The sequence below is a fragment of the Canis lupus genome, chromosome 14 (genome assembly GCF_011100685.1).
Source record: "Canis lupus familiaris isolate Mischka breed German Shepherd chromosome 14, alternate assembly UU_Cfam_GSD_1.0, whole genome shotgun sequence".
NCBI lineage: Eukaryota > Metazoa > Chordata > Mammalia > Carnivora > Canidae > Canis > Canis lupus.
Window position 1 is genome coordinate 27,515,570 of NC_049235.1, and position 288,358 is coordinate 27,803,927.

General features: G+C 37.4%; 2 protein-coding genes, 2 long non-coding RNA genes and 2 pseudogenes across 18 annotated transcripts in view; 5 read left to right on the top strand and 1 right to left on the bottom strand.

The window, feature by feature from the left end:
- SCIN (scinderin) overlaps positions 1-5,779 on the top strand; it is a 26,236-nt gene extending 20,457 nt beyond the window's left edge. The window contains 3 exon segments of the mRNA XM_038557543.1: positions 1,638-1,715; positions 3,627-3,687; positions 4,919-5,779. Of these exon segments, the coding sequence (XP_038413471.1) occupies positions 1,638-1,715; positions 3,627-3,687; positions 4,919-5,046 (267 nt within the window). The 3' untranslated portion in view covers positions 5,047-5,779.
- A 2,207-nt stretch (positions 5,780-7,986) lies between these two features.
- On the bottom strand, positions 7,987-34,602 carry LOC119867091. The gene is made up of 4 exons (XR_005369179.1): positions 34,381-34,602; positions 25,322-25,494; positions 8,993-9,078; positions 7,987-8,055 (listed from the first exon to the last, which is right to left on the bottom strand). It is a non-coding gene; the product is annotated as an uncharacterized LOC119867091 (long non-coding RNA).
- A 16,149-nt stretch (positions 34,603-50,751) lies between these two features.
- ARL4A (ADP ribosylation factor like GTPase 4A) lies at positions 50,752-53,076 on the top strand. Of its 5 annotated transcripts, none has more exons than XM_038556960.1 (3): positions 50,752-50,908; positions 51,481-51,609; positions 52,063-53,076. In XM_038556960.1, the coding sequence occupies exon 3, from the start codon at positions 52,153-52,155 to the stop codon at positions 52,753-52,755; it is 603 nt and encodes a 200-aa protein (XP_038412888.1). In that variant the 5' UTR covers positions 50,752-50,908; positions 51,481-51,609; positions 52,063-52,152; the 3' UTR covers positions 52,756-53,076. The 5 variants fall into 5 exon arrangements, with proteins under 5 accessions (XP_038412888.1, XP_038412889.1, XP_038412891.1 ...); XM_038556961.1 differs by having other exon boundaries at positions 52,066-53,076; XM_038556963.1 differs by lacking the exon at positions 51,481-51,609 and having other exon boundaries at positions 50,753-50,908.
- A 13,833-nt stretch (positions 53,077-66,909) lies between these two features.
- Positions 66,910-182,411, top strand: LOC102151173. Of its 11 annotated transcripts, XR_005369485.1 has the most exons (7): positions 91,354-91,462; positions 99,460-99,525; positions 113,805-113,918; positions 142,829-142,914; positions 145,122-145,262; positions 178,075-178,128; positions 181,892-182,411. It is a non-coding gene; the product is annotated as an uncharacterized LOC102151173 (long non-coding RNA). The 11 variants fall into 11 exon arrangements; XR_005369487.1 differs by lacking the exon at positions 178,075-178,128; XR_005369486.1 differs by lacking the exons at positions 178,075-178,128; positions 181,892-182,411 and adding an exon at positions 146,778-147,533.
- Positions 182,412-216,105: 33,694 nt separating this feature from the next.
- Positions 216,106-219,352, top strand: LOC119874525 (annotated as a pseudogene).
- Positions 219,353-270,895: 51,543 nt separating this feature from the next.
- Positions 270,896-271,913, top strand: LOC610531 (annotated as a pseudogene).
- The last annotated feature ends 16,445 nt before the right edge of the window (positions 271,914-288,358 follow it).

Genomic DNA, 288,358 nt, shown 5'->3' on the forward strand with positions numbered 1-288,358 from the left:
TTAAGGGAAATATACTTTCCCCTACACCTATTCATTTTCTTGTTTGATATTTGTAACTCTGACCATTTCCTTCACAATTTAAGGAAAAAATGTCATTAACAAGTATTTGATCTGGCTATCATAATCAGAAAGTAGACTTTAGGCATATTGATTCACACAAGACAGCAGAGCCTATGGTTTAAAAGCACAGGTTTAAGATCCCATCTGCCTGTGCAGTATCACTTACTTGGTGATACTACTTACTGGCTATGTGACCTTAGGCTGGTTACTTACCCTCTTCTGTGCTGTAGTATTCTCATCTGTAAAGTGGGGAAAATCCTAGTACCCACTTCATTCAGTTGTATGAATATGAAATTAGTTGTTCATATAAAAGATTTTAGAATCATGCTTTATATGGAGTAAGTGATATTTAAAGTTTTTGCTTTTTTAAATCACTCTGTGATTGGTAAATATTCCATAAAAAAGATAATACAAACTAAGTTTTTGCCTTCTGTAAGTAGTTTTTGTTTGTTTTCTGTATAACAGTCTCAAAGCTTTATCAGATTACAACAAATATGAAACTGCAGGTTGCCTGGGACCAAATTTACCTGGGCCAGGCCCAGCTGGGAGGTTCTCCTTTGGGCTACAGGTTGGATTCATGCCTGTTTTTCAGTGACTGAGCCCAGGAGTGCAAGAGGGCCTCTGATGAGTCACATTTGCTAATATGACATGGCCAAGGCTGAGGGCACCTCCACTTACTCAACTATACTACAGAGTCACACAGCAGAGGGAAGGAGAAAAGAATTAAGAACTGTAATCTGATCTGCTACATCTTCCTAAAAATCAGGGGGTTCATTATCCAGAATCCTTTAAAAATTTTGGACTTCAGATAAATATCTGCCACTGGTAGTGGGTGCATTAAACTAACCCTTCCCAGTAACCTTTAATGTCAACTACAGAGAACACAATTTAACCATTTAAAATAATTATAATAAAGCTTTGCATATGGAATATTATATCATCTTGGCAAAAATAGTTGGTTTAGAAAATGACCAGACCTATTGATCTTATTAAAATATTCTTGACCAGGCTCCTGGGTGGCTTAGTTGGTTAAGCAACTGACTCTTGATTTGGGCTCAGGTCATGATCTCAGGGCCCTGGGATGAAGCCCCAAGTAGGGCTCCGTGCTCAGTGGGGAGTCTGAGGCTTCACCCTTTCCCTCTGCTCCTCCCCCTGCTTGTGGTCTCTCTCTCTTAAATAAATGAATAAACCTTTAAAAAATAATGATAATAACCTTGACCTACAAAATAAAAGACAAATTTAATACTTAGACCATAAACTCCAGTGTCTTTAGGGACTAGAAAGACAATGGAAATCTGTGAAGCAGCTTGTCACAAATGAGCGATAGCCTACCTAAGGCATTCTGGTGCAGTGTTTATATGAAGCACTGTGCTTCCCAGATAAGATTCCATCAGTTTGTGATACATGAGTAAACAGATAAACAATTATCTAAACCTTTATTATCCAAAAAGAACCCAAAAAGTGACTATCAGGCTTTATTTTTGTGGTGCTCCAAAAAATACGGTGTGTTTGTAACCTGTGTATTAGAAAAGTTATTGCTTTACTGTTTGATCATAAAACTTTTTCATACATTTCAGATTGAAGAGGTTCCAGGAGAGTTCACCCAGGATGATTTAGCAGAAGATGATGTCATGTTACTAGATGCTTGGGAACAGGTAAAACTATATTTGCTGTGCTTATACTTGGGAGCTGACAAAACCAACTTTGAAAAATGACAAGTCTAATAATAAATAGATTTAGGCTGTATTTTAAAAAGACAACATAGTTTGGCAAAAACAATAAAACTAATACATATAGCAAATTGATTTCTTAATGTGGAAAAATTCTATGGCTACCATCTGTGGGTGTATAGTTTTAGGCAAAAAACTTCTATTTTTCATTTATTTCTAAAATTCATTCATTCCCAATTTATTCATGCATTCATCCATTCATTTAACTAGTAAACACACTAGTGGGTGCAATGCCATGGGGGTATAGTGCCATGGGGAAGACTGAAAGATTTAGAATTTTTCTTAAAATCTAACAAGAAGTCATCATAGGGGACCTCTGCTCTGGGGAAGAAGCAGATGCAGAATAATTTTGAATCTAAACAGTAAAATATGTTACTGTTGTGTGTATCTTTATTTGGGAGAAAATGAATGGTGATTTGGCATGCTGTGCCTGATAGTTGGATTTTTTTGTTGTTGTTTTAGCCTTTGTGTAAGCTAATAATAGTGAAAGGGAAAAGTAAATATATTAGGAACTAAATTGTATAGAACAATTATGAAACCCATATCTGGGGCAGCATAGGTGGCTCAGTGGTTTAGTGCCGCCTTCGGTCCAGGTCGTGATCATGGAGATCTGGGATCGAGTCCCACACTGGGCTCCCTGCATGGAGCCTGTTTCTCCCTCTGCCTGTGTCTCTGCCTCTCTTTCTCTCTCTGTGACTCTCATGAACGAATAAATAAAATATATATATATAAAAAAGAAACCCATATCTGAATTAGGCCTCATCTTAGAGTCGACCCCAGTAATTGTTAATTCTGGGTCTGTTCTTAATTGCTAAAGTCATTTGATCATATTACTCCTTGGCTTCTTGGTCTAGAATCACCATATGTGAATTTGGAATTAGTCATAGATTCTCTCCAGGTGAATGGATCACTTATTTGTAGATAGGAAATTTAAAATGTCATGTGAATAAAACACCTTTTCTATATTAAGAATTATAAAATAAGAATGGCATTTCCTTATTCAGGAGAATTTAATTATTTCCGTTTGTAGTCCGTTCTATAGTCATAGATACTTGAGATGATTTCCCTTACTACATTTCATTTTTTAGATCATATTTTTCATTTTTATGACTGTGCTGTTATGGTTTGTTCTGTGCCCTGCAAGTAAATATTTCAGTGCTTTCAGTATGAATTAGAATACAATCAAAACTAATTGGGTCAAAATTTGTCTGCCAACAAGTTATTTTAAAGTGATTTAAATATAAGGTAATAGAGATATTTCAGTATTGAAGTTCACAACCTACACGTTTGACAAGAAGATACATACAGAATATGTAATTATATCAGTTAAAAAAAAAAACCTCAGTATTTAAATACTAATCATTATAGCACTTACACCAAAGTGTTAGAGGATACAGTTTTAGGTGTATACTACAGGCTTAAGACAGAGGTTTTGCAAGGGAGTCTGAGGTCCTCACAAACAAGCTAAGTGTGGTCCCCCCAAGATAATAATAATATGGGGATCAAGACTGCCTTACAACCCCAAGGGGTGCCTGCAGAAAAGAGCCAATATGTTGTTTTGAGAAAGTCGATAAACTAGAAAATACTATATAAACCTGAAATGCCAGAATTTGAATTCTGGAGTCACTGGCTGGCTATCAATTTAGAGTGTCTCCTAATAAGTGCAAACATTGGGAGAAGGATGGAACTTCTCTGCACCTCCTTCTCCACGAGGATCCCTAACTTCAGGACTTGCTGTGAAGATGAAATAAGCGATGTGTGAAGGCACTTTGCATAGGGCTTGCACCAAGCTGATACTCCCCAAACAGTACATATTCTTATTGTTTCATTTTTCAGATTTTTATTTGGGTTGGCAAAGATGCCAATGAAGTCGAGAGAACAGAGTCTCTGAAGTCTGGTAAGTGAGATCCCATGAACAGTGATGACATTTACCCTGAGTGGTTATTACTAAGTTCTTGACTGTTCTTTTCACCACATTCTTCAAAACTACATATTAAAACTGAGAGGAATCTAGTAAGCTTTCACTTTCAAAACTAAAGAGTAATGGATTTTTTTTAACTGAAGCACTTCATAGTAAGAATAAGAAAAATGTTTTGTTACCTAATTTAGAACATGATTAATTAATTCTGAAAACTTTAAATTCAATTAATGGTATTTATTATAGAAATATAAGACCTCTATCACTATGATAACGTAGATTTTTAAAAATTCTTTTTGAGTAGTACTGTTCTTTTTGGCACAGTTTTTTTTTAATTTTTGAAAAGTACAAGAATAATTATGCCATAAGGATAATTCTATAAAGTTTGAAATTTTTTAGGCAATCATTAGACTGTCATGTGCAAGGAGATAAATCAATAAGGAATTGTTCATATGGAACAGTATTTGGCTACTTTGGGGCAATGGAAATTTGATTCATTACTTTTATTGGAATACTTTTCATTCTATAAATTTTAGTTTAATCAAAACTGACTCTACAACCCAGCAATTGCACTACTAGGTATTTATCCAAAGAATACAAACATAGTGATTTGAGGGGGCACATTCACCCCAATGTTTATAGCAGCAATGTCCACAATAGCCAAAGTATGGAAAGAGCCAGATGTCCCTCAACAGATGAATGGATACACACACACACACACACACACACACACACACATATATATATATATGGAATGGAATATTACTTAGCCATCAAAAAGAATGAAATCTTGCCATTTGCAATGATGTGGTTGGAGCTAGAGTGTATTCTGCTAAGTGAAATAAGTCAGAGAAAGACAAATACCATGTGATTTCACTCATGTGGAATTTAAGAAACAAAACACATGAACATAGGGGAAGGGAAAAAAATAAAATAAGGAAAACAGAGAGGGAAGCAAACCATACAAGACTCTTAACTCTAGGGAACAAACTGAGGGTTGCTGGAGGGGAGGGGAGTGGGGGGATGGGGTAACTGGGTGATGGGCAGTAAGGAGGGCAGTTGATGTAATATCACTGGGAGTTGTACGCAACTGATGAATCACTACATTCCACCTCTGAAATTAATAATACAATATATGTTAATTAAATTGAATTTAAATAAATTTAAAAAACAACAACTAATGATGTGTTTATCTTTCAATTCTTTATAGCCAAAATGTATCTTGAGACTGACCCTTCTGGAAGAGACAAGAGGACACCAATTGTCATTGTAAAACAGGGCCATGAACCACCCACATTCACAGGCTGGTTCCTAGGCTGGGATTCCAGAAAATGGTAAACTGGTTTTTGTAGGAAAACAAACAAACAAATATTATGGAGCAACTGTCTCATTGCTGTTTTGAGGGGAAGAAAGGGTTTTTTTTTTGTTTGCTTGGCTTTAGAAAATTAACCTCAGCCGCCATATGGCTATTTTTTAATGCCTAGGATTGGTTTGAAATTTTTTTAAAACTAGAATTTTCTTACATTAGTATTTTAAAATAACCTAAATAAATTTTTGTAATATTTTGTAATATTTTGAACCAATATTAGCTCTGCTGGAAACTGATTTATATCTTTTTATATGACCTTTTAAAAGTGAAAAGCTGCATATAATCTAGGGGAATTTGTCAGAGGATTTTATAATTCAGGAGCCTTTAGCCAAGTTTGTTAATACAGGAGAGAACTAAGCCATAATGCCTCTTGAGGTTATTCACTTTCCTATGTGTTGTGAAGAATTGTGTATTTGCAGTGGGGTTTATGTTAAGAAGGGTTAAAAGTTTGTTGTTATTTTCCTTCAGCCAATGTGACTCTGATATCATTGACTCCTAAGTGTCATTTCTAAGAGTAACTTTACCATTTTTGCCTTTTTAAAAGCCTTTGAAATCACAGCTTTTTCATGACAAAATAATTATAGTCTTATCCGGTTGGATATATGTATTTGACAGTACATGTTTAACACCACAAAGGTTATGTACGAAAAAATTCACTAATGCTGTCTTTCATCATTAAAATGCATCTCTTTTTGGAAAGGTTTTTTGTTGTGACATTTTATTTAAATATGACGTGTGAGTTAATGACACAATTAGTTTTAAGGTTAAATACTTTTATGCATAAATAAATACGAATTTAATATTTCTTAATTCATCCTCATTAAGTAGTCAAAATTAAACAACTTTTCCAAGGTTACATAATTATGAAAGATTTAAATACCAGTGCATATGAAAGTTGGGCCCCATTAAAAGATAAACTGAGGCATATTAAACACCTCAAGAGTTTATTTGAGCAAAAATCAGTTTGGATTGGGCAGAGCTCAGGGAAAGACTTTTATAGAGAAAAAGTAAAGCAAATTAAGGAAATTGTTGATTGGCTGGGCTTAAAGCCCAGTTGGCTATTTGTGCTTGGTTGTCCTCAGGTTTTTATTTTTTAACCTTGGGGCATTTATAGGTTTAGACTTTGGTTTGCTTACATAGGTCTCCAGAGTATTAGAGCCACATCAGTCTCCCAGCCTCCTGTTCAAATAATTTAACGGACCCCAGAAAAAAGGAGTAGGGCAGAAGGTGGAGCTCCAGTAAAGCAGAAATCAACTTTGGCAGGAGGCTAGGAAGTGGCTTGTTGAGGAGCAGGAGCTACATTTCCATGGAAAGGGGATTTGGAGCCAAGGAGCGATCTGAGGAATTCTCATACTCTCTCTGGGGGAAATGAATGGTGTTATGTGTTTCAGACTGGGTCCTGGCATGGAGAAGTGAGCCCAGTGTCATTATAGCCAAAAAGTGAATGGTCTTGTGGGGACCTGCAGCTTATATGAGTGATGAGGAAGCCCTGAGAAGCTGCACTTCCAGGGACTATTCCTTCAGTCAGTAAATATTTTTTTTTTATAATAGGCATCTCCTGGGTCTCGCATCTTTGAATCCAACATGAACGAAATAAACAAAACCCAAACAGTCATGGAGTTTATATTCCAGGAAAGAAGCTAACAAAAACACAGGCACTGAGTGGTACAGTGGTCCCCACTTAACCCTCAGTCTTGCCTTCCATGGTTTCAGTTAACCGTGGTCAGCTGTGGTCTGCTCTGTAGCAGATGATCCTCCCGACTTATACTCAGAGGGTCAATGGGAGCCTAACGCTACGACACAAGGGCTGTGACATTTACTTCACTGCATCACGTAGGCATTTTACCATCTCACCTCACCACAGGAGAAAGGGTAAGTACAGTGCAATAAGATATTTTGAGAGAGAGAAAGCCCACATTCACATAACTTTTATTGCAGTACATAGTTATAATTGTTCTAGTTCATTGTTGTTAAACTCTTGTAAGAGCTAATTTATAAATTAAACATTATCAAAGGCAGCCCAGGTGGCTCAGCGGTTTAGCACCGCCTTCAGCCCAGGGTGTGATCCTGGAGGCCCAGGATCGAGTCCCACGTCGGGCTCCCTGCATGGAGCCTGCTTCTCCCTCTGCCTGTGTCTCTGCCTCTATCTCTCTCTGTCTCTCATGAATAAATAAAATCTTTTTTAAAAAAAGTTATCAAAGCTATGTATGTATAGGAAAAAATGTATATATAGGGTTCTGTACTAACCTTAGTTTCAAGCATCCACCGGGGATCTCAGAATGTATCCCCCATGGATAATGGGGACTACACTATATTTTAAAATGTATTAGAATATAAGTTCTATGGAGGAAAGACACATAGGGAAGGAGGACAGGAAAATAATAGGTGAGAGTGAGGCGGAGTGCAATTTGAATAGGGTGGTCACAGAAGGTCTTGTTGGGTAGATGACGTTGAAACATGGACTTGGGGGAGGAATGGGCCTGTGATCGTGCCAGGCGCAGAGGCGGGAGTGTGCCCGATGGCATGGCTTCATTCTCGCGTGCCTGAATTCTAAAGAAGCAGGGAGATTCCTTAGGGTTCTCTCCTATCACCATTGGACTAGAACCAATTCATCTTAAGCAGAACAGCTGCTTTAAGCCTGAGCTGTGAAAGGATTGCTTTCCTAGACTCCAAACCCAAGTACTCAGAGGCAGGAATGGTGACACTGAAGGAGGCAGCCACTCATCAGCGCAAGCCCTGTGTGGGGGATGTGTCTACTGGGCAGCAGTGCCCAACTGGAACCCTGGAGGTGGCCCCAGAAATTACCAGTGACTACAGCCGCTATACCAAGAAGACTTAGAAGCCCTACATTTAGTCAAGTGGAGGGCAGCTGGTGGAGAGATGGGAAACAGAGGATTTAGAAAAATTACCTGGAAGGAAGCTAGGGAGTTGCTGTTTTTGAGTTTCACACCAATATCTGCTATGGCTTGGAGAAACACCTGCAAATCAGATTAAATCACTGTGAGGGGGAGGGAAACCCATCTACTTCCAAAAAGGTGATTGGTGGATTATAAAAGGATCATTGTTCTATGATATGATAGTCTTAAAACTCAAATTATATGTGAACCTCCATAGAAATTAGTCTTCTGGATTTAAAATGCAGTTTCAGACAGCCTAATTGATGTAAAAGTTTTATAACTTTCTATTTTTCTTGAACAGAGCTATTGCTTATTAATTTTTAATATGAACCTTAGATTTATTTCTTCTCTTTGATTTTCCTCAAAGACTTTTGGGATGAGAAACCAAAACAAGGAACTTCTGGGTGGCTCAGTGGTTGAGCTTCTGCCTTCGGCTCAGAGCATGATCCTGGGGTCCTGGGATCAAGTCCTGCATCAGGCTCCCTCTGCCTGTGTCTGTGCCTCTCTTTCTCTGTGTCTTTCATAAATAAATAAATAAAATCTTTAAAAAACCTGAAACGAATATAGTTGGTTTTCAGATACTAGTGCTTTTACAGACCTTTCCTTGCTTCAGATAATAGAGCACACTCATTTTTGTATGAAATGTATGGCTAGAAAAGAAAATTTAGTGAATCCAGGAAACCGAAGTGCTAACCAGAAATAAGTATTCTAGTCAGAAGTAGAATTCTCAGGAATTTTTATTTTATTTTATTTATTTGAGAGCATGAGTGGTGAGGGACAGAGGGAGAAGGTGAAGCAGACTCCCCGCTGAGCAGGGAGCCACATATTAGTCTCTGTGGATATCTGTCCCAGGATCCTGAGATCCATGACCAGAGCCGAATGCAAACACTTAACCGACTGAGACACACAGGCACCCCAATCTCAGGAATTTTAAATAAGAAATCAGATAGTGATATTAACTGAGTAAAAGATCAGGAAACAAGGAATCTATGTAAAGTGAACTATTGTTTTGTCTTACCATTTTTTGTGTTATTTTGCAAGTTTACTAGAGAAGTGGCTTCAAAAATAACTTCTACAATGGACATTATTCAGAGGGATGAAATTCTGGTCAAAATAAAAGAATAATATTCATTATATAACTATATCTATAGATACAGGATACATATGTTGTAGTTCAAAAATGAGTTATCAAAACTCTTGCTGTCTTATTTTTTTCTCCACTATGATTTCTTCCCTTTTAGTTTTAAAGACTTACATTAGATATTTTTAATGTATGCTGTGTATTTTACAAATTTTCTAAAATAATTTTCTCTGAAATACCATCCTTACCATACTACCTAAAATATTAATGATGAGCTGCTTTGGTGTTGGGAGAAGAAAAAGAAAAGGTTGGATCAACATTTTAGTACATGTGCCTAGATAAAGTTTACATAGTTCAAAAAGTTAAAGTGAAAAGGAAACTGTGAAAATAATAGAAGAAAACATAGAATTACATCTGAATAGGGAAATCCATCATTCAATAGCTGGTACAGTGAGAAGAAAATCAGTAAGAACCTAGAGGTCTCAAACAATGTTCTCAACCAGCTTAACCTGATTGATAGGTACTGAATACTCCACCAGTAATAGAAATATACATATTTGCTCTTTAAGAGCATTTAAAATAGTCACCAAATACTCTGGGGCATAAAACAAATTTCAACAAGTGTAAAGTATTGAAAAATCATACAATGGTTTCTAACCATAGTGGAGTTAAACTACGTGTGAATGACAGGGAGATATCTGGCTAATCTCCAAATCTTTGGATGAAAGGAGAGATCCCAAGGGAAATGAGAAAATATTTTTATGTCAGTGAAAATTGGAATGCAGCATATCAAAAGCATGGCTAACTCAGTATTTAAAAGAAACTTGAAAACAGTAAATGTTAACAGAATAAATAGAAAGGCCTTAAGTCAATGATGTAAGCTTCAACCTTAAGAAACTGAAGGAAGAGCAAACAGCTCAAAGAAAGCAGAGAGATGGAATGATTAGAACAGAGTCATCCAGGAAAAGGGAAGAAATATGAATTACTAATATCAGAAAAAAGAGGTTCTATTACCATAGAACCTGTAGACACTAAAAAATAAGAAACATAATTTTATGCTTATAAATTTAACACTAACAGGCAGATTCCTTGGAAGACAGGGACTAATAATGCTAACTCAATAAGGAGCACCTTATTTTGCCACCTGAGTAGCAAAACGTGTGCATACCAAAGAAATTGAATTCATAGTTATATATCCTAGCGAAGTCTAGGCTTAACTGGACTTCACTGGTGACCTCTGTCAAGCATTTAAGAAAGCAACAAAACCAGTTCTATACAGACTCTTCCACATAATAGAAGATGATTAAAAAAAAAATGTCCTGACTCATTTATGAAGCCAGTATACCCGGATACCAAAAAGAAGCAGATTATAAGAAAGAAAACATACCAGCATTTCTCAAGACATAGATTAAAAATCTTTTAAAATATAAAAAATCAAATTCAACAGTATGACAAAAGCAAAGGAGTTTATCCATGGAATACATTTTAACATTTAAAAATTTGTCAAGAATTCTCCTTATTAAGACTACGAAGGGAAAACCATATGAACATTTGAATTAATGCAGCAAAGCATTTAATAAAATTAAATAACCATTCATAACAAAACTCTCAGCAAACTAGAAATAGAATGGAAGTTCCTCGATTTTAAAAGGGGTTTTTGCAAAAAAAAAAAAAAAAAAGTGCATCCTATCTGAAAGTGGGAAACAAATGTTTCCCACTCAGATCTGGAGCAAAATACAGTTGTTTGTGCTTATTTTTTCTATTCCATATTTTACTGGAGGTTATAAGCAGCCTAATAAGGCAGGGTTTCTAAACTTTGGCAATATTGGCATTTTGATACCTCTTTGTTTTAAGGGGGGCTGTCCTGTACATTACAGGATGATTAGTATCATCTCTGGCCTCTGCTTACCCAATACCAGTAGCACTCTCCTCTACCCACAGTATACCAATTGGAAATGCTTCCAGACATTTCCAAATGTCCCTGGGGAAACAGAAGCACAATGGCCCCTCCATGGAGAACTACTTCAATAAGATAAGAGAATGAACTAAAAGACTCAAAGATTGAAAAGGAAGAAATATTCCTTGTGAAAGTTATCTGGGTATTAATAGCCTTTAAATGTTCCCAGGTGATCGTAATATGCAGCAAAGATAGAAACCTAGTCTAACCCTAACCCTCTGCAAATCAAATACAGCTCTCTCCAGCTCCAGAGCCCTCTTCATTAAACAGGGAGCATACTTAAATTATTTTCATATGCAGGAATAGTGAAAACTATAATTATTTGTCTTTTAAACACGTATTTGATAACTAGCAAATATCCCTTTGCCTTAAAATTTCTGTCCATGTCCTATTCTAGCCTCAAATCAAATTTGAGGCAGTCAATACTCCATTATAAAAAATCCACGCTCCAACAGCTTAAAATTTATTTTCTGTTTATCCTAGAATTTTACTTTAAAGTAATAAGAATGGAAGCTATTTGTAACTCTTTTCAAATTCGTTTAAACAATGATCTACCACCTGATTAAAACAAAAATTAGGACGTTTTAAAAGCCTTCAGAACTGTGTACATCTAAACAGCACAGTAGAGGGCACTCTTTCTCCACATTAATAAAGACAGGCTTTACTCGTTTGTAAAAAAAACACAGAAATACAGTCATATTTATTTCTGTTTTATATTGAAAGAGAATGGTGCTTCTAAGCAGGTCAAATGTGGCTGTGTTCTCACTCAAAAAATATTTTATACTATCTTCTAAATTTGAGGTTCAACAGAGTGCAATCATATATTGATTTTTATAATATATTTGCTACATGCCAGGCTATCTGTGTGTGTGTGTGTGTGTGTGTGTGTGTGTGTGTACCAGGATATATCCTGGTATACATCCTTGAACTGGTGATACAGCACAGGGCAGATAATTAAGGATACCCTGTCCTCAATGGAGCTACAGTTTAGTGGGTAGAAACAGAAAAGAAGTAAATAACCAAATATGTATTGTGCTGTACAGCACTAAGTGTTATAAAGAAAATAAAGCCAGAGAGGATAGCATTTGTGGGATGAGGGATTCTATTGTAGATGGAGCGAACAGAAAAGGCCTTTCTAAGACGACATTTGATCAGAGACCTAAAGAAAGTAAGCGAATGAGTCTGTGATGGTTAACTTTGTGACCCAGCCATGAGATGCCCAGATATCTGGTTAAACATTGTTTCTGAGTGTGTCCATGGAGGTGTTTCTCAAAGGGATTAGCATTCGAACCAGTAGACTGGGTAAAGCAGATGGCCCTTCATCCAATCTGTGGAGGGCCTGAATAGAAAAAAAAAGATGGCAGAAGGTTGAATTGGCTCTCTCTAACTACTTGAGTTGAAATACCAGTTTGCTGCCCTAGGATGATGATTTATAGCATCAGCTCTATTGGTTTTCAGGACTTTGTACTCAGATGGGAATTTATACCACCAGTTTTCCTGGGTCTTCAGCTTGTAGACAACATATCAGGGGCCTTCTCAGCTTTCATAATCACTGGAGCAAATTTCTTAAAAATAATTCTCAATTATACACATGCACACATACATCCCTCCTATTGGATTTGTTTCTCTGGAGAATCATAGTTACTGACTAATACTGAGGACATATCTCTGGGCAGATCCAGCAGAGTCTTTCATGCAGAGGGAAAAGAAGCTGCTTGGCTTGTTCAAGGCACTGTAAGGAAGCCCGTGTGGCTAGAGAGGGATGGGGAAATGTGGGAGATGAGGCAGAAAGGTAATAGAAGCACAGATCACATAGAAATTGTGGTATTTTAATTTTCCCTCTGGGTGAGATATGTTGGAGTAACATGATTTGTCTCACATTTAAAGAGGATCGCTTTGGCTGCTGAGTTAAGAAGAGAGTGAGGTTGGTGAGCCTGGAAGGAGAGGCCAGTGAAGAGCCTTTGATTATAATCCAGGCCAGAGCTGACGGGAGTTGGTAAGGAGGGACTGGATTCTGATATGTTTGGAATATATAGCCGATAAGAAGATAATGGATTTGATAATGGTGTGAGAAAATGAGAGAAAACGATTCTCAGAGGACTTGCCATTTACTGAGCTGAGAAATGCTGTGGGAGGAGAAGCTTGACTGGGAAACAGGAGTTGAACATGTTCCTTTTGAGATGCTTATCCTACTGGGCTGTCAATGTAGTTGTCAGGTAAGCTATTCAAGTTCAATAGAGAATTCATGGCCAGGGACATATATTTGCTGTGAGTCAGTGTATGGATACATTTAAAGATGTGAGAGCAAACATGATGACATGGGGTGTGAGTGTAGATAAAGAAGGCATCTGACAGGATAACCGAGTCCCAGGATATTCCATCATGCAGAAGCCTGAGAGATGGGGAGGAGCAGCAAAGAGGATGAGAAAAAGATCTCAGTGAGGCAAGAAATCCAAGGGTGTCCATGATAAGAATGCTTTGGTAAGGATGTTGGCTTTCTTTAGTCACACAACAGCCCGTGCCTTTCCGATAATATTCCAACAATATAATCATATACTTGTGAATGTTCTAGTGGATGCTTAAGGGGTATTCATCATCAAATTGTGTTGCGTGCTCTGTGGCAACATGCTCAGGGTCCTGAGGGAAATAAAAGAAAAGCAAAAAAAAGAAAAGAAAAAAGAAAAGAAGAAAAAAAGAAAAGAAAGAAAAGAAAAGAAAAAAGAAAAGAAAGAAGAAAAGAAAAGAAAAGAAAAAAAGAAAAGAAAAGAAAAGAAAAGAAAAGAAAAGAAAAGAAAAGAGAAAAGAAAAGAGATGGGGACAGGAGGGACACAGTGGATGATGTCCAAGCAGTGTCAGCTTTATTCAAGGTTCTACAATATTATATAGCATAAGCAAAACAAAGATAAGGAAGTGTCCATTCTTAGCATATTTGTGAATCCCTCCAAGCTTTCCCTTTATCAGCATGCAAGACAGACCCACAGGCACCAGAAGATTTAGGGTCCTGGTCAATAGATAAGCTTGTTGCTCCAGGTGTATATACCTCGAAGGAACATTATATATGGTTAACAGACCAGCAAGGACAGCACAGACCCTTATTTAAGTTTATGACCAGGCCAGAATAAATTGTATCTACGTGGGCAATCACGTAAAAGCAAGCTCTGAAAACCATTGCTCAAGCCCTTTCTCAAGCGTCAACCAACTATTCACCCTTTAGGCTCCCGAGCCTTTTGAGTGAATGAGGGACGCAAGTCCGGACCTGGTTTGGTTTAGTTACTCCAGCTAATCCATGGCCGCCCACAATTGTGCACTACCTGAAGCAGTGACTTTCAACTAGAGCTAATTTTGCTCTCCAGCGGACTCTTGTCAATGTCTGGTGACATTTTTGGCTTGTCACAGCGAGGGAACTTCAAGTGCTACTCGCATCTAGTGGTTGGAACCCAGGGATGCCACCACACATCCTAAAGCACAGGAGAGCCCCTCACAACAAAGGATTATTTAGTCCAACCTGTCAACGTTGCCAAGGTCAAGAATCCCAAACCTAGAAGAGCTACATTTCAAAGTGGAAAAAAAGTAGTGTGTTACTACAGAGAAACTTAAGGAAGTCAGCTAAAATGAGATATTGCCACATGATAAGATAGCTGCATTCTTTTTTTAACATGATGTTTCACCATAAAGGACAAATAAGACCTTCAGATTAATTAACTAAATTTGCCATATTCTTATCATCATGACGTAGAGACCTTGTACCTAAGACTTCATTATTTAGCAGATACTAAAATATATGGATACAAGTACGTGTGTATATATATTTTTTTAGTTTTAAACACTAAAAATTTGATATTCTATATTTAAAATTGATGTTGCTGAATCATGGTATATTCATTTCCTATTGCTTCTGTTACAAATTATCCTGAATTTTATGGCTTAAAACAACACAAATATATTGTCTTCCAGCTCTGGAGCTCAGAATTACAAAATGGATCATCAGTGTTGTGATCCTTCTGGAGGCTTTGGGGGGAGAATCCCTCTCCTTGCCTCTTCCAGCCCCTAATGGCCTCCTGCATTCCTTGGCCCGTGGCCACTTCTGCCATCTTTAAAGCTGACAGTGTAGCATTTTCAAAAAAACCTTTCTCTCTCTCTCCCTTCCTGACCTCTGCTATGTGACCATTAGTAGCATCCCATTCTCTGACTGACTTTCCTACTTCCACTCCTTCTTACAGTTATAAGGGTCTTTCTAATTACATTGGGTTCTCCTGGATAGTCTCTCCATTTCAAGACCCTTAATTTAATCACATCTACAGTCCTTTTGCCATGTAAGGTAATATATCCACAGGTTCCAGACAGATGTGGTCATCTTGGAGGGTTTGTTATTCCACCTACTACACTGGGTAGAAAGGTATAAATAAAATGAAATCAGTATTCCAATCACTTGGCATATTGGGGGAAAACTGAGGAACTGATAGATTTTCTGACTCCCTTCCATCCGTTCTGACTCCCTTCCATCTGTTCCACCTTCAACCTAGACCCTCATCTCCTAAATAGAAAATAAATATAATTGTAGCTGGAGGGAAATCTAGTCAGCATTTCATCTCTTTCCTAATTCTTGCAAAGTTGCTGTTCTTGCTCCAACAGTAACTTTGTAAATGGAGAAATCTTATAAATGGAGGCAGAAAGAAATACCTCATCCTGGGGACTGTCTGTACAATTATAGTAACACTACTTAAAAGACAAAAGTAAATATGGGACAATTATGGAGACAAGGGAGTAGGTACAGTATATCATTGAGGTTTAGCCACAAACAAAATATTTAAACAACTAAGGGTCTAATTTCATAAGAGATTTTTGAGCTTTGGTTTTTGAGAATGGTATTTTTCTATTCTCAAGCACAGGATATCAGTGAATTTCCTGTATTTGAAGATACAGTAGAGACACTGCTAGAATGATAATAGTCTCAGCAGGTCATCAGCAAGGTTAGCCAACAGACTTCTAATGGTGCATAATATTCAACCCAGGTTCGAACGAGAAGAATCATTATTTGAAATTTTGACTTCTGAATATAAAAGTACTTCAAAAAAGGTCATATTTTTATTAGGTCAAGTATTATTTTACATGAGCCTTTACAAGGGCACTATAGATAACATCTGTTTTTACCATCCTTGAATCAGCTGCTCATTTAAGTCTGTATTTGATACTTGCCTTTGTAATGTTTTAGACCCCAAGAGGTCATCAGTTACTCAAAGCGGAAAATTTATATAATGCCTAACCATCCCTACAGAATCCACATAACCCTCTTCTTTATGTTCCCATGATGATATTCCTTAGGAAAAGAGGCTGCAGCCAAACACAATATATTTCTCAAGGAATTTTATAAATGTTGCAGAGGAGCGAATCACTTCATATTCTAGTACCAAACCTGCCACAAGCTCAAAAGAATGTGTAGCCACAAGCTCAAAAATAGCCACAAAATAATGATTCCACAGCTTTTAATGAAAAAACACTAATAGCAAACTTATTATGTTCTATTTCCTAGTAAGGATTACGGTACTCTGTAGTTAAAATATTCTATGATCCTAAAATTTCTAGCTCTATGGGTTTTAATTTTTTAAATGTATTTAGTGCTTGTTGACTTTAAGGATGATCATTACATGAGACCAAAAAGGAAAAGGTATAATTTCATTCCAGGCATGTTTTTTCCCCACAGAAAAGAAACTACTCAGTCTCAGCAGAACCAGATTCCCTCCTGGGCATCCCTACGATGGTACATAATATAAATCTGATCTATTAGACTTCCTTTGTTTTGTCAGAAAGCAATGTCATTGGTTGTAATACCAACACCACACTAAAGAACACTACATTGGGTCTTGGTAGGTGCTTTAACTAAAAGAGACCTTGGGAAGGACCCTGGCTCTATCATTACTAGTGGGATGGGTATATTAGATAAATTGCTTAATGACTTTTTAACCTCAGTTTCTCTAGTAGGTGAGTATGCATTTGTTTGCCTAGTCACCTTACAATCCACATAGAAAACAGCCTTCCCCAGTGAGTGTGGCTGCTGACTGCCAGAAGTCAAAAGGAGGGGATGTTGGCAGAAGCTGAAGGATAGAGTAGAATAAATAAAACAATAATGGTGAGGAGGGTGTGGTGATGGTGAAGAAAAAGAAAGCTGAATGCCTGAAACTCTTACTGATCTGAAGTACTTTGTGATCAATAAGATTTGTTACAGATGCAAAGGTGAAAAGTAAAAAATTAAACACCTATGCAGAAGATAGGGAATATTCCTTCATTTACAGGAGTATTTTTGGAAGGAGTTTTTTGGAAGAAAAATATCCACCTAATGGTGGAGTGTTAATAACCATTTTATATATCCACTCACATTTTGCATTTCCCAGAAACAATCTTCTCCCATCAAGCACATCAGTAAGACATTGCAATTATATTGAACATTCAGAAAGTAGAAGTTTTGAGAGGTGTTCTCTTTAGCTCTGAAAAAAATTGAGTGTAACTTGAAGGACAAAGAACAAAAAAGCAGAGCGTATTGCAAATAAAAACCTTTTATTGATAGTGATTTGGTGCTGATAGACTGCCTGAATATCCAAAGGATATGAAATCTAGATTGAAAATATATAATTTTGTATATAACTTGGGAGCTAAAAATACTGTTTCTAAATATGTGAGCTATTTCACTCAAAGTGATGTCAAAAACAGAAGAAAAGGAGGAACAAAACATATTAATGTGATATTTGTATTCACTAATTGGTCTGTATTATCCATTTTTCTCTTTTTCCTTTGAGTAATAGAAACCTACCTACATGTCTTCATAGTTCACAGTCTTCTCGTTTCCAGTAACAAGGTGATGTCATCTGACTAGATTCTGGCCAATGACATATGCTCCTAAGTTCTTTGAGTTATATGGGCAGGTTTCTAGTCAATTCCTAAAAAGGAAGTTCTTAGTCCTCCACTTTTCTAGTCCCCTTCCCGCTAGTTGGAAAGTGATGAGAGCTTAAATGGTTACCTTGGGCCCAGAGACAGAAGCCACATGTAGTGGATGACAGACCTTCTCTACTATGACTTGGATCTACTTATTTTAAGATTGATAGATAAAAAGAAAGAACATTGTGTCATAGGCGAGCCACTGTACTGTGCAGTCTCTATAGAACAGTTCAGCTTGTACTCTAATTAATATAAAAACCTCTATCAGAAGTGTAGTTTTTCATAAAAATGTTCTAACATATGGCATCCTGCTTTAATGATAGACTTGCTAGGGCACCTGAGTGGCTCACTTGATTAAACATCTGGCTTCAGCTCAGGTCATGATCCCAGAGTCCTGGGATCCAGCCCCCGCATCAGGCTCCCTACTCCGCGAGGATTCTGCTTCTCCCTCTCCCTCTGCCCACTACCGGACCCCCCTCCTGCTCGCTCTCTCTCTCTCTCTCTCTCTCTGTGTGTTCTCTTTCTTAAAAAAAAAAAAAAAAACCACCACCACCACCAAAAAAACATTTGCTAGGAGTAGTACATATTGTAGGCTGAGATGCCCATAATCCTTTATATGCTAAAACATTAAATAAAACTGTTACCAGTGGTAACTAAGAAGGCAGATCAGATGCCTGCTAAGGTTGAGAAAATGCAGAATGTTAATGTGTGTTGGCTGTTCCTTGCAGTTTTTAGCAATGTGCTCTAAGAGAGATGAAGTCAGGCAAGAATTAATCAGTTTAGAGCAGAGATGAAAGGGGAGCTAAATCGGCTCTCTTCTCAGCAGGTGGCCTTTAATCTAAATTGACTAAGGGATTAGTAACTTGGAAAAGCCAACTGTTTCTATAAACAAAATAACAGTAGATAAAGTTGTCACTCAGGACCTTATTCAAGAGCCTTCCTTTAAGTGTTCTCAACCAGGAATGGGAGCCAATCCAAAATCAGATTAAGGGGGTTTTTCCACTCAATGTAGCTGCTCTTAAATGTAAGGGAGAGAGGGATGATACCACTATTAGGGTGGTATTCAGATAAAGCCTCTGCTTGTAGTTTCTTTCATTTACAACTACCTGGAACCAAGTAGACAAGGAGTCAATTCTGGTTTTGAGCCAATTATACCACTAAAGAACTTAAAAGTCTGATACACACACACTTGTGATTATTTAACCATAAAGCACCTCCTGAGATCCTCTCAGCAGAGAGCTCAGAAACTTGTACTACTCGTGCTCAAGACCTAGAACCCCTTGTCTATTACCCCATTTAGAGTAGAAAAGAAGGTATGCTCTCCAATACGCATAGTAGTTGTGTCCCAGGGGATTATGGCCAGAGGAGAATTTCCCACAGAAGGAAGCCTGGAGACCAAGAAGACAATGGACAAGAGACTTTTTTCAGAGAGCAGAGCAGGATTTCATTAAGGAATAAGGGTAGTCTTCATACTTTCTGCCCAGCAAGATTTCAGCACTGCTCTAGACAAGTGATTCTGTATGTTTCCCATTCTCTGCACGTCCAAGTAGGAATTTTTCTTGCAGTTTTCCTGGTTCTATTTCATTGCGTTAGGTCAGGGTATTTACACTTGTGAGTGGCGACTTGGGGGCTGGAGGCATGACAGTGAGAGTATCTACTACTTTATGGGTCACAGGAACCAGACAAAGCCTCATTGGGGTGCATGGAAATAATTTTGCATCACCTAGATAATGGAGAAGAGTTGGAAGAAAGGCGGGCAGGGCAAGGGGCCCCCCTTCCTAAGAGGAAGCTACCCTTAAAAGGAAAAAGACCCCATCCTGTTATTCTACACCACCCAGGAAGGATCCCTCCACCATTTCCCACGTGAGCAACTCCCTGATAGGTAGATGAGCAGGTGGACAAAAACCTGATTGAGTGACAGGTGCAGGGAGGAGGGTTAATCAGATTAAAGCACCCCACCAACAATCTCATAAAAACCTCTAGACTTAGAAAGTCCAACAGCAACCCTCTTGGGTGCCCTCCCTCTTCAGGAGCTTTGTACTATCACTCAACAAACTTTGATTTGTGGCCCACCACTCTTCATCTGGTCTATCTCTTCATTCTTTCAAGTGGAATGACCAAGAACCACCAGCACTAAGGGACAAAAAAATCCTGAAACATAGACATTCTAGATTTTGAGCTAAACTGGATTGGACTCTTACCTTGTTCACTCTTGGAAAAGATGTATGTGAGATAAAAGAGACAGGAGATAACTTAGTTACCATACAAATAGGTCATGGTAGAAGCCACTTAGTATTCAGTATCCCTTAACGCCTTCTAATCATGGAACTGACTCAAATTTTAGCAAATACATGGCTGGCCAGATAAAACTAAAGTTTCTCAGCCTTTCTCGAAGTACATTGTGGCCACATGGTTCATTACTGATGTTTACCAATGGATGTTTACCTAAAAAGGAATCTTCTTGCTATAGAAGCTTAACCTATATACTAATGAAGATAGTACTTGAGCATTTGACAAAAATGTTATAGGAAGGCATTTAACTATTTCTAGGAATAATAATGGAATGAAAAATAATAAAAAAATTTATTTATAAGTATCTTATCAGGGGCGCCTGGGTGGCTCAGTACTGTTAAAGTCTGCCTTTGGCTCAGGTCATAATTCTGGAGTCTTGGGCTTGAGCCCAATGTAGGGGCTCCCTGCTCAGCAAGGAGTCTGCTTCTCCCTCTCCCACTCCCCCTGATTCTGTGTGCATGTGCTCTCTCTCCCTCTCTCTGCTAAATAAATAAATAAAGTCTTTTGAAAAATAAGTATCTTATCAGGCAAGCTTAATATACTTAAGGCTGGTGAGAAAGAAATATAAAGAGTACTTTTTCACAAAATTAATAAAGAGCAAGATTAGTGACTCAATGTGAATTGTATTTGACTATGGTTCTGTAGCTTATCTCGTGGTTTTTTTTTTTTCTTATCTCTGATTTCTAGGCATATAGAAGGATTTCAGTTAATATCTATTGAATGGTAAACTTAGATGGGAGAGGTAGTAAGATTACAAGGTTGTGAAAGCCTAAAATGATTATTCAGTTTTGTTGTGGAGTTGTAGCCTGTCCAAAAGAAGGAGAAGAGAAGGAGTGCCTGAGTGACTCAGTTGGTTAAGCATCTGCTTTTGCCTCAGGTCATGATCTCAGGGTCCTGGGTTGGGGCCCTGAATTGGGATTCCTGCTGAGCAAGGAGCCTGCTTCTCTCTCTCTCTCTCTCTCTCTCTTTCGGTCTCTCTTTCTTTCTCTCTCTCCACCACTGGTTCTCTCACTCTCTCTAATAAATAATAAAATGTTAAAAAAAAAAAAAAGGAGAAAGAAGAAAGCACAGCTGTATGGTTTCTGAATGCATCAGAGCAAAAACATATGCTCTCAGAAAGCATAAAAGAAAAAAATATGATACAGTTTCCTATTAGAAAATACAGTTGATTAGAAGTCATCTGCCTTGGAGAGCCACTTTGAGATCATCTGTACTTACTCAAGCATAATTCTTGATACTTCCATCTCCTATCTCAGTAGCTTATTGAATTATTCTTCACACCACCTACTTCTAACAGTTCTGGTAAGGAAAATTGCCCCCATATTGTATTTTTAGCAACATTTGGCCTCCAGTAATGGTTAGAAACCCACTATAGATTCAAACATTAAGCATCTGTCCAGCAGACTCATCATTCAGCCATGCAGCAGTTTTCCTGCCAGCCATTTCCCAAAGCTCCAAGCTGTAAACATATACTGTTGTATAGAGCAACTAACACTTCTACTAAAAATATCAAGTTGAACCTTACTTTGAATTAGAAGGAAAAAAAAAAAACCTAACATTTATTTTAAGCTCAATGGATTTGAACAGAGTTTGAATTCAAAGACCTACATATGCCCAGCATAAGGAGAATAACCATTCATTCCAATTGGCTGTGTTGTCCCTGGGTAAGACAAACAACCTGCGGGGTTGGGGGAGAGGCTTATAAATGCACTTCACAAAAAATAATATAAGGAAAGCCATTATATCTACAAAAAGTGCTTCAACTTCAGTATTCATTAGGGAATGGCTGAAATCAAGTATTTTACTTGGCAATACCAAGTAAAAATACTAGCGAGGGTATGGTGCACCTAGAACTCTCATCCACTGCTCGTTCAAGTTTCAGTTGATACATTGGTTTTGAAAAACTTTTGCTTTCGATTAAAATGAGCATATCCATACATACTCCAGGAACCAGAAATTTCACTCCATGGTATATACCCAACAGAAATGCATACAAAAGTGCACCAAAAGATATAACTGAATTTTTAGGTGATAAATTTATTTTTTCGCATTGGCAAAGAAATGAAATTACTGATTAGCAATTTCCTTGTATAATGCAATCAATGGAAGGCAAATCAGAGGTATTATTTGCTTTGTGCTTTGCAACTTGTGTTGTGTTTTTCTCTTTCATACTGACATCAGCTGTCTTATTTGACAATAACAGTCCTGTATTAAGATGTCATGTTCAGCACAGAAAGGACTATGGTATTTGCATGTATTTCATTCGATCTCCATCTCTTCAGAATGATAATTTCCAACACATTTTTCTCCTAATACCAAAATAAGAATTCAGCAGTCCTAATGTTTTCTAGAACCTCTGAAAAAACAGGCTTTTTGATTTAGTTACTATGACAAAGTCCATTTTCTTTAGGAGGATAATGTTTAATGTTGTTATGATAAAAATGACACCTTTATTAAAAATGCTTCATCATAAAATGCATTTCCATACTGATTGCAAACAGTACTGAATTAAAATATTATTCCTGCAAATTTACTGTGACACAGTCTAAGGTTTTAATAATTCATGAATTAAGATTAATGTTGATGTTATCCAAATTATTCTGGCTAATGTCAACTCCCAAATAAACAAATAAACAAGAATGAGATTATTTCAATTTTCCTAATTATCTGACATTGGCATTGGCTTGTGCTAGATCTGTAGCTGGAATATATTTTATAATATCTTTCCTCACAGAGGACGGATGATCCCTGCAATGGAGGAAGAACAGTGGGGGATGGCCCTCAACTCCCTAGAACCGTCAAAGGAAGAGATGAATGGGGACATGTTTTCAATGGAACAATGACCCACCAAAGATGCTACACAAGTAGAAATCCCTCCTGACCTCTTCCTTTTCCAATGAACTGGAAATAGCAGCTGAATATGGAGTCTTCAGTAACAATATATCTCCTGGAAAACAGTCGTGCTTAACATTTTAGGTGTTTGTTATGCATAACAGAGCTCATATCAGATAGAGTTCAGGGAATAAGATGAAAAAAGGCAGGCAATTGAAGGGAGGCTGTCTCCCTCATTTTAGAAGGACCCGATGCTTGGAAAGGGTGATTGTGACGAAAGCTGATGCCAAGGCTCATTTATATGATCTTGCTTCTTTTCTGTGCCCTTTGCCTTTGGGAAGAAGTCCTGGAGGTATTTATATCAATCCTATCATTTCTTTTAGATACAAATTACCTCAGGGCATCAGCGAAGCTGGAGAATTCATGGAATATGAGAAATAAGACATTGTAATTGCTGTAGAGCCTAACCCACTCTGGGTGAAGTGCCTGTCTTTTTTAATTCAAGGGCGGGCAGATATAGACTACAGTACCTCTACATATGCTTTTTGAGAGCACATTAACTGACTTATTTGTCTATGCACTTCTCTATGGATGGGAAACAGTAGACAGGTAAATACAGATTTGACTGTATCTGAACAACACCTCTAAAAAATCAGAAGTTATGCATCAGATAGTTAGACTTCTCCATGGAGTCAGGAGATTCTCTGAACAGGCGATGTCTGGAGTGGAGATAAGTGGTGTGCTAGAGATCATGTGCCATTTTAGTGTGAATATATAACATCACCATGATAGCTTTGTATTAATGAAGGAGATAAAATCCAGAATAAGTGTCTCTATGGTCACTTAGGGAAAGAAAATGGTTTAAATAATCTATTTTAGTACTACTTGACCTGTAGTCAGATATCATGAGTACACATAATACAAATCACTGTTCTTATTCTAAACCACACCTAATATATTTAATACAGTAGTTGGCTAAAATGGCACAGTGGCAAATCCTGGCCCTAGGTTGCCCCATGCAAAATATACAGTCCCCCACTTTATACAGGTCGCTCCACACTTAGCCCTGGAATTTTTATGTATGCAGCCTACTCTACGTAAGTATTTGGTAAACACAACGGCCTCACTCGTTCAAGATCAAATGGCAATTAGCAAAAGCAAAGTGTTCAGAGCAGGGGTAGTCTCATGTTTGGGCCTCATCTGTACATTGGCTACTGGGGCTTAAGGGGTTCTGTAATATTGCCATTCCGTAATATTGCTAATACTGGGGAGATACCCTGCATGTAGATTATGGCACATTTGAAGTGCTAAAGTATTCAGGCTATGGGGCCAAAGAAGGAGTTTGGGAGCCTATTTGCAGCTGCTCAAGGCTACAGCAGATTATAAGTGAATTAGTGATACAGAGCCCAGAAGGCAGATTTGACAAGCAATTTCCATTTTTAGATAAGGGAATAATACTTTCAGGGTCAGTTTCCCAGGCAAATCATGCAGGGATAGCTCTCAAGACTAGCAGAAAACATCTGTTGTTCAATTGGAGGCATAGATCCTGGCTGTGTCAGTCTGGATGGGTCGGGGTAGAAGTAAAGGAATCTTTTCTTTTCTTGAACATCTGTAGCCATCTCTAATATAAGATATCAAGAATACCCTGGTGTTCACACACCACACACACACACACACACACACACACACACACACACATTTTGTTTTGTCAAAGAGAAATTACCTTTATTTTCTGGTTATAAAAATGTAACCTAATGTAAGTGCCCCTCACCACCACACTAATCTCAGTGTAGAAATGGAACCTAAAGAGACAAAGACCCAGCTCCAGGAAGCCTTTGAAGTAGTTTTAGGGTTTGTTGCAGTTCTCTTGAGAAGGCCACAAAAAGGGGGTTAATATAGTAGAACATAGAGCAGGCCTTCTCCCAAATCTGCTCTTTGCAGAAGCTGCTGTATTTCTCACTTACTCACTTGCCACCCTCCCTGTCCTCCGCCATTAGCCCAATTCCTACTCTTAACATTACTCTCCTTTTTACCCTTCAGCATAATCAAGCACAAAACAATGAAAACAAACGAGCAAATAATAGCTCACACAAGACGCTTGCCTCCTTGGAAGGGAGGGTGCGTTGGGAGGATTGCAAATCTTATGATTTAACTGTATTTCATTACTTTCACAAATTGTATGTTGTTTCCTAAGGTGGCCATCACAAATTATGACAAACTTGGTGGCTTAAGACAACAGAAATCTATTCTCTCACAATTCTGGAAGCAGAAATCCAAAATCAAGGTGTCCTCTGGGTCATGGTCACTATGAAGACTTTAGGGCAGAATCTTTCCTCTTTTGGATTCTGGAAGGTCCAGGTGTTGCTTGGCTCATCGCCAATCCTTCACAAGGCCTCCTTCACTGTGTCTTTTCTTCTTGTAAGGACACCTGTCATTGGGTTTAGGGCACACCCAATTAATTCAGGATGATCCAATTTCAAGAGCCTTAGTTACAACTGCAAGAACCCTTTTAGGAAGAGGTCACATTCACAGGTACAAATGAACACTGCAACTTAAATTTTCTTGTATAAATAAGCAGAGAGTAGAAGCCTAGATGGACATAGGTCTTTTCCTGTTATCTTCCCTGATAATGTCCAACACACAGCCTAGTAAAACTGGCTGAGCTATGACTTGAACACAGAGCATACACTTCTGACTTCTATGCCCTGGCATTAGCCAATACCCATGAAAGTCTCAGTGCTTCTACGTGGTAATGAAACCTCCCCACTACCCAGACCTACACTAGAAATTGGAGCACCTTTTCTACAATTGAAATGCAGAATATAGTTCAGAGCAGGAAAAATGGGAGTGTCTTCCTATATCAAGATAGTTTCAACTAGACACAACTAAGTTTGTACCACTGCCCTATCCCTGCCTTTGTCGGGAGGAAGGGATTTGCTTAAGCACCTTGAGAAATCCTGAGCACATCAGCAATGTACCATCCATTTATCTCTCAGAAGTTAGGAAGACGTGACCATGTAACAGCTCAACATGAAAAATGTTCTTGAAACCTTCTAAGAAAGGAGACTGGACAAGGTGAGGGGTGACTATGGCTTGGCATCCTTTAGCACTTTGGTGTTCATGTGTCCTCGAACACGGCTCAGTGATTCTGAGAGGCCAGGGCTGTTGCTGACCAGTAATCAGTCTGGGTGAAGCAGGACTATCATGTATCACTCTGACTTCTCCAAAGACAAGCCTGAGTGATATATTTATGAGGCAAGAACATCTAAAGAGGGAAGAAGGCTCTTGTGTGTTATTAGTGGGAAGATCTTTTTAGTTTAGTTTAGTTTTTTTTTTTTCCTGAGGGAGATTCAGTAATAAGAGAAAGGGTTTATTTGGACTGGAAAAGGTAAAACATTTGGGATAGTGAGTGGGAGAAAGTACCAATAGTTTGGTCTCCTGTGAACAAATATTGAGCAAGGTTCTACTAACCTCTGCCCCCCTTTTTTTTTTAAGTATTTTTTTTAAACTTTTATTTATTTATGATAGTCACACACAGAGAGAGAGAGAGACAGAGACAGAGACATAGGCAGAGGGAGAAGCAGGCTCCATGCACCGGGAGCCCGATGTGGGATTCGATCCCGGGTCTCCAGGATCGCGCCCTGGGCCAAAGGCAGGCGCTAAACCGCTGCGCCACCCAGGGATCCCCCTCTGCACCCTTTTTAAGACACCAGGCAGTATAATAGTATAAGGATAGGAAACTAAAGTTGAAGTTCTTCATTCCCTGAACCAGTTGCACTTGAGAAGCACAGCCGAGCACGGAAGTTGAGTTGGAAGTGTCATAAGCATAATTAGAGGATAATTTAAATTAAAGCTGAAAAACAGGCTAAGAGAATGAGCAGAATCCAAAACAAAGAATTGATTAAAGAACAATAAAAGTACAAAAAATAATTCCCCTGGCAGAGTCTGGCAAGTTCTATGGGAAGCAATGTTGTGCATGGAGGTAGACCTTCCAATAGCCAGGGAAGCCGACAAGGACTCTGAGCTTTTGGCGGCAGCCCACTGAAATGAGTTGGAAACAAAAAGTTCAGAGGATCTAATATTTAGCTTGGGGATCGTAGCTAATAATACTGTAGTAGATAATTGAATGTTGCTAAGAGAGTAGATCTTAAAAGTTCTCACCACAAAAAAAGGTGGTAATCATTTTGCAATATATAAGTATTTCAAACAACATGTACATCTTAAACCTACACAATGTCATGTACCAATTATACCTGAATAAAGGTTAGGGGGAAAATGGAATAAGAGAGAAAAAAATGGGGAAATACTGGTTTTAGGTTTGGTAACAAACATTTGCCAGAAAAATCCAAGAAGCCCCTCATATTACAGCATGTGAGATGAAGATATATAAAATGCATAAGAAATGGTTTATTTACAAGTTGACTTTTGACCTCACTTATACCTTCAAGTTATTCTTTATTTAATTGTTTTCATCATGTGTTCACGACTTTATGATAGCTCATTGAAAATACAAATGTTTCGCCCAGATCTCATCACTTTAGTGCCTTTCATAATTCATATTAGTGAAAATTTAGAGTTAAATTGTTTATTTGATTCAGAGCTGAGGCTTATTTTCCCAAAGCCTATTCTCTGATGGCTGTCCCAATTAGAATGAGGCTAGTAAAGATAAACATGTCCTGAATCTTACTTTTCAGTTTATATTTTAATTTTTCTTTAATTTTCAGAAAGCGTTAAATCATTAATACTTTATCTAGATTTTGAGCCCATGATTAGCCAAAAGGGAGGATTTCTGTGTTAAATCATCAGTATAGATCATAAGGAGTGATTAGCAAAGAAGTATTGAATTCTGCCCTGAGAAAAAATTAAGCTTAAGAAGCCTGCCTGGAGTCTTAGCATTTTGCATGATATCATATGAAAATCCCTAGACAAGCATTTCTAAGCTAAGTTTTATAAATTTCCATTATTTTTCTCCTAATATGAGGAAAATGTCACTTTCCTGGTACATATTTTATCCAAAAAATATTTATTTAGTATGTGCTAAGATATTGGCAAATGTGAGAGGATGCAGAATAACATTTGAAAGTTGATTGTTTAAAACATGACTAAGGATTCACAAAGTGCAAATAAAGCTATTTTGCTCTAGTTAGTGTTCATTGCCTAAGTGAGAGACAAATATAGAATTTCCCCTTTGACCCATTACCTGATATATTCTATTCTTTAATCCTGATCTTTATAGTAGTTGTTCATTTCTTCAAAGTAACTAGCTCCTTTGAATCTCATTGATCTGTTTTAAATGTACTAACACCTGAGTATGATACCTCTTAGAGAAATAAGCAAGTAGCCCAGGGAAGGATAATCCTAGCACCATGACAGAGGGCAGAGGGGCGTATTACTAATTGCAAATAAAATTAACCCATCTCATAGGATTCACCCTATATTTATTTTCAAGCATGTTCTAATTTTTTGGATGTCTTTATACAATGTTGACTATATAAACATATTATAATGTATAATGTAGATGTATCTTTTCAATCACTATCCTATTCATGTTTATTTTGTATCTATTCAATAATTTATATTGAGTATATATACTATGTGCTACAAACATGCAGTGGTGATCAAAATAGGCACAGTCTAGTGGAAAAGTTGGAGCATTAAAGAGAAAATTATAACACATTTTAATAAGTCAATCATGCTAAGAATAGTAGGAAGGCTAGTCTGGAATATGAGGGATAGTAGAATAAGAGGGCCTCAAAGTAGATATTTTACAAGAAATGACATTTAAGCTAGACCTGAAGAATAAGTAGATGTTAGCCAGGCAAATAAGTGTCATGGAAAACTCTTCCAGGGTAAAGAGAACAGAGACAACGACCAAAGGATCTTCCAGAGAATGTTTCATATTTCAGGAATTCAGAGAAAGCTCCCGTGGTAAATGCTATTATTTAGTCCATATGTAATTTTTTACTTCTTTCTTATGAACCGAACTCTGATTTTATTCAAAGGAGAAAAACATCTAGGTTAAAAGATATAAAAAACAAACACCAAAAACAAAAACAAAAACCTACTTGTTTTTGCTTGATGTAGAATTAAGGGCCATTTGCAGAGTTCTGGCCAATGAATGAAATATCAGCAGACGTTTAGGTGCTTTATAAGTAGGTTTTGCTCTCTTGACAGAGGTGCTATCTCTTCTTCCCTGTTGCTTTCTCTCTTATCTCCTCTCTGGAATATGGATGTACTTCTAGAGGTGGAGCAGCCATTTTGAAACCATGAAGTAACCATAAGGAGGAAAGCCCGAGCTGTGGGTGGTGGTGTTGAAAGATGTAATAAGAAGCCCAGGCGGTTGATGATATCATGGTGTCACTGTTCTAGCCCTGAACTGTCTACCCTTGAATTTCTTGATATGGTAAAAAATAATAATAACAGACACCCCCCCCCCCAATTTCAGTTATTTGGGTCAGTGTTTACATATAGCTGGATGTAATCTCATCTAGTGAAGACGGCTGGTGCATTGTGTGTGAAGATTAAGGCGGACGAGCAAGCAGAAACAAGATCAGTGAAAGACCTTAAAACATGTTAAAGAGTTTGGACTTTATCCTTGGAACATTTGGGACAGGACTAAAAGATTTTAGAAAAAGAAGCCAGTAGCCGAATTTGCATAATAGAAAGTTCCCTTGGCTGCAGTGTAGAGAATGTACTGGAAGGGGCGAGAATGGAGGCAGGACAGCCACTGAGGCTGGCAGCCATCCAAGCATGAGACAGTAACGGTATAAACTAGAGTAGTCACGTCAAGGATGGAGAGAAGTGAGCAGTTTTGAAAGATACTGAAGTAGCAAATCAATAGGGAGAACTCTGCATACAGACGGACATAAAGGGTGAGACAAATAGATGAGCAAAGGCGATGGCAGTTTTCTGGCCCAGTCAGCTGAGAGAGTGGTGTTGTCATTTCATGGGAGAGAGACAGAGTGTGGAAACAGGCAAACCTTGAGGGAGGACTATGAACTTGGTTTTGAGGATTTTGAGTCTGTGATGTCCATGAGGCCATCCATGCGAGTGTCAATGTTGGCCACACAGATCAGGAGCTTAGGCTGTATCTCTAAGATACAGATCTGGGAGTTGTCATCATTTAGATGATTTTCAGAACCATGAGAGGAAATGCAGAAGCCCTAAGAGGTATTTGGAGAAAGAAGAGGTGAGGTCAAGGTCAAAGGCTGGGAAATAATAATATTTAAGTAATACTGTAGGGAAAATAAAGGCTTCTGAGGGCACTCAAAAGAAAAGGCCAAAGAAGGCAGGAGAGGAACACAAGACTGTGATATCTGAGAAATCTGGGAGAAAGAGGTGTCTTCAGTCTCAAAGTTGCTGAGTGATTGAGGATAAAACCCAAGCACCACCTGTCAGATGCAGCTCCAACAGTCTTTGCAGAGGTCTGTGAGAGCAGTTACCGTGGGAGCTCAGGAGCTGAGGAGGGAGTGTGAGGTGACATCATAGAAAGACCTGGTACAGGAAATTTCTTGAAAGAAGTTTGGCATAGGTTTTGGCCGTGCAGCCCCAAAGCCTGGGTCTCTGGCTCTCCCACAGATTCAAAGAGCTCTCTGACATTTTTATATGTTCCCTTTCTGCTTCACTAAGTGGAACTGATTTCATTTGTTGGCAGCTTGGAACCTCAACTGCTGCTGCAGACCAAACTGTTGGAATTGAGGGTTTCCTGGAAAAAAATATGAATTTCTGATACAATCACCTTTAATTCTTATGTCAGCGAGGGCTGTGATTCCAGAATATCAGCGGATACTGCAGAAAGTTCCATCATAAGTTGCTCTAGTAGATCATTTCAGATACCTTAAAAATCTAAGAATGAGCCAAAAGTTTCTTCCTTCCACGTGGGAAATATTTTATTGTCAGAGCTCCTCAGCATGGCGAAAGAGAAATCTGGTGCCCTGGTCTCTTTTAGTCACTTAAAGTTACGTCTGTAGAAGAGGTACAGACGAAAACTGAGCAAATTTAGATTTTAGTGTTCTGTGCATTTGATTAAATAATTTATAGTGTGCTTAGCACTAATATCATGAAGGAAAAGAATACGTGGTGAGATCTATTACAACAATGGTTAAAGAACATCTTGTATGTTTCACATGGTTTGGTTTTTTTTTATAAATAGGGATCAATATGCATCTCATTTCCCCAGAGCCTAGCCCAGTGCTGGCAAGAAGAGACTCTATAAATATTGTATGTATGTGCAGATATACTCTGCCTTCGTACACATGCATGTTTAATTTCCAAGACATAAATATCAGGCTGCAGAAGGAATTCATATACATAACACTGTCTGTGTTTATGCCAAAGTCTTACCAGTCACATGAGTGTTCAGCTTGGTAAGGAGTCTGAATGTTCAGCCCGGATTAGAATGTATACAAACACAGCTGCCAAAACTAAGATCTGTGTCTCCATCTCCTGGCACAGTGGATTGCCAAATACCTTCATTTAATCTTTGTTTAGTCCTCTTCTTTGATGTTGTAGCAGTGCAATTTTTATACTTTATTTGGAATGAATTATCTGTGAGATGAAAACATGTAGTGGACCCAATCCTAAACTGAACCCCTCAACTGCATTCTGTTGATGTGGGAAGTCTTGCATATGTAACTGAAGGTAGTACATGCTCATTAGTTCCTTGTCAGTCAATCACTCTTCAGATGACCAGATATTTTGATACAAAAACTCAAGATCTATTAAAGCCAGAGCATATGGGCCTTTCGGAGTAAAAGAACCGTAAAGAATTCAGTCAAATGTCTGTTGTTCTGAACACACCGTGAATGGTAGCCTGTACAACTATCCTGGAGAAGTGGAGTATTGCAAACTGTTTTGTGTTTGTTTTGTTTTTCACCACCCTGAATGTGCTAGATATCCTTGTATCTGAGTATGTAAGTCTTTTTAAAAAGAAACATGATTTACTTGCATGAACTGGTTAGTTTTTGAGAGATTGCTACTGCTCTCCTTTAAAAAAAGAAAAAAAAACAACTACATGATTTTTGGTATATTCAATTATATGGTCATATTCAAGATCAATTTTAGGGCATTTTTGTCACCAGAAGAAGAAACCTCAGACCCATTAGCAGTCATTCACCATTTGTCCCTATCCTTCTCTCTTCCTAGCCCTAGGCAGTCACAAATAATCCTTTCTGTTGCTATACATTTGCCCAAACTAGACATTTCATACAAATGGAATCAGACAATAGGTGGTCCTTGTGACTCATTTTTTTTCACCTGGCATGTTTTCAATGTTCATCCATGTTATAGTATGCAACAGTATTGCATTTATTCTTATCGCCAAATAATATTCCTTTGTGTGGACACACCACATTTTGTTTATCCATTCATCCTTTCATGGACATTTGGGTTATTTCCACTTTTTGGCTATTATGAAAAATGCTGATGTGAACATTCATATACAAATTTTTGCATGAACATGTTTTCATTTCTCTTGAGAAGATACCCAGGGGTGGAACTGCTGCCTTCTATGGTAATTCTGTTTAACCTTTTGAGGAACTGCCAGACAGTTTTTCAAAGCAGCTGCACCATTGTGTATTCCCAGCAGCAGTTGCATATAACTTTTTAATATCCAAATATTTACATATTTTGGCAATTCATTAAGACTTTGAATTTCTGTATCTGATAATATAATATTCGTTAATATCGAAGTAAAATCTAAACAAATGGAATTTTTTAATTGTTTGGAAATTATAGTTTTGAATACAAAATATTAAACGGTAATTGATTTTTAGAAGCCTGATTTTAGCATCAATTTCTTTGAAGAAGGAAACAAATGTTTTTGGCTGTATTACACATAATTATACTTTGTAGGGTGCCTGGGTGGTTCAGTCTGTTAAGCGTCTGCCAGAGTCCTGGGATCTAATTCCACATCGGGCTCCCCTGCTCAGAGGGGCCTCCTTCTCCCTCTCCTTCTGCCTCTCCCCAGCTTGTGCTCTCCTCTCTCAAATAAATAAATAAAATAATTTTAAAAAGTATTATACTTTGTAACTTTACAAGTTGTATATGAACTTCAGAAGATCAAATTATATTCCACTTTTCATTTCTGCATTATAAGCTAATCAAATGCCCTCCACTAACCTCTGACTAAATAAATGGAAACTCTATTTACTGACAAAAAGTGGAAAATATTAACCATGTTCATCATGTATAATTTCCTTATTAAAATAGAATATACAAAATTATTTCCCAAATATATTTCTCATTTAAATATATGAACAGAACTAAAAATAAGTATAATTTTACTCTGAGATACAAAACATTACATTTTAACTTGATCTTCTGATACTAATAGTTTAGCAAATATTATTAGAGTCAAATGTTAACATATTCTGGTGGATCATTTATACTTTCTCTATACCTCTATTTCATGATGAAATAAAATTTTTTTCTGGTATGAGACAAAAAGGATAGGGTTGGGTTCTATTTTGTTCTATATTACAAGCAAGAATTCAAATTTCAGTACTATTTATCTTTGTACTAATTCACATGCACAGCTTTCTAATATTTCAGATTTTTTGTGAAACACAACATTGCCTTATTATATTTAATATGTATCCTGGAGACAAGTTTAATTTCGGTATTATAGAAATGTTTGAGAACCTGGCATGGTATTGTATTTTTATGTAATGTCTTAAGTTATGACTTATAACAGAAGTGATTTCTCAGTTTATTAGGAGGATTTAATTTTTAGATTTCTGAGGAAGTATATTGACCCTCAGCTTCATAAGCTATCCAGCACACTTTCAATTTGTATCACAGAGAGTTGTGATTCTAAAGAACATTTGAAGACCACTTGGTGATCACATGTGGCATGGAGAATAGCTCCAATTTTCTACTAAAAGGCAGTGCTGTCTTTAAATAGAAGATAGCAGGACAGCCCCTCAACACCAGTATTTCTCTATGAGTGTTAAGCTTAAACTTGATTTCATGCCTCAATTGAGAATTGATTAATGAAATTAATCATTGAAACCACATAGGGATATGCTTTAAGACCATACACTCCTTTTGGATTGAGAACATCATAAATTTGCTACCAACTGTCAATAGATTCCAGACTGATGGTTACTAATCCTCGAACACTAGGTCTTCATGATAAATGAAGCATACGGAGGAATTAACGTGCTAAAAACAGAAAATGTACTTTCAAAACATATTGACCTTCCTTATTTTTTTGCTGCCCTATCCTGGAAATTTTTTGAAATAACTTTCTTCCCTCCCTTGCTCCCCACCTCCTGGAGTTAAGTCAGCAAGTGGTTACAGACAGAGCTCTTACCTGGAGTTAGCCAAGTTACAGTTCCGAAACACTAGCTTAGTGGGCCCCTGGGTGGCTCAATCGGTTAAGTGTCCCACCCTTGATTTTGGCTCAGGTCATGATCTCAGGGTGGTGGGATCAAGCCCTGTTGGGCTCAGTTGGGGAGTCCACTTCTCTCCCTCTCTCCTTGTCCCTCGGCCCCTCCTTGCACGGCCCTCTGGTCGTGCAAGCTCTCTAAGATAAATCAATCTAAAAAAAGAAAGAAAGAAAGGAAGAAAGAAAGAAAGAAAGAAAGAAAGAAAGAAAGAAAGAAAGAAAGAAAGAAAGAAAGAAAGAAAAACAGTTTAGTGACCCTTGGCAAATAAATCACTTAGCCTCACAGAACCTCAGGTTCTTCATTAATAAGATTGGGACAAATCACACAGATCTTGCTTGGAAGGCAGTTCCAAGGATAATTGAAGAATGGGGAAAAACTCACGTTTTAAATAAATTTGTAGACTATAACTGGTCTTCATATATTTAACAAATTGAGCTTTATAAAATGTTAATGATTTACCAGATTTCAAATTTAGCAGTTTGTTCATTAAATTACTCACAAATAGCCAACAATTTTACCTTTCTTTTCAATAGGTCAGACATCTGCATCTTTGCAGTTTACTCGTTTTATGCAGTTTACTTGTTTTATGCTGCATCTTTGCAGTTTACTTGTTTTATGCCAGAAATGTCAGGAGCTTGGAGTAATTCTTAAATCCTAATTACTTATAACCAAAATGCTTGTGGTTAAGAAGTTCTGTGCTCTTTAGGAAGTTGACAAATAAAAGTAGTCATATATAATAAAATACTAGGATGCCTGGGGATCAGTGGTTGAGCCTCTGCCTTTGGCTCAGGGTGTGATCCTGGGGTCCTGGGACTGAGTTCCCAATTGGGCTCCCCGCAGGGAGCCTGCTTCTCCCTCTGCCTGTGTCTCTGCCTCTCTCTGTGTGTCTCTCATGAATAAATAAATTATATCTTTAAAAATAAAAAAAATAGATGAAATACTCTTTTTATGTTATGAAATCGTATAAAATAAAGTACTATTGTAACTAACATTGTTGGTGTTATGCATAGACTAGCTTCATTCAATGCCCCCCAAAAACAAGCCAAGGAGGAGATGAGGTACGAAGACCCCAAGGAGCACGGAATTGGCTAATTTATTCACTCTCGGAATATTTTCTAAAGGCCTGCGGGTTGGCAGGTGTGGGACTCGCAGGATTTTAAAAACTGTTGCTGGAGTCTTCCCCTGGCGCGGTACCACCTGCAGAGGGCGCCCTTTCGCCCCGTGGGCGTGCTCCGCTGTAGACTGCTGCTGGCTGCGCAGCAGGTGGCCGGGCCTGCCCTAGGGTCCCTTCTAACGAGGAAGGGCGGTGTGTGAGCGCTTAGCAGGGTTGATGCCAGGAAGCTGGCCAGTAGCAGCTCCCCGCTGGACCTCTGCCCACGCCCTCTTCCAGTCCCACCCGAACATCCCGGGGTTCAGATGGCCCGGCCTGGTTGTATGCAGAAGGCAGGAGCAGTCTCCCCTGCCAGAGCAAACACGCCTCTTCCGACTCCCATCTCCTCTGGCACCGCGTCTTCTGACCGTCTCCTGACAGTTGACCAATTGTGCCAAGTAATGCAACTCTTAGATATTTCTGTGAACGTGAAAATACAGGCTTTCCTCCAAGTTTCTGTCCTCCCCTTGTCTCTAGTAATTACACCTACCCTGCATCGATGCCAGCAGCCCTGGAAATTTATTCTGTACCGACTTCTGTCCTCAACTTCAGTCAGTGGTTTCCAGCTACTTCTGATTCTAAAAGTGGTGTAAGACCTTAGCCTGACATAGTCTGATGTGATAGATCTGGATGGGAAAACTGGGACATCTTTTGACCATACGTTAGAGTTGTATTCCTAGGAGACCATGCATTATCACAAAGTGTGGTAGTAAAGCAGATGTTTCAATGAAAAAATTAAACAAGAGAATTAGAATCTAAAAATTTTTACTCGTATGGAAAAAATTTTCCTGCACCTTTTAAACAAAATGATAATGAGTATGGCTTTAAAACGGATATAAAATCAAGCAAATCCAGACATGATTTTTACCTAGAATTGCTGAATATTGCCCTTCCAGAACTCTTAATAGCACAGGAATCCTTATGTATTTTTTAAAAATGTATTTTTAAAAGCCTTACACTTCTAAAAATCACTGATTTAGGAGGCACAAAACCACATGAAGTGGCTGTTGTCCAAGAAAACACCTTTTATTTTAATGCTTGCTGTTAATAAATCGTTATTTACCTGCTACTTTCTGCCCATGGTCATATTATAATGAAGGGTGTTTTGTAGCAGTGTGAGGAAAGCAAAATGTGTTATCTGCTTAATCAATCATGATGTAATCCAACCATAATCTAAAAATTCCATCTGTAACAGAAATTTCTGGATTATACAAACAATCCTCACCAGGTGATTCTGGTTTTTTTCACCAGCTGATTCTGATGACAGTTTTGAAGATGACTGTGTTACCCTCTGCTGTGTGCGTACACCTGTGACACCACCACGCCAAGCCTGCCTTCTTGCTTCAGACTGGTTAAATTCTCCCAAGTCGATTACACTTTGTGTTTCCTATCTTTTGTTAATGGTTCTAACATTTTCCTAGTTACTCTGTCTCAATACGTGAGAGCCATACAACACCATTTTCTCGCCTCCTGTATCAGTTTGTAGGACCTGTCAATCTTCTCTTCATATTATTATCTCCATATTACTAATCTTATTTAGGACTTCCATTACCTCTAAGCAGGAGTCTTACCTGGTTAATCTGCCTGACTAGTTCTCCCTCTATTCTTAACCTTTTTTTTTTTTTTTTTGCCAGAGTAATCTTCTCAAAACACAGACCTGAAACCGGCAGTCTTCACCTGAAAAAAAAAAAAAAAAAATCTTGGACTATTCATTCTGTAGCTGGTGGGACCTACCTCAAGAGTGGAGGGTACAAGTCAGCTCACAAATCTTATTTTTCAAAATAAGACCAGCTCAGAATCAAATATTGGGTTAGCAGGAAGACCACAGTCTTCCTTTTGGGGCCTCTCCTCTCTCCCTGAATGATCCCATAACCATGGGAACTTAAAGAACTAGCCTTACTTTTAAATACTTTGTGATGATGGGGTTGAGGATAATATGACCAGTTTCCCATTGGCCTGTTTTTCACCCACTTTGTTTTGGTCTGTCCTGCAGTGTTGCTGTTCCAGACAAGACCTACTATCATAATGTTCTTATTGGTAGAGATATCTGCAAAGCCTGAAGTAGTTCTGACATAGAGGAAGAGTGAGCTTACATCCAGAGGAAGTCCACCATGCTGGGAAGGCAGGATGAGGAGGGACGTTTGCATTCATCCATGGTGTGTATCAGAACAAGGCCTTACTCCCATCTCTGTTCAAACCCTGCTGCTGAATCTAGATCCCAGGGCAGACCCTCCCCCCACTTCTCTTACAGAAGTTCCCACCTGAAGCCCCTCCCTGCTTTATGCCTTGGCTTGAGACCATGTCAATCTAAAAAAAAAAAGAAAAGAAAAGAAAAGAAAAGAATCTTCAGTAAGTTACATGTCTTTTATTCCTCTTCCACCCAAGAAGTTCCTTGGCTTCAGACCAAGGAACCTTTTCCTAACCAACAAATCCATTTGGAGTGGCAGTACTGTTTACCAAAAAAAAGGGCCCTATTCTGTCTTATTCCCTAGACAATTTTTACCCAATAGCCTTGCATTTATTTAACTAAAAAGGGCATTTAAACTGCTTCTTTACAACCAGAGATATGCCTCAAGGAGACTTACACCGACTCCCAGGCAGAGAGGCAGTTGGCAACTTTTACATGGCAGATGTGGCTGGATTAAAAAAGTAATCAGCCTAATAAATCACCTTGCTGTGATAAATTCTGTACCAGTGTTGCGCAAGGCATTGGAGATCAAAGAGTCTAGCAGGAGAATTAGACATGAAAACAGAATTTCAAAGTGATGATGCTTATATAGTGGTAGGTACATGAAACCGACACAAAGAAAAGAGTGATTTACTCTGCTTGGGAAACAGAAAAGAATCACCAAGGTGCATGCTCTGGAACCTTGTACATTACCTCCAAGAGAACAAGGGTCAATCCAGGCCTTGAAAGGGGATGGACATGGGACATTTTGGGCATCGTATACAAAGGACAAAGGCATGAATTAGCATGGTTTGCTAGGGAATACCTGGAGAAGTAGTAGTTCCTTGTGGATGAAGCACAGGAATGGGGGTAGGGAGGTGAGGATGAGGGAAGGGTAGCAGATGGGGTTAGAAAGCAAGCCAAAAAAACAGTAACGAAAGCCCTACAAAGTGGAGTATTACAACTTCAGGGATACATAGAGTTGTTTGGGGGGTATTCAAATCTATATTGTAAACATGGTTCATTTTGCTAAAATATTAACTTTGCTTTCTGATGGGAAGAGGTAATTTATGGGGATACCAATTTTTTTGTCTACACTAAAACGTAATCTATTTCTTTAGTAATACCTAGAGTTGTTTTATTGACACTTAATTGAGTAGTTGGTTTTTTTTTGTTTTTTTTTTTGTTTTTTTTTTTTTTTTTCACCACTTCTACTGAAACTATTCTCTGGGAGGTCCTCAATGACCTTTCACATGGCAAGTAATTTTTGGCAAGTGATCATTGCATCCAAAAGTTTGTTCAGCCCCAGTCCAGGATCATTCTTTTGTAACATCTTAAACTTTTTTCTTTTTTATCCTTATTTAAAAAAAAAAAACATGAAATAAATGCAAACAAACAAACAAACAAAAACGCACAGAAATCCTAAGTTATGCAGCTTGGTAACCTATAAGAAAGTGAACACATCTTTTTAACCACTATCAAGAAATAGAACAATATCACTTATTTTTAAGGAGTTACTACTCTGGTCAGGCTCTCTACTAAGTCCTGTGTGTAGACTTTAGAACTAACTTAGGCTGGGGTGATAATACTAAGGAGTCATCAATGGCTGAAATCCAACTTCATTACCAAGATATTCAAGACTCTTCACTATCAGGGTCAATTTTTCCCCCTTTCTGAATCAGCCTCATGTCACAGAGCCCTCATTCTCATTCATTGACAAATTACTTGCTATTTAGTTGGAGCACACCCTAATTTTCTCCGGTGCCTTTGCTTATGCTGTTCCTTCTTCTGGGAATGCAGCTCCTCCTCCTGGCCTGTCCTTTGTCCTGCCTTCCCCTAGCACATGCAGCGCTCAAAGCTTTCTTGGAGACTCAGCTTGAACAACATCTTTTCAGTGATGTGAACCTGCTCTTCCTGATTGAAGGTAAGTCCTTGTCTTCAGATATTTTCACAGCATTATGTATAGCTCTGAATCATATATTTTTAACCCTAATAAAGTTTTCGATGCTCAGCAACACAAGCATCAAAGTGCATTAACTGATGTCATACATTTGGTAGCACGGAAGCATTCAATATGCATGTCAGATGTGCTCAGAGATTTCCTCGATGTAAACTGGATTGTAAACCAAAATAAGGAGTAGAAATTTAAAATAAAATAAAGTTTAGAAGGCTTTTTGTATTTGGGGTTAAGCTTTAAATATAACTTCTGCATCACAACAGAAAGCTCATCTAGGTTTTGTAATATTCTCCATAGGCAACAAAAATATATTATTTATTCAGTGAGAGATATGTTGATATCTAAACACATGTGATGTACTTTAATTGTCCTCTTTTTCTCTTAAATAATCTTTTCTTTTCATCTGTCAAGAACAAAGTTCCCAGTGAAGCATTTGGTTTTCATTGGTACATGAGAACTCATAGAAAGGAAGCGAAGATTCTACTTGACTTATGATTTTAAAATAAACCAAACTTCAAGCTGCCCTTAAATACTAAATGTAAGACAATGAAAAAGTAGTTTATTATATTACTTAACATCATAAATTAGTTATTCCTTCCTCAGAATTTGTACATCATATTTGATTACTTGACTTAACTTTGTCTTCCTTCGAGAGCCTCATCGGGTCAACTACTCTAATGCCATTATACACACACACACGCACACACACACACACACACACATGCATGCATTAGGACAAAGATCAACTTGTGGTTTTCTAAATATCTGTTTCAATACTAGGGTACTGCTCTAAAAAAATCTTTGTGGAATTTGTGTTTAAGCAAGTGAATTAACAAACAAATAAAATGGGCTCAAGAGTAATGTAACTGAGCTTTTCTCTTCTCATTTTCCATAGGATATTAGGCCATAGTTTTTCTAAATTGTCCCAATAAAATTACTTACGAGGTGGTTTCTTGTAAAGAAAACTAATATATTTATGTATATTCATAAAGCTCATTTATGGATACCTCAAACTGCTAGGATTTTTTTAATAATTGGGAGACTATTTGAGGCAATATTTCGGCTGCATACTGTTTGGTTAGATGTTAGAATGTTGTTTTGTCTTAATTAAGACACCCTGAAGTACTATAATATCGATGCTATTTGGGGTAATATCTAATTTCCCTCACTAACTATACAGGTGCTCAGTTTATTTCTTTTTATTTTTTATTTTAAAGATTTTATTTTAAGTAATCTCTACTTAAAAATGTGGTGCTCAAACTCACAACCCTGAGATGAAGAGTCACACGCTCTACTGATGGAACCAGCCAGGTGTCCCTAGATGTTCAGTTTAGAGAATTTGAAATCAGTTATTTAATTGCTTATTCTGTCTTTGACAAAGAGGGAGCACTTCAGTTATATATAGTTATTTTAAACAATCATTTCACGAGCGATTGTTACATATTTTATATCAGGCACATATGAATCCTGGACATTAAAAGTATAAAGATACATTTTGAAAAATTGAAAAGGGGAATTCCTGCCCATTCTCGACTCGTGGTAATAATGTTTTTACTCCTTATCTCTGAGGAACAGTGTGACAGTGTTAATCTAGTACACTGTGGTAACTGTTCTCCCACCCTCACCACAGGTTAACTAACTACCACTAACAAAGCAAAGAAGCAAATATTGGGTAAGAACAAAGAAATGGAAAAGCTGAAAATAGAAGTCTGGCTGACACTTGAGCCAAAATATCTGAAACACGGATGGTTTGAAGGTAGAGGAAACTACCATTCTCAAAATTGTAATTAGCTACTGCCTCAAAAGTTGTAAAGATCTGAACACTACTTTGGGTCCCCTTGCTCTTAGGACTGAGAAACCACCTGAAGGGGTCCATTAGTTATAAAAAAAAAAAAAAAAAAAAAAAAACAGCCAGCACCTGATGACTGGTCTTAGGAGTAGTGAAATAACTGTTAAGTCTAATGAAGATATTTTACATGGAGAAGCTAAACATTCTATTTCGTCATAATGGTGCATTCAAAGCTGTTTATCTCTTTTTTAAAAGATTGTATTTATTTGTTTGAGAGAGGGAGCACAAGTGAGAGCAGAGAGCACAAGTGGGGAGGTGGGGAAGAGAGATAGAGGGAGAGGGAGAAGCAGGCTCCCCACTGAGCAGGGAGCTGGGTGTGGTGCGGTGTGGGGCTGGATCCCAGGATCCTGAGATCATGACCTGGACCAAAGGCAGACACTTAACAGACTGAATCACCCAGGAGCCTTCAAAGCTGTTTCTGTAGGATCTGCTGCCTGTTTAGTAATAAATAGGTACAAGTTGTTTTGTTTTTTCCCCTCTGAGTAGAAATATATCTTTAAAATTATCACTTGTAAAAAATAATAAAATAAATAAAATAAAATTGTCACTTGTTTGTATGGAGATTACTGGGTTCCTGTTTGAGCAATTATTCTTAGGATATGAAACATTCCTTCAATAAATTCTGATTTCCTACTATGTGCCAGACACCGCAATAGACACTGAGGGGTAGTGTGGCACATGACATTGACGTTATGCTTGCCTCCTAGAACTTTTAATGGAAAAGGAAGTAGACAGAGTACACATACAAATACAAATTCTAGGAAGAAGAAACAAAGCAGAGTAAGAGAAAGTGGTGAGGAGGATAGGAGGTTGCTCAAGCAGATACTTTATTTTTTAACTTTTTATTTTTTTAAGTGGGCTCCACAGTGGGGTTGAACTCACAACCCTGAGATCAAGTCTGACACTTTTTTTTTGAAAGGATTTTGTTTATTTATCCATGAGAGACACAGAAAGAGGCAGAGACATAGGCAGAGGGAGGAGCAAGTTCCCTGCAGGGAGCCCGATGCAGGACTCTATCCCAGGACCCAGGGATCACAACCGGAACCAAAGGCTGACGCCCAGCTGCTGAGCCACCCAGGTGCCCCCAAGTCTGACACTTTAACCGACTGAGCCATCCAGGTGCCCCAGGGTAGATACTTTAGATGAGATGTTTGGGAAGGCCTCTCTTAGGTGCTGACATTTGAGCCTGAGGGAAGAGCATTCCCACTTTCCCTCAAAAGCACAGAGACCACGGACAGGACCAGAGACACCCTGGACATAGACTGAAATGTGGAGTGGTAAGGCAGCAGTAGGGTGGTAAGAAGTGATTTGGTTTGGATGTATGTGTCTGTGGGATGGATTAGATGTGGTGTATGAAGATGACTCCCAGGCTCTTGCTCTGAGCAAGTTGGTAAATTGAGTGCTAATATATAGGATGGGGAAAAGGAGGTTTAGGAATTTTTTCTGATGTTTATATTCTCAGTTGTGGAATTCAGGGAATAGGTCCAGGTTGGAAACAAATTTGAGGGAGTAAAGGTATTTAAAGTCCTGGTCCTAGATGAGATTGCCTAAGGAGAGAGTATAAAGATCCAAAGACTGAGCTTTGGAGCATTCCAGCAAGAGGACATGAATGTGATGGGGAAGATGACAATATTCATGTTAGAAGATAGAAACGGAAGGATAGGATAAGACTGGACTGATGAAATCAAATATAACACACCGTGCTTGTTGTTGTTTTTTAATATTTTATTTATTTGAGGGAGAACATGGGTGAGGGGGGTGGAGAGAAAGAGGAAGAGGGAAAAGCAGACTCTGCAAAGAGTAGGTGGTCCACCACAAGGCTCAGTCTCAGGCCCTGGGATCATGACCTGAGCTAAAGGTAGACACTTAACCAACTGAGCCAACCAGGTGCCCCAACATACCGTGCTTGTTAAAACAAGAAGAATCGGGACTCTTCTGTTCTGATGTGATAGTCTTACTGGGATCCTGTTAGACTGGACATTCTCACTGTCAAGCATGCCTGAAGAGGCACGTCCAAGGCCAGGAAATAGGGACATAGAAAGTAGACCTTGTTTGGTGTGGCATGAATCCCTCCACCAGTGTGTATTTTGGCAGCTGGGCATGACTAGGAATCCAGAGGCATGTGACAGCCCTCTCTGAGGAAGGGACAAACTGTCCTGTGACTTGAAACCAGGTGAAGGTAGTCCTTGAAGCTGCCCATTAAAGAAGTTCATGGAGAGGGTTTTGGACCTGTGGACCTGGTGAATTCTTATCTAGGGGTCATTCTATGTAAATTTGGGATTGTACTTCCCTTCTGACGTTTTCTTTTTAAAGTCTTGTCAAATTGTACTTTGGCTTTATGCTATAGTGGATCAAAGTGAGTTAGCTTAAATTGTGGACTCCCTAGAGTATAATGAAGAAGAAAACAGACACTGGTGCCAGACGTAGGGGACAAATCCCAGCGCCACTGCCTATTAACTGAAAAATCAGTTAGGAGGTAAATTAACTAGTTTAGGAGAGACATTATGAAAACCAGATGTAAGTACTGGAAATAGAATGTAAAGAAAGAAATGGATTAAAGAGACATTGGTGGCTAATTTTAAGTGGGACATCGGAGAATTTTTAAAATGGCTCTGCAATTCTACTTGGGGCTATTAAGTGAACTACCATCAGCCAAAACAAGGACTAAAAGAGCAGGGCCATGTTTCAACAAGAGTGATAATGAAGTGATAATTAAGTTTCGAACATGCTGGGTCTTTGGCAGAGGAGTACAAGAGACCATTTAAAATGGAGTGTAGCTCAAAAAAACCTTTCTGACTATGAGGTTATGAAACATGAATAATTTACCATAATATGAGTGATATTAACAGATTTAGAAACATAAAATGCAAGCATTTTTATTCTATCATTTGGGGCTTGGGAAAATCTATCATTTTGCTGGCACATCTCCCCCCCCCAACCCCCAGTTTTCTTGAGATATAACTGAGAGGTAACATTGTATAAGTTTAATGTGTACAAAGTGATGGTTTGAAATATTGTGAAATACTACAATAAGGTTATCTAAATTATCTGTCACACTTGTGTGTATGTGCATGTGTGTGGTGATAACATTTCAGATCTACTCTCTTAGTAACTTTCAAGTAACAATACAGTATTGTTAACTACAGAAGCCATGCTGTACATTAATTAGATCCTCAGAACCTAAACTGGAAGTCTGTACCCTTGATCAATATCTCCCGATTTTTCCTTCCTGCCAACCCTTGGCAATCATCATTCTACCCTCTGCTTCTGTGGTTCAACTTTTTAAGATTCACACATAAGTGATATCATACAGTATTTTTCTTTCTCTGATTTATTTCACTTAGCATTTTATACTCCAAGTTCATTCAGATTGCAAATGGCAGAATTTCCTTCTTTTTTATGGCCAAAAAATATTCAATTGTGTACATATAGCACATTTTCTTTATTCATTCATCAATTGACACAGGTTGTTTCCATGTCTTAGTATTGTGAATAATTTTGCAATAAACATAGGGGTGCAGATTCTTTCTTCAAATAGTGATTTCATTTTATTTCTGGATCACATCACAGTTTTATTTTTAATTTTTTGAGACATCTCCATAACGTTTTCCACAGTGGCTGCACCAATTTATATTCTCAGCAGCAGTGCACAAGGGTCCCTTTTCTCCACATCCTCACCAACAGGTCATCTGTTGTCTTCATGACTGTCATTCTAACAGGTGCAAAATGATATCTCATTGTGGTTTTGATTCACATTTGCCTGATGATTAGTGATGTTGAGCACCTTTTGGTAAATCAGCCGGTCATTAATATGCCTTTGGAAAAATGTCTATTCAGGTCCTTTGTCCATTTTGATTGGATTATGTTTATATTGTTTTATTTTTGGCTTTTTGGTTATTGAGTCATATGAATTCCTTACATATTTTAGGTATTAACCCCATATCTATCCATTATCATATAGATAGTTTGCAAATATCTTCTTTTATTCCATAGCTTATCTTTTAATTTTGTTGATTATTTCTTTTGCAGGGCAGGAGCCTTTTGTTTGTTTGATTGATTGATTTATATTTTTTTAGAGAGGAGAGGGGCCATGGGCAAGGGAGAGAGAGAATCCCAAGCAGGCTTCACACCCAGCATGGAGTTTGATGAGGGGCCCAATCTCACAACCGTGAGATCATGACCTGAGAAGAAATCAAGAGTTGAATGCTTACCAACTAAGCCACCCCAGTGCCCCTGTGCAGAAGCTTTTTAGTTTGATGTAGTCTCACGTATCGATTTTTGTTTTTATTTCTTGTGCTTTTGGTGTCATATCCAAAAAATCATTGCCAAGTCCAATGTCGAGGAGCTTCTTCGTTATATTTTCTTCTATAGAAATATATATTTCTATATTATATATAATATATATATGACTTCAACTGATAAAGATAAGAGTCTTTTAAAGTATTTTAAAGATAAGAGTCTAATTTGTTCTTAAGCATATGAATATCCAGTTTTCTAATCCTCTTCTGTTGAAGAGACTATCCTTTTCCTATTGAGTTTCTTGGCTCCTTTGTCATAAATCAGTTGACCATATTATACATGGTGATTTCTGGGATCTCAGTTCTACTCCATTGTCTGTTTTTATGGCAGCGCCACACTGTTTCCATTTCTATGGTTTTTAATATACTTTGAAAACACAAAGTGTGACCCTTTGTTCTTTTTCAAGATTGCTTTCGTTATTTGGGGTCTCTTGTGATTTCATATGGATTTTAGGATAATTTTTCATATTTCTTTGAAAAATGCCACTAGAATTTGGAGAGAAATTGCGTTCAATCTATAGATTGCTTTGGTTAGTGTGGACAGTTTAACAATATTAATTCTTCAAATCTATGAACACACAATATCTTTTCATTTATTTGTGTCTTCTTCAATTTCTTTCATCAGTGTTCTATTTTCAGTGAACAGATCTTTTATCTTCTTAATTTAATTTATTCCTACATATTCTATTCATTTTAATGTTATTGTGAGATTGTTTTATTTTGTTTAGTTTTTTAGCTTGTTAGTGTATAAATACACATCAGATTTTTGTGTGTTAATTTTCTATCTTGCAACTTTATTGAGTTTATTAGTTGGTACAGTTTTTTTGTGGAGTCTTTAGTGTTTTCTATATATAAGATCATAACTACAGGGACAATTTTACTTCTTCTTTTCTGATTTAGATGACTTATATTTCATTTTCTTGCTTAATTACTCTGGCTAGAACTTCCAGTGTTACATTAAGCAGGAATGGTGAAAGTGGTCTAAGAGGAAAAGCTTTCAATCTTTCATCATTGGGTATGATGCAGCTGTGGGCTACATATATGGCCTGTATTATCCTGAGATACATTTTTTATACATAATTTACTGAGGGTTTTTATCATAAAATGTTAAATTTTTTCAAATGCTTTTTCTGAATCTTTTGAGGTGATCATATGATTTGTATCCTTCATTCTATTAATGTGGTGAATCACATTTATTGGTTTGCATACTTTGAACCAGGCTTGAGGTATTAATGATGCTTATTTGACATCTTTACTTTTTCTTAATGTAGATATTTATAGCTATAAACTTTGCTCTTAAAATTGCTTTTGCTGCAACTGATAAGTTTTATTATGCTGTGTTTCATTTTCATTTCTCATGATATTCCTTTTCTCTTTTGACTTCTTCTTTGATCTATTGATTGTTCAAGAATATGTTATTTAATTTCCATGTATTTGAAATTTTTCCAATTTTCCTCCTGTTAGTGACTTCTAGTTTCATGCCATTGGGGTCAGAAAATATACTTGATGTACTCTCAATCTTCCTGAATTTATTGAGACTTGTTTTGTGGTCTAACATATGATCTGTCTTGGATAATGTTCCCTGTGGGTTTGAGAAGAATATATATTCTGCTTCTGTATGTGTCTGTTTGTTCCATAGTGTTGTTTGAAAGCTGTTTCCTCATTGATTTTTCTGCCTGGATGATCTATCTAGTGTTGAGTGTGGGTATTAAAGTTTCCCTATCAAATATTTTTTCCCCATGGAAAATTGTAATCTCCTATTTTTGGATGTGTTTGAACATGTCATAAGCTTTATGCTTCCATTCTCTGCATACTGTTGCTTCCACCTGCAATTCTACTCCCCTACATCAGTTTGGTGTTGAATTCTTTTAATATTCAGCTTTAAAATTACATCTTTTTCAATTAAGCCACCCTGACTCTGTCAGATAGTTTGTACAAGCATAGGACTTGATAATAATTTCTATTTTACCACTCACAAGTCCTATTGTATATCATAGTAATTATGTGCTATGTATCTGTTGTCTGCACTGAATCAATTCTTTCCAGCATAGTCCATGCCTTCTGTTTACACAGACTCTCCAACTTGAGAGATTCCAGTAAGTACCTACCGAAGCAAATGAAGTGAGGTATCCTAGAAAACAGTATATAAAAGTAAGGATTGGCAAAGGTCATGCAGGACATTAGCTACGGTGTGTGACTACTTAATTTAAGCATATAATAGAAAATCAGATTATGGGAGAGAGGAAAAATGCTATTGGCGTCAGATTTTATCTGGGTCCTGGTATTCAAAAAGGAGAAACAAGGTAAATTACTCAGTTGTAGTATTTAAAAGGAGAAACCTTATCAATTTCTTAAGATCAGTATTTCTTCAAAATATCTAATCATTAATTACCTTGAATTCTTGTTGGATACAGATCACCAACCCCTCCCCAAATGATTTGGATTTAGCTGGTCTGTGATGGAGACCGGGAATGTATATTTTTACAAGCACTACCAGATGCTCATTATTAGCAAAGTTTGGAAAACCATAACTAAAGGCAGAGGTTCACAGAGCCTGTAGTGTCTAAATAATTTTTTCATGGTGCCTAAGGCCAGAAGAAATATCCCAATATTCTATTTAAATAGATAGAGCCAGACAATAGTTACAATGGTCAAGAGAGTCCAACAGATGGCACTGTGTTTCCCTCAAAAAAGTTAAAATATCCCATAGAATCCCCATGAATTCTGAGGCACCCGGGAGTATCTCAGCACATAGCCTATGAACTACAACTTAAAGGGAACATTTTCCTAGAATAGCATCAAAATATCTGAACTTGCCTTCTATAGGAAGACTGTGCAACTAAGTAGACAGTGTATTCCAGAAATTTCATCACTTTTATATCATTTGTTGCAGTTTTTGTGTGGTTGTTATTATAGAGGAGGAGTATCATTTTTCTATAAAGAGCTGGAGAGCAAATATTCTAGGTTTTGGAGGCCACAGACAGCATCTATTGTATAGCCTTATCTTCTCTGTTGTACCCCTTTAAACATGTAAAAGCCATGCTTATCTCCCGATGTGGCCGCGTGCACACAGGCTTTAGTTTGCCAACGCCCATATTAATTATAAGCCTAGGTTATAGCATTCAGTGCAGTTCAGTGAAGGGGATTCTGAAAGGGTAGAAGCTCTCAGTATTTTCCTATCTCCTCCGTTTTGCTGCAGGGAAAACTATACAAATATGCATCCTCGCAACTAATATCGGAAGGGCCTACTTGATTGTAAACTATTGTAAACAGAAGGCTGTTATGGACTCTGGTTCTTAATTCTTCATGTAATGACAATTTGCAATTTTTTCCAGTTCAATAAGGAATACTTGTTAAATTTCTAAGAAGAGGAAATGAGTCATTGCATGAAGCCCTGTATCCCTTACTTGTTCATTACTATAAATGGCCAAAGAAGTTCCACAATTATAACCAATACAGCAAGCTATAGCTTATACTATATTGAATGACTTGATAGAATATGCTATTTGAGACTTCTGGCTTTATTTTCAAAATCGGTGTTGCTGTCTCGAAAATACACACTGCGCTTAGTCCTAAGGTTTCATGTTTATTTTTTAAAACCTAGTAAGAGAAGTACTGTTTCTATGGTAGTCGTAAAGGCAATAAACATCACTAGCAATAATGGTGTTAAGAGAAATAAAAAAATTTCCTTGAGGAAACTTCAATCTACATTTAAAAAGTGCAATGTTTGGGGTGCCTGGGTGGTTCAGTTAAGCATCCGACTCTTTGATTTTGTCTCAGGTGGTGATCTCAGGGCCCTGATCTTAGGGTGGTAAGATCAAGGCCCTCCTCTGGCTCCCAGTCTTTGCTTGCTTGAGACTCTCTCCCTCTCCCTCCCTAAAATAAATATTTAAAAAAAAAAAAAAAGTGCAATGTTTCCTTAAAGTGCACCATGTAAATTCCTCCAAGTTCCAATCTCTTACAGCCCCCACCAAAAAGATGTTTGTCGACTGACACTTTCCCATTTACCCCTCCTCCGATGTTGTCTTAAGTACCCTGAAATGATCACTGATCACCTTTTTAATTAAATTATTCATGCAGCAACTTGGTTACTTCCTTTTTGTCCGTGAGACCAGTATTTCACGAGAGCAAAGACAAGGTCTGATTTGCTCACCGTTCTATCCCCAGGCACATAGAATTGTGCCTACAGCCTGTTAAGTGTTCAGTATTTGCAGATGTATGGGTCAAGCACGCAACTGACATTTAAGGTCAGAATTATACATTGGGAAGCATTAAGCATTTAATGACTAGCAGACTTTTAAGTTCCAGGGACACACCACTTATTTTCTTTGGGTCAACAGACTCAGCTCTTTAATCTTCCAGTTTATTTCCTCATTTGCAAAACCAGGATATTTCTACCTCACGGGGATGTTGCTCGGATCATCGAGAGAGAGAGAGAGAGGGAGAGAGAGAGAGAGAGAGAATTTATTTGCTTTGCAAAAGGAAGGTGAGCTCCAGACACTGGTCTGGCCCAGGCGCTCCGGGCAGCTACCGAGGCACGCCCACGTCACCCCGTTATATAAGGGGCCCGCCCCGTCTGGTGTCTTCCGAGATCTGACCCTACGTCCCCGGCCCCCGCCCCGAGGTCCCCGGGAGGCGCCCTGGGGTAGGCAGCGCAGGGCGGGGAGCCCGCGGGGCCGGGGGAGCGTGCGAGGCCGCAGGCGCCGCGAGGCTGAGGCCGGAAGCCCCGCCCCCCGGCCGGTTCGAACGCGGCCTTGTTTTGGCGTTGCTAGGAGACCGGCTCCCGCGCGCCCCCCACCGGCCAGCGCCCGCGCGAGCGCTCCTCGGGGGCGGGGCCGCGGCCGGCGCGGGGAGCCATCGGCCGAGCACCGTTAGGCGGCCTGGCGCGCGGCGCCCGCCCGGCGCCCCTGGGAGCTGCGTCTCGTCCCGGGCCACCGACCGGGCCTCCCTGCTGCCTCCCGGCAGGTACCAGCGTGCTCCTGAGCGGCTGTGAGCGACGTCGGCTCCCGACGAGGAGGGGCTGTGACTCAGGTGAGCCGCGGAGGGGCGGGCGGCTGCTGTGGCCACGCCCTGCCGGCCCGGGGCGGAGGGCCGAGGCGACGGGTCTCGCTGCGGGGGCGGTGGGCCTGCCCCTGCGGGGGCCGCACAGCCAGTCCTTCGCGTCTGGCGGCCGGCGTGGCCACCGCGAGCACCCGGGCCAGCGGACAAAGGGTTAACGCGCGGCGGTGACCGCGGGCCCCGGATGTGAGAGCCGCGGCGCGGCGTCCGCGGGCCGCGCAGCAGGTGCGCGGGGCGGGCGGGCGGGCGGAGCGAGCGCGCTGGCGGCGACCCGACCGACCGACCGGCCCAGGCGCCCCCTCACCTGCAGGGGCCACTCGGCTGCCTCCCCGGGCGCCTTGTTTTCTAACTTAAGGGCAACAGGTGGTGCCGGTGGACCGGGAGAGAACCCAGCTCGGCCGCGCCGGGAGCGGCAGTTGCTCTAGCCAATGGGGGCGCGGGGGCGGGCTTCTCGGGGACGCGCCGTCGCGGCTGGCCAATGGCATTCGGGCTCATGGGTGGGCCGTGAGGAGTGGGCGTGGCCAGCGTGAGTCTCCGGGTTCTAGCGCTGCAACTGCCAGAGCTGCGCCGAGAGCTAAGCCGAGCGGACGGGAGGTGCGTCTCCCCGCAAAACCCCGCGTCAAAAAACGCCTACCAAATGCTTTCTCGTTTGGACCCAGACTCCAGTTCCGGAGGTGAGCGCGTTGTACTAATTTGGTGGGGCAGGGGGAAGGATAGTGACCTTGGGTGGGCTCTTAAGCACGTGGAAAGGAGATTCCCCAAGATAGGATTGATTATGCGTTAGGGGTTTTCTGCCCCCCAAGAGGCACTTCTGTGCCTGGACCGTATACCGGTGACTAGGTTGTCCTCGGAATGAGGTCTTTGAGATTTGGGAACCCAGGGGGGTAGAGAAGTGCGTGTTTCTGCAATTTTCTTGAATCGTTAAAAGAATTGCAATCACAAGGATTGTTCTGTCAGATGCCTTGGTTTGCGTACGTTTCATAGCTCATGTGGTTTGTTTGCCGAAGCAAGTTTTATTTTTCAAGCTGCTCGTCTTGCTCGTTTAAAGCAGAGAGGGAGAAAAAACAGTTGTTATAGTACGTTATTTCTCTACCAGAATAACTTACTCATTTTTTTTTCCCCCTCAGCAGTCTGGTAGCCGGATCCCCTAGGAGGAGAAGTAGTAAAGCGGTAAGAAGAAAGCATTTCAGTTTGGAACACCTAACTTGCACCTGGAAATGGGGAATGGACTGTCAGACCAGACTTCTATCTTGTCCAGCCTGCCTTCATTTCAGTCCTTTCACATTGTTATTCTGGGTTTGGACTGTGCCGGAAAGACGACTGTATTATATAGGCTGCAGTTCAATGAATTTGTAAATACTGTACCTACCAAAGGATTTAACACTGAAAAAATTAAGGTAACCTTGGGAAATTCTAAAACAGTCACTTTTCACTTCTGGGATGTAGGTGGCCAGGAGAAACTAAGGCCACTGTGGAAGTCCTATACCAGATGCACAGATGGCATCGTGTTTGTTGTGGACTCTGTTGATGTTGAAAGAATGGAAGAAGCCAAAACTGAACTTCATAAAATAACCAGGATATCAGAAAATCAGGGAGTCCCTGTACTTATCGTTGCTAACAAACAGGACCTGAGGAACTCACTGTCTCTGTCAGAAATTGAGAAATTGTTAGCAATGGGTGAACTGAGCTCATCAACTCCCTGGCATTTACAGCCCACCTGTGCAATCATAGGAGATGGACTAAAGGAAGGACTTGAGAAACTACATGATATGATAATTAAAAGAAGAAAAATGTTGCGGCAACAGAAAAAGAAAAGATGAATGGTGATCCTTTTTATATCTGTGTGGAGTAGGTTTTCTCTGGTCTGATGTTGACAAATGGAAGAGTGTCTACAGCCTGGTTTGCCCGCCTGCCCTCCTGGATGCTGATAAAGCTTTGTTTTGTTGAACAATCCGATGCCCAACTCTTTTGCCTTGTGGAAAATGAGTAAATGCAGTGCTTCTTAAAATGGTCTCTTCTCCCTACCCCACAAAGCTTTTGGTACTACCATTCTGGGAAGCCAAGCATGGATAGTTTATTGACCAGAAAACAGTTGTGGAAATTTGACCTGAAGTTAGTGAAATAAAACTTTGAAGAATGTCTGCCTAGTGTTTTGTCCTTACATCTTGTGGGGGGACGCCTTTACGAGGAAATAGCATATGAGGCTTTGTATGTTAAGATAAAATGCTAATGGATGGAAATGTTAAGATAGATTAATATATATACAGTTATATCGATCACATTGGTCCAACCAGTAAGGGATAAAGAAAGAAGTGTTTGCTTTTTTAAGTTTTGGCCAAATGAATTTTGACATTTTCTGGAATCCAATGATGTAATGCTATATCTTAATTCTAGACAATGTTTAAGTTGGTCTAACTTGAAATAATAAAAATAAGATATTGGGGGCATATTCAAGTGCATGGATTAGTTTTCCTGACAATGCATGTTTCGGTGTGTAGTTTTTTACTTTTTAGAAGTAGCTATGCATCTTTCTCCATGGTCAGGTTTAAAACTCTTTTTTGGGGATTTAGGGCTGTTACAGAAATAGTTTATTATCAGAAGCACTTTCACTCGAAGAACCTAAAATAATTTACTTGATTCTTTTATATAGTAAATTAGGGCATGTAGACTAATAAATGCGTATGCTTGGTATATGTATGGATTTATGAAGAAAGCAATTGAGGGATTCAGTCAAGAGGACATAATTACAATACATAGTTTCTAAGGTAATTCCAGTGGTAAAATATTTGTTTTATTGATCCTTGCTGGCTGAACACAGATGTGGTTTCATATATTTTTGTAGTGTTTTGGGAGGAGCAGAAGCTTTATAATCAACACTTGATGCACTGTGGAGTGAAAATGTAAGAGATATCCTGTAAGTGCTCTGAGCTTTAATTTTTTGTTTACAATCTAAGCAGTGTTATGTGGGCCGTCCAGTCCTGATTATAAGGTGGGAAGAAATGAGGCAGTACTGCAGATAAGAATTATGATTCTAGAAAATGAAGGGGAAAGTAGCAAAGCTATGTTTTGTGAAAATTCGCTGGTGCCGTTTACCCTGGAATCCAAAAAGCCCCTGTAAATTAAAAGGACAACCCTTTGCCTAATTCTTATCTATAAGCAAGGACTTACTTCCAGTGGTCATATATTATTAGCAAATCAGCATAATTTTTGTGTGTATAGCCAACAGCTGTTTGTTCTAAAGATAACCAAAAGAACTGCACTTTGCTAGCAGGGTTTTGTTTTGATTTGGGGTTTCTGTTTTGAGGGTTTGTTCTGTTAAGTTTTTGGAACCTTGATTCTTGTTACACACAAAACGAAGTAGCTTCCTGTGGAGCTTTCATTGTTAAATGTACTGCACTAGTGACAGTCACTTAGAATGTTTATATTTATAAAAATGTGGATAATTACCAATAAACTACTGGAGGCACTAGGAGAACAGTGTTTGAGTTTTAATGTATTTCCATTTGGTAAAGCTTTTAATTAGGTGTGCAAAAACATCTGACAGCTGGGTTTACATAGTCCCATAGTAGGTTGGGTTTTCCTCAAGTCTGACATTGCACCAAAGGCTGTTTTCCGGAAGAACTCTTTTTTGTTTTTAACTTTCACTAAATGAAATCATGATGCATACTCTAATCACTAAATGTATGATGGATTAATAAGGCTTGCTGAAAAAACAAAAAACAAAATCAGTGAATGGGTTTAGATATTTAGCACACTTGTACTTTTTATATACTTGCTGTATGAAATAGTACTGTTTTAACTATCTCTTGAAAGTTTAAATGTTTGATCCTTATTTTGTAGCCTAAGAATTTGATGAGCCAATCCACGCTAAGTGTTTTCATATTTAGCACACAACTATAACAACAAAGAAAATGGTGTGTACACTCTACTAGCTTTGATGTATAAAACACATTTTCAACTCCAAAACTGGTCGTAATATTTTCCATTTTGCTAAGGAGTCTTCCTAAAATACATCCTGAAGAGTTTAGCAGTGTTTTTATATCTAGTTTTTTATTAAGGTACGACTTTTCCAAAGTATATTTCTAAAATATTTTCTTATATTTAGGATGATTTTGTTTAATATCCAATATTAATCAAGAACCAGATAGCTCTAAATTCAAACTATTATCAAAGATAAGTTAAATATAAAGAAGTCTGGGGTTATTCCTAAATGGATTATAGACACTTGGGGAAAAAAGTTGTGTAGTTTATGTAGCCAGCATAGGTTCCCTAAGAATCATGGAAAAATGAATAAATCCTTGGAAGGTGAAAAGTGAAATTACTAGTAAAAATAAGTGTATGTAGAGGGGGAATTACTAGTCTGTAAAAGCATGATGGTTTCTCAACAGAGGGAAAGACCTAGACGTAGAATGTTTTTGTTTGTACAAGGCATTTGACACCTAAACCATGTTTGATTAATAATTCATAGTGACCTGGAAGGAGGTCTTTGGTAGACTGTTTCAGGGTTCTAGTTAATACAAGAATTTCATCAGTAATGAAAATACAACAGTTTCTTCAATGATAACAAAAGACAAAAAATATTTGATTTTTAAAAAACTTTTGGCGATGTAACAGTCAACATTTAGGTAATACAAATTGGAACTTTGAATATTCCATCATTTGAAGTTGGAATTTTACATTTAAGGTTTAAATTTAGCAGAAGACTCTTAAATGAATAGTAGTGATGCTTGTATAACATTGTGAATGTACTTAATGCCACTGAGTTGTGCATCCAAAAGTAGTTAAAATAGTAAATTTTGTGTATATCTTACCACAAAAAACTTAAAATACTAAATATACACTTAGTTTAAAAGAATCAGCCAAAAGTAGAGTCAGGGCATCCTAATTTAGAGATCAGATTCAGTTACAAATTTTACGGAAGATTGAGTTATCTGAAGCTTAATATGAATGGGATGCCTGGGTGGCTCAGTTGGGTGTCTGACTCGTTTCAGCTTAGGTCATGATCACGGGATCATAGGATTGTATTCCTCATTGGTCTCTGCTCAGTGGGGAATCTGTTTGAGAGCGTCTCCTTCTCCTGCCCCCCACCCTGCTCTAGTGTGCATTCTCTCAAATAAAATAAATCTTTAAAAAAACTTGATATGAAAAATATAGCATGATAAACTAATAATCATAAAGTTAATATTAAAACATGATAATCAGAGAGAATAGTCTCAACAAACCACAGCTGAAGTATGTATTAAATTCTCCATATGCAAGTTAGAAACAGGAATAGCTACATGGAAAGCTAGTTTAGGAGGACAAGTATGCTACCTAAAAACAACAGGAGATTTGGAGTGAGATTTGGATTCAAATCCTGACTCTCCCACTATTCACTTGTGACCTTTTGGCATGTACTTTGAAACTTCTCATGATGTGAATGCCCTCCTGGGAAAATGAAGACTGTCACATAGAATTTTGAGAGGATTGGGTGAAATTATGTAAACTACTTAGTGCCTCACCAATTCGCAACTCAATAAATGGTAGCTATTATTGTTAATTGGTATGGATTAGTAGGTGTTGAGAGGCAGTTGATAATGGCTATAGAAATTCAGATTTGGACCTTAGATCCACCATGCACTACTTTCATTTTGGACAATTTATTTGCCCTCAGCCTTAGTTTCTTCACTGGTAAACTGAGGCAGATGCCTGCTGTTTGAGTTTAATTGCCTAAAAGGATTAGATGAAACAGTATGATATTTAGTGAGTACCTGACACATAGTAAACATTTAATGGATATTTGCTATTAATAGAATATTTTCTGACAGATGTATTTAAAGAAAACTTATTTTGTAGGGGAACGTGACACAAAAAGCTCTTAATTTTTTTTTAAATTTTATTTATTTATTCATGAGAGGCAGAGACACAGGCAGAGGAAGAAGCAGGCTCCATGCAGGGAGCCCGACGTGGGACTTGATCCCGGGACCCCGGGGTCACACCCTGAGCTGAAGTCAGCGCTAAACCGCTGGGCCACCCAGGCTGCCTTTTTTTTTTTTTTTTTTTTTTTTTTTTAGCATTCCTGCATCATGGTATGAAATGGGAACTTGGTGGAACTTGGGAAAGACTAAACATACTGAATTCTCTTGGTATCTGGGTCATTTCCATAAATTTCTAAAGCACCAGTCTATTTTAGCACAATATAATCTCACCTTCCCTTGTAAGAAACAAACAAAATTTTAAAACATGGTTATTTTTTGGTATAGACACAAATCAAAATAGAATACTTCACAGCAGAAATTAAACATCTGGAACCGTGTACACTGTTCAAACTGCCTCAAGATTGTTATCAATTTTCAGATTTTACCTAATGATAAGTAGGGATCTGTATGCTGACCCTTTGGAAACTTGTCAGTATTTGTGGACATATCTGGTAGTGTGGTGATAATGTGTTTGCTAGATGGATATGTGTGCTGTGTTATTTTCCAGTTAGTTTCAGTTTGGGGCCATATTTTTATGTGTTCTGCTTATGTTTTGCTGAGGTTGAGATTACTGACATTAGGTGTTGGGTTATAAACAAGTTGGGTAGAATATCCTGGATTATTAGCCAAAATAAACCCATACTTTCTTTGGCTGTCTCTTCTCTGAGTCTGTAATAAGGAAGAAATTAAAGCAGTGCCAAAATAGAAGTACTATCTGGATCGTTGTCCCCACCCCTTCCCTTCCTGTTTGAAGACTAACAGGTAATGCAGCTGTGTGTGTGTGTGTGTGTGTGTGTGTGTGTGTGTGTGTGTGGTGTGCACATGCGCTGTATTTACCTCCTCTAAGTGATTGAGACCGGTATCGGTTAACACAGTGGTTCTCAAAGTGTAGTCCCTGGACCAGAAGTATTAGCATTACCGAGAAACTTGCTAGAAATGCTGATTCTGAGGGTCTATTCTAGACCTATGAATATAAAAGTTTGGGATTTAGCCCATCAGGTGATTCTGATTTTCGTTAAAGTTAACCATTGAGTTTAACAGAAAATCCAGTCACTTATCATGTTAAAAAAAAAAAAAAAAAAAAAGAATTAAGATAAATAATTCCAGTACCATAAGATTCAAGCCTTTTTTAAACATGCTTTTTTCAAAAGCATGATGTTTGATTTATAGTAGGTGTCTAGTGAAACCTAGTTGAATGAACTTTAGTCAAGCCAGCAGAAACACTCTTTTAAATGTCATCTTATAAATTTATTTTTATACATGTACATATAAACAAAAAAAGAGAGCTTTGCTTGTATACTATATGCTAAATATCCTAAGATGTGTAGGATTCTAAAAATAGGTGGTTGAAGAGGAATGTTGAGGCTGACTCATTTCATTGATTCTCTAGTTTAAAATAAAAATCTTAACCTTTTATTATGACAAATCTCAAACTTCTATAAAAGTAGAATAGCATAATGTACACCCAAGTATTTCTCATCTAGTTTCAGTAATTACCGACTCCTGGCCAATTCCATTTTTGTTTTTGTTTTTTTGTTTTTTTTTTTTGGTGGGCAGCAAAACAAAGTTTATTGAGTGATAGCAAAATGATAGTACAAAGCTCCCAAGGAGGGAGGGGACCCAAGAGGGTTACCCCTGGCCAATCCCATTCTCTGTATTCCCACTTACTGCCTTCTTGGCCACTTCCCCACCACCCCCGGTATTATTTTGAAGTCCTAAAAATTCCATTTTATTTATAAATATTTTGGTGTGTGTCTCTAAAAGATAAGCACTTTTTTTTTCTTGTTTTGGAGAGAGAGCATGGTGGGGCAGGGTGGAAAAGTAGAGGCAGAGAGAATCTAAAGCAGGCTCCACGTTCAGCATGGAGCCTGACATGGGGCTAGATCTAGGACCCTGAGATCATGACCTGAGCTGAAATCAAGAGTTAGATGCTTAATGGACCAAGCCACCCAGGTGCCCCAATAAGTACTCTTCTTAAAAACAATCTCAATATCATCACATGTAAAAGAAAATACTCCTTCAAAACAAATATCCATTCAGTGTTTAGACTTCCCCTAATAAAAGTTTTTAAAAGATTTTGTACTGGAAGACATCTGCCATAGAACAGTCTCTGGTTAAAAAAGGACTTTTGCCTTTCTATCGTGCTTTATATAATGCCAACATGAGTATGAAGAGTCATTTGTTTCCTTTTTTTTTTTTTTTTTAAAGATTTCATTTATTTATTCATGAGAGACACAGAGGCAGAGACATAGGTAGAGGCAGAAGCAGGCTTCCTGCAGGGAGCCTGAATGGGACTGGATCCCAAGACCCCAGGATCACGACCTGAGCCAAAGGCAGATGCTCAACCACTGAGCCACCCAGGTGCCCCATTTGTTTCCTTTTTAATGCAAAAATGGAATAACCCAGCAGCAAGTGTTTGGAAACCCTGGGTATCTAATCTAGTGGGCCAAAGTATTTTTTCTTAAATATAAAAATGGGAAAGGCTTGTGTCCCTTAATCCAACATTAATCTATCTGTAGATACCCTGTAATGGGTCAGTAACAAAATGGAGTTCCCTAGAGCAACATTTTGCCAAAATTGCTGTACTTCAAAATGGTTTAAGGAGCTTTTAAAACTCCCTAGGCTCTACCTTGGACATTTTGAATCAAATATCTAGGGGATGGAGCCAGTAATTTATTTTCTAACTCTTCCTAGCTTTTTAAAACTCCTACAGCAGCCAGATTTAGAAACCATTGTTGGGAATGACAGAGGGATGGTATGTTTAGTGGCAGAAATAAAGAGACCATAAATAGAACTGGCTAGGTGAACATTTACCTGGCTGCCTTAGATCTCTCTCTTGTTTTAAAATTTTATTTATTTATTCATGAGAGACACAGGGAGAGTGGCAGAGACAAAAGAGACATAGAGGGAGAAGCAGGCTTCTCACATGGAACCCAATACGGGACTCAATTCCTGGACCAGGATCACGAATTGAGCTAAAGGCAGATGTTCAACCGTTGAACCATCCTAGACATCCCAGATCTCTCTCTCTTTTTCTTTTTCTTGTATGGTGGGATTGTCTGTTGGCTTGACTGATGTCAAAATAATCAAACTGAGAACTTTGTCTGATTTAGGGATGTCTCAGATCTGATAGCTTGAGGGAAATCTGAGAGAACCCCGGGGAAAGGCAATCTATGAAATAAACGCTTTTCCTTCCATGGACCATGTATATACTTTATGCTAAGAGGCATAAGGAATCCTAGAAATGTATAAGTAGTCCTGCTCATCTCAGAAAAGATAGAGGCCAGTTAGAGACTTAGAGGTAATATAATAACTAGTGCCTAAAATGTTGCTTTTCTGTAATCCCTCGTGGGAACTTTACATATCACAGATTTCAATGATTATATCCAGTTAGTTTGGGACTAACAGGTATGATAAGGAAAAATCATACGTTTATTATAGTAGCAACATCTAAATAAAATAGGTAGTGCCAAATGGCCTAGACTAAACCCCTGACATATTTGATTAATAAATACTTCCAGTCTCTCAGTTTACTAGACAAAGATGGTTTGTTGCTGTTGCTTGATCAATCTGTCAGCAACTCCCCGGTGCTAAAAACCGGTGCTTGTTTTAAATTTTAAAGAGAAGTTTTAGAGGATCCCTGGGTGGCTCAGCTGTTTAGCGCCTGCCTTTGGCTCAGAGCGTGATCCTGGACTCTCAGGATCGAGTCCCACATCAGGTTTCCTGCATGGAGCCTGCTTCTCCCTCTGCCCGTGTCTCTGCCTCTGTGTGTGTGTGTGTGTGTGTGTGTGTGTGTGTGTGTGTGTGTCTCATGAATAAATAAATAAAATCTTTAATAAAAAAAATAAAGTGGTTTTAATCCTACTCTTGGCATGCATTAGCTCTGTGACTGAATAGAAGTTATTTTATTTCCCTGAGTTGCAGCCTTCTTACTTTAAAACAGTGATACTACCTCTGTTACAGGGTTATTTTCTGAAAGGCTTGTAAGTTATCTGGCACATATATCAGACATTCAAGATGTATTTGAATGACTACCTCCCCCTGCCAGGTGTTTGGAATACAACAGGAAGCAAAACAGAGATGGGTGCTGTTTCTGTCTCCTGCATAGAAAGTAAGCTCCACCAGTGTTGGGAATTTATCCGTGGTCATAATCCTAAATCTTAAAACACTGCACTGCATGTGCACATGCTAACCACCCACATAGCTACATAATAAGCCAAGTGAATGAAGCTCACTGCTAATGAGGGAGTCAGACAAAAGATAATCAAAAAACAAATATAAAATATGGAAAGTGCTATGAAGGAAACAAAGGACAGAGGAATGGACAACAAGAGGAATAACTTTCTTTGGATAAAGTTGTTTGAAGTTTTTCTGATCTGTCCAAAGAGCTATGGGAGGACTAGAAGAAAAAGCATTTCAGGTAGAGGGAACATTAGCTGCAAAGGCCCTGACATGGACAATCACTACATGGAGTTGAGAACTGAGAGAAAAAAACTAGCATGATTAGAATAGTGAGAAAAGGAGAGAAGGGCAGGACATGAAGTTGAGCAAGCAGGGTAAAACATTTTTATCCAATTTGATAACTGGTTTTGTTTTTAAAAAGATTTTATTTATTTATTCATGAGAGACACAGACAGAGGCAGAGACATATGCAGGCTCCATTCAGGAGCTCGATGTGGGACTCGATCCTGGAACTTCAGGAACACGTCCTGAGCCAAAGGCAGATGCTCAACCGCTGAGTTTTAAATGAGAATAGTTGGCTTTTATTTAGTCTCTCTCTCTCTCTCTTTCTCTTTCTCTCTCTCTCACACACGCACTCTCTTTCTTTAAAATTTATTTGGTTTAGAGAGAGAGAGAGAGAGAGAGAGAGAAAGAGAAAATGAGCAGGAGGGGCAGAGGGAGAGGGAGAGATAATCCCAAGCAGACCCCACAATGAGTGCAGAGCCCAATATGGGTTTCGATCTCACCACCAAGATTTCAATCTTCACTAAAACCAAGAGTCAGATACTTAACCAACTACGCCACCCAGGAGCCCCTTATTTAGTTTTTACGTATTTAATTACAAATTACTGCTATTTGTGTTTAAATCTACCATCATATTTTTCATTTGACCATTTCTGTTTCTTTTTAATATATTTTCCCCTTCTTTTTGATTTATTGTTTTATTCTTTTTTTTATTATAAAGTTTTCTACGATTCTTTTTTTGTTACCATAATTACAACATACATCCCTGATACAGTGAGGTCTAATATAAATCAGCACTTTTGCCACTTATATTTTTTTTGAACGATACAAAAACATAAAGTACTTTTAACTGAATTTACTTCCTTTATGAGATAGAGGTTATTATTGTATATTTTATACACACTGAAGAGCTCCTAAAACACAGTTATTTATTTATTTATTGCATACTTATTCCTTCTGCTCTCTACTTTTTCTTGAATCTCTTGAGGCGTAATCTGGGAGCATTTCCCTTCTGCCTAAAGAACTTCTTTTACTGTTTTCTCTAGTATGATCTGCTAACAACAAATCCTTCTATGTTTGGTTTCTGGAAATACTTATTTTACTGAGTATAGAATTTTAAGTTGGTTTTTGTTGTTGTTTTTGTCACTTTAAATTAAAGCACATCATTCTAGGGGCACCTGGCTGGCTCAGTTGGTGGAACATGCAACTTGATCTTGGGATTGTGAGTTCAAGCCCACCTTAGGTGTAGAGATTATTTAAAAATAAAAAATCTTTAAAAAATAAAGCATGTCCTTTAACTGTCTTCTTGTTGGGAGGTCAGCTGTTAATACATTCTTTTGCTCATATGAGGGTAATATATCTTTTATTCTCTAGTTATTTACGAGATTTTTCTTGGGGTCACCTGGGTGGCATAATTAAGTGCCTGACTCTTGGTTTCACCTCAGGTCATGGTCTCAGGATACTAGGATAGAGCCCCACATTGGGCTCCACGCTCAACATAGAGTCTACTTGAGATCCTCTCTCCCTCTCCCTCTGCCCCTTTTGTTCTCTCTCTCTTTCTCTATCTCTCTCCCTCAAATAAATAATCTTTAAAAAAAGAAAAAGATTTTTCTTGGTGTTCAGGTTTTGCAATTTGACTATGTGTCTAGGGGTGGTTTCCTTTATATCTCTTTTGGTTGGGATTTGTAGAGTTTCCTCAATTCATGCCTGTCAGATAAACCAACATCTGGTTATTTGTGAGTCTGTTTATGTTTTTTAATTAAATTTTACCCTTTTATATTTCTGTTTTTCTTCCGACTGACTACCATACATCATAAATAAAACTTGAATGATATTTGGGCACCTGGGTGGCTCATGGTTGAGCATCTGCCTTTGGCTCACGTCATGATCCTGGGGTCCCAGGACTGAGTCCCAAATCTGGCTCCCCACAGGGAGCCTGCTCCTCCCTCTGCCTATATCTCTGCCTCTTTCTCTATGTCTCTCATGAATAAATAAATAAAATCTTTAAGAAAAAACAAAACAAACTTCAGTGACATTTGAGGCTCTATAGGGTGTCATCCTCCAGGAAGAATTTACTTCTGACACTGGTAGCTAGCAAAGGTTCATCTCTCTGGGCTTCTTTTTCCTTTTGGCTCTTTCCCCCAAATCCTTAGTATCTTGCAGCTCTATGATCCCTTGAAATAGATTGAAAAACAAGTTGCTTTTCTAGTTTGTCTTAAGTGGAAGGTTGGTCTGCAAGAAGTAAAAACAGCAAAAATAAAATTAATAGGGAAGTATTTAAGGATTTGATATCATCTGATTCTTATTTTAAGATGATATTTAAATTAATTTATTTTGTCATCTTTTCCCTTAAAATGTCTCCGAAGTCACCTTTTATCTCCATTTCCACTGTTATCATCCTGACCTGAACTCCAGTTACTAGCTTGGGTCTTGCTTTTATCTCCCGCTTTCAGGCCCCGAAGGCCATGCAACATACCAAGGTTCGATTCTTTTTCCTGAAATCCTGTTTTTTTTTTTTTTTTTTTTATGTCTAGATTTGGAACTTAAAAATAGCCATGCAGGGCAGCTCTGGTTGCTTAGCGGTTTGGTGCCACCTTCCGCCTGGGGCATGATCCTGGAGACCCAGGATAGAGTCCCACATCGGGCTCCCTGCATGGAGCCTGCTTCTCCCTCTGCCTGTGTGTGTGTGTGTGTGTGTCTTTCTCTGTGTGTCTCTAATAAATAAATAAAATCTTAAAAAAAAAATAGCCATGCAATCCTTTTACTTAAGTAAGTAGTTTTAGTAGATGCGTTTCATAGAAGAGCAAAGTGGCTTGAGGTGGCTAAGGAGCCTGGTCAGTGAGATGGAGCTACAGGGTGAACACAGGCTCCTTAAATTTCAGAAGTTAGAGCCATTATTTTCTGTTACCAAGATGTATTCTACTCACACTATATTTACTCTAAATGTAGCAGCATTTGTATTCTGTTGCTGCTGCAGACAAAACTTTGTTAAAATTTAAATAATAAGAAAAAGTCTAAACTTTTATTGTTGTTCATGCTCACTGATATCAAAGTTGCTTAGAGAGAGTTTTTTTTCTGAGATGTTCAGAGACATTTTTTCTGAGATGTTTAACACTGGTCTATGTAATTGTTAACAATATTTTAGAATAGGAATCCCTTCTATTTATACATAAACAGATTTAATATTTTACATAACATAATGTATATACACACACATGCATCAGAATTTTTAAAAAGATATAAGACATTAAATTTAGTGCTTTGCAATTTTCATTATCTAATCAAAATACGTGTATTTTAAAGGATCAGAGAAATTTGTTTCCTGGATCACAGATACGACCTTTAATTTGATTTTTCCCAGGTACTGTGATATTTTTACTTTCGGATGTTTTTTGGCACATTAAGTGCTTAATCACTTATTTCACTATATATCAGGCTGCTATATATCAGGCTACATGAATGCTTACAAGTCTGGACATAGATTGGGGGGTATAAAGAAGCAGAGCTTTGTCATTTTATCTTAAAATAAAATCAATATTAATGTTCTCATTAATCTATACTCTACTATCTGCCATTTATTTATTTTTTTAAGATTTTATTTATTTTGAGAGAGAGAGCAAGCAAAGGAAGATGCAGAGGCAGAGGGAGAGAGAGAATTTCAACCAGACTCACAACTGAGCATGGAGCCCAATATGGGGCTCAATCTTATGAACCTGAGATCATGACCTGAGCTGAATCAGGAGTTGGACACTTAACCAACTGAGCCACCCAGGCACCCCAATTTATATTTACTGGATTAAAGTTTCAATTCCATCTCAAATATACTTTAAATTCTTGATACCCCCCCCCAAAAAAAGTTCTTGATACCCTTTAAGCCTAGCTAACATATGTCAAATAATAACTGGATTCCCATTCATCTTAGAGAGACTGATATAATCCCCTGGATTTGAAATACTAGAATTTCAGTCTTGATAGACGAGAAAAAGTTGAATGAAAATAGTGGTGGTGATAACCCATAAAGCTCTCTAAGAGAGAGGCAGGATATTATTGTTAAGAGCTTTAGATTCTGGAACCAAACTGGGTCCAAATGCTGGTTTTACTATTTATCAGCTCTGTACCTTTGGATAGGTTAGTTAACCTCTCTGGCCACAATATCATCGACTATAAAATCAGATAACAATAATATGCCCTTTTAGAGTTGTTATAAGGATTAAAATAACCATGACATGTTAACTATTTAGAATCTTGTCCTCCTCTTACTAATTTATGATTTTTATTCTTATTAATTTACCAATAAAATTTCCTCTGAAGTGGCCCAGATATAGCAGGGTTTGTGTGGAAGATCCTTGTAATCCCTGACATTCTGTCAATTTAGTTTTCAGAGATTCTTTAGGTGTGAACAAGCTGTGACTCTCTCCAACGTGATATTGCTTATTTCTGTACCAATTGTGCATATGGCAATCTGTGGTCTATATACTAATAAGCAAATGTTTATTTAAAACTCAGTGTTATGAGAGGGAAGGGTAGATTCTGACATAAATTAAGCATGAGATAATTAAAGAGATTTTTCAAGAGGCAGCACTAAAAGTTTGCTTCCTGGCTGCAGAGAGGAATGTTCTGGGAGGTCTGATTCCCAAGGAGGAGCAGCAAACAGCTAACCACCGTTTCCTCCAGGTTCTGCCTTTTGCTGCCTTTCTCTGACCCCATTTGTAATTGAATGTTAGGTGGACAGAGGGCTTCTGCTGTGTCCTGGAAGTCAATAATATTTCTAAGTAATATGTGTCACCACTTTAATTACACAGCCTTGCTGAAATGTTGGTGGCCTCAGGTTTCACAGGTGTGGTGTAATACTAAATTGGCCATGACCTTGTGTCATTCCTTTCAACCTACACAGCAGTAACCTGGTAATGTGTGAACACCTGGATTGCACCTCCTTTAACCTGAAGCAGAAAGGAGAGGAAAAGCCTGAGTCTAGTTCTGTCTTTGTGAGAGCTGACCCATGGCTCTCCACCCCTTTAGAGACATTGTATTTGGATATGCGCCTATGGAGAAGTTTGTATTTTTTAGAACAGCTCTTTGAAGGAGCCATTACTTTTGCTGTATTATGTACAGCAATGTGGGTGCTAATGAATGTTAACTACTAATAATAACAATACCAGTAATTTACAGGTGAAGCATTGGTGACTCACTACTTACCGTGTGTTCGGTATTTCAACTTGGTTCTGCAAATGTACCAGATATTTCTTATATGAACCTAACTTTTAGGACATTCAATCACTGGAGTCATGGTCAAGGAAGAACATTTTAAATACTTTTTGTTTTTTGGGGCTTTTTGTTTTTTTTTTTACTTTTAATTTTGGAATAGTCTTAAATTTGGAGAAGAGTTGCAAGAATTGAACTAAAAAGAAAAAAGAAAAGAAAATAAATTCTGTGCATCCTTATCCCAGAGACTTCATGCAAGGTTGGCCAGTTGTCTCAATAATGTCCTTTATGACACAAGATGCAATCCAGGATCGATTGTGATACCTGGTTGTCTCATGTATTTTGAAATAATTCCTCCTTTCCTTTCCTTTCCTTTCCTTTCTCAGCTATATCATTTTTGAAGATTATAGCCCAGTTTTTGAGAGGTTGTTCCTCAGTTTGGGTTTATTTAATGTTTCTTCAGAATTATATCCAGGCCATGCATTTTTTGAACAAAATCTCACAGAAGTGATACTTTTCTCTTTTCCTTGCATCTAATCATATGGCACATGGTGCCAAATTTTTTCATTACTGGTGATGTTAGCTTTGATCACTTAAGTGAGCTGGTGTCTCTGAGGTTTCTCTACTATAAAGGTATGATGTTTTTTAGATTTTTGAATTAGCAATTATTTTGTGGAGAGAGATTTTGAAACTGTAAAATCCTGTTCCTCTGCCTACAATCACGGATTAGTTTTAGCATCCTTGCTAAATAATAGCTACTACTACTAGTAATAGCTATTGCTATTTCTTACCTGATTATTACTCTATTGGTTGAGAAATGTTCATTTTCTAATTTCTTCATCCCTTCTACATTACTTGGTATTAAACTGCAAGGAAGCATTTCTTTTTCCCCCATTTGTTTATTTATCTGTATCATTGAGGACTCATGAATTTTCTTTCTTTCTTTCTTTCTTTCTTTCTTTCTTTCTTCTTTCTTTCTTTCTTTCTTTCTTTTTTTTTTTTTTTTTTTTAGAGGGAGTGAGGGAGGTGGTGGGGAGGAGCAGCAGAGGAAGAGGGAGAGAGAGAACTTAAAAAAAAGGATTTATTTATTTATTTATTTATTTATTTATTTATTTATTTAACACAGAGAGAGATAGCATACAAGCAGGGGGAGTGGTAGGCAGAGGGAAAGGGAGAAGCAGACTCCCCAAAGAGCACGGAGCCCAATGCAGAACTCCACCCGGGACCCTGAGATCATGACCTGAGCCCAAGGCAGGCACTTAATTGACTGAGCTATCGAGGCACCCCAGAGAAAGAGAGAAAATCTTAAGCAGACTCCATGCTCAGTGTAGAGCCTGAATCTGGGCTCAATCTCACAACCCTGAGATCATGACTTGAACCGAAATCAAGAGTTGGATGCTTAAATGACTGAGCTACCCAGGCACCCCCATGAATTCTTTTTTTATTCAATAAGCTCTCATTAGGAACTATCGTTATTTATTTTAATGTTCGAATTACCCCAGATTTGATTAGTAGGAGACTTTTCAGGCTGGATTCTGTGTGGTTTTGACATGTAACCATCATTCTTATTTTCTGGCACAGTCAGATCATCCAAGCTCATCTTGTTTTTTCCTTATACCAGCCCTGGGATTAGCCATTTCAAGAAACCTTGCTTCTTTTAGGAGAGTGGCTGCTATGCATGTGAGGTGTGCCCATTGCTGGGAGAGATACTCCTGTTTCTAGGCAACTCTAGTGGAAAGAGGAAATTTATATATATATGTATATATATACACACACACATATATATACACATACACATACCTTTTTCTCCGTCTCTCTTTCTCATATATATATAGTTATGTGTGTGTATGTGTATATGTATACACACACATTTATTTATGGGCACACACCATACCTCCAATACCTCTCACTACAGAACTCATTATGGGGTCTTTCCCAGCTTGCAACCTGGTTACCTACCAATAAACCCATCCAAAGTTGAAATATCGTCAATTGAAAATGCATTGAATACACATGACCTACTGAACATCATAACTTAGCCTAGCCTACCCTTAACATGGTCAGAACTCTTCCATTAGCCTACATTTGGGCAAAATCACCTAACATAAAGCCAATTTTATAATACAGTATTGAATATCTCATATAATCTATTGACTACTGTACCAAAAGTGACAAACTGGGTGGTTGTCTGGGTACAGAGTATTGGTCATTCACCCTCATAATCAGGGGGCTGACTGGGGGCTCCAGTTGCTGCTGTCCAACATCACAAGGGGCCATCATAGAGCATATCACTGGCTTGGGAAAAGACCCAAATTCAAAATTTGAAGTGTGGTTTCTACTGAATGGATATTACTTTTGTACCATCATAAAGTTGGAATATTATAATATATTAAACCACTGTAAGTTGGGGACCATCTGTAGCTTTCTCTCCATATTTGCCCTTTCCTCCTCTGACAGTAAGAAACCTGGCTTTCATTATGTCAATATACATTATTTGCTCAATTCACCTATATGCAGCCAACTTTGCTGGACTGCCTGCCTGCCTCTTGGTTCTGCCTAATGGCTCTTTCACTGAATTGTAAACACGAGACAGAGAGAAGGGAGAAGGAGGGAGGTAAGAGAGGAAGAATTGGAAAGAAGAGAGGAAGGGAATGACATTTTAAAATCTAAGTTGAAATTTAAAACTAGATTTTTTTTTTGCAGCTGTTTTCTATTATAGGTATTATAGAAGTAAAATTCTAGGAATGGGTTTTACTATTTTTTTTTTCAGATTTTGTATATGTTCTATTTTGTCTTTATATATTCATTCATAGCATTTAATGGTAACATTGTTAGGCATACAAAGATGAATGAATGCAAGTAAAATAAATTCTACAGAATTCTATAGACAATGCAGAATTTGATCAGGCAAGCAGACATGTTAACAATCCCTCTAGTAGTACGATAAGGGTTATCGAAGAAAAATACAAAAAATTGACAGGAGCAGAGAGAGAGCAGGTGGGTGAGTTGGGAGAGGGGCAGATGAAGAGGGAGAGGGAATTTCAAGCAGACTCTGCACTGAGTGTGGAGCCTCACCCTATGGCTCATCCCCTGACCCAAGACCATGACCCAAGCTCAAATCAAGAGCTTAACTGACTGAGCTCCAAGAAACCACTAGATTTTGAGAGAAGCAGCTGAATTGTTCTCTTCTCCCTTAAGAGGAGGAACTGACAAACTACAAGGTTAATTTCTAGCTGGCCTTCTGAATTCTGTCTTTTTAAAAATTCTTTCTTTTGCCCAAGCATCCCACTTCTCAGTGATTATAAAGCCACTATTATAAAATATATACTACCAAAAAATGCCAATATTCTAGAATCTTTGTGCAAATCAATCATGTCACGTACAAACTTATAGGTAAATAGCTTCAATTTTATTTTAGTAAAAGACTTCTTTATTATATAAAGTATCTTCAAAACATGCTTAATAAGTGGCACCTGGGTGGCTCAGTAGGTTAAGCCTCCTACTCTTGATTTCAATTTGGGTTGTGATCTCAGGGTCATGGGATCACCCTGACTCTGGCTCCATGCTCAGCAGGGAGTCTGCTTCTCGGTCTATCCCTCCCTTCCCACCCCCTGCTCTCTCTCTCTCTCTAAAATAAGTAATTAAATCTTTAAAAAATAATAATAAAAGGTGCCTGGGTGGCTCAGTTGTTGAGCATCTGCCTTTGTCTCAGGTCGTGATCCCAGGGTCCTGGGATCGAGTCCCACATTGGGCTCCCCACAGGGAGCCTGCTTCTCGCTCTGCCTATATCTGTGCCTCTCTCTCTGTGTCTCTCATGAATAAGTAAATAAAATCTTTAAATAATAATAATAATTAATGAAAAAATAAAACAAGCTTATTAAGTCTCAACAATGAGGAAATGTAGGTTGGCTTTATCACTTTCCAATTAAAAGTTATTCCTCCATGGCTTCCAGGGAAGAAAGTTAAGGGACTTAGAGAAATTGGTACAATTTTACATGGTGCAAGTAAAATAAGTAAATCAAGATCAGTTAATCCTGACCTTTTTTTTTTTTCCTGCCCTAACTTGTCCTAGAGGTAAATATACTCCCTGCTTTACTAACTGAATCTCAGGTTCTAGGTCAAAAAGCCGTTGTCCCTTATTAGCACTGACCTTCAAAACTCGATATGGTACGTTTTCAAATGAAATCAATTTATAATGAAAAATTTTAGATTACTCGAAAGGTAATGGTAATGTAACAAAAAAACCCATTTAAAGCTACCTTTCTCCCTGCATTATAGAAGTTGACAACTCTAAATATCATATTATATATGTGTATTATAGATGCATATTATACCATTACATATTTTACACTGTAAAGATATTTCTTAAACTAAATACTAGTATCAAAATTGTAATTATCTGTCTGTATTTGATATGGAGCATGGATATTGGGTCACATTTTGACAAGGATCTCGGGCCTGTTGCAAGCCTCTTGAAATTCAGGGTGGAGTCTACATGACAGGCCCATTATGATTATATCTTGGACACAGCACAGTGACACTTCACTTGTAACTTATAAGTTCACAGAGTTCATAGGTAATTCGTATAAACTCAAAGTGTCTAAGTAGCCAGATTAAAGACTATTTACATCTTTGGGGCACCTAGGTCTGAGTTTGCAACTCATTTTTATATATCTAGAAACTTTAACAGTCACCACCTTGGTATAGGTATGGTTAACTCTCATTCTTTTGGATTTGGATGGTTTTAAAACCAGAAAGTCACTAAGTCCAGCACAATAATCTTGTTTATTTTTTAGAGCTTTCTTTCTATTCCTTTTGGTTTTATTCATAACTCTAATTTAAAAAAAAAAAAATGTCACGTGAGTAGATGAGAATTTTTGAAAATCTGTTTTCCAATCTGTCAAAGGAAGATACTCTTCTGAGATTTCCTTTCTGGATTGCTTTAGTCAGAGGAATGCTATGATAAAATATTTTCACAATTATTTTATCAAGCATAATGTTCAGTAAATTATAATACTAACCTGATCATACAGCATCTCAGGAAATAGGTAATAAGTATTATTATTTCATGTTTAGTGATAGAAACATTAAGATTGACACTGAGTGATTTTAAAATAATGATTAAATTCCAGCTAAACTAGTCATTTGACAAGCATTTACTGAAAGTCCTTGAGAAAGCAGCAGCAGGACTGATGGTAATACTAAAAACACAGCAGGATAGACTGGCCTCTTTAATGCTCAGAACTCTTGTGCAACATGTGTAATTAACTCGCCATTGAAACCACTGGAGGAACATCTTGTAACTTGATTTAGGGAGACTTTGTCCTCAAATTTACTAGCAAATGATATTCTGTAATGATCTGGTAAATCATTGCATTCTATTGATTTTAAAATATTTGGGCATATATAGTTAAAAATCTAAAGTCTGACAGAGAACTTGAGTTGATACCTTTTATTTTAAACTCTTCACAATAACCTCCTGGCATTTTTTCAACTTCTGGGAAATGCCCAGAATGTCTGTCTCTTAACAGATGAAGTGAAGCACCAACAACGGAATTTTATTTTGAAATCTAGCAATTTCAGAATCCTATTGAAATTATATTCATCATTACTAAACTTTATTGAAATAGATGTTGCATAACAAAATTATGAGTCAATGGTAAATCATTCATTTGGACTTCTGTAACACAAAAATTAAGAGGCAACAAATTCTGCATTTCTTTCTGCCTCAAAGTAGCTGAAGTAAATGTATTTTTAAATGATAATATCTGCAATCATATAAATGTCATAGCTCTTTAAAAATATAAAATTCTGAAGAATAAGTTACATGGGATATACCAGCTTGCAATGAGATGTACCAAATATGACTGCTTAGCAGAAATATGAAAATCTGGCTGATGATTTATTGAGAATCAGTTTGGAAAATGTTTTCAAGAAAAATAGATGTAAAGTATTTCTTTTTCATATGGTTTCAATTTAATTAGCAAAAACAACAAGACACTTCCTAGGACCTTCCTCCTGAGATGTTGTATACACCTCGGCACATTTAAGGATGTTCTTAGCACAGAGATTCTCAGACCTTCTTGGATCATTGCACTCTTAGCATCTCAGTAACTTTATCATGGTGACCCTAGGTCAAAAGAAATATCCAGCAGTTCTGTTTATTAAGCACTTAGACCCAAATTTAATAGTATTGTAGTAGTGGTTTGTGTGGTGTTTGACAGATGTGGCTGTGCTTCCCTAAAATTTAAAAATATTCTATAATACTATTGTATGTTTACAGCAGCCAGCATGGCTTGGGAACTATGGTCTTGACAGCATTAATGGCAAAACACTGGTAATGACTCAAATGCTCACTCATTGGAAGACGCTTAAAGGATAGTGTATCTATATGATGGGTGATGGAATACTATGTAGAAGTTAAAGAGAGTGAAATAGATCTGTATATACTGATTTAGAAAGGTCTCCAATACATGCCATTAAGTAAAACTTGGAAATTTCAGGGGAATATCTGTGGTATATACCATTTAAAATACATACACATATACATATATATGTAAATGTATATGAACACACACAAAGTATATATTTATTTTTTTGTGTACACATACGTTTTGTGTATTTTGTGCTGGTTCCTGAAGCTCCCTACCCTGTTCAGGATGCTCCCACCCAGTATTTTTGTCCACTCCGAAGCACCCAGGCTTTCTCTTTAATGGTTGTCTTTTCCCTTTTTCTAAAATTGCTGTCTGGCTCTGCATATTCCATTTTATCCCCTCCCTATTTATTGTTTTATTTTTTTATCCCCTCCCAATTTTTAAAGAATTGAAACAATTTTAAAAAGGAATAATATTGTGGAAAGAGTAAAATTGAAGTTATACCCTGTAGGACTTTCTTGATGATAGATTAAAAATCTTAAAGCCTTACCAAGGAGCCCATAGTTGCAGAGCCTCCATTTCTAAGTCAGTTTTCCTGACCTCAGCTTCACACATTTCTTTCAAGCCTCCTCCTCCTCTCTCTACCCTTTATTGTAAGTGCTTCTAATATAGCACACAGGCAACTCCACACCTTGCCTAGGACATAGCCTAATTCCTTCCCTCCACAGTGCATCTCCCTGCCTCCCTTAGATATTTCTCATAGACAGGAGCCTCCCCGTTATGGATGGGAGAGATGTTCCAAGACCCCCAGGGGATGCCTGAAACCTTATATACCCTGTTCTTTCCTATACATGCATACATACTTATGATAAAGTCTAATTTATAAAATAGGGATAGTAAGAGATTACCAATAGTAACCAATAATAAAATAGAACAATTCTAACAATACACTGTAATAAAAATTATGTGAAGATGTGAATGTGGTTTCTCTATCTTACTGTACTGTAGTCACCCTTCATGTGATGACAAGACACCTACATGATGAGGTAAAGGGAGGTGAAGGCATTGTGACATCATGTTAGGCTACTATTGACCTTTTCTGACTGTGTGTCAGAAGGTGAATCATCTGCTAGACCACTGTTGACTGCAGGCAGGTGAAACCATAGAAAGCAAAACCATGGGTAAGGGAAGGACTACCATCTCAGTCCTCTGGTACACGTGGGAAAGGCTTCTCTGGGTCAATTCTGACTGTCACAATTGCTCAACCACATGGTTTGTACAAACACTCTAGCTACCAGGCACTCACACCTGTTTCTGCTTTTGGGCTTGTGCTGTAGCTTATTTCTGGCACCTGTCAATATCATGTTCTCACAGAGGCCTTTCCCAACCTCCCAACTTGAGGAGTGTTCCAGGTAGAGTCATCAGATAAAATGCAGAAGACAGAGCTCAATTTGAATCTCAGATACTCAATAAATTTGTGGGGTTTTGTTGTTGTTGTTTTGTTGTGTTTGTGTTGTGAATGTATGTCTCAAATAGTGCATGGGACATATTTATAGTAAAATAATAATAATTAGTTCATCTGAAATTCAAAATGAACTCTGTCTCCTGAATTTTTGTTGGCTAAGCCTGGCAACCTTCTAGTCATTTTCTAATATAACACACTGTTGTGATTTTCTCTGCTACGTGATATTTTCTTGTTTATTAAGCTGGATTTGTGTTTGATGCCTGTCATCCTCCACAGGAATGTGGGGTCCAAGAGAGCAGAAACCGTGTCTTTCTTCCTGCTGTTATCCCAGAGCCTAGGAGTATGTAGTAGATCTACATTACACTCCTGATTACACTCCCTTCAGGGGATGAACACAAGTCTTCCGAAGACAAATGTTAATTCTCTAGGGTAATCCATTTTAATTTTTTTTTATTTATTTATGATAGTCACAGAGAGAGAGAGAGAGAGAGAGAGGCAGAGACACAGGCAGAGGGAGAAGCAGGCTCCATGCACCGGGAGCCCGACGTGGGATTCGATCCCGGGTCTCCAGGATCGTGCCCTGGGCCAAAGGCAGGCGCCAAACCGCTGCGCCACCCAGGGATCCCAAGGGTAATCCATTTTAAACTGAAATATTCCCTACCTACCTCGTATTTTGTGAGGAACTCACCTTTCACGGAGTTCCATTGTCATGTAATTATAGACGGGGCAGTTTATCCTTTACTGCTCCCAATTATGCCCTTCAGAACTGCTAAAATAAGAAAGGAGTTATGTGGTCCAGTTACAGAAAGAAAAGCTTTGAAAAGACCATTTAAAATAAACAAAACTTCATTACATTTAGTGATCTCGATAAAGAGAAGGAAGGTCATATATTTTACCTAGGACATATATTTTAACCATTTTTTAACACTTTAGTAATAATAAAAATGTATCAAATTTTAATTCATAAGATATTATCCACATTTTAGGTTGTCTGGGGGTTAACTTTAAATGGTTTTTGGCAAAAATCTCACCATAACGCTCCTCTTAATGTTATCACTACATATTTTTGAACCTTTTTTTTTTTTTTTTGTAAATAGTATATGAAATTCATGAATTTTTAAATTTGTTTTTTTTTTAAATTTTTTTATTTATTTATGATAGTCACACACAGAGAGAGAGAGAGAGGCAGAGACACAGGCAGAGGGAGAAGCAGGCTCCATGCACCGGGAGCCCGACGTGGGATTCGATCCCGGGACTCCAGGATCGCGCCCTGGGCCAAAGGCAGGCGCTAAACCGCTGCGCCACCCAGGGATCCCGAATTTTTTTTTTTTTTAATTTGTTCGCAAGTTAATTGGCTTTCTGGTAGTTTAAAGAAAGGTAAACTAATAGTTATGTGCATCCTAGTAACTTATTTTTTTTCTGGATAATTTGTGTCCTTGGAATGTAAGTTCCCCCAGAACATTAATCTTATTGATAAAAGGTAAAGTTCTATATGATCTTTTTCACAAAAAGTTTCCATATCTTCTTTGGGGGAATTTGGCTAAGTGATCTTTAGGCAAAATGATCCAAGTAAAATTATGAGTTGAGCAATTAGGAGGAGAATCTAATCAATATAGACTGATTTTGTGTAATTCAGACCTCTTTTTTCTCAATGACACATGTAAGGATCAGGATTTTAAATTACATCAGTTTCTAAATTGTGCTCTGTTTATTTACATGAAGTCTAAATTGGTGAAGGTTGGTGTGTGTGTGTGTGTGTGTGTGTGTGTGGAACCTGAAAGTGTACATGACTGAAACCTTTAATAGATTTGTCTCCATTTAATCTGTATGCAACATATGTATAACATATCAATATTTTGCTTTTAACACACAGATCTCTCTTGGACGCTGATAACCAAAGCATCTATGATGTTATTCAGAAACCCCCTCCACTATTAACTGGGGATGTTTGATCTTGCAGCTTGCTCTTGCAAAGCAGCTGCTAAGGTGCTTCAGCATAATTAGGAGGCTTCCCTTTGCCAGTCCCTGAAAGCAACTAGGTTTTGCTTGAATGAAACAAGTAAAAAAGCACGAGGCTGGCAAGAGGTTGTAGAGTGGGTAGTGGGCTCCCTCAGCGTTCCCCTGGGCACCTCTTATTCTCTCTTCTGCTTGGTGTGTGTGTGTGTGTGTGTGTGTGCGCGCACTAGCTGATGAAATCCCCTTCCTGTTGAACTGGGACGGAACTAAGTGAGCAGGGTGTAGCTTTGGAGGGTTCTGAAATCTAAGAACAAGCTTCCTTTCCCACCACTTTACGCTGAGTCAGTTCACTGCAGAGTGCTCCGCAGGATCTAGAAGCCTTTGTGTTCAGATTATTTTACTAGCTACAAAAGCCACACCCTTGTGCTACACAAACAGAACACTTTGTCCTTCCAGGAGGTCTGTACTTTGACCACAGCCCTGGGATTTCAAAGCGCCTCACGGTGGCCTGCCTATTGTGATGTAAAGTGTTAGGCCAGAGAGTGTCTCCTGTTATAATGCAGGTTTTCACAATTGTGAGCTCAGGCAGTGGAGGCTTTGAACAATGATTGACCATCACTTAAAACTGCCTCAAAAATTCATTTATTATACTCACATAAAAGAAAAAAAGTACAGTGACAGAAAGAAATGGAATAATGTGTTTTCATTTAGAAAAATCCATATTTATTTTTTAACCACACATACTCATTTATAGCAAATATAGTCCCCCACCCCCACCCCCACCCCCAAGCCATCTGAGGTTTTAGTTTCCTGCAGTCGACCATGATCTGGAAGCAGATGATCCTCCTTCAGACAATCACTTAGAAATATCATCATATCTATACGTCAGCAGTAGCTTAACACTACTTCCCAGTGTTCACATCATCAGGTCACTTGCCTCATCGCATAAGCATTTTATTACCTCCCATTGTCACAAGAAGGAGAGTGAGTACAGGACAGTAAGATGTTGAGAGAGAGAGAGAGAGAACATTCACATAACTTTTATTATGGTATATTGTGATACTTGTTTTATTTTATTATTGGTTATTGATAATCTCTTACTGTGCCTCAATTGTAAATTAAACTGTATCAGAGGTGTGTACGTATGGGGAAAAAAAAACATAGTATCTATAGGGTTTGGTACTATCTGTGGTTTCAGGCATTTGTTGGAGGTCTTGGAACGTTTACCCTGCAGATAAGAGGGGACTACTGTTCCCATTTATATTTGTTTATATCTGTTTAGGGTAGTAAATGGTACACTGGTCTACACTGGCACCAGTAGGAAAGAAGTGGAATGAGGACTGAACCTAGAGGCTGAGCTACACCCTAAGTCTCCTGCTTCTTCCTAGCAGAGCAGTGATCATTTTCAGAATATCTTAGTCATGTCCCTATTCTCAAACTCCATTGCAGAACCAAGTCTGTTTCATGTAATATTACATTTCTAACAGTATGGTAACATGAAACTACCTCTTAGTGAATGATTCACTGCAGTATGCATTGCACTGTGCTAAATGCTCTATTTTCTCATTTAACTCTCAACATTTCTTTTTTTTTTTAATTTTTAAAAAGATTTTATTTATTTATCTGACAAAGAGAATAAAAGAGGGCACAAGCAGAGGGAGCAGCAGGCAGGAGTAGAGGGAGAAGCAGACTCCCCACCAAACAGGGAGCCCAATGGGGGTCTTGATCCCAGGACCCAGATATCATGATCCAAGCTGAAGGCCAATGCTTAACTAGCTGAGCCACCGAGGCAACCCTTAATGTAACTGTCTGAGGTAACTTCTATAATCCTTTTTTTTTTCATTAACAAGGAAAGAGGCCCAGATGTCGTTAAATCTCTAGACATAGTCACTCAGTTAATAATGACAAGAAATGGGGTTCTAAGAAGGCTCTAGATTCTAGAGCTCGAGATTGGAACCCCTAAGAAATTCAGCCCAGTAATTGCACCAGCCTTTGCACTAAATTAAGGAGGGCTTGAGAGGCAGTCTAGTCAAGCTGGATGGTCAGAGAGCTGACTTTGAAGTGTTGCCCTAGGAAGCAAGCTGTTTTTACTTAGATGGGATGCTTATTGTGGGGGGATGGGACATATCGATAGCTATTACTAGACACCTGAGCACCCAACTGGCCTAGCAAGCGCCTTGGCAAAATCATTGCCTCTGCTATTGCTTTGCAACATACGTAAAACAATATGAGATGTCACTTTTCCTTTAGCCAAGTAGATCTTATGGAATCCTCCTTTTTATTATCAGAGCTCCCTCCCTGGAACAGGAGTTCACTACCACCCACCAAACTATATGCCAAACACTTCTGCAAAGTGAATCTCACACAAAATTAATTATTGACATTTTCCTGAAGTCTCGCACTTAGACCTAATTCTAGACTTAATCTTACGAATTTCAGTCATTACAAGAAATATTGGAAAACAACCTACCCCTGCTTTTTTTTTTCTTTTTTTTTTTTTTATTTTTATTTATTTATGATAGTCACAGAGAGAGAGAGAGGCAGAGACACAGGCAGAGGGAGAAGCAGGCTCCATGCACCGGGAGCCCAATGTGGGATTCGATCCCAGGTCTCCAGGATCACGCCCTGGGCCAAAGGCAGGCGCCAAACCGCTGCGCCACCCAGGGATCCCTGCTTTTTTTTTTCTTAACAAAACTTAATTGCATCTGTCTGAGGAATTTTAAAAATTGGCTTATGAGTGGTTATGTTTTTATTTTTTATTTTTACATGTGACTCTAATATCAGCCAAACTACAATATGACTATCATTCATTTAGTGAGCCCTCAAGCTGAATACAAATAATTCTAAGAAGTGTTTATTTGTTTGTAAATATGAGCTGATTTGGTCACTTTTTTCTGGAAACATGTTCTCCTGGCTTCTGTGGCACCGTAGTTCTCTAATTTTCTGTCTAATTTGCTGTTCTACTTGCTTTGCTAGTGTTTTGTGTGTGTGTGTGTGTGTGTGTGTGTGTGTGTGTGTGTGTGTTTTGAGAGAGAGGGTAGAAGGTTAGAGGGAGGAGGAGAGAGAGAGAATCTTAAACTTGCCTCCTGGGGCTTGATCTCATGACCCTGAGACCATGACCTGAGCTGAAATCAAGAGTTGGATGCTTACCCAACTGAGCCACCCAGGCACCCCTGGAGGACCTTGGATTTGACATTGATCTCTCTCCTCCATCTATTCTCCATGCCTTTCTGACCTCACCTAGCCCCATCCAAAATTAAAACCATCTCTATCCTGAGGAGTCTAATGTTTATTTCTTCAGTCTTAACATCTCTCAGTCTTAACATCTCCCCTGGTTCCAGATGTCTAGTCCACATCTCCCTCCCTACGTACAATGACAATGTTTGTCATGTGTACAAAGAAGGACTTTTAATTTTCTCTCAGAATGATTCCTCTCCTAATCTCGTCCATCTTGGTTATTTTAAACTACTATGTACTCTGTTGTTCAAGCTATCTCATGGTCTCTTGTTTTTGCACCACCCCCATCTCTCATTCTCTTTTCTCTCCCCAGACTAGCTTTTCACTGTGTATTACTTCCCAGTATTGCAGAGAAGGACTGAAGCTTCTGAATGCCAACTCCAGCCCTAGCTTAGGAAAGAAAGTCATCTGGTTAAGCTCTGGTTAGCTGTCTGTCCTGATCTATTGCAGCCAGCATGGGACTAAGGTCATATGCTATAATCAGGCCTTAGCTCTGGTTATGAGTAGGGCAGTTTTTAAAGAAGGGGGTTGGTGGTGCATGAGATGGACAGACATCCTAATAATGTTTACAGTCTTACCATATTTTCAATTCTTTTTTTTTTTTTTAAGATTTTATTTATTCATGAGAGACAGAGAGAGAGAGAGAGAGAGAGGCAGAGACACAGGCAGAGGGAGAAGCAGGCTCCATGCAGGGAGCCTGATGTGGGACTCCACCCTGGGTCTCCATGATTACACCCTGGGCCGAAGGGGGGCACTAAACCGCTGAGCCACCCAGGGATTCCCCAGATTTTCAATTCTTTTTACATTCATAACCCCCTTGACTTGAACACTCCTGTAAAAAATCAGAAAGAATCATGGTTTTCATCAGTAATGATTGTAGTCAATAGATTTCTTTGTGTGCTCCATCGTTTCTTCTGTTTCCTTATTGATTAACAAAGAACTTGGATTATATGATTTCTCAACCTTGACATAAGCTTTCTCAAGTTTAGCCCAGCAAGTTTTGTTTCATTTTATTTCTTTATTGAATGTGTATACCTAGTTTAGACTATTTGCCAAGTAGGCCTTTGGGGGAGTAATCAGATGTACTAGGAGTGGTGGTGACTAAGTAGCCTTAAATTCAACCAGAGTCTGTTTGATTTAATTATAACCTTTGTAATAGGATCCTGAGTAATTGGGCGGGGAGGGGGGTGGGTGATGCACAACTATAGGAATTCCCCAGAAGAAAAGAAATCTAGTGGCAGAAAAAAAAAAAAAAAAAAAAAAAAAAAAAAGAACAAATAGTCTTAATTTTGACAATTCAAGGGAAACCTGATGGACGATATTTACTTTCCTTTGACCACAATTTTGATCCATACTAAGCATATCACAGAAGGAAAAGCTGAATTGTACACTAAGATTTATCTCTCTAAAAGAAAGTAGCATTCAAGCCCCCCTCCCACCCCCCCAAAGGGGAAGGAGACACTCTCTTCATGAACTAGAATTATTCATCTTATTTCTTACCTCATCAGTCTCTCAAGAGTAATTTTCAAACGGAAATCTCCTGGGCAGTTTTGCTGGGATGGGCCTTCCTTTCTAGCAATGCAGCTATTTCCATTTAATAATTAGATAATTGTTATGGAAATTCCCTCTTAAAAGCATTACTTTAAAAAAACTGAGCAACATTTCTCCCCAAACTTCTTAAAGAATACGTATGTCACAGTAAGAATAAATGATGTGAAATTGCTTTTCTGGGACATGGTTCCGTCAGAGAGAAAGTAAAGCAATGTTTTAGTAGCTTGTTACTTCGCAGAATAAAGATCACAATTGTCACACAAATGAATTGACTTTTGTGTATTTGAAGACAGAATCCTTCACGTGATAGCTAAATTGTTTTGATTACTTGAAATGTCACAATATGAAAATGGTACAACTGCAATTTCTTCATTTTTTCCTTCTTTATCTAATCCAAATCATACACTAAGGCTGAGAGAAACAAGTCATTGGACAATGAAGATATTCACAAACAAATGAAAACTGGAGTATTAGAAAAAAGGATGAGTCATAAAATACATTTTATGTTAAATAAAATCCATTTATCTTTATGAATGGTATTGCTACCATTTTTCAGGCAAACCGACAAAAAAAAAAAATCATTGGTAGAGCAAAATAGACTATGTAGAAGATTCAAATAGGGTCCCTGCTCTGCCTTTTATCTTTTCTTCTTGTTGAAAAAATGAGAAACAGTCACTGATACAGCTTCAAAATTTCCCCAGAAGGAGAAAATTATAAACTCTTCTCAGACCTCTAGCTTCTCAGACGAACTGGGTGGCTCAGTTAGTTAAGTATCTGACTTCAGTTTAGGCCATGATCCTGGGATTGAGCCATGAATCATGAGTAGGGCTTACCGCTCAGCAGGGAGTCTACTTGTCCCTCTCCCTCTGTCACTCTCCCTGCTGGTTCTCTCTCTCATTCTCTCTCAAATAAATGAATAAAGGGGCACCTGGGTAGCTAAGTGGTTGAGTATCTGCCTTTGGCTCAGGGCGCGATCCTGGGGTCCTGAGATCGAGTCTTGCATCAGGCTCCCCAGAGGGAGCCTGCTTCTCCCTCTATGTCTCTGCCTTTCTCTCTATGTCTTCCACGAATAAATATCTTAAAAAATATATAAATTAATGAAATCTTAAAAAAAAAAGACACTAGGTTTGGATAAAGAATTCTGTGGTCACATGAATTTGGGGATCATTGTTGTATACATACATCCTCCATGATTTCAACCATGGTCCAGCCTTTTAAGTGTTGCTCGACAGCCAGCTGTCTTCATAACATGTTCTCCTGGAAGTTCCACAGGCAATTCAAACTCCAAAATTGAACTCATTTTTTTTCTTCATATCTGCTTTCCTACATTCATTTCCTGCCAACTGTCCTGTTGCCCAAGTCAGACAACTGGTGTTCATCCCATATACCTTTTCTTTGTCATCTCTCCACAACCATCCCCCCTCCACTGCCCTGCCTCCCCACCTTGGTCCAAGTCATCCAGTTCTTTTTATTTCTTGCTTTTCTGATCTTGCTCACACATGCTTTTTTTCCCTATTGTCCATCAGGCCACTAACTAGGCTCTCACTTTGGAGGGCTTGCATTTTTTTCTCTTCTTTCTCCAATTCGTCCTTCACACCTTTGACACAGATTTCCTACACAAATCTTCCTCAGGGGGCCCCCTATTTACAATATTTAAGTGGTTTTTCTTCAGGATAAAGGTCCTATCTCTGCTCTTTCCCTGTCAGTTTCCCTGTCTTCCTTACATAAACCCTGAGGTTCAGAAGGTCCCTGAAGTTGATATTCTCTCTCCTCCCCTCACTCACTGCACATACGTGCCGCCTCCTTGTGTGATACGTCTATTCTTTCTCATTCAAGGCTCAGCTCTTGTGTAATCTTCCCTGATGGTGCTGCATCTACCTTTCTTATCAGTGTGCCTCCTCACCCTCTATGCTTCCTAAACACCTAGTACACAGCCCTAACATAACTCTATCTACCCTTCAATGTAACACTCTGTGGTGGAAAGAGTATTGCCACTGGAATCAGACAGATCTGTATTTGAAGTATGGATCTACCATTTATTAAATATAAGCTCAAAATGTAGCTTAATCTCAGTATACCTCTGTATATTGCTTTTCATCTATAATTATTTTCATAATAACTGCCATAGGGAATTCATATAAATTGTAAGTGGAATAAAGTATATAAAGCATAAAATAATTAGTGCCTGGCATAATAAGTATATGTGGTTAGATCTCCCCCATAACTGTGGGTATGCTATGTTCTTAGGATTCTCAGGGGTTGGAATAGAATTGGCCCTTAGAAGTGCTGACATCTTGTCAGCATTTGATACTATTGCTAACTTTCTCCTTTGAAACTATGGTCTCCTATGTTGAGTTTCCTGACGTAATTCTCATCTATATTTCCCTATCATTTTGTCTACCCTTTCTCCATATATACTGTTGGGTTATTTCAGATATGAAGGGGAAGAGAAACTTCTCTACTCTCTTAGGTTGAATCTCAGAGGCATATGAATTAAGTTGGCAAAAAACCGGATTCATAGAAAACAAGGCATCAATTTTTATTTTTAATTTTATGCACATAGAGGCTCCACAGAAAAGAAGTGAAAACTTCCCCAGAGTTTTAATGAAGGTTACATAAAGTAATGTGTATAAAGTACTTTGTATTTTGAGGGGCACATGGGAAGTTCACAATCAGTTTTATTTGTTGCTATGATCCATTACTACCCTCTTCAGCCCACCAGCCACCCAACATTAGTGATCTTTTAAAGTGCAAATCAAATCAAGTCATACTTCTACTAAAAACTCTTCAATGGCTTTGTGACATCTTAGAAAATTAACCTTTGCATGACTCTCTATGACCTATCTAGTCTTAGTTAAAAGTCCCAGTGCCATCTTCTGCTCACCCTGTTGATTTTTGCCCCCTAGAAATTCAGAATTTCTTTCATTACTTAAATGTATGACCCCCCCTTTTGTAAGCAACCTTGCACACTAACAGTTCCTTCTTGTCTGGCATACGGTCCTAAAGCTCACCCCCCTCAAATCCCTCAGGCTTCCACTGTTTAGAGAATCCTGATTTTCAATTAGTTTTTTTTTTTTTTTTTTTCTATCTGGTTTCAGGGGAAAAATTTTTGAAAACTGACTTTCTTGAGGTAGCCTCCTTCTTCTGGATTCAGTTTTAACTTTTTGAAGTGATCATCACAACTGTGATTTCTCTCTTTGGCCATTATCCTCATGTTCCACTTTGATGTTGGGGAACATATCTGTCTCCTTCTCCAGTGCATAGTGCACAGTGTGTGGAAGACATACAGTAATTCAGCATCCACTAAGTGATCTAATAACTTTGATTATTAGATTTTTCTGAATATTAAGAACAAATGAACAATGTACTAAACATCTTGAGATTTCTCATAGAAATGTCCACATCTGCAGAATTTTCCTAGAAAATAAGTTCCCAGGCATTACACATTTTTGATGTTCAATAAATAAATTATTCATTCAACAAAATTGAGTGTTCTTGATTCATCATGTAAAGTGTATTATTATTCTATGTAAGATGACAAAACTTCTTTCAGACATATTTTTGCTCTCAAAAGGGGATATTAGGCTTTATTTGGATAGAACTCAATATTTCAGAAAATGTATTTTGATTATGGTCTAACTTTTTCTAGTCTTCAATACACTAGTTTATAAATGCAGAATTGATTGGTCCTGTAAGCTAATGGAAATCTGAGGTCCACTGTATTAAAAGTATCAGGACCCTTAGCTTGTTTTATGCTTTATTTACTGTTCTTTTTCTTTTTTTTTTAATTGTTCTTTAATAGCAAAGAGAATCTTTAGCCTTTTCTTCCTCCAGACTTGTAACAGGTCATGAGATTTGCCCATAACTGCAACTTTCATCATTTTGTTGCTTGTTCCACATTTTTTTTTTAATCTTCTCACTGTCCCACACAGCTGAAATAAATGGGAGAATAACTCAATAGAACTTACCCTTTTAATTAGTCACTCATGAGGACTCTGAGCAACCAAGCCAGCACCCACATTGCCTCCAAGATTTATAGCCCAGGGTGGTAGCTATAAATAGCACATTTCTATCTACACTTTAAAAAAATGAGGTGCTGCTGTAGATAAGGTCAAAAGTAAGGCTTAGTGAGGAATGTAATTCTGGTAGGATGGCAAACCAGCTGCTAGATACAAGATAATATAAGGAAAGAAAATGTGAGCCTTAGGTCTCCTCTGTTTCTGTACTGTCATGAATCTTGATACTTACAACTCTAGTATTGACCGTTTCACACTGTCCCTTGGATAATAGCTCTTCTCCTAGGATGTACCTCTTGAGTATCTAATATATGCCATGAGTTGTATTATCTCTAATTCCGTAATCGTGTCTTTTTTTAAATGAAGAAACTACATATCAGAATGGTTAAGCACTGTGGCCAGATTCCCCTGTCCAGTAAGTTGTGAGATCTGCTGTTCAAACCCAGACCTTTCTGACTGTAGTCTGTTCATTTTCCAGGGTCCCTCGTTGCTTATCCTCATCACCCAGAGCAAGGTGGCACTGTAGCCAGTGGGCTGATTTCATAAATGGTCCTTCCCTTCCATCATTTTCCACATCTGATGCAGCTCTCACCCTCCACCTCACCACTCAGGAAGCATCCGGAGGCTCTTCCTTGGTCACCTTTCTCCACTAACACCTGCCTCCACCTCTGGGAGGTGATCTTCCTTGCAGATATTGAATTATCAAAATACTCTCCATTAAGGGCTATGTCTCCTTAGAGCTGGTTTTGTTCATAATAAAATGTCAGCTTTTGTACAAGGTGTACTAAATGAGGGCAGGCCTTACCCAAAAATATATCCACAGAAATCCATTAATACAAATTTGTTCTTTAAGTGACTTGAAATTCTGTGATTTCCCTGAAAGAGTTAATACTTCTCACCCCTGTTTAACTTAAGCAGGATGTTTTAGTTGATTGTTGTTGTTGTTTTCTACCAATAAACTGAGATCAGCTTATTGATGTGTAAGTTTTAATGTGAGGTGGGGTGGCATAGAGTGAAGAGAAAGGAGAAGATGGGTATGGGCAGAACAAGCATTAATGTGTTCATGAGTTCAGTTTTGGATGGAGTCCTTTCTAGGGAGAGCAGTTCTGGAACAAATGCTATTCTAATGGGGACTATGAGGGGTTGGCAAAATCTGTTTCTTTTTTTTTTTAATAAATTTTTATTTATTTATGATAGTCACAGAGAGAGAGAGAGAGAGAGAGAGAGAGAGGCAGAGACACAGGCAGAGGGAGAAGCAGGCTCCATGCACCGGGAGCCCGATGTGGGATTCGATCCCGGGTCTCCAGGATTGCGCCCTGGGCCAAAGGCAGGCGCCAAACCGCTGTGCCACCCAGGGATCCCCCAAAATCTGTTTCTTATAAGGAGCATGGTTAGGTCTCAGTCTTGGAAATTAGATGTTCCTCAGTTTGGATCAGGGCAGTCCTTGAACTCTGGGAAAGTGATATTGCATTCCCATCTTTGCCCATTAGTTTCTCCAAACCAAAAGGCTTCTGTCTGAGCATCCTTTGTTTCATGCTAAGTCCTATATATGTCTTGATGATAAATTACTAGGTTACATCTACCCACTCAACTTGCCTTAAGAATTTTCTCGTAAGCATTTTGGGAACTCTCATCAAAGAAATGTGCAGAACATATAGCTAGCTGGCCTTATTCCATTGGGACATTTATCAGGAACCGACTCCTTTTTGCTCTTTCTAGGGCCACACGGTCTTTTATTTTTGTTTTTATTTTATTTATTTAATTTAATTTTTTTTCCATCATGATAAGTGTACTCTTTAATCCTCATCCCCCACCTACCTCCTCTCTGGCAATCATCGGTTTGTTCTCTATGGTTAAGAATCTGTTTCTTGGCTGGTCTCTCTCTTTTTTTTCCACTTTGCTTATTTGTTTTGTTTCTTAAATTCTGCATATGAGTGAGATCATATGGTGTTTGTCTTTCTTCAACTGACTTATTTTGCTCAGCATTATTCTCTTTAGTTCTATCCATGTTGTTACAAATGGCAAGATTTCATTCTTTTTTATGACTGAATAATATTCTATTATAATACATATATATTTATGTATATCATTTCTTCTTTATTCATCTATTGATGGACACTTGGGCTGCTTCTATATCTTGCCTATTGTAAATAATGCTACAATAAACATAGGGGTGAGCATATCCCTTTGAATTAGTGCTTTTGTAATTTTGGAGTAAAAATGCACTAGTGCAATTCCTGGATCATAGGGTAGTTCTATTTTTAAAGAATTTCCATACTGTTTTCCACAATGGCTGCAGCAATTTGCATTTCTACCAACAGGGCAAGAGGGTTTCTTTTTCTCCACACCCTTGCCAAACTTGTTGTATCTTGTGTTTTTTTATTTTAGACATTCTGACCCGTGTGAGGTGATATCTCATTGTAATTTTGATTTGCATTTCCCTGATGATGAGTGATGTTGAAGCAAGAGAGTGAGGTTCATGTCTCACAGAATTGAAGAACGAATCTCACAGACAAAGGAGAGTGAGCAAAATGATAGAATTTTATTAAGCAAGGATCAAGGAAAAGCTCAGGAGTGAGAGGGGGTCCTGACCGGGTTGCCAGTGAGGGCTTTTTAAATCTCTGGCCTTTTATTAAAACTTTACCAGGAAACTTGCCTGTGGTTGGGTCAGTGGCCTGGAACTGGACATAATATACTCATATGTTGTAAGTTTTTGTTTCTGTGACATCTGTGATCTATAGATATGTATTGCTCAGTCTAGTTAATCTTTATTAGTGAATTTTTCCCCTGAGACTTGCTCTGTTTTGTGGTTATTTTTATTTTCTGTGTTCATAATGTGATTATTAGAAAAACATTTTAACCCTAGTAATTGGGACAGGGTGGTCTAAATTTTCCTGATCTCTTTGTTTTGTTTCATCATCTCCATACCTTAAATACCCTCAAAGCCTAATCAGGGCCCTCCGGTCTCTCCCTGTGTACACTTTAACCCTTCCCCTACTCACTGGTAGATGACTCAATGTGACCTCTCAAAGTCTTGGTTCCAAAATCCTAGGCCAGACATTATAGTTGCCCCATCTTCAGTTGTGTCATTGGGTACAAAATATCAGCGCTCAACCTGTTATTAGTAATACTCTCCACTTCCTGCATGTGTTTCAGCCCAAATCACTAGGCTGCAAGTGAACAGCCTTCTGTTACAGAGAAAACTTGGGGCTTATACCTCAGAGCTGTTATCTTACTACCTTGGTATTTCTTTTGTGTATATGTGAAAGACAAATCATGTATCCCGTCTTAGCATAAAAAAGGAAAACAAAAGCACCCATTGGGAAAAAGCCTTCCTCAAATCCCCTGAACCAGACATCTCCCATTTCCTTTGCTTAAGCTCATTTCCTGACAGCCAGCCTTACGCCTTTCTGAGCTCTTTTATTGTAGTTTACTAAAAAACAAGGAGGTCTGCGCACTGCCCCTCTTCTTGCTCACATCATCTTTGGAAGGCAGCCTCTGTGACTTTCCATCTACGTGAATTCTTTGATGTGATTCAATTTTACACACACACAATTTTAAGAATGACTCTAAAAAGTTTAGAAATATAATTGTCAGCAAAATTATATATCTTTTTTATTTTCAGATTTTATGCTTGCACAACAGCCAGCTACTAAAATCTTATACACTTACTCTAAGGAAACCCTCTTCTTTGCTCTCTAGTTTCTGGGAGGAAAGCAGCCCGATGTATTTTTTAATTTTTTAATTTGTATCCTGCATAAGGTTGGATGTTTCTTGGTTATGTTTCTGAGAACTTCTCCCTGTAAGATTTGACAGGCTTGGTTCCCTTTATTTTTCCTTTCTTCCTTTGCCACACTTTTCGATTTTAATAGTTTACCTAAACTTTCTTAGAACATTAGACAACTTCATCCTGAACTCTCACTTTTCTGGGTTTTCTCTTCTCGGTACAGTTCTGTCTGCACTTTAGGCCAGAATGTGTGTGATCATTAAAAACAAAACCAAACTCAACCACACACACACACACACACACACACACACACACACACACAGGCTACAGCTCTGGCTGGGTTCCAGTATTCCATTAGCCAGACAATGGGCGGCCCAGCCAACAGGCAGAGGGGGCGGGAGGAAGCCTGTCTTGCCCTCTTTGGGTGTCCGGACCCTGAGCAGGGTCAATAGAAGATTGAGGCTGGGAATGGACTGGACTGATTGTTTTGCAAACGGTGATGATAAATGTATGACATGGCCTGTTCTACTTATAGTTGCGTTAAAAATCAATTAAATTTGGTGGGGTGTATTTAAAAATCCACTTTACAAATTTATTTATTTTTTCTCCTCCTAGAACAGTTCAAATAAAACCGAGACCAATTTTGGAATAACTACAGCTAAGCAAGAAATGGCTTAGTGAGATGCTAAAAATAGATGTCTTCCTTTAGATTATTTTTTGTTGTTGTTCATTTCCAAAAGACTTGCCAGTGTACTAGGATTGTAGTCTGAAGACTAAATTAGTGAAACCAAACAATGAAAAGTGCAAGGATTAGCATTTTGTTGCATAAAAAAGTAATTGGTGCTTTCTATATTTAGATTTCTGCATCCTTATAGTCTCTCAGCAATGTTGTATCAATCTTTGCAAGAAATTGCCAAAAGTGAAGAGGACTGAAATATGATCAATGTACAAGTCTGAAGTTATATTTTTGAAGGAACACTTTAATTTAAAAAACAACTAACACATGTAAAACTCAGTTTACCATATGTTATTTCTGTTACTCCTTCATATCACCCCCGCTGTTCCTAGAATGTACAATCCATGAAGGTGGGAATCTTGAGTTACCAATCATGGCATCCACAGACCATTGGGAAGGCTGAATTCCCAGCCCTTATGCAAAAACCACTCAGGGAAAGGGGAAAGAAATCATGTACTCACTGAAACAAGGTGCAGGAGCTATGCTGCCACTTTACACACAACATTTCAATTCCAAGTAGTTCTTCCCTCCCACTCCCAACCACTCTCTCCTCAATCCTGAAATTAGAAATTTTTATCACAATTTACAGATGAGTAAACAGGTTCAGATGAAACCTACTCATTCTTACCAAGCATTTTTTTTTTCTTCTTAAATCTAAGGCACAACACAAAAATTGCACAGCTTCTAACTGACAGATCTAGGATATTAATCCCATGTGTATGTTTTCAAGTATAGTTCCTTTCTACCCAATGTCACCCGTTGACTGCAGGGTGTGTGTGTGTGTGTGTGTGTGTGTGTGTGTGTGTTTTAACTCCTTTGCAGACAGTGAAGAATAGGAAGCATCATAAGACTGGGCTGGAGTAGACAGTAAGAATTTAGGTTTTGCTTTGGAAAGTCTGGTGAGGGTAAGGAAGACTCTCATCCCTCCCAGTAAGATCAGAAAGGCTAGGAAAACCGCACAAAGTCCCCACATTGGCACTGCTGGCAGAAAGGTAGGAAAATAGGATTCAGTCCTACCCCCATGTGTTTATCCCCTGCTGGGGAAAAATTCATCCTTTGAGATTTACTCGTTTGTCACCCTCCTCTCTCTTCTCACCCTTTAAAGGGTAGCTGTCTACTCCAATCCTGTAAAGAAAATAGGGCCTGCTGGTATGAGCATGGAGCTAAGGGTGAGCAATTTGGGAGAACTGTTCACAGGTCTCATGATCCACAACTTGGGTTAACTTGGATAGCCTGAGTTTCCACTTAAGGGTATCCCATTACCTTTACAAAAACATTCATTCTAGGTTATTTCTATAATGTGAACAGGAGTCAGGCATGGGGGAGGAGACAGTGCTCATACACTGGGAGGAAAACACTATGAGGTAAGGTAGACTGTGTTTCCTGTAAGTAAACAGAGTATGGATGACTTGAGAAAAACACAACAACAACAACAAAAAATTTAGACACTGCTTTCACTAAGCTTTCAACCTACGGACACTAGTTGCATTTGACTATTATCTTCGTATTTTTCTATTTTATTTTTTCTTTTCTCTTATGTGTAACTCATTTTATCCTGACTACAAATTTGATCTAAAATATTAGTAATTCTGGATTTTCTGTTATGAACTTTAAGAGACATGATCTAATGTATTTGGATTTACAGAGATTTGTTTTTTAAATAAAAAAATAAAGTGAAGAAAAGATTTATTTTTTATTTTTTTATGTACTTTTTTTTTTTTTTTTTTGCCCTCCCTTAGAACATGTTTTTTTTCCTTAATCAAAGGATGACAGGTTCTGCAACCACACCCAGCAAGTCTCTTAAAAATATTGATAAAGCTGTCACTGCAGACACATTCTCTGGTAAGAGGATATCAACACATTACTAGTGTTAGAAATTTGTGTTTTATGGAAAAAGATATTTTCTTTAAGTACAAAGCCTAGCAAAGTCATTAGAAAGTATACACACATGATTGTGTTGATATAGACTTTTTTAAAGTGCCAGAACACTTTAGCTTCTGATTTTACTCAACTTCACTGAACTCCTCTGAAATATTTTGACACTCACAAGTAGACTATTGGGCAAAGAAGTTGATAGACCTCATTTTGGATGAAGCATAACAGTTATTAAAATATGTATAATTATACAAAGTCAAGAATTCTGAAGGACCTACTAAGATTAGATTATAAAGCAAGTGTAGATTGAAGACAAATATACTTCTAAATGCACCTGCAGTTGCCACTGCAAGGGAGATTTTGAAGAAAAGGCTGAATTCAGTGGCGAAAAAACTGGTTAGTAGCTCATTTTTAACCTCATTTTAACATCAAAAGGGTACAGGAATCCAGCTGTATACTTTCAAGTTGGTTTATAGGCCTACTTATACTCTTAAACTTATTTACTCAAGTATTTTCTTCAACTTTTTGACTTGGTTGGTGTATCAGTCAGGGTTCACCAGAGAAACAGAGCAAAGGGGAATCTGTCTCCCCTGTCTATTTATTGTGAGGGAGGAAAAAGAATTGTCCCTCTACCCTTCTAGGTTCTCGGCTGAGAACTCCTTCTCTTCCCCCCCTCCCCCCCATTGTAAGAAAAGAGAGATTAGCAGGAGAAAAACAAACAAGTTTAATCACATGTATACCTTCTGTATGCATGGGAGATACCCAGGAAAACTCAGTAACTTCCCTGAAATGGTCCAAGTCACCACCTTAAATATCATTCCAGCTAAAGATAAAAGAAAGATGTTAGGGGCAGGGAGTCAGTTATGGGAGGTCACCAGGAAAAGCACAGTAATCAAGGAAAGGCAAAGTTAATTTGTTTGCCTTTTTCAGTGATAAGAGTTTCTAGGGATTTAGTCCTCTTCCTCCTCCTTCTACCACTGGGAGATGCCCTTACAGATGGAGATTTCCCTTATAAATGTAAATGTCCCTTACAGAAGGGTAACTCTCACTTGGTTTTCAGAGCTTCTCCTGTGTCTGCAGTGTCTTAAAAAATAGTAAGTTCCATTTTTTTTAATAAAATAATTTTTATTGGTGTTCAATTTACCAACATACAGAATAACACCCAGTGCTCATCCCGTCAAGTGTCCCCCTCAGTGCCCATCACCCACTCACCGCCCCCCCCCCCCCTTCTACCACCCCTAGTTCGTTTCCCAGAGTTAGGAGTCTTTATGTTCTGTCTCCCTTTCTGATATTTCCCACACATTTCTTCTCCCTTCCCCTATATTCCCTTTCACTATTATTTATATTCCCCAAATGAATGAGAATATACACTGTTTGTCCTTCTCCGATTGACTTACTTCACTCAGCATAAGACCCTCCAGTTCCATCCACTTTGAAGCAATGGTGGGTATTTGTCGTTTCTAATGGCTGAGTAATATTCCATTGTATACATAAACCACACCTTCTTTATCCATTCATCTTTCGATGGACACCGAGGCTCCTTCCACAGTTTGGCTATTGTGGACATTGCTGCGATGATTATCGCAAAGAGACAGGATTTGGGGGAGCAAATTCTGCTCTCCTTTACTATTGAGAGATTTATTTATTTATTTTAAGGAGCTTGATCATAGAGGCTGGCAAGTTCAACATCCGCAGATAGGCTGCAGGTTGGAGACCTAGGGAATAATTGAAATTTAGCTTGAGTCTAAAGACATTTGAGGGATGCCTGGGTGGTTCAGTGGTTGAGCATCTGCCTGAGGTTCAGGGCGTGATCCGGGAGTCCCACAACGGGCTCCCTGTGAGGAGCCTGCTTCTCCCTCTGCCTGTGTCTCTGCCTCTCTCTGTCTCTCATAGATAAATAAATAAAATCTTAAAGAAAAATAAAATAAAGTCAGAGTTGAGACTGAATTTTCTCTTCTTTGGGGATCTCAAAATAAAGCGCACAACTAACTGGATGAGGCCCAGCCACATTATGGAAAGTAATTCCACTTTATTCAAAGTCTACTGAATTAAATATCAATCTCATCTAAAAAATACCTTTACAACAACCAAATTTCTAGGTAATGTGGTTTTGCCAAGTTGACATAAATTTAACCATCAGGGTTGGCAATTATAAAACAGTCTGTTTAATCTCTGAAGTTAGATACTCAAGGTAGATTCCCTGAAGAGAGAATTAATCAACACTTTATGGAGAATGGCCATGGAGAAATTCTTCATGGATTCTATGGCAGCTGCCTGTCCAGTAGTTAGTTTTCTTAGATTTACCAGATTTAGCAAATAAAACAATGGTGTGCCTGTTAAATTTGAGTTTCAGGTAAACAGCTAATACATTTTTAGTCCAAGTATGTCCCACATTTTGCATGGCGCTTCTTTTATATTAAAATTTATTCAAATTTAGCTGGATATCTTCTTTTTTTTTTCCTTAAGTATATATTTTTTAAAAATCAAAGGACTTTATTTGTTTGTTTGTTTGTTTGGAACAGGTTTACAATAAAATTGAGAGGAAGGTACAGAGATTTCCCATATACCTTCTATCCCCATGCACGCACTGGCTCCCTCATTCTCAAGAGCACTCACTAGGACGACCAATTAATTACCAAGGATGAACCTACACTGGTACATCATAATCCCCTAAAGTTAGGGTTTACCTGGTATTCACTTTTGGTGCTGCAGATTCTATGGATTTGGAGAAAAGTATGTAGACCTCTCTCCATCATGTCAAATAGTGTATTTTCACTGCCCTAAAGATCCTATGGGCTCTGCCTCTTGGCATACCCTTCTTCCCCTGCAGCCAGAACTGCTTCTTATTGTCTCCAAAGTTTTGCTTCTTCCAGATGTTCTGTATTTTATCTTGCAAACTTAACTTTCCTTACTACCAAATCTTTTTTTGGAGAGTGGGCATAACTTGCCCAATCTAAGTTAGTATTCCAGCCTGCATCCAGGCCACAACACACAGTTGTGCCCAGTAGAATATAATTGGAAGTCAAATGATGGACTTTTTCATTTTTGCTATTTGACTATTGTGCCTTTTATACATCTTTATGTCCAAACCAAAATGCAGTGTTCAGAGGAGGTGAGGCCACCTATTTGAGAATGAAAGGTACATATTAAAAATGACACAGCAGGGCATCCCTGAGTGGCGCAGGGGTTTGGCGCCTGCCTTTGGCCCAGGGCTCGATCCTGGAGACCCGGGATCAAATCCCACATCGGGCTCCCGATGCATGGAGCCTGCTTCTCCCTCTGCCTGTGTCTCTGTCTCTGTCTCTGTCTCTCTCTGTGACTATCATAAAAAAAAAAAAAAAAAAAAAAGACACAGCAGGAGAGAAGAGGGAGTCTGGCATCTTGATGAGATCATTGAGTTGCTGCATCAGTTCTAAAATGCCTACTTTAGAATCTCCTATTATATGGAAACATAAACCTTTATTTGCTTAAGCCATTGTTATGTTCCTGTTACATGAAACTATACAACAGCCTACACATTGCAGATTTCTATGTGGCCTTTGGAATCAAATTCAGGGAATATCTTGTTTCATTTCTGTAAGATATACCTCCCTTTCACCTCTTCTTGTCTATGAAAAAGTCTTTTCTGCTTCCCGATTCCTGAGTGAATTTGGAGATAGAATTGCCTACAAGCCAGTCTGAAGAAATAAATGATTTTTTTTTTCTCCTTTCTTCTGCATACTTGTAAACACACATATGTGCTGCAGTACAGTTAATTTGGTCAACTACCAAAATAAGTTAGCTTTGATAACAACCATGGAAGCGAAAGAAGGACTCCCTTTTTATCTGCCTCAAACTGTATCTTTAAATTCTGTTCCAAACTGTGTTGTTCTTTATCGGAACAAGTAAATATAAGAAACAAGAATAGTCAGCTCCTTTTCCAAGAGATATCATATAAAAGTAGACATTATCTAAGTCAGTAGGAAATAGTAGGCCACAAAGCTGCAGTTGCAACAAATAAGAAAAATAAGGTTTGTGAATTATTTCTAGTAAATCAAGCTTGTAACTACAAGTAAATTAGGTTCTTGAGTGACATGAGTAAATGTGAAAAACACAAATACAGATAGTTTTATATCTAAAAAACAAATGCAGATCTCTCATGAGAGTCTATGGAATTTATATTTATCTGGTAAAAAATAAATTCAGTGTGCCTCTGAAAGTACATTAAAAATCATAATTCTGTAGTACCTGGGTGACACAGTGGGTTAGGCATCTATCTGACTTTTGGTTGCTGCTCAGGTTCATAATCTCTGGGTCCTGGGAAAAAGACCTGCATTGGGCTCCACACTCAGCATAGAGTCTGCTTGAGATGCTCTCTTCCCCTCCCTCTGCTCTTCCTATTGTGCTTTCTCTTGCTCTCTCTCTTAAATAAATAAAAATTAAAAAATCTAAAAAAAAAAAAAAAAAGAATCATAATTCCTTCCAAAATCTTTATCCACTCATCCCTGGGCCTTCTGTTCATTTCAAAGGAATTTGTGAGTTATTTGTGGGCAGCCAAAGATTTTGTCTGGTCCTCTGAGAACAATGTACAGGTAGAGGATATAGTGTTTGATTTTTGTATTAGTAAGAAAGAAAACTGGAAATCACTTATGTCTTTGTTTTTATTATAGCCAAGCCATCTATGAACCCTAATTTATGAGGATGAAAAATAAAGATGGTCATAAATATCCATTTCTGAGGGATGCTGAAATAATTAACAAGAAAAAAATTACTATTCTTTGTTCAAGAAAACAGATGTTCCATGATATAAATCATTTCATATTGTTTTTCAGGATATGGGAAACATATCCCTTTAGTGAATAAAACCATATCTGACAATAGTCAGTAAGTAGGTATATGAGTTCCATTCTGGAGAGGAAATGCAAAGAGAAAATAATGCTTTAGAAGCAATGTGTTTTTTAGACCAATGTATTCTGACCATTATTTTACTTACAAATTACACTATTTTTTTAAAATTTTTATTTATTTATGATAGTCACAGAGAGAGAGAGAGGCAGAGACATAGGCAGAGGGAGAAGCAGGCTCCATGCACCGGGAGCCCGATGTGGGATTTGATCCCGGGTCTCCAGGATTGCGCCCTGGGCCAAAGGCAGGTGCCAAACCACTGCGCCACCCAGGGATCCCACAAATTACACTATTATTATATATACATATCTTCTGAAATGATAAAGAACCCAAACTCAAAGACCATGAAAAAAATTATATTTTTCACTACTTTAGTAAAGTTGACCCTTAAACAACACTGGTTTGAACTGTGTAGGTCCACTTATATGGGGACTTTTTTACAGTGCAGGACTGCAAATGTACTTCCTCTTCCTTATGATTTTCTTGATAACATTCTTTTTTGTTCTAGCTTACTTTATTACAAAAATACCATATATGATACATATAACATGCAAAATACGTGTTAGTTGACAGTGTATGTTATCAGACTGCAGGCTATTAGAAGTTAAGTTTTTAGAGGGTTAAAAGTTACGTGCAGATTTTTGATTGTATGGAGGAAGGGATGCAGAGTTCCTAAACCTGGCGGGACTCAAAGGTCAACTGTCTGTGGAAAGTAACCATAGTTTTTGCCTTAACACAGTGGTGTCTACTATGCATTATGGGTGTTGTTTTAAATAATACTTGATCTTGAGTAAATTCTTTTTATAAAGGAAAAAAGAAATTGTCGTTTTTAGTTTAATTGAGTAATAGCCCAGGTGCATCTGTGCTATATGCAAAACTAGAAAGTATTTTTATGCTATACTAAGGTATAAGACAATGTAAGGATATTTGGTACAAGAGGGAGATTGATATTACTTATATATTTTTTAAATTTCTATTTTTATTTATTTAATTTTTAAAGATTTTATTTTTAAGTAATCTGTACCCTCAGTGTGGGATTCAAACTTATAGCCCCTGTATCAAGTTGTGTGATTCACCAGTCAAGCCAGCCAGGCACTCCTTAAATTTTTTGTTTTAAATTACTTATTTATAAAAAACAATAGGGAAAAATTTCAAAATAAAAAGCCCCTAAAAGGAGAGTAGGGAATGAAAAATCACTCTGGCACTTTTTTTTTTTTTTTTTTTTTTTTGGTCACTTTGGTGATCCTTGGCTCTATCTTTAAACAGTATTCTGAAATAAGCCACTTTCACACCTCCACCATTATCAGCTTACCCTCTAGGCACTGTGATGTCTTGCCTGGACTCCTGCAAAAGCTGCCTAACTGGTCACCCTACTTCATATTTGCCTGCTCACAATCTGTTCTTCATATAGCAGATTTCAATTTGTTTAAAATAGATGGAAATAAATCTATTCATTTTAGTTTCCTTATCAGTGCTTCCCATCAGATTCAGGGTGAAAGTCCAAGTATTTTCACTGACTGCAAGACTACACAGGGTCAAGCTCTGGCCTTAAATCCTTCTATTTTCCTTCGTCCACTTGGCTTCAGTTCACATTGGATTTCCCGTTGCCATAAGTAGGTCAAAGTTTGCCTGTATCTTGATCTTTACTGTGCCTTTCCCACAAGCTGTGACACTCTTGTCCAAAGCCTTTTCATCATTCAGATTGCTTCTCAAATGTTACCTTACTGAGAGATCTTTCCTCTGAAACTTTCTGTTCTTGAAAATACTATACTTTACTACTGAAACCTTATGATTTACTTATTAAATAGGAGCAGCACCTAATTTATCCTTTTTCACATCTTAGGTAGACATCACTTGGTATATAATTAATACTCAATGAATGTTTGTTGAATGAACAAAGAAAATTATTAACTGTGTGGTTTTGTAATTTTTAATGCATGAAATTGGTAGAAATCTCTTCCCATATGCCACACACATTTTGAAATTGCCTGTTCAGCTTGTACATTTCTTTATTCTTTCCTCAGAAATGTAGCGAGAATTTATTTGTGAGCTTTGTTGTTTAAAGGAGAGACCCAGGCCATTTCCTAGCATTCTTACTTTGGTCAGGTTTATTTACCTGGTTATCTCTTTTTATATTTTATTTATTTATTTATTTATTTTTTCTTTCTTTTTATATTTTAGAAGCAGGAGTAATGCTTCCTACCTCACTGAGATAAAATACAGACACATAATAGATTTAAAGGTGTCTGTTATAGCAGCCAGCACATGTTAAGTTCTCATTACATGGCAGTCATTCCTACCAGTGCCTCATGCCATGCATAGATTATATTACTTTATTATTTTTTTAAACAAGGAATAAATGTGGGCATGTGATGAGTATGTGATAAAGTAAAAATATATGAGGTGGGGGAAGGTCTGAAGACCTGGCCTGTAGGCCAAGCTCTGTCACTTACTAACTTTACTAAGAAGTTAAGGGCATATTAATCTCTCTGATCCTTACAATCTTCACATATAGCATAGGTAGGGTAGGCATGTAGGGTGGAAAAGAACTGTATTATTTTCCCATTCCCAAGTTTCTTTTTTTCTTTTTTTTTTTTTAAGGATTTATTTATTTATTCATGGACATACAAAGAGAGGGGCAGAGAAACAGGCAGAGGGAGAAGCAGGCTCTCCGGAGGGGGCCCAATGTGGGATTCCATCTGGATCCTGGGATCACGCCTTGAGCTGAAGGCAGATGCTCAAGCACTGAGCCACCCAGGCGTCCCAACATTCCCTAGGTTCTATCACATTCTATAAGTTCCATGTTTCATAGTGTATGGAATGATGTTTTCTAGTCTCAGAAGAAATTGTTGAAAATCTCTTAGGCAAATGATGTATTTCCCAATAAACATTTCTCAAGGCTTTGTGGATTTCTTCATCATTTGTGAGGTAGTTAAGATAAGATCATGGAATTGGAACTATTAGTGAAAGAAACTGATATCTCAAGAGTCTTACCCACACAAATTTCAGGATTTAATTCTAGTTTATCTAAGATGTTAATGATAAACAGGTATTAAAGGCAAATATGATTTATCTCACAGGGCTTGATTTTTGAAAAGAAGGCCACATGTGTTCCCTGCACATAGGTCAATCATTGTGGTTACTAGGTATGTGTTAACAGGTAGGTTGAATTAATTTAAATCTTTTTCACATGGTGTTAGCTAAATCTATCAGGGGTATTCCCACAATTTATTTGAATTCTGACATCTTCCTAAAATCGTCATGGTACACAGAGTAATGCTTCCCTTCAAAGTTGTTCATGCACTGATCCTTGGAATCTGTGAATATGTTACCTTGCAGAGGAAAAGGAAATTTGCGGGTGTGATTAAATTAAAGATTTTGAGATAGTGATATCTTGGATTGCCTGGGTGGGTCTGATGTGATTACAGCATTTTTATAATAGAGACATAGGAGGTCAGAGAAGAGAGAAGATGCTTTGATGATGGAGGAAGGGGTTGCAGGCCAAGTAACATATGTGTGCTCTTTCCAGAAGCCAGAAAAGACAAGAAAATAGATAATCTCCTAGAGCCTCCAGAAGGAACATAGCCCGATGGACTTACTTCATAGTTTTGACTTCCAGGACTATAAAATAATAGATGATCATGGTTGGTTTTAAGCCATTATATTTGTGGTAATTCATTGTAGCTACAATAGGAAATTAATACATTTGTCTTGTAAAAATGTACAATGGAATTTTCATAAGAAAAATCTAAATTTACAAATGGTAGTTCAAGTTAATAATTTTAATTAAAAATGTTCAAAAACTTAATCATATGGAAATGCTAGCATATGTAACAAGTTATCTGTAGCTACGTTTAACTGTAGGGAAACCACCTAGAGTAACTTCTTGTGAATCATTCACTTTTTCTTTTTCAATTAACTAATTAATTAATGTTTTATATTGTGGTAAGAATATATAATGTAAGATCTACTTTCTTGACAAAATTTTAAGTGTACAGTACAGTATTGCTAACTGTAAGCACAATGTTGTACAGTGGATCTCTAGGACTTACCCATCTTTTATAAGTGAAACTTTATACTCTTTGAACAGCATTTCTACATTTTTCCCCTGCCCCCAGTTCCTGGCAATTACCATTCTACTTTCTGCTTCTGAGAATTTGACTATTCTACTATTCGCAACTGGCTTATTTCATTCAGCATCATGTCTTCAAGATTCATCCATCTTGTTTCATATGGCAGGATTTCCTTCTTTATGGCTGAATAATTTACCTACTTTTTTGAGGAGTGATTCTTTCTGGGTGGAAATTCCAGATATTGTATATGAGATTGCTGAGATATCTGTCCTTCACATAGATAGGATTCTCTTCTGTGGTGGTTTTAAGAGTATGTGCACACATTCAGCAAGTTGAAACTAAAAGTCCACCTCTCTTCACCCCCACCACCGAGTATGGGTTGGGTTACATGAACTGCTTCTGTCTGACACAGTAAATATTGCAGTAACGATGGTATGTGACTTTCAAAAATAGGTCATATAAATGCGTTGTCCACTCCCACACTCTCACTCTAGAGGAAATTAGCTTTCACATTGGGAGGACAATCAAACAGTCCTGTGGAGAAGTCCAGGTGGTGAGGAGCTGAGGCCTTCCGCCAACAGCCATGTAATAGCTGCCTTGGGTTTTCAGTCTTAGTGGGGCTTTGAAATGCCTGAAACCCTGTTCTAAGCCCTGACTCTAACCTCCTAGGAGTCCCAAGTCAGAACCTTTCGGAGATGCTACTTCCATTCTAACCCTCAGAAAGCATCTGCAGTAATACATTTTTATTGTGTTGAGTTGTTAATATTTGGGATAATTTGTCATGCACTAGTAAAAAAATGAATGTACTCTTTCATGGTGGCCTTCCAGAGCTAAATTATGTTGCAATGACTACATAGTTTCTCTTTGTAAATAGAGAAACTATCTACACAGAGAAACTGTCTTAGTGTTATTGAGAATGTTTAACTTATTTTAAAACAAACAAACAAAATAACAACAGAGAGAATGGGAATGGTCCAGCCTGGATTACACTCGCTATTTAGAGAAGTGAGAAATCACAGTGAAAATTCTTTTTGAGCAACAAACTATTCACAGGAAAGTGACTAAAGGAGGATGAAAGGATTAAAAAAAAAAAAAAAAAAGACTTTTCTTCTGCCCCTTTTATTCCCTGTCTCTCGTACTAATTAACATCATTTACTTTTATAGTTCATGATTAGGTCATATAATTAGAGAAGGATTAAGCTTTTCTCTCTTGGAGAGGATGGTTCATTTAAACTGTTTGGAAACTGCTTAAAGAAAACCACCAAAGGACTCTGAGGGATGGAATCCAGATATTATGTAAAAGGAGAATAAATGTGACCCAAAGTAGAATAATCACTCTGTACCAGTACTTGTGCCAAATTATCTTGAAGCTGAATCACGGCAGAAAATATTTGTTATTTATGAGTTTGAGTGTAGAATGCTGTCTTCATAGCTGCCAGTGTGTGGATGTTTTCCCATTCATTGACAGGACATCAGAAGTTATTCAGATAGTACGATTAAAGGTAACACGACTTAATTATTTAAGTTGTTTCTTGCTTAAATCTTCTTCTTTTTTAAAAAATTAATTTTATTTTTTTTAAGTTTTTTTTTTTTTTTTTTTTTAAGATTTTATTTATCCATTCATGAGACACACAGAGAGAGAGAGGCAGAGACACAGGCTGAGGGAGAAGCAAGCTCCATGCAGGGAACTGGACATGGGACTCAATCCCTGGTCCCCAGGATCAGGCCCTGGGCTGAAGGCAGTGCTAAACTGCTGAGCCGCCCGGGCTGCCCTAAAAAAAATTAATTTTAGAGTATCTGCAGATACTCAGGAGGGTCCTAGACCATTCTCTCTTGCATGCAGAGTGATTCAAAATTTGCACTTTGAAAGAAGTGGCAGCAATAGCCTGTCACTCTCTGAAACTCATCAGTTGCCATCTGAGTAACTGAATGACACTGTGGAAACCCTGTATCCCATCTTCAGTGTGTAGATTCTCACGGCAGAAATAGATAAATCCTCAGTCTTCTTGGTTGCTTTGTTAAATCCAAGTCCTCAAGTCTACAGAAAGGCCTTATGATAAAAGTTCCTATGATAAAAGTCTGAAATTATGCATCTGATCTAGTGGTCAGACCTTCAATAGGATGGATATTAGTCATAGTCCTTCATCTGGAGTAATGTGAATCTTCTGGCTATGACAGGGACAGGTGACTGGTAGGAATACTGCTACAGTCCAGTCATGCTAAAATTGTCGCTTCTTTCTCTTTTTGCAAATGTGGGCACACAGGAACCGAGTTTTCAATGAGAAGAACTCACGTCCTATAGATATCTAGCTCTTGCAAGTTTGTTTCCAGCTCCGTTTGCTAGTGCATCTTTCACGGGTCTTCCTTCAACGTCCAGTGTGTCTCTGAGCCCCTTCAGTCATTTTGCTGTAGATACTATCCTTATTTCCAGTGTGAAAGGAAAGGCCGGTGTGGGGGCGGGGGTGCCCTGTTCTGGTGGGAGCACTTCAGGCGACCATGGTCGCTCCACTTCTCAAGTGGACTGACAGGTCTGGGAGGACGCTGAAAAGCTAGGGAAACATTCCCAGCATAGAAAATGCATGAGAAACAAAGAAGCCTGCCTGACCATCGAGACACTGTGAATGCCAGGTCACACAGAATCCCTGCATCACTTTATTGAGAGAAGGAACGTAGGCTGCAGCTGTTTCCTCTCATTCATTCATGTCGTGGCTGGGAATGCAGGTCAAAGCTCATTACTCCATTCCCCTTATTCAAACCTACCTGATGTTCCATCTCCTCTGAGTGTATTCCAAGCAGAGAAGAAAATAAACCTCATTGTTCTGAAAGCACAACAGATTCACTGCTTCTTATGGGTCTTTCTATTTATCTAAATGCACTTGCTTAAAGAAAAAAAAAAAAGACTGCAGTAAATGACCATTATTTTTCCTCCAAAACAAAAAGAGGTGTGAGCATGCCATTCTTTGCTGGAATTTATATAGTGGTTTCATTTGATGGAAATATTAAAAGTTAAACACATTCTTTTTTAAAAAAATCAAGACCTTACTTGGGAGTTTTTCAACTTAAAAATTCTGATTTTTTTCATCTTTTGTTAATAAAAATTCTTCCCTAACATTCAATCCACATAGCACAACCATTAGTTCCTGTCTAGAGGACACATATCAAATATATCTGAGGAAAAAAGTAATGGGAGATCTCAGAGTTGAGTCAAGATGCTAGAAATATGCTATGTGACAGCAGGATAAGTGAAGCAAACACATTTTAATTTAAAAACAAACATACCAGAATAAATGGATTCTTTTAATTTTTTACTTATTTGAACAAATTAGATGGAATAAGTGAGTCAGGCTCTGTTGCCAAAATTTTATATTCTAGAAAACTAACTTTTTATGAGAATATTTCACCTGCTAGGAGAATTTTGTTTGCTTCAGAAAATACAGCCCATTATTAAACAGCTTTTTCAACATTTCTCCTTGAGTAAACTTGAAAGGTTCACTTTTTTAATTAAAAATTAAACTTATTTTTAAATTCTATGAAGTTTTTAAATTTTATTTTATTTATTTTATTTTAAAAAATATTTTATTTGAGAGAGCATGAGTGAGCACCAGTGGGGGGGTGGTCAGAGAGAGAGAGAGAGAGAGAGAGAGAGAAGCAGGCTCACCGCTGAGCAGGGAGCCTGATGTGGGGTTCAATCCCAGGACTCTGGGATCATGACCTAAACTGAAGGCAGACACCCAACCAATTGAGCCACCTAGGTGCCCCAAGTTTTTTAATTTTAATTCTAGTATAGTGAACAGAGTGTTATATTAGTTTCAGGTGTACAATATAGTGACTCAACAATTCTATACAGTATTAGTGCTTGTAGTGGTAAGTGTCCTCTTTATGTAACTCTCACTTATTGCACCCATCCCCCCTCACACCTGCAACCACTAGTTCTCTGGAGTTAAGAGTCTGCTTCTTGGTTTGTCTTACCCTTTTTTCATCCTTGGTTCATTTGTTTTGTTTCTTATTTTTTCACATACGAGTGAAATCATGTTATTTGTCTTGAAGGATTCTCTATTGATATCCTCTCCTGTCCCCTTGCTCCATTAATGGTTTTATCACTGTTTCTCAACTGCATTGATGTGAGTATATTTGTAAGACAAAGGACGAAAAGCCAAAGAGCTACAAAGGTGAATGAATGCAAGTAAGGCTAGCGAAGAAGAAATGAAGCATTATTCACAGTCACTTTAGCATATTTCATTTGATAGGACAGCTGTGCAAGTTTAGGGGAGAAAGCAGTAACAAGCACAATCATTAATAAATGGGTGTGCCCGTTTTGATCAAATGCTTTAGTATCTAATAGGGTAAACAAACTATGGTTGTAACGGGAGAGTTTGAATTTGCGGGGCCATTTATATACGTTTTATGTAAAAATTCATATTTTTTAAAAAGATTTTATCTATTTACTTGTTTATTTATTTATTTGACAGAGAGAGAGAGAGAGAGAGAGAGAGAGAGCGCTTGTGAATGCACAAGCAGGGGGAGTGGCAGGCAGAGGGAGAAGCAGACTCCCTGCTCAGCAGGGAGTGGGGCTCAATCTAGGAACCTGGGATCATGACCAGAGTCAAAGGCAGATGCTTAAGGAGCTGAGCCACTCAAGTGCCCCAGATTCTTTGCTTATTATATGCTTGGTCTTTTCAGCTGACTTGGCTCACATAACTTGTTATTCCATCAACTAGATACCACAATTTGGGGTCTCTGGATAACAGACACTGCAGTGGAGTTTAGTGTGTAGGATGTTTATTAGGAAGTGCCTTGGGATCAACATCTATAAAAGAGAGAGGGAAGAAACAGGTCTGGGTAGAGGGAGAGATTGAATTATGCAGATCTGAACAAGAGTCTCGACTGACCCCATGGGGAACTATGAAATTTAAATGGCCTTTTGGAATTCTCTTGGTTTGGAACATAATAGGTTGGTCTTTTTCCCTTCCTTGTCAACTATTGGTTGTGGGACACCCTAGGAATGGCCAGACGTCTGAGTTGCAAGTGGCTCTCTGTAGCAGGGGCAGTCCCTGAAGGGGCTGATAGCCCAGGGTGTCTGATGACAGCACTTTCAACAGCGGGGCAATAAGGCCTTCCTTAAAGTGTCTGGGTGGCTGAACTATGCATACATTACACCAGCTCAGTGACTTCCAAAATTTTTTACTATGGTGCACAATCAGAAATTCCCCTTTAGGGGCGCCTGGGTGGCTCAGTCAGTTAAGTGCCTGCCTTGGGCTCAGGTCATGATCCCAGGGTTCTGGGGTAGAGCCTTGGCCATGCCAGGCTTGCTGCTTAGCAGGGAGTCTACTTCTCCTTCTCTCTCTCTGTCCCTCTGCCCTGCTCATGCTTTCTCTCTATTTCAAATAAATAAAATCTTTTAAAAAATTTAAAAAAAGGAAATACCTTTTACATCACCACCCAGGCACATGCACGCATACACACACATACATATAACAACAACAAAAGTTTCACAAAATACTATGTTAATATTTGTCCCTGTTGCATGTTATGTACTCTGATATTTCCTGTTTTGATTTGTTTCAGTCCATTCCATATCTATTCTTTCTTCACTTTGTGAAATGTTGTAACACTAATTTGATTTCAAGATCCCTTATTAAATTGCAATGTGGAATTTGAAAAATACGGAATTAGATTGATGGAGATAAACCAGTTAATGCTGAGCAAATCCTCTAGTGTAACTAGAATGAGCTAGTACTCCATGATGTGTTTAATTTACTTTCACTTCCACGAAGCTAGAAAAGGGTCCTGGTAGAACTTTGCAATTCTGTGGGTCCCACAGAGAGGGTGTGGTTCATTACAAATCTCTAAATCCTTGAAGACCTTGTTCCAAGTGAAGGGTGGTTTGTGATTACTTGTTCTAAAAGTATGAGCTGCAGCTGCAAAATGTTCAAAGAAGGACATTAATTAGTAGGGGAGGAAATAGTAATTGTCAGTGAGAACCATGACTTCCATGTATTTGTAGAGTTCCAGGTGGATGTCAGGTATCAATACCTTAGTTTTCCCAAACAGTGGAGGCCTATGATCTGTTTGACATTGCAGCTTCCACATGAGGGGGATTACTGGTGTCATATACAGACTTGAGTTTTGAAATATATAGGGTAAATGCCTGAATGGGATGGTACAGATACAAATTTCAGTTAAGAAAAAAAGGACTTCATTTTTATTTATTTATATTTTTTTAAAGATTATTTATGTATTTATTCATGAGAGACAGAAAGAGAGGCAGAGACATGGGCAGAGGGAGAAGCAGGCTCCTCGCAGGGAGCCGGATGTGGGACTCCATCTGGGGTCTCCAGGGTCACGCCCTAGGCTGAAGGTGGCGCTAAACCGCTGAGCCACCCGGGCTGCCCAAGGACTTAATTTTTAGATAGAGATATGAAGAAGATTATGAACACAGTGTGATAAAATTTGGGAAGATGACAAATTAATAAATGTATTTTTTCCCCCTCTGGACCTAAAACAATAATAACAAACTCAAAATATACCTTTTGTGCTTGACCCTGGAGCATGAGTTCAGAGTTCTTACTGGTACAAGATTTACACTGCTAGGTCCGCCCAGGTGGCTCAGTGGTTTAGCGCTGCCTTCAGCCGAGGGTGTGATCCGGAAGACCTGGGATCGAGCCCCATGTCGCTATCCCTCTGCCTCTCTCTCCCTGTGTCTCTCATGAATAAATAAATAAAATCTTAAAAAAAAAAAAAAGATTTACATTGCAACAAAATAGAAATTGTACAGGCATTTAAAATTTAGGGTATGTAAGCAGAAGAAAGTTCTACTGCAGAAGCATAAAAGCAAAGATGTAGTAAGAAAGAAGTGAAAAATATATACTGTTATTCACGTTAACTGTGGGCAAATAGCAATTTGTTATCATATTTAATCCTGGTGGCAACCTTCCAAGTGGGCTTGATGGTTACCATTTTTGTAAATGAGGAAACTGAGGCTAAGATGTAAGTAGCCAGGTTAGTGGAGTCAGGGTTGCAATTTAGGTCTCGTTCTGTCCTTTTCACTACTTCAAAGTCATATTCATATTTACATCTCTAACTTTTAAAAATATGCAGAATAAATACATATTAAAGCCAGCTATGTATTTCCTCATATGTCAAAATAGAAGTTGAAAACAGTTCAATCATTTCTCTACCATTTCCACACATTGCATTATTGCTACTTGAGAGATGAATGTATTAAAAACTTTAAAAAATCATTTATTACTGTTGTGGGTCTTTGGACATTTCTTCTCATGTGGTTGTATCTGTATTATATTTCAGTTAACTGTTAAGAAATCCAGAAGCCAAAAAAAAAAAAAAAAAAAAAAAGAAATCCAGAAGCCAGGTTTTATCAGCTCAAAGTAATAAGTATGCATAGACACTGAAAAGGAGTTGAGATTAATGTCAGCCAAAGAACAGGAAACCAGTAAAAATAAAAAATGCTTTATAGGTGTGTTCTATAATGTATGACTATTTTTAAGCATTATTAATCTAAAAAGTATTTTTATTTACCTAATTTTAATTTTTAATTTTATTTATTTATTTTTTAATATTTTATTTATTGATTCATGAGTGAGAGAGGGAGGGAGGCAGAGAGGCAGAGATACAGGCCGAGGGAGAAGCAGGCTCCATGCAGGGTGCCTGATGTGGGACTCGATCTGGGGTCTCCAGGATCACACCCTGGGCTGAAGGCAGCACTAAACCGCTGAGCCACCAGGGCTGCCCTAATTTTAATTTTTTAAATTTGATTTTTATTTTATTTCATTTATTTAGTCTTGTTTTTGAAAGAATACCAGACTACCTTTGATTTGGCAGGATACATCCACTCATGAACCTATGTTCACTTCAGATGTTACTGGTGTGTTGCCAACAACAGTTGAGCAAAGGGGTAAAAGAAGTTTATAAAAGACAGACTTTATTTTTAAATTTATTTTTAATTTTTAAGTAGGTTCCATGTCCAGCTCAGAGCAATGAACTCACAACCCCAAGGTCAAGACCTGAGCTGAGATCAAGAGCCAGATCCCTAAATGACAGAGCCTCCAAGGCATCCCTATATGTATTTATTTTTAAAGTTTTTACTTTTATTATTATATTATTTTTTTTACAGATTTTATTTATTTATTCATTCATGAGAGACAGGCAGAGACACAGGCACAGGGAGAAGCAGACTGCCTGTGGGGAACCTGATGCGGGAGTCAATCCCAGGATCCTGGGATCTTGCCCTGAGCCAAAGGCAGATGCTCAACCACTGAGCCACCTGGCGTCCCAATATTTTATTTTTAAGTAATCTCTACACCAACATGGTGCTTGAACTCACAACCCTGAGACCAAGAGTCCCATGTTTCACCAACTGAGTCAGCCAGGCACCCTTAAATGATAGACTTTTAAAAGCTACTTTTAGCCCTGTAACCTCAAAATAGTACCAGAAATTAAATAATTGACCTCATTAAACAACTCACCTCGTGACATTTTAATTCTCTGTAAATTGGCTATGAGACGCGTTCAAGGACAAATTCAGCTTCATTAGAGAGGACACATGAGCCAGCAGATGTGTTCAGAAGCTGCTGAAGACACTAGAACAGATGAAACAGTCTCATTATCTATATTGACATTCTCCATGCAAATGAGCTTTCAGAGTTTAAATTTGTTGTGTAATGGCTTTTGTATTTCTATTACCTTGGTTGTGCAATCGTTTTTATATTTCTCAGAGCTTGGCCAAGTCATAACACTTCTGGGTCTCATCTTTCCTTACCTGTGACATAAGACAGCATTGCTACACTATTGTGTGTTACACTATTGTTTTTCTCAACTATACTGCTGGTTCATCATAGAAGTGATTACAAGAGACTGTATGAAGATTTTCAGTCTTCTACTGGAGGAACAGGAGAGAGCAGTTTTCTTATTTGGATTCTAGCTCAACTGTACTTAAACTTTTCGTGACCTAATATCCAAATGATACAGTGAAGATGCTCATTTGTACTTCTCATTTTTCACTACAATCTACTTGATAAGTAACCTGAAAGTAATTGAGGGGTATAACAAATCTCAAATGTAAGGTGTTATTATTATCGATTTATTTATTTATTTATTTATTTATTTATTTATTTATTTATTTATTTATTTAATTATTTATTTATGATAGTCACAGAGAGAGAGAGAGAGAGAGAGGCAGAGACATAGGCAGAGGAAGAAGCAGGCTCCATGCACCGGGAGCCCGATGTGGGATTCGATCTCCAGGATCGTGCCCTGGGCCAAAGGCAGGTGCCAAACCGCTGCGCCACCCAGGGATCCCCAGGTGTTATTATTATTGTAACCATCTATCACTACTTCTGAAAAAGAGGATCAATTGTTCTGTTACTAATTCAGTGAGTTACTACTTTTATATATGAGTGCAACTTCAACTCTTGTTTTATTTAAGATGTTAAGTTTTGATATGTGGAGACTATTTTAATGTCTTTTGAGATGAGTATTTAATGATGCCAGACAGATAATATCAAAACTTCTTAGATTTTTTGGAGGAAAGATGTATTAGATATTTTGGAATTTGTGTATTCCCAAATCATTATGGAAAACAAAGACCAATTTAAATTTTGTTTTGTTTTTAAGATTTTGTTTATTTATTCATGAGAGACAGAGAGACAGACAGAGACATAGGCAGAGGGAGGAGCAGGCTCCCTGCAAGGAGCCCGTTGCAGGACTTGATCCCAGGACCCCGCTATAACAACCTGAGCCGAAGGCAGACGCTCAACCACTGAGCCATCCAGGTGCCCCCAATTTAAATTTTGATACCATCTTGTGAAACATGAGAAATATAAAGAATATATAAATCATCTCCACAGTGTTCCAGAGATGAGCATCAAATCCATTTTGTTATTAGCTCTGTTAGGACAATATTCCTTCTTTCCAGTAGTTAATATTCAGTCATATTCCTTTCACCGAGCTCCAACCTCAGCTCTGCATCTAGTCATTGTGTTTCTTTATATTTTGCATGTTTGATGACATGATTGACCCCTGTGGTTTGGCTGAGACTTAAGCTAACAAGTGGTAGTTAAGTGCTTAGCAGATAGGAGATGCTCAACAAATACTTGATGAATGAATTATAAGATTTTAGCTCTGCAGAATGGAAGGTTTCCATTCTCAGCCAAATAATTTCAAAGGTATCGATTACAAAACTGTTTCCTAAATGTGTTTCATGAAAAACTAATTTCTCAGAATATTAAGTTTTAAGGTCAAAAAGTATTTTGACCAAGTAAGTTATGGAAGTGCCCAGTTAAATAAAAGTAATTAAATTTCTGTATTGCAAGACTTCTCAGAGACTTTATTGTAATATGTCTTAAGAATCTCTGAGAGAAGTTAGTATGTAGACTTTTCCAAGATTATTTGACCATAGAACTCTCTCCTCAGCAACCACCTTTCTCTATCTAAGTATCCCCTGGACTAGTTATGAAGAACATGTATTAGGAGATATTGAAATAGAGAGGCACATAAAAATCTATAGACAAAAAAAAACGTTGATGGATTTGGGTGTTTTTTTGGGGAAAAGTATCCTTTTTAGGAGTTTCTAGGATGTCAAAAGAGTCAAGAATCTTTGTTAATTCCTGGTCCACAGTTGGGATGCTAGAGTGGAAAATTTTGGAGAATGTGGGACATTTTTCAGAAAAAAATATATGGGGTGAGGAAGATTATGAGTCAGAGGCAGTTAGTCATTGCATTGTCTATACGTTATTAAAGTTTATGTAATTTCTTCTTGAATTCTCACGGGGAAAAAGAGTTATCTGTGTGTGGGGAGTGGGACATGAAAGTGGGAGGTGTGGAAGGATAGAGATCTTGTTCCTCTCATTCTAGAAGATATTATCCATTTCCATGTCTTGTCCACCCCCCCCCCCCTCCACTCCCCAACCCCTGGTTTAAGGGCAGGATGTGGCCCTTGATTAACTTTTGTACCAGCAGCATCTCTTACTGGGGCACAGTAGATGCTTAGTAGATGTTTGAACTGAATTGAAGTAAGAGGATTGGTGAAATGATTCAGGGCTTGGGTTCTTGCCTTTACCAAAATGGCAAGATTGTAGCTCCTTCCTCCTCCTTGGGTGTGTAATCTTGGGTAACAGGATCACTCCACTTCTGAGGATATTTTGTTGACATTGTCACATGGCGTTTCAGGGTATTCTGTACCATGTTTCACCAGAGTGGATACCAAAACACCTTCTAAAAAAAAAAAAAAAAACAAAAAAAAACCCAAAACTCCGTAGTTGTTCTTTTTAGGACAGCCCACTTAAGAGATTGCAAAGTTTACAATTCTAGAAAAGGAGGAGAAAACTGGCAGAACAACTAGAAGAAAATTATGAAAGCCTTTATTTCCAAAGAATTAGGAGGCTTAATGATAATATCAAATGAAATGATATTCCATCCCTTTCTACAGCTTTTCCTGAAAGAGGAAGCTTGACTCATTTCAAGTCAGATCGCAGAATAATATCATTACAACAGTAGCTAATAAGCTTCTTACAGAAATAAGACTCCTAGAAAAAAACATTCAAAATTAGTTGATAATGTGAATGTACTATATGAACTTTGAATCTGGTTGAAACAATATTTAATGAAAGTATTATGAAATCTTAGATGGAGAGCATTTTAACTTATTTAACAACTGAATAGCTATTGTGACAAAGTATGATGCTTGTCACTATGGTACAAAGATATGTAATATGTGTCTTATACCTTCCAAGTTGTTTGTAGTTGAGTTAGAGTGACAGGCACGTACGAGGATAATGAAGTGGGTGGCAGTGGCAGGTCAGGGGGAAGATCTGAATGCCGCTGACTGGGGAGCATGTGGATTTCACTCACGTGCTGGCACTAGCATAGTGATGTGAACACGCGGACTTCCCAGCCCAGGCATTGGGTTGGCTTTGAGAATCTGAAGCGGGATGTGTCTGTGTCTGCAGATAGGCAAATTCGTAAGTATTTAAATGAGTCATTTTGATAGAATGGTCAGTTCCAAAGGATTCCTTAAAGGAGACTCCCTCAGTGCTTATTAAGAAAATGAGTCAGGGAGATCTGGACATCACACGCATTCTAGCATCTTCTGACAAATATATTTCATTTCTCGCAAATTCTTCAACATTTAGAATAAAATTGACACAGCCACTTCACAAAATCATGTGATCTAGGAAGAAGACCATGAACCCTGACAGAATGACTCAAATCCTGACTCAAATATTTAGTTCCTGATTGACAGTTGAGGGATATTTCTTACTTTCTCTATGCCTCTAACCCAAAGGATTATTGTGAGAGCAGTAATATATGTAAAGTCAGGCTCTTTCCTTACCTCCTCTTATGGAAACCTGGACTTCTCTTCTACAGCACACCTGGCAGTTTGTAATTCAGTAATTATGAAGCCAGCTCTTTCGTATGTGTCTCCTCTGCCTTCTGCTGGGAGATGTGCTTCCGGAAGGAAGGAAGCAACCTCTCCTCTTTACCTGTGGTGTTCCAGGCACCTGGCACATCCATGAGTTGGTGCCGCCTGGGCGAAGTCCCAACAGTATGTGGTGTAGACTCCCCGATTTATAAACATTGCTTCCCTTCTTTCTCATACACGGAATATGACAGTTTTCTTTTCCCTGTTCTGTTCCTAGGAGTTTGGCGAATTTCTCTGCTCCTCCTATAATACATGATATTACTGGCATATTGGTTACTTCTGACACTTCCTAGGGGCTCTTCCTAGTAGCACGGATCTTCTTAACAACATCGACATCAAATTCTTCTTGAACTAAAAGCATAATCTCTCCTACTTTTACCTGTCCTTACAATGGTATTTTTCCTGAATTGTTTCTTAGAGATAAAAAAAGGTAACTTCCGGGTCTACTTATAGTATTTTGAAATAGTCTACTTATAGTATTTTGAAAATGTTTATTTCATTTTGCTTAAGTTCACAGGATGAATATGGTACCTTCAGACCGCTATTATACTGCTCCTTATTGCAGGTATTAAGTAAGAAACCTAAACCCTGCAGCAGATGTCTACATTCTATTTACCCAAAGGCAGAAGGAAAATTAAAGGTATCATCCAAACCATTGTTTGCTCATTATACTCATTTTCATGTTGACTGACTTCTTTATGAATATAACAATATTCCTTTATTCCATCGATTCATGGCAGCACTAAAATAGATTACAGCTCCAGGTTTGTCTTCTGCTTGCATTCATGAGGAGGGCTCTGAAGAACTGCACATTTCCAGGAGAGGGGTTTCCATGGAAACCTGGACAAAGGGAAAGCAAAATAATTCTTCAAGGCCTACTAGAAAAAAAAAATTCCACCTTGCTTTTTGTTTGCAGTTCTGTGTCCCCTGAGCAGTCTGGCTGGCTGGCACTGTCCTTGCTCTCTAGGAATTGCTGTCTGAAATGTATATATAGCATGATGCATCTCGGCAATCTGCAAAATAGGATTTGGTGAGTATGACTAAAAAGTTATTTCTCAGGAGGCCTCTAACCCGGAGGTTTTTTACAATAAGATTAAAAAAATAATCAAGCATACGTTTAAGCAGCTGCTGAATTTCTGAACATGGGATTGCTCTTCACCTTATAGAGTCTTTGAACTATGTATCCAAGAGGAGAGTTTTAGAGCAAATGTGTGAAATCAATCATTAGAGGCAATTTGGCCTTTCAAGATGATTTACTAGTTGAAAATAAAGACCACATCAAATGATTTCTGATGGAATTTCAGGTCCTACCTCTTGAATAAAACGAAGTCATGGGGCTCATATGAATTCCGTTGAAAAGTAATGTGTCTCTCCCATTGGTTTGCAAGGTGCCAAAGAAGGCTGGCCATCTTGTTTATGTATCTTCCATTGTACTTTTTTTTTTTTTTTTTTTTTTTTTTATGATAGTCACAGAGAGAGAGAGAGAGGCAGAGACACAGGCAGAGGGAGAAGCAGGCTCCATGCACCGGGAGCCCGACGTGGGATTCGATCCCGGGTCTCCAGGATCGCGCCCTGGGCCAAAGGCAGGCGCCAAACCGCTGTGCCACCCAGGGATCCCTTCCATTGTACTTTTGAAGCCCTTTTGAGGCCTGAACTGATGCAGTGAGGAACACCCACTCTGCTCTCCCACAGAGGCTCTTCAGCACCACAGTCAGAGGCCGAATCCTTGGTGCTTCTGAGCCACGACTCCTGATACTGTTTAATTGATTCTGACTTTCCTTTCTTCTCTTTATTGAACTTAATTGCAATCATTTAAAAAAAATACATTCACCCTTTAATTCATTCTTCCAACAAATAACTTCTGAAGCATTATTTTATACCAGGTACTATGCTAGGAACATGCCCTCAGGGAGTCCATCAAGTACTGCCAGATTTTTAAAAAATGGCATAACACAAAAGAAAAACACCACACATGTGACAATTATTACATGCTGTGAAATGCCATCATATTGAGGCTTGTTCTGGGTTTTATGGCAGGCCAGAGCCTAGAACTGGGGGATTCTCAGCTTAGTGGTGGTGGGACTAGGGGGATTAGGTCTGGGAAGACCATTGAGAAATGATGTTTGTTCTGAGTACTGAAGGACAATTAGATGTGAATCAGGGAGACGAGTCTGGGAAACACATTCAGAGGAAATATACAAATACAGGAGAGAGAAGAATGTCAATGTCTCATAGGCTGAACATAGGTCTTAATGCAGGGAGTAAGAGGAGTGCATAGGAGAAGAGAGCAGAAGCCAGTTTCTCAAGGCAGTTGCAAAGCTAAGGAGTTTGATCCTACAGTTGGGGAAGCCACTGAGAAATTTCAACAGAAGTGTTCAGTCTATGCAGTCATCCTGGTGGGGGTGTTGAAGATAGAGGACATCATTTACAGCAGGGAGCCCATTGGGAGGCCAAGGGCAATACTGATGAGAAAGAGTGAGGGCCGAACCTAAGGCTGTGTGTAGACAGGGATGGAGACTAGGGGCTAGGTCTGGGGCTGGACTGACCTGATATCTAATTGTTCCAGTGGAGGTACAAAAAAAAAAGGAAATTTCTTCAGCTTTCTTTCTATTGCAGATTAGATTAGTTTGAGAGGCAAACAATCCATAAAAATTAGGAGCATGCCTTTAATCCTTGTGCTGCCTGACTGCTCAAATCACCTATGGCAAGCTTCTTAATCTCTTTGAGCCCCAATTCCTTGAAATGACTACATGGGATTGTTTAGAGGATTAAGTGAAATAATATTTATTAAACATTCACACATTTACTCAATTTCTATTTTGTGAGTGTTTATGATGTGCCAGGGTAAGGGAATCAGAGGTGTATAAGACAAAGTTTCTGCCCTACTGGAAATTCTATTGGATGAATGGGAAGGGAGGCATAAACAAGTTAACAAATAAGTGAGTAAGTCAGTTATAGATTTGGAAGAGTGCTTTGAAAGAAATAGATTTGCATGATAGATATAACATTGAAAGCTCTACTTTTTTTTAAGATATATTTTTTGGGGCTCCTGGGTGGCTCGGTCAGTTAAGCATCTGCTTTTAGCTAAGGTCATGATCCCAGGGTCCTGGGATCCAGCTGTGCATTGGGCTCTCTACTCAGTGGGGAGCCTCTTTCTTCCTTTCCCTTTGCTACTCCCCCTGCTTGTGTTCTCTCTCTCTCTCTCTCTCTGTCAAATAAATAAGGAAAATCTTTAAAAGAGAGAGAGATTTGTTTTTTATTTGAGAAAGAAAGAGCAAGCATGAGTTGGGGGGAAGAGCAGAGGGAAAGGGAGAGAGAGAATCCCTCTTTTTTTTTTTTTTAAGATTTATTTATTTATTCATGAGAGACAGAGAGAGAGAGGGAGAGAGGCAGAGACCTAGGCAGAGGGAGAAGTAGGCTCCCTGAAGGGAACCCAGTTTGGGACCTGATCTGGATTTGGGGATCTCGCCCTGAGCCCCTGAGCCTAGCGGCAGACACTCAACCACTGAGCCACCCAGACTTCCTGGAGAGAGAGAATTCTAAGCAGGCTCCGTACTCAGCCTATCATGAGGCTTGATTCCAGGGCCTTGACATTGTGGAGACCGAGAAAATTAAGGCCATTCCACCTTAAGTTCAGCATTAGCACAAGTACAGCCATCTCAGACCCCTGTAAATAAGAGCTGAAATTTACCTTGCTTCAGTTACAGGAAAAAACAGCTTAACACCCTAGAAAGTCCCATATTAGAATGAGAACAGAACTTAATGCCCTTGAAAGCCCCATATAAGAATGTAAACAGAACTTGAGAAATTCCTACACCCCTTCTGGAGGTCCCCTAGACCAGCTCATAAAAACCCAGCTGGAACCCACCTCGGGGTCCAAGTCCCTGTTCCGCTCTGGTAGGTATACTTGGACCCAAGCTCAATCTTGCTAATAAACCCTTGTGCATTTGCATCGGTGTCAACTCCTTGGTGGTTTCTCAGATTCGCAATCTTGGGCACAACAACATAATGACCTGAGCCAAAATCAAGAGACTTAGGCTTAATTTACTGAGCCACCTAGGTGCCCCAAGAGTTCTACTTCTTGATATGTTGTTAAGGAAGGCTAAAACTTGTAAGGGAGTTGGGGAAGAGCATTCCAGGCTGAGAGAACACCCAATTCAAAGACCCTCAGGTGGGAAAGAATTTTGAAGGGCAGTTCTCATTTATCCACTTAGCAGCTCCTCAAAAATAGTAAGCATATAATAAATAATATACATACATATGCATTTATTTAAATGACATATCTTTAGACACAAGGAAGGTATGGAAAACTAGATTAACACTTGTTTAGATACAGTAGTCAGACCAATATTTAAAATTGCTGCCTTTACAAACATAGCTTCATATTTAAGAATATAGTGGTAAAAATGTCAGTGGAAAGTAGGGGAGGAGTTCTTTAAAGCAGTGTTGAGGTTTATAGGCCAGGAATTCCCATCGGAAATGATGTGACTAATATTCTTCTCAGCCACTCTGGAAATACATTTTTCTTTCTTTCTTTTTTTTTTTTTTCCCCCAATTATCTCTTTTATTGTTTGAATCCAATTCAACCTTAACACCGGTTCAAAGATCCTTTATTTTATTATTTTTTAAATATTTTATTTATTGATTCATGAGAGACACAGAGAGAGACAGAGAGAGACAGAGAGAAGCAGAGACATAACAGAGGGAGAAGCAGGCTCCATGCAGGGAGCCTGACGTGGGACTCCTTGAAGGCTGCGCTAAACCGCTGAGCCACCCAGGCTGCCCCTCAAAGATCCTTTAGAGATGGAGACTTGTAATCTACCTTCGAAGTCCAAAATTTATACACCCATGTGTGGAACACTGTTAACCTTCGTCCTTTAGAAATAATCTCTATTATTAGTCACTTTCGCAATTTTTCTGTGAAATAGAAAATATATAATTTGAATGATCAAAAAAATGATTACTCAATATAGATTTAATGTTACACATTTTTAAAAAATTGCAAATGAAGGCTCTTATATGAGCAAATCTTTAAGTGACTACACCATCCTATTGTTCATGCAGCATGTCTGAGAGTTTACTGTTATTACATGCCAAGGAGGTAATTTACAAACTACTTTGTAACAAATCAACAAAGGCAACGGAGTTTGATATGAATCCTGGTTAAGAGGTTTTCCTACCGTTTATCCTACTTATCTTCTTGAAGTAGTATATAGAATAAAAATGGATTGCACATATGTGGGAGTTATAATTTTAAGATAGAAAATGTAGAAACATTAAATTTAGATCAAGGTTAATGCATGGAATGTATGAAAGCATGTCGATAATATAAGTTAAAATTTTAAACATTGAATGAATAACCAAAAAAGAGATAGCTGAGCAGACATCAGAACCACAGAAAAAAGGGGTAGGGCTGCTCTACATGGACGACAGCATCCACCTCTGTTCAGAGTGAATTCTAACAAAGAGCTAATGAAGATAAACAGTCTATTTAAGTGCTGCTGGAAAATTCCCCTTCAGCCAGCAGCTGGCATGACTGTTGTCATTCAAAGGGCATAAGTAAATGTCATATAATTGAGTCATTGAGAAACTGAGATGACAATAAGCTACAGTCTCATTAACACTCCTCAAAAACTCTTCCTTGGGCTATTAAATAGATGATGTTTAATAGTGGTATTAAGCTAAAAGAAAACTACAAGAAAGCCAAGTTTAAATAGGTCTTAGCTCTTTAATTGGATGTTCCCAGAGAAGTTGGCTGTGACTCTTGCGTACCAGGTGGAATGTAATTCTATGAAATGGCGCTGACCAGAATCTGAATCACCATCTTTCAGAGATAGGAGAAATACAAACTTCATGTGACACAATGTGGTGCTTCGATCAAGCGCAAGGATTGCCATATCCTTGCATAGACAGTGCCTTCTCAATGCCCTTCTTGCCTCTGTACGACAGAGGAAGAGTGTCTTCACATTTTTAAAGGAACCCTAGGCCAGCAAGGTTCTCTTTGCCAGAATTTAGTTGGGTATTCTCCTTGTACCCCTATTTCCTGCCTCCTCATTTACTTCTGGCTTTCATCCATGATTATTAACTAGGCGTTACTCATTCATTAGTTGGCGTCTTCTAGCCTGACACCATAATTGACCTTGGCTTTGCCCATTGGTTCTCTTTCCCTCTCGGATTTAATTGAACACTGTCTTTGGAACGAACACACATTCTCCTGGTTTTAGTCTTGCTACACCCTGCCCTGAGGCTGGACTATTATTAGGCATGCCCAGCAATATAGTTCTAAGAAAGAGTCTTTAATAATGGAGGTTTTAATGCCAAATCCCATACATCCTTTAGTGGTGAACAGAAATAGATCATTTCTACATCCTTCAAGTTCAAAAATGTTCCTACCAGATTCGCAGAATCTTAATGAGTACTTAGATTTGGGTTCAGTGACATAAGCTATCTAGCTGATCTATGGAAAGCAATATCACCTTATTAAATCTAGAATTACTGCATCAAGACAACCAAATAGATTGTTCTGTGTATAACCAGAATAGTTATATAATTACCATTAAGAATGTCCATTAGTTACAAACTAGAAAAAAAATTGATTTGTAAGCATCACAATAAATGAAATATAGTTCATGTGTTAATAGAAACCATGGAAAACATAAGTTGTTTAAAAATTCTCTGATATTTCATGGAATGATTATTGTTTTAGATCAAAATATAGTCAAGGTTATCTTTGATATATGAAATGTGGTTATGATGGGAATCTTATTCCACAGCCCACACATTGAAACCTGCCTCCTTGTCTTAGTCATACATTAACTATGTCCAGCAGCAGATGCTGTTGCTGCCCTCCTAGATCACCCTGGATCCCCTTTACTGAGTCTGAACCCCCATACCTCAGCTTCTTTGCTCACATCACAGTTTTGCCACTAACAGCTGTCACCTGCAGCCCTCTTCCAAGGACTATCTTTGGGCTTCTAAGCTCTTTTGCCTAGCAGCTGAGAGACTGGATTGCTGGAAGTGTCTGGGAATTCACACTTTCCAGGGTGGACCGGGTCAAGGACTGACTGTCATGAGTACAAAAGCCCAGTTCCAAGGTGCGACAAACTGAAGATGACTACCATAGACACAATTTTTAAATGATTGCAAGAAGCAGTCTATGAAATAAAAGATTCTAAAACAGTGAACAAAAACTTGTTTGAAATCAGGAAAGTATTGGAAGAATTGACATCTAAACCAGTAGCATGTGAAGTGTCAGCAGGGTCATCCTATTGTTTTGAAGGGATACCATGTGGAAATTAAGGCCAGTCTTCGTGAGGATGTTAGAAGTAGGAGCCACTTTTCATTAGGTCTCTACTATGTGTCTAGCATGTAGGTCCTCTGCCTCCAGTAACTCTGTCATTGTTATTATCACCTTTTGGATCATGAAATAACATAATCAGAAAGACATTTTCTGTGGAAGACAGCAATCCTGACCCAAGCACACACTTGAGCATTACTACATTTATTGGCATAAAATGGTTTAACAACCATCTGCTTCTGATGACTGATTCTCCCAGCAGCTAGCCCCCTATCCTAGGCAGAAGCGCGCAGATTTGGGTCAAGCTCAGTCTCTTTGATTTAATTGCTGCATGATGTTGAAAAAATTACTTACCACTTAACAATAGTTTGAAAAGAATTATGGAGTGCCTGGGTGGTTCAGTGGTTGAGCGTGTCTGCCTTTGGTTCAGGTCATGATCCGGGAGTCCTGGGATTGAGTCCCACATCGGGTTCCCTGCATGGAGCCTGCTTCTCCCTCTCCCTATGTCTCTGCCTCTCTCTCTGTGTCTCTCATGAATAAATGAATGAAATCTTTAAAAAAAAAAAAAGAAAAGAATTATACCTATCCCTAACAGCTGTAGTATATTTGTACATAGAATATGCATAATAAATATTTGTTCATATCTCATTCCCTTTCTTTTCATTGTAAAATGTATTTTCTTAAATAACAACGAGTCATATGAAGTCAGGAAAACAAACCCAGGGGTTTTGGGATTGCTGGTGGAGTTCAGGGACCAGGCTTTGTCCTGAGCCACGAGAACATTCTTGTCCAGCCATTGAGATGGCAATGGTCACAAAGAATTGGACTCTACAAGTTCAGCCTCCTATATCCATTCCCCAGGGCCAGAACAGGTAGGAAGTAGGAGAGAACTTCCAGACTGCAACTAGGAAACTGTGACACAGAGTCAGGCTGACCACATACAGGGGCTGTATTTGTTAGGTCATGATCTATTCTTTTCATGAACCCTAAGATTTGAACAATTTTTTTCTATCAAATGGTGTTTAATTATAATCGCTGTTCCCATTTTTATTCATCTGTAACTTCCGAATAGTGTGTGCCATAAAATAGCAGGTTGGGCACTTTGAGTCAATATAATTCATCTGTTCTTTCTACAAATATCTCCTATTACCTTTTCGTGTACAAGCAGCATGTGGGTAGAGGGAATACAGTGCTCACACTCCTGTTTCCCTGCCTCGAAGAGTCTACCCTTCAGGGGGCAAAACACAAGACCTGAAGGTTTTGATTTAGGAAGGAGACCAGGGCACAGTGGGAATTTCGAGGAGGGACTCCTTTAACCTCTTTTATGGCATGAATTCCTCCTGAGAAAAAATTTTACATGCATGAAATACCATGCATCACCTCACAAAAGAAATGGATTATAATGAGATGCAATTCTACCCACAGAGGCCTTGAGTATCTGTGCATTTTAGGTTCAGCATCCCTAGGAGAAGTTTGTTCTCAGCTGAGGGAAAAATCAGTAAGAAGTAGTCAAATGGTGGAAGGAAACAGAAAAGAGTATTCTGTGAAAGATAAACATCATGTGGAAAGAGCCAGCAATAAGAGGTCAAGGCACAGGATTTGGTTTCCCAGCTCAAAAGCTAAGGCTGCTCTAGGTCCCCCTAAAAGCAAAGGGTTTTGTTGTTTTGAATTAGTCTATGAAGCTACAGTGTAGAAGTACATATAATTTCCATTAAGCTTTATTATATAAACAATTCATAAAAAAATCTTTCCATGAAATGTTCTCTATGATTATATACTAGTGAGAAAAAATACATATGATCTTAAAATATCAAACTATTAATATTAGTATGTCACCTTTGAAAATAAATATGATTTAAATAAAATATAATGATCCAAATCATTCTTTATACATTAATTCTTTATAAATTACTCAATAAAGAATTAAGTCAGAGCTTGGGACTTGAATGTATATTTATAAGGGTTTCTCTCCTCTTATCCTGGAATTGTCACTCTGAAGTACTTTTGGTAGAAATAGCTGGCAAGAGTAGTTTTTTACTTTTTTTTTTCCTAGTATGTTTCTGAAAATTAGACCAGTAAGCAGAGTTTTGGGAATGTATTGTATGTATGGGATGCATGTTTATCATATGGATACTCAGTAAGTACTTGTTGATGAAGTAAGAAATACTTTTCACCAACTAGGTAAAAAAATAGCAATGCAACACAAGTATGGGACAGCTTAGTAATTTTGTAAGGTCATAGAGCCATTTACTTTTTAAGATCAGAAAAAAAGAGTTTGAATTCTGACTTTGTTGTCTGTGGCTGAAAATCCTTAGGCTCAGTTTCTTTATGTGTAAAACAGGGATATGGGGATATGTGCTCATACTTTGAGATTAAATCAATAGTGTATGTTCAGCACTTAATATAACATGCTTTATACAAAATAGCCGCCTCTTCTTCTGTCTGGAATTTCCTGACTCTCCTCCATACACAATACCTACCTGCATAGAGAGCTCAGTAATTTTTAGAAAGGAGTAGAAGGTTAGGGAGAACAGAAGGTTTGAGCAGAGAACAGACTAGGGTTCTCCTGTGACATGTCCTAGGCTGTTGACTTAAGATTGTAGTTCTCCAGATAACTTTATAAAGTCTTGAGTTAAATATGTAGGAATTTAATTGTTTAGGGACCCCATTTAGGATGGCTGTGGTGATAAGACTGTACTGAAGGGACAGTAAGACTAGGTAGTTTAAAATGTCTTCTTAAATCTATTTTCTAAGATGGAACAATGTAAACTAAAAGAGGTTTTGTATACCTAGCAATCGTTCTTCAGATATACTTTAAATTCTTCAACTTGATCCAATTTGACAAACTATATTGGGGACCTATTTGGTGTTAGGTTGTTAGTGGGGAAGGTAAAGGCACCTTCAGATCCTGAAGCAGATAAGGTGTGTTTCCTGGCCTCAAATAAATCCTGATGGCATTGACAATTAGAAGTGGTAGGGATAGGGAAATGGAGGGTGGGATGGTGGGGGACCAATTTGAGCAGAAATAACTAAAAATTCCATGACGTGAATTCAATATAGTTCCAGTGCAGAGACACTTACCACAGATAAGTGAGCTATTTGATTCTGTCTGCTTGAGCAGGAGAAGGAGCCTCTTGGGAGGTGACAGGTTCTGGGATTCTAAAAAGAATTGCATAGAACCAGGTAGGAATCATATACATGAGTTTGGGGCTGAGGACAAAACCTAGTCTGAAGAGAAATGAAAAGATTTCTGTAAAAATCAAGTTGGAGTGCTGAATTATGAAGGAAATTAGGAGACTGTAGTCTAGCATGGTGTCTTTTTTTCACCCCGCCTGGTTTTACAGACACACACACACACACACACACACACACACAAACATTCCTTGGCAGTTTGAAAATTCTGTTTCTCAGCCTTGCTTGCTTTTTACATCAGGAAAAACATACAAGTAACCGCATCCCAATATTTTGTTTTTCAGTCACAGAGAAAGAAGGAATTCAGTTTGTAGGAAAACAAATGGAAGCTTCGTTCACCTTTGGGGGGGGGGTTACTTACGTAGTAAAGGAATTTGGGGATACTATTGCTAATGGTCACTCTAATCTTCACATTTAAAAGGTTTTCCACATGGTGCTTCTCTCTGTCCACGTTTGAAGTATCTGCCTCCTAGAATTCTTTATAGTGTACTTGTTAATTGAGCTTGAATTCAAATGCACTAAAGGAAAAACAACAGAAAACAAAAAAAACACCAAAAAACCAAAACTAAACCCCCTCAAAACCCTCCACCCACCTTTAAAGTGGACAAAGGTATTTAGTTGCTTAATTATGAGGAACAAGGCAACCGAGAAAGACAAAAGCAGTTGTGCCACGCTAAACCAATAGAGACCTTTTGAAAAAAAACATTGCCATTACAGCAATATTTATTGTGTAATTTAATTAGAACCAACTCCAGAGCTGCAGCCCCCTCCAGAGTGGGGAAGGTAAAGACACCTACAAATGCAATCACCCTGCTATTGGCTTGTAGATTTGTTTGTTTACCACCAATCCATGCCCCTTCTCATTAGCATGTCTAATGTCCCATTCCTTGAGAGGACCCCTTGCTGGTTAAGCAATTATTAAATGTGACTCCCTGGGGTCTGAGTCCCCTAGATATTCTGGCTTTTGCAGTGCGGGTGCGGGGTTGGACACTGAGGGGGATTGGAAGGGAGCGGAGGGGGGAGTGGTTGTTGGTGGTGAATGCAGTGTTACAGAAGGATGGGGCCTGCTATGGCATTCTGCATACCTCTTCCTTTGCCGGAATGCCTTGGTTCCTCTCCAGTCACCACACTCACAGACAGCTTGGCAAGTGACAGAAAGGGGTGGAAGGTGAGGTGGAATTGAGGATTTGGGCAGAGAGACTCCAGTTCCTGTGTAAAATCTCCATGGCTGTTGTTTTTGAAGATCTCGGTTGCCCAGACACTTTGTAGATTTTGGAGTTAGATTGGTATACATTTTCATTTCATTTTATTTATTTATTTTTATTTTAAAAAAAATATTTCACTAATTTATTTTGCAAGAGACAGAGAGAGAGAGAGAGAGAGAGCATGAGCAGAGAGAAGGAGAAGCAGACTCCCTGTTGAGCAGGGCGCCAGACAGGGGGCTCCATCCCAGGACCCTGAGATCATGACCTGAACCAAAGGCAGATAATCCACCGACTGAGTCACCCAGGAGCCCCTGCATTTTCATTTTAAATGTCAAAGTTGCTTAAACTTATACACAAAACAGTCACCTTCTAAGGGATTTTTAAAAAGGGAATGTATTAGTGGGTACAGTTGGTTAAGCGGCTGACTCTTGGTTTCATCTCAGGTCGTGATCTAAGGATCATAAGATCAAGCCCCATGTGGGGTTCTACGCTCAGCAGCATGGACTTTGCTTTCTTGAGACTGTCTCTCCCTCTGCCTCTCCTAAACCCTCTTTAAAATAAATAATATCTTAAAAAGAAAAGAATTATCACTTCCATTAGTGATAGATAAGTGCATACCTTCACTGCATCAACAGATGGCTTTTTTTTTATTTTTTAAAAAAGGTATATCATAAACTAATACTAGTCCATGAGTTATTCTTCTCTATTAACCTGTGGTTTACTGCAATAGTTTCTCTGTTTAGCTTGGCAAGTTAATCTTCCAAAGACTATCTCTTTCAGGGAATGTTCATCTAATGATGATTCTTCCTTTATGGAACTAGACTGAGATTTAAACTGTGCTTCTAAAGAAACATAGGTTCTTTAGCTTTTTTATTGCACAGATTTGGCGTTAGTTTTTTTTTTTCTCTTTTTGATTATTCATGGACATAATTAAAACGCTTTTCTATTTGTTGACTGTAGATACTCTGTAGCTTCGAGGCTCCACATTTCAAAACGCAATAGAGTTATCATAATAAAATATGAGCAAGGCAGTAAGCAGGAAATATTGTAATATATTTTTGCAACCCAGGCTTTGAATATAAAATTTCCCAGATCTCTTCATTATAGTGCCAGCTGATAATGTATTTCTCAGCTTTCATTAAAAAAGAAAAAAAAAAAAAAGGTTGAGGATCTGCATTTCTGCCGAATGAAGCTGTATATAAATGAAGTATCTGCAACATAATCATAGGAAGCATGTTTTTTTGTTTCACCAGTCCTTGCTTATGTTACTCATATGAATAATATGATTGATTTTTACTTTATCTCCAACTGGCAGTGTAGTCATAAATCTATCTGTGAGGTACCCAGTATGGGATAAAATGTTATTTTTCCTCAGTGTGGTCTCATTTGATTACAATTGCAGCCTTGCCTGGCCACATTCCATCCATAATTAATTGTCGCTTTGGTTTCCAGTAGCAGCCAGGCCACTGCTGTGGCTGTTCACATCTTTAGATAACGGTCTACCATGCCAGCTGGCAAGTGAATGAAGACCTTTCACACTGCGCCTAACGGGCACAAAAGCCTAAGCCTTTGTCGGGGGCAGCTCTTGAAATGATCTCATGCCAGAGAAGGTCCAACTTGCTATGGCTGAAGGTCTCTTTGGCTCAGCACCCTTCTGAGTTAACACCATATGCAGAGAGGTTTCATTTTGCCAACTTATTTTAGTACCTTTCATCCTAAAAGTATTCTCAGTGGTGATAGAAAAATGAGTTTCTTTAAGGTTTTACCTCAGGGTCCAGATCATTCTCTCTTCCCTGTATATTGAGCTGTAATCTTATTAGCCTTAATGACTGCCATTTTGTTATAGATATTTGTTTTCTATCATATTTTTTCTTTCTTGGGCATATGACTCCAAGGAAAAGAATGTCAAGTATACTAGGCAAAAAGGTTAGGTGATTATCTATCCACATTGAACTATTCCCTGTCGACCGCTGAGATTTAGTTTTGAGTAAGAAAGACACGTTACAATTATCGGTACAAAGCCATACTAGATGTAATTTTAGCTAGATATATTTAGTTACTTGATTCACTCTGCAATGCTACCTTAAAAAAGCGCACTACATGGGTTGGTATTATTGTTTGGTATGAATTACAGAAGAATCTCATAAAGAATCAGAATTCTAGTTCATTCGTGATTCGTTAAAGAAAATTTGAGCCAAATTTTCAAACTTAAAGGTCTTCAGGAGCCAGACAGATACTCTGAATAAAATAGATGAAGTCTACAATTTTGAGGACTGACTGAAAAAAAAAAAAAAAAAGAGTAGATAGTTGGCATGTAGGGTAAATGAAAAAGTGAGAGAAAGTAGGTCTAGTCACACCAGATCTTTCTTTTGTCAAAGGAAGCCAGATACCTAGATTTTTATCTGATGTCTCTTGTTTTTAAATGTCGACAACTATAACTAGTTCAATTAAAAAGAAGTAAAACATAAATGATTCCATTTGTGCAAAGGGCTGGATCTGTAAGGTAACTTTATATTGTACCCAAAGTCTTAGAGTAAGACATTTAAAATGTACTTCTGCCTTTAGTAAAATTATAGATGAATGTATTTCACAGAGATATATAAATGTAAAAAAGTGAAATTAGTCAAAATAATAGTGACCAAATTAAACAAATCAATATGTTTTGAATGTCTATGTAAATATCTCACAAAACTAATGAGAGAATGTATCTTTGTTCAGTTACAGGGAAAGAGTATTAGGCTGGGTAGAGAGTAGATACATTGTGTTGCAGGACTTCTTTTCCTTCCTTATCTGAGGTTTTTGGTCATGCTGCTGGGAAGAATGAAGAAGTAGACCAGATGAAGAGTGATGGGCAGCAAACCAAAGTTTACTGAGCGATAGTAACAAAGCTCCCAAAGAGGGAGGGGACCTGAGAGAGTTGCCAATTTGGTGGTTAAATCTAGGGCTTTTATGGGTTCTTTGGTGTTTGGGCTCTTTGTGCCTTAGTTTGATTAACCCTCTATGCACCTGGTACCCAATCAAGTTTTTGTCCACGCCCTCATTTACTTATCAGATTGTTGCTCACCTGGGAAAGGGTGGAGGGCTCCTTCCAGGATGCTGTTTCGGAGCCTTGGGGACCAAAAAGGCTGGGGCTGCCACTGCCCTGAGGCATGCCGGTCAGTGGCAGGCCACTGGATGCAGCTTTTTGTTTAAATATCCCACTGGCTGTTGAGCCGGTCCCCTGGGCCTGGGTTTGGATGCCCAAGGCCATTCCCTTCCTTTCTATTACATACAAGTTGTCTAAGTCCTCCCAGTAGGAAGAATTAAAGCTGGGGCATTGAGTAAAGCCTAGAATAACAGGATAGGATCTTTTTCCTTTTAAGGGTAGTTCTCCTCTTAGGATGAGGGGTGAGGTGGGGGTTGGGGGATAGGGGTTGTTTTTCCCTGCCTGCCTTTCTTCCGACTCTCCTTTCTTAATTGTATTGTTTTCATGGACTGTGTTGTTTTCTTACATGTGCTCCCCACCCCCCATCCAATTTGAGGCCACTGCCATTTGCCATGAAATGATTGATCAAAAGCAAATTTTTCTTTTTATACTATTGATTATAAGTTTATGCTTTTTTATAATCTGCCTTGCATTTCACAATGCTGAAAATAATTAGAACTTAAAGATTTGCAGAAATATGATGCTATTAATTCAATAGTGTATTCTGTTGTGCAATCATAATAAAACATAGATTTAGAATTCAACAAACATAGTGCTTTGTTCATGATTGAAAGATAGGTTCTGGGAGGCTTGGGTGGCTCAGTGGTTGACCGTCTGCCTTTGGCTCAGCACGTGATCCTGGAGTCCTGGGATCGAGTCCCACATTGGGCTCCCTGCATGGAGCCTGCTTCCAACAGGTAAAGAAAAGAGCTATCTAAAACAAAACAATTCTATTGCTTTCCTTATTATTTTACAACAATACAAATAAAGCAAAAATCAATATTCTAATACGATATATTGGCTCAGAAAACATTTGGAAGTATCTCAGTAAGAAAACCCCAGGGAGGGGTCCCCAGGTGGCTCAGCAGTTGAGTGTGTCTTCCTTTGGTTCAGGGCGTGATCCCAGTTTGGGGATCCAGTCCTACATCAGGCTCCCTGTGAGGAGCGTGCTTCTCCCTCTGCCTGTGTCTCTGCCTCTCCCTCTCTCTCTGTGTCTCTCATGAATAAATAAATAAAATATTCTTTTTTAAAAATTTTTATTTATGTCTGATAGTCACAGAGAGAGAGAGAGAGAGAGAGAGGCAGAGACACAGACAGAGGGAGAAGCAGGCTCCATGCACCGGGAGCCCGACGTGAGATTCGATCCCGGGACTCCAGGATCGCGCCCTGGGCCGAAGGCAGGAGCCAAACCACTGCGCCACCCAGGGATCCCAATAAATAAAATCTTAAAAAAAAGAAAACCAGAGATACAAAGTAACAGTGGAGGCAAGCAGTAAGTAATCAAGGGAAAAGTATATGTTATTATGGGAAATAATAGGGAGAACAATATTTGTATCTACCATCTGGGTATCATCTCTCTTTCCATCTATCTGTTTTCTTATAGTTGATATTTGTGCTGTTTTCCCGATAAAGTTATGAAAGGTGGAGATTTGGAGAAGTACTTCCTGAAATTGACTTTACACAAAAGATACCTAAGAAGGCTTTAGTTTCTTTTAGGGAATAAGTCTGTCGACATGTTTGAAGTGGGGAAATTTTAACTGAATTTTACAGTGTAACATGTTTTATTCTCATCTGTCTGAATATAATGTTTTTCTTCCCCAAATTATACCTTAGAAACATGAAAATTGCCTAACGTTTAAGTAATTACAATCTCTCATCCTATAGAGCTTTTTAAAAATCAATTTGCACATCAAAATAGAGCTTAGAGTAGGCGTACTCACCAGAAAACAATTCATTTCTCCACTCAAGAATCTGATGCATCCGTATGCTTTTTATTACTAGGGGTATTACCTCACTTGCAGGTGTAGATGAACATTAAGATCACTTTAAAAAGCAAGTGAGTCTATCATGGAGGCCACATGTACATATTTATGGGGTGGATATGAGGTTTAGTGTTTTGGTTCTTTATTTGGGTTATAGTTTCCATCATATATGGATTAAAAGTAATGTATTTTGAAAATTTGAACAGAAGTGAAAAACAGATGGATGTTAAAACCGGTGGACGACAACAGGAAGCTAAGTGATGATAGAAAAGGCATACAAGTGGCATGGAAGGCAAATATGGAGAAGTGAGCAAATTGCTGCGTGAGCGATAAGAGTGGAAAACCAGAGCAGTATTTTAAAATAAATCTATTCTTTTAGAAATGTAATTTTAAACAGAGATGTGTAATTAGGTTAAGATACTAAATATTATAAAGTAGGCTTTGACTTATTTTCTAAAAGTTTATATATTTAATTTTTATGCTTACCCTGAGAAAAATGAGGTAAGATTTTTTTAGGGGTTAAATGTTCCTGTGTTCAAGTATGTAAGGTAATTGGAATTAGGGGTTCATATGCACCTGAAGATATAAAGCACCTGGGCCTTAGATGATTCAGTCTAAAGCAGGTCTTAATCCTGGGAGGCATATTAGAGAATTTGTTAGTCCCCTTTAATCTGTGAAACAAATTTTGAGCATCTAGGCATATGTGCATTTCTCTGGAGTGAGGACACCACATAGCTCTTTTTCAGAAGTATCTCAACACTTTACAGTGCTAAGAACCTATGCTTCGAAGCACCATACATTGAAAGGTATGGCTAACAGATATCTTGGTTTCTCCTGAAGTGAGGAGAAAAAAAAAAGTGAGGATCAAATGTGCTTGGTCTCTGTAATCTTGTGTGGCTATAGATGGTACCTCCATCAGAAATAAGCAAAGAGGTAGTAACAGACTTTTCTAGGAAATGAGGACTGTTACGGAGAGGTGAATATTCCTGGTGTTTTGTTCTGAGCAGGGAGCTTTTAGTAGGAACTCCGTAAAGCCCTTGAGGCAGGAACCAGTAGGCTTTTCCAGACATTGTATCAGGGTATCAACCAAGTAGACTAGTGGTTCAGCAGGGTTCTAGCTCCAGGAAGGGCCTTGCTGTCAGCAGGGAACCAAAGACAGTTGAGTAGACTGGGCAGATTGTAGAAGCAGATGCCATGGACACCTCCCAGGCTCAGATTGGTATATCCTGGTTATCTCAGTAATAAGTTAGGTAAGCCAGAGCCTATGGCTAAATGAAGCTGGAGAAAGGCAGCATCTGGTTAAGACAGGGTTCTGTAGAACAAAGCCTTGAACTGCAGTTTGGTGATCAGGTGTTTACGCTAGGTCACACTTATTTGTAAAGTGCTGTGATTTTCTTAATGCTTTAATTATATTTTATTTTGCTTGTTAGACACCTTGGTTTACTGTTTACTTGTGGTGACTAGGCAAAAGATATGTACTTAGGTATCACTGGCATAGACACTTTTTAAATAACTCAACAGAATTATCTTATTTATTTATTTAAGATTTTATTTATTTATTTATTCATGACAGACAGAGAAAGAGAGGCAGAGAGATAGATAGGCAGAGGGAGAAGCAGGCTCCTCGCAGGGAGCCTGATGTGGGACTCAATCCCCAGACTGGGATCATGCCTTGAGCAGAAAGCAGACACTCAACCGCTGAGCCACCCAGGCATCCCTCAAGAGAATTATTTTAAATCAAGAGAACAAATGATGAGTCAAATGCCAGTGAATCCTCAGGCTGCCAGTACATTCTACATTGTGTGACTATCAACTTTGTTTTAAAGCAAATACTACAAATTAATTTTACAGATACTAATCAACTATTTCCCCCACCAAATCCTTAGAATCACTGAATATTTGAGTGAACCTTATAATGGTTCATGGAAGCAAAATGACAAATTCTTCAATCATCCCACTGGAAATTTCCCTAAAGAACTGGCTAAATAGTTATAAAATAATTCCAGTTAGTCTCTAAATTGTTTCATTTATCTAATTAAAAATGCATGTATGAACCAAAAAGCTCTCATGGTTTATAACTGTGTGGCTACCAGTCTCTCAGAAGTATATTCAACACTACTGTTTTTTATGCCTCAACAAAATTCTTTTCCTGTCTTATTAGATTAAATCTCTAAAAATTCACTGAAAGTCATGTCAATACTTTATTTATTTATTTATTTATTTATTTATTTATTTATTTATTTATGAAAGAGAGAGCACAAGCAGAGGGGAAGGGCAGAGGGAAAAACAGACTCCCTGCTTGAGTGGGGAGCCTGATGCAGGGCTTGATCCCAGTACCCCAGTATCATGACCTGAGCCTAAGGCAGAGGCTTAACTGATGAAGCCACCCAGGTACCCCCTCACTCTTATTTTCAATGGGTGAAGGAAAGGAGAGAAACAACATTTCTTTTATCATAAATTTTATTTAAGAAGTTAAGCATCTAGTTTATTTATTTTAATCTCTTCTATAGTATACTTTATTAACAGGATAGGGGATTTCATTTCCCTTTGTCTAAAGTCGGAAATACTAGTTCATGTTATCCTGCTATATTTCCTAAGTAGGGTTTCAGTTTGCTAATGCTGCACACAATTTCTGTTTCTGGTTTTGTTTATTTTTTTTATTTTTTATTTTATTTTATTTTTTTTGTGTGTATGTGTGTTTTAATCTGCCTTTGAATTGAGGATACTGAACAAGAAATTATACTGGGTTTCACTGAAATTATTAGATCATTGAAATTTTCAGAAATACTAACTTGAAATATAAGAACCAAATACACATTAGTTACCAAAGGGAAACTTTTCTCTAAAGCATAATAAGGCAAACTCTTATCCATAACTAGTTTAGAGTATAAACATTTGTACATTTGCCTGTGTGTGTATGAACTCGAAGCAGACCTCTAATATTTCAATAGAAAGAAAACACTCTACATAGGAGTGTATATGAGTGATCTTGATACCAGAGGAGCAATGACAATAAGGCTTTGCTTCAGTATATTTGCAGTTAACGTAGTGTGAAAAATGGCTTGGTGGTACTTAAAACCATATTGTAGATAAAATGAGGGTCCTGAAAAAGTATAATTTAGTAGGGCAAAGGAGCTACTGCAAGCATCTAGGAGAAAAGTAGTTTGAGGAATTTGGAGGAGTTTACTTTTATTATCTTATTTTGGAAGAGAAGTAGACCCATACAGGAAGACATTACAGGCACATCTCATTTTATTATGTTCTGCTTTATTGTGCATCACAGATACTGCATTTTTTAGAATCTGAGGACTTCAAGAGCTCAGTGGAGGAAGTAACTGCAGATGTAGTAGAAATAGCAAGAGAACTAGAATTAGAAGTGAAGCCCGAACATGGGACTGAACTGCTGGAATCTCATGATAAAACTTGAATGGAGGAGGAGTTACTTGTTATGAATGAGCAAAGAGAGTGATTTCTTAAGATGAAATGTACTCCTGGTGAAGATGCTGTGAAAATTTTTGAAATGACAACAAAGTATTTAGAATAGTATATGAACTTACTTGATAGAGCAGCAGTTGGGCTTGAAAGAATTGACTCCAATCTTGAAAGAAGTTCCACTCTGGGTAAAATGTTATTAAACAGCATCACATGCTACAGAGAAATTGTTTGTGAAAGGAAGACTCTATGGATTGGCAAACTTCATTGTTGTCTTATTTTAAGAAATTGCCATAGCTACCCCAGCCTTCGGCTACCACCACACTGATCAGTTATTGACCATCAGCATCCGGTCAAGACCTGGTCCACCAGCAAAAAGGTTGTGATTTAGTGAAAGCTCAATTGATGGCTCACATTTTTTAGCAATAAAGTATCCTTTAATTAAGGTATACACATAGTTTCTTTTATTTTTATTTATTTATTTTTAAATATTTTATTTATTTATTCATGAGAGACACAGAGAGAGAGAGAGGCAGAAACATAGGCAGAGGGAGAAGCGGGGTCCCTGTGGGGAGCCCAATGGAGGACTTGATCCCAGTACCTCAGGATCATGCCCTGAGTGGAAGGCAGATGCTCAACCACTGAGCCACCCAGGCATCCCCACATTGTTTCTTTTAGACATAATGTTATTGTATACTTACTAGACTACACTATAGTGTAAACATAACTTTTTTTTAATTTATTTTTTATTGGTGTTCAATTTGCCAACATATAGAATAACACCCAGTCCTCATCCCATCAAGTGCCCCCCTCAGTGCCCATCACCCCAGTCACCCCCACCCCCCGCCCACCTCCCTTTCTACCACCACTTGTTCGTAAACATAACTTTTATATGCAGTACAAAAACAAAAAAAATCATTTGACTTGCTTTATTGCAGTATTCTGGAACTGAACCCATAGTATGTCTGAGGTATGCCTGTGTTAAAGAGAAGAGTTGACTCTTCAAAGAATTAAATTTCATAAAGAAGAGAGGGACGTAGGACAATGTTCCAGGCTGGGAGTTCTAAAGAGATGTAAGGGCCATTTGCATTGCCTAAAACTTGACTGAAGATATTTTCATTATAATTGAGAAAATTTTATAATGGTCTGGAAAGTTGGATAATGTATTTGTGTTAATTTTTTTTCTTAGAAGTGCTAATGGTGGTATGGTTATGTGGGAAAACATTTTCATTTTGGAAAGACATTCTGAGGCATTTAGAAGTAAAATGTCAGGATGTGTGTCACCTATTTTCAAGTGGTTTAGCAAAAGGGAAGTATGTCTTCATGTATATATAGAAAGATGGAGCAGCTGTGACAGTGTGCACATCCTTGAATGCAAGTGAGCGATATATGGTTGTTTGTCTTACTCCCTCAATTTTGACTGGGTTTGAAAATTTTAAAATGTAAAAATCCAACTAAATAAATAATACCACAGTTCACAAACAAGTGAACAACAAAGAATAGATGTCAAGGAAGATAGTATAGTGAGCTCACATATTTAAAATTGCTTTTTCTTGTGACCACATTATAATGAGAATGAGGAAACATAAAGGGATATAAACTCACGCAAATGAGATGAATATAAGGAATACATCTGCATAGTACTTATATCTAGAGATTTCTGGAATCTGGGAAAGGGTGTATTTGAGGATGTATAGTGGGGAAAGTCACACCTAGAATAGTGAAAGGGCTACAGGTGAAGAAAGGCCAATGATCAACAAATTCTATTATATACCCAGCTCTTCATTAGTTATGTGGTGAAATAATTAAATATAGACAGAAAATCACGAATCACTACATAGTTGATAAACACTTGCTTGTAAAATGAAAGTCCAAGCGAAACAAATTTTAAAAATTACTTTGGAGTACAAGAAAATTTATAAAACAGAAGATTAAAAGCAAATAAGTAATGAAAAAACAAATTACAAATCCCCAAATTCTAGTACGTATTCTTAGAGTCAAGGAGGATTGTATCCATAAAAAAAGGACAGAATGCAAGGAAAAGAAACAAGAATAAGAGCCCTTAAAAGTTAAAAACTTAATTGCCAAGTATAGTAATATTAATGTTGAAGGATAAATCAATGAAATTATGCAGAAAGCATAACAAAAACACTGAAAGAACACATGAAAAAAAATTTAAAAATAGGGAATAAACCCGAGGAGACCATCATGTAAATAATTGTTCTCCTAGAAAAAGAAAACAGATGGGAGAACACTATCAAAGAGATACTAATATTACTACTAATGGTAATCATACTGATAATATTACAACTAATATTAACAATAGTAATACTTTGTTACTTTACTTAACTGTATTAAACAACTAAATCCTCATATCAGATAAATTATAAATCATTCCCAGTGGCCTGAAGCCAGGGCAGTAGTATAACACAGGGGGCTATGCTCCCAACCATTAGTGAAGAACTAATTCGGGTTCAAGTTGATAAGACCCACTGAGTACTTAGGTTAGTTGTTGAAAACAGTCCAACAAGAAGACAGAGAAATAGAAAAGTTCACAAATGAGAAAAAGTAGCAAACTTAAATGTTTCTGAAGAGGAAAAAGAAAATCAACAATAGTTGGTTAAAAGAGGAAAAATAGACAGGTATACTTCTCAACACTAACCCTAATATTAGAAAACAATTCAAAGTTCTGAGGAAAAAAAATCTAAAAAAAAATTCTATACTTAGTCAAATTTTTATTTTAAAATTTTTATTTTTTACTAAGTGAATTTTTAAAACATAACTAAGGGAAAATAAAAATATTTTTAGGTACCCAAAGACTGCAGTATTTATCCCTTCTTAGGACCTATCATTAGAATGTATTCCAGCAATATTAGGGTATAATATATCTGACAAAGGACTACATCTAACAAGATTTGAGGGCAGCCCCCATGGCCAAGCAGGTTAGTGCCACCTTCAGCCTGGGGTGTGATCCTGGAGACCCGGGATCGAGTCCCACGTCAGGCTCCCTGGATGGAGCCTGCTTCTCCCTCTGCCTGTGTCTTTGCCTCTCTCTCTGTGTCTGTCATGAATAAATAAATAAAATCTTAAAAAAAAAAAGTTGACTAATTGTTAGAACTCAATAATAAGGCAAGCAACCCAATTAAAAACAAGCACAAAATATTTAAAAAGGTACTTCACAAAAAGAGATTTTTAAATGACCAGTGAACACTGAAAAGATTTTAAATATCATGAGGGAAATGCAAAATAAAATCACTATACCTCGATTAGCATAGCTAAAATTAAAAGGATGATAATGCTAAGTTTTGGCAAGGTGTTGAAACAATTAGAACTCTCATATTTACCAATAGGATTATAAAGTGGTACAACTACTTTGGAAAATAGTTTGTCAACTTTGAACAAAAAGCATACAACCCAACAAGGCCAGTTCTAGATTTTTAAGATTTAAGATAAATAAGAACCAATGTCCATGTAAAGATTTGTACCTGAATGTTCATTGCAACATATTCAAAATCATCCCAAAGTGGAAATGTTAATAGCAAAATAAATAAACAAGTTGTGATATAACCATACAATGGAGCAAACTACAGTACTGATACAGTAACCATGTGGTTAAATCTCAAAAACATTCTAAGGGAAAGAATCCAGACACAAAACACATACTGCATAACTCCATTTATATGAAATTATAGGAAAGGAAGCTCTAATCTATAGTAAAAGAAAAGTATTCTCTGGTTCAGGGTGGGAGATTGAATGCAGATGTACATAAACAATTTTAATTTAATTTAAATTAATTAATTAATTAATTTTAAAAAATTAAAAATTAACACAATTTTTCTGTGTGTTAGAAATCTTAATATTGCTTTTGTCAGCAGAAATTGGAGTGATATAATTGGAAGGTAGAAAGAAACAAGGAATGATTCTTTTCTAGAGCCTTCAGTGGGAGGATGGCCCTGCCAACACTTAGATTTTAGACTTCTAGTCTTCACAGAGAGACTGAATGAATTTGTTATTTTCAGCCACCTAGTTTGTGCTAATTTGTTATAGCAGCTCTGGAAAACTAACACAGTAATCATATTTAAAAAATAGCTCTGGATATAACCAGAAGAAAAACCAAAACCAGTTAAAAGTTGTTGCCTTTGTGGAGAGGGTTTGTGAGGGGGTGAGAAAAGAGATTTCTCTTGCTTTTAAATTTTTTTAATGAAATTATTTATATTTGATTTAACACATGTATTACTGAGTTAGATATTTTTTAAAAATATTTTATTTATTTATTTGAGAGAGAGAGAGAGCATGAGTGGGGTGAGGAGCAGAGGGAGAAGCAGGCTGCATGCTGAGCAAGGAGCCTGAGGTGGGGGCTTGATGAGGGACTTGATCCTAGGACCCTGGGATCATAATCTGCCCTGAAACCAGATGCTTAACCAACTGAACCAGGCTTAACCAGGTGCCCCTGAGTTAGCTTTTTTTTTTTTTTTTTTTTGAATGAAACATTTTTAAAAGAGTAATTAAGTTGAAAATATCCCAGGGTCAAATATAAGTGAGCAGATGATTAGGTAGGGAGTTTAGATGGCTGAAAATAGGGCTGATTCAATTGGAACATACAAATTTGAACTATTAATAGGACTAAGTATCCCAAGGGGCACAATGGGTCTACTAAAAGATTCAATAACTAACTCAAATTACTCTAATTTATCTTAAGACTCACTTGTTTTGCAATAATAAAAAAAGAACTTTGACTTCAAAGTATGTGACTCAGTGTATGGTGTGCATATGTCTTCTCTCTGAGGGATAAATGAGAGGCCAAAGAGGATTTTCTTTTTCCATGACTCAGACCCTTTATGGAGGAAAAAGAAAGAATTAGAGATAAGAACAGGGTGCCTTGCTTTTGAGGATATACAGGGGGAATCATCCCAGTTAATGCTCTTGATGCCTTTGCTGGCTCCAATAAGTCTTGTAGAGACTGCAGCCTCCATTCCATGTATTTCCTCATTTGTTTTGCTCCATCTCAAGATTTTCCAATGGTCTCAAAACTAACAAGCCCAAGTCAGTTTCACAATGCTTTACTTTAAACAGGAAGTACATAACTGGCTTACTTCTCTCCTCTCCTCCTTTCTATATGTGTGTCTATATGTCTGTCTGTCTGTCTAGCTAGCTAGCAATACCTGGGTATTACCAGAGACCCTGATTCAATAGGTGTGAGATGGGGACTGAAACTTTTTAAAAAGAATGTATTAAAAAAAACCCCCACCTACTCTAGGTTTATAAGAGAAAAACTGATACTTCAGCTCTAGTTCTAAACCATAATAAGTGACCACAGAAGAGATTTTAATTCCATTCTAGTCTACCCGTCCTGCTACTCCATGCAACAGTATTGTTTCAATTCTCCTAACTTTGGAAAATCAGCCAATCTCCAAACTCACTTTTCTTAAATGTGATATAAACTGGGTTCTTTGCTTAGAGAGACTGTGTCCTACCAACACAGTTGCCCCTTAGCAAGTAAGAAATTCAAGTTTATATTAGATATCAGAGGGGTGGTCTCTTCCTCGACACTTGTCAAATGATTCTTAAAGTTTTATTTCTATGAAGGTTTAATTTTTCTTGTTTCCTCTCCCATCATGAAATACAGCTCAAAATCATTTTGCCAAAACAGTAACCAGACCTGAATCCATCTTCCTATCCTGATTCTAATTTAATGGACTTGACACTGCAATGTGGGCTGCCTGACTGGCTGGTCTCTGCACCTGCCACTGTAGATGGCAAAGCTCTCATTGAGAGAAACAGAAACAATATTCATAGGTCAGTTGAGGTTTAATGAAAGCAATAAAAATAATCCTCAGAGTGGATAGTAGATGGAGTTATCCTCTGGAATAATTCTATAAAGCTATCACAATTACAAGGTATTTAAAGTTAAGAACTGTGATACAAAATTCAAAAGGTTTATTGAAGACAATGTTCTACACTTAAAGCATAACTGAAAATTGTGCATTACATAGTAAATAGAGGGGAAAAGTGTTCTTAAAAACATATGGAGAAATTGAATTTCATCAAAATGAAATCTCTGGTTCTGTGAAATCCTCTTTTCATTTAAGAAAATGGAAAGTCAAGCCACAGATAGAGAGAAAATACATATATGACAAAAGATTTGTATCTAGAATATATAAATTGCTTTAAAGTTCTCTCTCTCTCTCTTGCTTTCTCTAACTTCAACCATCCACTTAGAAAATGGGCAAAAGATAGATACATATGTTTCACCAGAGAGGTTATAAAGATGGCAAATAAACACATGAAAAGATGTTAATCATCAGCCATTAGAGAAATGCATTTTAAAACCAACATACAATACCACCACATACCTACCAGAATAACAAATAGTGGCAATGCCAAGTGCTGGAGCAGAGTAACAGGATCACTCACACATCACTCATACAAGGCGTATCAATGACATGGACACTCTGGAAATAACCTGGCAATTCTTTAAACTAAGTAATGGACTTACAATACAGCCATTCATTGTGTCCGTGGGTATATATCTCAGAGAAATGAAACTTATTTCACAGAGAGAGAGAGATTTTACCTAAGTGTTCTTGGCAGCTATAATAGCCAACCATTGGAAGTTAACTAAATGCCCCTCAATAGGTAAATGGTTGAACATCCATACCATGGAATACTAATCAGCAATAAAAAAGAAGTGGACTATTGATATGCACAATAATTTGCATGAACCTCAAAGAAATTATTCTAAGTGAGAAAAGGTAATCTCAGAAGGTTACATACTATATTTATAGTAACATTTATATGTTACTTCTATTTATATAACATTTGTTAAATGACATAAAAAGGGAGACCAGCTTAGTAGTTGCCATGGGTTAGGGATGGGGGTGGCTGTGGCTATAGAGGGGTAGCACATGGGAGTTATGTGATGATAGCACCATTTTATATTTTGACTGTAGTGATGGAAACATGAATCTATGTATGATAAAATTTCATAGAACTAAACACACACATGCACACAAAGGAATGCATGTATAACTAGTAAAATCTGAAAAAGGCCTATAGTTTGTCCCAATATCAATTACCTGGTTTTCATATTGTACTGAGGTTATATAAGATGTTAATATTGGGGTAGGCTGGGTGAAGGGTGCACGGAATCTTCCTGTACCTTTTTTTCTTTTGCAACTTCCTGTAATTGTATAATTATTTCAAAATAAGAAGTGAAAAATATTAGTGATATATGGTTCAAAGTCTGAAAAGTTATAATTCTTGAAGTGAATTAAGCCATGTTTAAAATGTGTTCACATCAGGCAGCTTGATGATTCAATAGTTTAAAAAATAATTTATTACCTTATTACCTCTGTCAAGTAATATAACTTCCCCCCAAAATAGAAGAAAGAGTTCAACTGGTAAAGATCTTATGATATAAGTCAAATGTTTTAGAAAAATTATTTTTTTTAAATGCACAATCCAATGTAAGAGTATATCTATCTATCATCTCCCTCTCTCTCTATCATCTATCTATCTATCATCTGTTTTTTATCTATCCAAAACTTGATAACATCTGTTAATTTAGACAGGTTCATTACCAGATATTTTCTTGGGAAGTATTATTCTTTATTATGAATTATATCTTTGCAAGTTTTAAAATTTATATATTTTATTTTTGTGTGTATTTTATCCCAATTTAGTTTTCTAAAAGGTTTTTCAAAAATATAGTTACTGAAATCTAAAAAGCAGGGAGCAAAAAAAAAAAAATAAATAAAAAAAAAATAAATAAAAAGCAGGGAGCCACTGTCATACTGCCCTAGAGTATGTAAAATATGATTTTCTATTAAAATATTTGATTAACTTCTTCTCAGAAATTCATCTGTTATTATGAACAGGGAACAGCTGTGTTTACATTTTATTTTTATGCACACGAAATTTTGTTGAAAGAAAGGATAATAATGCTGGTTTCTGTCACACAGAGAATGTGTTGAAATGACACATATTTGTATTTTTCCTAATGTTCTTGGTTAGAATTTCTAAATGCCTGGCTTTTCTTGGCTAAATTGGAATTGGCTTGAAAAAGTCCATGTTGGCTGATTTTCCAGCACTGTCTTGAGTTTCACTATGGCAAATGGAATTGATTTCTATTCCACAATTAAAATGTCACAGTTCAGAAATTGATTAAAAAGGGAACACAGGCATGTCCCAAGGAATTCCTGAAAACTAGTTTTCATGGTTTTTATTTTTTCCAAAGTGAGATAGATTTTTATGTCTAAATGTGAAATTAGGTTTCCTATTTATGAAAAAAAAAAGACTTCTCATTCTGAAAATATGAGGGTGTCATACATTTACTGTGACTATCCACTTATCTTCCATAGGAATTTTACAGTCCTAGGGTTTTGCATACTTTAGAAGATCTGATCATCATCATCATATCTCCTACGCGAAAGTATCAGTAATCACCCTAATGACAGCTTCTAACTTAAAAGTTTTCCCTGTGATCCACTCACCAGAAGCTGTGACATGACTTCTGGTTCTTCTCAGAGAATGCTGATTACCACAGGCCATCAAACCCACTGATAAACTCATATATCCTTTTGTCCCTCTTTAATGGATTTTCTCTTCTGATTTTTCTGTCTGTGATAAACTTGTAGCTTAACCACTATATTTAAAACATACCTAGTCATCTTAAACAGAGAGCAAGAATTATTTAGATGATGTACTAAAATTACTAAATTTACCTTTCGTGTTAATATGCTAGGTAACATGCAGATTGACCTATTTACGGGTGCCTCTGGCCTAGAAAACAACTTCTAGCTTAAAGCTTAAAGATATCTCATAACTTTTAATTGTGTTTTCTACTCACATATAATGAGCTTTCTTACTATTTTGTGTTCTGGAGGTGACAGATATATGATTATGGATTTGCTACAGGAGTACTTATATTTTTTCACACAGATAAGCTGCATGGCCAAGATACCTTCGTATATACCACTCAATGTATGTAAGAACCAGGTTCATTTAGTTGGAAAGTATAGTTACCTGGCTTTGACATATTCTTGGAATTTATTAATGGCTTCATTCCAGGCCTTCAAAGTAGTTTTGTGGTCTTGGTAAATGTATGCCATAGACTTAGCAGCAGCAGCAGCAGCAGCATCTATTCCTGGGCTATAAGGATAGGCCATGAGCTAAAGGAACAGAATCCTTTTCACTGACAAATCTAGAGACTTCATCACTTTCCATCAATGCTTGCTAAAATATGATGCTTGTATCTGAGTGGCACAGAATATAGAACATATGGTACTTGCACCCCAATGTCGCGTGGGTAAGTTTTTTTAAATAGTTGTATATTTACATTAGTGTGTATTACAATACAGCTAAATTTTAAACTCATGATTTCACATCCATATTGTTTAAGGTGATTAAGGGAAATGTGTACTTACTTAAAGAAAACATTATGTGAAATAAAATATATAAGATAGGGCAGCCCTGGTGGCCCAGAAGTTTGGCGCCATCTTCGGCCTGGAGCGTGATCCTGGGGACCTGAGATCGAGTCCCATGATGGGCTCCCTGCATGGAGCCTGCTTCTCCCTCTGACTGTGTGTCTCTCTCTGTGCCTCTCATGAATAAATAAATAAAATTATATATCATAAAATGATATATAATGCTATGTGAAGGTGCCAAAAATTGTGAAGTATTTTTTGAGTGTATACGTTTTGTGAAATGGTGTTTAAGGGGTGGAGAACAGTGTAGTACTAGAACCAAGCAAGGGCCCGAGAAAACAGGAAATGTAGTAGCATTTATTATTATAGACAGGTGTTTGCTAAATCCCATCTAAACTTTTTTCAAACCTATAACGTAGGGACTGTTACCCATAATTTGTAGGTGACAAAAACCTCAACTATGTGGTGGAACAAGAATTCAAACACAGGCCTCCCTGCTTCTGGTGCCCATAAACTTTTATCTTCAAGGTAAGAGAAAATAATGCACAAGGCCAAATAGACATTTAGGCAGGTGTGCTTCTGGTCTGCCACTGACTAAATGGGCTCCTAATAAATTGTTGCTTGTTATTTTCCATTTGTAATGGACACAAAGATTGACCAAGTTATACTTTGTTTTGCAAATGCCACAGCTAATACCTTTAATTTGAGTAGAGCTTTTCAAGTAAAAGATAAAGGCAATTACTGTATTACTATTATTTTTAAGTTAATTTAGCTCATTGATTCACCAGATCAAATTATCTACAGAAAACAAAATAGATGTTTATGGGTAATGTCATTCTAGCTTTGTGCTACTATTTGAAGTACCTAGTTTTCTTTTGAAAAACAATATTGTTCTTTGAACTTAATTATGAGACTTGTATTGGGGGAGGCTCAGCTTAATAACAGCTAATCATAAGAACCTGGTAATAAGTAGAAATCCAGATGAGGAAAAGCGGTATCAATTTAAAAGACAACTCTTTTAAGAAGGGCTAGTTCAAAGTGAATCTTCCTTACCTCCCTCAGAAATGAGTCATATGTTTCTAGCACAAATGAAAGTCTTCATTGTCAAGATATTCCTTATACACAATAGGTGGCAACGAGAGTGAGCTGTTCTTCCTTTTTTTCTCTCAGGCCTCCAACACACACTTCACACAGCCACACACTTCCACATGCATCACTCACATACACACACAGCTCTAGAGGCCACATATATCCCTCATGGCACACAAATGCACACACCAGTCCACATGTACCCATACATTCTCATGCACACCACACATATACACACTCACACCACCACCATCCACACATACATGGCCACACAGTCATGCCTTAGAAAGGTGGAAATGAGGGCAATAACATTGCCTATTGAGATTTAAAATATTTCAGCCACACTTAAAATTTCAAAGTTGAGACTTACTACTTGCCTTAAAGCCCTGTTTCCAAAATGTAGCAAAGTGTCACCAGGGGCACTTACCAAAAATACAATCTGGGCCCTGCCACAAATTCTGAAAAGAATTCGAGGGAGGGGCCTAAAAATCTCTGTGTTATAAATGCCTACCCACCCCCCCAAGATTTTGTTTATTTGAGAGAAAGAGAGAGATAGCAACAAAGAGCACTAGTTGGGAGGAGAGGGAGAAGCAGACTCCCCACTGAGCAGGGAGCCCCCCCAACCCCTAACCGGGGCTCCATCCCAGGACCACCTGAGCCAAAGGCAGGTATTTAACCAATTGGGCCATCCAGGTGCCCCTATGCCTCCCTTTTGAAAGGATGGCTCCCTCCATAGACTTTTTAACTTGAGTCAGGCAGGGTTTGATTTACCTGAGGCTGGCAAAGCTTTTGTTGGGGACCTACATCTGCCAGGCTCCTCTGAAGGCCCTTGGTATTCTCTGGGCAGGCATGAGGAGGCACTAACGTCTGGCCCAACTTCCCAGTGAGGGGGCCCTTGTAAGCTGGGGGGATTGGGTTCAGTCCTGGGGCCAAGGACGGAGCCCCTGCAGCCAGCAGTATCTCTGCTTTGCTGCACCAACAGTGGCACCTGGCCTGTGTGGCTCTGAGAACCTCCTAGCACTAAGTTAGCTCCAAGAAAAAGATCTAGAGCAGAAGCCAAACTGTGGTTTGGAGGCTTCCCTGAACCAGATTCATGGCTGCCTTGTCTGCTTCCTCCTTGCAGGGCTGCAGGGGCAGGGGCAGTTGATGTTCCTGTTGGAGCCCTGGCAGCAGCAGGGGGCCTTGTGGGCCTGCATGATCAAAGGGCTCGGGTTTTCTTACCACTCGCTCCCCCAACCCCCATTGGTTCTGTAATGCCTGAGCAAGAAACAGGGTGGGAAATACAGATGTGCCATCACAGTAACAACTTGAGAAACTAAAATAAACTTTGAAACCTCTATGATAAAAAGCAAATTTTGTTACGCTGGGCTAGAGGAAAGACTGAATATCTTTCTATTCTCTTTGTAGAAAATGATCTTGCAGAATTATAGTTGCATGCAGGAGGGGTCAAAAATACAGGGAGAATATTAAATGGTGAATTAGGCAGTTAGTTAATATTAATACAAATATCTGATTTTTGTAGATTTAGTGTTGATTTTGGCATTTACCAGCTTCCTAAATTTGTGAATGTTTGTGATTTCTTTTGTCATTCTAAATAAGTCATCACTTTTATGCCTAATTTTATATTCTTTTTCCCCTCCCACCAGGGATCACCAAAATATAAACTCCAGTACCAACCAAACTTGAGTCTATCCATGGAATCGTAGAAAAAGAATAATCACATAATTGCTGCCAGATTCCATCAAAGAGCTCTTTATTCAGGGAAGATGCTGCCTTGCCCAGCTTATGTGAGTTTCCCTGTGACTTCTCAGAAATATCATTTGTGTAGAATGAAGTCTGTGTCTGCCCATTAGAATAAGATTCCATTAAATAACTAAATCATATTCCACGTTCATCCAGCTACTTCCTGATGATTTGGCTTTCCTGATAGTTTTCTAAGAAAAGAGAATCTGTTGGTCAGTTTAGTGGAGTGTCATTGGTTGACACTTGCTGTATATTAATTAGGTGGTTTATTTATCAGTCTATTGTGACCTTTGTTAGTGTGCCTATGTGTTCTTGGGAGTAAGCCATCTTGGACCATAAAATTGAATTTCTAAGCTCGAAAGGCTATTGCAGGGCAGATCTTGAACTGAGGCGTCTATAGCAGGGGAAACACCATCTTATAAAGAACCTATTTGCACCTAGAAGAATGTGCAGAATATGCCATTCCATGTTCCTATAGACACTTTAAATTTTCTTTGTGCACTGCACCCATTTCCTTTAAATCTTTGTATTTTATGAAAGTGGAGAGCCCTTTTGTCAAGGACGTTATTTCACAACTCAGAATGTAACTTTAAAATGCAAGTCAATTCTTATTTTTTTCTTTTGTTCTTTTCCAGAACTTTGAAAGGTATTAGTCTTTACAGTTTTCATATCATGTGTAGGTACTATCCCATTGAAATATATTGCTTTAGCACAGGTCACAGGCAAATAATATTTCCCCTCCTCAGGTTAGGAAAATGTTTCAAGAAAATTCAATGTAGTCTGAAAATATGCACTTTTTTATTTCAAACAGTACATAAACTTGTACTGTGGTTTTTAGAAAGTGTCCTGTACTTGTCCTTTTTTAAAGTTTATTTGTTAAATTCAGTCGTTCTGGGGCCTAGAAGATGTAAGACACTTCCTAGGTATTTTCTAATTGGAGCTACTTCTAGCATCAAGAGAGAATGGACTCCTTGGGCCTTGTGATTGAGTGCAAATGTTGCTCTGTTTCACAGATGGGAAAGATATGAGAAAAAAATTGTCCAGCATCTTAAGAATCTTTGTCTTCTCTGTCTAATTCCACTATGTACACAATATTCTTCCTCACGCTCCACCATTCATGCCATTCACCTGAATGGGCCCTTTTAGCAACCAAACCACACTTCCAAATCAGGGAACTAGGACACCAAGTTAAAATGAAAAATTGTTAGGAAGCAAGGATTACTGTTTTATTGTTCTTCTCATTAGATAATTTGGAGATAGGTCCTAAGATAGATTTACAGTTCAAAATTCCAGAGATTTGGCTGCATGGATTCCATCAAAGCACCAAAGATGATTGGTTTCTTAGGAATTATTTTTTAAGATGATGATTTATTCTGACAGCTCTTTCTCTGAATTTTATTTCACATCTGTTTATGAGAGATAGTGATGACTGTTATTCTAGAGATGCTAAAGTTTCATGTTTAAACTCTTTAGTTTGCCAAACTAAGTATAATTGCTACTTCACTTGGAATAAAATTCTAAAAATCCTAGGCTTCCTCCAAATTTAATCTCTCTCGTAGATGCTGTGGTGTGCTACCCAGATGCCTCCTTCATGAACAAAGTACTCACTGTGCCAGCTGCTGAAGGCTCACATTTGAGTACCCCTCGGGACATTGCCCTCAGTTGAAGGAGCTACTTCAGCTAGGTTTACAAACTCTCACCAGAGGTAGACCATGTCCAGTGAGTGGTGGAGGCAGGGGAGTGGGAAGATAGAAGCTCAGCCGTATTGCTTCATCCAGGACAACCCTGAAAGGCTGTTCCACTTTCGTAACAGTATGTGGGAACTGGTGAAGCTTCTATTGCCCTGAAGTCCATCTTCTGCTCCATCCTGCTTCTCTCACTCCCTTATAGAGAATTTGTCCCCAGAGCATTCCCCGGTAAGATGACACAAATTTCTCCTTCTTAGTCTTTTCTTCAGGGACTCTCACCTAAAACAATCATATCCCCCATTATCTTTTACTTTGAAATATGAGTTGTCGATTTAATTAATAGGTTTGAGCTTCTGATTTTCATTTAGTTTTTAGTGGTAGTGTCAGCAAAATAATATGTCCCATTCACAATCAGTAGTCATATAACTGCTAATCTGAAATCTATTTACATAATCCATTAGGTTTAAAATATATACTTAAAGATACAAATGCATTCATGGCTACTAGGATCATTAATGACTAATAAAAATGCTACAAGGGGGTGCCTGGGTGGCTCACTTGGTTGAGCATCTGCTTTTGGCTCAGGTCATGATCCTGAGGTCCTGGGATTGAGCCCCACATCAGGTCCCCTGCTCAGTGGGAAGCCCGCTTCTCCCTCTCCCTTTGCGACTCCCAGCCACTTGTGTGTGCATATGTGTGCACGTTCTCTTTCTCTCTCTCATAAATAAATAAAATATTAAAATATAATTGTACAAGCAACCAACTTGCCTGATGGCCTGTTTAATTTCTTTCATAGTCCATTTAGAAATTCTAGTTTCAGCCTTAGGATACGAGGAGAAATTTAACTCAAGAGACATTATATTTTAGTGGTCCCATCCTCCCAAAACAGTAAAAGTACCTTCTGTGAAAACATCACCTGGTTGGTGATAGCTTTGGGAGTTGTCAGATGTCCAATATCTTTGTGAGGAGTTACGTGATTAAAATACAATCTATGATTTTTCCCTAAGTTTGAATGAAGGAGATCATGAGATAAGTAACATTTCTATGGTCATATAGATAAAAATCCAGGTTGCTTCTGCTTCATAGGCTAAGAAAACATCTGCAAACAGAGTATTCAGCTATCTCCATATCTTCACATGGGTCACTCAGTTCCTAGCCAATTTCCTGTTACCTCTCTTACATCTAAAGAATATATGAAAAAATAAAAAAATAAAGAATATATGGGTTCTCCCTCCCAACACAATGTTGTTAATAAAAGTGAGAATAATGGCATTTCTCTTTAGGCAAATCGCACGTATTGTCAAAACCTGCTATTGCTTATCTCAATTTGTGAAAATCATTAAGTGGTCCTTTATATAGTGACAGTTGATAAATTTGGTAAATCTAACCTTCTTTTGACTTATGAGACTAGAGACCAGGAATAAAGGCTTATGTAACTCAATTCTGAGGGCAAAAACCAATGTTTAGTTCAACTTAGGGGCCAGTCACTTACAAATTTTGGCAAAAAACCAATTTTTCCTTATTTCAGAAGTATGTTCTTTTTTTTTTTTTAAGATTTTATTTATTTATTCATGAAAGACACAGAGAGAGAGAGAGAGAGAGGCAGAGGCACAGGCAGAGGGAGAAACAGGCTCCATGCAGGGAGTCCGATGTGGGACTCGATCCCAGGACTCCAGGATCACACCCTGGGTCAAAGGCAGGTGCTAAACCGCTGAGCCACCCAGGAATCCCCTCAAAAGTATATTCTTAAGGAAGGAGTAGTAGATCTTTTAAGTTATGACTTTGTATTGTGAAAAATTATAGTTAATTTATCAACAATATATTGGTAGAATTTTTGTGGAATATTTAAATACAGAAGAAAAAGTTCAAATAATATAAAATATATCTAATCCCAAGAATAAATCTCTCTTGGTTGTGGTGAAAGATCTTTTAAAATATGTTGTTGGATTTGGTTTACCAATATTTTGTTGGAGATTTTTGCATCTATATTCATCAGAGATATTGGCCTGTAGTTCTCTTTTTTTTGTGGTGTCTATCTGGTTTTGGTATCAGGGCAATTCTGGCCTCATAGAATAAATTTGGAAGTTTTCCTTCCTTTTCCATTTTTTGCAATGGTTTGAGAAGATATTAACTCTTCTTTAGATGTTTGGTAGAATTCATGTGGGAAGACATCCGGTCCTGGACTTGTTTATTGAAAGTTTTTTGATTACTGATTCATTTTTTTTCAAAGATTTTATTTATTTATTTGAGAGAGAGAGAGAGCTTGAGCGACAGGGGAGGAACAGAGGGAGAGACAGAAACAGGCTCCCCGCTGATCAGAGAGCCCAATGCGGGACTCGTCCCAGGACCCTGAGATCATGACCTGAACCAAAGGCAGAGACATAAGGGACTGAGCCACCCAGGTGCCCTGAGCCTACAAAGTACTTTAAAAATTCAATTTTCTTTAGTTTTGTATGACCATGAGGATATGTCTTTTTATCCAAAGAAATGTCATGAAGTTACTAAAATACACAATCATCATTACATCCAAAGCACTAACACGTCAAAGTAACTGAAATTCTTTAGTGCTTCCCCTTCCCCTGTTTTTCTCACCCACACACAAGATTTTCCATCTTCCAGGAGGTGTGGCTCACTTTAAGGGTAAAGTGATTAAGGATAGGTTCCAGTTCGTCAAAAGTGTGGCAAGCCCTGAAAATTGCATGACATGAGATGGGCTTTGTTTAGGAAATGTATTTTCTAACGCCTTCACCTCTCTCATTCTGTGATTCTCACATCACTCTGTGCCTCACATCTTTATGTTTAGTTTACTCTTTGTGGTGTGAGGATTGGCGCCCAGGTTCTCTGAGCTTTTCAAACTGCAGCAGTTAGCATAAAAATGCTTCCTTTGGGCTCTTCCCCAGGGATTTAACCTTTTCTTCCTGCTCCCTGCTCCACCCCCACACACCTGCACACACATATCTGTGTGCTGGCTTCTAAGGCAGTTTTAACTGAGTGAGGTCCAGGCCTATCCCATTTTTGTTCCAAACTGGGAGAAGTGAACCAGAAAAATCACACCCCTTTCCCAATCTGGTCTGTACTTCTACCACCCTGCTTTGTTTTTCCTGATCATTGATGGTGTTTAGTTGTCTAAATGCAGATATGTTTCTAAGGAGATGTGTGTGTGTGTGTGTGTGTGTGTGTGTGTGTGTGTGTGTGTGTTTTGAAGGACCAATTATATAATTCAGCCATTTCAAAGAGAGATGTCCTTCTGCCAGTTGCTAGTTAGTTCTTACCCAATTTTGAAAATCCATGTAGGGCTTTTCAAACTATTTACATATAAATAGTAAAGCATTGCTATAAGAAAAAAATTGTAGAAATCTATCCAAGCAGAGGAGTTTGCCCATCCAGAGGCATAAAATAAGGTTATCATTGTCCTATATGTATCTTATGGGGCACACTGATTTTTTTATACTTATTTAATACATCAGAGGAAGTTATATTTACTTTGCAAAGAAGTATACCTATATTGTCAATGGAAATAAAAATGCAGAGTCATAGGATTTGATCAAACAGATACTATAGTCAAATCTTTTCAACATTTTGAAAGTGGTCTTCAACCAAAATTTTACACAGATACAAAATGTGGATCTTCTCTGATGGTGGTAAAGGGTGGTAGTGGGGTTGATGGAGGTCCAACTGCCATCTCCAATAATGGCCATCATCACCCCTTTTAGAGTGTTCAGTGCTCAATTTAAAAAGTATGTATTTGTCCAAACTTTCTTCACTTTACAGAGGACTCTGAGGCATGGAGTTTTAAGTGACATTACCAGGATAGCCCTGGTAATGCCCATTTATGGCAAAGACATGGCTGAAATCTCATATTTCTTACTCATAGATTAGAGCCTCTTTTATCAAGACACAGACTCTTACATGTCTACCTATGGATCATAATATAAATATTCTATACTCTATGAATTTTATGGAGGGGCAGTATTTTCAATCTGTCCCTTAATTTCCAAACAATTCACCAACTTACAGTTTTTGAACCATTTGAGTACAGAAGCTGAGCCCAGTAGTTATTTTATTTTATTTTATTTTTTTTAATATTTCATTTATTTATTTGAGAGAGAGAGGGAGAACATGATGGGGGCAGAGAGGGAGAAGTAGACTCCACACTGAGCAGGGAGCCCAACGTGGGGGTCAATCCCAGGACCCTGGGATCATGACCTGAACCAAAGGCAGATGCTTAACTGACAGAGCCACCCAAGTGCCCCCCTATCAGTTATTTGATCAAAAAATATTCCATGAGTTAAATAGAGTCTCTTTTATTTAAGTTAGTTCCGAATGACATTATTCCATGGATGGTGAAGAAAATATAAATAGCTCAAAAGCATTTCTGCATTTATCCAAAGACCAAGTTGGTTGCTAGTTGGCAATTTTAAGCTGATAAAGAATAAAGGCCACCCTATTTTAAGCTCTTTATCCAGTTAACTGTCTAAAATGATTTCACAGCTCAGGCAGGAAGGCTAGCTGGGTAAACAGAATATTCACAAATAAGTTGTGTAGAATCCAGGGTAGAAATGGAAGAAGCTAGGGGAATGTTTGGCCTTATGACAACTGTGGAGTTTGAGTCAAAAATAAAAGTACTGCTAGTGATTCCCCATTGACTCAGGGAGTGGCTGCCCAGCCCTAGAAGTCATTTCTTTGTGTTCTGTTTTTAGAAGTTTCTAGCTCTATTCTAAAAAAGAAAACATTGAATGCTTAGAGCAGGGCATTGCATTTATGTTTAAAAATATTTCTGAAGGGCAGCCCGGGTGGCTCAGCGTTTAGCGCCGCCTTCAGCACAGGGCTTGATCCTAGAGACCGGGGATCGAGTCCCACATCGGTCTTCTGCTGGAGCCTGCTTCTCCCTCTGCCTGTGTCTCTGCCTCTCTCTCTCCCTCTCTGTGTCTTGAATGAATGCATGAATTAATGAATGAATAAATAAATAAATAAATGTCTTTAAAAAATATTTTTGAAAAGAGCATAACTCAATCATCTTTTTTTAAAAAAAAAGATTTATTTATTTATTTTAGAGAGAGATAGTGAGAGTGGAGGGAGGGGCAGAAGGAAAGGGAAAAAAGAGAGAATCTCAAGCAGACTCCCCACTGAGCTGAGAGCTCCAGGCAGGGCTTGATCCTGTGACCCTGAGATTATGACCTGAGTCTAAATAAAGAGTTGGAGGCTCAACCCACTGAGCCATCCAGGTGCCCCCTCCATCATCTTTCTTACTAGTCATTTCCATTTGGTTGTTTTTGCCTGTGAGAAAAAGCATGGATACGTGGATTTTCTTATTTGTGGTCAGAGCGCATGCTTGCAGACTCCTCAGAGCAAAAGAGGATTTACTCACTTGGGGCTCCACGTTTGTTCTCTAAGCAAAGTAATCCCAAGTCTGACAGCACATTCCCTTTATGATTTCATATGAAATCATTATGTTTGCCTGGAGTCCCTGACTCATGTAGTGATATCAAGATGTAAATGTGTTGGGAGCAACATCTTTCTCCCTGAGTAGGCATGCTTTTTGTTTTACTCTGACAATACATGTGCACAAAGGCAGGTGTGATTGAGGGAGTCAGTGGCCCTCAGGGTAGTTGCAGTGAGCCTGCGATCAACTGACCATTGCACACTGCTACCTTTCAGCAGGTAGGAGCAGGGGAAGATGGAATGCTGGTAAAATTATTACTAGGGGTGAGGCACTGCATCATTGTAGACATAATAAAATACTTCCTTTATGGAAGGGTGTAGACCTCAGATGCAAAGTCCATGGGCAGTAAAAAGTGGCAGGGCTGGCTCAGCAAGAGAGGGAAGTGGGAAGAACTCAAAGCTTGTATTAATCTTTTTTCTAGTTCCCTGTCTCCCCAGATATTCAGCCCCTTGTAACTGCCCTCTTCCCTTTACCAGCAGGATTCTCCCTTTAATATTCTACTAGACAGACATGGACCCTGTACAATGAATATCCTTCTTGATATCTTTAGGTGATTTTGCTCTCTCTACATTTGGCTAGGAAGATGCTAAAATATTTTGAGTTAAATACTCAAATACAGTCGGTTAACAATAAGCATGTGAAAAAGGATATGCTGAATGAATTTTACAATTAAACAGGCCTGGGTTCGGTGATTCACCTTTTATTTTTGGTGTGTCTTTGGACAAATTCTTTAAATTATTTGAGTCTCATCTGTAAAATCTGGATAATAATTAATTAATTTATTTATTTTAAAGATTTTATTTACTTATTCGTGAGAGACACACAGAGAGAGAGGCAGAGACACAGGCAGAGAGAGAAGCATGCAGGGAGCCCCACGTGGGACTCGATCTGGGGTCTCCAGGATCACACCCTGGGTTGAAGGCGGTGCTAAACCGCTGAGCCACCGGGCTGCCCTGGATAATAATTTAAAGCTCATAGGTGGGGATCCCTGGGTGGCTCAGCTGTTTGGCGCCTGCCTTTGCCCCAGGGTGCGATCTTGGCGTCCAGGGATCGAGTCCTGTGTAGGGCTCCCGGCGTGGAGCCTGCTTCTCCCTCCTCCTGTGTCTCTGCCTTTCTCTCTCTTTCTCTGTGTCTATCATAAATAATAAATAAATAAATCTTTAAAGCTCATAGCGTCATTTTGAAGATTAGGTGAGGTATGATATATAAAGGGCTGGTATTAAAAAACGTTGGTTTCTTTTTTTCTCCTTTCTAGTTTGCTACCAATGCTACCCATTGGTATCTATCAGTGGTATTAAGTCTCTGAAGTATCTGATGGTAGATATTTTAAGCATGCAAGACATAAAAAGTGTAAATTTCCAGGGAAAATTCATTCTTGAGAAGTTGAAGTTATATGTGTGAGTTATATGTTCCTGAACATACAAATATGTAGGCACAGGAATTTAATCATGTGTGTTGTGTATCTTATTGGATCTCTGGCTTTTCATCTTGATCTTTACCCTAGGAAGTTGACTCGTTCATACTTTATCAAATGGCTCCTGCACTTTCTGGGTTTTGGTTAGGTTTGGCTGTTGAGTAACCACTGTAGAAAATCTTTATATATATATAAAGAAATAAAAATCTTTATATATAATCATAGATTAGAGCCTCTTTTATCAAGACACAGACACTTACATGTCTACCTATGGATCATAATATAAATATTCTATACTCTATGAATTTTATGGAGGGGCAGTATTTTCAATCTGTCCCTTAATTTCCAAACAATTCACCCACTTACAGTTTTTGAACCATTTGAGTACAGATTTTCTAATTCTCCTTGATATCTTTTGGGAGGTTGCAGAGGGTGGCATTGTTGAGAGAGTATTAAAGCTCCCATTCCCTTGATGCTTGCTGCTGGTTGTAAATCAGGGGCAGCAAAGAGTGACTTCTCTGCTAAATGCCCTAGGGCTCCCTGTGCTCACCTTGAAAGGTCACTCAGCCTTTCAAGGTGGACATCTCTGTATGACTTTTTCCTTCCAGTTCCAGTGATTGCTCCTTCCTCCTCATCCTTATGGACCTAGGGGTGCATTTAACTCACTGTAACCAGCTCAGCATTCTTGCACTACTCCTTGTGACTCTCCTATACCCACATTTCTGTAAATAGTCCCTTTGTAAATAAACCCTCCTCAAATTATCCTGATTTGAGTACATCTTTTTTTTTTTTTAGTACATCCGTTTTTTGTTGAAATCTTGATTTGTACACCAGTGAGCACTGTAGAATTGGAGAAGAGGACTTATTCCTGTAATCCAAGTTAACACAGTTTGTAGATCAGAAGTCCAAAATTTATAGTGTGTTCCCTATGACATGTTTTAACTTGAAGTGTCTCTGAATAATGATCATTATTGTTTTAAACCTCTTTTGTGATCTTCCTTCTTGATTAATTAGTATTACTTGGGAAAAAGAATCGAAAACCAGAAGAGAGAAATAAGGAAGACTACAGATGTGTGGAGTATACTCTCATGCAGCTGTAAAGAAATTTATTGGAATAAGTTTTAATTTTACTTTATAATTGTGCTCTTCATTTGGATGAGTTTCCCTTCAATTTTTTTGAACTTAAGGCTGTGCCTGGGGTATAGTGTTCCTGCCAACCTCTTACACTGGATATTGAGAAGAGCCCCACTTGAGACTATTACTGAAAACTAAACAAACACTATTAAGACCTATTTGCTAATTCTATGAATCTTCTCTTCCTGTTGCATTTTGTTTTTTTAAATTTAATTTTGGAGATATTTGGAAAGGTAACATTAGCTAGAAGAAGAAACTTCATGAGTATTCAGGAGCCTGGGATGATGGTGGCATTGATGTAAGGCCGCACCTGGCCCAGACATAGGGTTGGTTAGTGATGGCCAGGGGTGGAATCTCTTATCAGACCCAAACTTAAAAATACAGACTCCAGACAGAATTTATTTTTTATGTGAAAACAGAGCCCAAGAAAGAAATGTGTGCTGGGGCAAAGAAGAATTCTCTCTCTCTCTCTCTCTCTCTCTCTCTCTCTCTCACTCTCTGGGTACTTTTTCCTTTATCAAAAGACTGATGGTTATAGCAAGGCAGTCTTGAAAATACCAGTATGCTCTTCACAGGGCTTGAAAATGTTATTTTCATTTGAACTTTGAATATTTTTTTTTACTTTATATCAGTCACTTGGAAACAATTGTTTCAAGAGATGGATTATACTTCCCTGGCAATCTTTTCACCTGTTAATATAATAATAAACTTAAATCAGTGCATATTTCACAGAGAACTAACAATATCTTAGATTTTTGGTTGGCAGCACATTAACCTACAGTATAAGAAGTCTGTTGATGGATGTACAGGTTTTTCCACTCACTACACCTTGCATTCGCAGAGCAGATAGTTGTGCAGCTAAAGCACATGTGAACACAGAAGAGTAGGATTAGCAATCTTACTATATGACAAATAATATAAAAAAATCTAAACAGAAATGATTAGTTTCTATGTGGCTCTTCAGAAATGTTTATTTCTTAAGATAGCATAATATTTGTTAAGACAAGATGGTCTCAGTTGTCGTTTCTCTTACTAAATATTTATTTCCTCAAACTATTTGCTTACCTTCCCACCAAAAACTAAACAAATAAAAACACTTTATTTTACAATTAGTAGTAAAGAGCTAATTATTTCCCTTACTAATTGCTTTTTTAAAAAATCAGTCTTCTTCTATGTGGACTTACCTGTGTTTGAGGCACACTATGAGAAGGCTTAAAAATCCTTTAATGAGGTACTTCAGAAGAGCCTACATAATTTGAGTTGAGATGAACATTTTTGTGGTACATAGATATTTGGTTTAAATAGAGGATCTTAATCTGAGTTTTACTGAAACCAAAGCAATCCATGGGAAGACTTGGTATACCCTCTGAATGCCCTGATATATACAGAATTGTATATAAATTCATTTATATGCTCCCATACGCCCCTAAAACAGGTTTAAAAATTACTAGTATCCACTCACTCAGAAATTACAAATAGAAAATGAATTTTTCTTCTTTTTAAAAATAATGATAATGGTAGAAGTAGTAAGCTTTTTGAATAATAGTTCTTTTATTATTGATAAATGTTAACCATAGGGTTCTTCAGGGATCAATATTGGCATGACTCAGTTATTCATTTACCTTTTTTAAAAAAAGATTTATTTATTTATGATAAACACACACACACACACACACACACACACACACACACACACACAGAGGCAGAGACAGAAGCAGGCTCCATGCAGGGAGCCCGATGCAGGACTCGACCCGGGGACTCCAGGATCGTGCCCTGGGCCGAAGGCAGGCACCAAACCGCTGAGCCACCCAGGGATCCCAGTCATTCGTTTATCTAACACACAAAACATGCAATGAGAACACAGTGTGTGGGACCAGGGAGGGATAGGACAGTAAATCAGATATTGCGTGCCGTGTGAGAAGGTATAAGACAAGATGGGGTAGAAGCATTTCTGAGTTAAGCCTCCTGAAAATCACCATAGCTCACAACTAAATAATGCAGAAATGGAATCATCAAGAAATGTAAAGGCCTGTAAAATACGCAAGCATAAATATTGGTATGGTACTTTTTTTTTTTTAAAGATTTTATTTATTTATTCATGAGAGACAGAGAGAGAGAGGCAGAGACACAGGCAGAGGGAGAAGCAGGCTCCACGCAGGGAGCCCGATATGGGACTTGATCCCGGGTCTCCAGGGTCTCCAGGATCACACTCCAGACCAAAGACAGGCACCAAACCGCTGAGCCACCCAGGGATCCCGGTATGGTACTTTTTGACATAGCATACCACAACCTAATGTTTAAAAAGCCCCCTATTACTATGATTTCTGAAAATTTTTAGATTTAAATATATATGTCAAGCCACTTTTAAAAAGGTATATATATGGTAAAAGGGTATGCCACGCAAATAAATTCTCCTCACCCCAACCCCAGTATTCCAGTTTGCTTTCTGAAAGATAAAATTGTTATCGTTTTGTTTTTTCTCCTTATGATAACCATGTTGGTTTAATCAGGATAGCTTCTTCTGAGACTTTCTTGGTGTTATACTGAGCAATTGTCTAATATTAGGAGGCTTTCTAGAAATTTCTTGCTAATTCTAGAAACTCTGATGAGGCAAAGTCAGATGCTTGGGGCCAAAAGTCTCTAGAAGAGGTGCTTCTCATGGTTCCACTCTTCTAAAATGGCCCCGGGAAAAGCACTGATGATCTTTTTCTCTCTGGATGCAGACCTGGACTTTGAATTTGGATTTGGGACCAGAACTATCCCATCATCTGAATTTTTATTTTTTATTTTTTTATTTTTAAAAATATTTATTTGAGAAAGAGATCAAGCATGAGAGAGAGAGAGGGAGAGAGAAAGAGAGCTAAAGAATGCATGCATGAGTGGCGTTGGGGGAGTGGTGGCAGAGGGAGGGGGAGAAACAGAATCACTGTTGAGCAGGGAGACCAATGCAGGGCTCAATCCAGAGGCCCTTGGATCCTGACCGGAGCCAAAGACAGATGCTTAACCAACTGAGCCACCTGGGCATGCCACCCCCCAACACCTAAATTTTGATCTCAAGGTTACCATGATTTACTTGTATAGTACCAAACACAGCTCTTTAAAATTTTTTAAATTTAAATTCAACTAATTAGCATATAATGTATTATTGGTTTCAGAGATTGAGGTCAGTGATTCATTAGTCTTATGACTAATGATGAGCACCCAGTGCTCATCACATCACATGCCCTTCTTAATGCCCATCACCCAATTACCCCATCCCCCCCACTCACCCCCCACCCCCCCCCGCCACCTCGGTTTGTTTCTTATGATTAAGAGTCTCTTAAGGTTTGTCTCCCTCTCTAATTTCATCTTGTTTTATTTTTCCTCTCTTCCCCTATGCTTCTCTGTTTTCTTTCTTAAATTCCACATATGAATGAGATTATATGATAATGGTCTTTCTCTGATTTACATATTTTGCTTAGCATGATATCCTATAGTTCTATCCATGTCATTGTAAATGACAAGTTTTTTTTTTTTTTTTTTGGATGGCTGAGGAGTAGTCCATTGTATATGTATACCCCATCTTCTTTACCCATTCATCTGTCCAAGGACATCTGGGCTCTTTCAATAGTCTGGCTATTGTGGACATTGCTGCTCTAAACATTGGGGTGCAGATGCCCCTTTGGATCACTACATTTGTATCTTTGGGGTAAATACCCAAGTAGTGTGAGCACGTGGGTTGCTCAGTGGTTGAACGTCTGCCTTTGGCTCAGGTTGTGATCCTAGGGTTCTGGGATTGAGTCCTGCATCAGGCTCCTTGTGGGGAGCGTGCTTCTCTCTCTGCCTATGTGTCTGCCTCGCTCTGTGTGTCTCTCATGAATAAATAAACAAAAAATACCCAGGTAGTGCAATTTCTGGGTTTTGGGGTAGTTCCATTTTCAATTTTTTGAGGAGCTTCAATCAAACTTGTTTTCCAGAGTGGCTGCCAACAGTGTACAATGGTTCCCCTTTGTCTGCATCCTTGACAACATCTGTTGTTTCCTGACTTGTTCATTTTAGCCATTCTGACTGGTGTGAGTTAGTATCTCACTGTGGTTTCAATTTGTATATCCCTGAGGCTGAGTGATGTTGAGCATTTTTTCATGTGTCCATTGGCCATTTGTATGTCTTCTTTGGAGAAATGTCTGCTCATGTCTTCTTTCCCATTTCTTGATTGGATTATTTGTTCTTTGGCTGTTGAGTTTTATAAGCTCTTTACGGATTTTAGATTCCAGCCCTTTATCTGACATGTCATTTGCAAATATCTTCTCCCATTTGGTCAGTTGTCTTTTGCTTCTGTTGACTGTTTCCTTTGCCGTGCAAAAGCTTTTAATCTTGATGACTTCCCAATAGGCCCTTTATCTTGATGAAGTCCCAATAGTTCATTTTTGTCTTTGTTTCATTTGCCTTTGGAGAGATGTTTAGTAAGAAGTTGCTGCGGCTGAGATCACAAAGGTTGCTGCCTGTGTTCTCCTCTAGGATTTTGATGAACTCCTCTCTCATATTTAGATCTTTCATCCATTTTGAGTCTATTTTTTTTGTATGTGGTATGAGGAAATGGTCAGTTTCATTCTTTTGCATGTGGCAGTCCAGTTTTCCCAACGCCATTTGTTGAAGAGAGTGTCTTTTTTCCATTGGATATCCCTTCCTGTGTCATCAAAGATTAGTTGACCATGGAGATGAAGGTCCATTTCTTGGTTATCTCTTCTGTTCCATTGATCTATGTGTCTGTTTTTGTGCCAGTACCATACTGTCTCAATGATTACAGTTTTTAATAGAGCTGGAAGTCCAGAATTGTGATACCACTAGTTTTGGTTTTCTTTTTTAACATTCCTTTGGCTATTCAGGTATTTTCTGGTTCCATACCAATTTTAGGATTATTTTTTCCAACTATGTGAAATAAGTTGATGGTATTTTGATAGGGATTACATTGAATGTATAGATTGCTCTAGGTAGCATATACATTTAAAAAAATATTTATTCTTCCAATCCATGAGCATGGAACATGAGGCACACATAGTTGTAGGATAAGTACAACAGAGGTCTGTTACATTTTTGTGTAATATGAATAATGGCAGCAAGGGTAAGTCTTGAATAGTGCCATATTAGTTATTTTACAGAGTGGGCTCTTCTTGGGCAATCACTTTTCAAAGAATCAGAAACCTAGTAGGACGTTTTGGCCAATGTCTTCCAGTTAGCTGCTTGCTGCATGGCATGATTACTTGCATCATATTGTAGTCTGACCTTTGAGCTGATAGAAACTGGTAGTAAAGATTAGATTTTCCTGCTTTAAAACACCCTGCAGTCACCTTAGATAAAAGCAGATCAATGGTCAGAAATTACTGCAGACAGCAAGCCTAAGTTGCCATTGACTGTCCCTGAGTTATGATTTCTGCAGTAAAGAAGCAATTAAGGTAATTTTTTGGTCAAGTATTATATATGTATGATTACATTTTCAAATGATTGAATTATTTATCTTGAAATGGTTATTTTGATCAAAAACACACACTCACTTAGTAAAAACACTCAAATTGTACGGATGTGTAAAATGAAAAGAAAGTCTCCCACACATCCTACACCATGTTCCAACCCCACCCCTGGTGATGAAGCAACTGCTGTTAAAAGTTTCTTATTCATTTTCACAGATCTCCACATATGTAATATATGAATGACATATTTGTAAAAATATATAAAACTAATTTTGCATAAACAGAAATATACACTATATGTATATGTAAATATGTATATACATATATATATAGTGCTATTTTTATGCTGAACATGTAATTTTGGAGATTATTTTCCATATCACTCTTGGATCTATTTCACTATATTTAACAGTGGTATAATATATATTTACTTACTTAATCAGATTTGTATTAAGGGACATCTACATTTTACCTAATGTTTATTTATTTATTTATTTATTTACTTACTTATTTTTAAAGATTTTATCTTATTTATTCATGAGAGACACAGAGCGAGAGAGAGAGGCAGAGACATAGGCAGAGGGAGAAGCAGGCTCCATGCGGGACTCGATCCTGGTCTCCAGGATCAGGCCCTGGGCTGCAGGCGGCGCTAAACCGCTGTGCCACGGGGGCTGCCTGTACATTTACCTAATATTTAGCTTAATTTCTTAAATGAATACTCTCTACTTCCATTTTTGCCTACATTTATGTGTTTCTCTGTAGATCTATTGAATGAAATGTTTGCCTTTAGAATTTTGATACATAATGTAGGTATTGCCAAATTTCCCTCCAGAGAGATGGCACTATTTTCACTGAAACCAGCAATGAACATCATAGTTCTTATTTTTCTACACTTCACCAACATTATATGTTATCAGTGTTTGTCATCATTGCCTGTTAAAAGGTAAAAGATGTCCTTCATTTTTGTTTCATGTATATGACTGGTTTTCTGTTTTTTTGTTTTGTTTTGTTTTGTTTTGTTTTGTTTTGTTTTCTGTTTTGAGTCAGTGTTGCTATTTGTTTATTTTTCTAGTGGTTTGTTTAAGAGTTCTTTATTAAGGTAATTAAAATATATTTGCATGTGTTGTAAATAAACTCTCCCAGTGTTTTATTCATCTTTGACTTTATTAATTAAATTTCTTGCTATGTGGGTATTTGTAATGTTTATAAAAGCAAGTCCATTTTATTTCTTTTACAGGGTTCTAGATTTTGTATCTTGTTATAATGGCCCTGGGGTGCCTGAATGACTCAGTTGGTTAAGCATGTGACTCTTGGTTTCCACTTAGGTCATGATTTTAAGTTGTGAGATGGAGCCCTGAACTGGGCTCTGTGCTCATTGTGAAGGCTGCTTGAGATTCCATCTCTCCCTCTCCATCTGCTCCTCACCCCTCCGCCAGTTGCAATCCATCTCTGTCTAAGATAAATGAATACATCTTTTTGCTTTTTTTAAGCTTTTCCATTCCATGTTGTTTGTTTGTTTTCTCCCTAAGTGCCAATTGTCTTCATAGCATAGTTCTGGTTTCATATTTTATTTTGAAATATTTCATAAATTTGAAATGTATTTTTATATAAAGGATCTCAATTCTCCCCACAAATGATTAGCTGATTTTCTCAGTATCACTACTGATGTAACTAACTGGCCTTTTCCAGCTAGTTTGCAAAAAGCCACTTTTATCATATACTAAATTATCACATACATTTGGGTCTATTTTGAGATTCTGCCCTCATTCTGTTTGTTCCTGAAACACTGTCATATTTTAAAGTATATCTTTTAGCTCCATAAAGGGCTAGTTCTCCATGGCCACTCTTTCATGTTTATTATAGTTCTCTCAGCATCCTTATACTTCCATACCTTTATTTTCCATTTTCTCCATTGAATTCTTATCAAGTTCCAAAGTACAAATGAATTCTTATACAATTTCATTTGTACTTTGGTTGGTAGTCACATTGAATTCATGAATTAATTCAGAGAGATCTGCCGTCTTTGCAATATGGGGTCTTTCTATCGAAGAACAAGTCTATTTCTATTTATGTATTCTTTATTAGATTTTTCAAGTTTTCTTTATCTAGGTCTTATTTCAGAATATTTTATGTTTATTTCTATTATTTTATAGTTGTGTTGCTAATATATATATATATATATATATATATATATATATATATATATATATATATATATTGAGCCTAGAGCCTGACACAGGCCAAGTAAGTTCTCTTATGGCTTTTAATACTTTTTCAAATGATTATTTTGTATTTTTCAGGTAAATAGAGTTGTCCCAGTGAAGACACACACACATGTACACATATACATATATATGTATGCATATAAATTATGTAGATTACTTATATATATGTATGTGTACATATATTCATATATATATATTCCCTATATGTATGTATATGGCACTTTTTATTTTTAGTTTTAATTTTATTTTTGAGGGCAGCTCGGGGGGCTCAGCAGTTTAGCCCCACCTTCAGCCCAGGGCGTGATCCTGGAGACCCAGGATCGAGTCCTGTGTCGGGCTCCCTGCATGGGGCCTGCTTCTCCCTCTGCCTGTGTCTCTGCCTCTCTCTATCTCTGTGTCTCTCATGAATAAATAAATAAAATCTTTAAAAAATAATTTTATTTTTGAGCAGATAATAATATATCCATATGGTTCAAAAAATTGTAAAGTACAGAAGAGATACAAAAGAAAATACTAACAACCTCTCTCCCATACATACCTGTTTCCAGACCCCAGAGTCCCCTCATGAATTAACCATATTTTATTATTCTGTGTATATACCAGTGAATACAAAATAAATACACGTGCTTTTTACATAAATGATGCTTGCTGTATACACTGCTCTACACTGTATTTTGAGGGGAGAAGTGCAAGGATGAGGAAAGTAAAGTTATAAGGCCAGATGTTTATGATTTCTTTCTTGGTAAAGACATCTATTTTCTATGGTTCTTACTCACAGTCTACTCTCTGTCATAGATGTCAGACACAAATCCCTGGGAGGTAGGACTGGAAGACAAATTAAAGAGAGCATTTAACTCTACCCTTCTGACCTGCCATGGCTGTTGGGCTAGCCTGGTCTGCCTACTGCCTTCTTCCCATTAGATTTTTTCCACAGAGCTCTTCACATCCCTGTGGGGCCAAAGCAATGATCTATCCGCCATGTCCAGATTTTTTCCACAGAGCTCTTCACATCCCTGTGGGGCCAAAGCAATGATCTATCCTCCATGTCCAGATGAATCTGGATCCAGTTGTGGGCTCAGCCATGTCAGTGTGCCAGCCAGCATAATAAGACGATCAATACTGGAATATGAATGACTGCATTGGACCATTCTGAGAGTGGTCACTAACTCAGCCACAGGTCTCTGCAGGATGCAACCACAGAGATTCAAAGGAATACCACACTATCCTAAGCCATAAGACCCCTGTCATATAGCATCATTAGTTTTCTTTTACTTTCCCTCCACCAATATTCTTGTCAACTAATTGAGGAATAAATTCAGCTTTAATTTTTCCCCATAACAAAAGAGTTTAGTTTTGCTTGAAATTGAATAGTAGAATGTTTCATATATAATGGAGTAACAAAGTTTTAGGAACACCAAATATCTAGTGGAATTGAATCCCATTCATGCAACATTGTATAATTGAGAGTATAGTATTAGAGTGGAAGCTTTAGAGGCAGAGCATGATGGTGTGATTTTGTTTTTCTGCACAGATTTTTTTAAATGCATGTCTTTAAAAAACAGCTTTATGGAGATAAAAGTTATATGCATGTCATTTACAGTTTAACATGTACAACCCAATGGTTTTTAGTATGTATACATAATTCTGCAACTATTCACCAAATTAAATTTTAAAACATTTTTATCATCCTTCTGAAAAAACCTACACACTTTGGTAGTCACTTTCCATCAGTAATCTTCATTTCTCCTCTCCTCTACTGTTGCCCAATCCTAGACAACTATTAATCTATCTTTATAGGTTTTCCAATTCTGGACATTTCATATATATGGAATCATACAATATATGGCCTTTATAAAAAAAAAAGGATTTTGTTTATTTATCTTGAGACAGAGAAAGAGAGCACATTCCTGTGTGCAAGCAGAGGGGAAGGGCAGCAGGAGAGAGAGAATCTCAAGTCGACTCCATGCCAAGTACCTATGGCCATTTGTGACTGGCTTTTATTGTTTGTATAATATTTTAGAGGTTTATCCATGTTGTAGCATATATGAATACTTCATTCCTTTTTGTTGACAAATATTTCTTTGTTTGGATATGAATATATCATATTGTATTTACTTACTAGTTTTTGTACATTTGGGTTGTCTCAACTTTTTGGCTATTATGAATAATGCTGTGATCAACGTTCATGTACAAATCCTTATGTAAACATATGTTTTCAATTTTCCTTAGTTTGTTATCTAGGAGTTGAATTGTGAGTCACTCTGTTTAACATTTTTGAGGAACTGCTGCACTATTTTCCAAAGTGAGTGTACCATTTTTCATTCTCATCAGCTATGCATGAAGATTCTAGTTTCTCTATAGCCTCCTGAAAAGTTTATTGTCTGTCTTTTTTTTTTTTTTACTATAACTATCGTACTGGTTGTAAAATGGTATCTCATTGTGGTTTTGATTTATATTTCCCCAGTGGCAAATGATTTTGAACATCTTTTCATGTTCTTAGCCAATTGTATATATTTTGGGGAGAAATGCCTATTAAAATTAATCCCCACTTTTAATTAGGATGTTTGTCTTTTCTTATTATCAAGTTGTAAGAGTTCTTTATATTTTCTGGATATTTATGGATATTATATTTTCTTTATATTTTCTAGACCTTTATCAGATTGATTTATAAATGTTTTCTCCTAGTCTATGTTTTCTTTCTCCATGATATGCAGCAAAAATATTTTTAAGTTTGATGAAGTCAAGTTTATCTATTTTGCCTTTTGTCACTCATGCTTTTGATGCTATTTATGGTTTTAGTTCTTAAAGTTAAACATATGATCCAGTCTGAGTTATTTTTCCGGATGTGTATGAGGTGATGTGAGGTATTTAATCTATTTATTTTGCATGTGTGTGTTGTAATTTTAACAGATGTAAATGGTACTCAACATGGAAATGATTGCCTTTTTTTGAGATCACCTGAGGTCTTTAATTCTCTCAATAGAATTAGTCATAGGATGACATAGGATTGACATAGGATGGGTCAGTAAAAGGTCATGAAGGATAACATTTGTGCTTTATGTACCATTTTCTATCCTGTATCAAATTCATTTATTAAAAAAATAAGTTCTTATGACGGGTTATGGCTTGCTTATTTTGTAAAGTTATGGAAACTCTAATGCCACAGAAGGACTTAGAGCACAGCAGGAATGGAGACCTGTTCTTTTTAAGTCGTTTCTTAGTTATAATGCTTGGAAAACTCATTTGGCTATTCCCGTAATCGAGCCCAGAATTCAGAAAGTTTTATCCACTCAAATGGCAATAAGAAAACTTTATAGCAAACAAACATAAAAGTGAAATAAGTGTTATTTTAACTGGTTTGGGAAGATATGTTTACTTAGTAGTTCTTATCTTTGTTTTTCTCCTGCATTTATGATGCAAGCACTTAAATTCAAATCAAAGGAATTAAGCCTTTTGCCATGGAGATTTAAAAGGGTCCAACTTTGTGCTCCCAGAAAGGAAAATGAATCTTCTCAAAGGAAATGCATATCTATTAAGTGAATTTTAATATGTTTTCCTTTCATTTGAGAGCAGCATAGAAACTGGGAATTGAAGGTGTCAAGTTTTGGAGAAAGAGGCTAATGATATTTGGATGATGCAAAATTAACTATTGAAAAAAACATTAAATGAAGTTTCATATATAGAAGGTAAAGGTGGTCAGTACAAATCATCGATGCCAAGGACTTTTAAAATGTCTTCAAAATATAATAGTTTGATGAAGCAATCCAATAAATGCCTTTATGTTTGAATATATCAAATTTACCCTCAGAGTCAATAGAATTCACTGAGGGTTAAATCACTCAAGTCCAATTGTCTGCGTGGATTCCAGATGACTATCCAGTGAACACAAAGTTAGGACTTACAACAGCAATCTATCAGGAATCAATTCAGCCTTCACTTGCCTAACATTCAATCTCAAGTAGATATTCTCTCATTCTCTCTGTTACTGACAGCAACTAACCCAGAAAGTTTTAGTTTGGTGCTTCAACAAGCTTGGATAAACATCTCTCTCTCTCTCTCTCATCTGTCCAATGTTCTGTTTTTTTCTTCCTTTTTTTGTAGTTGGTCATGAAGTTTCCATCCTGGTTTTATATCCATTGTATCTATTGAGAATGATTTTGCTTTGATTTATTTCCCCCTGGCTGTTAGAGAGGTGAGGTGAGGTGGAGCTGGTGATTATCCTCCAAATACTAGGGGAGGAGATGCAATGATGCCAGAGAGAGTGGACTTTGGCAAGCTTACACTACGTTCTTTCAGTGGGCATTGATTTTTAGACAGTAAACCCTTTGCACTATGATGTTAACTTGTTCACTCAGGAGGAACAAAATCAGAGAAGTCCAGGAATGGAATTAAATGTGATGAATCAGCACCACTTATGAGAAGTACTGAAGCAAAACCTCCCAAAAATAATTTAAGCAAAATGGCTTTTAAAATGATTAACATTAATTATAGCCTCTGGCAGAAGTTTCACCCTAAGCCAAGGCGCCTTGCTTCTCCCTCCTCCCCTCCCTCATCCTTTGAGCTTGCCAAGTATTTACTCCTGAACATCCCATTCCACCCTACTCTCCCTTCCTTAGTCATGTCCCATGTTCCCCAGCTTGGCTCCCTGATGTTCCTGGAGGCCCCTTCCACTTCTTGTTCAGCACCTCACATTGTTTTCTCACAACCTAAGATTTATTTTGACACCACTCTGTGTGCTCATTATAGTGTTCTTGCTTTCCTGTCTCTCATCCTCTGATTTTCTCTGCCATGAGCTGACCCTGGGAAAGGCAGATTGGAGCAGGGAAGAGGGGAGGTGGTGCCAGGACAAGTCCCTGGAAGAATTTCTTTAGGACAGGTAAGTTCTTGCCTCCATGAAGCCGACTCCTCTTTGCCAGTGAATAAGGCCAGCTATCCTTAGAATTAAATAACACAGCCTTGTTCAAAAAACCTTCCTGAGAAATCTAGTAAAGGCCTTTTTAATAAAATTGCTGTGAAACTTTTGCTTTTGTATGAATGAATTTTGATAAGGGATTGTATGAAGGTTCATGTAATATAATACCTCTGCTCTGGTCGAGTATTCATGTCAAATAATACCTATGCTATCACTTATGTCATGTTTCTTTCTTATTGCAGATGACTTTGCAATAAGAGAGTTTTCTCTGACAATATACCTACATTTGGTAATTATATTAGTGATTAATGTCTCAAAGGATAGAATTTTTGAGAGCAGGCCTGAACATTACTGTGACAGGTGTTGGCTCAAGGCCTTTTAAGGGATAATGGTGTTTATTTATTTATTTATTTATTTCATTTTATTTATTTATTCATGGGTGACATACAGAGAGAGGCAGAGACATAGGCAGAGGGAGAAGCAGGCCCCCTGCAAGGACCCTGATGAGGGACTAGATCCCAGAACCCTGGGACCATGACCTGAGCCAAAGGCCTACACCCAACCACTGAGCCACCCAGGTACCCCAAGGGATAATGGTGTTTTTAGGTACATACTACCAGTTAAACATACGGTCATCAAATTAAAGAATGTGAAAGAACCTTCTATATCTAGGTTCCTTATTTTCCAAATGAGAAAAATAAAGTTCAAAACTTGACCAAGTAGCAGAGCAAAGTAGGGATCAAGACTTAAGTCTCCCAGTTTGCAGCTCAAACACCGGTAACAAAATGGTAGGATTCTGGCTCTCCCTGTCCATCCATGGACCCCCCCCCCCCCCCCCCCCCCCCGCCCAGTGCTAGCCATGCATCAGCATTGTCTTAGAGAACCCTGCTTTCTCTCTGGGCTGAAGAGAAGATGCGTGGTGATGGAGAGGGCTCTAAAAGTTCTGTAGCAAATGAGAATTGTGATTTTTTTTCCCCAGGAAGATTTGGAAGACCTATAGTAGCTACATAGGAGAACAGGATTGGTTAGAGTAAAGGAATCTAGAATTCATAGTTTCCATTATATAGAATCAAAAACTAATGTATATGGAAAAACCTGGGACATAATCGATTTCCTGAGTTTTCTGTAGTTGTTGTCTGTTCTGATTTGTTTTCAGGCTAATTCTGGTCTCATCTACTATCTAAGTATCTCCCTTAGTAATTAGTCTTCTGTCATAAGGCTGTTTCTGGTGTCCTCACAAGTCTAGTATCTTTCTTAGAAATTTGAGATTACTGTCATTGTGGAAACATTCTCTTAAAAATTAAGTAAGCAAATGTAATATTTTATTAATTTGGGAAATATTTAATGGCCTCCAATAATTAAAAATGTATTTATGCATAACTACATATGTACTATATCAATATAGGTTCGTTCTGTCATTGTAGATGAAGCTAAAGTCCTTTGTGATCATATCCATAATTACTTCTCAGAAATGGCAACTATTACCAGTTTGGTAGGGATTGTTTCAGAATTATTTGTATGTATATACATACACATATATACATGCCTGAAAAATACATGATAGCGTTTGCTCTTTTTTTTTAAGATTTATTTATTTATTTGAGAGAGAGCAAGAGAGTGTTTGCAGGGTAGCAGCAGAGGGAGAGGAAGAGAATCCCAAGCAGACTGCCCTCTAAGCAGGGAGCCAAAGGCAGGGTTTAATCCTACAAACCTGAGATCATGACCTGAGCCAAAACCAAGAGTCAGATGCTTAACCAACTAATCCACCAGGCACCTCTGTTTGCTCTTCTTTTAAAATGTAGATTATAGTATAGTGTACATAATTTCTTGCTATTTGGTTTTCCTTTTCCCCCCTCAACCATAGGTCTTGGAGATTTCTCTGTTAGTAATTATAGTAGACACAGCATGGTTTATTTAACAACTCCTCTATTTATAGACATTTAGGTTATTTCTAACTCTTTGAAAAAAATCAAAGTGTAATTAGCATACAATATCCTAATAGTTTCAGGTGTACCTCATAGTACATTTGATATTTTTACATATTACAAAATGATTCCCCATAAGTCTAGTCTCCATCTGTTACCATATGAAGTTTTACAATATTATTGACTGTATTCCTTATGCTGTACATTACATCTCTGTGATTTACCTATTTCATAACTGGAAGTTTGTACCTCTTAATTTTTTTTTTTTACTTTTTAATAAAATATTTTATTTATTTGTTTGACAGAGAGAGCATGAGCAGGGGATAGAGAGATAAGTAGGCTCCCCACTGAGTCTGGAGCCTGAGTTGGGGCTTAATCCCAGGACCCTGGGATCATGACCTGAACCAAAAGCAGATGTTCAACCAACTGAGCCACCCAGGGGCTCAGAAGTTTTACCTCTTAATCTCCTTTACCTGTTTCACCTGACTCTGAACCCCCTTCCCGTTCTGCTCACCAATAGTTTCCTGTATTTATGAGTCTGTTTCTTTCTTTTTTTTTTTTTTTAAGATTCCACACATATGGTATTTGTCTTTCTCTGTCTGAATTATTTCACTTGGCATAATACCCTCTAGGTCCGTCCATGTTGTAGCAGATGGCAGGATTTCCTTCCTTTTATGGCTTAGTGATAGTCCATTGTGTGTGTGTGTGTGTGTGTGTGTGTGTGTGTGTGTGTATACCACCTCTTCTTTATCCATTCATCTAAAAATGAACACTTGGTTTACTTTCCATATCTCAGCTATTATAAATAATGTAATATCAAAGAGATTACTGCTACTGATTTCTTCTGGAGGTTTTTTATGGTTTCAGGTCTTAACATTCAAATCTTTACTCTATTTTAAATGTATTTTGTATATGAAGTAAGATAGTGGTCCAGTTTCATTCTTTTGTATGTAGCTGTCAAGTTTTCCCAACACCATTTACTGAAGAGACTATCTTTTTCCCATTGTATAGTTTTGCCTTCTTTGCTGTAGATTGATTGCATATGTGTGGGTTTATTTCTGGGCTCTCTATTTTATTCCATTGATTTATGTGCCTTTATCGTACTGTAGCTTGTTTTGATTACTATAGCTTGTAGTATAGTAGATTATTTCCAATTCTTAACAATTATGAACAATGTTGTAGCAGCCCATATAGGCTTTCTTCTTTTTAAAAATAATTTTATTTATTTAAAAGATTTTAATTCTGGTACCCCTGGGTGGCTCAGGGCATGATCCTGGGTCCGGGGATCAAGTCCCACATCCCACATCGAGTCCCACATCCCTGCGAGGAGCCTGCTTCTCTCTCTGCCTATGTCTCTGCCTCTCTCTCTCTCTCATGAATAAATAAATAAATCTTTAAAAAAAGATTTTTCTCTCTCATGAATAAATAAACAAATCTTAAAAAAAAGATTTTAATTCCATAGTATTATATAAGTTTCAGGTATACAATATATCTTTTCAACAATTCTTTATATTACTGAGTGCTCATCAAGATAAGTGTATTCTGAATTCCCTTCACCTATTTCCAGGCCTTTTTGTTCTTAGGTTCATGTGTTAGTATGGGTGTGTACAGAGGTCGCAAGTCATACGGTGAACACAAATCCTTATTTTTGCAGATACTGCAGATCTCCCTCTCAGGTGGCTGTATTACAGAGACTGTATATGAGAGTGCCAGTTTCCCTTCACTTTCAGCAGTTCTTAGAATTTTAAAAATTTGTTTTTTTCCAGGCTTCTTCTTTTTTTTAATAAATTTATTTTTTATTGGTGTTCAATTTGCCAACATATAGAATAACACCAGTGATCATCCCATTAAGTGCTCCCCTCATTAAAAATTTGGAGAAAAATTTGTGTTGCTTGTGATATGAAACAAAATTTTTTGCTATCCCACTGTTATATATAATGTTTGCTGAAGGTTTTTAATAGAATAGGATAGTCCTTATTATTCCTGGTTTGCTAAGAGCCTTTCTTGTTTTCTATGAAGGGAAATTGAAGCATATTGAATTCTTTTTTTTTTTGCATCAACTTCTATGATAAAAATAATTCTTCTTTAAATTTTTAATGTGGATATTACAGTAACACATTTTCTCATACTAAACCATTTTTCTATTCTTTGAATAGGCTATAAATAGTCATGATATATTAATTTTTATATTGCTATATTCAGTGTGCTAATATTTTATTCATTATTTTTGAATCTATGTTCATAATATTCTTCTCTTATGCAATCTTTGTCTGATTTTGATTCCAATGTTAGGAAAGCCTTAAAAAATGAAGTTTTGGGTGGCTTTTTATGTTTTTCTATACTTTGGAACAATTAGGTAAGGATTAATTTTTTTTTTGTTGGTTAAGTGAAACTAATGAAAATATCAGACTTTATTTTTGTTTATCCTTTCTACTGTTTTTCTTTTTAAGATTTCATAACCATTTCAAAATTCAAAATTCATAACTCTTATTTTTGAGTGTTCTATTACCTGTGTTTATTAGACCAGATTTTCCCACTCTTAGTTTGTTGCTTTTCTCATAGATTTGGCTTTTCCTTAATGATTGGATATTCTTGGCTGGCGAATTGTCTTTGGCCTTAAGGTTCACTGTTAGACTATCTATTAGTTTTAGCACTATTTTGTAGAGCAGGGACAATTCCCAGGCAGAGGTTAGGAGATTTAAAGACCTTCAATTCATGCATTTTAATTTTAAGTTTTGCAATGTGGTGCCATGATGCCATTCACCTAGATAAGTTTGTCAGGTGTGACTTTATGTGTGGCTTTCCTGCTGTGCCATAGAAATTAAATTTATGAAACAGTGCACCAGTGGTGATGATGAAAAATGAGACAGGGGAAGAGGGAATGGCAGTTTGTGAGACTCTATAGATTAATTTTTTCTTATACTCTGTCTGTATCCCTAGGTTGATGTGGTTACAAAAAGTCAATTAAGAAGTAAGACTTTTGATTAAGGTGGCTAATCAATCAGGGCGGGAAAGAATGAGTTAATTTAAGGAATGGTGAGAACAAGTACTGATTAATTTATGGGAAAATTGTCTCAGAAAGTGCTCTATGTAAATTGATAGGTTTTTGGGTGCAATTTGGTGATTTTCATCAAATCATTAAAATCATGAATAAGCCAGGCAATCCTATGTCTAAACACTTATTTGAAGGAAATAATCAGAAAAATACTCAAAGGTGAATTCTGAAAATGTTTACCAAAGCATTATTTAGGACAGTTAATAAAATTAAAACAACCTAAAAACCCAGAGATGAAGAGATGATTAAATCAGAGTTTTTCCAGATACACACCCTAGAAATTGAGTAAGTCAGAACATTAATAGGATTTTATCAAATAAAAAATCCAGTGGCTTATTTTGTTTTGTAAATGCATCATAAAATATTCCACTTTTGAAAGTTCATGATTTAAATTAGCATGCTCAACACTGAAAAGTCTTGCAATTAAGACTTTTGCAACTATTGCAACTTTGTTTGATCTACATCACTCTCTTCTCCCCTCTTTGTAATTTGAAACATCTTGGAAGACTTTCAGAAAGTAGTTTGGAGAACAGTGTTAAAAATTTTGTGTCAGATCCATTCAATAAAAATACTACTCACTAATAAAGAATTTAATGAGGCATGTTTATTAACATGGAAAGTTCTAGTAATATATATAATCATATTACTAATTATATATGTATGTACTATATATTACATAAGCATGATGTATGTATATATGTTATATATCACATATGTAACATATATTGAGGAAAAAGAAACATATATAGAATGCTACCATCATGTAAAATATTTCCATATGACAAATTCATAGGAACATTCTGGAAGAATATATATTAAAAGGTTAAAAAAAGGTTAAAATGGTAAAGAAATTACAAATGATTTTGTTTTATTATTTTATAGTTATTTAAAAAATATCTTTAAAAATTTTTACACAAGAGAGGTTTGATTTGTAGCCAAAATAAAATATTCCATTAAAAGTCCTATGGAAGTTTGGAGATAATTTTCTTCAATGGCCCAGATTTCATTATAAAGAGAGTTTAGAGTAATAAGCACATGACATCTTTGAGTAGATTTCATTATAAAGAGAGTTTAGAGTAATAAGCACATGACATCTTTGAGTAGATTTCATTATAAAGAGAGTTTAGGGTAATAAGCACATGACATCTTTGAGTAATATGATATACTACAGTTAAGGTAGATTACCCTTATTTATTTGTAAAATGTTGATTTTTAGAAATTCAAACAAGCACTATAGTGATTTTTTTTATCCCAAGCATATTTGAATAATTAATTAATCTCCACATTCAGAATTAATGATCAGTAAAAATCTGCAGCATTCAATAATATACATTGGTTTACTTTGGCTTTGGATAAAAAGAAAACATTATTTAAGTAAGTTATATTATTCAATTAAAACAATTAAAATGCCTTCATTATGATCACTTTCTTCTTCACATAGTCAACAAGTCCAAATGAACCTGGTTTTGGTCAGAGTGCACAGCCAATGGCCCCAAAGGCAGTGAAATGTTTTTTGGGCTTTCTCACAACTTTGTACTTTGATTTTATCCTTCTGTTCTTACAGCCAAATCCCTCTCTTTTCATATTCCTCAAAGTTTATCCCATATAGGAGTCCTTTGAAGTCAAAGGTAAAACAAGATTTGGAGAACTTGCTTTTTCCACATCTGAGTTTTGTTTTTAAGGCTTTTTTTTCTCTGTCCAGATGAGTTTTGCTAAGGACCAGATGTATTCTCAAGGCTCAGATAGTTGCACACCCCAGCAACAGCTACTGGTGGTTTTAATGATTTTATATATATATATGTTTTCTGTAAAGTTAACAGAAGAAAAAATGTTGTTAAGTGTATTTGCTGCAAAAAAATCTATGTGCCAATGTAGTCAAAGACCTCTTTCCAGAGCTATGCATTCTTTCTTAAGATTTCTTATCCTGCTAAAATTGGAAACTTTATTTTTTTTTAGCAGGGGAACAGGTTTATTAAACTATATTGCCACTATTGATCATTAGCCATTTTGTCTTTATTTTCAGGTAATTTCATTTTAATCTATAGAGAGTTAATAAATACCTATAACAACTATTTTATTATTTGTGCATTTGTGGGGATCATTTATTTGTAACTTTCAGAAATCCTTAGTTTCAATATTAAGAACTGTTTGAAATTAGTATACATTGCAAATGAAGATAAATCAGATATAATTAAGTGAATTGGAATCCTGCCCATTCTATTCTCATAATTCTTTCTTACCATACTTTCCCCTCTTTTCCTTCATTAGGATAAAAAATTTTCTTTTGAATTTTTTCATTCATGTCACTAAAGAGATTTTCTAATGTCTGTACCAGTTCTAATACTCTCCAGAAATCTTTGGCCTCTTTGGAGACTGTGTTTTGGAATTAATACTGCCATTTGTTACAAGTTTTTTAAAATGGTAATGCAGATGGTTTGAGTGGGCAAATATTTATCCATCAAACACATGAGATTTCAACAAATGGCATTAAAATGAGCCAGATTTTATCCAATCCCCAAACAATTGTTACTGATTTTCTACCAGTAGAGTTTAGAATAATTTTTTTTTCCTTAGAAAGAGAGAGAGAGAGGGAGCATCTCAAGAAGACTCCTGCAGAGTATGGAGCCTGAGGCCAGGCTCCATCTCAGGACCCTGAGATCATGACTTGAGCTGAAATCAAGAGTCAGATGCTTAGGAATGCCTGCGAGGCTTAGATGGTTAAACATTTGACTTTGGCTCAGGTCATGGTCTTGGAATCCTGGGATCAAGGCCACCCATGGGTCTGCCTCCAGCTGCTTGAGTCCCACCTGTGATGCCCCCACCCCAGTATTGGCCAGTGTGGGGCTCTGCACTCAGCAGGAAGTTTGCTTATCTATCTGCCCCTCCCTCCACTCATGATCTCTCTATCTCTCAAATAAATAAAATCTTAAAAAACAAAAAACAAAAGTTGGTTGCTTGATTGAACCACCCAGGTACCCATAGAATAAAAATTTTTATGCAAAATATCCGAACCTTGATATTTAAAATGATTTTTTATTTTGCCAACATATGAGATTCCCTAGGTGATAAATAGTAATATTCTGGTAACTTGTTTAAGTTTTCCTTTTGAGTAAGTTTAGATCATTTGTGATAGTTACGTCATTCCTATATGATAGTTTGCACAGATACTCTCAATGTATGCACAAAAAAATCAAAACATTTTACATGAGGAAGTTGTCAATTGATGCATAGAAATTGCATAATATTCATTATTCATTTCTTTTCATTTTGATCCAAATCGAGATTATTTTACCCTTTGAGAGGACTTAAAAATTAATTCAAGTTACAAGAATTTTGGAAAGATGCACAGGAAACTGAAAACAGTGTTTACCTCTTTGGAGTAGAACTGAAAGGTTGTTTTGGGTAAAAGGGACTTTTGATTTTTGCTTTTAACCCTCTGAACAGTTTGAGATTTTTACTATGAGCATTTACCATTATAATGAAATAAATTAAAAAGTGATCCTGGTGTGCTTTTGAATTATTCCAGGGAAGAGAGAACATCATTTGCACTTACCCTTTATTGGCCTGCAAGAAACCAAGCATTAATTACATTTTAATTTTAGTACTGGCCATTTGGGGTAGGCTTGCAGAAATCTGATTGTAAGTAGGGGGAAATTCTTTCATGAAGATATATGTAGATTTCATATCAAAGGACTCCTCTCCCATTCCCATTTCCACACAGTACTGGAAATGAAATTTTTAGAGGCTGTGTCAGATATAGCCTATGCCTCACTCAATATAAATGATGCTGTTGTTTAATATTTATAACTTTCCTAGTATCCTGCTCTAGGGGAGGAAAAATAATTTTCTCTCCAACCTTCTGAGTTCTCAGCTGAGATCTCTATAATAGGAGACGGATTAACAAGGGAAAAACAAACAAGTTGATTAACATGTACAACTCAGATATACATCAGAGATGACCAGGAAAAAAATGAGTAACTCATAAAATCCAGGCTTAAATACTATCTTAGCAGAGAAAGGAGTGGAGGAGTATAGGCTTTTTAAAGGAGAATAAATGATTTTAGGAAAGATGGATGTGCCCTCAGAAAAATTGATGGGAGGGGAGGGATGATAGTTTGTTACAGAGTTTTCTGGGTGTGGTATGGACTTCTAGTCACTCCTGCAGTAAGAGTCAGTCCTTCCTGGTTGAAGAAACTTCTGGGGGGACTTATAACAGTTGAATTCCTTTTGGAGGATCTGTCTTTAGACAGATAAGAGGAGTTCAGAGAAAGCTTCTTCCCTTTTGCTGTTTTTCAAGCACCTACAGCTCAAAAGAATCAATATGCCAAAGTGGCATATTTTGAGATGGTATATTAAACTACCTTTCACTGCCTAGAGAGTAACCATGATTACATTTCAATTACATGATAGGATATCCTTTACTAGAGGCTGCCTTCAAAGGTCAACAAAGTCTTGAATAGAGCTAACCATGGCTCTCTAGTAAACAAAACCTTATTTACTGAAGATATTTTACCCTGTATTTAGTGTTAGTTTTCTCCTAGATCCAGGGATCAAATTTTAACCAAAATATAACATATGGGATCTTTTTAATGGTATTTGAGAGTTGGTGTCTCTAGATTTATCAATGTAGAAATAAGTAAGTAAATGTAAAAGGTATTTGGAAGAAGAGTTTTAAAATAAACATAGCTCAAAAATTCCTTCTAATAGGTAAGGGATAATTCCAAAAGCATTTGCTACTCAATTGGATTTTTAAAAATGCACATGAATTTTCAATTACTATTGCAAACGTATTCTTGATGGCTAGTCTCCAAATTTAGAAAATCATCAGTGTTAGATTCATTAATAAAAGCTTCAGAGTGGAAGATTAATAGGATTAATAGAGAACACTTCCACTACAGGGTCAGTGCAATCACTGGGTAGACTCCAGGACCTGACGAATCACCTGCAGATGTCGAATTAGTATTTGATCATCATCAAAGCCTTATGTCAGTGTTCTCGTTTTCTCCTCTTGGTATTCACATGACTTCACCAGTAGCACAATGTTATCCACAGAGTGTTTTTATCTTTCTTTCCTTTTTCTTTTTTTTCCAGTTACATCTGTGGTGGAGAAAAGAACTATGTCTTTGAATTTGTGTTTCAGATATTGTTACAGTATTAAATGCAATGGCATCTCATTTTGTGACACCACCACATTTATCCAAAACTTTAAAGAAAAATGAGCATCTCTCAATCAAGAGATATAACCACTTCTATGAAAGTGTCTTATATTACACTTTTTTTTGTAACTCATGTTACATTTCAGAAGTCTGTCCATGTTTGAATTATTTTCTCATTTAGACAATTCATGAGAAATAGGTCATGTTTTAAAATATGAAAGATATGCAAGGCCTGTATTTCATGTTTGAATAAAAGAGTATTGAAAATTATATACACTTATTTAGGTGCTATACTAAAACTATAATTATTCATGGGCTTTCTATCTAAATGATTTCCAAAAGTACTAAGGGCACAGTACAAATGAAGTTATGAGCTATCTAATTAATGAAGGCAAAAACCTTGAGGTCATGCTTAAAATGGCCCTGAATTAATATAAATGAAATTTCTCCATTGCAGATAAATTTTAACTACCACCTCTGGACTTATTTCCTTTCCTGCCTGCTTCTTAAGGTAGCTATTATCTTGAACTTGCTGTATTTCCTTCCAGACTTTTTATTCTCTATTCAGAACTATTATTTGGAGTCCCTTAAAAGAGTCATTTTAAAATAATTTTCACTAACATTGTTACCTGTATCTAGATTTTACCTGGAAATTATTTTTCTCTGAAACTATAAAACCTTTTTCAGTATGTTGGGCCTTTGCCATAAAAATATGTTCTTCAGAAGAAATAGAAACTTGAAAGTTATAATTGCAATAATTTTCTTCTTCCTTAAACAAAACCAAAAGAATACTTACTCTGAATTGTAGACTCAATTTCTAGAGTAAAACTTGTATAAATCTATTTTTAAAAAATTTGGTTGATCTTCTATTTCGGCAAAAAATGATATATGGATTCTTTTCCACACTGTTATTTTCTTATATAATATTCAATAATTATAATTTTTATAAGGTAATTCAGAAGAAGGTTTTAAGATCATAGCTTTTCTAAGAACACACACACACGCACACCTGATTTTGAACAATAAATGGGTAGGGAAAAATGATTTAAACTGTTTTGTAACAAATAAGTTAGATGTGAGGGTTTTCCCATTGAAAATATTTCCTCTCTTTCTGTATCCCCTCTTTTCCAGTATCCAGATTTTTCATATCTTGCAGAAAAAGATTTCATTTGGTACCATCAATATGGTCAAGATACTAATAGAGATGTGAAAGGGAGAAATCAAATTATCCAAACATGATATTTTGGAAAGAAGAATACAAACATTTTTTTTAAGGAATATATATACATGTATATTTAAAAGGTATTGCTATGCATATGAATGCTAATGAAATATGTCCTATCCCATTAAAAAGAGTTTTGACCCAATAGTCTATATTTAGAATGGTGTGGCCCAATGGATCATGTGCATAGCAACCAAGTATAACCACCTCTGGTTGCTTAGCTATAATGATAACACCTCGTCTTTGATTAGTGCCTTTGGTTTAGATAGTTATAGCTCATACAACAAAATAAAATAGTTTTTTAGTCTCCTTCTAACAAATGCAAAAACAGAGACTTGGAGATTAGATGTGTTCTGTGGGGTTACTTGCCAAGCATATGGCAGGGCCATGCCTAAACCCTAGGCTTGTCTAAATCCAAACATTTTGCTTTCTCCTCTGTCTCAATCTTGTAATAAAAAGTGCAAAGTCCCCATTAATGATGTGGCAGGTAAATTATTGGCAAGGTTTCTGATTACTGAGATGTGTATTTTCAGTCCTGCTACCTTTCCTTCTGAGCCACAGTTAGTTACTGGTTTGTTTTCTGTGATCTTACAGTGCCTGGCCTGTAGCAGTGGGGAATTCAGTCCTGGCTTTACTTCCTGGGGTGGAAGTTGGGCCCACGAAGTCCACTCAAGGGATCAATTCCTGGATTTATATGGAGGGAAAGGAAAATGATCCATGTCATCAGGGCTTCTTCAAATCTGTACTCTATAGACTATAGTGACTCAGAATTCTAGACTATTCCCAACCCTTTTATAGATTGGGAGAGTTCCTTCACTCTTGCTTTTTACTATTAGCTGAGCAAGAATGCAACTGGTTCTGGAAGTGAGAGGATGAGGGTTGAAAGATGAAGATCCTTTATGGGAGAGGCAGTGTAGTGCAGCAGTTAGGAGCTGACTCTGGACTCTGGGTTCTCCTTCTGGTTCTCCTGCTCTCTAGCCATGTGACATTGAAGTTACCAAATGTCTCAGTTTCTCCATCTGTAAGATGGGGATAATAATTATAATCGTAAGCTCATAAGGCCATTGTCAAGAACAGATGAGCATATAAGGGCATGAAGTGCACATAAGGGTACTTGACACACAACAGGTGCTACATAAATATTGGATATCACTTGACATTGAAGAACTTTAAATGTTATTGAAGAAAATGGCATATCTTTATGATGCCTATGATGCCTAAAGATAATGTTTAAAAGTATAATGAGAGCACCCTTATGTTAAATGTACCTAGATTATTGCTGGAACAGGATAATCATATTGTAAATCAGAACCAAGTACATACACACAATCAGTGAATATACCCATTTTGCAGTGGCTGGAATAGTGCAAAAGAAGAGTTGGGTTAATGATTTACAAGTAGTTCATTAAGAGAAAACCTCTCTAATTCAGTAAATCAGCCAATCAGAAAGTGTCTGTTGGTTCATGACTTGCAAAAGATTATTAATTTATCATGCTAAATGCACATGCCAGAAGAATCAAACAGGGAAACTAGGTCTTTGGTGATCTACAGACTCATACGAAAGTCTAAATGAAGGGGTGGTGCTGTAAAAAAATTACGTTTAAGGAACTTCTAGTGCTATATCTTTCTGTTTGCTGACTTATCTGAGAACTACCTGGGGGTGCAGGCAGCCTGCTGTGGTCACCGAGCTGCTAGGAAAGAATGTGGGTTGGCTTCAGCCCTACCTGAATTTGAATTCAGCTCTGCTGCAAGCAAGATGTGTCAGTTTAGACATTTAACTTTCCCCATTCTCTGTCTCCTTACCTGCAGAAGAATCAGGAGGATAATAATATCTATTCCATAGGATTACTTTACTAATCAAATCATCTATGTGAAGCACCTAGATCTGTGCACTGTATAGTTTAGCTCTTTGAAATGAATTGCTCTGTGTATAAGACAGAAACCTGGGAATCATCTTCTATTTATTTTTTTACTCTGAAATCACGCCTACCTTGCATTCATTTGTTTTGCTAGAGTCTTGCTAGTGATCTCTTCCTAATCCATTTTATAACAAGCCTGTCATTTCTGTTCCATTATTTCTTGATGGGGTTTTTCAATAATCTCTTACTTGATTTCCCTTCTACAAACGAATATTGTGAGTGCTTTAACTCACTAAGGGGCAAGGGTTGTGTTTACTTACTTTTTATGTTTGCAACCTTACTGCCAACTCAGTGCCTAATACACAGTAGGCACTAAGTGTACACACACACACACACACACACACACACACTTTTTACAAACCTAAAAGAATGTAATTCCATTGACATCAGTAAAAGAAAGTAAAATTACATTCTTTACATCAGTAAAAGAATGTAATTCCATTGCACACAGTACAACTGATCACATTACTCCCTGGTTTTAGCCTTTTGGTGGCTTCCCATTCATATTAGCTGACATTCCCCAGAGAAATAGTGACACATAAAGTATCAAATCATTGCTCAGAGGATAATATCAAACCCTTGGCATGGTATGTGAGGCCTCTCCTGATTTGGTCTCCAACTCTTCAGCTGCATCCCTTGCATTCTAAACCATTCATGACGCCACTCAAGAGCCGAACATCATTACACCGAAAATCCCCATGCTGTATGTTTTTACCCTTTACAACTCATCTTTAACATTTTCCCCTTTTGTGAAAGATTTCATGATGTTTTTCATTCTGCTGCCCCTTGGAAGATTTTGGGCTCTACTAGTTTGTGCCTCTACTGTTTCATATGCATACCCCTCATACGGAAGTCATAGCACCATTGTAACGCTTGTTGTGTGGTTTCTTCTAGACTTCCCTGAGAGCAAGATTTGCATTTTAGTCATCTTTTTATCTTTTTATTTGCATCTCTAGTAGGAAGACAAATTCTTTCTTTTTTGAAGACAGTTTCCTAACAAGTGCTTAGTTAATACCGTTGAATGTATTCATGGCAAAATGAATTAGTGAGTTGATAATTTTTTTGAAAATAGCACAGAAAATCTTTCTTATTTTCATTATATTATGCTTTTCTAAAATGTTTTCTCTTTTAAGGAACCCAGAACACAATTTGAGTTGTTGATATTACAAGGAACCATGCATTCCAAACTTCATGGAGTTTGAAAATCTCATCAATGGAGTCTGTCTTTACTATTATATCACAGCATCACCTTTGAGGATAAACCTACTCATAGACTGATCTGTTAAAGAGAATAAAATTTATAGAGGAGAGCTTTAGGAAAAAGAGAGAAGAGCCTTATTATCATGAATAATAAGAAAATTGCCATTTTCACAAGTTTTTTGGACCATGTGCTAGAAGCTTGATTTTTTAAAACTTTCAATACACACATTAATGAAAACATTAATTTATGAAAGAGCTATAGACTCAACTGCCCCTGATAATGATAAATAACCAATTATAAATAACCAAGCAGGAGGGCATAGGAAGAAATTTCCAGTCTAGCAATATGGAAATCATATAAATATGCCATTTAGCTTTTACTTACCAAAATATATGTGTGGGGAATTGAAACCATTAAGCCAAATATATTTAAAATGAACCCAGGATATTAAATAAATTGGTTAATCACTTCATGCTTCATTTTATAATTCTGTGCGTTCATTTTTCATATTTTTGTACTTTTGCTAGCATATGATCCCTTTTTATTCTCTTCAAAAAATGTGCAAAGGTAAAAATACTGCTTACAGTCCCATTCAACTTTAGAGATTAAAAACATGTGAGTTATCTAGAGTTTATATTTGGTGAATAATGGAAATAATCCTGTGAAGATTCCCTGCATTCCTGCCACTAGACAATAGGCTAAACAAGTATAATGACAAATTGAATTTTTTTGGCAACTGCCAAGTATAAGCTGGAAGATAATTTCTTGTACTACGTTGTGTGCTTCTGTGACACAAATTCAGACATTCCTCAGATATTCACACTGCAGATGGATTAATATTAAAAGGAAAATCCTATTTCTTTTGTCAAGGGTAAGCTTCATGAGGTATAAGAAAATTAAAGTTTCCTCCCTTCACCTATCAATTCCTTCTAAGGTGATCCTTGTTGAATTTTTTCAGGACATGTACTTTCCTAGAGGGTGGCTTTGTTACCCTGAAAGTGGCTTGCTCCTCATACTTTGGGGCACAGCCCTGACTTGAAAGGGGCAGTACATGTGCTCATTAATATGGAACTTGGAGTAAGATGACCAAGTTCAAATTCAGGGTAAGTTATCCAACGTCAAAGATTTCATTTCCTCAGCTCGATTTATAATATTTGATGTGACCAGTCTCATTGTATTGTTGTGAGCTTTAATGAAATAACCTATGTAAGCTGGCCCTGAGTAAGTATGCAACAAGTGTTGCCTGATTAATTTGTTGTTTTTCTTTTCTTTTCTTTTCTTTTCTTTTCTTTTCTTTTCTTTTCTTTCTTTTCTTTTCTTTTCTTTTCTTTTCTTTTCTTTTCTTTTCTTTTCTTCTTTTCTTTTCTTCTTTTCTTTTCTTTTTTTTCTTTTCTTTCTTTTCTTTTCTCTTTCTTTCTTTCTTTCCTTTTCTTTCTTCTTTCTTTCTTTCTTTCTTTCTTTCTTTCTTTCTTTCTTTCTTTCTTTCTTTCTTCTTTCTTTCTTCTTTCTTTTTCTTTCTCTCTCTCTCTTTCTTTTTGTTTCGTTTTTATTAACAAGAAAAATTCAGAGTCTAATTTTTGTAAAATTGGGTGATTTGGGCAGTTTTACCAGCTCTGACTTTCATTCCAAAGATCAACATCCCGATACAGTTTGTTGTACGTATAACTTACTTTTAGTTTGCTTGTATAATATCGTTTGCCCATTCTCCTCCTGTCTTGTCTCCTGCCAACAGTGGCATTTGACGTATTTGGCTAGGAGATATAAGAAGTGAGGCCAGGATTGGTTCTCCTCAGTATTTCTCTCCTTGATCCCCAGAGTCTGTCTTTTCTATCAGTTCTGTTTTGCTCCGGGTTCACACATGTACAGGAAATTGATGATGAGGTAGTGCCATCCCACGCTATGCTTCAGACTCTGTGTTTATCAGCAGACAGTCTGGCAGCCGGACATAGGTAAGCACATGCCAGGGCTGCGTGGCAGGAAACAGCCTCTGACCTGGACAGGGGCATCCAGGAGCCGTCCTCCTGGTATTATGCAATGTGCCCAGGCTGCCAGCATGGAGCCCAAACTAACTGCTTCTCCTTTTTTTTTTTTTTTTTTTTTGCTTCCCCTGGAAATTATATATCCCATAGCCTTTGTTCTCCTGTTACTGCTTTTATCAATCATTCTTTTTTTAAAGATTTATTTATTTATCTGATAGAGAGAGACAGAGACAGAGAGAGAGAACACAAGTGGGAAGGGAGGGACAGAGGGAGAGGGAGAAGCAGACTCCTGGCTGAGGAGAGAGCCTGATGGGGCTCCATCCCAGGACCCTGGAATCATGACCTGAGCCAAAGGCTCAGGTGCCCCTCCTGACTTAGCCTGGTGCCCCTTTACCAATCATTCATCTCAGTGTGTTCCCACTCCAGAACAAGCCAATCCTAGTAGTTTTTTTAGTCTATTAATTAATTATTCTAATTAATATATATAATTATAATTATATAAATATATATATTTCAAACACCCTGGATTTGTGAAGGGATAAAGTCAAGAGAATTATCCAGAGTTATTTACTTTTCAAAGTATACAACATGAAATACTTCAGTTTCTTTTTTAGATTTTCTGATGTGTTAAAATATAAATCTGATTTAGGGCAATAATGCAAAAATGATGATAAATAAATCAATTTATAAAAACATTGAAATGATCTGGGTAAGGACAGCTGATCTTAAGCTCAAAGATAAGTTTATAAGGACAACAAAAAATTGAAATCCCATTAAAATATGAGTCAAAAGTCAAATGTTTGCTTCTTTGTGTATAGCCATATATGAACTGGTGATATGAGGTTGATGGCATTTATTGGATTGAAGAACCTCAGAAATCTTTAAAATGGGACACCTGATCATATTATAATGCATAAATGTATGAAATCAACATGTTGGACACCTTAAATTTTACACAGTTACATGTCAAATGTATTTCAATAATAAAAAAGATCAGACACAAATGTTATTTATAAACTGAGGTAAGATAATAATTCTGGTACTTAATGCCTATAGATGTGTTTACTTATTATAAATGTTTACTTTAGTAGTAATAAAGTATTACTTTAAAGTATTAGATAAGTATTTTTTGAGTTCTTTTTTTTTTTTTTTTTTTTTTTTTTTTATGATAGTCACAGAGAGAGACAGAGAGGCAGAGACACAGGCAGAGGGAGAAGCAGGCTCCATGCACCGGGAGTCCGACGTGGGATTCGATCCCGGGTCTCCAGGATCGCGCCCTGGGCCAAAGGCAGGCGCCAAACCGCTGCGCCACCCAGGGATCCCATTTTTTGAGTTCTTAAATATTTATTTACTTATCTTGTATTTTATAGATTACCTAAATTCTAACTTCTTTTCTGAGCTTCCACTTTTGCTAATTTGATTACTTCAGCCAACACTTGGAAGGAAACTCAGTTAAATTTGAGGGACAAAAGTGGATAGCGATAGGCTTTTCCTGCATGCTACATTCCTCATCTTCTGTTGGAAAATGAAAAGCACACTTTGTGTATTTGTGTATTAATTTGTTCCTCCTGCAATCCATTCCCAGAGCAACTTTGTGATTCTATAAGGAGTTGCCTTCTTAGCATCTTCTTTCTATGCCACAGGATGGGGTAGGCAACCAAACAAATTAATCAAAGACCTTCTTGTGAATTTTTTAGGTTACAGTTATGAGAAAAGACTCCTTTAATCCTGGGTTGTGATGTTAAGAAAGGGGATGGAGCCTGGACTCTGTTGGGGGCAATGACCTAGCTTTTATCCTTACAAATACGTGGTCATTAGTATGTGATAGCCATTTTTCTAAACACTGTGCAGAGTTTCAACATATACAACATTAACTCAAAATGAGAGAATGAAATGTAAACCTAATTTATAAAACTTCAAACAAAAACATATAGAAATAACTTTATGAATTTCAGTAAGGTGATGATTTTTCAGATATAATGCCAAAAATACTATCATCTATCTATTACCTATATACCTATCATCTATCAGTCATCTATCTAACAAATTGGACTGTCAAAATTTAAAATTTCTGCTCTGTTACAAATGTTCTGAATAAATGAAGACACTTAAGAAATTGAAAACTAAAGCCATAAGAGTTGGAAGAAATATTTGCAAATCATACATTTGATAAAATGCTTGTATACAAATAAGACATAAACAGCTCTCAACACAAAGAAACAAATAACAACAAAGAACTTTTTTTAAAGATTTTATTTATTTATTCATGATAGTCACACACAGAGAGAGAGAGGCAGAAACATAGGCAGAGGGAGAAGCAGGCTCCATGCAGGGAGCCTGACGTGGGATTCTATCCCGGGTCTCCAGGATCGTGCCCTGGGCCAAAGGCAGGCGCTAAACTACTGCGCCACCCAGGGATCCCCCAACAACAAAGAATTTTTTAAATGGCACAAGGTTAGGACAAACCACTTCCCCAAAGAATGCACGCAGATAGCAGAGAAGCATATGAAAAGATGCTCAATATCCTTACTCATCTGACAAATCACATGGATATAGCACAACATATCTTTTTCAATAAAGCAGCAACTCCAAGTACTGACAAGGATGCAGAACCATTGAAACTTTCATATACTCATGATACAAGTGAGAAATGGCACAGCTAGCTTGGAGGACCATTTGGCAGTTTCTCATAAAAGAAAACATTTACTTACCTTATGACCCAGCAATTCAATTTGGCATTACTCAAGTAAAATGAAAACCTATGTTCTACACAAAAGCTAGTAGGCACATATCTATAAGAGCTTTATTTTGAATCACTAGACCTGGAAAGAGTCATATATCCTTCCACTGGAGAAGACCTAAGTAAAATGTGGTACACATACAATGGAATACTGCTCAGCAATAGAAAGAATGAAGAACTGATTCATGCAACAAAACAGATAAATTGAAATGCATTTTGCTGGATGGAAAAAGTCAGAACCAAAGGCTATATACTGTTGGATTCCATTTATATGACATTCTTGGAGTTGCCATGCCATTGGAACAGGGAACAGAGGTGGGGAGTGGGGAATGGTTGACATTAAAGGGAAAGAGGTTGCTTTGGGAGAGGAGATAATAGAACTGCGCTATACCTTGATTGTGGTGGTGAGTCCATGCAGGTGTACATTTGTCAACACTCATAGAACTGGATACTTATAGGGTAAACTGCACTGTATATAAATTATATGTTAATTTTTAAACTAAAGGAAAAGAGAAGAGGACATTGACCTCACTCAGGATTCATATCCATACAACAAAATCTCAGGTGGTTATGTGTCTTGGCCCTGCAAGGTATGGCAGGGAGGTGTGGCTTTTGGGGGTGCTGTTGTTATTTTTGTTGGACATAGTGCTGTGAGAGTCACCTTATATGTGACTGTATAGTTATGGTTTATTACTTTGTATAAGAATGTTATATTTGCCATTAAAAATGTATAAAAGCAGAAAACTTAAAAAAAATCAAACCTGAAAGCAATCAAATTTATATCTCTAACTATTAGACATATACCCCAAACCTAGTGAAATATGGATGAAATCAAGGGAACACTACAAGAGAAAACACATGTCTGGATTTTGATAGAATTACAGAGAATTCTATAAAACAGTAGCAAGTGATATACACTTATTTTTCACTTGAAAATACAGAATCAAGAGATGAATTCTGAATGACTTCACAAAATGACAAGAAGGATAGGGCTGAGGAAACATGACTTAGTTATAAGAAAATGACTTTTTGTGTGTATGTTGGGGACTTTAAGGCTCTTTTAAATTATGTGGGCTCTTGGAGGGCCTACATATGCTGTATAGAAGCAGGAATGACAGGGTGCAGAGCTCTGTTCTTCTCTTATCTCCCATGGCAGACATTGTGTTGGTCACCATGGTTCATTGAGTCCCCAAGCCCTGCGTTGCAGAAAGTTTCTAGGGTCTCAAATAAGGCTGGAAGAAGCATGACTATTAGAAGATACAGCCCTATCTCACTTCTCTTCAGATTCTTGTGGAGTCTGGGTGGGGGTATGCATATGCTTAGGGTTTGTGTATGGTTTCAGATGGAACGCTCCCCCCTCCTTTCTGTCACTTGCAACCAACAGAATCCTGATTAACCCTCAAAAACCCTTCTTTCATCCTCTTTTATGCCAAGATATTTTCTTCCCTCTCCAAAACATCACCTCTCCTCTAGGTCTTGTCACTTTTCAAACAAAAAGCAAGAATGTTATGTGTATTTTTGGTTTAGGAATACATCGTATTCCTTTCCTAAGGCATTTTAGTACCTAATTGAAGAAAAAATGGGGAAAATACAGGATGAAGCAAACAAAGATTAATATCTCAAAATATCAAATACTTGTAATTATAGCAAGTTAAAGTGCCTACAAAGAAATCTAAAAATAAGTATGCAATTCATGGGTGGCAAATCTGTAATGTATAAATGACAGCATAGGTAGATATGAAAGGATTCTATTTCTCAAATATGAAGACATTAAGGAAAGGTCAATTCTCCTAAATTAATCTATATACTTTTTTTGTTCTTGAGTATGGAAGAGAACCTGATGAAATGCTACTAGATTCACCTGAAAGATTAAATGTTCCAGAAACATTAGGAAAAAAAAAACACGAAAGTTTCACTATCACTATGAATTTTTAAAATCCTGATAATCACTGTTATAAAGTGGTGTAAATACAGCTGAATACATATGGGGATTTAATAGGAGATTAATAATTGTAGAACATGACTTGTCTTATAAATTGTATTTGAAAACTGGCAGGAAATCTAGGGAAAAGGATCCCATATCTCTAATTCGTTACCTATATAAAACTTTAAACTTCTAACTTTTTAAAAAAATTTATTTATTTGAGAGAGAGAGAGAGTGAGAGAGTAAGAGAGAGAGAGCACACGTGTGGGGGAAGGAGCAGACGGTGAGGGAGAGAGAGAATCCTCAAGCAGACTCCTGCTGAGCTCAGAGTCTGGCTTAATCTCAGGACCCTGAGATCCTGAGATTATGACCTGAGCCCAGATCAGCTCAGCCACCTGCGCCACCCAGGGACCTCTAAACTTCTAAAATGTACAAATTTGAAACCATAAAAATACCAAAGGGAAAAATGACAGAAAATTCTTAGAAGAGACTGTTTTCAAGTAAAAAAGCTAAAACTAGAAAGTTTATAAGGAAACCTTTTGACTGCATACAATTTAGAAATGTTTAAAGTACAGTGAGTATTATAAACAACATAACAAAAGGGAAAAAAAAGAAATAAATGCTTATCAAATGTTAACTCCACAAAATTAACCTGTGAATTTGAGGCCAAGCAAATGAAAAAATAAGTTAGCAAAGGAAGTTAGAGTCATTTCGTTATTTTGTGATATTTTGTTTCTACAAATCACTCAGCATTTACTAAAATAAAAGTGAGGTTACTTGTATAGATTTCTTATCATAATTCATAGCATATTAAAATGTTTTTCATGTTTCAATGGTCTCTCTCAGGTCATCCCAAACTTCAATTATGTTTTAAGTAATAGGGAACAAATTAATTAAAATACAATACTCATAAGATCTAATTCTAGAGGATCCAATGAACTGGGAATGACATATTGTTAAGAATTATATTAAAGCCATTTATATTCTGGAAACACAGTCTTAAAATAATTACATAAAATTTCAATGAGAGCAAATGTAGCATTGATGAAATAACAAAGTGAACTAAAAGGGCACTGCTGGGCATGAATTTAAAGAGAAAACACATCCACTATCCCACTGTGTCTATGGATGTTGGGTGTGGGATGCCTATTGGAAACCTGACTGAAACCTGCACCTCATCCTCCATCCAGGGGCTCTCACACTCCCCTGGCTCCCCTGGGGACCTGAGATGCCGAAATGTCCCAACCATTGTTGGGTTTCTGCCCTGGACCTCATGTGAATAACATGTGCTTCAGGGTCCTCTTGAAACGGCTGGATTTGAAATTCCAATCAGCTCATTTTCGCCTGCTGTGAAAATTTTCTTTCCTTAGATCCCTTGAGCTTTTTGTTGATGAACAGAATCACAAACCAACTTTCTTGAGCTCCTCCAGCTTAGATGGAAGGAATGATGCTTTCTAATTTTTTCTCCTTCAGGTATTTGGCCATTTTCCTGTAGAAGTCAAGGGTTTGGTGTTTAAAGCTGTTGTTTTCATACCCATTGAGAAGTTTCTCCTCTATTTCTAAGCATTAAACTCTCTCCTCCAATTGACTTTCTGTGCAGTTGCATTTCTGGATATCTGTCAGGGGTGTCTGGGGTTTCAGCTGAAGTCTTTGAACCTCACTTGAACTGTGCATTTCCACACCACCCTGGTTGGGGACTTTTGAGTTGAACTAGAGGTAATTCACACCTTTGATTTTCCTCATGTACTTTACAAATATTCCTTGTTTTCCTCTTGCAAGTTTCTTTTAAAAGATAATTTATTTTAGAGAGAGGGAGAGCACATGACGGAGGAGGGGCCGGGGGTGGGGGAAGAGAGAGAGAGAATCGTTAAGCAGACTCCCTGCTGAGTGGGGAACCCATTGATGGGATGTGGGGCTCCATCTTATGACCTGGAAACCAAGACCTGAGTCCGGATCAAGAGTCAGGAGTTGGCCGTTGAATGGACTGAGCCATCCAGGCACCCTTCCCCTTGCAATTTTTTTAAAGGTAAAGTTTAAGCTAACATCGTCAGTGTCTCTTTAGGGAGACACCTGACTGATCATCGTGGCCTCCATTTTCTGATTCACTCTCTCTCTTAATTTTCTGTTGCCATCAGCATGTAATCTTTTATAAAAAGAGCAAACCAGTTCGTCACCTTTAGTACAGATTTGGTCCTGGAATTTAATCGTCTCTCTTTATCATTCCCAACCTGTTTCCTTATGTGTTAAAGTTTTCAAACATTTCTTTCTGTTCTTCATCTCTGCCACTCCTGACTAGTTAGCATCTTCTTGGGTGCAGCTTTAGGCTTTCCTGAAACTGCACATCTCCAAGGCCATTAACTATTTCCCTCTGATATTCCACATTCTTTTGAGATTCCCTTATGATATTTTTCATCTCAGTCACTTGTAATTAGTCTCTTTTGGTATCTCTTTGAGTGAATATGTCCTCCAGGATCAGCCATCTTTACTCCATAAAGAGAGATTTTATGGGACTTATTTTCTGTTCTTATTTGAGAAAGTCTACTGTGTCCCCCAGGGGAAAAGGCAGACCTGTTCAGTTCTTTACTAAGTGCTGCCAAACACAGAGTTTGTAATTCCAGAGGACTGGCCTCTGCTACAGGTGACTCGAGGGCTCCAAAGCCTTCTGTGATGAATTTAACGTTCTCACTGATTTTATGCTTTTTAATTTGGGCAGAAAATCTTTGGCTGGTTTAATCTGCCTCAAAGTACACTGGCAAACAATCAAAGCAGTACATATACAAGTTTTTAAGGAAAACTGAAACCTCGTTTCCATAACTCAGTTAACAGATCATTGCACAACTGCCATAGCACCAGGTAGAAGGACATTTCTGTGACCTTCAGGAGATCCTCTCGGGCTCCAGTGGGTACTGTAGCTGCCTCAGGCCAATAACTGGTGGGCTACCACCGGCTTCCCAGAACTTTGTGAATGTTTTAACTTAAAGAACCAAGTCCATGGGATCCCTGGGTGGCTCAGCAGTTTAGTGCCTGCCTTCAGCCCAGGGTGTGATCCTGGAGTCCCGGGACCAAGTCCACATCGGGCTCCTGTATGGAGCCTGCTTCTCCCTCTGCCTCTCTCTCTGTCTCTCTGTCTCTCTCTGTGTGTGTGTCTATCATGAATAAATAAATAAAATCTTAAAAAAAAAAAAAAGAGCCAAGTCCTGACGACCAGGAAGGACCATTAGTGAGGCTGTGGGAGAGGTCCATATTAAGAATGTATTGCTCTCTAATTTTGTTCTGGAACTACACTAGGAGGAAGCATTTTTATTTGTACAATACATTGAGGAGAAAGAGCAATAATAGGCAGAACAGACTAGCCCATAAGCTGTGAGCACTCTGGGACCACCTGGCTCCTTAAGAAGCCTGAGGGAATCCAAGCTACGCCACTCCCTAACTAAACCTATAAAACTGAGAGTGGATATACTTGTCTTTCCAGTCCTGGCTTTGCCTCTTCAATAGCTTCATGACATAGGGCTTTAAAATTATAAGCAATATTTGAGGAAAGCAATGCAGATTATAAATCCTTTTCTGATAGAGTGTCTTATCTAAGCTGACTATCCTATCAAATTGACCATCCTATGAGGTTGTCCAATATCTTTTGACCTATAACCTGAAACCCAGACAGATTAAATGGCTTATTTAAGAACAAAAACTTTTCAGTTGCAGGGTTGGATTCTGAATCAAAATCATCTGATTTCTTTTTTTAAAAAGTATTTTATTTGAGGGAGGGAGAGAGAGAGAAAAAAAATGAGTGGGGGTGAGCAGGGGGAGAAGCAGACTCCCTGCTGAGCAAGGAGCCCCATGTGAGGATGCTTGGGCTCATGCCAAGACCCCGAGATCATGACCTGAGCCAAAGGCTGATACTTAACCAAATGAGCCACCCAGGTGCCCCCAAATCATTTGATTTAAAGTAGAGTTAAAATATAGTTGTTTTTGTTTCTGATAAACATATCCTTAATGTGACTACCTCCCACTTTGTTCCCTTTTTAAAACAAGAACTTATTGAATAATTTCTAAAGTCCAGTTGACAAAAAAAGAATAATCCCTTCATTATTCTCTTTTCTCTTATTATAATAGCAAAATGAACATTTCTTGTAATATGTATTATTTACCCATTTATGTAGGTAGCTTAATGGAACAACTGAAGTTGATATGTCTGTTACCCATTTCTTTATTACTTTTAGCTACAAGTCTGAAGAGGAGCATGGAGAAACATTTCATTAAATACTAACTGATAACCTGCTTCTCTTTCTTTTTAAAATTTAGTCTGTGAGATTGTTTTTAAGAGATTCTTTTTAGAAGTAATTGGAATAATTGTTATAAATAATTTAACATCTTGAAATAGATTAATTGTATTTTTCTTGAGTATAACTTTATTTTGGTTATAAATAATAAAATATTTTGAAGAACAGGATTTTTATTTTCATATTTTTATTTCTCTCATTTGCATTTGTAAATCTGAGAGAAGTTATTAAGGCAAATAAATTATTACTGTTGAGCATTTTGTTACTATGGTTTCAGACCTCCATTTTTTATTAATAGAACCCCAGTGAGGGGATGAGCCTATTTTACTTTAATAATTTACTTCTGTTTAAATTACCAGACACATCAAAAGCCATAGAATGTAAAAGCTGTAACAGAAATTAAAGTCTGAATTTTTGACGAAATAATACTCAGTCCTTTGTTTTCTTATCATTGCTCTTGAAACTCAGTGATAATAACAAACCCCGAGTAATAAAATTTGGGGTTTACTTTATTACTACAGAAATAAACCCTTATTCAGAAAAACACCCTTATTTCCAATGGAAAAGCAAAGCTGAATTGTTCTAGATTTGATGCATGTAGGATATCCTTTCCCTTTTACTTTAAGTTTTCATGGTTTTCTCTTGGTTTCAAACGTCCCTGTGCCATCCATTTCTTCTACAGGTTTTTAAGCAATTTGAAGCCAACCTTTCAAAGAATATGTCTTATTTCCATTTTGCAGTCTTTCTTCTCCTAGACCTGTCATAGTGCTTTGCATACAGAAGTTTATTGAATGTCTACTGAATAAAAGCAGAAGGGTTGAACTACTTTCCTAAAACCAGAGCATTTTCCTGGCATCTTAGAGTGTATCTGTTCCATTTTTTCAAAATGAAAAACAAAACCAACCTCAGCAGAGAATGGAGATATGGTAGGCAAGGATTTAGGAGAAGGGTAAGTATCAGAGGAGATCCCTAATGCAGGCTTTGGGGTGGAGCTCAGCCCTCCGTAAAAGACAGGACTTAAATTACCTGCTCTCCCACAGAACAGGGCTTCTCTGCTTTTCTCAGAAATTGTCACCTTTTTCTTTTCTGTCCCACTCAGGTAATGTCAGGATGACATAATAAAAGAAGTAAGCATTTGATACTGAATTCTGAAATGGATCCTCCATCCTTCCTTTGTCTAATTAATTTCTCTCTCCATTCGATTGAAAAACAATTCTCACAGGAGAGATTAGAATTTTTCTCTGTCTCTCTCCCCTTGTCTCTGTGTGTGTGTGAGCATGTGACTTATTTTTCAAAGTATGAGATGTTTTAGGTAGTTGGTCTTCTCTATTATGCTTTATTATTATTTTTTATCTGATTAACAACAGAAGAGTAAGATTACTTTTATTTTCATACTCCTCTCTACGGGAAGCATGTGCTATGAAAAAAGTATTGAATGAGTGCAAGGATTGAGTGTGCTTGGGCACACTGGCCACTGCACAGAGAAGGGAGGTGGTGGGCAGGAGAAACCACTCCTCTTCCCAACCTCCCAGGTGTTTGCCTCAGGGAAGTAGTGACTAGAAATTTTAGGTCCTTGAGTTCTTAATACTTAGGTATATATTAACAGACTGTTTTTTCTATGTGACTGCTTTCTTTGTCAAATTCCATTTTTCAAGAGAGTTATGTGGTGCAAGTCATTTTAATTTAAATTTGCTGTAGAATTCCCCAAATTGAAAGTCATTCCTTCTCAGCTAAATCCACTTGTTGACCCCGGTCATACCTAATTTGCCTTTGTAGAGAATAAAGTGACTGCTACGTAAGATACACTTATTTTTTGAGAGTGCTCCCATCAATGAGAAATTCTGCAACTCGCTTTAATAAGCTCTTATGTTAAATAAACAGAAAGACATTCAGAAATGCTTAATATACTTTCTTACTGTCAAGATATACAATTATAGAGCAGCTTTTCTTCTGCAAACGCAATAATTAATTCAAATTAAACTCTTGGCAACTCTTTCAAAATGGACTGTATTACATGCAATGTTGTTTGGTATATTCTAAAGAGACTGAGATGGAAAAGGAAAGATGAATTATATTTTAGAATATAATTTTGTAAAGCTATAATCCTCTACTGGTAGTATTTTTTCTATGCACAGTTCTTAAATATGTAAATCAATTAAATTTTATAAATGTAGATGCCTGTGTAAGCACCACATAGATCAAGATACAGAGTATCTTCAGCACCTCAGGAGCCTCTCCTATCCCCCTCCTCATGTGAATCCACAAAGGTAACCATTATTATAACCCTTATCATCCTGAGTTGATTTTTCCTGTTCTTGAACTTCATATGAATGGAATCATACACCATTTCCTCTTTTGAGTTTGTCTTATTTTGCTGAACATTATGCCCATTTTATTCATTTAAGTTGTTACATGTAGCAATGGTTTGTTGTTGTTTTTTATTACCGAGTAGCATGAATACTGTAGTTTATCCTTTCTACTGTAGATGGACATTTGAGTTGAACTCAGTTTTAGACAATTATGAATAAAGATTCTATCAGACAATTATGAATAAAGATTCTATCTATATTTTTGTACATATCTTTTGGTAGATGTAAAAAATATTATTGTTAAGTATTATTGTTCTCAGGTCCAGACTTGTTAAGTCACAGGTACTTTTAATTTCATTATACAGCCAAATAATATTTCAAAGTGGTTGTACCAAATGACATTCCCATCAGCAATGTGTAAGAGTTCCAGTCACTCCGTACTTTCACTATCACTTTGTGCTGTTATTTTCTAGTTAAACAATCTGTTGTGTATATCAATATGTTATTGTAATTTTTTAAATTTTTAAATTTTTAATTTAAAATTAATTTTAAAATAAAAAAAATTTCTTTAAAAGATTTTATTTATTCATAGAGAGAGAGCGAGAGGCAGAGTCACAGGCAGAGGGAGAAGCAGGCTCCACACAGGGAGCCCGACGTGGGACTCGATCCTGGGTCTCCAGGATCACACTCCAGGCTGTCCTGTTATTGTAGTTTTAACTGGCATTTTCCTGATAATGTGTTGGGCACATTTTCATATGCTATTGACTATAATGCCAGTAACTTGTCTTTGATAGCCATAGTTACACAAAAATTCCATTTGGCCTTTAGTCTCTTAGTACTTCTTTTTTTTTTTTTTTAAGTTTTTATTTAAGTCATCTCTACACTCAATGTGGGGCTCAAACTCATGACCCCAAGATTAGGACTCACATGTTCCGCTGACCAAGACAGCCAGGCACCCTTCTTAGTACCTCTTAATATTCTCATCATTGTTTCCTTTTTGTTACTTGTTACTTTTTTCACCCTAAACCTAGATTTGGTAAACTTAAAAATCACTGCAAGATGGACCATCAAATATTTCAGGGTGCAGGTATCAAAGTTTTAGAACAGAAAATGACTGTCTATGTGCTTGGCAGTCTATTATTATTATTATTATTATTATTATTATTATTATTTTAGATGGATGGCTTGGACCTAATTATAAATTGTTGTCTTTTGCAAATAACGGCAAAAAGCAAAAAGAAACAAGGGAACTAGTTGTTTTATTTGCTTTTCTGATATCATAAGGCAAAATTTTGTTGGTTTATGAGCTATATTAGAGATGGTGCTTTTTTTGTCGCCTATCATGGCTAAATATACATTATTAAGATCAGAATGAGTTGCTTTCATATGTAAAGAGTTCCTATCACTAAATGTATTAGAGCAGAAACTGATGACCATCTGCCAGAGAAGAAGAATGAATTTTTGCATGTAGACTAGTATTTTAAGTTTCCTTCAAACTATAAGGTATTTTAATTCTAAAATATGGAAATCTTTCCTGATACAAAAATTTCAATCATATATCTTTTTAAGATGCTCACTTTCCATTAGCTTACTTGATCATAACAGATACCCTGAACAGCACACTATAAAATTTTTATTTTTATTTTATAGATGAAGAAAACAGGGCCCTAAAATTGTTCCATCTGGTTAGTTTATAAAGTGGCAGGACCCAGAATAGGTTGCAGTTTCCCTGGCACTGGGCCTGGGTTTTAGTCACTGCGTCTCTGGGGGTGGAGCTCTGAGGTTGGAGTTTATAACCCCAGAGAACAGGAGGAACAAATAGACATGCAATGCAGGTGCAAGGGTTTACTCATATGCTGTCATTATATATACATTCTTGTGGAAGATTCATAGAGGAGGAAATATCCAGTGCTGGATAAGATTGTACCTGGTATATAATGTAGGGTGAATTGAAAAGTGGTAGCTGCAGTAAATTTTGGGTTAACATGAGTATCTCAGGAGCCTTGGGAAGGATCAGATTGATAAAAAATACAATGAACAGGGGCGCCTGGTGGTTTAATTGGTTAAGCATCTGACTCTTGGTTTTAGCTCAGGTCATGACCTCGGGGTTGTGAGATCTAATCCTGTGTCGGGCTCCATGCTCAGCGGGGAGTCTGCCTGAGATTCTCCCTCTCCCTCACCCCTGCCCCTCCTTGCCTCTCTCTCAAATAAATAAATAAATCTTAAAAAAAAAGAAATACAATGAACATATTCTTACAAAAACAGGAGTGTACAAGTCTGCATAGTCAGGCGAATGACATCCCACTGACTGTGTGTTGTGGCCAAGAGCAAGACAGAAGCTGAGGTTTGTGGACTTGGGGAATTCTCAGAACACATGTTCTGCATGCCTTTTCTCCAAGGTTACAGAGGATATAAATATCAATGACGAATCCTTAGGAACATAAGAAATTGGGGAAAAAAGTAAAAGCTTCTTGTGATTCAGCTAAAATACTGTTTTTATACAGACTTTTAAATCAGCTGCTTTGAATAAAAAATTCCCAAATCTTAAATGTGGGCTAGATAATGCAGGGAAGTATATTGAGCATCAGGTTCAATCGTAAAATTCAGTTTTTACCGAGAAACTCTTATGTTCTGTGTATACGTATTAAAAACCAGATGGAAAATCCTGCCCATTTTTTATTGTCTTCAGTGTGGCTTGTGTTTTATCACTTGCCAAGTCATGGCCACCTGTGGCTCTGTTTTGGCAGCTCTGTATTTAACAGACCAGACATTCTGTTCACAGGAAGGGCCTCCTGAAGCCTAACTAAAAAGCAAGTAATTCACATGACCAAGGTTCTGATAATAAGGATTTGCTGAATACATAATTTGACGTGTTTTGCTTTGAGCAGACACACTATCCAGTGCTTTTGTTGGCATCACTGCCAAAGACTTTTGCACACAAACAATTAGTAGCAAGTCGTTTGATTTTCCACACAGGAAACGCAGCACAGAACAGCCAGTCCTCTAAAGATATATCTTCTCTTTTCCTATTGTTTTCATTCTGTTAAACTCCAACCATTAACACATTAGTGGACCAATTACTGTCATGGGACCTCATGGGTGTAGCACTCACAGTCCCAAAGCTCTCCCTAAACTTAGTTCACAGGCCCTTCAGAATCACCTAAAGTAGAAGATTGGCCAAGACTACAGTCTGAAACAACAAATAGATAAGATGCATAATTGACTAGTTCTGGAAGAGTCTAAATGAGGCCATATTTTCATCTATTTTTGGTATTTTGAAAAATGTCTTTATCTTTTAAAATGGTTTCCTCTGTACTTTGAATCCCTATGCTAAATGTGGCCTGACTTCTAACACAAATTTATTCAGCCATTTAACTTTGAGGCAAGACTATTTAGCGCTCAGATCTCATTTATCCTCACCTGTAAAATGAATGAGTTGGAGAATTGATCCAGAAGATTCTTTCAGAGGTTTTAAGGTTGGCCTGTAGATCGCTTTAGAAAATGCTCTTGTACATGTCTTACTGCTGGAGATTCTAATTTAATGATGTAGTCTGGTACAAAGCCTGATTAGTAGAATATAAAACATTGACTGCACAGTAGAATCATCTAGGGAGTTTTTAAAAATCAAAGCATGGTTTGCAGTATTTCTTAAAACTTCCCAGGTAATTTCAGTGTGCTGCCAAGGTTGAGAGTCATTGTTCCAAAACAATGTAATCTGTCATTTGACAAAAAATATTAAGGAGCTGCATGGATATGATAATTCTACACAGTGTATGCATGTAAGATTGCTCATGCCATCTGGGCTGATTACCTTCAGTAGCCCTACATAACTCTAAACAAACATGCTCATTCATCTATGTACTCAGAAAACATTTACTAACTACTTACTGTATACTATGGTCTTTACCGAGTGCTTGCAACCATGTTTATAATGCTACCACGTGCATTAAAAAGTTTCTTGAAATCACATAATTAAAAAAAAAATCCTGCAATACTTTACATTATGGGCCAAAATTAAACTTTACTTCCAGTTGAAGAAGTTCATGAATATACCTCATTGAAAAAGTAACACACAATGTGCATAAACAACAACTAGAAAATGCTCATAATCTTTGACCTGGCAATTCTACTTCTAGCAATTTATTTATTTATTTTATTATTTTTTTTTTTAATTTTTATTTATTTATGATAGTCACAGAGAGAGAGAGAGGCGCAGAGACACAGGCAGAGGGAGAAGCAGGCTCCATGCACAGGGAGCCCGATGTGGGATTCGATCCCGGGTCTCCAGGATCGCGCCCTGGGCCAAAGGCAGGCGCCAAACCGCTGCGCCACCCAGGGATCCCCTACTTCTAGCAATTTAAAGATAAGTACATAGAGGTATTTAAGCAGGGATATTTATCACATTTTTTGAAACCAGCCCCAAACACAGAACATGCACTATAAATTATAGTATAGCTACATAATGAAATATTTAGTCATCATAATTATAAATGTGTAATTATTGACATAGAAATATTTTCATGATAATATGGTCTAGATGAATGTATATAAAAAAGATAACTGCTTTCCATTGTCAGTTTAGGAATAATTTTAACTTTATAACTTTCCTTTTACTTATTTGTCATTATAATTATTCTACTATGCATTACTTATATTAAAAGTTTCAGCAATGAGTATGAGAACAAGACACAGTTAAATTCTAAAGCAATTTTTGTTCTACTAAGCATTTATTGGCATTCATTTTGTTTTGTTTTGTTTTACCAATTTATAAAAAGCTATTAATTATTCCATAAAGTGCTTTGTAATTTTTGATCTGTGCAAGAGACAGAGATAGGTGCTGTGACTTTTCTGGGATAGCCCAGTAGAACAGTGAAGTGGTTGGGAATTTAAGAGATACTGAGAGAAAGAAAAGATTTATGATTCTAATTGTAATCTAATTTATATGATTTAAAAGTGAAAAAAAAGAGAAAGCCCTAAAAGAAAAAGCATTATGGTAGGCAGAATAATCCCTCCTCCCAAAGATGGCCACATCCTAATTCTCAGAAGCCGTGAATATGCTGTTACAAGGTTAGGATTACAGGTGGAGTTAATGTTGTGAATCAGCAGACCTTGAGATGTGGCCTGTGTTTTGGATGACCCTGGTGGGCCCAATGTAATCACGAGGGTCTTTATAAGTAAAAGAAGCTGTAGGAGAGTCAGAACGAGACGTAGGAGAGAGATTTGGTCTGCATTTACCAGCTTTCAAAGTGGAGGAAGGAGCCATAGCCCCCCAAAAAAGCAGTCAGTATCTTGCTGGAAAAGGTAAGAAAATGGATTCTCTCCTACAGCCTCCAAAGAGGAACTGACAACACTTTGAATTTTCACTCAGATCTATGTCAAACTTCTGACCTCCAGAACTGTAAATTAACAAATTTGTAGTTTTTGCTCATTAAGTTTGTGATAACTTGTCACAGCAGCAACAGGGAAAGAATGCAAGTACTTATAAAATGCATAATTTGGAAGAAAAAAATTCCCTGAAATGGTCATTTTTTGGCTTGTTGGTTTTTTCCTCATCCAAATCTGGTTAGGTGAAACTTCTCATTGCTGCCTGTCCTGTTTGCTGCAAACAACAGTGATTCTGAGGCAATGATGAAGCAGAATTTGTTTTTTATGTAAACCAGGGAGAGTTATGAAAGAATAGAATGCAGGCTGGAAAGTGCAGAATTGGGAAAGGATAGACAATAATGTAAGGGATTTAATTTCAAAAAAATCTTTAAAAAATGTTTGTAGTACCCAAGAAGGGATTATTCTATTTCTTAAAATGGGAGCAAGGAAAGGGGAAAACTATAAATGTTAATATGAGTGAAAATTCGAGGTAATCTAGGCTAAGGAAATTAGCTTCATTATGGCTTACAGATAGGAAAAAATCATGTAACATGATTGTATGAGGTCCTAGGGATTTTGCTTGGTTGTAGTTGGTTTGCTTGGATGGCTTTTCAATTGTTAGATGATCAGGAGGGTTAGAAGTGGCAATCAGGCCATGATGAGGGAATGCCAAAATTATGCACTTGAGCTCAATTCAGTAGCTGTAACCAGAAGTGGAGATTGGGGGTGCAACCTCTAAGGAATGTCTGGATGAGGAAGTTAATATCTGCAAAAGGAGGCGGTGACTTGTCCAAATCAGAAAATAAAAGCGGAGTATTAGTTAACAAATTGTAATCTTGTGGTTGTTGCTGAGGCCGAAGACAGGGAAACTGACAGACCAGACCGTTCAGTCTGTGATAAAGGTAAGTGAGATTTTCGTGGCCTTAGTTGCTTTATTATTGAACTAATTCCTAAAACTTTGAGACCAATGGTTTAGTAGTGCTTTGATTTGATTTTTTTTTTTTTTTTCCTTGAATGGCTGAAGCTAAGGATGAGTGAAGCACTTACACTCCCCTTAGCTAAGAGCTGGGTTGGGGATGGTACGGGGTGGGGGGTGGGGGGAGTTGAAGAGGAGAAAGAAGCAGCTAGCAATGCATTTAGTGAATATTCCAGTAATCAGAACTGGAGGTTTGTGCACTAATGACAATGGGCTATATCTCACACTTTATCACAGGCATTATTATAATAAACTGTTAAGATGTTGGATTATTTGGTAAATATTCTGAAGTGTATCCAAAACCACAATGAGTTTTAGGGGCAGCTGTGTGGCTCAGATGCTTAAGCATCTGCCTTTGGCTCAGGTCATGATCTCTGGGTCCTGGAATCAAGTGCCACATCAGGCTCCTGGCTCAGCAGGGAGTCTGCTTCTCCCTCTCCCTCTCCCCCTGTTCATGCTCTATCTCCTTGTCTCAAATGAATAAAATCCTTAAAAAACAATAACAATAATAATAAACAAGAGTGAGTTTTAAAGACAAAATATTCAAGTTCCAAAATAAAGTCTGGATTACATAGGGGGAAAAAGTACAACTTTATAAGTAATTTGACATGATAGAACCTCCAAGAGACATCTTAGCAACTCCTCGGCCTCTGAGCAAGTCTCTAATGCCTGACTTCATGCTTGTTACTGGGCCTGGGGTCAGTCCAATTCACACTTTGCTACCTATAAGCTGTCTTGCTGGGCCTACCTGAGCCTCACTATTCTAATCTATGAAATGATTATAATGGAATGATGGTAATCATAAGACTCATGAAATAAAAGCAAAGGTGCTAGATGTACCCTGCACACCTGACTTACATTAACTAATTTTATCCTCAGGACAACTTTATAAAATCGCACTGTTCTTATTGCTGTATTAAAGATAAGGGACAGAAGTACACAGAGATTGAGTAGCCAAATTATTATACATCTAGAAAGTGTGAGAGCTGGAATATGAATGCAGAGTGCTGCCTACAAAGCTCATGCCCTTGACTATGGCTTTATAATATTCTCGTCTTCTCATTGGACTGTCATGATGAACTAATTAGATAAATGTGTATATAACTATGTCTTCTCCCTTTCATCTTCTGTCTTTCCCCTCTTCAAAAGATTTTTAAAGACCAAAGGAAAAATATTACCATTATCATGTGTTGAACTATTCCTGGGTACATTATTTCTCTTCACATGTTCTAATGTTAGAATATAATTAAATGTATACTATATATTTGCTTCCATAGGCTTTCTCAACTTTGGCACTTTGGCCAGATTCATATTTTTGACCAGGCAATTCTTTTTGAATGGTGGCTGTGCTGTGCATTGTGGGATGATATCAGCATGCCTGACCTCTTGTTCTCTACCTACTAGTGGCCCTCTAGTTGGGACAACCAAAAATGTCTACAGACATTGCAAATGTCTCCTAGGGAGCAAAGTCAACCACCAATAAAAATTACTACTCTAAAGCAAGAAAATTGCAGTGTATCTATTGTATAGAATTTGATTGTTAGAAGATTAGTCGTTGAAAGCAAGTTGGTTTAAAAAACTAGTTTATAGTAAATTTACTTTGCAAAATCTTATCCTTGCAATATTCTTTAAACATCAATTTTCTTTTTACTACTTTGTAGGGGTAGGAAAGTTCTGGAAAAATGTAACTTTCACCCTTATACAGGTGAAGGGGCTCAAGTAGAGTAATCAAAAACATTTCTTAAATTACTAGGTTAGCAGCTCATTGTTCATATTTGCTTTTAGAAGACAGGACTTTATTATATAGGACAATGGTCAACAAGGTGATTCAGGCATCAGGAGTTAGTAACTCGGTCGGCTACCTCTTACTAATGTTTTGGAATTAAACAAGAAGGGTTGTATCAGTGATAAAACTTTCAAATAGTATATAGCCATTGAATTAAGAAAGTATCTGTTTGAATACAGTAGAGAGTAGGTCATATTAGAGACTCTGTTTTCTTTATCACTAGAAAAAAAAATGCATGTGTGTCTTTTCTTAACCCACCCCCGGTTGTTAGAGTTCCCCTTCCTTGCATCATAGTGCTTGAGTCCTAGAAAACAGAAAAAGACTTCTAGGCACAGGATCCCAGAATGCTTTATGGCTGGCTCAGAATGTGGGATTTAGGGATGTATTTTTGTCTACATGGTAGGTTTGAGTCTCCCTTAAAAAAAATTGGCAAAACATTTCTTGCTTCCTTTAATGAATAAAGACTGATATTTAATCAAGTTATATCTGATAATAATCATAACTATAAGAGTTGGAATATACAAGGTTATGGGGAAACAATGAAAAAACAAATGTGGGTGAGGATTGTTTGAAGAATATCAATAGAAGAAATTAGAAAATTCTACACATCTTTAGATTTATCTGTCCATGCCATGGTAACTGTATCTATAATTTATCTTGAAATGTATCTCATAATGAAAATGAATTCACAGCACCTGTTAGAGAGCTTGATACAGATGAAGAAGGCAGTAGATTTGTCATTATGTTTATTATCTCTTACTTCCTGATGGATTATGAGGGTGTTGATATGGTTAAATTGAATATGATGATGAGTTAGCAGAATCTGAATGTGAAAACCAGACTCTAATAACTGCAGACAAGAATACATTTGAGGATCTAAAAGGGAGTAAGAGGGACACCTGGGTGGCTCAGTGGCTGAGCATCTGCCTTTGGCTCAGAGCATGATCCCGGAATCCCAGGATCGAGTCCCACATCTGGCTTCCTGCATGGAACCTGCTTCTCCCTTGCCTATGTCTCTGCCTCTCTCTCTCTGTGTCTCTAATGAATAAATAAATAAAATCTTTTAAAATAATAAAAGGGAGTAAGGTTAAAAAAATATTTTAGAGATCTATAGGAAACCAAAAAAGTGTATGTGGTGAGGGAAAGAGGAAACAGATGAACTGGATGCAGTAAGTGGGGCATAACAAAGAATACTGGGGATGGAGCTAGGGAAAGAGTCAAGTATAAAATCTCCAGAAAAACATGGGTGTGGGTAAACCAGATAATGAAGTGAAGGGAGTTTAGAAAGGTGATGTCGACTAATAAGATCACATCCTTAATGTTTCTTTATTATTCTCAAGCGAAAAAACTTAGTTATTAAACTATCCCAAGAGGGGAGAGAGAGTTTAGTTTTAGGTGGCTTTAATTAGAAAAGATTTCTTTGGAACAATCCTACTGAAAATGATTCTGGATGATCTTCTACTAAACCTACATCATTAGGAACAAAAGATTTCTAGGAAGCAAAATATTTTAAGGGATTACCACTATAGTTTATTAGATTTACTTGGACTTAATATGTTCACACTCTTTTGGTGGTATTAGTTGGGTCACTGGGTTTCATTCCTGAGGAAAATCTGTTGTAAGGCAACAGTAATGACAGTCAGGACTAAAATGCCACATGAGCTTGCAGACTCTTTAAATGTCAACCAATACAATATGTTGAAACATGATAACTGGAAGACTCCAAAGACTAAGGCTTAACATAAAACCTTTAATGTCAGGAAGTAGTATATTATGAAATGTCATTCTTTGATTTTTCTGGATGAGAAAACTACAAAGTTATTTTTAATAAAGTATTCCTCAAAATAACAAACATTTCAATAATGCTCAGGTTCATTAAAATCTGTTCAATTTTATTTAATCCCCAAATGGGACTTTAAAAAGGATACATACTAATTCTCTTCTTTCTATCCTGATCCCAATTGATAATACTGTCAATAGGAAATAAACTTACTTCGTAATGGGAAATCTGTGCCACATGTGACTAAAACTCTCAAAACTTTAAAAAGCTAAATTTCTACATATATGTGAATATATAGTACATAATAATGGAAGGTCCCGTTAATGGTAAAAGAATATTTCTATAGCCAGTGTGAGAAGTGTGTGTGTGACACATACATCTGTCTCATTAACAAATAGTTGCATAATGACACGTATATAGAAAAAAGGTTATTCATGACATCTTAGTTTAGCTCTTTAAAGTTTTATTCTTTATAACTTTGCAGTATTAACATGTTAATAGAGAACAAAATATTTTATGTAAGAACTTGATTTCCTACTGCGTAGATATGATTGAACAGATATACCTTTCTAATCTATAGAGGGTTATTCCTACTGTATGAAAATACGTAAAGATCCCTGGTGACAAAGTCAACAGTTGTGATAACATTATGGCTTCTTTCTCAGTCTAGAAAGATCTAGGGTTGACTGTTTCAGATCATTTCATGAAAATTTTCCAAATTGATAAAATTAGTTATGCCATGATTGGCCTTCTGGATCTTCATTAACACAGATTTTATAACAGAAATTATACTCGGCTAAAGCTGACTTAAGTCCAGTTACTTACCATAAAAATGAGTGAAGACTTCTAAGTAGAAAGAACAGTAATGAAAACATATTTTGTTATGTTTTAAATTTAAAATGCTTAAAATTTTCAAAGAAGTAGTTGGAGCACAGGACAATCTGGTCTAAAAAGGGTATAATAAGGTGTTCTAGCAGGTCTTGCTGGATTGTTAGTTTCAACCTACTCATTTCCTTGAGATTTGATAGTGACATCCTGGACAATATAGCTTTCCATATTAGTTTAGTGGAGACAAATGTCAGCCATTATCTGAAATATAAATGACTAGAATATGGATATTGAAATATCTACTATAGAATTTTGTTAAAAACTGAGGTGAAACAAAGTTCCTGGGAGCCATTTTAAGATGGGCTTACCATGATTGAGAAATTTTGTCCTTTGAGTTGTACAAAATCCATAGAGATTTCAGACAGAAATCCAGCAAAATAGTTGCTATGCTCCATTATTACAGTTTCACTATACTCAATAATGACTCATGTATTTTTTAACCTTTTGTAAAGAATTGTCTAATATACTATTAAATATGGCCAGGATGACAGTAAGAGTAATGTCTTGGAGGAAAAAAAAGTGTTGCATAAATACCATCCATTTTGAGGCACGTCAGTAATACCTTATTTATTCAAAAGTCTCTGTTGCCTACCCAATCTATAAATGTTTCAAGACTCTGATCCATGTAAATCATGCATTTTTACTTGCAACACCATCAACTGAAATCAGTTCAAGAATCGATTGAACAATATTTCCACTGCAGTGGCACAGTCAAATCTGATATCTATATAGGAAGTAGCTCAAGGCTAAAGGGAATCAAGCATCCAGATGTGGAAACCATGGTATTAATGTTCCTAGAGGGACAGTGGAGGTGAGTGTTGAAAGATTACCAATTGCACATCCTCCTTTGTTCCATGGAAGGTGAATGGTTGGGGTGGTTCCGTAATGTGCAGTAGTACAAAGACCAGTAGGGAATGAGGCTTTGCCTCCTCAAACAACAATCAATAAGGAAAAGTCAGTCTAAATAATTGAAAATTACAGAACTATGGGCCATTCTAGCAAGAAGGTTTGCAGTTAATTTATCGTCTTATATTTTGTTACAAAGAGTGATGGCAGGAAAACTTGAGACACATAAACCAACATAGCAGTAGTCCATTAAAGCAGTTCATTTAACTGGAGAATTTGTAGAAAAGTATACAAATGGAAAGGTTATGTAAGATATCTCCCAAACTGTATTTCTTGAAGCAGTTGATGGAGCAAAACAGAAGTTTTAAGTTCCTAAACTCAATCTAGATACAGAGATGTTCTGCAAAGCTACATTTTAGGAACTTAAGTTATGGAAAGTTATTTAGCACCAGGACTCTTGGTCACTATTCACTGGTTAAATTCTTAAGTGGAATCACAGCCTAATGAGAGTTTTCTGTTTAGACTTGATTTTAGTCCTTTAGTCTGATTTAGGTCTGCCATGGAACCTGTAGTCTATTGCTTACCAGGTCTGGTACTGAAAAAAAGTAACATTGTGTCTTTTCATCCCAATGTTGTAGCTGTTCCTTTTTATCAAGATTCCATTCTAGTTACTAGGTAATGCTATGTTGATAACAACAGATTCTATGAGATACTAGCAGTTAAACTCTGAGCAAGAAATTTTCAATACAGATATAGAATGGGGCCATGCTACCTTGATATCATGGCCCTTTTTACAGTCTAGGACCATCAGCAATGGCAAAACAGGGTCATAAAAATTGTGGATAACTTAAAATATAATGGTATAAATTTGTCAAACTATAAGCTTGTGTATAGAAAAAAGCTCATTCTTTAACTCTGTCTCTATGTGAGGCCTAGTTTATATTTGATGACAAAACATGGTCTTGGTCAATTTCTTGTCTTAGTCATTCTACAAACGTGGATGTACAAAAAGCAACTTTTATTTTTCTATAGCTTCCTTTAATTCCCATTTCAAGTTTCTTTTATACATTTAGGCAGAAAATGTAGCCAATTCTCCTATGTTTTGATTGCATCTTACTCTTTGTTTTGGGGAAAATTCCTTGGTTTTCATCTTCTGTCCAATTGGTGTAATGAAGTGTTTGGTGTTCATCTTGTTCTCTGGTGTCAGCCTCCTTCGAGCTGGCATATATAGAGATGGACTTGATTTCACCTGAGCTTCTGACTATAGTCCATGTTCATTTCCTCAGACTTCTTTTCCGAGTTGTGACCTCGAAATAACTTGGAATCTACTGATCTTGCCCTTTCAAGAAACACATGGAAGGTTTAGCTGATTCTCCTCCTCCTCCAAAAGGTACAGAAGATTCTGGGCTTCCCTGGGCCATCCATTAGCTTGGATGACGTTTTGAGCCATTTTTTGCTCTATTGCTGTTATTCCAATATGACACAGGGAACATTTCCCATGGTGTCACTTTCCAGGTTTCCAAAAAGATATCAGGCACTGATTGGAGTATCCAAATTTTTAAGGAATACGATATGAAACTGTCCATGTTTTATTGTCCATTTCCTTTCCCTCTGGGCATAATCCTGGAGAGTAGAGAAGTGCGCAGGCCTGCTTTAGAGAGGCATGTACACATAAGCTCTTATTCTCTGGCTTCTTCCTTACTTCTTCCCAACTTTTGGATTCTTCAGTTAAGGGTAGGAAAGCTAGCTCTTAACATCACCATTCATTTTTCTCAAATACATAATTTAGGCAGATGTTGCTTCCTTTCATCTCATTGTCTCCTTCAGGACTTTGACAAATACTATTTTGAAGTAGAAAGGTCATGGATTGATGATTCTGCACCCTGGCTGGAGAAGCTATGACCTTACTTTTGTGAGATGAGAAGCTGATGCTACCCTAGATGTTGCCTAAAATGGGGGTACAATCATACTCCCAAAAAATTACTGAGGTATAATACATATAATGAGTAATGTGAAAATAATATTCCCACACCATATACATTGATAACCAATTTTTTTAAAAAAATATTTTATTTATTTATTCATGAGAGACACACACAGAGAGAGAGGCAGAGACACAGGCAGAGGGAGAAGCAGGCTCCATGCAGGGAGCCTGATGTGGGACTCGATCCCAGGTCCCCAGGATCAGGCCCTCGGCTGAAGGCAGCGCCAAACCGCTGAGCCACCCGGGCTGCCCTAACCAAATGTTTTTAATAAGAGCAACATTTGTAATGCTTATATAAACACAATTAGTTATAAATTCATTTGGGAATAATCCCCAAAATCAATATTTAAACCCTTTCCTAAATATAAGGGCTCAGGCAAAATGGTCCTATGTGTGACAGATTTTGCTTTGACCCACTCAAACGTGAGTGACAGGAAAACAGAAGTCCCTAAAAGGAAAGTGATTTTGGTGTGATTTACAATCCATTCTCAATGTTGTATACCTAATTAAAAAGTCAAAATCCCAGAACTATACAGTTTTCTGGCAAATCTCCAAAGAGATAATTTGTGAGTCTGCTAGGCATAGGGAAGCCATCAAATTTCATCAAGAGATAAAAAAAGGCAAAGTTGGTGTTCTTGTGTGAAGTGGCATTTGTTACATAAAGGAATAAAGTACATTATTTGAGGCTAACTGGTAAGCTCTTTGACCAAGCCAGTGGAGAAGAAAAATCAATCTTTGATTTCATTTTCTTTTTTTTTAATTGGAGTTCAATTTGCCAACATATATCATAACACCCAGTGCTCATCCCGCCAAGTGCCCCTCTCAGTGCCCATCACCCAGTCACCCCAACCCCCCGCCCACTTCCCTTTCCACTACCCCTTGTTCATTTCCCAGAGTTAGGTGTCTCTCATGTTTTGTCACCCTCACTGATATTTTCACTCATTTTCTCTCCTTTCCCTTTATTCCCTTTCACTAATTTTTATATTCTTTGAGAAAGACTTTTTTCCTCCTATCTTTCATAAGTCTGCTCACCATTCAATTTTTTAAGACTTTTAGTTTTCCCCCATGATTACTGTCCAGAGAAAGAAGCAGCTAGGTTAGAATGGATAATTAATATTTTTCCCTGAAATTAAAATAATTTTTTATGTTATATAGTCCTCTTTTATCAGAAAAGGGAGACAATGAAGATGCCTGGGGATGTCAACATTCTTTACATGGTCTCATATCTACTTTAAAAACAGGGTCATAACCTCTATTTGGAACATATCTTGAAGGGTTTATCTTCCTTAGCTAAAGCTCATTAATATCCTAAATCTCCAATATTATTGCCCTTGATAGAACCATACTACTTCTGTAAGAAGAAATGTAAGCGGCAGTTCTTCATACCTCATAGGCAAAAAATAGAAATCATTATGTGATCAAATAGCCCAGAGATAATTTTAAACTTTGAGTATTATAGTCGTCCTTTTATTGACATGTGTCTGGTCCTCGCTTCTTGTCCTTATTTCCTTTTCTCCTTCTATTTAATAAGTAGACTTAAAAACTCAGATTTTTATCCTTCTGTGTTATGAACACTTAGGTCATTAAGTATTATTCAAAAGTAATTTTTATATGGATGTATGATAGTGGTATGGATATATCATGCTATTTTAAAACCACTTTCTAATGTGTGATTTTGATTGTTTCTATTCTTGTAATAAATAGCTCTGTAAAATTACCCTTACATAGTTTAGGATAAATTTCTGGATTTGGAACTAGGAGGTCAGAGCTGTGAGCATTTTAATTCATTTTTATACATGTTAGGTTGCTTTCAAGAAACTTTATACAGATTTAAACTTCCATGGGCTATAGTTATTTAAGAGTTGAAGTTCAGTGACCCTATATACTGGCATCTATCTTGCCTCCAAAGAGATTATTTTATTAGGACTTGGTGGAATAATTTGTAATGAGTCATATGGTACTGATGATTACTGTTCCATTAACCTAAACCTGGAATATTTTAGGAAGGACCTATGTATCATGCAAGGAGAAAAAGATTAATCTTTCTCTGTGTTTCCTTAGAAAATGCAAAAGCACTATTTAAATGAAACCTAATTCTCTTATACATAAACATATATAATCCTAATCTGTGCTTTTAGCTTCTTGACATTCCAGAAACTTTCATTTATAGTCACATAGAATATCTGACTATTCTGGGAACTTTTTTTTTTTTTTTCTGTGCTTCTGCTCAGGTTGTTCATAACTCCTGGAATACTTTTACCTAATTGAAGTCCCTCTTGATTATTCAATGCTTAAGTCAAATCCATATTTTAGCAAAGCCTTTGAAAAGATCTTACTTCAATTATTTAGAATCAGCTACTCTTTGCCCCATTTTACTTCTGAAATGAACTTTATTTGACTTAATTGTTTGATTTTCAAAGTTTTCCACAACTAGATTATAATTTATGAAGTCCTAATAGTGATATTAACAATATTGTTTAGCCAGAGCTCTGCATGTAGTGAATGTTCAATAAACTTTGAGTTGCACTGAAATGACCTATGATTCTGTCCCTTTAGGTTTATGCCAGTTATGCCTCAGGACTTGGAAAATAATTACACATTCTAATATGGTATAGGCCAAGAAGTAAGCTTTACTGGGGAAGGGTTGAGTTCAGTAGTTGAGCCTTTGGCTCAGGTAATTATTTCTGCATCCTGGGATCAAGTCCCACATCGGGCTCCCATAGAGAGAAGGCAAGGCATATGTTTCCCTGATCTTCCCAATGTGCTGTTGAGAGCCATGCAGAAGATGGGGTGCAGTTGCATGGGTATGTATTCTGGTGACCAGACATGCCCCACTGTAGCTTTTGTCCTTTTTTAGAGTCCCAGAACTAACCTGTCCAAGAGATAAAGCACAAGGCTTTCTAGATTTGGGTTCCCAGCTGCTTAGTAAGTCTTCCAGAGATGGCAGCTGCCCAGAACCAGAGGTTTTTAGATCAGTAGGATGTTATGGCTCCTCACCCTGGCAGGAGGGAGACTTTGATCCCTTGAGAAATTGAGTTCAGGTGCAACCTTTCACCTGAAATATGGAGAGAAGCACCTTTTTCTTTTTCAGCATCCAAAAAAGGATTTTTATACAGGCTACTCAGACTGGGCTTCCAGGTAGGTCCCTTTCCAACAATTCTGCTTCTTGCTCCATCAACCATTCTCCTTCATGTAGAACACTTTTTGAGATACAGATCAAATCAAATTACAATCTGTTTCTCTTTTATTTCTATGACTTTTTTCCCCCAGCAAACATTTAAGTGCTCTTACGTGTTAGGAGCTATGATAAATGAAGGAGAAATAAAAATATATAACATAGTTTTTGCCCGTAAAATACTTAATGTCCAATGGGGTTTTGTTCTGATTAATTCAGGAAGCAGACTAAATTCTATTTTAGTCATAAATTTTTAATATTTTTATTAGTAGCTTATTAGTCAAAATAACATGGAAAATGAAGCCAGTTATGATAGATACATTGGAAATATAAGTATTCTACTAAACAACACTCACTGGGACTATAATTCATCTTCCTGAAAATTTTTCTCTTTTAAAACAAGTTTTTTTTTTTTACATGAAAAGTCCTCTGTTTTAACTTTGAACTCATGCCCTCTACTTGGGGAGCCTCTATGTAAATTCACGACAGTTATATGCCTGTATAGTCACTTTTGAAATGAATACTGCAATCTTGAAGCATATATTTACTCCTAAAATATCCACTTAAGTTTCTCTGGGTTTTGAGGAATTGAAATCAATGAGATGCATAAGGGCAAATATTTACAGTAATAAAAACTTAATATACTAACAAATTCCAGTGATGCTCTTTTACCCTATAATGAAGCACATGCTCTCGTGTTCCTGCTGCTTAGCTCCCCGTAAAATGCTGTGGCAGATTGAGGTGTGAGGCTTTCACATCTGCAACCCCTCGTACGTCTTGAATGGCTAACCTGAGCCCCACTGCACTCAGGGAGCAAAAATTATTCCTTTCCTTCTGGGCTGCAACAGATTATTCATGGGATGGATTTACTAAAGTAAATGATAGAAAATCACTAAGATACACTTATGAACGAACAAAGCAATAAACATGCATATTCTTATGGTCAGATAGAGAGGGTTAGTTTGCAGCCACACTCAGCGGATTTAGTACTTCTTATACAAGGCACTCCACTTTTGTGACTCACTCTTCTACGTCTTCTCTCCTGGGACTAAATGGATTCCCTATTTGGAGACTATCCCTAAGACTATTTCCCGGCTTAGCTGTATTTTTTAAATGACTGAAATATGTAATCCACTGCTCCCATGACTTCCTGTTTCACCCAGTAGGTTTTCTGTAAATATTAGAAGATTAGGACAATATTACTCTGACATTAAGAAAACTTGTAGTTGGAGCTTTTATCTAGTGTATTTAAGTTCTTTATAAAAGAATTTATTAATCTTTACAGACTTAATAACCTTTTATTTTTATTTTTAAAAATATTTATTATAAGAGACACAGAGAGGGAGAGAGAGAGAGAGGCTCAGAGACAGGCAGAGGGAGAAGCAGGCTCCATGCAGGGAGCCCAATGCGGGACTCAATGCTGGATCTCCAGGATCAGGCCCTGGGCTGAAGGCAGCGCTGAACCGCTGAGCCACCTGGGCTGCCCACTTAATAACCTTTAAAAAGAAAGAAATAGGACAACTTTTATTCCTTTTCAGTTTTTTTCTGTACTCTTCTTAGATTAAGCCAATATAATAAAAGATGAAGAAAAGTATACTGGTTAACAATTCAATCCCTTTCGACAAAGTGAAAGGTGTGATGTGGATACAGGAGGAAGGGTTGGCTCATTCAGATCTAGCATGAACATCAGCTGGGCAGTGTCTGCCAGGCTTATCAGGTATTGCAGAGGTTAGTAAAAATCCTATATGGTGGGCACCTGGGTGGTTCACTGGTTGAGCCTTTGGCTCAGGTCATTATTGCTGCATCCTGGAATCAAGTCCCATATCGGGCTCCCTGTGGGGAGCCTGCTTCTCTCTCTGCCTATGTCTCTGCCTCTCTCATGAACGAATAAATAAAATCTAAAAAAAAAAAAAAAGTCCTGTATGGTCACTGGTGGGCACCTGAGCCCAACCACAGTGATTCTATCAACTCTTACAAATCTAGGGCTCTATTTACCAATATGTTAAAAGGGCACAGAATTCAGAGATGAACAAACTGGGCTAGCAAGCTAGGTTAACAACTTGTTTAAGATTACTTATCTGGTTTGAAGTTATTTCAGATCTAGAAGGAGAGTAATGGAAATATTTACATTTTAGTCTTGGTCAGGTTAATATCAGTTGAGCATTTATAGTATTTATAGCTCTTCCTTGAAGCATTCAGAAAGTAGAATTATGCTGCACTATGATTAAAAACTCTAGTAGAGGCAGGTAAAGGTATAGAGTTCAAATGTGGAAATGATGGACTACCTGGAAATTTGGCCAAGGTTGTAAAGAGCAGCATGAACTAAATTCACTCTTGAAAGTCAGACCCATAATTTTGCTCATAAAGACAAATTAGACAGGATGAAAACATGAAAATAAAAAGAATTAAAAAACCTAGAAGGTAATTTTTTTAATCTGAATTAATATATGGATATCCTGGAGTTTAGCATTATGCCTTCAATATTTCTTGCTCAACAAATACTAGTTTCATTTGTTCTTTTTCACCCCCACCTTACTCCAGCTACTGTATCTGTGGGAGGCCAGGATAGGAGGGCATCCTAGGGAAGAGCCCTTTCGGGAAGAACAGGATTACCACATTCAAGCCTGGAGAAAGCACAGCCTGGATGGTTGACAAGTCCTATTTAAAGCATAGGGATGGGAAGCATGTTGCAGTTTGACTAGACTTCTAAGGACCCAAAAGTAAAGGATCAGGATGTAAAGTTAAAATGATAGCATAAGGGCAGCCTCTGGCCCAGAGGTTTAGTGCCACCTTCAGCCCGGGGTGTGAACCTAGAGACCCAGGATCGAGTCCCACGTCGGGCTCCCTGCATGGAGCCTGCTTCTCCCTCTGCCTGTGTCTCTGCCTCTCTCTCTGTGTGTCTGTCATGAATAAATAAATAAAATCTTAAAAAAAAAAAAAGATAGCATAAGCCCAGATAATGTTGGATTTGCAGTGCTAACTTAGATAATGATTATCAGGTAATAGTGAAAAGATAGAAGGAATCCTGAGTCACATAAGGAGTCGGTACCATGTAACTATATGGAAGCAGTGAAGATGTGAAGACTGGCCTGCGTACAATTTAGTAAACCGGGATTATGTTAACGTCAGTGGCAGGAGAAGAACAGATGCAATGTGAGACAGCAAACTATCTGAGTTTCGAATGCCTCCTTAGTAGCCTTTTTTCTCCCCCTCTTTTTTTAAAAAATCATTTTTAAAGAACTCTTATTCATTGTTGGGTAGAATACAGGAAATAATGTTCTTTATGTAAATATTACCTTGGAGACAAAAATACTTAAAAAATAGGCTGTTGCAAGTTACATAATGACTAGTCTGAAAAAATGAATTTATTACATAAGAATACATGTACATAAGCATTAGTGGTAAGAAGACTTTAAATTTTTAAGAAAGCTATACAGGGTGAACCTCAGGAGAAAAAAATTGGAATGGATTGCATTTCAAATGTGGTATAAAAAAGTTGTCATTTTATTCTAGTTAAGCATAAAAGGCCTTTGTTATATTTTGCAAGTTTGAAGGCTTCTATTAAAATGTTTTTCGAAATGCCTTAATATATAGATATTATAGAAATAAGTGTGTTTTAAGAATAGGGCTAGATCTGAAAATCACATGGGTCTTAAATTGTTTTTCAGTATCCATGCTTTTAAGGTTGACTACTCTGGACCTTAATGCCACAGTATTGTTACAGTTATTAATAGCACACATATCTAAGGGGAGACCAAAAGCTTCCACAAAATATATTTGAAATTGGGGCGAAGTCTTTGTTACTCTTGAGTAGCAGCTCTGTGTGCTGCAGTACTAATGACATTAGAATGACATTAGAATGGCAGGGTTCTAGCCTCTTCTCATCACTTGGCATCTGATGTTGTGGTTTAGGCAATCCCCCACCTCCGTTTTCTCTCCTCTAAGTTACAATAATACCAGCACTTAGATGGTTTTTGTGAGGACCAAAAAATACAAGTTACTTCTTGCCTTCTGTGAAAATGCTGTTGAGTGCTAAACATACAAAACAAATTAAAGTCCATTTGGCATACAAGTGGATTGCCTACTTCCAGAACTAAGTTCTGCAGTAAACATACATGGTGGATTCCTTTGCAGAAAAAGCTTTTCGTGCATTTATCAACATCAACGGATGTTATTGTGAGTCTATTATAAAAGGCCTTGATATAAAGGAAGTGTAAGATCATGTGCCATCCTCAGATTTAGAAAGTAGTGGGGGAAAACCTATTTGTTGCAAAATCACATCTTTTTGTCCAAGACAGTACATCCAGATTTCAACTGACATGATGAGAATCAACTAACATTACTGTCACAATCAATTTAATTAATGTATGAAATCCAGAATATAATAAACTTAGGGCCACAGGTACCCAATATTAAACTTGAAAGGAGTCATCTTGACTCTTAAAAATTCACAAAAATCTTTGCATAGACTAGGAAGGCTGGGTGAGAGATGATCTAAACTATAAGTCATTGTTAACACTAGTTTTCAAGCTAATGAATCGAGTGACCTTTTGTTTTCATACCAGGCTTAAGTCTTTTAATCATTTTTATAATGTCAAACAAACTAAATTAACATGTAATTTAAAGAGATAATGTGCTCAAATTTAAAAGCATGATTAGATTTTGTATCACTCCTACTGAATCAGTTGCTATAACATTATTTGAAATAGAACAATTTTTTCTTGCTCTCATAGAATAAAGTAACTGTGCTTTGTAAGTTAAAGGCAAGTGTTAAGACTATGTAAGAAACAGGAAAAATACAAGGATGACAATCTTCAAGGATGATCTTTAGAATCTGTGTATTTCAAAATTATATATATATATATATATATATATAACAGCCTGACAAAAGGTCTGAATCTGTGAGCAGCAAACATGTAAGAAAACTACTGGATGCCAGTGGGTGATAAAGATCACCCCAAAGAGCTATAGGTAACAGTGTCTGGTGCTCATATAGACAAAAATTATGCCTGTTCCCACGTGCAAGAAAGGAATGCCTCAACATAAATGAGACCCTCATTAGGAACACAGAGGCCTTGTCCTTGTCTCAGTAGTGAGGAAAAATTAGATTTGGAATGACAACTACATTTAATAGATATTCAAAAGGGTTTTTAATAAAAAAAATTTTTGTTTCTAGTCTGAGTTTTATTTGTTCTTGATTTTATTTTACTTAAAAATTTATATATTTATTTGTTTATTTATTTAAATATTTTATTTTTTTATTTGAGAGTGAGAAGTGAGAGAGCACAGAGGCAGAGGGAGAAACAGGCTCCCCATGAGCAGGAAGCCTGATGCAGGGCTGGATCCTAGGACTGGGGATCATGGCCTGAGCCAAAGGCAGATGCTTAACCGACTGAGCCACCCAGGTGCCTGGATGTTCAAAATGTTTTAATGAAAATTGTCTTGCATATTCAATTCGGAAGTTTTTTTTTTTTTTTTAATTAAAAATACTTTAAAAGTCAAAGTCATGGTAACATTGAATTAAATTTTATAAGACAAAATCTTACACATGATAAAATTATTAGCAAGATAATGAGGCTAATATGACTATATTGTAGCGAGAGAGATTTAGCTAACGTAGGAAGTGCTTCTTTATCAGAAAACAACCGTGATATCTTATTTTCACGTGATACATTTGAACTAGCAGATAACCAATGACTTATAGCTTGGTTTTATTTTTTTAAATTTTTTTTTCAATTTTTATTTATTTATGATAGTCACAGAGAGAGAAAGAGAGAGAGAGAGAGAGAGGCAGAGACACAGGCAGAGGGAGAAGCAGGCTCCATGCAGGGAGCCCGACGTGGGACTCGATCCCGGGTCTCCAGGATCGCGCCCTGGGCCAAAGGCAGGCACCAAACCGCTGCGCCACCCAGGGATCCCGGTTTTATTTTTTTTAAAGGTTTTATTTATTTATTCATGAGAGAGAGGCAGAGACACAGGCAGAGGGAGAAGCAGGCTCCACGCACGGAGCCCGACGCGGGACTCGATCCCGGGACCCCGGGGTCATGCCCCGGGCTGAAGGCGGCGCTAAACCGCTGAGCCACCCGGGCTGCCCGACCTATGGCTTGTTAAAGTAACTTCTGAAACTCCATGCTCATAAATACTTCAGAAAAGTCCACGTTTTAGAAACTAAGCCCGACGGCGGAGGAGCGCGGGGCCGGGACGGACGGTTCCCCCGTGTGGGTCCCCCCGAACGCGCCCGTCTGGGGGCCCCGCGCTCGGGGTAGAGCTTCATGGAAGGGACGATCCCTGGCGTCCGCCCTCCCCGCTGGAAAGGGCCACCGTGCTCTGTGATAGAGCCAGACTGGTTTCCTATCTCCCAGGATTTTGCTCTTTAGTTAAAAGGGTTGTCAGTCCCAAAGCCTTTTCAACTGCAGGATCTTCAGGTTCTGATGAGTCTCATGTGGCCACTGCACCTCCAGATAGATGCTCTCGAACAGTAGGGCCTGATGAAACTGTGGGACCATTTGGACCTCAGGATCAGAGATTCCAGCTTCCTGGGAACATAGGTTTTGACTGTCATCTCAATGGGACTACATCACAAAAGAAAAGCCAGCTTCATAAAACTTTACCTGATGTTCTAGCAGAACCTTTACCAAGTGAGAGACACGAGTTTGTGATGGCACAGAGTGGGAATGGATTGCGGGTAGGGCAGTAATGCACCCGGTGAACAAGAAATCAGCAGTGCAGAAACTTACTTTGAAAATGCCAAAGTAGAGTGTGCGATCCAAACGTGTCCAGAATTGCCGCGAAGAGATTTTGAGTCCCTGTTTCCAGAAGGAGCCACCAACAAACTAATGATTCTCACTATGACACAGAAAACTAAGAATGATATGACTGTTTGGAGCGAAGAGGTAGAAAATGAAAGAGAAATGCTTTTAGAAAAGTTCATTAACGGCGCTAAGGAAATTTGCTATGCTCTTCGAGCTGAAGGCTATTAGGGTGACTTTATTGACCCATCATCTGGTTTGGCACTTTTTGGACCATATCCAAACAACACTGTCTTTGAAACAGATAAACGCTATCGACATTTAGGATTCTCTGTGGATGATCTTGGCTGCTGTAAAGTGGTTCGTCATAGGCTCTGGGGTACCCATGTGGTTGTAGGAAGTATCTTCACTAATGCAACACCAGACAGTCATATTACGAAGAAATTAGGTGGAAACCAACAGTAATGTCAATTTATTGGCTGTACTATTGATATGTACCATTTGGGTTGATCCATAAACACTGTCAAAAGCTTCAATTTTTAAAATTTACTTATTTCTGGGTATTTATTTCAACATTTATGAATTTACAGCGTTAGCAAATGGTATGTGATTTTTAAATCTCAAATGTTTATTCATACTATCATCAAATACATGTTGATCACATCCACATTGTATAGAATGTGGTAATTAACATGTAACCAGGACATGATCTTATATTGTTATTTCTCCCCTTTATTGGAAAAACTAGAGTTTTATTTTTCTCTAAAAATAAATCACACATTTGATTATGAAAAAAATTAAAAAAATAAAAACTAAGCCTTAATAAAATGCAGTAATAAGAACATGTTTGAAAGATGTTATGCAGAAATACACCAATTCTAAAGAAGGTAACAATTTCTGGGACGTCTGGATGGCTCAGTGGTTGAGCGTCTTACCTTCAGCTTAGATCCTGATCCTGGGATCGAGTCCCACATCGGGGTCCTTGTGGGGAGCCTGCTTCTCCCTCTGCCTGTGTCTCTGCCTCTTTCTCTCTCTGTGTCTCTCATGAATAAATAAATAAAATCTTTAAAAAAAGGTAATAATTCCTATGACCACAGAAATAAATGAACCAGTAATTAGCTTCAAGAAGTATTGTTTTATCTCAGAGGAAAATACTAAGTTATAACTAAAGTGTTTAAAAAGTAACTTAAAGGAGTAAGTACTAATACTTACCAGTAAGTACTGATACCTTATTTCTGAAAACTAAAACTTAAGCTTACATTTTATGCTACTGCTCAATGAGTTGAACATAACAGTTCTCCCTGAGCCATGGTTGGCATGAAAGCACTGTCAAAGTTCTGTCATGCTTGATTTTTCTTTTTTTTTTTAATGTCCCGATACCACCTCAGGTGTAAATATAAAAATCTGTTGCAGTTTGACAACCTTTGAGATAAAAGGTGTATTTATAAAATTTAGACCTATGTAGAGAAATGGCAAATGGTTACTAGTTGTACTCCCAACCAAGTAGTCTGATAGCACAAGTTTGTGAACAGCAGTCATTAATGTGTTTAGTGTTGTTGTTTTGTATATGTTTGCTGTAAGTGACTTTTACAGTAAAAAAAAAAAAAAAAAAAGTTTGAAGAATTCCTATCAAACTCTGAGAATAAACATTGAGCACTCCTGTAGAACATTTGGAATTTGAACACAATTTTAAGTGATAGAAATTGGAATTTCTTAAGCCTCACATGGGGCTATCTTTGCTAAATCTTTACTCCATAATTCTGTTATGAAAGAGCGAAAGGGGCAGGGGTTTTGCTTAAAATTGTATGTAGTATTTTTCTTTGAGGTATAAATACAGACATAGAGTAGTATTAAAAAATCTGCATCAATAAACTTCAAAAATATGAATCAAATTAAATGGATCTGAGATATTTTCTACACCTATGTGTCCCCAAGAATGAGACATTTAACATTATTTAATATTTGATCCTCATTATTGTGTCATTAACAGTTTAAAACTTAATTCATAGTAAAAATTAAAGATCATTGAGGAAACAGGAGACCTATGTTCGGATCCATAAATTATATAGCCTACATGAACTGTAATCCATTTCCGATAAGTCTTAAATTGTTCTATTTATTGGGCAAATGTTGCTCTTATGCACACATGCCAACAAAAAACTTTTCTAAAGGAGAGAACAAAGGTGAAGTTTAATATTTAAAAAAGCCATTTCTACATTCAAATTGGCAAAGAAGTCAAACTCTCCCTCTTCGCAGATGACATGATACTGTTCATAGAAAACCCAAAAGACTCCACCTAAGATTGCTAGAACTCATACAGCAAATCAGCAATGTGGCAGTATGCAAAATCAGTGCATAGAAATCAGTGGGAATTCTGTACACTAAAATGAGACTGAAGAAAGAGAAATTAAGTAGTCAATCCCATTTACAATTGCACCCAAAAGCATAAGATACCTAGGAATAAACTTAACCAAAGAGGTAAAGGATCTATACCCTAAAAACTACAGAACACATCTGAAAGAAATTGAGGAAGACAAAAAGAGATGGAAAAATATTCCATGCTCATGGATTTGAAGAATTAATATTGTGAAAATGTCTATGCTACCCAGGGCAATTTACATGTTCAATGCAATTTCTATCAAAATACCATGGACTTTCTCCAGAAAGTTGGAACAAATCATCTTAAGATTTGTGTGGAATCAGAAAAGACCCTGAATAGCCAGGGGAATATTGAAAAAGAAACCAGAGCTGGGGGGATCACAATGCCAGGTTTCAGGTTGTACTACAAAGCTGTGATCATCAAGACAGTGTGGTACTGGCACAAAAACAGACACATAGATCAGTGGAACAGAATAGAGAACCCAGAAAGGGCCCTCAACTCTATGGTCAACGAATATTTGACAAAGCAGGAAAGACTATCCATTGGAAAAAGGACAGTCTCTTCAATAAATGGTGTGGGGAAAATTGGACAGCCACATGCAGAAGAATGAAACTAGACCACTCTCTTGCACCATACACAAAGATAAACTCAAAATGGATGAAAGATCTAAATGTGAGACAAGGGATGCTTGGGTGGCTCAGTGGTAGAGCGTCTGCCTTCGGCCCAGGGAGTGATCCTGGAGTCCCAAGATCGAGTCCCACATCAGGTTCCCTGCATGGAGCCTGCTTCTCCCTCAGCCTATGTCTCTGCCTCTCCTCTCTCTCTGTATCTCTCATGAATAAATAAATAAAATCTTTAAAAAATAAAAAAAATAAATGTGAGACAAGAATCCATCAAAATTCTAGAGGAGAACACAGGCAACACCCTTTTTGAACTTGGCCACAGCAACTTCTTACAAGATACATCTATGAAGGCAAGGGAAACAAAAGCAAAAATGAACTATTGGGACTTAATCAGGATAAAAAGCTTCTGCACAGCAAAAGAAACAGTCAAAAAAACTAAAAGACATCCTACAGAATGGGAAAGATATTTGCAAATGACATATCAGATAAAGGGCTAGTATTCAAGATCTATAAAGAACTTATTAAACTCAACACCCAAGAAACAAACAACCCAATCATGAAATGGGTAAAAGACATGAAGAGAAATCTCACAGAGGAAGACTTAGACATGGCCAACAAGCACATGAGAAAATGCTCTGCATCGCTTGCCATCAGGGAAATACAAATCAAAACCACAATGAAATACCACCTCACACCAGTGAGAATGGGGCAAATTAACAAGGCAGGAAACAACAAATGTTGGAGAGGATGCGGAGAAAAGGGAACCCTCTTACACTGTTGGTGGGAATGTGAACTGGTGCAGCCACTCTGGAAAACTGTGTGGAGGTTCCTCAAAGAGTTAAAAATAGACCTGCCCTACGACCCAGCACGAGTAAGCAATTGCACTGCTGGGGATTTACTCCAAAGATAAGATGCAGTGAAATGGCAGAACACCTGCACCCCAGTGTTTATAGCAGCAATGTCCACAGTAGCCAAACTGTGGAAGGAGCCTCGGTGTCCATCGAAAGATGAATGGATAAAGAAGATGTGGTTTATGTATACAATGGAATATTACTCAGCTATTAGAAACGACAAATACCCACCATTTGCTTCAACGTGGATGGAACTGGAGGGTCTTATGCTGAGTGAAGTAAGTCAATCGGAGAAGGATAAACATGGTCTCATTCATTTGGGGAATATAAAAAATAGTGAAAGGGTATAAAGGGGAAAGGAAAGAAAATGAGTGGGAAAAATCAGAGAGGGAGACAGAACATTAGAGACTCCTAACTGTGGGAAATGAACAAGGGGTAGTGGAAAGGGAGGTGGGCAGGGGTTTGGGGTGACTGTGTGACAGGCACTGAGGGGGGGCACTTGACAGGATGAGCACTGGGTGTTATGCTATATGTTGGCAAATTGAACTCCAATAAAAAAATGTACAAAAAATACAAAAAAATACAAAAAAATAAAAAAGCCATTTCTAAAACCACCCATACTATAGTCAAATGTAGTTTTTACTATAAATCTATGGTTTTATATCTTTGGCACATGAAAGTGGCTGATGGCTGTGATTTAAAATTAGGCTCTGAGGCAAACTTATCAGAGGGTGAATTAAGATTCTTTGTGACGCTGGCAGTTAAATTTCCCACGGTGAATGGAAGTTTCCATGTAGTAAGGAGTTCTTAATTAAACTGTGTTAAAGGAAAGGCTGTGAAGAGAATATTATAAAATTCATGTCTGAGCATCTCTTCAATGGTATTCCTTATGCAGAAAGTATGTGCAATCTTTTCATAGTTTCCCTTCATCTGGCCGACTTCTAGAATGGGAATGTTCTTGTTTTTAAACCTCCTCTAGAGGCAGCCTATGTTGCAGTTTGCTGCTGCTCTTACCTGCTCCTCAGATCCCACCTGGAGCCTTCACTACCACCACCACCTGGAATTTAGGGCATGTACTTCAGTCTCTTACAATGCCATTGCTGACATTCTATTTTCCATCATCTCTCTGTAAACACGCAAGTTGTAGAGCCGAACAACTGCTTCCTCTCCGTGCTCTGTGGACCATAGGTCCCCTTCCTGGTTTGCATCACAGGTTTTCTTCTACATCTTTTTTTCCCACAAAGATGTAAAGTGAGAAATGTAACCTGCTACCTTTAAGGGATAGTATGACTGCTTAGCAGGTGAGGTGGGGCAATTTTGGATTCTTTTGAATCCTGAGATATTTTTAGGACCCTAGAAATCACACTGTACTTTCAAAAAGAATGAAAAGCCCCCTCATTACAGGCATTCACTGCTGATTCATAGACACAAGTGATGAATTAGAGTCGAGCTAGAAATTCTAAATAGGATAACTCCATGATTGGGAAGTTGTCACAAAATAGCCAGTTCTGCTCTTTGAAGTACCAGTAGGGAACCAAGTAGAAGGCATAAGCAAAACTTAGGAATAATAAGCAAGTAGTTGAAGGAAAGAGGAAAGGGGATCTAGAAGGAGGACGTTCTGTGCAGTGAGGACTACTGACTAAAGACTACTTCTTGATTTCTCTTCCTGATGAAACAGTGTCTCTGGCTTAGGATTTATTTGTTTTTTATGTATTTATTTTTATTTTATTTTTTTTAGCCTTTGGTTTTAAATTTAGCATGTAAACTTCTTTTTTAAATTGATTTTAAGAGGGGATGGGGAGAGGGAGAGAGAGAATCTCTAACAGACTCCCCATTGAGCACAGAGCCAGTAGCTCCCCTAAGATCATGACCTAAGCCAAAATTAAGAGTTGGAAGTTAAAAAAAAAAAAAAAAGAGTTGGAAGTTCAACCAACTGAGCCACCTCAGTACTTCTAGCATAAAACTTCTAAAAAATATGCTAAAAGTAGCCTTCCCACGCCACCCCCCCCCCAGTCCCACCCTCACATCCTAAAGGGTGATGAGGTGTTACCGATACTGGCATTAAGTTCTTCTTACAGAGTAAAATAAAGGACAGCATCTACATCTTTTGAAGAGAAAATTAGTCCTGACCTTAACTTCAGGAGCATTAATTCAGATGACAAATCTGCCAAGAAATAAATAGCATGAAGGAGAATCATTAGAAAAAAAATGGCTTAGCCACTTTTTAGGATTGCAGTTTTATATGAGACAAATGTTACTAAATAAAAGATGTTCTTTAATATAAGAGGTGCTTTGGCATTACATGTTTACCCATATGTAGTTATTATAAGGCAAATACCTTGCATCACGAATATGAAATTCAAGACAGGAGTGTAGTTATTAATATGAGTGAGCTAAGATCTTTTTTTTTTTGTGAGCTAGGATCTTAAATCATGCTAGGATGTGTGCTGGACCAAGGTTAAGATTTATAGCAATGAAAAAATGGGAATGGAAGAGATTTCAACATGATTTGGAACTTTGATATTTATGAGCCAGTTCATTTCTTTTCTACTCGTGTCTGATAATCAGGTTAGTGTAGGTAACTGTTACCAAATCACAATTTGCTTTTTCAATAGAAATAAAATTGATAAAAACTTCAGTTATTTTTATAAGTTTAGGATATACAACATGTTGATCTTAGGATATACAACATTTTAAAATTACAATATAATTACAAAGCACTAACACCTCTATCACGTCACATAATTATCATTTTTTTTTGTAGTGGGAATAATTAAGATCTAGTCTGATAGCAATTTTGAAGTTGATAATTTTTTGCTGTCTATGATCACTATGCTGTTCATCAGATCTCCAGAACTTTGGTATCCACTGGTAGCAAGTTAGTATTTTTTTTTAAGGCACATTTATTTATTAGAGAACTGGGTAGAGGAGGGTGGGAAAGGCAGAGTGAGAGGGAGAGAAAAACCCAAGCAGTCTCTGCACAGAGCCTGACCGGGGGCTTGATCTCATGAGTCTGAGATCATGACCTGAGCCTAAACGAAGAGTCAGAGAGGCTTACCCGACCTAGCCACCCAGGCACCGTGCAGGTTAGTATTCTTATACAACCTCTCCATGGTTTCCTCACTCTCTAGCCCTTTGTAAATCAGACAACAGAATATTGATTATAGTTTGGCTTTTTAGATTTCATATATAAGTGATTACATAGAGCATTTGACATGTTCACAAGGTCCATCCATGTTGTTGGAAATGGCAGGATTTCCTTTTTTATCATGGCTGAATAATATTCCATTGTACCTATATACAATAACTTCATTCATTCATTCATCAGTGGACATTTAAAGTGTTTTGACATTTTGGGTATTTCGAAAAATGCTGCCATAAACATGGAAGTGCATGTATTTATTCAAGAAAATTATTTCCTTTCCTTTGGATATATATCTGGAATTGGGATTGTTGGATCATATGGCAATTCTATTCTTAGTTTTGAGGAACCTCACTACTGTTTTCCATAATGGCTGAACCAGTTTGCATTTCCATTATCAGTGTATGAGAGTTCACTTAAATCCACATTTCTCACTAGCACTTATTATTTCTTATGTTCTTGATGCCAGCTTTTCTAACAGGTGTGTGGTGATAGCTCAGTGGGGTTTGGATTTGGATTTCCCTGATGGCAAATGATATTGAGCATCTGTCCAAATATCTGTTGGACATTGGTGTGTCTTCTTTAGAAAAATGTGTATTCAGGTTCTTGCCTGTTTTTTTTTTTCTTCCAGATTGTTATCATTGTTAATGAGTTGCATGATTTGTTTAACTTCAAGATCAGATACACAAATGGCAACTATTTTCTACTGTTTGGAAGGTTGCTTTATTTTGTAGGTTTCCATTTTGTGCAGAAGCTTTTTAGTTTGTCCTCCTACTTGATTTTAACTTTTGTTGTGCTTTTGGTATCCTAGTAAAAAAACATCATTCTCCCTTCCAATGTCAAGGAGTTTTTTTCTGTTCTCTTCTAGGAATGTTAGGGTATCAGGTCTTAGATTTAAGTCTTTAATCCCCTTAAAGTTTATTTTTGTCAGTGGTGTAAGATAGGGGTTCAGTTTTAATTTTCTGCATGTGGTCATCCAGTTTTCATAACACCATTTGTTGAAGAGATGGTATTTTTCCCAATGACTATTCTTGGCTCCCCTGTTAAATCAGAGTTGACCATATATGTGGGAGTTTATTGCTGGGCTCTCAATTCTTTTCCATTGGTTTATGTGTCTAATTTTATGCCAACATATTGTTTTGATTACCGTAACTTCATAGTATAGCTTGAAATAATGAAGTGTGCTGCCTCTGACTTTATTTTTCTTAAAATAGCTTTGACTGCTCAGAGTCCTTTACGGTTCCATACATATTCTAGGATTATTCTATTTTGGTGAAAAATGCCATTGGAGTTCTAATAGAGATTACATTTAATCCTTTTTTAAAATATTGTTTTTAAAGATTTTATTTATTTATTCATGAGAGACACAGAGACAGAGAGCTGAGACAGGCAGAGGGAGAAGCAGGTTCCATGCAGAGAGCCCGATGTGGGACTCAATCCCGGGACTCCAGGATCACGCCCTGAGCTGAAGGCAGATGCTCAACCACTGAGCTACCCAGGTGTCCCAGGGATTGCATTTATTCTATGGATGGTTTTGGATAATATTGACATTTTAAGAATATTCATTCTTATCTATGATCAAAAGCTATCCTTGGATTTATGTATCTTTAGTTTCTATCATAGTCTTATAGTTTTTATTGTACAGATTTTATACTTTCTTAGTTACATTTATTCCTAAATACGTTAATGTTTTCGATGCTATTGCAAATAGGATCATTTTATTTATTTTACAGATGTTTTGTTAGTGTGTAGAAAAATACCTGATATCTGTATGTGGATTTTATATCTCATAATTCTACTGAATTTATTACTTCCAAGAGTATTTTTGGTTGAGTTCTAAGGATTTCCTATATATAAAATGATGATAGTGATAAGATGATGATATGAAAAGAGTGACAGTTTTTCTTTTTCAAATTGGATGACTTTTGTTTGTCTTACCTAATTGCTCTATCTAGGACTTCCAGTACTATTTTGAAAAAGTAAGAGTGGGCACTCTTGTCATTTCCCTGATCTTAAAGGAAAAGTTCTGAATTTTTAGATTTGAATATAAAGTTACCTGTGGTTATATATACTGGTTATATATAGCCTTAATTATGTTTAAGTGCAGTCTTGGTATGCCCAATATAGAATTGGGGATTTTAACCATAAAAAAGACTGTATATTTAATCAAATGCTTTTTCTTCTTTATGGAGATAGTCATGATTTTTATCATCCTTAATACCATATGTCACATTTATTGATTTGCGTATGTTGAACCATCCTTGTATCTCAGGGATTGCAGGTGGAAAACTTCTGGAAAAGTGCTTGTTTTAGTGGCACCAACTTCTAAAACTCAGAATTAAATATGGAAATGAAGATTTTGTGCTTTTCAGTGAGTTTAATTGATACAAGCAATCAATATCATTTGAAATGGACGTTTCATGGACCTGACCTCTCCCCCTTCCCAGTTGCTTCTCACCTCAGTGAACAAAATTGCTAAGCATCTAGAGCAGTCATTGAGGCTGAGTTTAGATGCAGCCCCAAAGTCTTAACACAGTTCTCTGGGCAACCACTACCCATTGGGTAGAGTAGGCAAGTGACGGGATGCCTGAATGCCATCTGGAATGTTAGATGATAATGACTTTTGGAATAATATCTTTTTGCTTTCTCAACTTGAATAACATGGATGACCTATCTACTTGCCTACAGGAGCAAGGCAACTACTTAATTTTCTTATTAATAGAATCAAGAATCCACTCTCATTTCACTGACTTTGAGGAATTTGTGAATCGTGCATTACTGCAGTAATTATTAAGATAAAAGTAAAATTCCAAGACAGACATTTAGACTAGAAGTTTCAGATGAAGAGAACCAAGTCTTGACTTCTTTGGAACTTAGAGCTCCTTGGCAGTGCCTAATAAGCAGGCCATTTATTATAAATAAAAGAATGTAATTGACAAAGTCTCTGTTCTTTGGAACACAGTGGCCATCCACACATAAGGAAAGGAATTGTCTCTTTAGATATCTGATAACTCAGATATTGTCTCACTTTCATAGGTGATGGGGTACTTTTGTGATATTACATGAACAAATGCACAGCTTCCTCCCACCCCCTCCTGGGATGTCATATGGACTACTAACCATATTTTTAGGTTGTATTTTTATAGTTGTATTTTTTCAAGACACAACTTAACCTCTGTTCAATTCAATTGCTATAGTATTTTGTTTTCACCGCAGTATGTTAAGTCTTTGGGAATGTGGAAAAGAATTCTATGCTGTCTGTGAACACAGATGGACTGCATTTCCCTGTTTGAAGAAAATAGGAATAGGCAATGAACTATAATTAATGAGCATTACAAAGGAAATAGTTAATTTACTTTCAGAACAGTATCTTACTCTTAAAAATAAGTTTATTCACCGGGAATCTTTTGATCATGATTAAATTAGGAAACCCAACATAGATCTCTAAGAAGAAACATGCTATAATTTGTCAAAAGCTAGAATTTTACATGTTTATTCAAGGGGCTTTTTAACAGACTGTAGTTCCATTTGTAGAATTTGTGAAGGAAATTACAGGGATTCCTAAATGATATTGTTTACAGGAATGAAATGTCATGCAGGGCTATTTCCTCATACATTAAATTGAACCATAGGACAATTTAAATTTTCCAAATGATACTGCTTAGTGATTTACTAACTCTAGTCTTTGAATTGAATGTGAATATCCTGTGGCAAATTGCTGGCTGCTAGTCTTTTTGATAGGACACTTAATTATATGGTTCACATCTTTTAGGATTCAATCTCCATAATCAACTCAATGAATATTTCCCCCAGTATGGTCTTCATGTAAAAAATGTATAAGAATTCTATTTTTAATTTCTTTTTTATATTTGGTAATGATTGTTTCCTGCATGACAGTTTACTGGGGACAGAAGGAATAGGATGAGTGTCATTGGGTAAGATGGGATGTGCCAATCTTTAATTTCTAAGGAAAGACTATCAGTATTGTGTGACCAATTCTAATAAGGTATATGTAAGAGTAAATATTTTCATACAAAATACTGTTCAATAATCTTTATATGACTAAAGATTTCAATTTCACTCCTCAAAGAGAAAACCAAAGTAACTGACATCATCAGATTAGTATAATTGTGACTTCATACTAATCCATCGATTACCCTATGAATTACTTTACAACACTGAATATTTGAGTTTCTGTTAGAAGATAGAATTGATAAACATAGTGATTAATGCAAATTGTAATCTTAGGAATTTGAACTGAAGAATTCTATTTTTATTTTTTGTGGTATTTAACTGCTTTTGACTTAAAATGGTTATTTCTAAATGAAATTGAAGTATTACTACTTTATTAAAGAATGGATAGCTTAAGTTTTAATAAAGTTCTTAGGACTCTTGACATGAGTGGCTATTGATACTTCACTTCTGATGGGGGTTAAGGGCATATTGATAAAAGAGGAATAAAGTGAATTTGAAGTTACTGTTTACTGGAGGTCAAGATTGTTTATTTCTTTTCTTCTTAAAGAGGGCCCAAGCCAATGTTGTGACTATCACAAGTTGTTAATACATTTCTTCGAAAGGCTAAAATCTAAATGATAGTAATCTGAGACTTGGTTCCAACAAGCTGGCACTCTGTTATCTTCACTTACTGTATGTCCCAAATGGGCATCATAATACACTCTGCCAGCTTACTGTTTTTTTGAACTCCCAGTGAAACCATATGTAATAATCTCCAGTAACATAATAAGCTAATTGTACTAGAGAAATGGAAGTCTGGTATCCTTTTCATTACATGTCTTTTTAGATAAGAGTCCTAAAAGATTTGACTGAAGAATAAAACCCAAAAACCTTTAGTGACTCCTACTACCTCATTATCTCTTCTAAAAGATTCAAAGAGAAAAGAGGTGTTTTATTTATTTATTTAATTTATTATTTTTTCAAAAGAACATTGGAACAGTTACTGAATTCTCTGTGTGTGTGGTGTGTGTGTGTGTGTGTGTGTGTGTTTTCCCTACAAAAATTCACATTGGATTTATTTGGTTACTTGGTTAATTTGTCTATACATACTGATTATGTATATTCTATATGTATTTGATATGTATACATTTACTCTATGTTTATATATATCATACTTATATATTTTAATATATAAGTATATATATTTACTAGCAATGCTTTTGAATTGTCACTTCTCATTTTCTAGTTTAAAATATTCAAAACAAAGCATCAATTAATGTTGATATAGTGGCTCATTAAGCCAATTCTTGCTTTTTTTCTTTTAATCAAGAGAAAATGTACCTCAATCAATATTTTTAGATTAAATCACATATTGGCCTAAGTTATTAAGGCCATGGAAGGATGGAACAAAGTCCTGGTGAATCGGTTCCCTTATAAAAATCTTGACAATTTCCTCATGATTTTGATCCCAATCAGTTTGTATACTCCTTTCTATCCTTGAAGCAGATCCAAATTGAAATTCAGACTTTATTAACTAAACCTACTGATTTCATTTTCTGCATGGGGAAGAAGAAAGGAGAGGAAACAAGACCAAAAATAAAAAGCTTTCTGCCTGTCACCTTTTATGCTATGGGTATCCTCTGTTTGTTTTGTCTTTTGGATCTACTCTGGAAAATCCCTGAAAATTAATTGCTTTCCCTGGTATACTCTGAGGAGTGGAGTGGATGTGAGAAAGTCACTTTGTAGGGAGGAGAGAATAGCCTGGAATTTCTAATTTTTAGGATATGAGGCCTTGGCCAACTGACATCTTTTCCCAACTATAGAAAAGGCCATTGAAGAACTCTGTATAGTCCTAGGTTATGAATCAAAACAGGGAAGTTGTTTTATCCTCAAGAAATATTAGGAGAGAGAATAAGTTTAGAACAATGGGCAAGTTAAGTAGGGATGTTACATTATTTTTGTAGACCTTGAAAAGCACATTTATGAAAATGTTGGATATTCCATATTATAATTCTAAATTAACTTTGAATTTGCTTTTCTTATTTTTAAATCTACTTCCTAAATGTTTGTATGTTGTTGTTTTTTATTTTGTTTTTGTTTTTTATGTGATAACACATGTTTGCTTCTGGAACACTTAATAATGATATAGATGATTTTATTTTATCAAGTCTTACAAATGATTAAAACTGTTTTGCATAGACTCCTACAAATAAACCCCTGTGACATACAAAAGATACTGGAAGCTCCCCTAGAAAGGTTAATTACAAAAGTTACTGCTATCACATTCTTCTTACACTATAAGAACCATTTTAAAGTAATTAAATCTAAAACATATTATTTGGAAAGTAAATGCGAGAAAAGATAGGGCATTCATGAATATTGTATTTATAAGTAAAGTTAAAAAATAAACTTTTTAAAGTTTAATTTATAGTTAAATATCATAATTGATGATATTTATATATTAAATATCATAATTGATCAAAAACTTTCTAGTGAAATCTAGTACAAATAAAATTCCTGTTTTTTCAAAGCATCATACCAAGAGATAAATCCCCATGATCATTAATACCTTGCCTTATTATATTCTCAGACAAGTGTCTTTTGATTAATCTTAAGTGTGCAACTCCATCCTGGAAGAGCATCAAGTCCTTTTAATCAGGTGCATTGTCTCAGAGATCAAACAGTATTCATTGTTTCTCAGTTATTTGGGAGGATGGTTTGATCCAACAAATATTTTACTAAATACTTACATATGTCAGGCTCAATGTTGGATGCTGAGGAAAAGCAATGAACAAGAAAGAGAGGATGACCATCTTTGTGGTGCTTACTGGGGTCCCAGTTGTCAGCGAAACTCACGTATGAGATATTTGGAGCCCAGTGGTTAGAGAAGGCAGCCTGTTCTCCATTGCCCAGCTGCCATCATGCCTGGCCAAATATACCCACATTTGCTATGTATATATAGCTTATGTAATTTGTAGAGTTGATCAACCATACATTTTCAGTAAAGTATACTTTGAACCTGGCTTCTGATTTAGCACCATAATGGTAGACTCAGGATTTGCTAATGGGAGATCTACCCTTTAAAATCTTTTCCTAGTAGAGCAGAGAGTAAGGTAATTATGCAGGAAACTTACATACAGTTGAATTTGTATTTAATTTGCAGTTGAAATGTGCATTGAATTTTTTATTTAATGTTTTCTAATAGAGAATTATTCTAAAAAATAGCTTGTGTTGCTTAATTGACATTCATCTACCTAAATAAAACAAATCTCTAATTGGCTAGAGATCATGATTCACTGAGAAGTAACTGTGATAACTGAAAATAGGCTTTCCATACTAATTACCTGAAAATCTTACAGGACTGTGATCATTGTATGAAGGTAAAAGGTAATTAGTCTATTATATTCTTTTATTTATGAATTTTAATTTTTTAAAAATATTTTATTTATTTGGGAGAAAGAACAAAAAGAGAAAGAACACAGGAGGAGGGGAAGGGCAGAGAGAGAGAGGGAACAGACTGAACAGGGAGCCCGAGGAAGCGGGGCTCAATCCCAGGACTCCGGGATCCGGACCTGAGCTGAGAGTAGATGCGTAACTGACTGAGCCACCCAGGAACCTCTATTTATGAATTTTAAATGTCAAAAGCTACTCAGGGCCTAAAATAAATCAGGATGGAATTGCTATAAATTAGACAAGACATCTAACAAAAAGTTGGTAAGTCCATCAATTTTATTGAATACTTATAAAGATCCCATTGGGGTAGTTTCCCAGTGTCTTGGGAAAATATGACTTTAACTGTAAAAAAAGCAGAATCCTTGGCCTTACCCAGCCAAACTGAATTAGGAACTCTGAAAGTGAAGAATCTGGCATTTTCCTTTTAAAACGCATCTTCTGGGTGATTCTTTTGTATTGAAACTTGAGAATTACTATGGGAAACCTGGTTGATAAGTTTTCCCACCTCTGACTTAAAATAAGCTATAATCTCCAAAGACTTTGAACTTGTTCCTACAGCCCATAATGATACGGGAATCTATTTTCCACTAGCCCTGGGCACTGTCCTGTTTGCTGGATTCCTTTAGCCAGTCCACACAAGCCACGGCAGCTCTGGGGCTGCTGCCTCCCACCTTGAAGCTGAAGTTTTTCTCGGTGAGTCTTGCAGTCATCCAGTGTGAACCTGACCCTATGAGCTGGTTGTATGCAGGCTCTCAGGTCCCACCTCTGACCTTTTGGGATAAGATGTCTGATGATAACTCTGTTAACTTTGCACAGATTTCAGAGCAAACATGGTTTGCTTGAAGTCTGCATTTTTAAATCTTTCAATGAACTTAATTCTCATGAATTTCAAATTTTTAATGAGATCCACGAGCCTGATATATATCTTTAGGGCCGCGAAGACCCACTGAAGACTAGTCCTGGAATTTAGATAATGACTTCACCGGAATGAACAGTCTTCATTTTGCTCATCACCTTTATCCCCTCCACTTCTCTTCATGCCACTGAATCTATTAATGACTGATGACACCCTGACCTTTCAACTTGGTACCTTCACATTTGCTGTCTTTGTCCTTTCTTCTTGGTATGGTGTATTGTATTTGGCCCTGTGAACACGTTTCAATTGGGAAGATTTTTTCCAGTATCTGTTGGTCTCTCTCTCTCTCTCTCTTTTTAACTATTGTACCTTCCCAATACTATTAAAAGTTCACAATGACACTCACCAAGTTTTACTATAATGGTGATGATAGTTGAAGTTTTTTTTTTTTTCTCCATAAAATGTTTCCCCAGGACAAAAGCTGGATCTTAATCCTTTTTGTGTGCCTGGTGGTGTCTACCCTGATGCCTGGCATGAATGATTCTCATTGTACATGTGTGTCTAAATTCAGTTTCCATAGCTTCCTTCAGAAGATATCCCACAGATGTGATGTATTACTTTGAAATGATTCCTTCACTCTTTCCCTAATGATTTAATTATTTTCTCTGACGAATGAGGAATTCTCCATCAGTGAGCTCTTAGAAGTCTATCTAGGGCACGTGAGAAGGTAAACTTGCTTCTTACATGTTTTCTGTTATCCGTGTTTTCACTTCGGGTCTCTGCTTGCAGAAGTTGGAGTCTTATGTTTAAAACCTGTTGTCCTCTGTTTAGGGAAGCCAGGAGAAACACATTGCTCATCCTGCAAGATACTATAAAAGATACCAAGAAATCCCCAAACTTCCAATGAATATTGATTGCTCATAGATAGAAAACTTAAAATAGGTTTGTTGCTATCTATACCTGTGATAAATCAGTTTAATGTGCGAGAAACTAAGAAAAAAAATGGAAGTGAAACCTAGCTGTTTATTGTAAGGCGTGTCTGGCTCTGTGACTCACAAAATGACTCAATAGCATATAATCTTCCTTCCTTTCTTCTTTTCTTTTCTTTTCTTTTCTTCCTTTCCTTTCCTTTCCTTTCCTTTCCTTTCCTTTCCTTTCCTTTCCTTTCCTTTCCTTTCCTTTCCTTTCCTTTCCTTTCCTTTCCTTTCCTTTCCTTTCCTTTCCTTTCCTTTCCTTTCCTTTCCTTTCCTTTCCTTCTTTCCTTTCTTCTTTCTCTTTCTTTTTTTACCTGTTTAAGATGAACTCTTTCAGCTTCCTCCTAAGGAGTGATCTCCTAGACCACCTCCCCAAAGTTGTACCAATTTTAGATTATTTCTGTTAGGGCCTGGAGGGTATGGAGGTAAATTCTAAATAGCATAGTGGAAAGTACTCAAAATTTTCACTTGGAGACCTCTTGCTTATCTATTTTTTCCGGCTTCATGCTTTGTGCACTTTAATTATCGGAGGCTCTATTTCTCAGCTCTAAACCTGGAGCAAATTATAAAGGCTTCCTTAGAGGGATGCGTGTAAATTAAATAACACAATACATGTGAACCTGTTAGGATTCTTCACCTGCCTTCATGAAGGCAACCTGAAGGCTGGTTGGCCTGTGGGTTCCTGTGGGAGGAAGTTTTCCTTTCTGACCCATGTTGGGGAAGGACGGGAATCCCATGGCTTGGCCTTACCTGAGGAGTTTCACTGTCTGAGTCTGCTTTTTAAAATGTGGTCATTTAGCATGCCTTTAGTTCTCATGTAGAACAAATTGTTCAACATCTTTAAAATACTGAACAACTTTTAACTGACCATTAGCTGAGAATCACATGCGAGAAAGAGTTGATGTTGAACCAATGTATATTTTCCAGAACCATGAGGCTGGCAATTGGAAGAAATCCAGAATCTGACTGCAGTTAAGGGTTTCTTAGTTTCACAACTGGCTTTCAGTCACAGGGAAATCAAATGTGTGTCTTAACAATAGTTAAATTAAAAAAAGCTAGATTCAAATATCAACTATGTCCTTCAAATAGTTGATGAATAGTTTTACTTCCTAACCATATTTATCCTTCCTTTCCAGTTGCTTAATTTAATAGTCTCGAAGGTTATATATTTAGTATAATATCTAATACCCTTATGAAAATAATACTGAATTAGAGTAAAAGTACTATTACATGTGTTACTTAAAAATCTGTTACTTAATCCTTCAATTAATGTAATCTTGACGAATGTCATGTATTTGAAACAAAAACATTTCATGGAGACCCTTGTGTTTTTATACTTCTTGAACATTTTACAAGTTCAAAAAGAGTACTTGCTCATAGTAGCAATTGGTTATTGCCTGCTCCTTACCCCGTTTTCCACTGTTAGCACCCCACTTGATGGGTTTAAATCCTTTTATCAACATTTCCTTCTAATACTGCCATTGACTTGATGTTTTTTCTCAGTCTTACGAAGATCAGCATTTCCGCCTTTCTGATCTTTGCAACTCTTGTCCATTTTCGAGTGGTACAATCAATTATATTTCAAATGGTAAAGCAAGGTCTATGTAAAGTTAGTTAATAACAAAATGCCAGGGAACCAGGAGTAAGAAAAACTTTAACTTTTAATTCCACCAATGATCCTGCCAGAAATCCTTTTCTAATCTAAATGACCTTTGGGTATTAGATGAAATTCACTGGGTAGCATCAGAAAAACTTAGAATTTTCTTCCTTTTCCCATTAGTAGAGTCTGCATTTATAAAATCCTTGTGGCTTCTCCCAGAGAGGCTTGAAGGAGGACTATTTTGCATATTTGAAAAACCATTGCACCAATATGTTCAAGATTTCAATGGTGTGCATTCAGTGATGAATAAGAGTTTGGAATGTTAGATCTATAGAAGCATTCTATTCAGCCTGTAAACAATGAGTCAGAATACTGAACAATTACAAATAAGCTAGTTTCCACTATGATACATATAGTCATTTAATTGTAGATTGGCATGAAGTATATAGCCCATGGGGTCCAGAAGAGGCTCTGTGGGTGACATACACGTTGTTGACTAAGGAGGAAGAGCTATTGAGGACAAGGACTGAGACACTGCTTAGCCACATCATTATCTGAATGTAGGACTGAGAGTTAGGACAGGACCACATATGCTGCAATGTATATTAATTTTACATTGATAATGACGTCAGTGGAATTAAATTTGTATGCATGTTTCAATATGGTTTTCAATATATATTAATGAAAATTGAGTTCTGGCTGAAGAACCTGGCCAGTGGAGCAAAATGATTGTAATTGTGGTGATAAGAAGGACTAGTTTTCCTCAGCAAAGTCCAGGGAGCAGAGCCTACTCTCTAGTCCATTTTAGGTGCGCAAAGATGACCCTGAAAGTCTTCATTGGGCTAGAGGACAGTGGGTGCAGGGGTTCAGAAACAGACCTATTCCTATTGCACGTAGGTTAGAGATGTGCTCCAGCTGGCAGCTCTCCATGATCCTGCATGGGCACGTGACAGGAAAGAGATGTCTGTGTGTTTGAACATATTTAGCTGACACAAGAGCAGGAGTGCTGTTGCACTGGGAACAAGAGGCTAGAGAGTTTACTTTCTCAGGAAACTTAATATTGAGTAAAGGGGATGCCTGGGTGGTTCAGTGGTTGAACATCTGCCTTTGGCTCAGGGCATGATCCCGGGGCCCTGGGATTGAATTCTGTATCAGGGTCCCCACAGGGAGCCTGCTTCTTCTTCTGCCTATGCCTCCCTCTCTGTCTCTCATGAATAAATAAATAAAATCTTTAGAAAAAAAAATATCCAGTAAAGGAAGGCTACTTTTTCCTTTTTTTGTGTTTTTTAAAAATCTTCCATATCTTCTTATACTTCTCCTTTATAACTTGTTCAATAAAGACAAAACAGAGGGAAAATTAGGCCCCTTGAGGGGGGAATTGGATAAGCTCAGTGCAGGCATAAGCACCTTAGTACATTGGAGGCCATCAATGGTTAGCACCCTCTCAGGTGTGCCTACCACCAAACATTAAGGCAGTAGATTCCTGTAGCCCCTTTGGGTTGTTCTGCTGTGTTATTTAGGGTGCCATGTTTAAGATTTAGAGTAGGAAAAGATACAGTCAGGAAGTAGGGACTAGTATATTTTAAGTTAAACTAGTTCTCAATCTACAAGGTACCATGGGTAATAATTAGTTGGCTATAAAATTATAAATAGGATGAGCAAAACTCCTCAGATGTTGTTACTAAAACATGGCTGCATGAGGGTACCCAACTAATATTTGTAGCCTAAATTCAGAGTGGATATCAACTTGCATGGAAGGCGGTGTACACCATGTCAGAGGTGATGCTCCCATGAAACTGTTTACACAGCATTACTTGTAGACTTCTGGGCTATATAGGAAAAGATGAAAATAGCTTAGTAGTAAGCTATATGCTGAATTCTCTCAATTAAAATTAAATAAATGACACAATTTACTGAAATATGTTTGAAACTGTTCTTTCTAGAACTGTCCTTTAGAATTTGGGGTCATTAAGAATGATTCCTATAATAGCTTCACATGTTTAGATTAAAAATTCATAGTGCACTGTAATAGCTTCCTGACTTAGACTAGATGTGGTAAGTACATTATGTTTTTCTATCATTGGTCTGAAATAAATTCTTTTTAGAAAAGCACATCCATAGAGGAGCTTTTAAGATACTCTCAGGATAGATTAAAAACAAATTAATTTTTATATTTGAGTAGTTAAAAATGTCAAAACATTATAATGAAAATAGATCTACATTCAAAAAAAAAGTTCTTTTAATTAAGTTAGAGGTGTTACCAGGACCTAACAATAATATAAAGGCTTTTAATAAAATTTTTCATCTATGGAGGTATACAAAAAGTGTTATAAATACTAGTCTAGGTACTCTTGAAGCTAGTTGCCCCTTTGGGTTGTTCTGCTGTGTTATTTACGGTGTCATGTTTAGGATTTAGAGTTGTAAATTACCAATGTAAAGATACAATCTATTAAATATTTATACATTAGGTACTTTGGAAGTGAACATGAGTAGATTTACAGCAAAGGGTTTTTATATTTTAAAACGTTCTTAAAACATATAATAAAATGAAACTGTACCTGTCTTTGGAGGGTGAAGTTAGTCCTCGTGATTGGAAATAGCAAACAGAACTGAGCTGTATGACAAAGCAAAGGTAAAGGTTTATAATTAAATCTTCAAATGAGAAACTCAACCTTCAGAAGAAAATTTATCCTCATTTTAAATCCTTAAAATAATGTATGACATGGGATCTTAATTTTTAAAATATTTTATTTATTTATTCATGAGAGAAACACAGAGAGAGGCAGAGACACAGGCAGAGTGAGAAGCAAGCTCCATGCAGGGAGCCCCATGTGGGACTCGATTCCGGGTCTCCAGGATCACACCCTGGGCTGAAGGCGGCGCTAAACCGCTAAGCCACCCGGGCTGCCCAGATATGGGATCTTATGATACATGTAGCATGTTAACCAGGTCTCTAAAGCAATTTAATAGCAAATACACAATTTTTTGGGGTATTATGATTGGTTAAAATCCCACTATCTTGATGTGATGACTGACTCTCTCTCCCTTTGCCTCCTTAAGGATCACAGCAATGGTTCTGGCTGGCCTCCTGAGGCTCATTCTCCCCTTTTCCAATCCATTTTCCACAGGATTATAAGCATCTTAAATTCAAATTGGATTATTTCTCCTCTTTAGGAACCTCTCACCAATTCTCCCTTCCTCATCTGTTGGAAGTTAAGGCTCTATATACTGAAGCCTTTTATACGTTCTAGAGAGATGCATGCCATTGCTTGTGTCTATGCATATATTTTTTCTATCTGGAATTTAACTCATGGACTTATGGGCTCATGAGCAGAGCTCTCCTTCTCTTTTTTATTTCTTCAAAGAACACATTGTTCTGGAAGATACCTTAGAGTGCCTATACTTGTCCCTTATGCAAACCCCCAGTACTTTGTGTCTACTTACATCATAGCACTGTAGGAACCATTGCTTTACTAATCAATGTCCCAAGCTAGAATATAAACTCCAGAGCAAGGATTCTTTATCTTCATTCTTCATAGGCTGTGCATCACCTGCATCTGGTATAGTATGTGCTCCATGTATGTTGGAAAACGGAACTCATCTTAATGATCTTTGAAGTTTTAATAGTGGTATGAGACTTTCTGTCACAGAATACATGCTCAAAATATGAAATACATGTTGAAGGAATGGAGGTTGTCGATTAAATGAAAGGACGTTATAAATGCAGATCATATATTTTGAAATGAAAATGGAAAATTTGAAATTATTTTTATGTCAGAACAGAGACCTAACTTATAAGCAGACAATGCCACTAAATTTTTTAAATCATCTGGGTGTTTGGTTGAGACTCCAGAGGTCCAGGGTCTGTTAAATGAAAAGATGAATAAGTGCCCCATGCAGAAAGGATTCTCTTTTTTACTCCTACAGAATGGTTTGCTTTTCAGCGGCACTTGTCTATGTGACATCAGTAAATATGTCTCTGAGCCCAATTTTGGAAGGTAAAAAGATTTATATTTTTAATTTTGGCCCACGGCTTCTAAAATCTTGCTTTGCTGCCTTTGTTGCTGTTCAGGAGTGTAAGACTAAAAGGTTTTGACTATAGGAAAAACATATTTTGCCATGTGGATTAGGGTTTTGGGAAGAAAGGAGTTTTTGAGAGGAATTCACAGTATTGGAATATTATTTCCATATTTCATACATGGATATTTTTTGGAGAAGCTAGAACAATTATGAACTTAATACCATACAATGGGACAATGTCAAGTACTTCCAGTTATGGAATGAGTAAGTCATGGGACTAAAGGGTACAACATAAGGAACATAGTCAATGATTTTGTAGTAGCAATGCATCTGAAAAGATGGCAGCTTTACTTGTGAGCATAGCATAATATAAGCACTTGTTGAATTACTCTGTTGTACACCTGAAACTAACATGGTCAAGCCATATACTAATAAAATGATACCATTTTTGCAAGCCTGATTTTTTTAAACAATACATTCAGATTGAATAAGGAATAAAATATTAGAAACAAAAGGCCATATGGCTCAATATCTGTTGCTTAATTAATATAGAAACTAGTGATATGGGTAGAAAATTGAGAAAATATATTGTTTAATGCTAATGTTTATTAGTTTATAAACATGATGTTATGTATGTGTAAACACATTAATTTGTAGGTTCTATGAAAATCAGTGAATCAGTAAGTATGTCCCAATATAATAAAATGAAATTTTTGAAAAATAATATAAATTAGAAGATAAAACAATTTAATGAGAAAAATTGGGCATTGAATAAGAACTCCAAGTTTAACTGAAATCATTGTTTTTTCTTTATAAAGTTATCTCTAATTTGCATTGTTCTATAATTTCACCAAATCAAAGAAATTCAGGACTAAATAATACTTGAAATTATATTAGTAACTTTCTATATATTGATTATTATGGTGGCAAAACAAGTTCCTGAGATTAAAAAAAGCTTCATTAAGCTTGTTAAAAAGATAAAAGACTATTTTTTTCTATAGAAGTATGATTTTTCAAAGATAGCATTTTTTTTTTCCAATTTAAGGCATGGATGACCTGGTTAACAGCAGGAAGGGAGAGGAAAGAATGTTAAAGGCAATAATATATGGAAAAAAAGCCATCAGAGTTGACCAGAAGAAAGATGAGGTATAAAATTTAAATTCCAAAAGAAGATCATTGTTTCTGAACAATCTCTTAGTTTCTTGGGTTGTCACACAAAATACCCAAACCTAAATAATTCACCAATGTTTCATTTGCATTTAAAAGTTAAAGCAAGCAACTTAATCTTAGAGTCTAGACAGATTATATCTCTTACATTACTTCTCCCATCGTTTGTAGGAAAATTTTACAAAATTTATTCCTTGTATTAGTCAATTAAGACATGGAACAAGAGCTGTAATTCTGAGTCACATATATTTGAATACATGCATATATTAAAATAGTGTTACGTGATATGACTTTCAACCTGACCAGCTGAGATTTCATGTAAAGCGCTGTTAGTGTTGCCTCATGGGCAGAGAGCAGCTGAGAGCATACCATAAGTGAGAGTGCTTTGGGTGAGACAATAAGCAATGCACTTGGTTTTTTGAGTTTCCAGTTTGTAAGATGGGCAGGGTATTCATACTTCCCAATTCATAGGACTGTTAAGTGACTATGTATGTATAATATATATGTTAAGCAGCCAGACTACTCTACTGCTCATAGTAAGTGCTATATTAACTACTTTTGTAATAAACTTAGGACTGACCTCTCTTAGCCAAGAGCATCCTGATAACATCAGACAACTTTGGGTGAGAAGACATACTATAATAGCTCGTGTTTATACTGAAGGGCCACCATTGTACAATTTATACTGTTTGTGTAGTTTCTAAGGGGTGACATAAAGGAATCTCATTGATGTAGATTGAATCCTGGACTATAAAAGAGGTATACTTCATAAACCTTAAAAGATGGAGATGAGAACATGAAGAGAGAGAGAGTACAACAAAGAAAGTACAGGGGAGAAAATTCATGGGACTCTTGAAGTTAGATTCATGAAGTGAATTTAACGGAGTGATAGAGAGTAAAAAAGGTGGGAAATAAACAATCAGAGCTGACTTTAAAAATTGCCCATCTTTCATGAGAAGGACTTGGCATGGAGAGGGGATCTATAAACATGGAAGGCACTTCCTTTTCTGATTTTTTTTTTTTTTTTTTTTTTTTTTTTTTTATCATTGAACACCTTTAAAATGATCAATGGTGAGAAGCAATATTGTGTTAGTTTCAGTTGTACAACCTAGTGATTTCATATTTATATACATTATGAGGTGGTCACCACAATAGGTCTAGTCACCATTCGTCACCATACAAAATCGTTACAATGCTGTTGGCTAAATTCCCCATGCTGTCCATTACATCCCTGTGTCTTATTTATTTTATAATTGGACAATTGAACCTCTTAATCCCCTTTACTATTTCACCCATCCCCCCACTCCCTTCCTTTTTTTTTTTTTTTATTTTTTTTATTTTTTTATTGGTGTTCAATTTACTAACATACAGAATAACACCCAGTGCCCGTCACCCATTCACTCCCACCCCCCGCCCTCCTCCCCTTCTACCACCCCTAGTTCGTTTCCCAGAGTTAGCAGTCTTTACGTTCTGTCTCCCTTTCTGATATTTCCCACACATTTCTTCCCCCTTCCCTTCTTTTCCCTTTCACTATTATTTATATTCCCCAAATGAATGAGAACATATAATGTTTGTCCTTCTCTGACTGACTTACTTCACTCAGCATAATACCCTCCAGTTCCATCCACGTTGAAGCAAATGGTGGGTATTTGTCATTTCTAATAGCTGAGTAATATTCCATTGTATACATAAACCACATCTTCTTTATCCATTCATCTTTCGTTGGACACCGAGGCTCCTTCCACAGTTTGGCTATCGTGGCCATTGCTGCTAGAAACATCGGGGTGCAGGTGTCCCGGCGTTTCATTGCATTTGTATCTTTGGGGTAAATCCCCAACAGTGCAATTGCTGGGTCGTAGGGCAGGTATATTTTTAACTGTTTGAGGAACCTCCACACAGTTTTCCAGAGTGGCTGCACCAGTTCACATTCCCACCAACAGTGTAAGAGGGTTCCCTTTTCTCCGCATCCTCTCCAACATTTGTGGTTTCCTGCCTTGCTAATTTTCCCCATTCTCACTGGTGTGAGGTGGTATCTCATTGTAGTTTTGATTTGTATTTCCCTGATGGCAAGTGATGCAGAGCATTCTCTCATATGCATGTTGGCCATGTCTATGTCTTCCTCTGTGAGATTTCTGTTCATGTCTTTTGCCCATTTCATGATTGGATTGTTTGTTTCTTTGGTGTTGAGTTTAAGAAGTTCTTTATAGATCTTGGAAACTAGCCCTTTATCTGATATGTCATTTGCAAATATCTTCTCCCATTCTGTAGGTTGTCTTTGAGTTTTGTTGACTGTATCCTTTGCTGTGCAAAAGCTTCTTATCTTGATGAAGTCCCAATAGTTCATTTTTGCTTTTGTTTCTTTTGCCTTCGTGGATGTATCTTGCAAGAAGTTACTATGGCCGAGTTCAAAAAGGGTGTTGCCTGTGTTCTTCTCTAGGATTTTGATGGAATCTTGTCTCACATTTAGATCTTTCATCCATTTTGAGTTTATCTTTGTGTATGGTGAAAGAGAGTGGTCTAGTTTCATTCTTCTGCATGTGGATGTCCAATTTTCCCAGCACCATTTATTGAAGAGACTGTCTTTCTTCCAATGGATAGTCTTTCCTCCTTTATCGAATATTAGTTGCCCATAAAGTTCAGGGTCCACTTCTGGATTCTCTATTCTGTTCCACTGATCTATGTGTCTGTTTTTGTGCCAGTACCACACTGTCTTGATGACCACAGCTCTGTAATACAACCTGAAATCTGGCATTGTGATGCCCCCAGATATGGTTTTCTTTTTTAAAATTCCCCTGGCTATTCGGGGTCTTTTCTGATTCCACACAAATCTTAAAATAATTTGTTCTAACTCTCTGAAGAAAATCCATGGTATTTTGATAGGGATTGCATTAAACGTGTATATTGCCCTGGGTAACATTGACATTTTCACAATATTAATTCTGCCAATCCATGAGCATGGAATATTTTTCCATCTCTTTGTGTCTTCCTCAATTTCTTTCAGAAGTGTTCTATAGTTTTGAGGGTATAGATCCTTTACCTCTTTGGTGAGGTTTATTCCTAGGTATCTTATGCTTTTGGGTGCAATTGTAAATGGGATTGACTCCTTAATTTCTCTTTCTTCAGTCTCATTGTTAGTGTATAGAAATGCCACTGACTTCTGGGCATTGATTTTGTATCCTGCCACGCTACCGAATTGCTGTATGAGTTCTAGCAATCTTGGGGTGGAGACTTTTGGGTTTTCTATGTAGAGTATCATGTCGTCGGCGAAGAGGGAGAGTTTGACTTCTTCTTTGCCAATTTGAATGCCTTTAATGTCTTTTTGTTGTCTGATTGCTAAGGCTAGGACTTCCAGTACTATGTTGAATAGCAGTGGTGAGAGTGGACATCCCTGTCTTGTTCCTGATCTTAGGGGAAAGGCTCCCAGTGCTTCCCCATTGAGAATGATATTTGCTGTGGGCTTTTCATAGATGGCTTTTAAGATGTCGAGGAATGTTCCCTCTATCCCTACACTCTGAAGAGTTTTGATCAGGAATGGATGCTGTATTTTGTCAAATGCTTTCTCTGCATCTAATGAGAGGATCATATGGTTCTTGGTTTTTCTCTTGCTGATATGATGAATCACATTGATTGTTTTACGGGTGTTGAACCAGCCTTGTGTCCCAGGGATAAATCCTACTTGGTCATGGTGAATAATTTTCTTAATGTACTGTTGGATCCTATTGGCCAGTATCTTGTTGAGAATTTTTGCATCCATGTTCATCAGGGATATTGGTCTGTAATTCTCCTTTTTGGCGGGGTCTTTGTCTGGCTTTGGAATTAAGGTGATGCTGGCTTCATAGAACGAATTTGGAAGTACTCCATCTCTTTCTATCTTTCCAAACAGCTTTAGGAGAATAGGTATGATTTCTTCTTTAAACGTTTGATAAAATTCTCCTGGGAAGCCATCTGGCCCTGGACTCTTGTGTCTTGGGAGGTTTTTGATGACTGCTTCAATTTCCTCCCTGGTTATTGGCCTGTTCAGGTTTTCTATTTCTTCCTGTTCCAGTTTTGGTAGTTTGTGGCTTTCCAGGAATGCGTCCATTTCTTCTAGATTGCCTAATTTATTGGCGTATAGCTGTTCATAATATGTTTTTAAAATCGTTTGTACTTCCTTGGTGTTGGTAGTGATCTCTCCTTTCTCATTCATGATTTTATTAATTTGAGTCTTCTCTCTCTTCTTTTTAATAAGGCTGGCTAATGGTTTATCTATCTTATTAATTCTTTCAAAGAACCAACTCCTGGTTCTGTTGATCTGTTCCACAGTTCTTCTGGTCTCGATTTCGTTGAGTTCTGCTCGAATCTTTATTAACTCCCTTCTTCTCTTGGGTGTAGGATCTATTTGCTGTTTTTTCTCTAGCTCCTTTATGTGTAAGGTTAGCTTTTGTATTTGAGTTCTTTCCAGTTTTTGAATGGATGCTTGTATTGCGATGTATTTCCCCCTTAGGACTGCTTTTGCTGCATCCCAAAGATTTTGAACGGTTGTATCTTCATTCTCATTAGTTTCCATGAATCTTTTTAATTCTTCCTTAATTTCTTGGTTGACCCTTTTATCTTTTAGCAGGATGGTCCTTAACCTCCATGTGTTTGAGGTCCTTCCAAACTTCTTGTTGTGATTTAGTTCTAATTTCAAGGCATTATGGTCCGAGAATATGCAGGGGACAATCCCAATCTTTTGGTATCGGTTCAGACCCGATTTGTGACCCAATATGTGGTCTATTCTGGAGAAAGTTCCATGTGCGCTTGAGAAGAATGTGTATTCAGTTGAATTTGGATGTAAAGTTCTGTAGATATCTGTGAAATCCATCTGGTCCAGTGTATCATTTAAAGCTTTCGTTTCTTTGGAGATGTTTTGCTTAGAAGACCTATCGAGTATAGAAAGAGCTAGATTGAAGTCACCAAGTATAAGTGTATTATTATCTAAGTATTTCTTCACTTTGGTTAATAATTGATTTATATATTTGGCAGCTCCCACATTCGGAGCATATATATTGAGGATTGTTAAGTCCTCTTGTTGAATAGATCCTTTAAGTATGAGATAGTGTCCCTCTTCATCTCTCACTACAGTCTTTGGGGTAAATTTTAGTTTATCTGATATAAGGATGGCTACCCCTGCTTTCTTGTGAGGACCATTCGAATGGTAAATGGTTCTCCAACCTTTTATTTTCAGGCTGTAGGTGTCCTTCTGTCTAAAATGAGTCTCTTGTAGACAGCAAATAGATGGGTCCTGCTTTTTTATCCAGTCTGAAACCCTGCGCCTTTTGATGGGGTCATTAAGCCCGTTCACATTCAGAGTTACTATTGAGAGATATGAGTTTAGTGTCATCATGATATCTATTCAGTCTTTGTATTTGTGGACTGTTCCACTGAACTTCTTCTTAAAGGGGAATTTTAAGAGTCCCCCTTAAAATTTCTTGCAGAGCTGGTTTGGAGGTCACATATTCTTTTAGTTGCTGCCTGTCTTGGAAGCTCTTTATCTCTCCTTCCATTTTGAATGAGAGCCTTGCTGGATAAAGTATTCTTGGTTGCATGTTCTTCTCATTTAGGACCCTGAATATATCCTGCCAGCCCTTTCTGGCCTGCCAGGTCTCTGTGGAGAGGTCTGCTGTTACCCTAATACTCCTCCCCATAAAAGTCAGGGATTTCTTGTCTCTTGCTGCTTTAAGGATCTTCTCTTTATCTTTGGAATTTGCAAGCTTCACAATTAAATGTCGAGGTGTTGAACGGTTTTTATTGATTTTAGGGGGGGATCTCTCTATTTCCTGGATCTGAATGCCTGTTTCCCTTCCCAGATTAGGAAAGTTTTCAGCTAGAATTTGTTCAAATACATATTCTGGCCCTCTGTCCCTTTCGGCGCCCTCGGGAACCCCAATTAAACGTAGGTTTTTCTTCCTCAGGCTGTCGTTTATTTCCCTTAATCTATCTTCATGGTCTTTTAATTGTTTGTCTCTTTTTTCCTCAGTTTCCCTCTTTGCTATCAACTTGTCTTCTAGGTCACTCACTCGTTCTTCCACCTCGTTAACCCTCGTCGTTAGGACTTCTAGTTTGGATTGCATCTCATTCAATTGATTTTTAATTTCTGCCTGATTAGCTCTAAATTCTGCAGTCATGAAGTCTCTTGAGTCCTTTATACTTTTTTCTAGAGCCACCAGTAGCTGTATAATAGTGCTTCTGAATTGGCTTTCTGACATTGAATTGTAATCCAGATTTTGTAACTCTGTGGGAGAGAGGACTGTTTCTGATTCTTTCTTTTGAGGTGAGGTTTTCCTTCTAGTCATTTTGCTCAGTGCAGAGTGGCCAAAAGCAAGTTGTATTGGGAAAAAGAGAAAAAGAGAGGAGAGAAAGAAGAAAAGAGAAAGAGAAAAAAAAGGGAAGAAAAAGAAAAAACGAAAAAAAAAAAAAAAAAAGGGAAGAAAAAGAGAAAGAAAAAGAAAGGAGAAAAAAAGGGGGTGGGGGAAGGATACAAATCAAAAAGCAAAATAAAACAAAAACAAAAACAAAAACAAACAAACAAAAAAAGAACCACCGGGGAGTATCTTCTGATTCTGTGTACTTTAAGTCCCTTGGCTTCTCCTGGAAGTTGTCCGTCTAGCTGGTGTTCTGGGGGAGGGGCCTGTTGTGCTGGTTTTCAGGTGTTAGCAGTTGGGGGAGCTGCTGTGCCCCTGCCCGGTGCAGGGCTCGGTGGGGGTTGTTTACCCCGTGAGGCCGCAGGAGGAACAGCCCCAGTGGCGGGGCAGCTCTGGAAACCTGGAGTCAGCTCCGGCAGGAACTCCGTCTGCAGGGCCTGGAGGCTCCGGGGCGGGGCCGCTGATGTGCTCAGCTGGGGCAGGAGCGTCCTCGCTGTCCTGGGCCCTCCCGGCCTCTGCCTGTCCCGGGGAGGCCGGATCCTGGGCTGTGTCCCGGCGCCCTGTGCTCCGGAGCCTGCGCTGGTGGATTCGCGCTCCCGGGCCGCGCAACCCCCTCCGCGGAGCCGCCGCCCGAGCCCCTCCGAGCTGCTCCTGGAACCGCGCAGCCCCCTCCGCACGGAGCCTCTTCCTCTGCCCGAGCCCCTCCGAGCTGCTCCCGGGGCCGCGCAGCCCCCTCCGCGGAGCCGCCCCCGAGCCCCTCCGAGCTGCTCCGGGTCCCGCCGGGTCCCGCCGTGCGCGCTGCAGCCCTTAGGGAGCTCGGCGCACTCTCCTGGGCGCGCAGTTGCTGTTACTGTCCCGGGGAGCCCGAGGGTATCCCCGCCCTCCTGGGTCCTGCTCCACCTCCCCGCGAGCCCCTTTCCCCCGGGAAGGTCGGTGCAGCTCCTGCGTCTCCGGGACGGGGCTCTCCTGTCCTGGGGACACTCGCCCCGGCCTCAGCCCGGCTCCTCGCGGGGCCCCTCCCCCTTGGAGGCCTTTGTTTCTTTATTTCTTTTTCCCCGTCTTCCTACCTTGATAGAAGCGCGAACTCTTCTCACTGTTGCCTTCCAGCTGGTCTCTCTTTAAATCTCAGGCCTTATTCATAGATTTTCAGGATAATTTGAAGGTTTTCTAGGTAGTTTGGTGGAGACAGGTGATTTGGAGACCCTACTCCTCCGCCATCTTGCTCCTCCTCCCCTCTGATTTTTTTTTTAAGTCAAAGGATCACTTCTGAAAAGGCAGGAGCACATGAAGAAGGACCTGATAGAATTGGGAGGAATGAAATTAAAGTCTTCTGACTTCTGCTGGGGGATTTTCACAGATAGTTAACAGGGAGGGGAAGCAGAGAAGCATCAAAGACCATTTCCCCCTCCTCCCCCCATAACCTTGTGACTCTGCCCTAACTTGATTTGAAGAAAGCCAAGCCCGAGTATAACCTCCTCTAGGTAATTGAAAATTGGCTACATTCTAGAAGAAAAGTTTGACATTTTAAATGTAGGAAATTAGATAACTTGACCTAATTTTACAAAGTGAATGAATAAGAAACTAGTTGTGCTGTTGGCTTGAAGCTCTGTTGAGAATGATCATTTTTATTTCCCTTGGCTACCAGGAAGCATGGACAGATTTATCACCCTCATTTTCTTATACATTGTGCATAGTTATATACAACCCTTTGAGTGGGCTCAACTCCAACAACCCTTAATCATGATGGAGTATAATACATAATGTTTTACTAGGAACATACTAGGAAAGTAGTTTTCTAAATAAAGGAATGACTCTCCAGTTCAGATTCAGAGATAAGAAAACAACTTGATTAATAAGTCCACATAGAAGTCACCAATTTTCTAAAAGGAAATTAATTTCTATTCCAATTTACTTGATATTTTTTGAAGAAAGGCGCTGTCAAATGATTAGTATATTAACTCAAAAACAATAATGTAGAGGTGGTTTTGGGTTCCAGAGTTACATTTTAAAAATACTGTAGTTCTGACATACACTAAGTTGGACTCATATACCATCTCCCCTTTTTTCCCTGCCCCTACAATTCATCATGCTTCGTTGCAGAAACTAAGTTTCCTTTTGTTAGTTGTAAGCTAGCAGGGAGCCTTCCTGGAAAGATCTTTACTCCCCTGAAGTAAATACTCATGCCTTATGCCATGGTAGCCATTAATCCTACACGTCCATTTTCACACAGTCGGTAGGTGTTCAGCTAAAAAACTTGAGCCAATGGAGTAGTATCTGGAATAGATTATACTTCATGCTATTGCTAATACAGATCATTTGGAGATTACCATGAAATAACCCAAAGAAATAATTCTAATGATGTGTTTTTCTTTCTGTACCACGCTGGTGGCAGGAAAAGACCGAGGCAGGCAAACACAATATGTTGAGTTAAAGTTCTAACTAGTTTTCAGGTAGTCAAGTTACCTAGGAGAGAGGTGGTGGCCTTGATGAGTTGCAACGCATGATAGAGGTGATAACACAATTTGCTGTATAAAAATGGGACATTTTTAAATACTTTTTTTGCATTATAAATTTACTCTTTAATCCCCATCACCTATTTCCCCCATTCCCCCACTGATAACCGTTCTGGTAACCATCAGTTCGTTGTCTAGAGTTAAGAGTCTGCTTCCTGGTTTGGCTCTCTTTTATTCTTTTCCTTTTCTCATCTGTTTTGTTTATTAAATTCCGTGTATGAGTGAGATAAGGTATTTGTCTTTCTTGACGGGCATATTTTGCTTACATTATACTTGCTAGGTCTATCCATGTTGTTGCAAATAGCAAAATTGTTATTTTTTTAATGGATGACTAATATTCCAGTGTGTGTGTGTGTGTGTGTATATATATATATACGTATATGTATATGTGTGTGTATGTGTATATAATGTATGTATATAATATACATACCTATTTCTTCTTTATCCATTCATCTATGGATGGACTCTGGGCTGCTTTCATAGTTGGCTATTGTAAATAATGCTACAATAAACATTGGGGTGCATGTATCCCTTTGAATTAGTGTTTTTGTATTTTTTGGATAAATATCCAGTAGTGCCATTTCTGAAACATAGGGTAATTCTATTAATTTTTTGAGAAAACTGTGTACTGTTTTCCACATTGGCTATACCAATTTGCATTTTCTCAAAGTGCAAGAGGGTTCCTTTTTCTCTACATCCTCTCCAATATTTGTTTTTGAGTAATTGATTTTAGCCTTTCTGACAGGTGTGAGGGGGATATCTCATGGTGGTTTTTGAATTGCATTTCCCTGATGGTGAGTGATGGTGAGCATTTTTTCATGTATCTGTTGGCCATCTAGATGTCTTCTATGGAAAAATGTCTAGTCATGTCCGCCCATATTTTAATTGGATTGATTTTTTTTAAAAGATTTTATTTATTTGAAACAGAGAGAGACTGCACAAGTGGGGAGGAGGGCCAGAAGGAGGGGGAGAAGAAGACTCCCTGCTAAGTAGGGAGTCTGATGTGGAGCTCAACCCAGGACCCTGAGCAGAATGTGGCATTTTGTGGTGGTTTGATTATCATTACCCTGATGGACAATGTTAATGCAGATGCTTAAGTGACTGAGCCACTCAGATGCCCTGGATTGTTAGTTCTTTTGGGGTGTTGAGTTATAGTTCGTTCTTCATATATTTTGGATACTAATCCTTTATTGGATAAGTCATTTGCAAATACCTTCTATGATTCAGTAAGTTGTCTTTTAATTTTGTTATTTTTCACGCACTGTGCAGAAATTTCTATTTTCATGTAATTCTAATAGTTTATTTTTGCTTTTATTGCCCTTGCTTCAGGAGAGATAACTAGAAAAAATTTACCAGAAAAACATTTTTCAAGTTTAACTATAACTTCATTTTGGTGGGGCCAGTGTTAAAAGACACGAGGAAAGCTTCATTGTTTAAAGACATATAAACCAAATGAAGCTCTCCAACATGCTAAAAATTATAGCAAAGAAAAACAATATTTTCAAGAAAATCCTACATGCTTGACAGATGGCTTTGGCATTGGCCACGTTTAAGTTTAAACAATTAATTTTCAGTCTGGCAGAACTGAAACTAATGGAGCTGGCTTTGGAAAACATCAACCTCATGACATCATCAGAAATCACCCCTTTCATTATTAGTAGACACTTACTTCCCTTAAAGTGACAAAAAGATAGGGTAGAGGACAATGGACTGGATTTTTATACATGTCCAGGTTCTGTTGATGAATGAAAAGTTATAGTAGTCTCACAGGACAATTTGGTTAAGGAAAGTATTAAACCTTTCTCTGGATTAGGGGGGCAGCTGGAAAGGGAATTCCTAGGTACATAAATACTCGATGCTGGAGAACATATGATAGAATATGGCGGTATAATTTCTTTTGTCTAGCTTTGCAAAAAAAAAAAAAAACAAGAATACTCAACCAATACATCAAATTATTTTGATTCACTGCCTGCAAATGGAGAGCTAGAGTATTATATTTACTTGATTTATATGATTTTTAGGATAGAGTTGATAATTTTCTATAGTAGATAATCCTAGGTACTAGGCTTAGAAAGAGTGCATAGTGATGAGAGAGAACATCTAGCACATGCAGTACAGTGATCCTCAAACCTGAGTGTGTGTTTGAATTACCAGTAGGGTTTATTGAAACACATATGGTTAAGCAATATTGCTGAGACAAGTGGATATTCTTATGAAAAAGAAGCTAATCTTAGTCAATCATACACAAAAATTAACTCAAAACAAACCAAAAGTCTAAATATAGGAGTTAAAACTATAAAAACAGAAAAAGCCATAGACCTAAATCATTGTGGCCTTGGGGTAAACAACAGTTTTTTAGTTAAGACATCAAAAGTACAAGCAACAAATAAAAAAATAGATGAACTGAGTAACACCAAAATTAAAAAACACTTCTGTCCTGAACACTAAAAAGTGCAAAGACAACCCATGGGATGGGAAAATTTTTTTAGTATCAGATTATAATTTGGGACTTGTAACTAGAATTAAAAAACAAACAAAAATACTATTAAGACAACTGAAATTAGAAGAAAGGGAGAGAGGCAAAGAACTTGCATAGATATTTCTCCAAAGAAGAAATGACCAATAAGCCCATGAAAAAATGTTGATTATCATCGTCCATCAGGGTAATGATAATCAAAACCACCACAAAATGTCACATTCTATCCAGTAGGATGTCTAGAATCTGTCTGATAACAAATAGTGGCAATGGTGTGGAGAAACTAGAACCCTCATTCACTGCTGGTGGAAATGTAAAATACTATAGGTGGTTTGGAAAACAGTCTGCAGTTCCTCAAAAGATTCAACAGTTACTATATGATCAAGCAATGCCACTCCTAAATATATTCATATGGAAGTATATGTCTACACAAAAACTTGCACACAAATATTCACAGTGGTGTTACTCAAAATAACCAAAAGTAGAAAAAGCCAATTGTCTGTCCATTGACAAATCAACAAATTATGATACATATATCCATACAATGGAGTATTATCTGGCAATAAAAAGAAATGAAGCACTACATGCTGTAACATGGATGAAACTTAAAAATACAATGCTTAATAAAAGAAGTAGTCACTGAAGACCATGCATTATCTGATTACATTTATAGTAAATTTCAAGAGGCAAATCTATGGAGCCATAAAACTGATTTGGAGTTACCTAGAGGTGAGAAGGTAAAGGGATTGGTGATAACCTGAATCCTGCAGGATTTTTTTTCGGGTCATGAGGATGTTCTAAAATTGACTGTAGTGTGAATGGTACAATTTTGTGGATATACAAAGAGCCCTTGTACACTTGAAATAGGTGAATTATATGGCATATGAATTAGATTTCAAGGCTGGTTTAAAAAAAAAAGATTGCTTGATTTTATCTCCATAGTCCTTGAACTGGTATGTGTGAGAAGTCACCTGAAAATTTAAAGTTGTGATGAATTCCTACTTGTTGACAATGATACTGGCCCAGGGACCATACTTGGGCAGCCACTGCAGTTGAGATGTATAACCTTGGCTGCCTTTTTATGATCACTGTGGAGCCTGAAAAAATCTGGATGCCGAGGATTAAAGCAGTATCTCTAGGGTGTGGCTCAGGTAATTTCTAAAGCTCCCTAGATGAACCAAACCAACCTACAATAAAGTTTGGAACTCCAAATAAATTAACACCACTAGTTACAGGCATTGGTGGGCAAAGTATGTAAGGAAGAGAGATCCACAGGCTCAGCTCTCAAGTAGGTACCTTATATTTCACAGTATTCTAAATAGAAGAATTAGCTAGAAGTGGAGACTAAGAAAATAATTAATTCAAACACTATGTTGACAAAGAAGTTGAATTGACTTTCCAACTCTCAGAGCATTAAAATATCTCAAATGCAAATAAAATTCACATTCTTAAGGTATACACTTAAAAGTACTCCAGGTTGTTTGCCCCGTAGGTTATCTTACATGCTACAGAGACTTACTTCTTCAATATAAGTGCTCCTATATTAGAATGGGGTCTGACTCGCTCTTTTCCTTCTCATAATATAAATAAACATACTCCTCCTCCACTGTTAAGGAAACAGACCAGAAAAAAAAGTTACAAGAGCTAGTTGCTATCATGTATATTATCATAATTTTCCAGATGTTCAACCCAGGTATGTAGCATAAACAAAGGTGTAGTTGGGTTGTACAGGCAGGGACTCACTTGGCTTGGCAGTGGCAAGCTGGAAAGCCGGCTCGGGCAGTAATGCCTTCCAAAAAACATGGGAATGAGGCATGGTTTCTTATTCAAACCTAGCATGAAGGAACAGTTAGGGTATGACATTCAGACAAGCAGACTGAGAGCAGGCAGGTGAGTTAGCATGGTAGCAAAAGTAGTCTATAAAGGCTGATCCATGGGAAGTCCTGCCTGCCCTGTATTCAGGTTTAAGAAACCTTTCTCCTGTGGGTTGGCAGAGTCAAGCAAGACTCAGTTCTCCAGGTGTAGAGGAATGCAGTTGGAGGTCAAGTGCTCTGGAGAGTCCCCAGATTTCCCTAGGCTCCTTCAAGCCCCACCTCTGCCATTATTTCCTGAAGTGGGACTTCTGCCAATTGATAATTTGATTGAAAGAACAAGAAAAAACAAACCTGTGGAGTAGACAAATACACCTACAAAACTTGAGCATTAAGTGTTTTCAAGTATTGAAATTCTTTTGATTCCTGAAACAATTAGATAAATGACATATGTCAATTTCATCATTGTTTCAAGTTTCGGTTACATCAATTGTTGCCTGGATCTAGGGCTTAAACATCAATTGGTAAAAAATAAAAATAAAAAATAAAAAATAAAAAATACCACCCAAATATTTTTCCCTCTCTTCTGCTTCCCAGTGAAATTCAACCATCTGTTGACTTTCCTCATTGTCCTCTGCTCCCTGCTATCTCTGGATTGCCATAAAGCTCTCTTAAATGAGGCAAATACTTGGTGATTCTTGATCGACTTAGTGCATGCATTTCTCTAATTTAACATACTTTGTATACCTGTTTTACCCAGGTTATTATTATTTTTTTTTACATTCCAAATGCCAAAAGGCAAGTACGCTCTTAGGTTTCATTCTGGTATACTCTTTACTGTGGACTCTGAAGAAGACATAACTGTTTGCACACATAAACCTGTGGGCTCTTCCTTGGTGTGAAAAAGCCATTCTGTTAGCCATCTGCCTAGTCCATACCAGTGGCTTTTTCTCATCTAGGACCCCACCATGTCCTCATTTGGGGTGAATCTCCCAACTTCTACTGGTTACTGAGAGGCATTTGGGGGTTATATCAAAAGCCTCTTAGGTCTTACCAGAATCTGTACCACTTTTTATTCCAGGCAGTTCTAGTCTGGCTTCAGCCAGTTCTGGGCAGGTGGAACCACACAGCATCTTGCTTCAGACTTTGTTGCCTACTTGCCTCTCACTCCATTCCCCAGGGGCTTTACTGACGCAGCAGCATGTGACAGCCATTGCAATCTTCTTGGCACCCTGCATGGGCAATGCAGAAATCTGGGGAAATTTATACCCATGCTGCTATCTCTGACTAATAACAAGGGGACCCAATGGATAAATAAATGGTGTGCTTTGTCCCTTGGCAGACAGTTCTGAGATAACTTCTACAAGGTTCTCAATAATGCTCCCAGATTTAACAACCATTGACCCACAGTGGTGGTTAACTAGGTGACAAATTATTTTTTTTTGTGCTTTCCTTCTTCCTCTGTTTGTCTCTTTCCCTCCCTTCTGTTCTCTGGTATGGAATTCCCAGAGAGTGTACCCATAGGAGCATTTATATCAAGTCAGGTTTTTGGGAGAAACTCAGGTTAAGACACTGATAGTTCTTTTTCACTTTGTTTTTTCTTTTTTTCAATTTTTTTTCCTGCCTATTCTAATCTCTAGACTCACTTGTTGCCTGAATACTATTTACTTTCAAAATATCTTTCACAGTGCTTCTGCCTTATCTAACTCCTGGGCTAACTCTACAGATGACATTTTGATTATTGTCTAGGCATACTTTGGTCTCATCCTCTGGATGTAAGATATTTCTGTGGAATTTCTATTTATATTAACCAGCATCCAGTTATATTATCTACCGTATAGAGTCAGCTTGGCCTAGCATCTGAGTAGTTTATGCTGACTTAATTTTTCTTAGTTGAGTCTTGGACATTTGAGCAGATACCCTTGGGCTCTGAGTAATTTAGTTTGAGACAAACATAGTGAACTTGATAAAATTTGGATGAGGGTAGCATGGGTTTTTATAGATGGGGAGAAAATGCCAGTTGCTTCCTATAATTAACACAGCCCCATATGATCTGCACCCTGTTTACATCTTCAATATTTTCTCCTGCCCCTACTCCTCTCAGGGTAGTACTCAGGGCAACTGGACTTGTTTGTTCCTATAAACTATCCTGATTGCTCTTGGCTTAGATTTATCTATGCCCCTTTCTTTACCTCCAAGCTGCCCTGTATGCCAACCTTCCCATTCTCATCCTAGTTCTCTTTCCCAGTATTTATTCTTCATCTAATTTATTTTTATTTAAATTTGAGGTTCTTTGGTCCTATGTTCCATTTCTAGACTTCTTTGTTTTTTTTAATAATAAATTTATTTTTTATTGGTGTTCAATTTGCCAACATACAGAATAATACCCAGTGCACATCCCGTCAAGTCATTTCTAGACTTCTTTGTTAGGTGTTCCATAACCTACTATGTCATCTTGGAGTAATGATTTCAGTTACCTTTGGAATTCTGTGTGTCTCCTGAATTTTTTTTTTTTTTTTAGATTTTATTTATTTATTTATTTTTAAGAGACTGTGAGAGCATGAGTGGAGGTGGGTGGGAAGGAGAGGGAGAATATCCATCAGATTTACCCTGGAAGAAAAAGTGATAATCTGACTGAGATCTGAATGGTTACAGATGGAGATTTGGATGGATCTGAAAGCAAGGAATGGATAATTTTTCCAGTTGCTGAAAGGCTCTTTAAAGCCTTTGTGAATTAGGAGGAGTCAGAATATACCCATTACCCATACGATGGAGAATTTTCAGTAGTTTGTATAGTGGTTAAAAAAATGTTACTTGAGTTACAGTGATTTTTATTTAATTCATCTCATCAGGTATCTCTTTGAAAACTAGTATATATAGAAAGGAAAAACCCAATTATAAAACACTGGTGACAGAATATTGATCATTACCAACTAGACATTTTTTATTTACAATATAATATTAAGCATTAAAATTACATAATGATTATCTTGACTCAATAATTCTAAAAAAACCCCTAAATCCTTTAAAATCTTTGTGTACAAAGTGTCAGTTATTTATTTACTGCCCAGAAAATAACTCCACAGTAAAAAACAAAAACAAACAAAAAAGTGATGGTGTCTGTTTCATTGAATCACACTTTTAGAATCAACACCTGATTTTAAATTTTTGTCAGTATTCCAGTATCCTTGGTGAATATACCAAATAAGCTTTATATGAATTATCTAAAAGGGAGAAGAAAGTACCAGGTCTGAGGATTGAAATAGTGCTTCTAAAATAGGAAATGGCTATATCTGTATCATTAAAATTTGATAGAATTGGAATAAATAAATAACGACTATCTTTCTAAGTTTAAGGTAACCCAGAGGAACATTTATAGACAAGTAGCCTGATAATTTTGTATTGCTAAACCATCAAAAATGAAAGATCAAGTCATTTTCACAAGAACCATCTAGAATTTCATTTACTCTTTCCTAGGAGATAAATGCTACATATATATTAGAAGTCTACCATCTCTTCAACCTGATAGAGTTTTTTTTCCCTGATAAAAACTTGAATTTATCTTCTAGAATCTTAAAACAGCATTTTAAAAGAGAAACATATGTTTCCTATTGATGAAACTCTAGTCTCATTCAAATACTTTGTCTTTCAAGGAAAACAAGCCATGTTCCTTGATATACTTGAAATGTCTTTTAAAAAGTGTGACTGGGGTGCTTCTGTGCACACACATGAATATTTTTCAGCTTTAAAAAGTGAGATCCTGCCATTTCCAACAATGTGGATGAACCTGGAAGACCTTATGCTAAGGGAAGTAAGCCAGACACAGAAAGAAAAAACAGCACCTACTCACTAAAGTTGAATCTAGAAAGGTAGGATACAAAGAGAAAGGGAATATGATAGTGGTTAATACGATCAGGGAGGTGGGGAATTGGGGATACATTGGTCAAAGGATATAAGGTTGCGATTATGGAAGATGAATAAATCTAGGAAAAGAAGGTACAGCATGTAAACTATTCTGTAGTTAATAATATTATATTGAAAACTGTAAATTTGCAAGGAGTAGATTTTATGTTGTCTCATTACACACCAGAAAGGTGGCAATGTGAGGGTAAGTTAGGTTAATTAGCTTGACTACAGTAATCCTGTAACATATATATGTATATCAAATTATCATGTTTTATACCTTGAATATATGCAACTAAAAAATTTTTAAAGGTGGCCAAGAAATAATGTTGAACAGAGCAAAGTATATATTAGACTCAAAAAAAAAAAACAAAGTCCTGTGAATTAGACACATTTTCCAGCAACTGTGAATCTTTACATTTTATTATATCATGGCATCAGATATGTTAGCTGCGGAAAATGTGGCTGTCATTTTCCCCATTATCACCTATGCTTCATTCCAAGTTGGTTCTTAGGGAATGGAAAAATTACTAATCCTGCTGGCCTACAGGCAAGCATTAAAAAATGCTTGTTGAAAAGATAATCCTTATAAGGGTTTGTTGGAACAATCAGAGGCAAGCCCTGAGTGAGGATGTAATCTGCTAGAGATGGTTTACCATAAATGGTGGTAATATCACCAGGCCTGGTCATAACGACTTAAAGTTTAATCTAGATTTCCCATGAAAACATCTATTCTCAGAGGGCAGATGATACATGAGTACTTATTAGGTTTAGTATTCTATTTACTATATATTCTGAGAGCAAAGTCCTAACGATTAACACCAATTTACTTATTTATGTTGTATATATTTCTGGATTCTTTTACCCATACTTAGACCTTCACTAAAGAATGAAACCAAGAATTATGTTTAAATAGTGGCTTTCTCTTCATTACATTTCATCTGAAGGGATCTATCCTTTGACAGATCTTTAGTACTTACTGTTTATATGCTGCTATTCAATTGCTAATTATACGCTATTTTCTGATGATTTCATGCATACTGTCTCTCCTGGAGTCTATCATCTAGTCATTTGCACTGTGACTTCCCCATTCCTCCTCAGGCCATATTTATTGAACAAGAGATACATTTAACTGAAGTAGTCAAAGCAGGTGCTATCTTAAGTATTGGGACTGAGACTGATACAACCAGAAAGTAAAAATGTTTGTCAGGCATTTTAGCATATAAAGTTGGTATTATGGATAGCTTTGTGCAATATGAAAAGGGAAAAGTAGAAAATCCTAGCTGAAGAGACAGAGAAGAATGAAAATAGCATCTTGATAAACTTGTAGTTTTGTTTACAGATTTAAGACCTTGTTGACATCTTGATTTGATTCCAAGAGCTACACTTTGACTTTGAAATCGACTGTCCCTGGCCCTTTAAGAAGGATGATGCAGAGCTAAATAGATAGGAAACAGGAATTCTTTCCAAGGGAATTGAGGAAATGAAATTGGAAGATCTCACGAAGGCATAGTCAATGATAATGTAGATGATAGTACAAGATGTGGCTCTGAGTCACTTCTCAGACATGTAAAATATTTTATCTCCATTCTAAAATGAAGTTAATGGAATTTCTCATAGTGAATAATTTCAAAAGTTGTTTTATAGTATCAACTGTATGTAAGTGGTATACATTTGGACTAATTGTTAAATCAGCTCTTTAGGTAAAATAAGCGAATCAGGTCTTGGTCATTATTTGGTAGGCTTCATATCCTCTGCCTTCAAAGAGTTAAAATTTTGCCTTCCATATATTTTCTTCAACTTAAAATGAACAAATTATCTAGAAATCTTGAGAGAAGAGATGAAAATGAACCATCTTTTTTTTTTAATATATACTTTGCCTCTGAAGAAGGGATAAGATTGTTTACTTAGGATTTAGGTATGGGATATTAGAAGAGAGATGAGGAACTTGAAGAACGTAGAATATTTTCTGAAGATAATTGAATAGGAATTGACAGTGTGTCGTAAATATTTGTGAAGATCATTTAAAGCTTCCTTAAAAATTTGAATGGGTAGGGATCAGACTACCTAGCTATATTTATTTTATCTAAAGGCAACAAATTATTTCCGATTCACTAATTTGTCATGCAGGTTAGTGAGCATCTGGTTTTTAATACTGTAAGAAATGTGTATATCTAATAATATGCTGCCTGAATATTCAGTATCTATTTGTACAAGACCAATATAGTAAATTTTTAAAAGGAATGCATAAGAAATTCTTCCAAAACTCTGCTCCCAGTATTTACTAAATTCACATCTAATGTATTTAACTGATAAAAAGAATGACTTTCATTTTTTCACAGACCTGTAATACATGATATTGAGATGTCAAAAATTATTAAACATACTTTAATGTATTTTTTTACATAACTTAATGAAAAATCAAAAGAATTTTGAAAAGGGTTTTTAAAGCTTGAAAAATATAATGTCATCAATGCCAATTAGAACAGCATTTGAAGAAAAGTCCTTTAGAAAATTTGATTTTTAAAAAAAATCCCTAATGAATTACTTTTAAAAATATATATTCATTTCATTAATTATGTCTAAACATGTAAAAAGGCAAAGTCAGTTAATTGAGTCTGAATAATTTATCACAACTTTTTTCTCTTTGGCATAGCTGCAAGTCACAATTACTGAGAGGGAACATTTTTTCCAATCATGCAGCTTCAAAAAAAAAAAAAAAAAAAAAAACAAGGTGATAAAATAAAAGAAGGAATCCACGACTACTTTAGTCTTCTGTTCAATTTTTGTTTTCCTCCCCCCTCTGTCTTCTTTCTTCTTCTTCATTACCTTACTTTATTTAATTTTTAAATACTTCATTATTTTTGAGAGACACAGAGAGAGAGGCAGAGACATAGGCAGAGGGAGAAGCAAGATGTGGGGCTGGTCCCAGAACCCCAGGATCACACTCTGAGCTGAAGCAGACGCTCAACCACTGAGCCACCCAGGCATCCCCTTTACTTTATTTTATTAAAATTGTTTTTTAATTTGACAAAATTGGAAAAGATTTTTATATGCCTGTGTGTATTATAAAATTCCAGTCAACTGTATGTTCATAATTAGGCTCATGATTATTCATAGAAATGACATTCCTAGAAATGACCTAGAAAGTTAACCTGCAGGTCAATGGATTTCAATGTAGTTTTTTCCAACCATTCTTATGGAACTAGCCTTAGAGCTACATATAATATAAGAAAATATGGTCTTTGTGTTCCCACATTTTGTAATCTGGTATAAATATGTATACTTACTACCCATCTAATACTCCACTTAAAACTATCACTTTTTAAAAAGTGTACATTGTAGTATTTGGAATAAAAATGTAAAAGGCAAATGAATTTTAAAAAACAATTTCACCTTTTTCCATCCTGGAAAGAACAAATGTTTGAAGGACTTAATCACTTTTTTCTCCATTCAAATTTTGTTTATAAATATATTTGTAATTTTTTTTGAAAAAAAATTTTAACCTTATAATCACTTGCCAACCATCCAGTTTTTCCAGGGACTTAGGGGATTATCTGATGTGGGACTTTGAGTTTTAACGTCTAGATGGTCTCAGGCAAACTGGACCTAGTTGATCTCCCTAGAATTGGAATGGATCAGCATCATCCATTTTAGCTGTTTTATTTTATACAAAAAGTTACTGACTGATTATACTTCTCAAGGCTCTTGGCTGGCCCCAAGATTCTTGACTTGTGGTTCACTGCTTCATGAATTCACTACATAGTAGTTTTTGAGGTTAGATAAAGACGTTTTGGTATCTATTCTTCACAGTTCCTTCCCCCTTTTTTATGCTTGCATAAAAATGTCTATTACATCTTGTGGGATAAATAAAGGCATCTTTAAATGATTAAGTGTTACAGTATTGGTATATAATCAAAACTTTCATTGAGAAACATAAAGTCTGCATATAGATCTTATATGTCAATTTGAAGGTTAAAAAAAAATACATGTCAATGCTAAATCTATCCAGGTTTCCTGAGCCTCGAAATGGAGTCCATGGAAAAAATTTGGGCAAAATTAAAGGATTATATTACTAAATCAAATTCTAGAAGATGAGGCAAACACAGAGTTGTAAGACTCCCATAGGGTAAAACACATAACATCCTTTTCAAGTTTTTATCCAGCTTACCCTTCAATATTTACTTTGTTAGAAACATCATAAACCCCTAATATAAAATTGATATTTTGGGTAATACATGGGGATATTTCATTCATAAGACGAATTTATTTATCTCCCTATTAGGTTTCATCCATTGGCCCTTGAAACAAATAATAGTCTTTCATTTCCCCTTAGTTTGGGCTTTTGAATACCCCAATTCACTATATTGTCATATTATTATTTTTTAACTTTATTAATCTTTAATCTTAGTTCATAGAATACTTAAATTTCTTTCTCTAGACTCATATCCTTTTTGGAACGCATCATAACTTGCATATAGTAACTTCTAAAGTGTGATCCACATACCTTATTTTGTTTTATTTTTTTTAAGATTTTATTTATTTATTAATGAGACAGAGAGAGAGAGAGAGAGAGAGAGTGTGGCAGACACAGGCAGAGGGAGAAGCAGGCTCCATGCTGGGAGCCCAATGTGGGACTTGATCCTGGGACTCCAGGATCAGGATCAGGCTCTGGGCTGAAGGCGGCGCTAAACCGCTGAGCCACCTGGGCTGCCTCTCCACATACCTTATTTTAGATGTACTGTGATCATTATGGCTATGATGTTTTTTGTAAAACCAAAACCCTAATACCGCCCCCCCCCCCTTTTCTGAACCACCCCCATTGTCACCTATTGAACTTACTATGTATTGGTAAATTGTTTATTTGGGAGGACAACATATTTTAATGCCTTTGCACTTTCAGTACTCTAAAGAAGACACTATCTTTTCCTTTGTTTTCTATTGACTATCTAGCTACATTTATCAGACTCTTGAATCTTCTGATGGTGAATCAGAGGGCAGACAGAAAAAGGAGGTGTCAGAAGGTGAAAATGGAAGGCCTTGGGGGCACACAGCTTTGGGGGCACACAGCTCTGTGCTCTGTGCTTGGGGGAGTGAAGATTTGCTATTTCAGCTTTTGTGGTGGGTGAGGACAAGTGAGTGGAAGTAGAAAAATAAGGATCTTAAAAATTTCTGAGGAATATTATCTATAGTATTAAGGAAATACTATAAGTGACTGAAATTATAATGAAATTAGCATGGACTCTATTTTTGTGACCGTCAGTATACTAGGACTGAACAAAGTGGGTCAACTTAGGAGAATTGTATATATATTCAAGAATGCATATTTTACAATGTTGTAAATAGGTATATGTGTTACATAGAAAGATTCAGTTATTTGCTCAGAGTTAAACTGCCTCATTATAATTGCATAGCAACTTAATGTATGAGAGTATGAGGCCTTGATAGTTGAGAAACCATTTCCTTTGAATGAATGATGCCTGAAGTATAAGTCTGTCTCATACCTGAAAACTGGAGTCAGCCCAGAAGTAAGCTGGGGGATCCACTAATGGGGTCCTCTTCTCTGCTAGACTTCCCATCTAAACTTGAGACATTTTCAGGTTCTCCCGCAGGATTTTCAGAATCTGAAATCTATGTTTTAAAAGATGGATAAGGAAGAGAAAATATCTTTGACAGTAGGACTATTGTAAGAAATAACTGATGTTATTTCTCTTATCTCTGAAGACTACCCCCCTTTTCTCCCCTTTCCTGTGTTTTTCAAAGCCATTGAAGTTAAGAACTCTAGGTTGTAGTTTCCACATAGAATAAACATGAAACATGTTATGTATGAAATAGGGTTAAAAGCTTAAAATATACCATATGTTGTATAAAGTAGCATAACGGAAAATATTGTAACCTTTATCAATTGCTTAAGGGTACTTCTCTGAAAGGAGGAAGAAAATTGGTAACTTGGTTTTCATCTTAAAAAGCTTTCTATGAAGTAGATGAATAGAGATTTAAAAAGCACAGGCTATGTCTGACTTCATCTTTCATTGCTGGTTAAGTTACTTTACTGACCTTTAGTTGCCCAGAGGTCACAATAGGAGGGAAAATCACTGATGAGAATATCAGGAGTCCTTGTTCTGAGTTGATACTCAATGACTGCATGGTAAATTAATATTCAAAATGAATTTACCCAAGGAACATTGGGGGACAGCTGGACTCTATTCCTAAATTTGGATTCTACATCACACATTTTGCAAGTGTTTTGCAGGATATAATGTTTGTTTGCTGTATCCTGGATTTTTTATGCTGGTTGTTTATCCAGAGAGAAATTAGACTATTTTATCTACTCTAAGTTATTTTTACATGTTATTGGAAAATATGACAGAAATGAAGCAGGGGTGTGTGTAGGGAGTTGACTTTTCAAATGGAGAGAATGAAGAAATAAAAAGTGCAGAGGGACTGTATGTATGCTTATTTTTGTTTTATGAAGCACAGGCTCATTCTCAGACCAGGAGAAATGTGAGGATTGTAATTTTCTGTGTTTGATGCTGAATCAATTGGAGGGAAAATAAATAATACTAAGAACAATCAAGGATTTTGAGAGAATCAGGTAAATAGTGACTTCAATGCTGGAGTTTCAAAAGGACTCAAACAGTAAATAGTAGCAAAGTTTTTCTGACAAGGGAACAGAAAATTATACCATATTTGCCTCATTCATTCATGTACTTAGTCACATAGCATCTACTGGGATCCCTTTAAAAGCCAGACTTACCAAAACCTTTGTTACTTTATAGAAGAGAAAACCAAAATACCAAGAAATTAAATATATCAGATTTATTAATATTTTTATAGTTAAAATGGTATCCATTATCAAATACTCAATTAACTGTTATACAATTTTGAATCTGGGTGTTACCTTGGTTTTGAGATGGAGAAACCAAAGTTGAGAAGGCTATCGAGTGGCCTTAATGCAGTTATTCAAAAGTAAAGCCATGATTAAATTTAGGATTTGACTCCATTAACTTAATCATTTATCATCATTTATTAAGTTTAGTAGATTTCAAGGCACACCACATACAGACATGAATAAAATAGATTTCTTGTGTCCAAGGAGTGAATGGCAGATAGGGAATAGTAAATGGGTATCACTTAGTCCAATAAATACTACAACAGAGCTACACAGTGCTATAGAGTGCAAGGATGAGCAGCTACCCCTAATCAAGAGGCTAGAGAGGGATTCCAGGAGATGGAAGTCACATCGATACCAAGAACTCAATGTTGAACAAAAGCTGATTAGTAGGCATGTGACTAGACATATGGGCAATGGACCATCTGTGGGTGGTAGTAAGGCAATGTCCAAACAGAAGGAATAGCAACTGAGAACAAAGTTCAATGTGGGAGGAGAGGAGAAACTCAGGACAATACAGTATGGCTGAAACAGAGAGTTGGAAGTTAAATTTTAAAAAGTTGTGCCTTGATAAGAATCCTTGAATTTTATGAGGCCTTAAAGCCATGTTACAAATTTTGGGCTTTATTCTTTCAGTTGGCTAAAAATAAAAATGTTCTAAGTTTACTGTGGGTATGATAAGATCAGATATGTTACTGAGATCTCTTGTGATAGGGCATTGAAAGTTGAACAGTTAAATGGTTACTACAGGTTCAAAGTTAGACTAGGATTGAGCTATAGGAATCAGAACGTTTGATCTAAAAGAAAATTCGATTTTCAAAATCCCATGCTTGTAAGATTGTTTGGTTTAGAAAAGCATAGGCGAAGAACCAAGGATAAAAGTTGTTGGGATGGGAGACCAAATACTTTCTGAAGTGGTCTACCTCTCCCTCCCGCTTCCTTCCTATTGCAAGCCACCTCCCCACCTACCTATAGACCACTGTAGGAGTAATTTCCTGTCTGGGCTCCATATACCCTTATTTCCCCCCCTTAAGTTGCTTATTTTATCCAGAATGACTTTTCAAGAACTTCTGAATATACTAGTCCTTACTCATAATTCAATTTTTGTTCTTAATCTAATGACCAAAATCTTTTAAAGGCTTGCAAGTGTAAGCACCATCCCTTTCTACATGAAGTACTAACTCTCACTTTTCCTCTCTCCCTCTCAATATGCTTTAATATGCTGGAAGAACCTTTTCAAGTTCCTAAAATTAGACACAGTCTACCCAACCTTAATCTTTTATACATGTGGCTTCCTCTGTGTGATGCTTTTCCTCTTCTTTTTTATGTCTCCAGTTAATCCTTTGCCATTTTATAAATGTTTAAATCTCCCTTCCACAGGGAAATGCCTCCCTGCTGCTGGTTTTTGTCTTGCACTAGACTAGGACATTCCTTCTGTCTTTTACCTCTACTAAACTGTAATCTCCACGAGAATAGAGACTGTCCTTATTAATGCATACAAAGCACTGAATAAATGAAATATATCTGTTCAATACGTTAATGGTGCTATTTCCTAAAACAGGGAAAATATGAGAAGAGGCTATGAGGGAAAATATGATTATAGATTTTCTACTCACTGGGTTTGAGGTGTGTGGAGATCCCAAAGCTAGGTGGGATACAGATCAAGAAAAATGGTTCTACAACTTTCATGTTTATCAGAATTACCTGTAGGATTTATTAAAGATTAAAGTAATACAGATTACTTGGCACCATCCCAGGGTTTCTGATTGAGTTTATCAGGGGTGGGACCTGAGAACATAGATTTCTTCTAGACTGAGGTGATGTTGATGCTGCTGATATATGTACGATACTTAGAGAACTTATCTAGAAAATAGAAGCGAGTCCATCTGGTGATGAAGTAGGAGCTAACTGTCTAAAGAGAATAATAGAATGGATTTTAAAAGATGAGATTCCTTAGTTTCTTGATGACAATAAGGAAGACAGAATCTGGTGTGGGTGGGGGCAGCATTTGAAGGACAGAGGATCCTGTGTAATAAAGAATTTGGTTAGTCTTTGGGTCTGGTTCCTGGAGGAGGCCTAAATCCTTGCAATTTCTGGAGAGATGAGTGTCTTATTCATGGTGGCCCTGCTAGTTGATGCCAATGAAGTTGACATACAGTGTGTCCCTAAGTGGTTTTCGCTAAGATAACTTGGGATGGGGCTTGGCCATGCTAGAAACGCCAACCATGTGATTGGAGGGTTGGGACTCTGAACTTCATGATGTTAGCCTGACCTGTGGAAATTCAACCTAGGAGCCAAAGATTTAATCAATCTTACCTATGTAATAAAGCTCCAATAAAAATTCTGGATTCTGTGTAGTTGGCAATATTTTGTCTTGTCACACATGGATCTGGGAGGAAAGTTACATGTTCTGACTCTTCACTCCATGGTGAAGAGACCTTGGAACATGTGTATTTTAAAAATATCCCTGATCTTGGTTTGTATATCTCTTCTTTTGGCTCATTCTGATTTATGCCCTTTTTGCTATATAAAACTATACTAATCAGTATCACACTTCCCTGAATTCTAGGAGTTGTTCTAGTATTTAAAATCCTGAAAGGGTAGTGGAAACCCCCCTATGTTATAGCCAGCTGGTCAAAAGTAAAGGTGGCCTAGGGACCTGGAACTTGTGGCTGGTATCTAAACTAAGGGCAGTATGGAGGATTGTGCCATTAACTTGAGAAGTTTGGCTCAGCTTTGGGGAGCTCCTGTCAGAAATCCATTGCAGAAGAATAATGGTCAGTAAAGGAAACTGAGCTAGAACAGCCACTGAGGCAGGAGATGGACAGTGAGAAGAAAGAAATAGAAAAAGGCAGGAGAACCTACCAGAAAGGTGACTGTGCACCAGGCTTTCTATAACTGCTCTAAGAAGGCTGGTGATGAGAGCATGGGATGCTGATGATGGCAGAAAGTGGCATGTGATTTGTAAAACTGCCTAAAGTGTATGTGTAGGCTACTAACTCTTTAAAAACATGACTGTGATCAACATTATCATTTGCTCCAATGATGTCAGTAAACTCAACCCTCACATTGTTGGTATAAGACTTTCTTTGTAAATGAGTGGAATAACCAAAAGGAGATTTCCATAATATTTTATTCCTAGGAGACCTACATTTCCTTAACACTGACGATGAAGGACAGCAGAAGATTGTAGGGGAATAAGAAAATGAAATTTGATTCCAACTCTATCATTTGGTAGATGAATATTAAGTCTATATTCAGTTCTTGGCCAAGTTTTTCACTTTTGTGTATAGAAAAGCATTGGGATATGTATTACTGAATTTTTTGGTCCAGATGAAACTTGAGAGAAGCATTCATTATTTCGTTTGTTATTCAGAAACTCAACCAACATTTGGGATTTTGTAGTTTTTTTTTTAATTCAAAAATTAATACTCAAAACTTCAAAGAAATTTTGTGTGTTATTTCTGTGTATATCAGAAAATCTTGCTCTAACACTATGTGATCTGGAAAGGAAATACTTTGATGACTCTTGGTCCTTACATCTGTAATTCCTCTTCATCCTCATTGAACTCTGTACCAATTGATATTCATTCAGTTCATGATGTTGTTTGGCAGTCCACGAATTTTATATTTTTAAACGCTTTTGGCTTTTTGGTAAGAAGTGAGATGTTATCGATACCTGGGTGGCTCAGCAGTTGAGTGTCTGTCTTCGGCTCAGAGCATGATCCTGGAGTCCTTGGATCGAGTCCCATATCAGGCTCTCTGCATGGAGCTGGCTTCTCCCTCTGCCTCTGTCTCTGCCTCTCTCTCTTTCTCTCTCATATGAATAAATAAGTAAAATCTTTAAAAAAAAAAGTGAGATGTTAGGACCTCATATGGTGTCATACCTTTCTACAACAGAAAAACTATTAGATGATACATATGTAACTTAAAGACAGAGATCTGGGCCCTTTAATTTGCTCAACATCTTTGAGTAGAAGTTTCAAGATTATTTATGATAGAGGGAAAGTACTTGTCACCATCAGTATGATTAAGTGATGAAATCTGAGGGGAAAATTCAGTTTTGATTATCCTCAAAATAGATTTTGAAATAACAAAAAAGAATATATTTTTATACATGGTTCTTTAATCAATCCTCTTTATCTATACTTAGACTTATTAATCTGAGATGTAGTTTTCTATAAAAAGAATCAATATGCAAAGCATTGGATCTTATTAATAAAAATATATATCCATCAGAAACCATATTTTAGCATATGCAAGGCAGTATGGCATTACTGAAGAAGTTTCTTTTTTTTTTTTTTACTGAAGAAGTTTCTATTTAGTGAGAGAATACTGAAAATACATTATAATTTTTAAATGATACATAAACTTGATTATCAACTCAAGAATTGTTAGAATTAACTACAAAGTATATGTACACATTTGTGTTATTTAGTAATATTGTCTGATTGCCTCTGCTAAATTGTAGCAATTCACACCTCCATCTTTCTTGAATAAAGAGTATCCTTACTCATTCTAGTATCCGTGTACATAAATATACAGAGGCATGGATGTCAACTAATATAACACATTGAAAATGACATCTGGTATTCTAATTATTTGGGTTAAAATGTTTTTCCCTTGTGTTTTTTTATAACGTTTTCTATGCTTTGGTTTACCTGTTGGATCAGAGTAACATATAAAAATTGACAGTAAAAAATATTCTTCCCATCAAACCCATGAGGAACACAATTTAACTTTTACGTCACAGCATATTTGGTTCTAGAGAAATTGAGAATTAGTTTTTAAAGTTGATCTAGGGTTGTCTGGCTGGCTCAGTTGGTAGATTGTGCAAGTCTTGATTTCAGGGTCATGAGTTTAAGCCCCATATTGGGTGTATAGATGACTTAAAAAATAACAGTACTTTTATTTAAAAAAATTATTGGAGTGCCTGGGGACGCAGCCAGTTAAGTGTCTGTCTCTTGGTTTTGGCTCAGATTATGATCTCAGAGTCCTGAGATCAAGCCCTGCCTTAGGCTCTGCACTTAGCACAGAATCTGCTTGTTCCTCTCCCTGTGCTCCTACCCCTGCAATCTCTCTTGTTCTCTCTTATCCTCTCTTGCTCTCTTGAATAAATAAAATACAATAAAAATTTAGTAGAGCGCGAGACGGTAAGATGTGCCGGCATCTGTGGCAGGGTTCAAGGAATTTTTCTATAAATAGTTCTAAGAGCAGTACAGCCAGAAATGGTGGCTTTCTCCTCAGTACCAGCATGAAATGGGTACAGTTTTGAAGCCTACATGTTGATATTCCCAAGGATTTGACTAAGCCTACGATAACCATTTCTGATGAACCAGATACATGATATAAGCGCCTGTCAGTTTTAGTAAAAGGCCATGATAAGGCTGTATTGGACAGTTATGAATATTTTGCCGTGCTTGCTGCAAAAGAACTTGGTATCTCTAGTAAAGTACACGAACCTCCAAGGAAAATAGAACGATTCACTCTTCTCAAATCAGTGCATATTTTCAAGAAGCACAGAGTTCAGTATGAAATGAGAACACTTTACAGATGTTTAGAGTTAGAACATCTAACTGGAAGTACAGCAGATGTCTATTTGGAAGATATTCATCGAAACTTACCTGAAGGAGTTGCCATGGAAGTGACAAAGACAAAATTAGAACGGTTACCAGAACACATCAAGGAGCCAATCTGGGAAATGGTACCAGAAGAAAAAGCAGAAGGCAAGTCCTAACGTCTCAGCGAGTCCACTGGTGCTGGCATTTGACCCGAGGGTGGGTCGGACATGTATGTTGAGATAGAAGGGCTTCCAGTTGGGATGACTGTGAGTCTACCTGAGTGCTCTGTTGAGCCCACATGAGCCTACCACATGCTCTGATCAGCTCAAAGCAAGGGGTGGAACTTTAATGACACACTGGACTACAGTGAAAAACCACTGTACCTATTCTATACACATCATCATTTCAGGTCTGATTTTAACAAATGTGAGCAAGACACTTTGACTACCATCTGTAAAAAGAATCGAGTCTATATTTTGTTATTCTGTTATTGGTCAATTATTAGTTTGCACGGATTTTAATTTGTATCATTTCATTCATCTGAACGTGAATGTTTGAAATACTCCTTACGCACATTTTTTTCTTTTGAGGTACCTGGAAGGAACCTTCGGTTATTTTGGTTCATTTAACGCTGAACAGTTAAAGTTCTTCATATTTACCTCAGTGCAAGCTGGGAAATGCTAGTTGAGGGAAGGTAACCTCCAATTTTACCTCATTTAAGCATGACACTCTTGAAAACTAATACACTGTGCAGCAGATCATGCACGTTTGCGGCATGCACTGAACTCTTTGTTGCCCAAACCCTTACTTACCAGGTTGCCTAGAAGGATCACTGTTAAGGAATTTGAGCTCTCGAGAAATAACTGTATCACCTTTTATATCCTGTGATTCATTCATTCAGGAAGCTTTTCTTTTGTTCTGTAACCAGCACTGCAGAAAATACCAAACATTGAATGGAAATAATGGCTTTTGAAAACTGTGCAGGGCACAGATAAATATTTTTCCTTATTAAGTCCCACATTATAAGGCCTCTTTCTTTTGGTAAATAGCATTCTTTTTGTTTGGAGATGGCTACTTTTCCATGAAATTAAATCGGAGTGAAGGCCCCAAAAGAGGCAAGGCTGCAGTGTGCTGAAACTGCCAGTGCATCAACCGCCAGGGAGCGATTCATTTCCTTTTGACAGCACAATCGTATCCATGTCTTTTGCGGTTTCTTCATCTGTGGGGTAGTTACACCTTCTCAGTTTTTTCCCCCATAAACCGGAGTCGGAGTCCCGGTTCTCTTTTCCCCAACCTACTATCAGGTATCTGTTTTGAATGCATACTGCTTGTGCATCAGACTTACAGTACTGCCATTAACAAGAAAAGAGTTACAGCCTCGTGCCCCATGACCTCATTCAGTTCATTCACAAATGCCTAAAGCACACTTATCCCAGGTATAAGCCTAGGGATTAAGAACTAGTCAATAAAACAAGAGCGATATAATGGAATTATATCTAGCAAAGCGGCCATCAGTGACCATTTTTACTTTAAAAGAAATAATTCCTTAAATACAGATCTACATCTAAGCTTTTTTTCTTTACAAACAATATTAATCACCATATCATAAGATGATTTTTGCAAACTTGCCTCCATTGACTCTCCATGTGAGCTCTTTTAAAGGGGCATCTACTTTGAGCTGTTTTCACATTAAACCAGATTACTTAGCACTACATGTTAAAATCTTGTTTTAAGGTAAATATACAAATAAACTACATTCACAACAACAACAACAACAACAAATTAGTAGAGTTACATGGAATAGTATGTAAAAAACTTGCTAGTTAATAGAATAATTGCTAAGTAAATATTAAGAACACTTCTGAATTAGAAGAAAAATCTACTGAAATAGCCTTGGGAAACATATTCATTGAACTAATCTCATTTTTTGGCTCCTGAAATATTCCTGTTTTGAGTACATGGCAATATGTGGACAAATTGTAGCCATGGAGAATTAGCCTTATTGTTTATGATAACTTTGAATTAAAAAAAAAAAACTAAATCAACAAGGTAAAAGACAAGTATCATTTGTATCTGAAAAAAAAGTGCCTTAAAATGATAAACTGAAAGTCCTATATTTAGAATAAAAAAGTCCTTGAAAGAGGGGGAAAAAAATCCTAGGAAACATCTAATTTGCCGCTATTCCCTGGAACATTTATTTGATATTTTGAATTAGTAGTAAGTATCCAGAAATATTTCATTTTCCATTAAATCACATTTTCCTTCTGATCATGGAAAGCACTAAATAGCATCCCTATATTCTGATTACATATTCAGTCTGCTGATTTAAGAACCAGAGTATTTATAAAAATATCTTTCCTTGGCATTTTTTCACTGGAGCTTATTATTCTCTCCTCCATTTCTTTCTTTTTACATATTTTTGTCCTTGGCCTCGCTTTCTGGCAGTCTCCTTTTTCTTGCTTTGCCTTCTTTTGCCTCATACAGAGGGTGAGATCATAATTCTCCTGGAGCAAATTGTTAATGGTATTTAGATGTGGGCTTTGGACAGAAACAGGCTGAAAAGTCTACCACATGGTGATAGTGAAGAGACATACAACATGCTTTATTTTCCATGACGAGTGTTTTGTTGTTCTATTTTTGTCATTTCATTGATCTATGATGATAAATAGGGTAATTGTGCTAAAATTACCACTCTATGCAAGCACCCTATATTCAACTCCCCACCCACCTCTCTCATCAGTGGCTTTTTTCCACCACTCATGAAAGGGTTCAGAGCACTAAGAACACACATTATTTAGCTTCAAGGATAGAGACACAGAGTATGTTTGAGTCCCTGACTGCCTTCAAATTAAAAAAAAAAAAAAGTCACACCTTCACTACATGATGTGGTCTTGCTTAGTCTCCTACTTTCAATTCGGAAAAAAAAAAAATTTAGGAAAATTCAGTGTGAAGCCCTCTGTGCAAACTGCTTGTGGTATCATAGGATTGACATTTCGTGAGGTCAGCCTCCAAAGACCCCACAGTGTAGACAGCACTTATATATGTGAAGATATTCATTGTGTGTGAAATGCACCCTACACAGTGCTCGGAATACAGGGAAACTTGAAAAAATGTTAAATCTTTAGTTTTCCTTTTTCTTGATTCCTTTGTTAAAAAACTGTTTCAGAGTAAAGCAGACATTTATCAGTTTCTGAACTCACGTATATGATGTTCCTTCATTATGGAATGCCCATCCCCTTGCCTTCTGCTTACTGCTCTCCCCCACAGACTCCCCCTGGGTTTTTACTTGATAATTCTTTGTTCCTCTTCAAGAGCTATATGAAAGGCATCTCCTCAAAGATGCCTCCCGTGATCCCCTCTGTCAATCTGAGTTAGGTACCCCTATCAGGTATTTCTGGTGGTTTTTACATACTCCATTGCTGTCCTCATGGCTTTTGTGACTGCCTCCTAGGAGTTAGTTAGCTGTATTGACCAAGCGGGTGGGGTTTGTCCTAAGTGGAGGGCAGGAAGAAGAGAGCCTACTACTCCAGAGCTCTTTCTGAATCTGTAGTGTTACTTGACATAAAGTTACCTGTATGCAAGTTCCTTGTACGTATAGATTTGTTCTTTCAGACATTTGAAAATTTAAGGGTGAAATAGATTTAATTTTCTTTTTTGGGGAGAGCATGGAAAAATGATGCAAATGAAGAGAACTGTAAATTGAAACAATAAAAACAAAGGATAAAGATTAGCAATATGCTCCAAGGCAGCATTGTTACAATGTCTTTGGCCTTTGGAACCATCTTTCTGGCTGAATGACTCTTAGATACTTTAAATCCATGATCTCATGATACTGCTTAGCAGGATCCTTTTTTTCAAAAGCGCTTTATAAACTAATTTGACATCTATTCTCAAGGTGCAGTTGAACTGTGATCAGGGATGAATAGTGGGCACATTTGGAATGAGATGGTTTCTAATTTGGTCTGTAGTGCCTGGCCCTGGTGCCTTGTTAGTGGTTGTGGGTATTGTGCATAACTGCTTTAGGAGAGAAACAAGACTGGGGTATCATTGAATTAATTAGACGAGAATAAAATTAGAAATGAAAGCTCTTTAGTTTCTTAACTGCTAATGGTAGAAAATCAAGTACAATAAATACACTCCAAGCTTTGATGAACCTTACTTACAATTAATTAACAGATTTTAATGGCCTGCCAAAATGTGACAGTTATTCGATTGATCCTCCTAATTAAGGATCATGAAAGGAAAGGGGTGCTTATCTTCACTTTGACTGAATTTCCCCTTGAATCAACCAAACTGCTCAAATGGCTGCTCAAAATGATTTTGGTTGTTTTATATGTGATGTTCAATACATATGCATACATTCATGGGAGGTGTGTCTATTGCGTACTTTTATTTCACTTTGCTGGGGTCACTAGATACAGATGAGGAATATGCAAGGCTAAGGGACACTTATTCCAAAATGTAAATACTTCATCATATACCTGCAAATGGTAGAATTTAATTACTTATAGCTATTGATCTAAAATCTATTTGACTTGTCAAATTCTTTCATTGGGTGTTGAGTTCAGCATGAGGCACTAAGAAAAAAGCCGCACTACTGTATTAAAATTGGCAAGAGCTGGGAGACTGTGCATTAGGGGTGCACAGTATTTCTCAATTCTGTGCTATAATATGAATTCATAGAATCATATATGCTAAGACCTCTTTTAGCTTCAATGGAATGACCAAGAGGTGTATTAAGACAGAGAAAATAGAAAGGAAAGCCACAAATAAACTATCTGTGCTGGTCAGGGTCTTTGTTTTTTGCAAAGGGCATCAGGATGGGATCTTGACTAGCCTGGAGAAAAGGGGTGAGAAGCTGGGCATGGAAACACCTGGGGAGCTGTCACCTGCTCAGGGGTGCTGATTATACTTGGGCAGGGATGCTAGAGATTCTGTTGTTCCTACTTTGTGAGGATGGGACTCACCACATGGAGAATAACTGAAAGATTGAAAGGCTCTTTAGGCTTGATGGACCACTCTATATGTCTGTGTCCACACCACAGTCCTTCTGGATAAGCTTTCATCCTTTCCTCTGTTCTTCATCTCTTTTTCTCTCTTTCATTTTTTCTTTCCTTTTCCTATCTTGTGCTTAGTCCTATACTTGGTGCCATTGTGAAACTGTATCAAAATGCTGTATTCTAGGGAATGATACGATATCAAGAGAGCGTGAATTCAAGCATTTTAGAAATTGACACCTATGGGTGAGTTTAAATTTTATAAAGAAAATATCAAAGTCAATAAAGTCTTATTACTCTTTCAGAGGCTTAAAGATTACTTCTAAAGTAAGTATTATCTCGGTGAAAGCAATATATCATTCATTGCAGATGTTTCAGTTCTTCAGAAAATGCACAGAGAATTTCAGTTTTGTATAATTGCAAATACCCCATTTGTGAATTTAAAGACCAGAGAAAGTGTTAGCTTAGCAGTTCTAACACAATGCACAGTGATAGTTCAACTTCTGCCTATACCCTTCAAAAGTACTTCAGTAAATAATAGTGTTCACATGAAAGAAAAAGAAAGAAAGAAAGAAAGAAAGAAAGAAAGAAAGAAAGAAAGAAAGAAAGAAAAAGAAAAAGAAGGAAGGAAGGAAGGAAAGAAAGAAAGAGAAAGGAGAAAGAAAAAAGAAAGAAAGAGACATGCCAGGGTACTTTGAATCAGTGGCAGAGTTTTTGATAGATTTTTTTTAAAGTTCTAACATCTGGTAAGTCAGTCAAAAAATATATACAAGTCCTCTCCTCCCCATTAAAATAGAATATTGCCGATTTACATGGACAACATAGAATTTAATACACTTTTAAATATAGTGGGTCCTTAAATTTTAAAGAGAGCACTTGGTAAACCATGAAAATATGAGAACCTAAATTTTTTGCTCAAAAGCAAAAAACAGGATCAACATGAACCATCTTAATTATGTATTTCTATTCTGTGGTCAGGCTGTACAATTACACAAAAACTAAATCTCAGGAATAATACATTGTACAATGTGCAGTATAGTACTAGAAATATCCTTTCAGTGTACAAGGTTAGAAATTTCTCAAGCCTCTACATAGCAACATTTGGTGCTATCTAAAACATGAATAACGAGGAAATACTCAACAGCTACATTTAAAATAATTGTTCCTTTTGATAATTACTTTTTTCATTGATTTAAAACTCGCTTTCCTTCAACAATTATCTGCATGGCCTCCATTGCAAACATGGTTCTCTTGACTAGTGAAAACTATATATCCTAAATAATTCCAAGTGAATTTTTTTCCAGTTTCAGGGACTTTACAAAAATAGCAAAAATCACACAGCATTTTCAAGTTGACTGAACACCTAAGTAGAACAGCATTATTTTGTGGTGCCAGTGGTCACTAGGACTGCAGGCGCTGGCTCTGCCAGGGAGTGTAAGGCTTTTTTTTGTGTGTGTGCTCTAGGATGTTGCTGTATCTTATGACCACCCCACCCTCTAGACCATTATCCAGGGAGGTGGGATATGTTTGAGCTTAGAGCTCAGTCCCTACCTTGACTCTTCTCTTCTCCTTTCTCCCTGGTGCAATTTTGAAAAGAATTATGTTTAAGCCTTGCTCTCTTTCCTCTTCCTTGCTGGATCTTCTGCTCCATCATGGCAAACTGACAGTCTAGGTCTCGGGAAACTGGCATACTGCCTCTGCCCCTCTCTGGATTTCTGGACTTGGATTTCTGACAGCTATCCCCCACACAAAACCCACATAAATTAGTCAGTTTTGCTTTTTGAAACTTGCTTCTGGGTGGCAAGGAGAGGGTAGCAGCTCTGACTGCACTTAATAGCGATTAACTGGCAGAGCAAATCTTCCCTTTGTCTTTCTTGTTTTCATTCTTTTTGAGGAGGGGATTTGATAGGGATATGATTTTGGATATGGTTTCTGATCACCACTGCCTTCTCCTAGAGCACATTGGCTAATAAAACACATCATCTGTTTTTACAGGGCCAGTGGTTAGAAATGTGATTGACTCAGATGGCTCTTCCTTTGATCTTTAGTCCATTAAAACAGATGACAGCCAGAATCATGCTTCTCTAGACTTCAAAGCAATGATAAAACAATCCCTTGGACCACAAGTCCTCTTGTCTCATAGGAGATAAATTTTAATATTTCCCTGTTTTGTGAGAATACATGAAGATATCCCTCTTCAGTTGATCCCTAAGGAAGAGCTTAAGAAAGATCCACTGTCTCTCCTTGGAAGTAGAGTGCCAAGACCTAAACAACCACTCCAGGCTTGGTTTTATGGTAATATGGCTTGTTGATCAGTTTTACTTTAGTGAGCGTATTCATTTGTGCTAGCTAGGGCTTTACATACACATACTAGGGAGTGACTTCCATGATATATGCTTAGGCCTGTCCCCTAATATATACATTTTATACAACACAATTTAGGATGTTTTAGAACTATGAATATATGAAGGGTAAACATGAATTTGTCTAAGATTGATTTTCTATAAGTTTGTTTCTTTTTTTTCTTTAAAGATTTATTCATTTATTAGAATCACAGAAAGGAAGAGGGTGGGACAGAGAGAGAGTAGAGCAAGAGCGAGAGCAAGAGGGAGAGATAGAGAGAGAGAGAGAGAGGAGAGAGAGAGAGAGAGAATCTTCAGTAGAGTTCTCCCCGCTGAGCACAGAGACCCAGGTAGCCCATGATATAAATATCATGACCCTGAGATCATGACCTGAGCCAAAACCAAGATCTGACGCTCAACTGACTGAGCCACTGAGGCACCCCTGCAAGCTAGTTTCTTAGAAAAAGAATTGTCTTCTGCAAAACACCGTAGAAACCAGTTAAGCCTTCCTTCCTGCAAAACACCATAAAAACCAATTAAAGCGCACTAGTCAGCCCCTGGACTAGTACCACAGCTCCTGCATCATACTGGGGGGGGGGGGGGGGGGAAGGGGGATGGGGAGGAGGGTGCTTTAGCATTTTCCCAAGCAGGATTCCAGAGGTGATGAACCTTGTTGCAAGCTTCCTAAGTCTTGGAGCTGCAATTTGAATGCTTGGATGCCTCATCAGATGAAGGCCTTATGCTTATCCCCACATATACGGAGTTGCCAATTAGGACTGGAGGCAAAAATTCCATCATGAGATACATTTCTTAAATGCATCCCAGCATAACAGATCTGGGAGGTGCTGTTCATGGAGAGTCAGATGTCTGGCCTCGTGAGGTGGCTCTGAACGTCCGCAGAGTGTGGTAGGGCAAGAGAGACTGGTGTCTTTGCTACTTACCCTGACTCCAGGAGCTTTTCCCAAAGAACACTGCTCTAGCAGGTTAGAAATATACCCTGCTTAGCTAATCACCTTGTTTGTACCATGTTTATCCAAGGGCTTTACATCACTGGCGTATACAATGTTGCTGAGACAAACATGAATGCTGAATCGTTTCTTGAAAATGAGGCAATTTGTTCAATTCATTCTACAAATGGTTGAGTCTCTGCCCACTCGATGCTACAGAATGTACTGGGATTATTTTATAGTTATAACAAATCCTGCTTTCAGTCTTACAGGGAAAATCAGACCTATTCCCTAATAATGATAATGGAAAATAAATGTGGTAAAAAATATAAAAGGTGTTATGAGAGTTATAGAAGGAAAAAGAAATTACTTTTATTGGCAGTTTCTTGCAAGAGTTTTGGATGGCTTATAAGGATTGGTATAATTTAAGTGTTTAAAAGACCAACTGAATGGCGTTCTACCTGGAAGTGGGAAAGCACAGGGGAATAAAGTAGAAAATGAGTTTGGTTGGAGTGGAATGCTTATGGGAGGCATAATGGTAAATTGACTTTGAAAGACAAGTTGTATCAAGACCATAGAAGGCCTTGGATGCCAGGCTAAATAATTTGAATTTTATTGGAATTACTCCCCAGGAAGATGAATCTGGCAGTGGTATGTAAAGGTTTTGGCATAAGAAGAAGCGTTTTACAGGGCTGAAAGGATCTAGGTGAAAGGTTCTAACTTCTCATACCCCTTGGTTTGAATAGAGGAAAGTAAAAATACGTATATAAAATCCACCCTACATGGAACGTTATAAGAAGCATTGCTTGACATAATGTGTGAAACATAATATTACTACAGCTGAGCACAACATAGTTAATGGCCATTAGCAGAGTGAATGCAACATGGTGTCCTGACACATGAAACCTGACAGTGTACCATCTTTCTACAACCAGCGGCTGGCTTCTGGGGGATTTCTTACTATGAGGAATATCTAGACCTACCAGCTGGGGATGATATAGAAATAAATGAGTTTTTGCCTTACCTCTGATACCTGCAAATCTTTTTAAAAAAAGATTTTATTTATTTATTCATGAGAGACAAACAGAAAGAGGCTGAGACATAGGGAGAAGTAGGCTCCCTGTGGAAGCCTGATGTGGGACTTGATCCCAGAACTCTGGGGATCATGGCCTGAGCCAAGGCAGATGCTCAACCACTGTGCCACCCAGGTGCCTCCTACACTTGCAAATTTTAATTAATAAAGGTATCAAAGTGGAGCATCTGGCTGTTTCAGTCCATAGAGCTTGCAATTTGTGATCTAAGGGTTGTGAGTTTGAGCCCCACATTGGGTGTAGAGATACCTTTATTAAAGATTTTTGTAAGTAATCAAAGTGAAGAAAAGATTTTTATAAGTAATCAAAGTGAAGAAAAGAGAAAATGTAACAGATTATTTGAAAAGAAAAAAGGTTTATATCTGATATACTTAGAAGTAATAGCAGTGGATAAAGTGGGCAACCACATGCACAGATGACCAATCCCTTATAAAAATATGTAGATAAATACAGGATCAGTGAAATTTGCATACAGAAGGGTTTGCCTCTAATCATAGCTTCTCATTAGAGAATACTGCCCTACTTTCCTATCCTGGGTAGCACGGTCCAACCTGGCAGCATTTTTGTATAAAACCAAAGAGCGTGCAGTCTGGGCCAGAGTCCCTGCTGTCTGCACTGAAAACTTACCAGCTTTCCAGAGAGTTGAGGGCAGTAAATCTCCCCTGCCCTGGAAACCACATTATGGTATCTGAGATCAGCTTTAACTTGTTTGTGGCTGAGAAAGAAGGAGAAGATTTCATTATTACCAACCTGGATTTTAGAGACAAGAAATGTATATGTGCACAAAAGCTGGTATTTTCTGTTACAACTGGGGGCAATATTTAGCTTTGCTAATTTTATTTGGGTCAAGTTGATGTCTCCCATGTTCAGACACCATTCATGATCAGTATTTCTTTGGAAAAAAATGTGCTAAAATTTCTGGTAAAATTGAGCTCTGATTTGATCTATTTAGTGAATATGGATACAAAGATACTCTACTCTTTCTTAGCAAGAGAATAAAACTAACTGGTCTCAGACCATGATTTTAATGAGCATGGGGGTAAGCAATTTGTATATAATAACTGAATCATCAAAAACTTAAATGTAATACAGCTACATTCTGTTTCCCTATGTGTAACCTAAAAGGGATATTGTAGCGGTTTAAAATAAATGCTGAAACTACAGTGAACAATGAACCCTTTTGGCATGAGTAGTATCCAGTTCAATAAACGTGATGAAAAAGCTTTTTTCTTTCATGGATTATGCTCTTGTTGGGTAGCCCATCTCTCTTACCTTTATATGTCACTGGCAATAGCATGGAAATCATTTTTGCATTCTTCTTGGAGTGACGCAGTATTCCTTCCTTTTCCCTGAGCATGATGAGAGCTGTCCTTTATTTTTTAAGGTATTAATTCTAGTGCCCTCTCTATTTCTCACATTTTTTTCTGTTGAGGATAGGGGTTTAAAATTCATGTACCCTGACTTAAGCTGCACAGTATTTATTTTAAAGTTTAAATTAATGTTGTGATCATTTATCATCTGTTAAGTTTGTATTGTCAAGCACAAAGAAATTAAACCTTGGATGAAACAGACAAGCAGGATGTAAGTAGTAGAATCTGTTAACAATTCAACAAGTCCAATTTATGGGAGAATAGACTGAATTTCAAGCCAGATAGCCTGCAGCGGGCAGCAGGCACTTGGACCAGTGGGGAAATGCTTTAGCTTGTGGCATTTTTCAGTAATCTAAGTGATTTTCCTTATGTTAAATGATTTGATTCTCAAGAGAATTTAAAAAAAAAAAAAAAAAAAGGACAATAAAATTGACTTTGGAGAACAAAGCCTGGGGTGGTTAAGGGTCCTGGTAGACAAACTTGGAGTGAGGAGCTCAGAGCCTGCAAGTGGACTTGGCCTATAGCTTGCTACCTGTCTGATCTCAAGGGAGGTTCTTTGATTATTTATCCTCTCAAAGTTATTCCTTCACTGATGACTTGAAGGTTGTGAGAAGTAAATAAGATACTCCATGTATATTTGTAAGTGAAGGACTTGGATTCACAGTGAGGGAAAGCATGGAATGGCTGACATTACCAAGTGCAGGAAGGAGAATGTAGAGCTGATTTCATGAAGCATTGGAAGTAAGGACCACCTAGATGCCCCAGTGCTGCCAGACTCCATCTCTCCATCTCCTCCTGCCCCTGCTTCTCTTCATGCATGTGTCTCCATGAAGTGAAGGTTACAACAGTTTGAATTTCTAGGGCTCACATTTTTAGTTTTACTGTTAAAGAGCATGAAGCTTCCTTCAGTTTCCAAATTAGAAATTACCAGAATGTTGCAATTCCTAGGGCCCTTGCCAATTTCTGACCCATTTTCTTTTCTCTTTTACATATTTTAGTAGGGTTGATACACAATGTTAAAATAATTATTCAACATCTCTATATGTTATGCTATGCTTACTGCAAGTATAGCTACCATTTGTCACCATTTATTGTATTCCCTACACTATTACCTTTTATTCCTATGACTTGCTTATTCAATAACTGGAAACCTCCATCTCCCATTCCTCTTCACCCATTTAGTCCACCTCTCCACCCACCTTGCACCTGGCAACCATCAGTTTGTTCTCTATAGGTCAGGTTCTGCTCTTAGTTTCTTAATTTTTTTTTTTTTGGATTAGGCACTGAGTGAAATGATACAGTATTTGTCCTTCTGAGTCTTATTTAATTTAGCATAATATCCTCTTAGTCCATCCATGTTGTCACAAATGGTACTATCTCATCCTTTTTAATGGCTGTATAATATTCTATCATATATATCTATATATATACATATCTATACACACAAACACACATACACACTATGTCTTCTCTTCTCTATTCATTTCACTATTGATGGGCACTTACGGAAGCAACCTATCTTGGCTATTGAAAATAATACTACAACAAATATAGGGTGCTTGTATCTTTTCATATAAGTATCTTTGTTTTTTTTTTTTTTTTTTTTTTTTTTTTTTTTTTTGGTAAATAACCTAGAAGTGGAATTACTGGATCATATGGTGGTTCAATTTTTAATTTTTTGAGGAAAATACTTAAAATATTGTTTTCCGCAGTGTCTATACCAATTTACATTCCCACCAACACTGTGAGAGTTCCTTTTTCTTCACATTTTCACCAACACTTTATTTCTTTGCTTTTGACAGATTCATTTTCTTCTTGTGTGTGGTGAGGTACACTATCAAGCTTTGCCCAGCTTAGTTCAATAACTGCCTTTCTCTAGGATCTCTGAGTTCTGAGACTGGCACACCAACCACAAATACACAATTAGAAAAACTTTTTCCATAAAAATGTAATGGAAGGCTTGACCTAAAGTTTGATGGAAATTAAATGGTAATAACTGGTACAGAGGAAGAAGGGCTAGTGCCCGGCCTATAGAAAGTATTCCATGCATGATGGGCTTATTATGTAACTTCATTGCTATTGTTGTTGGTAGTAGATTTGTTTCTCTGTCCTTTCTGTAATGTATCTAGTGTTCTTTCTGCCATAGCCTTCTGATCCAAGGAAAATTGGCCACTAATAGATAAAACTGCCAAGTGGGTAAACCATCTTCAACCTCTCTTCTTTTTGCCAAGGGTCACTCACCTGGGCTTGCCTTCCTTCCAATATCTCAAACTGCAAAATTACTTCTCTCACTGTCACAGTTGATAAACCACTCTTATTTATTTATTTAAAGATTCTATTTATTTATTTGAGAGTAAGATAGAACACGAGTAGGGAAGGGCCAGAGGTTGAGAAGCAGAGGGAGAAGCAGACTCTCTGCTGAGCTGGGAGCCCGATGTAGGGCTTGATCTCAGGACCCCGGGATCATGACCTGAGCTGAAAGCAGACGTTTAACCAACTGAGGCACCCAGGTGCTCCAAAACCACTCAAATTTAAATACAATTGATCCCACTAGCCCTCAAAAGGATACTTTTCTACTCAAAAGAGTAGTTGATAAAACTTGTTGAATCTTTGACTAAGGGTGTATTTCTGAACTTGAAAGGTCAACAGTGGGCATGTTGATTATACATGTCTTTGCCTGCATGACAAACTGCCTCCTCCCCACAAAATGGACATTTTCTCACTCCATATTTTGGTCTTCATTATCCCAAGCCTCCCTCCGCCATACCCTCAAAGGATATCAGTAACTTGACTCATTTTCTGAAAGATAAGCACTCAATGACACAGGAAATGTATCTTTTCAGGAGCCTTAAAGGTAAGTCATACAGAAATAATGCATATTATTATTATTTTTTTAAATAAATTTATTTTTTATGGTGTTCAATTTGCCAACATATAGAATAACACTCAGCTCATCCCATCAAGTGCCCCCCTCATTGCCCGTCACCCAGTCACCCCCCTCCCCCCCCCCAACCTCTCTTTCTACCACCCCTAGTTCGTTTCCCAGAGTTAGGAGTCGCTCATGTTCTGTTTCCCTTTCTGATAAGAAATAATGTATATTAAATTGAACCTGCTTATGTATAAGGCAGTAATAGAGCTGACTTTTGAAACCTCATACAATGAGAAATGGAAACAGAAGCAAATTATGCTCTCCCCCACAGATATTTGCATACTCTCTTGTAGGTATTGCATTTCAGGAGACAGAATTTGCAACTACGGATTCATCCTCAAGGAGATAGATAATTTTAAGTGAGGCAGATGAAATACTGCATAGATAAATCTAGAGAACACTGGAAAAGAGAGAGAATATAGTGAGGGAAGGCTTTATTTAAGAAAATGTCAGCTATGAACCAATTGTGGAGTGTAGGAAATTTATTATAGCTAAGAAAAATCTAAAACAGGCTCTTTTATGTATTGAAAAATCAACAAATGAACATTAGATTTCTGTATGAGGTAACATTTTTTACCTATACAAATTCCCAGGGAGTGTCTTCCTTTCTCAAACTCATCAGTACCTCTCCACTGCTTTTAAAAATTTCCCCATGCTACTAAATTGCTAATTTGAAGTTAACCGAGTCACTGATCCCTACTATAATCTAAAAAGGTTACCTGAAGTGAGATACTCATTCAAATGCACTATCTCTTAGACTCCTAGAAGCTTCTGCTACCACTAAAAATATACCTCACAGAACTAGCAAAACCTGCTTGTAGGTCAAAAGCTATTCTAAACTTGTATTACTTTGAACTGAAGATTAGATTATTGGACAACCACTAACCTCTAGGCTCCTAGGTGTGGCTGTAGCTAAAATTGAACCCACAAGAAAATCAGCAAGATAATGGACTCTCTCTCACTTGAACATGAGCATTTATCAAGTGTTCTTTTTTTTTTTTTTTCATTTTTTTTCAAGTGTTCTTTTTAATGAAATCACCACCGTATTAGGTCTAGAGAAGATCAGCCCTGACAAGGGAAAGTTTGAGGCCCCAGAGAACAAAGGCAGCCAAGCCTTCTTTCCATGAAATTTTCCATGGCTGATGTCACTGGCCAGGCCTTCTGGATAAAAAAATTTGGTACAGCTCTCCTGTTTACTTGGTTGTTTTTGAGTTGTGCTCTTCCTGGCAATTTTCTTTGAAAGGTGTTAATTTCTCGGCCTAAATAAAGACCATAAGATAACCATTTAGGAATGTAGCAAAGAAATGCCATTCTTGATCTCAGAAAACTTGATCCTTTGAAAAAGATTTAAATGGACTCATTTGTGCATTCATGATGAGAGACAGAGTAGAAAGGAGGGACAGAGTAGAAAGGTTGTCAGGGTTGAAGAATGAAGACTGAGTCCTTTTTCTGCAGCATGATTAGAGTCATCAAGTTTGTAATCCTTGATGTTTATAGAGAACTCTGTATTTTCAAATCACTTTCATAAATATTCTTATTTGATCCCATTCCTATTTGATGTCTTTCTCTTTTTTCTTTGTTAGGAAGGAAAGGGAGGAAGTAGTAGAACATAGATTAAATAATAATAATAAAAAAAGCGCTTTGTAGTTTCTTTGACACAAATTCTTCCAGACACAAGGACAGTTGGATTTGCCTCAGAAGACTCTGCTGCAGTCCAGCATCAAAGACTTCAATAGCTTACACCAAAAAAATAATTTGATTCAGCTGCTTGCTGGTATCAAACGAATATATTAGAGGTTGATATGATGGATTCAGTTTATTGAAGACTTCCTGAAAGGCTCTGTAAAGTACATTCATATCCATTTGCAAAATTTCCTGAGTAGAACCATGTTTATGGATAATGTGTTCTAGTTCATGTCCTCCAAGCCAACATGATAACTCTGGAATTGACGTGGCTTTTATAGAGGGGCTCAGGAATTGAACATACAGCTTTGTTTTTTTCCCTACTGTTTGTGAAAGAATCCTAATGATGATGATGAACTTGGTGTAGGTAATGTGGTCTTTACAGTAAGGAAGTGGAACAGGGATCAATATTTCAATGTTGCCGATCAGAAAACTAGTTGATTTGCTTACAACTGCATATGATTGTGGGTAAAAGAAGGAAAGGAAAGATTTCTAGGTATATTGGCTTAATGGGCTTTTATTGACTTAATAGTATTTTCTTCAACTTTAGAATGGAGGTGGATTTGGAAAGACATTCTATACTTAAATATAAATAGGGCACAACAGAACAAAGCTTGGATACGCAGAGAAGAAAAGTGAGCTCTGGCCACGTCATTTTAGTAAGGTCATTAAACTTTTTACATCTTGCTTTCCTTGTATATAAAATAGGGGCATTTTCATGCTAAAAAATTCTTAGCAGATTGATTGATTGATTTTTAGTGCTAACCTCCAAGTACAGAAAGGCCAATCTTAGAATAAGAGGCAGGGCTTCCATGGCAATGACTGGACTAAATTAAAAAGAAAAGATGTGTGTGTGTGGGGGGGAGGGCATCGGGAGGAGGGGGTGGCCAGCTGGTGCAAAAACCTTTGCAGAAAGGGATCTCAATAGGCTTATGTTTCAGGTCCCTGTGTTAATAACTTGCTGGACTATATGCCATGTTGAATCTGGAGAGAGGACAAAATAAAGATGAATTTGTCTATGTTTGCATTATACTAATTCCAACACAGTTTGTTGAGTATTATTATTGTTTTTTTAAAGATTTTATTTATTTTTTCATGAGAGACAGAGAGAGAGAGAGAAGAGAGAGAAGCAGGCTCCATGCAGGGAGCCCGACACCGGACTTGATCCTGGGCCTCCAGGGTCAGGCCCTGGGCTGAAGGTGGCGCTAAACCGCTGAGCCACCCAGGCTGCCCAGTTTGTTGAGTATTATTAACATCAATAGGACTGTCGTCTAATAAGTAGGACTAGATTATAATGATCTGTAAAGCACTCTTTCCCTCCTTCTCTCATTAGATTTGGTTGATTTTGATAATGATATGAAAATATTGGAAGATGGCGGAAGAGTAGGGTCCTCAAATCACCTGTCCCCACCAAATTACCTAGATAACCTTCAAATCATCCTGAAAGTCTACGAATTCGGCCTGAGATTTAAAGAGAGACCAGCTGGAACGCTACAGTGAGAAGAGTTCGCGCTTCTATCAAGGTAGGAAGACGGGGAAAAAGAAATAAAGAAACAAAAGGCCTCCAAGGGGGAGGGGCCCCGCGAGGAGCCGGGCTGAGGCCGGGGCGAGTGTCCCCAGGACAGGAGAGCCCCGTCCCGGAGGAGCAGGAGCTGCACCGACCTTCCCGGGGGAAAGGGGCTCGCGGGGAGGTGGAGCAGG

Excerpts from the sequence above, each read along its gene's own strand:
- ARL4A (XM_038556960.1), top strand. The coding sequence starts at position 52,153 with ATGGGGAATGGACTGTCAGACCAGACTTCTATCTTGTCCAGCCTGCCT.